The sequence below is a fragment of the Uloborus diversus genome, chromosome 5 (assembly GCF_026930045.1).
Source record: "Uloborus diversus isolate 005 chromosome 5, Udiv.v.3.1, whole genome shotgun sequence".
NCBI lineage: Eukaryota > Metazoa > Arthropoda > Arachnida > Araneae > Uloboridae > Uloborus > Uloborus diversus.
In genome coordinates, this window is record NC_072735.1 from 21,320,185 (window position 1) to 21,608,542 (window position 288,358).

At 33.0% G+C, this 288,358-nt stretch overlaps 1 protein-coding gene across 2 annotated transcripts; it reads right to left on the reverse strand.

Moving 5' to 3' along the window:
• Positions 1 to 70,606: 70,606 nt before the first annotated feature.
• On the reverse strand, positions 70,607 to 181,483 carry LOC129222419 (globin D, coelomic-like). 2 transcript variants are annotated; one of them, XM_054856931.1, is made up of 3 exons: positions 180,925 to 181,483; positions 76,938 to 77,163; positions 70,607 to 71,456 (listed from the first exon to the last, which is right to left on the reverse strand). In XM_054856931.1, the coding sequence occupies exons 1-3, from the start codon at positions 181,131 to 181,133 to the stop codon at positions 71,256 to 71,258; spliced, it is 636 nt and encodes a 211-aa protein (XP_054712906.1). In that variant the 5' UTR covers positions 181,134 to 181,483; the 3' UTR covers positions 70,607 to 71,255. The 2 variants fall into 2 exon arrangements, with proteins under 2 accessions (XP_054712906.1, XP_054712905.1); XM_054856930.1 differs by lacking the exon at positions 180,925 to 181,483 and adding an exon at positions 128,142 to 128,452.
• Between the last annotated feature and the right edge of the window lie 106,875 nt (positions 181,484 to 288,358).

Consider the following 288,358-nt stretch of genomic DNA (forward strand, 5'->3'; position numbering starts at 1 on the left):
GACAGGCCTTGGTAGCAGAGTCCCATCCGTTCGCTTCCGCCACTATCATGAATTGAGTTTTGTAAACCTGCCACGAAGTTTTCCCATCAAATGTGGCAAGTTTAATGGACGGTCGAGCAACCGATGTGGGAGCGCCAAACTGTACAGAGCTGCTTTCCGCGGTCGCCAATCTCTTTTCCACGTCCTTAAAGATCTCTTCCTTAAGTAGATGAAATCTTCTATCTTTTTCTTCAAATTTATTTTCTACAGCATTGAATCGGCTTTCAACGGTATCAAATTTTTCTTCAATAGCATCAACTCGATGCTCTATGTCATTAAATTTATTTTCCATCACAGTCTTTACCGAAATAAAGTCGTTTTTAATTTCCTCTTGGTTAGACGCTAAGTCCTTTTTCAGCACCGTTAAATCGCTTTTTAACTGGTCTTGATTTGCCAACATACTTGCAGTCAGATCACTTTTTAATTGTTCTTGATTAGCCGCCATATCATTTTTTAATTGTTCTTGATTAGCCGCCAAACTTTCAGCCAAGTCGCTTTTCGCAGCATTAATTGCTTCCAGAAGTTGTTTTAATTGGTCATCCATTGCGCGAGTAATCACCATAAAACAAAGTCTATAAATTCAAACAGTCTTTATGAAAAAATGTCCAAAGTCACACTTACTCCAAGAAAGTCCAGAAGAAGCCCCACGTTGGGCGCCAATTGTAACCGATTCGGAGCGACTTCCACTTTCTTGAAATGAAGACACAGTTCTTGATAAAAGCACAGGAAATTTATTTACACTATGTACAGGAAAGATCGTCAACAACTGCTAAATTATTCATCAGCAATTAAGCAATTATCACACAACACCGTAAACTCAACGTTTACACACGTATTTACTTCCAAATACGAAAACAACACAGCGAAATGCCTCGCAATAAACAGAGCAAAAATGCTCTCAGTTCGAAATCTCAATCGAAACTCCCCTGTTTATCACGTGGGACGCCTTTATAAACATCGAAAGAAATCTCTCAAATATTCCACACGCTTCTCGAAATGCGTTGACCGTTATCAAATTTTATCAATGAAAAGAAAAGGAAATAGGGGGTCTTATACTTTAGCGGAATGAAAAGGGGTTGTATATTCATTACGGGAAACTATTTACAGGTTACGTTACTACAATTATTACTTTTTACAGGATTTGTAACAATATGTAGATTGGGATGATGAATTGCCAGAGGATTTGACTTTGAAGTGGAGGAAATGGTATGGGGAGATTAAAGATTTAAATTTATTAACGGTAGAAAGATATTTCTTTCTAAATGTGAGTAACGTTGGGCATTCTGTTGAAATACACATATTTTCGGACGCGTCATTAGTGGCTTATGGTGCGGTTGCATACTTTAGGTATAGTAATAAGACGGGTGAAGTTTCGGCATCATTTATAATGTTAAAAGTCAGGGTGGCGCCGTTATAAAAGTTAACGCTTCCGAGACTGGAATTGTTAGGAGTGTTAGCGGCTGCAAAATTGTGCAAATATTTATCTGGTTTATTTAATAATCTGTCTGATAGACTAATATTGTGGACGGATTCAGAAATCTGTTTGTGTTGGATAAAAGGTTCATCCAGGGAGTGAAAACAATTTGTTGCAAATCGTGTTTGTCTTATTCAAGATTTGACTTCTCCTAGTATGTGGAAATTTTGTCCAGGATTAATGAATCCAGCAGACGAACTCATAAGAGGTGAATCATTGAGTTTGTTGAAAAATGACAGCGTGTGGTGGCGCAGGCCAAAGTGGTTGACCAGTCCTAGTGATGAGTGTTCGTTGCAGAAACAATACTGCTCGAATGACGCGGCGAAACTTGACTCTTAAAAGTTAGTGTGTTGTTTCATCGTATAGTCCTGTATTAAACGTTAACGACTTTAGTAGTTTCAAAAAAAAATACTGAGAATGACTGCATGGGTGTTGAGATTTATTTCGAAGTCAAGAAAAATATCCATTGAAAAGGGTCCACTGAGTACTATGGAATCACAAGTAGCAGAAGAGAGGTGGATAAAAATTGTCCAATGGGAGGTGTTCCGCGAGGAAATTGAAAGACTTCAAAAGAATCAGCAGATTAGTACATCTTCTAAGATTTATTCCTTATTTCTATTTCTGGGTGAGACTGGTGTTCTTCGGGAAAGAGGACGTCTAAGTGAGGCTCTCTTGACTGAAAAGGAAAAACAGTTTTACTTCCGAAATCAAAATTTGTGGAATTAGTGATTTTTCATGAACATCTTCGTGTCTTTCATTCGGATGTATCAACATCTTTAGTTCAAGTGCGTAAGAAATTCTGGATACTGAAAGGAAGACAGACATTGAAGAGGGTTATTTCTACTTTTTTAGTATGCAAAAAATATTCGGTGAAACCAGCTATTAAATTAACTGGTCAACTACCCTTGGAACATATTGCTGAAAGTCCACCGCTTACTAATGTGGGAACTCACTTTAGTAGTGCAATAATTGTTAAATCTAAATTAACCGAGAAAGTGTACATTGTATTATTTCTATGTGCCGTAACTAGAGCGGTTCATATTGAAGTAGTGCACTTGAAATCCTTTAGAGACCACCCGCACCTACCAATTGCTCGGTTTATCGGTTTTAAATGATCAGATAAATCTGAGCAAATGGGTCTCTGAGGAGTTTTATTTAAATATATAAAAAATTACATTATTATCAGTTATAGTTTTTATTTGCTATTGACATAAATTCTGGTAATTTAACATCAATATACGTACTAAGGTTGACGAAAACAATGCATGAAAGCTTTACAATAATACAATAAAACATAATACGATGCCAGAGAGTTGTTACTTTACAAAGGATAACGTGTTGAAGTGTAGAAAGACAAACTAAATTTAAACGATATTAACTATTGAAAACAGATAAAATGTATGTATTAGTCATCGCCTTGAAACATGAAGGTTTCTTTAGCCAAAAGACTGAAAATTGAGTTAAGTCTGATGCGGGTATGATGTTGTGAAAATGCGATTAGTATGTTTTTATTGAGTGAAAGACTATGATTACGTCTGATATGCAAATGCGATGTTAGTCGACAGAAGAAAATGTAATGTTTCGGAGTACCTAATTCCCTGCAAGAGCAATTAGCAGAATCAGAAAGCGAAAATCTGTGAAGATATTGTGAGAATGGTCCATGACCTGAAAGAAAAATTGTCTCAAACCTACTTTTAATGCGTGAAGAAAAACGAACGGTGGGGAAAATTTCAAAAACTCTACGTTCAGTAACCACTTGATTCCACCTAAATTGCCAGTTATCTAGTGTTTGTTTTTTAATGTGTGAAATTAATGAAGATTTTGGAAGAGGAATAGATAAAGAAAGAAATTGCGGGTCGTATGCTGCAGTTCTTGCTAAGCGATGAGACTTATCGCTACCGACGTCTCCAGAATGCAATATCACCCAATGAACTGAGGGAGAAGAATTACCTAATAATGATTGTTGGATATCAGAAACTGTTTTATTCTGTTGAAGAGGATTTTTAATTGCTAAGAGAGAAGACTGACTATCCGAAAAAATTTGAATGGAATCAGCGTTAAGTGAATTCGAGAATTTTAATGCTTGAAGAGTAGCAAATAATTCTGCTTGAAAAATACTATTATTGGGATGAAGACAGATATGCCAAGACGATGAAAGAGTTTCGCCCTCAAAATAAGCATACGCTGATGCTGTACCAGCAGAAGTGCGAGAACCATCTGTGTATAAGCGATGAAATGAAAAATTTGCAGAATTGAAATTTGTTGAGATTGGATATTCTTTAATTTGTAAATGTGAATTGGAAAACCATTTATGCGCAGGAGTTTCAAAAACTGAAGGTAAATAAGTAGTTCCATCTAGAATAATCTCTGCTAATTCTATTCCTATTTTCCAAATCCATACTTTTTCCCTTACTGTTAGTTCTATTGCCGAAATACCAGTCAAGGTTTTCAAAGCAGTGTGCGAGCAAGTTTTGTATACTCCGGTTGTAGTGAGAAGTTTCCTGCGTTGAAGAGTTAGTAATTGTTTTTCTAATTTAACTATTTAACATCTACCCCACAATCCTGCTGCATAAAGTACAATACTTTCAAAAATTTGAGTGTAAATCAGTCTTTTTTATGCCATTCGAATCCCCCAGTTTCTACTTGCTAGGCGTTGCAGACAGCTTTGTTTATAGAAAGTTTTGTGCTTAATCCAATCAAAACATGGGCAAACCACGTTATTGAAGTTGTGCAAGATATGTCCGTAAAAAGCTTTATATTCGCTTTGAGACCTTTCGTAGCAAGAAGAGGAAATATAAAAATCTGATAATGCAAAGACTTTTCGTTCATCTTGTAAAATACTGAAATCTTTTCGTAAAATAATACAGCATCCAGAGCTGCAGAATTTTGTAGCATCTGAAAACATCATTTGGAAATTTATTCTAGAACGTTCTCCATGGTGGGGAAGTTTCTGGGAACGATTGATGAAAAGTATTAAAGACCCGCTGAGAAAAATACTTAGTAGAGCTCTGTTGACATTAGAAGAGCTTGCTACTATCCTTACAGAAATTGAGTTTATTTTGAATAATAGACCAATTACCTATGAATTCAACAATTTAAATGAACCTATTGCATTAACACTTTCATGTTTTTTATTTTCAGGAGAGAACAAGATTAACTTTCCAAAACGTTTCCTTGAAATTTTTAGCAAAAACTCTAACCAAAAGATTTTACAGAAACGTAAAATGTTAAAGACGCGTTTAATCAAGCAAATTTGGTCTCGATGGAAAGAACAGTATTTACTGCAATGGAGAAATGCTCATAATTTTTTGATTCCTTACTCCCAACAGAACGTAACTGGAGATGTAGTGCTTGTTGAAGGTCCCTTGAAAAACAAGTTACTGTGAGACATGGGTGTGATCTATAAAGTTCTCGTAGGACGAGATGGCAATGTACGTGAATGCATAGTCCGCACGTCTAAAGGTTGCTTAAGAAGAGCAATTCAACTACTTTATCCATTCGAAGTATGACTGTTTTGTAATAAAATGTATTGTTTATTGAATGTTTAAATTAGTTTAATTTATGACTGAAGTAGATTATGACTGAAGTAGTACTGTTTAATTTAGTTTAAGTTGATAGATTTTTTGATTTAATGTTCTTAAGTTTTAGTGTTCTCCTTAAAGAGTACAGGTGGGGAGTATGTGAAAAAACTTTTATGTTATATTAATGGCAACAGTGTTGGCCAAGCAGTTTGGTATATATAGCCGGTGAATTCATGTAGTTCGGTTCGGTCGGTTCTGTTATGTTATGTTCTGATTCTAATTTATGTTCGTTCATTTAACTTTTATTTTAGTTCATGTTTTTTCTTCAATAAATGATATGAAATTAATATTGGTTTCATGTATATGTTCTAACCGCATGGTAGACGTTAGTTTGAAAGAAAGTTTCGCGAAAAGATAAGTAAAACTAATTTGATATGGTGTTTTTTGCCACTCAAAATTTCGGAACACAAAACTACAAATGTTGTAAAAACCAATGTGTATAAAATGAAATTTATAATCTGTTTAAGAATGAAACTCTTCGTATGAAAGAAATGTGATATAACGATCAAAAATCAAGATTATTATCATTTAAAGAATTGAACTAAATAAACTAAATACAATATATATATATATATATATATATATATATATATAATACTAATTATAATAAATAAATAAATACATAAGTAAATAAATAAAGAAGTTGTTAAGATGTGAGCTTTTATAAGTGTCAGCTTATCAACTTTAAGTGAAAACTCAACGTGTGATAGTTCTTGAAAAGACATATTTATCTAGTGCAATATCAAGAAGAGCCAAATTGCCAAATTTAAAAGTAACTTGTTTATTATGGCCATGATATATACAATGACATGTTAAACGAAATATTGAGAATCACTCGTTACACTATTAAGTAGCTTATAATACTTTAAATGACTTCTGAAGCAAACGTTCTAGTCAAAGTATGAAACGTTATTTTAAACATGTAGAAGTTAGACATTCATGTCAAGAGCAAAAAACCGAAGCTATCGGCAAAAACGAACAGACTCCACTGAGCCGCCGAAAAACAATCAAGTCTGACTTGGGTTGAAATTGAGAAGGAAGAGGACGAGGTAAAGTGCCGGGACCTTAAATGCTGCTGTCGATTTGCATATTCTGCAGACGTCCTCTAGTTGCAAGAAGGAAAGAACGGCTGAGAAAAAACTCATGCAAATTTAGGTTGCCAATACTTTTGAAAAACATTTTACCTCTTTTCGTAACATAAGTAAATAAATAAAAAGTGAAGAAGACTACGACCTCAGAATCGCAAGTTAAAGATCAAGGTTTTTAGTCGCCAGTTTCGAGAAACGGCAAATTAGTTGCTACTACTTTTCTTTCTAATCGCAATTTTTTAAAGTAAAAAAGTAACTTGACATGAAGTTAGCCATTAAAATGATGATAAAAAATAAATCCATAAATTCAATTAAAAGTTAATGCATAAATGAATAATGACAACTCTAAGACAGGCACTGTTGTGGGAAGTTGGACCAGGTTGACGAATTAAACCAAAAATATTAGGCCTCAATTTTCTTTTTAGTTAATCGCCACTCTGTGAGTGGCTATTGCCAATTTTAAATTTCATTGCAAATACCAATACTTTGATCCGTATAAATCAAGGAACCGGTTAAACTGGTTCAAAATGTCGGATAATGAGCAAATATTACTTTTTAGGAAGAAGGGATTTAGGGAGAAGAGACGAAAAAGAAAAACTTTTCCAGCTCGGAACCAAAAAGAAAAACCGACAAGTGTGCCTCCCAATCATTACTCAAAAAACTCATTTATTTCCTACTAAAAAAAATCATCATTTCTGCTGCTGAAAAAAGGGTGATTAAAAAAAGAAGTAAAATTTTTACGCCATCGCAACTTTTTTCTGTGATTCAGTAATGGATGTAAAAAAAAAGATTAATTTTCACAATTTTCTACATTTCAGATTCAATTCTAAAGGCTGATGAAATTAAGAGGTCGTCATAAATTTATGCTTCGGATATTGAAACCGGTGTCTTTCGAGATGTTCTCTTCCTTTTAGCAACTTTTTTTTTCTTATTATTAAAAAAAAACTATAATTGCATTAATTTTTGAAATGATTTACTATTTTCATTACTTATTGGATATACAGTAGATTTATCGTAAGCTACGATTGGTTTATTCAAAAGTATGGTATATATTCTAATAGAACTTAATTTCAATCTTCCACAATTAAATAGGTTATTTCTAGATTCACAATAAATACATCTATATTTGTAAATAATTTAGCTAGGCGTAGAATTTTCAAGTAAAAGTGAAAGAAAAAAGAAAAAAGCATAAAAAAAAGTATCTTAAAAACATTGCTGAAAACGAAAAAAAAATTAAAAAACAAATTAATTAATTAAATAAATACCGTAAAATTCAAAGTTTGAAAGAAGGGTATTGAGATGGAGAAAATATATCTGTCGGTCTGTCTGTCTCATCCTAATAACTTTTGAAAGAATTGTCCGATTATTAAAAAAAAAAATTTTTTTTTTGTTCGGAAAATATTGGCAAAGACGCCTCAGTCCTATATTTCTCAAGAAGACCGCAAAAACAACTCATTCCTTGAATTGAACAATTTTTTTTTCGATTTCGAACAGTTCAAAGAAGCTTAACATTAGCGCCTACGAGAAAATTCAAGGCAAATATAAATCCTGAACATAGAAGCGACATCACATCATACAAACATTATAGAAAAAATTTTTTGAAGAAGAGCATTTATAGAAAAATATCTTTTTAATTTGATTAATTTTCCGTTCAATTTTAAAAAGTTCAAACTCCTTAACATTAGCACCTATGGGGAAAATAAAATTCAATATTGATCCCAAACTTAACGGTGTATTTATTTCAAACGAATTTTGTTGGAAATGGCTCTTGATGACCAACTCCCGATTCCGAATCCTAGAATTTTAGGGCAGTCGACTCCGAATCCGACTCCTGTACCCGAATATTAGTCGGAATCCAACTCCATGACTCCGACACTGACCGTAGCTTTGGCAAAAACTTAAGACACAGGGGGGGGGGATGACTAACTCCAAGTCTTGGAATTTTAAAGTCTTGGACACCAACTCCGACTCCTTTATCTCAAAATAAGTCCGACTCCGACTACGCAAATTCTTATGACAAAATGAAACTGCTAGTGAATAAATTTTGTCAGCAGAATTTATTCTTGTGAGATTTTTTATGAAATTTATCGCTTAACGGGTTTTTCTCGAAGGGAATCATGTAATAAATTTCAGCTCTCAGTTCCATTTTGTCTTGATTATTTGCTAACTTGCTGGTTTTTGCTGTTTAAAATGTCTACTGTTCATTCACGTTGTTTTACTGGATGTTTTTTCATCCAAAAGCTCGCTATTTGCATCAAAAAAGAGGTTCCCTGATACCTCGAAACACCTGTATGCAGTAATCTGTTAATTTTGTACGTCAAAACGCTGTTGATTACATTTACTTTTCCGAACAAAGGTATTGATTTATTTCTGAATTACCTTCGCTTTAATTCACAAAAATTGGTTAGTAATTCTTTCATTTAATTTTCAAGCACAAAGGCAATACGTGAAAACAAATCATTTTAACAATCATCATTTATAGAGAAAAAAAAAACAGGGTGCTTAGATTCGTAATCGACAGTCGAAGGTTTAAATTTCAATAGTCGGAGTCGGAGTCGGTCATTTTTTCTCAGAGTCCGCACCGCTGGCAGTGCTTGCGCAAGAGTTGGAGTAGAACTGATTTTGCTACAAAGAATTCGCAGTTGGAGTCGGAGGCCTTAATATTCCTAAAGTCAGGGTCAGAGTTGATCATTTTCAACTGGGACAAAGCATCTCTGGTTAAAGCAAAGGCTACGGAGTCAGAGTCGGACAGAATGAAAAAGCTGTTATGCTAATGTATTAAGCCAGGGGTTCTCAAGTGGTGAGGGGTGCCGCGAAATGTCCGTGGTAAGGTGAGTGTCCATTTGTAAGGTTAGTACCCGGTTAATGAGTACCCAAATAATACCCGGTTGAGTGGTAAGGAAATCCTCCATTTTTTACTTCCTTTTACGAAGTAAAGGAAGTATTGTATTCACGAAAAACATTTAATCCAAAAATAGGCCTTAATTTCCATTTTGCTTGCCCCCGAATGAATGTTGAGTTTTTTTTTTTCAACTCGACCACACGTGGATATATATCTAAGAACGTTTAGACACCCGAAATATCCATTTTGACAATTCCCGAATTAATTACAACGAGTTTTCTCGTGACTTCTGTGTGTACGTATGTATGTGCGTATGTGCGTATGTTCGAATGTGTGTATGTGCGTATGTATCTCGCATAACTCAGAAACGGTATGTCATAGAAAGTTGAAATTTGGTACGTTGACTTCTAGTGCGGTCCAGTTGTGCACCTACCCTTTTGGTTGCATTCGAATGCTCCTAAGGGGGTCTTTTCTACCTTTTTGGGGGGAAATCATTGTTAATATCAATGCAAACTCAATTGGTCTTATAATTTGGCAAACACTTGGCGACATATCGCCAAGCTTTCGGTCGCCAAGTTTTTTCGACAACTTAGCGACAAAAAAAAAATCGCGGTTTTACTTTTTTTTATAAGTTTGGTTTCATTTTGGCCACTATTGGCTATATTTAGAGAGTTTACCATTGAATGACATTAAAATGTCTAATAGTGGATAAATTAAGTTGTACAAAACTTTTTTTTTTCTTCAGTTCGCAACAAACTTGGGGCGAAAATATTTAAAGTGTTTCTTTGCTTACTCCCAGGCACTACTATTATCATTAACATGGCGTAAAAGGAAGTCATGTGTTGCACACATCATATTGTTTGATACAGTATAACAAAAATTCACTAGATCCTCTTTTATCGCCCTCAGAAAGCCTAACTGACGATAAAGCGTTATCAACAAGCCATTTTAATTACCAGGCAACAGTGTAACAGTGTAGCAAGAGTTTTTGCAGAAGAGTGATGTCAAAACCAACTGCTTTTATTTTACGGTAAATTTAGTTTCCGCGTGGTACTCTGAAGTTTAACTAGAATTAAAAAAAAAAAAATGCATACTGTTCTTGATACCTAATTATGCAGTTGACGAACTCAAAAAGAAAAATATCTTTGTGTGCCGTCACTTTTTCCCGAGATTCGAAAGCCTAGAAAAGTAGATTGTAGTGCAGTAGGACATTGGTTCACCTTTAACACCGGAGTATTTGGGTGGAGGATATGATTCTGTGCTGCATATTCTGCACATATGTGCACGAATTGTGCTCAGGTGTGGGGGAAAATCCCTGAAAATAATCACTTACTAGTTGTTTACATAATAGAAATGAACTAGGGTGCCGTGAGAAAATTCTAAATTTTCAAAGGATGCCGCAAGTCGAAAAAGTTTGAGAACCTCTGTATCAAGCAACAAATTGTTGTTTTTAAGTGTTTTTTACTTCCTTTTACAAAAAAGGAAGTATTGTATTCGCGAAAAAAATTTCACTCAAAAATCGGCCTTAATTTCCATTTTGCTTACCCCTGAATTAGTGTTGAGTTTATTTTTCAACCTGACCACACGCGGATAAGTGCCTAAGAACGTACAAACACCCGAAATATCCATTTTGACGTTCCCCGAGTTAATTACAACGACTTTTCTCGTGACGTCCGTATATACGTATGCATGTGCGTATGTGCGTATGTATGTCGCATAACTCAAGAACGGTATGTCCTAGACAGTTGAAATTTGGTACGTAGACTCCTAGTGGGGTCTAGTTGTGCACCTTTCCTTTTGGTTGCGTTCGGGTGTTACTAATGGGGTCTTTTGCCCCTTTTTTGGGGGAAATCATTGTTAATTTCGATGTGTACTCAAGTGGTGTTATAATTTGGCGGAACTTGGCGATATATCACCAGTCTTTTGGTCGCGAAGTTTTGTCGCCAAGTTGGCGACAAATTTGGCGATTTTTTTTAAAATCTGGTTTCAATTTGGCCACTGGTGGTGATATTTAGAGAGTAAACTATTGCATATCATTAAAATTTCCAATAATGGGAAAATGACGTTAAAATTGGAGTAAAAGGAAGTCATGTGATGCACATATCAGCTTGTTTAAGTAAGGAACTGTTTAAAGCTTCAATCCAAGCGAGATGATAAACTTAAATCTGATTTACAGCAATCATAAGTATGATTATCTTCTCCGGAATAGCTCTTTCAAGTTTTTAAAGGGACCTTTCCTTCCTTTGAGTTTTTTGGGCAGCTTTAAGCATTTTTTGAAAAAGAAAAAACGCTTGAAATTTCCAAGTTAAAATTTTACACGGTATCAACTTTAACCAAAAGCGAAGCATGAGCTTAATATATGCAGCACCAACGTTAATTCAGAAGTGGCGGGAAAACAACTTCGAATACGGGTAAATTCTTTTAGGTAAAACCATACCTACCACTTAAGGAACACAGTAGTGTCTTACTTAATACGATAACTAGAATCATTAAAACTCCTTTCGGTTGTTGAAAGTAAACCCTAAAATTTACTTTTGAGCACAAAAAATATTTTGTATAATTTTAATTATACAAAAACTTATGAGAGTAAAACTCTCAAACGGAAAAAAGAGTTTATCTCTCGTTACGTAGGTCAAATCAGCAAAAGTCGGTTGTTTCTTCATAGGGCACATACAGTTATAGGCACATACGCACTTGAAATTAATCCTTGTATCCGTTTCTATCAACTATACTTGGTTTGTCCTTTAATTTAAGCGTAATCTTTACTAATAATAAAGCTCAAAGTCTCTCTGTCTGGATCTCTGTAGGATGTCTGGATCTCTGTGACGCGCATAGCGCCTAGACCGTTCGGCCGATTTTCATGAAATTTGGGACAAAGTTAGTTTGTAGCATGGGGGTTTGCACCTCGAAGCGATTTTTCGAAAATTCGATGTGGTTCTTTTTCTATTCCAATTTTAAGAACAAAATTATCATAAGTAAGTGGACGAGTAAATTACGAAATTATCATAACGTGGCACCGTAACATGGGCACAAGCCGATTGGCGAGATACGAAATTATCATAACGTGGAACCGTAACATGGGTACAAACCAATTGGCGAGAAAATTCACCATACATTATTTGTAAATATACAGGCGAACCAAAAGACCTTTTAATTTTTCTATTACGAGCAAAGTCGTGCGAGTATCTCACTAGTTTAAAATAAATAAATAAATAAAAAACCTTTGAAGTCTTCCTTAATAGTATTCCTACCGGAACGGGAAACATTTCATTTTTTTCATTAATTATTCAGTTGTTCTCGTTCTCGGTAAAACATTATAAAGTAAAAAAAAAAAGATAAATTAAAAATTAAATTTTACCTAATGTTAAAAAATACTTGGAAGAAAGTTATTGTGCACTTAACCACCATACTTTGAGCGCTAGTTTAATATCAAGGATATGTTGTTTAGATTTGTTTCAGAACAACAGCAGTATGTTTTTCTTCAATAAAATAACTCATTTTTACGTTGCTGCATTGCTTCGACTTTTTTTGCGATACATTTTTTTCCAGCTGTTATAAAAGTGAATTACCTTTCCCCGTTTTCTCAAAAAAATAAAAGATCTGTAAGAAATAATTACAGAAATCCTCCTTCTCAAATAATGAAAAGAAATGTTAGTTCAAGAAAGAATTGTAAGATGGGAGACAAAAAGCTTTCAACTAAATGACCGAACAATGAGAAGTAAGTTGAATTTTCGAAGAAAGTAGAAAGCCACTTAATGCTTCATATGATATGAAAAATACATACTATGATATTTAACATATTAATAATTATCTACGCAGAGTAAAAATTTTGGTCTAGCATTAGAAAAGGAGAAAGTAAAGAAAAAAATGTCTCTTCATTTCGCTTCTTACTTTTAAAAGCTCCTTCTTTCCTGCGACCGCAACGAAAATTTATCGAAACCTTTTTGTTTACAACATAAAGATTTTTTTATCAACGAGAAACAATAAAGAGAGGTGAAATTGTTCCAAACTATCTGTGTACTCTTAGTTCGAAACGAATATTGTTCTTTTTTTCGATGTATCTAAAAAAAAAGTAGACATTTCTGCTATTCGAAGCTACTGTTGGCCTTTTTATGTATTTAAAATAAAGTTCATGATAGAAACTTTGAAAGTCCTCAAATGTTTAGTAATTATTGTAAAACTGACAGTATCACAGAATGGAAAAAAGTATCACGCTAGAACAAATTTCAAAAGGAACAAAAGTGACGAAATTGTCCCTAAAAATTATGATATAAAAGAGCGATTGTTCAAAATATCTTACAATTAGTAAATCCTGTGAAACACATTTACATTTTGTCCAAAAAATATCCTATAAAAGTTTCGTAGGTGAATGACTTCAACTTTTTACGTGACTTTAGGCTTTTAAGTCAAACAACATATAAATTAAACATTATTTGCTGCTAGGCCTGTTATATTCAAAGCATATACCTAAGGACGAAAAAAATAACTTAATAGATATTTTGAAAAAATAATTAACAGACAAAAAAGTTACTGAAATAAAATTAAGAACCAGTTTGGAAATTTACGGTTTATTATTTTTTTATATGAATTTGTTACGCTATAGCTTGTATAGAGTAAATAAAACGAGCTAAGTTGACTTTGCTATTTTTTAATACATTTTTTTTTATTTTTAAGATGTGCCATCGTACTTCACTGATTTTTTTCCTAAAAAAAAGGATTTTTCCGAAAGCAATATATCTTGATTTATATCGATCATAAATTAAACACCAATATAGATTTAAGATCTGTCTGTTTTAATAAGGTATTAGCGGGGTTTTTGTTAAGCATAAAAAATGGAACTTTAAATCTTCAAAGCGATTTTTAAAAACTAAAAAGAAAAATTATCATAAATTTCTTTAAAACTGTTTGACAATATTTTTATCTAGTACCTAACAGTTTGAAGAGCAGCAAATTATCCTGCTTTGGGAATAATACTGTCATGAAAAACAAATATTTCCCCCTCTTTTTTTTCAATATGCAAAGAAAATATGCTACGCGTGATATAAAAAGTCCCTTCGGAGGTGAATAAATTGTCTGCCTAATAAATATCACACAATACTTATTTTACGAGCTTGTATAGTTTGTTTTCTTTATAAATACATGTAAACTGAAAAAATAAACAATCTTCGTCTAAAAAAAAGCGGAATATATATAACAATGAAAGTTTTTTTTCTTCTATCTAATGATTACTTCTGAACAAGCCTGTACATTTTATAGAATAAACTTTCTATTTGAATTATGCAAAACAGCACACACACACACACCCACACACACACACACACACACGCACACACACACACACTAGGGTGGCCAAAAAATATTTTCGATGCGCAACTTATAATAGCAAAAAAAAAAAAAAAAAATGTGCATTGGCATCCTAAATATGAGAAAAATAATTTTATCTATGTCCTTAGATAGCTCAGTTTAGGCGTAGCGAGTACAAAGTTTTTAACTTAATCCATATCCCTTTCCCTAACTACCATTCTGAAAACTCACTAATCAATTTCATAGTTATTTTAACGACCTGAAGATGAATGAGAACACTTTGCAGAACTGGTGAAAAAGCTTCAACTAGTTTTGGAAAATTAACTGTTACAGTAGTGGTAAAAAAAATTTGCATCACCCGCGCCGCAAAGGAAAGGAATATCATCCCGACTGCATTCAACACACAATCAATAATCCCGTATCCCAGATGATTTGGGGATGTATTTCTGATCAAGGAGTTGTTGGGCTTCACTTTGTGCAAGGAACACAGCTCGGGTGTATATTGATATTTTGGAGGAGAAATTGCTTCCTACTATCCGGGATCACTTTACTTCACTTCCGAACGTCATTTTTCAGGATAATTCTGCTCCGTGCCATAGGGCAAGACTGGTAAGTAAGAATTTAGAAACTTTTATTTGCCATTAGACTTAAGTTGACATGGGATTAAGTAATTTTTTTTTCTCTAAACTCTCACGCAGGTTCAGAAATGGAAAAATGAGCACGTGGTCAGCAGCTTGACTTTGCTCGGAAATATCCCCGATTTACGTAAACAATTATTGAATTCCTGCTATTAAATGTTTATTTCATAAGTTTTGCAGAATTTCACATACATTCATCGTTAATCGGTCGACCAAAACTTCTCACGTAATCCCATTGTTGTGATAATGCGAAGGTGATGCATTTTTTTACCAGCACTGTATATCCTTTGCAAGGATTTGACCGGAAAAATTGAAGAAAACTGACAGAAAAATCCCCTAACTTGTTTTAAAGGATTTTGTCAGTGCAATTCAGAAAGAAAGCATGGACCTATGAACTTATTGAAAGTTATACTGTCTAAAAGTTTTGATGATTTCCTGAACGTCGTGAATTCATTGAATCATAGAAATACAATCGAGCCCGCTTAATTGAATAGCAAATGTGCCACACAAATATTCTAATATGCGAGATATTCCGTTATCCGTGATCAAAATAACAAATTACTACGGATTGGTACATAAAAAAAAATTATTACAATAAGCGGGATATTCTTTTAACCGAGATTCTAATAAGCCGGCTCGACTGTACCTAATGAACAAGTTTTGTTGCACATGTTATTTGACGGCAGTCTACGTATGAAGAAGTTGGAGTACAGATGAGTATTCAAAGCGAAAGAGTAGGAATAACTTTTGTAGCTAATCTATTGCAGTATCTTCCAATATTATGAGTTTGAAGCTACGGACTATGAGAGTTGATTGATTGGTTAACGTGTTTGTTTTCCAACCCCTCAATGATGTGAAAAACAAGAATATTTTGTTATTTGTAGAAACTAAAATAGTCCCCTATACTGTTAAAAATTCATTAAGCATTTACGGTGAATTTTACTGCAAAATGAGTGTTTACAGTGCAGAAAAAAAAATACAATACATTGTGCTGAAATAAATAAGCGATTGCAGCGCCAATTGATACACCACGTGCCTTATAGTTTAAATCAAATAACATTGTATTTTTCCTCACTCGATGTGTCCCAACTCGTATGGTGCGCAGCAAAGCCATCTGCCAATCATGAAGGCTCGAAGTCAAACTTGCTGCTCGCATTTTTAACTCTCGTTTATTCTACCATAAATTTTTACAGTAAAATAGGATTTTACAGTAAAAGTTACTAGCTTCATGGATGCCAGTAACTTTTACCGTAAAATTTCAGGATTTTTTAAAGCAGTAGTTAGCATTCTTAAAACTCCTGTATTTTACTGAGGCTGTAGAAAGGATTGTAAAACTAGTTATCAAATCTGCAGAAATGAATATGAAGAAGAGTAAAGAAAAGCATTTCTAAGAAAAACTTTATACTCGCGATTATCAATGCCAAAACTGAGTCATAAGTTTAACTTCAAACCTAAATGAAAATGTCAAAACTTTTTAAACATTGTATAGAAAATGCAAATTTAAATATGTATTAAACAGATGTAACTGCTAAAAAAACCTATTTTTCTTGGATGGGTGGGTGGAAAAGGTGGGATAGAGCATAAAATGCGACCACCTCGTCACGGTGGGTTCTGGGATGCTAATGTTGCAAACTATTATTGCGTAATTCCATGTCAAGTGATCTAAAATTTGAGAAATTTTTTCACTCACATTTTTGGATTTCTTTGAAATTTGGCTCTTTGATCCTATTTTTCAAGGTATTTAAAAGTTCAAATTTTTAGAATTATATCTCGTTATTTCTTTATTTATGAGACTTTGATTTTTGGAAAAACCCTCTTTTTTCATGGATGCTTGAACATAAAATGTACGATAACTCAGCGCCAAATATAGATAGAAAGATTTGGTAAAAAACAATTTAAAGTACATTAGTTGCTGTTTAATATGATATGACATATACCTAAATTTGTAAAAATTTTCATTTTTAAAAATTTAATATAAAATTTAAATTTTTCAGAAAACATAAAATGATTTTTTTTTTTTTAATTTCCAAAATTTTTTATGTATTTTATCTTTCTTTGTGCAAAATTTTGAGTTAGGATCTCAATGGGATCATATTTTTATGAATTTTTGAATAAAATTTGGCTTTAGAGATAATGATATTTTTCAGATTCCATTTAGTTAAATATGGGATTCTTTTAGTGGTGATGGTCAAATGAGTAGTAAGTATACCTGATTATGCTTGCGGATGCAAGCACACAACTTTTTTTTTTCTATTAGAAGTTGGTATAGAAAATATCCTTTTTTCTGCCCATCCTAACACACACGCACACATATACTTGCTGTCTCTGTTAATGCATTGAACATTCTTTTTATAACCGTCAGAATGTAGCTAAGAGGATATATTTTGGCTTCAGAAATACTGTCTGTATGATTAATATTAGACAGTTGTTTTGAATTCAGGGTCAGTCACCTAAAAAGGTGGTGTTTCATTTATTTATTTATTTTTGTAAGCAATGTACATAAGTCCAAAGCTCAGAAAATAATACTATATCATATCCAGCACCATATTACTTCAAAAAAATAGGCTAAATAGCAAAACTGCTATTTAGACTGAATCAGAAGCTAAAATTGTTTTCAGGGGTTTAAAAAGGGCACCTTGAAAATCCGGCACAATTTTCTTTTAATTTGTGCTTTAATAATTTTTAATTTTACTTTTATTCGTTCAGCGCAAAATCTTAAACCTTAACCTTAAAGTACTCTTTTGTTTGGTTAAGAACTCCATTTATTTTAAGAATTTCTGCACTGGAATTTTTGATGTTCGAAAGATTGCCAGTTTATTATGTAATTTAATGTTTGCTTACCAACCGTGCTCGTTTACAAAAAAATCTCATTACTTTTTTTTTTTTTGAAGAAAAGCGTTTTTCAAAATTAATTTTTAAAACTGATGATTATGCATACAATTTTGGAGTTGATTTTGCATATTAAGATTTCCTGAACACAAACCTTATTTCTGTTTGTAAATAAAATTTCGCTTTAAGAACAGAATGCAGTGAAACATGAGCTCCTGAGAAATGAAGCGTGGTAAAAATAAAAGTCGTGTAATTTATTAAGAGAAAATGAAGCATAGTAATAAATAAAAATGCATCTGGAAAGAAAAAAACAGCTTTCGATGCAAAACAAAAATGCTATTGAAGCGCTTATGAAAAATAGTTTATACGCGGAAAGCTTTAATAAATTTTGAAGCAAACATCCAAAATTAAATTCAATGAGTTATTATGAAAATAAGCTTTGATAGCAATTTTTACTCACTATTCATTTTTTTTAACTTGCAAACTGAGTTTGTTTTCATGTTCTGAAAAGAGCTTAATGATTCTCTTTGTACAAAACTGCACTCATTTAAGCTTCTCTTGTTAACATCAGTTTGAAAAGGGAAATTAATAATACTAAAATTTTAGAAAATCTATGTACTTAAGGCAGAAAAAGATTATTGATCGGTTCTAATATAAATACCCCCATATACGTTAATTACTTTTCTAACTGTAATATACTTCAAATTCGTAACTGTAGTGTATTATATCTGTACGTAATAGTAGAAGGCAAAAAAAATATTTTTTTTTAAATTAATAATACCGGTGTGTTTTAAGTTTATTATTGAGGAACATATGTAAAGCCTGTAGCAGTAAAGATTGATACATTAGTTAAAACATATGCTTAGGTCACAACAGAGCTGTAGCGAAAACACTCATAAAGAACAAGTCAGATTATTTATATGTTTTCTTTTCTTTTTTTTTTTTCGCTTTAGCTTTGTTACAGCTATTCCAGACAGGAGAGCAAAAAAAAAAAAAAAATAATAATAATAATTTGAATTTTGACATCTTGAATTCAAATTATGTTTTTCGCAATCACGAGTGTGTGTGTGTGTTTGTATGTAGGCGTGTGTGTGCTTGTGTGTGGGGGGTGTTTGTGTGTAGGGGTATGTGTATGTGTGTGTAGTCATGTGTGTTTGTGTCTGTGTGCAGGCATGAGTGTGTGGGTAAATGTGTGTATGAGTGTTTGTGTGCGTGGGGGTGGGGTATGTGTATGTGTGTGTAGGTATATGTGTTTGTGTCTGTGTGCATGCATGAATGTGTGGGTAGTTGTGTGTATGTGTGTGTATGTGTTTGTGTGTGTATGTGTAGGTGCCTGTATGTATGCGTGTGTGTATGTGTAGGTGTTCGTATGTATGCGTGTGTGTATGTGGTGGTGTGTGTGTATGTGTAGGTGTTTGTATGTATGCATGTGTGTATGTGTTTGTGCATGTGTGTAGGTGTAGGGGTGTGTGTGTGTGTGTATGTGCGTGTTTGTAGCATACGGATGCAACCTGGAGACTGTTTTCGCTATAGGAGCAGCATCGTGAGGAGCCGGGCGACGGTGGTGCTGGCAGAGGGTGCTGGCGGGAAAATAAAATGATAGCACATCAAAACAGTCAAAAGAAAGAAATAAGCAATCGTGATTGCTCAAAGAAAAAGTATGGGCCTTCGGTTTATGGATGCTGCAATGAATTGTTTAGTCAAGTCCTGAGATTAAGTAAAGTTCTAATGTAACTTGTAAAAATCCAATAAGCACATTAACGAAAAAACATTAAAAAGTTACTTTTCAAACATTTGTTTCTGTAAATTAAGTGTCAAATTCAACGACTTTCCTTTTTATATACAACTTATTCATACAAACACATTTTGAAGTGAAACTTTTTACGCGAGGGTGTTGTAATTCTGAGCCGCTACCTTTTTGTGTGACGGAAGTGTCATAGTTGTTTTTTAAATGTCGCCAAATCAACAAAAAATAATTGACCTTATATAGTTAGTTTCGTTAATAATTTTAACGAATTGATTTCCAGGCTGAACTTAGGCAAGCATATACTTGTGGATTTGGAGGATTTTAAACATTTTTGAAATAATGCCAGTTTTAAGGTTTCTTTGACTCAAATCAAGTCATCAGTTTGAAAGGGTAAGCTATATTGCTGAAGTCAAACCTTGAAATTAGTAAGCTGACTTTTATTTCCAACTAGTAGTACCCGCACGGCTTTGCCCGTAATAGAAAAATTAAAAGGTCTTTTGGTTCGCCTGTATATTTACAAATAATGTATGGTAAATTTTCTCGCTAATTGGCTTGTACCTATGTTACGGTTAAATGTTATGATAATTTCGTATCGCGCCAATTGGCTTGTGCCCACGTTACAGTTCCACGTTATGATAATTTCGTAATTTACTCGTCTATCTTATGATAATTTTGTTCTTAAAATTGGAATAGAAAAAGAACCACATCGAATTTTCAAAAAATCGTTTCGAGGTGCACACCCTCATGCTACAAAATAACTTTGTACCAAATTTCGTGCAAATCAGCCGAACGTTCTAGGCGCTATGCGCGTCACAGAGATCCTGACAGACAGAGAGACTTTCGACTTTATTATTAGTAAAGAAAAATAACTTCATAATTGCTGTATTATTTTTCATTTTTTGTCGTAGAAATAAAATATAGCTTTTGAGTATTGTTTAGTTTTGTATTTGTTAATAATATTTTCATTATTAAAATACTCAATTTTGTTGCCAATATGCCTAAGTCAGGTGCAGAAATTGCAAGCGCTTTGCGTGAGAGAAAACATGCAGGTGAAGTGACAGTTCCGAGTAAAAAAGAATGAAAAGAAAGATAAAAGATTCAGTTTTATAATGTTTTCTTACGACACACATTTTTTTAACTCAAATTAAGTTTAATAATTAATTTAACGAAATCTTTTGCTTTAAGCACTAGGTAAAGTTTTTAATTAGCGATACTTGCAATAAAATGCAGATCTAATTTTGAAAAAAAAAAAAAAAACTTCATTACTTTATTCAGCAAGACACTACACTACTTTATAGAAAACTTCATTACTTTATTCATTACTTTATTCAGCAAGACACAAGACCAATACTCGCAATAAAATGCAGATTTAATTTTGAAAAAAAAAAAACTTCATTATTTTATTCAGCAAGACACTGATACATTCAATTCTGAATGCGTCTCTGTAAATAAAACTGAATCCCAGCAGAATTCTCAAACTCTGTTGAAGAATGTTTGTTTTGGAGAACTATGTTTCCTTTTAATTTGTTTAAAGTGTCAGCTTGACAAGTTTGTGTGATTCGCCTCACACTCGAACTGATTTCTCCGAAATTAACTTCTAGAGAGGGAAAAGTTGAATCATCTCTCAGGAGTCTCTAAATTGGCATTGTAGCTTCTTTAATGAAATTCGCATCACGAATGTGTAATCACATCAATAAATAATTTCTGTAAAATTAAAAGGAAGTTTCTAATTAATTCAGTTTCTAACTTATGTTAATTAGACATACTTAATACTCAAGAGACTTAATTAAATTTACTTCATTGGAAATTTTAATGATATTGAGCAATCGTACCGTTGAGAAATTTATCATTTTTAGCCTACTTTGCCAATGTTTTAAAATAAAAGCAAAAGTACGAAATACGGCCTAATATATTACAAAAATGTCGATAACGTTTTCAAAAAAAATAATAATAATAATAATTATTATTATTAAATAAAATTAATAAATAGTAAAAAAGCAAAATAAATAACTAAAAATAAGTGTGTTCATAGTCAGGGCCACAGAGAGTTAAAGCGGGTCAGTTTGATTACTGGGCCCCTTCCACCAATAAACTTTTTAAAATAAAGCAGGTCCGATTCCATGCCGGATCCTCCCAAGGGCTCACTCTACTTTTTGACAAGGCTGACATGGCCTCTAGTCGGCCCTGTTGATTGGGGACATCCACCTTTAACGAATGTAAACACGTTTTCTTTTTCAAAAATTTGGCAAACAAGTATCATTTTTTTTAATTTCAAAATATTAAAATCAAATCAATACAAAGGGTCATACTTCAAGCATAAAAATCGCTAAAAATTTGGTTTGCAAATAAAAATTGATACATTACCTTTTCCACACCAAAAAACTACTTTACCTCCCCAAAACACTTGGTTTATTCAAGAAAAATGCAACATAGCTTTGCCATCGATGGTAAATAAGTTCAATAATACTGCCATGGGCAGGTAAACGGCAGTATCTGCAGAAATAAGTTTTAGAGATATTTGAAGAAACTTGTTCCGGATTCAACACTAGCAATAGGAACGTTTTGTAGCAAGACGTTCTTTTCGCGCTTTTATTTCAGTGGAAACAAAATAAGCAAGCTTGTACAATACAGACAGACAAAAAAATAAATCTACCGTTCAGTAAATTGAGAAGGGATAAAACGGAGGGAGTGAAGACTTTCATTCGTGAAGCCAAGAACCCAAGTCACGTGATAGATTTTACAGCAAAGCATTGGAAGAAATCAAGTTTCTTTCCCTTGTTTCACGCAAAACGTGCCAGCCATTCGTCGTTGTTGAGTCACTTGATCTGGGGTCTTGGAGTTAGCTTCTGCTAAGCCAATAATTGGACTTGCCATTTAGTAATTCCTGCTCTAAGCTTCAGTAAATGCCAAAAAAAAAAAAAAAAAAGGAAAATGAAAAGCTTGCCCTTTACCTGGCCAATGCAGAATCATCTATTTTGACCAGAACAGAACTCAGACAGGCAATAGAAGTAAAATAATGCAAGATACAGTGCTGGTAAAAAAAATTGCATCACCCTCGCATTTTCACAACAATGGGATTATGTGAGAAGTTTTGGTCGACCGATAAGCGATGAATGTATGAGAAATTCTGCAAAACTTATGAGGGAAACATTTAACAGCAGGAATCCGATAATTGTTTACGTAGATTGGGGCTGTCTCCGGGTCAAAGCAAATTGCTGACCCCATGCAAATTTTTCCATTTCTGAACCTGCGTCTGAGTTTAGAGAAAAAAAAGTACTTAATCCCATGTCAATTTAAGTCTAATGGCAGGATAAAGGCTTTTAAATTGTTACGTACCAGTTTTGCTTTATGGCACGGAGCAGAATCATCCTGGAAAACGACGTTTGGAACTGAAGTAAAGTGATCCCGGATAGTAGGAAACAATTTCTCCTCCAAAATGCCAATATACACCTGAGCGTTTACTGTTCCTTGCACTAAATGAAGCCCACCAACTCCTTGATCAGAAATACATCCCCAAATCATCTGGGATACCGGATGCTTTACTGTTAGGCTGTGGGACGAAGGCATAAAAGATGCTTAAAAACATGGTTTCGTTTGCCAACTTCGGGGACTAGAAAAAGTGATATTTTTCTGAATCCTTAGTGTTTACAGATGAAAAAACCCAATGTTCACAAAAAAATAGTGTCTCATAATTTTTTTACAGACCATTAGAGGTACATGAAAAGGAGTGGAACTGACAAGCAAGGGGCGGACAAATTTTAAATACATAAAAATATTATACATGTACATTTAAAAAGAAATGGATGTACGTTAAAAACATTATGCATGAACATCAAAAAATAGTTTTTTTCAAGAAGCAAACTCTTCATTCTGAAGTATCATCGTCAGAATCACTGAATTCATCCATCCTGTTTTTGCGTATAGAGTTATTTTCCTCTTGAGAGTTCATACAGCTACAGTCACTAGAGGAAAATTATGTGCATGAACAAATTTACGTCTTTCATGTAATACATCTCTTCGAAGAACACCGAGTTTTCGGCACGCATAGGAGACTAGTTTTAACATTATCTGATGCAAAGGGAATAGTGCTCCATTGTATTTCAATACTGCCCGCATTTATAGTCCATTCATTGTTCTGATGAACTGGGAGCATTGATTAAATCAGTGGGGCTCAACCTACAGCCCGCGGATCAAATATGCCCCTTGAAGCTGACCCATGTGCCCCGTAGTTGTATTCAGTATTAAAAAACAAAAAATCTGTTCTTAAAACCTTCCAAAACTACTAGTAATCTTCTTTCGGTGTTATGAATTTTGAAGTCAAGTAGTCATAAATTGATTTCTGAAATACAAGTGCAATAAAATAAGCACGTAGTAATAATGACAGCAATTTTGGTTTGTAATTGTCTTTCGTTTTCCTTGTTTTCCCATGCTATCTAGAAAAACTTAAATCATATAAATAAATGTGATATTTGTTCTGGCCCACGAGATTTCTAATGTGAATTGTGGCCCGCGGGTAAAAAAAAAGGTTATTCACCACTGGATTAAATTATTCAAGCATCAGCAATGAATATTTGCTTGATAGTTAGTGCACAAAGGAGGGGATAGGGTAGGAGTCAGAGTCCGGAATTGGTTCTTTTTCACTCCAGCTCCGAAGCCCTGGTAAAAACATTTGCGCTTTAAATTCATTTCATTTTGATTCAGTCATATTAATCTCTGGCTTTCGTCAATGTTAAGTCTATTAGATACGGTATTTCTGTATTTATTAATAACATTCATTTTTCAGTAAATTACCGCCCATTAGCCAGGGCTAAAGCAGAAATACATGAAATACACCGCCAGCTCAGTCATTTCCAGCCGAGGACTGCAGTTTCGTGCTTATTAACACTCAACATTTCCATCTCCAGCTCAGTCACTTTCCTATGCCGGGCTGATGAGTGCTAATAAGCACGAAACTGCAGTCCTCGGCTGGAAATGACTGAGCTGGCGGTGTATTTCATACATTCATTTTTATTTCTTGTCACCAAAAATTGAGAATGTATTCAAAATCTACTCCATTTCGTCAATTTTTGGTGACATAAAATAATTTTTTGTTTTGTCGTTAATATTAAAAAAAAATTAACTGTCGAAAAAATGCCCTTTAAATGGCTAATTAAAAAAAATTTTTGCAAAATGTTCTCATCAAGAGCTTTTTCCAACAAAGTTTTTCTTAAACAAATCCGCCTTTAAGTTTGCATTTTATATTTGTCTTAATTTTTTCCTATCAAGCGCTAATATAAAGTTCTTTGAACTGTTGAAAGTTGAACGAAAAATTATTCAAATCAATAAATGAAGTACCGGAATGAGGTGTCATCAGGGAAATCTTTCAAAAAAAAAACAAAGTTTGTTTGAATCAAACGCTTTGTTAATTTTTTTTTTGGGGGGGGGGGAGGGGAGAGGGTGGAGCACATAGGCCGACCGACAGACACATATTTTCCCCATTTCAAACCCCTACTTTCGAATTTGATATTTATTTAATTATTTTATCTATTTTTTTTGACTTTTTTTTTTTTTTTAACTAAGCAATATTTTTACGATACATTAACTTTAGCCCACTAAACCACCTTTTATGTCCTTATTTATTTTATATTACTTTGACGAGAAAATAGGCTCAAAATGAACTTAAAATATCGTCTGTAATCAAAAAACAATATTATGAAAAAAGGAAAAGATAAAACATCGTGATATGAAAGTGAAATATACTTTTCAATTTTTAATTTATCGTCTGCTAACGTTTAATTTTATAATATTTTTTAAACATGTATTGGCATCTGTTACAGTTGTTTATGTTCTTAAGATTTTGTTGGTCAATTATTGCTATTCGGTGATTCATTAATATCTTTTTTGTGAAGTAAAGTGCCTTTTAATTTTTTGTACTTAACAATGTCTATGTGCGCTGGCTCTAGTGTAATAAACGAAATCTTGAGATTAAGATCATTCATAGCTGCGGATTGATACAATTTTTGATTTCCTTTTAGTTACAAAATTACTAAGCAAAAGTAAGTAATTTAAAATGTATTAATATATTTTGCAACGAAAATTAGAGTAAAACAGTAAAATTTCGGTTGAAAAACTGTTTATTAAATTTTTAGATTATAAATATTGTGCCTAATAGCGCCATCTAGAGACAAATTTTTTTGTATAAGTACTAACAGTCCACGGAACATAGTTCCTATTTCAATTACTAATTAAAACTTAATGAGACAGTTCCAGCTTGTGAACATTGTATTTTTCTATTGAGTTTATCATTTATAATAGATTTCAAGCAAGTTCACGTAGTCCCTAAGATTGGCAAACGAACTTGAACGATATTTGCGCTCGGCCCACAGACTATGCTTGTTGAATGCAATCGGGATGATATTCCTCTCCTTTGCGGCGCGGGTGATGCAACTTTTCTTACCACTACTGTACAAGAACACCCGTGTTGTATACAGGCATGTGTAAATTGGCTGGTAACATCTGATTGTTTCAGACATGGGTCAGATGCCTTAAGTGGTCAGCATTGGCTTTCAGAACTAAATAGTGGCGATTCATATGAGGACATTGTAGTTTATGCGCATAGAGACGGACATTCAATTTAAAAAAATGATCAAAAGGAGTTCAAAAGTCCGTAAAACTTGTAAATCTTTTGAAGGACAAAAATTTAAAATTCTCGCGACTCCAATCTTTAACGTTCTGAACAAAAGGAAAATAAACTTTGTTTAACGTGTGTAAAAACCTTTTCACACCACTCTAAAATCAAAAAACTTCATTAATTCAAGACTTTTATAAAAATATATAAATCTAATAAAAACAAGTAAACAATATAGAATTCTATTATCTTGAGATATAATTTTTTACCGAAATATTTTGCAGCAAATGTCAATCATTCCTGTTTAAGTCTTCAGATTAACTTAAAGTCATCTTTACAAGCTCAAAATGTTTTCTTTGAACTTATAGCTAAAGCTGGCAGTTTAAATTATGCCGAAAATGTAATTTTTTTTGCAAGATGAAAATCATGTTTGGTGTCTTATTAAGAAAGATATTATGTGCGTTCAATATTTTAAATCTTGATAACCTACTCTTCGTTCTAAGTTGACAAGCAGTTTCCAAAACTCTAACATTTACTCATAAGTTTCCGGTACATAGTTATCATCTATTGTTTTTGTTTTCATTTGGAAATGTTGTTGATTGATGTGCTTACAGCAACATTATGTTAATTTTGCAACATAGTCTCAAATAGTTAGTGTTATAGTATGTTGAAATAAGTTTTTTTCCTTACGTTCTTGGAGAAAAGTGCAGTTGGCTCTCTGTTTAACGACTTTCAAGGGACCACAAAAAGTCGTCCTTAAGTAGAAAGCATCCTTAAATAGAATGCTTTAGACAAGAAATCCGAAACATTCTTCAAATTAACTTTTGAATCTTTAGAGTATTGCACAGTTTTGGATCTACACACTACTAACTTCGTGATAGTATATCCAATACAGAACAAGACATTAAACAGGAACTTTCATATTAATGAGAAGATATAATTTTCATATATATATATATATATATATATATATATATATATATATAGTTTAAAGTCTTAGAGGGCATGTGTAGAAAGCTTGTTTACAACCGCATCAGTTAATGTTGAAACAAGTTTCTTTTTCGTTAAGTGCTATCTAAAAAATATTAATCTTTAAAAAAATCGCAAAAAGCGTTAAAATTGACGCAATAGTTGCATTTCATGCAACTTAATTTACTATTTGTAGAATTTTACCTATGTTAAGGAGGCCTTTTTTAATTATCACACGAAGATAAATATTTTATTTGTAGTAATTATTTGCTGTAATGGAACAAGTAGAAATAGAATGCCAAAGCATTCCATCATTGAGCTCTTGATATTACTATGATATTGTTGTTTCTATTGAATTATAAATATATTTCTTTCTGTTCTGCGGATAACAAACTGAAAAAAAACTACTCAAAACATTTTTATTAAAACTGTTTCGTATAATAAATAAATAATAATGCGAAATATTAAAGTATTAATTCGTAAAATAAATAAATAAGAGAACTTGATCACAACATAAGTATTACCGATTAGTAACTTCTTTTCCTGTGGTTGTTAAATTTTTACGTCGTGAAGAGGCGAAGTAATTTTTAAGTGAGAATAACGCATTAAGACTTCTAATGGCAGAAATTTGCCTTTATGGTGGCTCCGTAGGCAATCTCGGATATATTTAGGTCTATCGCAGAAATTTAACTTCTCCACATATAAAAAATGCCGCAAAATGACAAAGTCAAATTAAACAAATTGCTAATTATAACAAGTAAATTAATGCTTAAGCTTAAAGAAGAAATTCCCAAAAACTACAAAAAGAAAATTGTGCAAAATTATTGTATTAAGAGTTTTCTTAAAGCACGAATTTGGATCATGTTTCCTCAAATTTGAAGGGATTTCCTAAGTACTCTTTTTGTCTATGGGAAAAATCTGTTCTTAAAAATAAATTGCTGATCATGATCCAGTGTCCAAAAGATTATTTTCGATTTTTCTCAAATACTTGTAAGTTAAGGAATCCGAAAGCGGAAAGAAAGCATAAATCAATAACTTTACCTTCTTCTTTATCTCGCAAAAAGAAAGTTGACAAATGTAAAATTTCTAAAACAGCATATTTTTATAGATATTTGTACATCAAAAAAGAAAAATGTGTTTCTTAAAGCCTAGTTATTTATGTCAGTGTTAAAAACATTGTAAATCAATTTTCCACGTACACTGTAAAAAAAAATATATAAGGTTACCAGTATTAATGTGTGTAACGTTACACGAATTCTGAAGTGTGTAATATCATTGATTTAAAAACTCAAATTGGTTGAAGAACTTTGCACTATCGTTCAATAGAATTCAAAGCTTCGGCGTAAAAAACAGAATCAGCGAAGAGCAGGTAAACTCTGATTAGCGAAGCGACAACCGTCCTTTGCGGCCGAGACGTAAAAGTTCCTGCTCTGCAACCAGCCTAAGATCCGTTCCGGGTTCCGACACCATTCAGGTCATTTCCTCTCTTAGTGCAATAAATATGTCTTGTTTGTGCATTAAAAAATATATTTGTTGTTAAAATGCTTGAACTTCATAAATCGTTCAAGAAAGTCAGATGAAAGCTCAACTTTTGTAAGCATACTGAAAATTCTGGTGTAAACTTACGCAGAAATGAGTGAGACGTTACGCTACAGTGCTGGCCAAATTATTAGACTAAGACTGTTTTAAAAGCAAATTCTATATTGATTACATAACTATAGACACATTAACGAACAGTGAACTGATTATCTAATACTTAGTATGCATTCCCTTGTTCTTGATGAGCATTTTAAGTCTTTTTGGCATACTTTTTACAAGGTTTACACCATTTCTTAACTTTTTAAAAAAGGAGGTAAAAAATTGTTTATACTCACTATTATATATACTCACATACACATACTCACTAATTACCTAAAACTAACTTTAAATATAACAGAACACACTAATAAAAAGAACTAGTGAACTGTTTAAGCTGATTGCGGTAATGTTCCTGGTAGGTAGATAAACAAACAACATAAACAAAGCAGACAGTGCTGCCTCCTGCAAACATTAAATTATGCTAAAATAAAGTAATAATCAGTGTACAGTATGTACTGTACTTTAACAGTTAAATAATTAGTATTTTAGTACAAATAGTGTACAAAAAACAAAACAAAAAAAAACTCTTTAGTCTAATAATTTGGCCAGCACTGTATAATTAAGTTACCATGGTGCAATATTTTGCAAGCGATGCGTAACTTTACACCAGTTATATCAGTTAAGTTACTCCAGAGCAGTGGAGACAGCTAAGCTGCCATCGATTTTATGGGGTAAGGCTGCACAAATTTTTTTACTGTGTTGAGGGGGGGGGGATTGGAACCATTTCATTTCTTAGTAAAAAATGAATTCGTAAATTTATTTACTAAAAAGCAAAACACTGTGCGTCAGTTTATCGTCCTTTTTTAAATATTTATTATTAGAGAGCTTATTATTTGTTCATACCTGCTTTCTGTTTCACAATTACCTTCATAAAGGTTTGTTATGTCATAAAGGTTTCAATTGAAATATATTTTAAATTATAGACACCTAATTGTCCACACGAATATCAACACTTCAACGCAAGGCGCACTAGTCAAAGAACAATTGCATATAATCTATCGGTAAAAATTTCGGCTTTAACCTGGAAATGCGTTGAATTGCAAGAATTAATTATTTTTCCAGCTGGAGAAGTATATATACCCAGAGCATTTATTCGTTGAACATTTTCTAGCTGAAACCCTTAGATTCTGCCTCACGATTTCTTGTTGTTACATATTGTCGTACACATGAAAGAAAATGTGTGTTAAGATTCTTAGTGCCACTTTGGGAGACAATATAGGACTGCTTCATGCTCCCTTTTTTTCTGTGATGTCCCAAGTTTCATGGGCCTGCCCGTCTCCGATTTTTTCAACATACTATGACAAGTATTTGAATCTTTTGATTAAAAAAAGAAGTTATGTGAGTTCTGCTTTGGTTTTTCAAGGTTTTCCCCAATTCCAGTCATTTAACAAGGTTTTTATTTTGTTTGTCCCTAGATTTATGACTCTATTGTTTACTTACGTAAGGTATCCGACTGTGTTCAAAGACATTTTTTTCGAAAAATAACTTGGACATTTTTTGAGAGCTATTTTTTAACTACATGTGTTTTAAAACTAGGAAAAAATGTAAAAACACGCTTTAAAAGTATTATTTAGAAAAAAAAATGGACAAATTTAAAAAAAAAAAAATAATAGCGAAAAAAGTGTTTTACGCTAACAACTGTAGACAAAATTTGGTTCTAATTACATAAATCCTAAGGAATATATTTTTATGACACTTATGTGTTTTTTTGCTGCAAAAGATATCTTGTTTCCAAAAAGGTTCTGAAATATTGCTGACACCAATACTGAAATTTTTAAAAATAAAATGCTTTTGCTTAAAATTATGCACATTTCTTCAATATTGCTTTAATTTAAAAATTCAGCCTAGTTTTTAGAGGTAAACAGCAAGTATAACGCATAAAACTATCTCAGAAAATTTCACATCAATACTTAAATAAACGTTTTGAGATATCATTGTTTAGTAGACAGCTTTCTCCAAAAATATCATTCCCCAGAAAACGCATTTAAATGCAACTTTTGGTCAGGAGTTAAGTTTACGACTCTGTAACAATACAACTAAACCTCCGATCGTAACTTAAGTAGAGTAAAAACTAAGACAGTTTTGGAAAGCTTATAAATCAAGCCACAAAAGGGAACAATAAATTTTTTTGAAAATATTTCATCGAAAATGTCGATTTTAACGCAGTCGGACCTCTTTATTTCTGCCAAATTTCAGATGTAAATTGCAATGATTGTGTTAGACAACTATTATTAAATTTTTGCATATGTGACTTTAATACATGATTTAAGTGACAATACCATGCTTAATTTTACACTGTATTGGAGGTTTTATGGTTGTGTGATTTAGTTTCATAATATCGTAATTGCATTATGCAAAGAGTTACCAACATTAAGATAGCGGAAAATGATGTGTTACAGTCTACTGGGACTGGGCATTTACCTAACACTTGCAAACTTTAATCATGCCGTCGAAATGCAGTCTATGATGTTCAGCTAAATTAATGAATTAACATATTTATCTAATTTAGACTATTTTGACGATGACATAGAATCGCGACAGTTACTCTAAGTATGTCGGACTCATTTCTATTATAGTTTGAGAATCCTTTCAGGTCGAGTTCCGGTCGCATGTTGTATTGTAATGTAAAAAAGCATTGAATGATTCGTCGAACTGTTATGCCTGACGGAAAATTACCAGGTTATTTATTTATTTATTTTTCTTTGTGTAAGAAGCCAATCGTTACGATCCGATGAAAGATAAGTACTTTTCTAATGCTGAATTGAAGTTGTATGTGTAACGGAATCACGTAGGGGAGACTGGGACAAGATGACGAATGTCTTATATTTTGCGTTTTCCACTAGGTAACAGCATCAACTGAATACAACTGGCTCTCCTATAGGCCTTTTGTTCAGAAAAGGTATAGAGGGATTGAAATTGCCATATTTGTGTTAATTCTGTAGCTCTGATTTTTTACCGCAGCCGCGTTATAACTTTTATGCATGTGTAAATAAGCTCTGCTACAGATCAAGATAAGATGTATCATGTCCCTTTAGTATATATGAGTAACTTAGCTTAAATACTATCTATTACCATGAATAAATGTCAATTGATCGCTTCCTTTATGGCAATGAGGACGAATCTTTTGAAACAGGTAATACGGGGCACGATGACGGGCCGAATCACGGAGCAAGACCCCGTGTTTCTGAATTTATTAAACAATGTTGCCCATTCTATTAAATCCTGTAAATCGCTTATTGGTCTGTGTGTCCACGTGACCTTGCTCTCGTATCTCCTCTTAGGAAAAGGGGCGCAGGGCCGCATTGGATGAAGGAAATGTATTTTCAAAGCAGGGGACCAGAAGTCATTTATAAATTAGTTGATCAAATGACTAGTTCACTGAATGAAACCAAGCAAAGAATATGCTGCTGTGTTGATTAGTGACAATCACTAATCTCACATAACTTATTATGCTATCTTACATTACAGACAAAAATACGTTATCATGGTTGGGTTGCCGCCCCACACATTGCATCGTCTCTAGATGTGCCATTTCTTGGTGCATTAAAAACCTACTATAGTCAAGCATGTGACAACTTGATGGTCACTAATCTAGGACAAACTATCACAGACAAAAATACTGACGAGCTTTTGAGCACTTCTTACTTCGAAGCAGCTACATTTGGAAATTCCGTTAAAGGGTTTGAAAAATGTGAGACCCAGCCTCACAATTTTTAGCAAACTATGATGTTGTTGGCGAGGAAACTGAGAACAATAGTGCCAATCCGCAGACTTCGGTAATAGAAAACCAATATATAAACCCTCCAGAAGAAGCAGATCTTATGTCAAATGCTGATTCCAAAGCACCAAAGAAGCCTGTTAGTGTTTCTGATTTCAAATCATTGCTTAATGCAATACAATGTGAGAAAAAAGCAAAAAACCGGGCTCAAACATTCTTACAAGCGCACCCATTATTAAAAATGTCAGAACAAAGAGCAAAGCATAAGGAAGAAAATGTTCATAAAAAAAACAGGGAAAATAAGCTCGAGTACATAAAACGCGGGTGTAAAAAACCCCTCAAACTATGCTCCTGTAGGCATAAGTCTATATAATGCAGGCCGAACAATCGAGTTGCATCAACTTCTAAGAATGGTGTTCTAAGATGTTCTGCTTGTAAAGAGGAATATTGTTACCCTCCAACAGAAGAATGGATCCAGAACTGTAACTGCCAAAAATGGTGGCACGACGAATGTTCCAATTATGAAAATGGCTTTTTTATTTATGTCTATTTATTGTTGGATGCATAACTTAACACTTCAGTATTACGCTAAAATGCATTATGCTTAATTTGATACTTTGTAAGATGTACAAACACCGTTATAAATTGTTTAACTATGTAACATATTCAAAAGATTAAAAATGTTCCACCTTTTTCAATGTTGTCATCTGCCCCAAGGCAAAAGTCATCTTGCCCCAGTACTGGGGCACGATAACGATTTGTTAAGGTTATGAAAAAATAAAAAAAATATAGTCCTCTTTTTTTTATTTGATAAATGAAACAGTAATATATTTAACACTATAAAAGACTACTATAACAGCTCTTGTAAAATTAATTTTACTATCCTTAAAAATAAACTAGTAAACAACAAAAATTGTTAACATATTCATCTTGCCCTGGTCTCTCCTACCTATCACCAATTTACTACATTTAAGCAATAATATTCAATCTTTACTATTTAGTAGGAAGAATACTAATAGCAGCTAAAGACTTACGCCAATGTCAACACCAATTGATAATTGTAAAGCAGTTTTGAAGCTCTGGAAGAGAAAACTATGAAAAGAGTGTAAACTGAAAATGTAAATTAAGTCGACCGAACTAAGATTTTCCAGGTCCTTAATTATTATTAAAAAATAAATCACGTATTCCTTTGACTTTAAGTACATTACTTCATTTTTATCATTAAATAGCAACTCCAGCATTTAAAAACTCTCTGCGTCATACAACTTTTTTAGTACACAACATGCAATGAGAAATTGCCTAGCCTTATACTCAGGGCACAGGTGAATTGTTGATTAAACGTAGTTACATAATGTGCTTCTCTATAGAAAAAATAAGTTTCTTTGAAAAATAAAAGGATGTAGCTTGATTTTTGTATTGATTTATATTTTACTACAATCATTCTCACAATCTCTTTCTTATTATCATTATTTAATTTCTTTAGGTTGTGACACGATTAGTAGCATCAAAGCCAGCTTTATATACTTTTTAAAATTCTGAATGAAAGACCAAAAAACAAGTCGAGTTTTGACAAATTGAATTTAAATTATTTTTTCTCAATCACTAGCGTGTGTCTGTGTGTGTGTGTGTACAAACGTGCGCGCGCGCATGCGTGTGTGTGCAAACGTGCGCGCGCGCGTGCGTGTGTGTGTGTGTACAGGCGCGTGTCTGTGCGTATATACAGTGCTGGCCAAAGTATTAGACTAAGACTGTTTTCAAAGCAAATTCTTCATTGATTACATAACTATAGACACATTAACGAACAGTGAAATAATTATCTAATATTTAGTATGCATTCCCTTGTACTTGATGAGCATTTCAAGTCTTTTTGGCATACTTTTCGCAAGGTTTACACCATTTCTTAACTTTTTAAAAAAGGAGGTAAAAAATTGTTTATACTCACTATTATATATACTCACATGCACATACTCACTAATTACCTAAAACTAACTTTAAATATAACAGAACACACTAATAAAAAGAACTAGTGAACTGTTTAAGCTGATTGAGGTTATGTTCCTGGTAGGTAGATAAACAAAAAACATAAACAAAGCAGGCAGTGCTGCCACCTACAAATATTAAATTATGCTAAATAACGTAATAATCAGTGTACAATAAGTACTGTACTTTAACAGTAAAATAGATAATATTTTAGTACAAATAGTGTACGAAAAACAAAAAATAACATCTCTTTAGACTATTAATTTGTCCAGCAGTGTATGTAAGCGTATATTTGTTTGATTATGGTGATGAAATGTCATCGCCGAGACCTTATGAACAGAAAAGAGTTTATTCGTAGCGAACTATTCACTCAAAAGTAACATTGGGGTGGGGCAGACCGACGTACCCACATGTTCCCCGTCTCAAAACCCTACTTTACAATGTTTAATTTTTCAATATTTATTTAATTATTTTACGTTTTACTTTTTTTTCGCGATATTTTTAAGATGCATTGTGCCTTCTTTTATGCTGCTTTCATCTTTCCTTTACTTTTCGGGAAAATAGGCAGTAAAGGGGATCTTTCTGTTCACCAGTTCTTTTCATAGTGGTAGTTTTAATTAATGATTATTTCAATTTTTGTCATTATTTTTGCAACTGGATGGTGTAAATAAACATAAGTTTATAAATAAACCACATCACGTAAAAAAGAAAAAATCTGATGCGCATAAGAGCTATTTGTGAAAATAAAAATACCATGCACGAAGGAAGATAATGAAGTTGTTTGTACCAAGGAGCCTACAGGTTGTGTACTAAATGCATTTTGACGCAAGAAACTGAAAGGAAATCGATGTGCTGTGGAATAATAAGAGATATTTTGTGCTGGATCGTGCGAAACTAATACGTTTTTCTTCCACAAAACTTCCTATATATTTCTTCCGACGAAAGTCACAAGTGTTGCGAAAACTCTCTTGGGAGAAATATATCAGTTGATTCAACATAAAGGAAAACAAAGTTCAGTTTGGACGTAGTATTACTCTGCCTACAATGTTCCGAAAAAAAAAAAGTTTTTTCTTTTTTGAGAATACTGTTTGCTTGATATCTTGTAAGTAATACATTTTATTTTATTTTAACTTAGATGTTCAAACAAGTTAATATTTTATTGTGTTTTTTAATGATATTTTTCAATTTTTACGGTGGCATCATTTAAATGATATTTAATCCTGTTTATTTTTCAAACATTTTTATTAAAACTCACTTTATCCTGCTATTTTGCATGGTTGGGTGGGACAAGCATTTTAATCGTTGCCAGACACAAATCTAAGTAATAATAGTTGTAAAATTAAACAGCGAAAAACGTTATTAATGAAGTTCAAGACTGAATCTAAACAAGCATAGAATTGTGGATTTAGGACTGCAAAACATAATAAATGATTTAAAAGAAACTTTTTTAAATAATCCAAGTTCTCGATGATTTTCTCGATTAGGTTTTTTTTAATTAAATTTCTAATTAAAAGCTTTTTAAATGCAGTGTTTTCCATATACTTGTTGAGGTTTTCCTTTGTTTACATTTTAAACTCTTATACTTTCAATAGTAAAATAATAATTAAATGTAGTTAGATCATATGCTGCAGCAGTTGTGGAGTAATCACAGATATTTTGTTTATTTTTACCATTTTAAATTGAATAACGCAATTTCAAAAGTAAAATAGAACTAAATCATGTATCATTTTTCTTCCACTTATCCGTTTACTTCTATTAAAATATTATAGGATATAGTTAATGCATCATTAACTTAAAATGAAAAATCTGGAACTTTTATAAGTTTAATCTTGAATTATACTTTTTTGTAAAATTTTAAAAGTCTTAAAATTATAAATGACTTGAAATGTGCTTTGAAACTAGAAGTTCGTTTGAATCAAAATTACAAACATACTGTTGACTAAAAAAATGAACAAATAATAATGTTATCATCTCGAAGCGATTTCTATAAGCCACTGATGCATACTGACAGGAGAAAAATCATGACTAACATAAATTATATTACTTTTGGACATACCTCTTTATTTAAACATTTTAAAGCGCTTATCACACTTTCCAGTCCTTTACATTTATTGACGATAATCTTTAAGGAGCTTACATCTTTTGTTTGAAGGAAAGACCAAAGTTGACGTTTAAAATCCTTATAACTTCCAAACTTATTGAAGCATGAAAACCATAGATGGCATTTGAATTGTTACATTTATTTCGTTAAATACACATGTGTTTATGTTTAAAGTTGGCTATAATAGTGTTACTTACATATCTTACTAATATTATATATGCGAAAGTTTGTCTGTATGGATGTATGGATGTATGGATGTATGGATGTTTGTTACTCTTTCACGCAAAAACTACTGAACGGATTTTGATGAAACTTTACAATAATATAGCTTATGCATCAGAATAACACATAGGGTAGTTTTCGTCCCGTCATGGGGGGCAAAACCCCCTTAGGGGGGCAATAAAACACAATTTTTGTATAAATTCTCTAATATTGGGATGAAAAAATACTTGCACATATTTGCATTATATGTCCATCGAAAGCTCTGATTTTTCTGCTGAAGATGGCATCTGTTCGAAATTTCTAAGTAGAATAAAAAACGAGTTATGAGCTTTTTAGATCCATGTTTGAAGGCTTTCCTCAACTCAATACAGTATTTAGTGTATCATCTCAACTCCCTGTCGATAGCGACAATTGTTGTATTGTTGACTTTCTTTGCTTTTCGTGATTGTTCAAGGCTTTTTTCAAGTCAAATCTTGAAGTAAGATTTTTGCACAAGATTGGCAAATAATACATGATTTGGCTGATGATTTTCCATTTAAACGGAACTTTAATGTAATTAATGGTTTTTATTATTATTTATGCTGATTGAACACTTACTCATTATCCAAACAACCAGCAGATCGCCAAAATTTTTGCAGAAAGATTTCCGTAGCTGATGCATTTGGCAGTTTTTTCAACGTTGCTGTTTTTGAAGCCGAAGACAACGTCATAATGTTTCTCAGCTTTCACCATGTAAACAAAATATCGCCAATCAAAGAATTTTCAAAAGACTTTTTTTACTGTGTTAAATAATCCAGCAACTAAATTAGGCAAATCCATAAACAGCACAAAAACTTCCATTAATTTTCCTTTTTGCACAATTTCAAACAATCACCAAATTTTATTACTTATTTTGGTAACATTTCGGATGAAACTGTTTAGCGCAATTTTATGGTGACCAAAAATATCTCAGCATCTGGCGACGATATCTCTGTAACGAAAATTAATATCATATCGTTTTACAAAGTAAGGAAAGAATGGGGGAGCATCATCGATGGTACCCCGAAACGACTTTCGCAAATTCGGTAAAATCGCACCAAGAGCCACAATGATTGAAATTTCCCGAAATAACTAAAGCAAGTATAAGGGGATTACGAGCGCAGCTACTTTTTTTTAATCACTTCGTACTTTATTAGCTATACAGAGAAGGTTTTAGACTCCATGTTAAAAAAAAGTATCAACAGATTAATCTTTTTAAACATGAGAACATTAATTTCATGTTTTTTAAATTTGTATATGCTTAAATATGGTGCTTTCGTTTCTAAATCAATACTACTTTGCTCTTCATACTTATTGCTATTTTAGTTTTATGGGTAAGGAAGAAACTCGATTTTTAATCACGTCAAAAAGATGTGTTTTAAATTCTTTCACTTAAAACAGAAAACAAAAGCAAGTAACGATTTTTTCTAATAATTATTACTGACCCAGGCAACGCCGGGTATTTTCGCTAGTAGATTTATATATCGCTCATGCAGAACTCAAAACACAAATGCTACTGTCTTTGTTCCTTTAGAGCAGACAGGTTTTTTGTGGAAATAAAAAATGGAGCTAAAAGCCAACATGGCACTAGTTTTCCAGCATTAGACATAATTTCTTGAGAGTGCACTTCAATAACTGTGAACGTATCTAGTGTTAGGCTTAAGTTATTAAGTATAGCTAAAACTTAATTAGAATTAGTGCTACAATGGTAAAAATACTCCAAATGTATCAAGATGCTGATGCTGTATTGTAAAAAATCTCAATCAGTACATTAAATAAACAAGTACAAAAACTTAAACTTGCATTTATTTTAGTTAAAAAAGCTTTTCACATCATCATCTGAAATATTCTTTTGCGATAGCAATGAAGTCGTTTCCAAAATTTCAAAAGGGTATTTTTTCTGAAAGATCATGCTGAAAAACACAGGATCTGACCATTTTTTGATAAATTTGTTTACGTGTAATATTTAAAAAAAATACTTAAATCGGAGCGTTTTCATTGTTTACGGCTTCTGCTGATGACATCACAAATAATGAAATCCCTTTCAGTGTTACCATTCACAGTGCAAAATATTTAATTCGCATCTTTACTCACTTGTATTGGCAATGATATGGTTGACAGCAAGCATAGAGCGCAATATTTGATTCGCTGCTTGATTATCATAACGTGGAAACGTAGTAGAAAGATGCGGCAAAGTGCATCAATTGTGACATCATCAAGACCACGCCTTGTTTGAAAAATCGAACATTTAAAAAAATTAATTAAAAAAAAAAACTGTTGGGAAAATAAAAGTATTTTCTGGGTCCATGTTTTTTTTTTTTTTTTTTGCTCATTCTATCCATTTCAATGACTTAAAGTAGTACTTTTGACTTAAGGAAACCGTCCCATTATGAAATTATTGCACTTTAAACCGCTTCTTGGGCACAGAACTGGTTAAATTTGACAAATTTTTGCAAAATGTGTCAATTGTTGTACAACCAAAGACTGTCTTAGAATGATACTCTAGAAAGGTTATGTAACCGTTTACATAGACATACCGTGATGGTTTAATAAAACATTTTTCTTAAAAGCACAAACTGTCTGGTAAAAAATAATTGCTATACCTTCATTTTAACAATAATTCGCTATGCCTGTACTATTTCACGTTCGGCCTTGCTGCACTGAAGGTTAAGCATTAATAACACACCTGCGGAGAAAAATACTAAAAAACATTACACAAAAAGAATTAATTGCATGTGCTTAAATGTTCTAGTTTTAAAAACCGAGAAACAAAAGGTATTTACGTCAGAAACTTTCCTGCTAAGGGTCCTAAATAACTTTCTTCGTTTGTTAAATATTTAAGAGCTTTCTAAAATACTTTCACGGAATCGTAGTATGCATAAATTATGTTTAAAGTTCTAAAATAAAGGACAAAAGAAAAACTTATCATTTCATGTTTTACAGAATTAGTCAGCTTTTTGCGTTTTTCTAAACAGATGCATTAATTATAACAAAGATCGTAATATCTTCAGTTTGTCATCATCTCTCAAAAACTGCCAAAATAGTTCTAAGAAATCTATAAAAATTCTATTCGCTGTTTTGCATTTAAAAACTAAATTTATTTGAATAAGGAAACACTGCAGTAATTTATTATTTTTTGTTAAGAATGATGTGCTAAATAAATATATTTATAGAAATTGCAATATTTGTGCAGAATAGGCTCTTACTTTAGCAAAATTCTCAGTTAATACGCACCTTATTACATTAAAATTTGTTGGAAATTAGTTTAAAACACTATAACGTTGAGATAAAAAAATTTTATTACAATAGATTAAAGATTTTTTGAGAATTTCACTTTATACAATCAATGCTCTAATAGCAATAACAATGATAATAGTAGTAATAAATAGTTTTTAATGAAATTGGGGAAGACAATTTGTTAACGTGTATGGAGTTTTTTAAAATTCTCTTGGTAAGTTTCTACATTCTATACTTCCAATAAAATATTTTCACAAAAGACAGTTTTTAAAGCTGCAAAAGTATTTGTTTTTTTAAACTAACGAATCTGTTTGACTCCATGAACTACAAAAATGTATATAAATGAGTATTCGCCGTTATTTATTTATTTATTTATTGCTAGTGGTACCCGCACGGCTTTGCCCGCAATAGGGAAATAGGTCTTTTGGTTCGCCTGTATTTTTACAAATAAAGTATGGTGAATTTTCTCACCAATTAGCTTGTAACCATGTTACGGTTCCACGTTATGATAATTTCGTGTCTCGCCAATAGGCTTGTGCCCATGTTACGGTTCCACGTTATGAGAATTTCGTAATTTACTCGTCCATCTTATGATAATTTTGTTCTTAAAATTGGAATAGAAAAAGAACCACATCGAATTTTCGAAAAATCGCTTCTAGGTGCACACCCCCATGATACAAACTAACTTTGTTCCAAATTTCATGAAAATCGGCCAAACGGTCGAGGCGCTATGCGCGTCATAGAGATCCTGACAGGCAGACAGAGATCCTGACAGACAGAGAAACTTTCCGCTTTATTATTAGTAAAGATTATTATTATTTATTTATTTTTTCTTTTTCCTTTTGAAGAAAAAAAAAAGAATCTCGAATAAACCTAATACTCATGCGCTATTTGAAAAACGTAGTGTATTTCCCTTTGATTACGAAATTTAAGGTAATATTTAAAATTATCTTCAAAGTAACCAACTTTTTTTTTTTTTTTTTATTGTGCCCAGGTAGCACATTTCGTTTTATAAACGTTATAAAATGGTTGTTATCGTTGTGACAACCATTTTAAGAAGTTTATGAAATGTTTAAACATTATGGCTACTTGGGTGTTCTTCTTGTTAAGCTTCAATCATTTGTTGCTAAGAAATGCATTTTAAAAATTTGAACTGAACAGAAAAATACCAATTCAAGACTGAAATCTTGTTAAGGATTTTTTTAGTTTCAAATAGTATAATGTGCCCTACGATTCTAATTAAAGTTCCACTTTTAAAATGCTTTAAAAAATAAAAGACAGTTGTTAAAATGATTTCAAATTTGAGTTGAATATACTTAAAGAAGGGGAGAACAGATATGGAAACAAGAAAAGAAAAGTTCTATAGTGTATGGCCTTTGATGAAGCATCGCACGCTGTTGGTGAAAGTCTTTTACGGCGACTATGCAGTCGCAGCTTTAAAGTTATTCCGGTCATTAAAAAGTATGAAAAAAGGCTGTAGTCGACTGTTTGTCAAGAGTGTAAAGAAAATGATTAAGAAATTTGAAGAGACAGGTTTTACCTTGAAGCGAGATTTAGAAGAAGAAAATCAATTGCTTTGACGTTACTAGAAGATGTGACTATAGCGTTACAAGAAGGACATTTTTCTTATGCCACATAGTTTCAACTTTCTACATGTATCTCCAGATTGGAAAATATTATGGGCAGTAGATATTTCTACATAGCATTTTTAAAGTTGGGCTTGAATAATTTTTGATATGTATTACTGAATTAGCGTGCCATTATTTAGGTATTAAAATTTATAATTTTCGTAAGAATCAACCTTTTATATGAAGTAAGAACTAGTTCAAATAATCAGAAAATAAAAGAGTTAAGTGAAATGTATGTTTTAAAGCATAAATCGTTCGCTCCAATCTGCCCTGCTCTCGGTTAAATCAATCCTAAATATTTTGGGATTTACATGTAAAAATCGAAGAAAGTCGTGTTTCTGATTGAGAAATGTTGATATTTAGTCTAATGGAAAGTATGAACTAATTTAGATACTCTAAAAAAGGGAAACAAAAGCGTGAGAAATGGAAAAAGTGTCGTTAACAAATACAAGTATGGAACATGTATCAAGTATTTTCAAAACGTTTCAGCACGTATTTATCGCATCCCTACCACCGTGAGGAATGGAAGGAGGGGTTATGAGATTATAACCCCCTCTGAAGACGTGGAAATTGATGCATATGCATTGCAGATAAAATGTTGTTAGCTTTAAGTGCATTTCATTTTCCAACAGTTTTCGTAGGAAAGAAATAATGACTCTGACTGGTCTTTTGTTTATGTGTTTGAGGGACTGGAGTAGTCTTTAGAGACCATTCTACAATTAATGTATTCGATAAATACTGTTACCCCACTTCATAACGATAGGCAGACATTAAGTTTTTAAAAACCTTAGCAAAGTTGGAAGTATTTTCAATATTATCTTCTCTAGCTGCGGCCCATTCACGGTAAAAAAAAATTAATTTGAATTTTTACATCTTGAATTTAAATTATGTTTTTCGCAATCACGAGTGTGTGTATGTAGGCGTGTGTGTTTGTGTGTGGGGTATGTGTGTTGTGTGTAGGAGTATGTGTATGTGTGTGTAGGGGTATGTGTATGTGTGTGTAGGCATGTGTGTTTGTGTCTGTGTGCAGGCATACGTGTGTGAATAGTTGTGTGTATGAATGTGTATGTATGTGGGGGGGGGTATGTGTATGTGTGTAGGCATATGTGTTTGTGTCTGTGTGCAGGCATGAATGTGTGGGTAGTTGTTTGTATGTGTGTGTGTGTGAGGATGTGTAGGTGTCTGTATGAAATTGTGTGTGTATGTAATTGTGTGTGTATATGTGTGTAGGTGTATGTGTGTGTATGTGTTTGTGTGTATATGTGTGTGCGTGCGTGTGTGTGTGTAGTTGTGTATGTATGCGCGTGTGTGTAGGATATGGATACAACCTGGAGACGGCTTTCACTATAGGAGCCGCATCGTGAGGAGCCGGTCGACGGTGATGGTGCAGAGGGTGGCGGCGGGACAATAAAATCAAAGGACATCAAAACAGTCAAGTGAGAACAATGTGATTGCTCAAAATAAACTGTGTAAGGTTGCCAGTATTAATGGATGTAATGTTACACGAATTCTGAAGTGTGTAGCGCCATTGTTTTAAAAACTCAAATTCGTACGGGAACCTTGCACTATGGTTTCAGTAGAATTCAACGCGCATGCGTAAAAATCAGAATCGGCTCAGAACAGGTAAACTCTTTTTCGCTCAACAAAACCCGTCATTGGTGGCCGAGCGGTATAAGCTCTTGCTCTACGACCTGTCTGAGATTCGCGTTAAGGGTTCGGGCCCCACTCAGGACGTTACATCTCTTAGTGCAATAAAAAAAATATCGTTTGTACATCAAAATAAATAAATAATTGGTGTATGTTGGTCGGGGGATTAAAAAGCATGAATTTGATAAATCGTTCGAGAAATCCAGATGAAAGCTTAATTATTGCTAAAGTAACCTTTCAAGCAATTTCTCAGTAAGCATGCAGAAAATTCTGGTGTAACTTTACGCGGAAATGAGTGAGACCTTACACTATAGTTACATTACCATGGTGTAATCTTCCACGAGCTATGTGTAACTTTACACCAGTTGTATCAGTTAGGTTACTCCAGGGCAGTGGAGGCGGCTAAGTTACCACCGATTTGATGGAGTGAGGTTACACAAAGTTTCATACAGCGTTTGTGAAATAGTATTCACAAGAAATAAAACTGCAATTTTCCTTGAACACCATTTTTCGTTCAAGGTAACATAAAATCTTTCATGGATGATTCAAAAATCAAATCTTGCTAAATTTCTGCCATAGAAATTAATAATGATTCTCATAGGCATTTAAAACTTTGTGATATTGGTAATTGTAATATATTTATCAATAACTAAAAAATAATAACTTTATACGAATGAAACGCTTTTTACATTTATCTAATATTATCCAAGAGTTTGGGATTTAAGATAAATAAAGGTAAACTGGAATTCTATTTTCACTTTAATAAACTCCCATTTCAGCTACTTATTTATGAGTTAGGCAATATGCGTGAGAAGTACTAAAGAGAGCCATCTTTTAAAACAATAGAAAAAATTTTAAAAATACTTCAAAGCTTTAACTCAACACCAGGAATTATGCTAAAAATTTATACCTTATATGCTTCGCTCTAGTTGCTGAACTAAGAAAAAAAAAGAATAATCTCGTTTTACCTTTTTCATTCTTTAAGTTCATCAATCAAATATTTGACTCCCTTTTCGGTATTTTGAGCAGACTAAAAAGAGATTTAACGCTCAAAACTTTGCTATAAAGAATGTTGGATGCTTAGAGGTGTGGGCGTGAATTTGATCTAGTGCGGCATTCATTTGAAAACGAGAGATTTAAGAAACACTAAACTTTGTTTGCTTTCTTTTTTCCTGTGTGTATTACTAAATTAAAATATGCAATAACGACCAAAAGCTAGGTTCCCCTCTTTAAATATTCTTAAAACTCATTTCAAAAGCAAATTGATTGTATTAGTACAGTAAATGGCATAAAAATAACATATATGTTTGAGCTTGATAAGGATTTTTTGAAGAATGTTATGCACTGAACCCTCAAGGGTTACTTTTTATGTAATTTTATTTGTTTAAAGTTAATTAACTAATATGCCATGCAAATAATTTTTCATCTATACTGCGTTTGTCGTATGTGGTTGGTTATTAAATTCCAAAATTTCATTTATATTATGCAGTCATCAACTAAGTATGAGGTAACGAACAACTAGGCTTACATACGAGTATTTAAGCAAATCAATAAAGTATACTGGCACTTTTTTATTTGATAATATGCTACAAAAAGTATGATTGTAGCTTGATGTTAACGCGCGTTCATCATAAAGATATTAAAAATTCCTAAGTAACCCAGTATAGTAGAGCCCTCGTTTACCCGACTACTCTTTATCCGGATCAAATTTGCAGGTTAAAAACAAAAACAAAAACAAGTTCTAAAAAGTTAAAGAATAATTTAAAATTATGATATCAAGAACGGAACCATACATTCTCCAGATATACGGTTTTATTTTAATTAAACTTACCACTTCTGCATAGAACGTACAATAAATTGTAGTACTAATGTGACAAAGAACATGGCGTGCCTGGAGTGTCAGTTCGACGCCACTGCAACTGAACTAGAGATTTGATTTTGAGAGTCGAGTAAAATACGGACATTCGACAAATATTAGAGTTTATTGTTACATACATAAAACTCGTAAGCATTTGTAAATTACAAACAGCATCCTTGAATAGAAAAATAGAAACAAAAACAAATACTTATAAACTTGAAAACGTTCATGTCAGCACTAATTGAATATCTTAAGTCCAGTTGCACAAAATTCCAATTCGTTTCATTAGTAATATTTTCTTTAAGGCCCCTGGGGCCCAGGAAATATCCTTCAACTACTTGATTAGTAACTATCCTTCAATGTAGCAACATACACTAAGTGTCCAAACAATAAGTCGCAGTCGATTTTTAAACGTTCCAATTTTGGCAGAAGGTGAGTATTACAGATATCTGCATAAATCTTTGTTCGATGCAAGCTTAAAATGCGGGCGTTGCACTAGAAGACTGTTTAGTTCGAAGTAACCATGACTGGAATCGGTAGTTCTGTTTGAGGAAGTGATGTAACATAGTTCAAAAAGGGGCAAATTGTTGGCCTGTACCAAAGTGGGACAAAATGCAAAGACATAGTTGAAACTAGTGGTATAGGATTGCGAACAGTTCAACGCATTATTAAAAGTTGGAAAGATGGTGGAGAAGCTACCTGTTCGAGACAACTCTGTGGTCATAAATCCATTCTGGATGAACGTGACCGGCGTTCTCTGAAGCGATTAGTGAAGAAAAATCGCAAAAAATTGACCATTCAGCTCACAGCATTCTTCAACGAGGGTAGGAAAACAATTTCCAAGCGCACAATGCGACGAGAATTTTAAAATTCGGGACTAAGAAGCTGTATTGAAATAAGGAAGACACTTGTGAGTGCCATTAATCGAAGAAAGAGACTGCAATTTGCAAAAGATCATGAAAATTGGACTGTTAATGATTGGGGAAAGGTCATGTGGTCCAATGAGTCAAGATTTACGCTCTTTCAAAATGACAACCGCTTCAGAGTTCGAATAGAGCCGCACGAAGCAATGGACCCTTCATGTCTCGTTCCCACTGTGCACTCTTTCGGAGGCAGTGTACTGATCTGGGGTTGCTTCTGTTCATCTGAATTAGGCTCAGCTGCATTGTGCACCAACTAAATAAAGTTTGAACAGTACCTTAACATCTTGGATAATCATGTTGTGCCATCTATGAACTTTTATTTTCCTGACGATAGTGGTGTATTCCAAGACGATAACGCCAGAGTACACCGGGCTACAATTGTTAAATTTAGGTTCCATGAGCACGATGCATCATTTCAACACATGATTTGGCCACCACAAAGTCCAGACCTCAATCCAATCGAGAATCTGTGAGACGTACTTGAAAAGGATTTAAGATCACACACCACACATCCTTCATCTATAGAACGTTGAGGAGACCTCTTGATGGAATTGTGGGCGAAAATAAAAACGGATACTCTACAAAAGCTCACTGAAGCAATGCCACAGCGTATGAAAGCTGTAATATGCGCAAAAGGTGGTCCAACCTAATAATAAGGCATGTGCCTTTTTTTTTTTTTGGACACGTAGTGTAGTTGACTGGAGACACATTTCTCGGTCTACATGGAACACAACCGCGAACAGCCATCTCAAACGGGCAAAACAGTAAAATCCTCCTCCTGATCCTCCTTTATTTCAGTTTATATCAGGTTACGAGTTGCGTCACACTAAATATTTGCATACTAAATATAAAGAAGTATTGCATTAGTGAATTCAAAAAAGGCATGCGGCTAGAAAAAATGTATGTATTGTCCAACCACGGATTGCGTGGAATTTTCTAACGTCCAGATAAGACGTACCTATGTGAATAAGGGGGATAAGTAAAAATTTGATGCGCGTATTCCGCTCATTTGAATGAAACTCTGCTTCTGCAAAAGCTGGCATCAGTAAAAAATAATTGATTCGTCCATTTCCGGCTGTAAAACGGATGTTTGCCTTTCCATACAATCTGTGGTCAGACATTAGTTAAATTCTGTTTTTCGAATTATCCAGCCGCAACTAGACCACCGGGGATAAATTTAAAATTGAAATAAACTGGATTTTTTTTCTCGTGCGTTGGAGGGGCAAGAACCAAATATTCGCTAACAGTTACAAAGCAATGTTTTTTTTGCTGATAAATAAGTCAGATTATTTAAGAGTGTGTTTTGCTTACTACCCTAATTAGCCGAATTTTCCAGATTTTTTTCTTTTCCGGACTGCTTTTGGTCCCATTTAGTCCGAATATACGAGTTATACTCTGAAAGCTGTTTTTGTGCGGGTTTTTTTTTTTTTTACGCGATATTTCTTTTGTGTGTGGATAGGTATATATGAAAATTTCAAGCAGATTGGGACTCAATTGACACGAAATTCTTTTTAAAACGAGTGCGAGGTAGTATCTTCAAGTAAGGACAAGGGAACTTCGATGAGAGATCACTGCGATCTCCAATACTTTCCTTATTCGGGAAATTTTGTCTGATTATTCGGCAAAATTATCATCACTTGGTTTATTTTGATTTTGTTTAAAAAAGCAATTCCTAGTTAATGTGTAAGTTTTTAGGTTATTTTCTACGTGAGACTTTTTTTTTAATGCGGTCCCTTTTCACCGCATTAAAGAAAAAATAAATAAATAACTGTGTTGCAAAAACTATTTTATGCAGATACTTTTGAAGTTTCGGACGAACTTTTAATGCGATTTTTCATGCGGTCCCTATCTACCGCACAAAAAACAAGTTTTGGTGTTTTGTAATTGGTATCATGTGAAGGATACTAGAGCAAGTGACGAAGTACAGTATAAAAAAAATTTCTACAGTTCATAAAAGAAACCGGAAAACTATTTATTCCAAACTATTAATTATTAAGAAGCTTCATATAGAACTAAAAATGCTAACTTCCCTATTTCCTAGCAGTAATTTTATCATTCTAGCTCTATTGACTTAGTATGCGAAGTATTGCAAATGCACCTTTTCAGCATTTTAATGATATTTCCAATAACGTATTATAATCTATTTTGTTTTACAAGAAACACTTAGCGAATATTATTTTAAGAATAATCCGTAATTTTTGCATTTTTTTGCACCCAGATCAGGGGCTTGGCAGATGGGGTATTTATATTATTTCGTGACAATATGGGTTGGCCAACATCGGAATGACTAGATCATCCTTCGTTTTTCGAATTTTCTTCTAACAAAGTTATTTATCTAAGTCTTTTGACAAAGTTCATCTGTTTGAATTCTCGATTGTTGAGAATCTTACTATAGTCCAAGAGCCCATGAGTACCAGACCTACGTCACAGTATAAAGGCTCAAAATGTTTCTGCGTAAGGACATCCCAGCACATAAGAAATGTTTGCTCTTATTTAAACTGAGTAGCGCTGGCTTTCGCAGGGAACAGCTAGCAAAGATGCGTAAAATTGCTGCAACATGTCACATGAACATTTCATGTCACATGACCTGGTGATCCCCATCTAACCATCTCCGATTTGGAGTACGTTCTAGAGAGGTGCAAACATGCTTTTGAAACTAACCTCTGCAAATTTTCAGCTTCCTTGACACAAATCATAAGGATCTAGGATACCTTAAAAAGATAAAAAAAGTGGACCCTAAAATGACCTCCAATGGTAGAACCGTGCTAAACATGGCAATTTGTTTTACAAAGCTGTTTCGCCATTTTGGAGTCCTTTTGTTTTTTATCGATAATAGATCCTCAGGATTTGGGTCTTGGAGGCAGAAAATTTGTATACACGAGTTTCAAAGGCCTGTCTGCACCTACATGAAATTTTGTTCAAATCGAAGATGTTCGGGTGGAGACGAGACGAGATCACTTGACATGGAATGACTCAGTGTTTAACGCAACTTTTTCTACATGTTTCCTGCCAAAGCAGCGCGGCTCAGCTTAAATAACAGCGAACCTTTCATACCTTCTGTGATGTGCTTACCCAGAAAATTTTTGGTTCTTTATACCATTGCGTGGATCTGGCGCTCATGAGCTCTTGCTCTACAACATTGGAAAAAATTCTGCTTTGTTTGCCGATGATTTGTCAGCATAAATAAAACAAACGTGGCGACATATATAAAATGTTTTCCTACCAGCTAGCTCCCTTAACTAGTATGCGTTCGTTTTTTTTTTTTTTTTTTTTTTCTTCTTTTTTAATTCCTACAATTAAATGGACAAAAAAAAAGTATTTTTTGTGTTAATGCAAAGCCATGTTTCAATGGGAACGTTTTCAAAATTTTGAAAGTATTTTTTCCTGAAAGAGCATGTTTAAAAACGTAGGATCTGACCATTTTTTAAAAAAATTATTTACGTTTAATATTTTTAAAAAATTACTTATATCGGTGCGCTTTTATTGTTTACACTTCTGTCGTGTGACATCACAAATGATGAAATGCCATTCAATGTTGCCATTCACAGAACAAAATATTTAATTCGTATCTTTACTCACGTGTATTGGCAACGATATGGTTGATAGCAAGCGAAGAGCGCAATTTTTTAATTCGATGCTTGATTATCATAACGTGGAAACGTAGTAGAAAGATGCACCAAATTACATCATTTGTGACGTCATCAAGACCACGCCGTGTTTGAAAAATCGGACATTAAAAAAAATAATTATATAAAAAAAAACTGTTGGGAAAATTAAAGTATTTTCTGGGTCCATGTTTTTTTTCTTTTTTTTCTTCCCATTCAATCCACTTCAATGACTAAAAGTAGTACTTTTGACTGAAGGAAATCCCCCCACCCATGCTACTAATGCATCACGAACAATAATCACTGTTAAGTTTTGCTGTTTTTACAATAGCTTAAAGACGTAATGGAAATAACTTCTGAACTGAAAACAGTTTCCGAAAGGTAAATCTAGATTTAGCTTGTATGTGAGCAAAGTACAAATCAAAATTTTCAAAGCATGAAAACTTTTGACGTATTTTACTTCTTTCATGATTAATAAATTCTACTCGGTTCTCGGTTGCAGGAAGATGTAAATTACTTAATTGGAAATTGATGTTCTTCTAATCGAAATTAAAAGTAATTAAAGATTTTTCCTGCTAAATAGAAGACTGCGAGGATTTTAAGAAATTCATTTAAAGCAGCATTTTATTTTATTCAGCTCGTAATAGTTACTTCGTATTTTTAAAAGGTATCAAATGGCTTTCCGAAATTTCTCCGAGAAATGTTGTTGCTTTTTACCATGGTTAAAGCTAGCTTATTTATTTTGAGATGATAAATATGCAGTTTTCAGAGTTTAATTTTCTAATTGATTTTTATGGGAATCAAAATGTCAAAGATTACTTTTAAAAGGAAATAAATTCAGTGTTCGCCAAACCATACATCTAATTTAAAAGCATCAATGAATAAGTTGGAATAAACTCACTGTTTTCGTTTCGTGGCAGGGTGGAGTGACTGCTGAACAATGTTATTTAATGCACTCTCGAAAATGACGTAACAAAGGGTCTGAAAGCTTTAACTTTTCCACGGAAACTCGCATGCATCAGTTTATCTTAAGATATTTTAGAATATTTAAGGCTATCTATTAAAAATCATTTGAAAAGTGCTGACATTGGCATTTTTACAGAGAATTCCTGTTGGAAGATATCCTACTAAATTTTCTCTGTATGTGCACTAGGGTAGTTCAAAAAAAAAAAAAAAAAAAATCAGCTAGACTCCAGGACACCCCCTATTTTTTAGACATACTAATAGTATTATGCTGTAAAAGTTTTAGCTTCTTACTCAAATTTTAAGATGGTGCTCATGACCCCTTAATTTAACATTAGCCGTAGCATAAAAAATGCCACAAATTTAGAAACATTTAATTTCCCTCGCTTTTTTTTTTTTTTTTTTTTTTGTGAATAATTATTTGATTGCAATGTATATGCATATTACTAGCGTATCTTATAATTTGCAGCATTGTTTTTTCAGTTCAATGTATTTTTTAACCCCCTCCCCATAGGTATGGAGTTTAGGGGAGGGGGTTGAGCACTAGAGATGAGTTTGGGCTCATTTTTGAGAGCCCGGGCCCGCCCGAGCCCGAAAATTTGAAACCGAGCCCGCCCGAGCTCGACTGATATTGTCTCGGACCAAAATCCGAGCCCGAAGGAAACTCTTACTTGTATAAAAAAACCGAGCCTTTTACAGTCTGACATGATCTCTCTGTTAATGAAAAATGTTACGTCAAATGTTCTTCATTAACAGAAGTTTCTAAATATTCTTGAAATGCTGCCCTTCAAATGCATTAGGGTCATTCCATAGAAATGTCAACCTCAACCTCCGAAATTTTTTTTCCACAAAGCCTTAATTGTGACCTATCATTTCATTCAGCATACTTTCTAGTACATAAATCCAATAACAGTTTGCAAAAATTTTATTCGGGGTTTTTCTTCTGGCTCTAAACGTGCGAGGTTGTAGAAAAGGCTTAGCATGTGCAAAAAACATGCGTCAACGTTTTCTAGTGTAATGTAAAAAATTTTGCAAATTTTTAAAAGAACTATGTTTATTCTAAATGAATAGATGTTGGCCCAATAAAATTGACTGTTCTTTTTGCATACATTATAAGATAAGTCTTTTAATTAGTTTGGTTATTTCAATGAAAATATTTACGTTACGTTAGTCACGAAAATGTACTAATTTCTGCTTAAAAACTAAACCAGATGATTGAACCAAACAGCATTTTTTATTTTCTTACATCTGTGTCATATCTACTTAAAAAGTGCAAAATATTTATTTTAGTATCAGTAGATATAAAATAATTAGTGTGACTAACGTAACATTTGAGCTGTGACTAACGTAACAGTTTGCATGTGACTAACGTAACATTTTAAAAATGACTGCTAATATTTAAAACTTATTTAATTTAATGTAAATTTTCATGACAATTTTGAATATGTAGTCATTCTATATTGATTCAAAATATAAAGGGTGAAAAATACCAGTAATATTACATTGTAGACCTTCTGTTTGCTTAGAAAAATACTTTATTAAAGGTCTTTATAAAGATACTTCCAATTTAAAGAATTATTAAAAAAGAAAAAAAAGTGAGTAAAGCAAAATGAGTACTCTGTTGAATGTGCATTCAACACAAGAATCCAAGCTTAAGAATTAAGATAATAGAAATACAGTCTTAACAAAGGAGAACGTCTCTATTTTTTAGAAAATACATCTCCACTTATTATTAAAATGAAGTAACGGCTGCTGGTCGGAAAACTTTTGAAGATGTTACATGATACAGTGACGATAAGCGCTGCTGCCATATATTGCAGAAAATACAAGAATGATTTGAATTTAGAAATTCAAACATTTGCGGTGATATCTGGAATTAAAATGCATTCTGCAAAAACGTTCAAATATTTTTTTCTCAATATTACATTTTAATTCAAAAGGATGCACAACACTATTCGTTCGATGAACCTTAAAAAATAATATGCCGTTGAAAAGTACTACGGAGTTTCTTATAACGATAACTAGTATATCAGCAGAAAACTAGAATTCAGTGAAACTACCAACTTGCAAAAAGTTAATTTTTTAAAAGATAGATATTTAGGATTTAATTAGTCCAAGAATGATGTTATTCAGTTTGTAAAAGCAGGTTTTTTATTTGTTTATTTTTTTTCGCACATTCAAATTGAGTTAATTGAACTGAATCCTTCCATTCTACTTTTTACACTAATATAGAAAAAAAGTAAAGAAAGAACCATAATACAACACAAAGAAGGTTCCTAAAAAGTGTAAAAGTAATATAAGAGCAAGAAATTAATTATAAAAAGTTTTTTATATGCATTCATTGCTTGTTATTTGATGGTTACGTTAGTCACGTTACGTTAGTCACACACAGTTTTTCGGAAAAGTACCATTTAGGGCCAAAAAAGATTCGTCTGTAACAAATCTGTAGTACGATTTAAAAAATAGATTGTTTACCTCATACAAATATATCGGCCAATTTTAAATGTCTGCGCAAGTTTCAGAAAAATTTGCCTCGTAACATAAGCATTGTTTCTCAGGGTTGCAAAAATGTTACGTTAGTCACGATGCCTTTTTTGGTGAAAAAACACCTGCCAGCGCTTATTTTGCTTCAAATTCTTGGTAGAAATGAAAAATAGTCACCTTGTACATTTTAAATCTGTATATTAAACGAAAACACATTCATTTTTACTCCCGGTGTGAGTAAAAAGAGTTTGAAAATCAGCTGCGAATGTTACGTTAGTCACTATGGAATGACCCATTACTGTATGACATATTGCAATAGTAATGCAAAAAAAAAAACACTATAAATTAGCGTTAATTTATTTAATTTTTTCTTGGGGGGGGGGGGGGTAAATTTGACATTGATTGAACTGATTTAAATGTTCCTTTCATTTTCTCACAGTACGAAAACATTTATTTGCTTTGAATTTGTATCGAGATTGGCGATTGAATATCTGTGCTTGAGCCCGAGCCCGCAACCTACTTTCGGTTCTGCAGCCCGAGCCCGCTTCGGGCCCGGGCTGAGCCCGTCTCATTTCTATTGAGCACCCTCTTGCAGTTGAAATAGGAAGCTAAAATTCTTCCAGTACATTACTATCCACAAGTCTAAAAATTTTGAGGGGTGTCCTGTTATCTAGGAGAAACGTTTTTTTACATGTATTTTTGAACCACCCTAATGTACACTGCATTCTATTCATGAAATATTTTGTCGTCTAATTTATAAGTTTTCATCTGTTCAACAATACATGGTAAAATAATATTGAAAAAGTAATTTCCCCACAATTTCCCACATTATGAGCAGGCCTAGATTTAAAAGTTAGGTTATTACAGTTTTGAATTAGACTATCCTTAACCGAATTGAAAATTGTCGACATACACTGGTTACAAAATTGCTGCTAAGAAATCTGGTATAAGGAGAAAACTACAACAAAACTCACTATAAATCTTCAAATATTTTTTGATCACGGACACTTGTTTCATTTCTTAGAGCACTTATGAGCACACATTTTGCAACCGCTTTTAAAATACTTCTGAGAATATTTTTCAAAACAATTATTGGGTATAGCACGTGTTTTTAAGGTTTTGGAAATTCGGTGTTTTCCCATTTGGTTCAAAAATTTCTCCACGGGAGGCTTCCGCCCCACTGACCAGAAACACGATTGACCAATCCGGTGTCTTCCAACTCTACGTAAGGTCTGAAGGGAGGGGCTTAGGTGCTCGGACATTCAAGGCTGTTTTCAAGAGTAAATTTCTAAGCTTAACAACCTGGCGCCCTAGCTTGGCGCAATTTTTAGCACCATTCGAGGTTCAGGGCAGGGGTTGCCATTGAAAAGTTCAATGTGGTAGAGAAGAGAGCAACTGAGCCACCATTCGGGATTCCGGGAGGGGGGGGGGGGTCCTTCTGAGAATTTCCACGTGGTGAAACTGGTTGCACGTGCCCATGCAAAATAGGGGCAAGTTCATTGAGAGCAACCGTCAAGGTAGTAGACTGGAAATAACATTCGGCTCAGGCATCCAGTTCCAGGGAAAACCGCCGTCTCCAATTAATTGAAAAAAAAAACACCTTAGTAATAAAATTTTTAATTAATTTTAAGGAAAATAATAAGCATTTATAGTTTATTTTCGACTGAAAAATTAATTATAATGACTTGATTAATTATTTGTTTAAACTAAAAAATCAAATGCTAATTTAAATAACAATCTACTTTGTCAAAACCAATAAATAATATTTTATCACAAAAGAGCAAATAAGTGCTTTTCTAAAATAGCTACTTTTAGCGTTCATTGAATGATTGATCAGGAACTTGGAAGCTATTTTTTCTAAATTTTATTGAACAGTTGTAATAATTGATAATTATGCACATACTCAGATGCGCATTCAAACAAAATTCAGCCGGGGGAGGGGGTTGGAGGGGTCGTATTTGACGACTTTGCCTACTAACTTTAAAATATTTTATCATCTCGAAAACCACGTTTCTAGGTCTCATATGATTCTAAGTTATCAATAAAATTCAGTATTGTTAGACAATCGGATCCAAATATTCACTTTTGAATGTAGCAGAGAATACTTGTGCATTTAGAGATGGACACACCTGCAAAAATCCCTCATTTGTGTTTGACTTTTTTGAAAATTTCAGTAAAAAGAAAAAAATTATCTTAAAAAAAATTGTATTGTACTTTTTGTAGAATGTGCAGACAGAAGTTTACAACTCGTATTAATTCATAAACACAAGCGTTTAGTAAGCCGCACTTACATTGTGTGTGCCTCAATAATTTTATTTATATTTTAGCGCAAGGGCAAAAATTGGTGGAATGCATGGGTTCAAGTTAGAGCTTAGAAATTGCAGTCTTATAGCTGTGAAATTTTCATTAATTTTCAACAACGGTTCATACATTTTTCTGACATAAATTGAAATGCACTGGTTTGAGCAGTTATGGTCACTCTAGTTTAGTAATGGCTGAGGCATACACAGAAATTTTGAAACCCGTCTAGAGATGTAAAATTTCCGGAAATTTTGAAGTGGTTTAAAAAACCGGTTTTTTACCGGGTTTTTTCGGGAAAAATTGGAAAAAATGCCCCCCCCCCCCATGCACGCCCCTGAATTATGCGCCAGGACCATACTAAAAACTAAAACTGGTCATGCTAGCTGAGTTCAATTATTTTCATGAAATACGCAAAACAGTATGTTAAAACTTTTATTTTTCTTGCAACATCATCGAATTTCAAGTAACCAATTCCAGCGTATTTAAATTAAAAATTGAATAAATAACCCAATTTTTATTAAGCACTTTTATACTTGGCCTGGTTGTCACAGAAAAATCTGAGGCCTGCTTTCGCTTATATCTCAGCAACTAAGCGACTTGGAGATTTTGGGATTTCACTTAATGATTAATTGCTTAATTTTAAGGTACAACTAAACGCTGAAAAATTAAAATTCTAAAATAAAATTATTTTTTCGGTTAGGATGAAAAACAGCAAATTTCATGTAATACCCATTAAATGTTTGAATATAAAACCCATCCTTACAAATTTTGTTGCCTTGCAACAGTATTGTTAAAAGTAATCATAATGACAATTTTTAATCAAAGCTTCTCTGGAGCAGGAATGAAATTTATTCATTGTCATTGCTTTTTTGGGGTTTTTATCCTCATCTATGCAAATAATCGATAACGGGGCTAAGTAAAATGACATATTAGGATCTTTATCACAAAACTTGTATGTTGTGAACCATTCTTTTGCTTCTCAGCAACTAGACTACTTGGAGACTTCGAAATTTCATCAATGATTTGTTTAATTGTTCGGTACAACTTAAAGCTAAATAAAGACTTTGTTTAAAAACGAAAATCTTCAAAATAACAGAATTTTTTAAAGAATACTAAGCACTTCACACAATGCACTCAAAAGGACAACAAGACTGTTTTGGACCAGAAAGGACAATTATATCAGAAAGGACAAAGTATTCCTGTAGTTTTCAATTATTCCAAGAAAAAGACTTCACTAACGAAAAAAAGTGCGCTCCAGTCATTTCAAACCAAACTTTCCCATTAAGAAAAATATGCATGTTTCAACACTCAAATTTATCATTAAAAGCTAGATAATGATAAAACATTCTCTACGTGACTTGAGCCGTACTTTCCTTCGTTTGTGAAGCCTTTTTCTTGGAATGAAAACTACACGGATACTTAAATTGTCCTTTCTGACCCAGAATAGTTATTTTGTCCTTTTGAGTGCACTATGAAAAGTGCTTAGTATTAAAAAAAAATCTTTTATTAATCGCATTTTGCAAAAGCGATTTTTGACAAATCGCTTTCAAAAGGTTCATTGAACCAGGGCTGCGGAGTTGGACGGAAAATGGCCGACACCGACTCCTAGATTTTTTTTATCCATTTATTTATTTATTTTTTCAATCCCCTCCCCCTAATGGGAAGGGGTTAAACCTCAAAACATAGATTGAAATACTAATTCCTTTTTATGAAAATTTAGCGTTGTACCCAAGATGCATACAGCGTTAGAAATTAAACTTGAATACCAAATTTTCCAATAGTTAGGATTTTAGAAGTAAGATTACTTTGAAATCCCATGTTTTGAAATAATTGAAAAGGATTAATTTGCTCTCACTATCAGCGCATAACATATAGATGTTGATCAAATTGTTTGCTTTAAATTTTTGAAAGCTGTAACTTGAGAGAGAAAAAAGCCTTTTTGCTAAGTCAAAAAACCTTTCTTGAGAGGGTGTGGTCAGCCCCGGGTGACATCCATCTGGTGGGTGAGGCCCTAAGTTCATTTCAGAGTTCATGAAAACAATAAATACTTTTTTTCTAAAAAATTTCCCCCACAAACCTTAAATTATACTTCATCTATAAAATTTTAACAAAAATAGGGCACTATATTGTGGGGAGAGGCAGGGCACATGGTACATGTACGTCTGGAGCAAGTCGTACACAAAATGTGAAGGTAACATATTGTGTCATAAATAATCCTGCATTTATCTTACTAACAAATACAAACCCCAGTTGCGTAAAATATCATTACAAATTAGAATTTATTGATGTGATTTGCTGCTACTCATTGGTAACTTATAAACAATTCTATCAATAAAATTGTGGAATGAAATTTGAAACATTGTCAGATGCTTTCATTTTTTGTTATAAGTGCAAATTAAACTTTGATTACAAAGACTAATTTTTTAGTAGGTTGTTTTTATAATCAATATTTAATATTTCAATAGATGTATAAATTAGAAATTAAAGTGCTACAAAATTTGAAATGCAATTGCTTTTCTTTAAAAAAAAAAAAAAAAAAAAAAAAAAAAAAACCTTTAGTTGGACGTTTTATTCATGGAGGTATGTTACTACATCCGTGATTTTAAGTAAAAAAATTAGCAGTTAATGTAAACTCGCAATAAATTAAGGTTTTACATTTACAAGGTTTAAATTTATGGTCTATGCATTTTTTTAAAATATTTAAATTAATTTAAATGAGAAAAAAATAATAAGTAAGATTTTTAATTAATATTGTGACCTGGTATTATACTGGTACTTTAATTCATTGCATAAAAAATGTTTCTTTGGGAATTTTCGAAGTTTTAAATTTGTTCACTATGCGGTTGTCGAATGTTGAAGTAGGGGAATGTGGGGCAAAAAGTGAATAAGCGGGGCAAAGTGAAATGGTGAAATTATTACTCTGCTTTTAGCATCACCTTTCTAGTAATATTTTAACTATGTAGTAAAAAAAAATGTAGCCTATTCCAGCTAAGGAAAAATTAACTTTGAAAATCATAGAATATGATAACACAAGCAATTTTCAAAAAATGATTCTCATATTGTAATATTTTATTGTAAATCGAAAATAATTTATGGAAAAATTAAGTGATAAATTTCTTGTAATTAAAATTTGAAATATTAATTGAGAACTAATATTCGGTGCAACATTCATTTAGTTAATATTAAGCCTATTAGTATTTTAATTATTTTGTACAGTTAGACAAGTACATGCGGGGAAAGTGAAATGTTAATTTCGTTTAATTATTGAATCATTCATTGAATCTTTTACGTATTTTTTTATTAATTTCGTTATTAACATACCTTAATTTAGTTATTCACTTATTTTTCATTCATACACTTATTTTCTCATTCATTTACTGTTTATTCATCACTCGTTTATTTGTCCACATACATTAATTAATTTAATTAATTATTCGTTTATTTTCTTTAGCACTTTTTCATTTATTCATTCAATCTTTTATTTACTGATTCCTTTGATCAAAAATATTTTTTATAAGAAAACATTTCATTTCAAAAGTATTTCATTTTTCACTTTGCCCCATGAAAAAATAAAGCAAAAATTTTCCATTTTGTTCTTGAAAGCGAAAATTCGTCGCCGAAAATGAAAAATACCATTACAATGCAAGCTTTATTTTAAAATACAATGGTCTTTCATGTACTGTAATTTTCAAAACAAATTTCCAATTCGTTCATTTTGAAAAAGCTCAGTCAGCTTAACCATTTCACTTTGCCCCACATTCCCCTACTCTGCCAAAACAAATAATCGGTTTGTCTGCCGATATCCAGTATATGAATACTAAGTATTCCGTGCATCTCTAAAAAAAAATAATAATAAAGAAAGAAAGAATACGGGATTGCTTTTTTAAAAACTTATGTAAAGTTTGTTACAGTTGAATTTTATTTTTATCCTCATTCCGGCAACTTTATCAAAATAAGTTTTTCATTTATGTTTTTCCTTTATTTATCCTTGTTGATTTCTAGCTGCTTTTTTTCATTGTGCTGTACTCTAATTTTATAATCTGTACACAGGCAGCAAAGTTTTGATAATTTCGATAATTTTGTAACCTTCTCTATGGGAAAATCATTGTGTTTTATTAAAAATGTAATAGTATTAATGACCAGTTGATCATTCATTTGTCACTAAAATAATTTTAATTCACTTAAGACATTAATTATGCAATTAGTTTATAATTATTTGGAAATTTTAAGCTTAAAATATAATTGTGTTGCGAATTTTTTTTATTTCCTAGGATGGCAATAAATACTTTCATTATCAATTTGAGCGAAAAAAGTAAAACACGCGAAATTTTCGCCACAGTAATGCGAGTCTTTTCCACCTTTCTCAGCACCCAACATGGCCGCCACTCACTCACAATGTACTTCTGACGCGACAACAGGAGTAGATAACGCCATGTTCCCACCTGTATTCCTACCTCCATGTAAATCAATCCTTCTACCATGTATTGGCATTTATCGATACTTAGGGATCGCCAAAACAGTTTATTTTAGACAGTGGGCAAAGATGGCGATGGAGTGACTCAGACTTTCAGATCTCTTTGTTAAGAAGGAGGTGTTGGCCACGTGGTTTCGATTGACATGTTTATCTTGATGTGTTTGACAGTTTGGGCCAGTTGGAACCTCACCGTTAAAGCAAGCTGTTGATATTATTTTTATTTTAAAATAACAATGGTTCCACAAATGTTCCCAAATGAGTTACAAATTTGTTTCAAATGTCTTCTCAAATGTATTCTCAGGCTTAAATTTAACAAATACCCTGAGCGGAACACATTATGAATAGATTCAGAACACGTTTCAGTACACTATTGTTTTAACGGAGCACGTTCGAAGCATCTTCATATACAGGGTGAGTTCAATCGAATCTGCCATACGAAAGGGGGTGATAGATGAGCCCAAGTGGAGCATAGAACCACCCATTATCCTGTCCAATCCTTAACCGTAACCGAGTTTTGGTAAATTTAAGGAAAATGAGTAAAAAAACAAAATTCTGAGAAAACGGCCGATTTCTGAAATTCTTGTAGGACATACAAGGAAAATAAGTACATATTTCGAAAGAGCAGACTAAATCCTACAAAATGATACCTTTTGCATTAAGATACTCGCATTTTACCGAGAGCTACAAGCTTTGAAATATTGGACACACTCAGAATTAAAATGGTGCCAACATATTTAATCGACATTTTCAAAAACAACCGTAAGAGCTACAATCGGGCAAATCTACCAAAAACTGGCCCACTCCATTAGCTTTCAGATGATACAACAACAAATCATATTGGGCTTCATGTTCAGCTGAAATTCAGGCTTTTGTTTGAAACAGCGTAAAAATCTGCATTCGTTAAAAAAAGGAAAACCAGCGAAGAGTCGCACTTTTCTGTTTTGAATTTTCTGTTTCACGATAGCATGTTGCTTTCTTTGTTTAAGAAAATGATATTTTTATATAAAAATAATAGTTTTAACAGTTTAATAAAAAGAAAAAACACACGATATAACGATTCGTAGAAATAAAAGAAGCATTACTTTCCCGTGCTTTTCACAAAGGGAAAATCAAGAACAAAAAATGTTACACCAACTTCAATTAGTACATTTAATAAACCTTCAAAATTTGCAATAGCTGCTGAAATTGGTCACCGCCACACCTGATACACGCTCTTGCCCTTTTGCGAACGGAAACAACCGTTGCTCTTAAAGAAATTTCATTCCTTAGTTTCCTACTGCTTAAGCAAGCCGGTCGCTCAATCCTTGCAAACTTGCTACTTCTGTTTTGTAAACTTCTTGTTTTAAGAATCCCCAAACAAAGAAGTCCACTGGCGTCAGGTCTGGGGATCTAGGGGGGCAAGGGATGGGGCCCATACAACCAATCCATTGGGGATACTGTTCAGTTAGAAATTCCCGAACGGCATTTGAAGAATGTGCAAGGGCTCCATCGTGTTGGAAAATGATTTCCGCTCTCTCCTGAACAGGAATAGTATCAAGAAGGTCAGGCAAATGATGTTCAATGAACTCTAAATATGAGCTTCCTGCATTATAAGACCTTAAAACGTATACAGACCCATCAAAAGACTTCCGATTACGATTTATGATTCTGAAAAATATCGTCTGAAAATAAAAAGCATTTGTTTAACAAAACAATTAATGATAAAAACTAAACAGAATTATTCATTTGTCATAATATTTTATGTATCGTTTGCTTCTTTCTGATATTTTGTAAATGTGTTTTGAAAATTGCTAGAATTATGATTCTTTTTACAGTAAGTCAGTAGAGAGTGTGTTTTTAGTTTTTGAAAGTTTTCGTTAAAGTTTCTAAAAATAAGTTGCTATATTCTTTTCTCGATTTTTGGGTATGTCTCGATTTTTTAACGAAGAGTATGCTGATATGCATTTCGTGAACGGATTTTGTGATGGTAATGCTCGCAGAGCCGAGAAAGAATACCGGCTCCGTTACCCAAATCGTTCTGCATCTAATAGATGTGTTTGCCTCAATACATCGAAAGCTCAGAGAGACAGGTTCATTTGGTATGTTGTTCGAGAGGGGCCAGGATCACCGTTCTGCCAATGTTGAGGAGTATGTGCTGGACCGAGTAGTGGAAAACCAAAGTGTGAGTTCACGCTCGATTGCTATAGAAGGTGGACTATTACAACGTAAAGTGATGAAAACATTGCACCAAAACAAGTATCACCCGTATCATTTTACTCTAGTACAAGAACTGCGCAATTCAGATTTAGAAAAGCGGGTAACATTTTGCAGATGGCTACTAGCCCGAGACACTGAAGATCACCATTTTCTAAGAAAGATATTGTGGACAGATGAGTCGTTGTTCACTAGAGGGGGCATCATATATTTGCATAACTGGCATCATTATACTGAACATAATCTTTTCTTAACCCAAAACTCATCATTCCAAACTCGATTCAGCATTAATGTTTGGATTGGCGTAATAGGAGATCATTTAATTGGTCCGTATGTGTTTCGAGGTAACCTAAAAGGAAACACATATTTAGAGTTCATTGAACATCATTTGCCTGACCTTCTTGATGCTATTCCTGTTCAGGATAGGGCAGAAATAATTTTCCAACACGATGGAGCCCCTGCACATTCTTCAAATGCCGTTCGGGAATTTCTAACTGAACAGTATCCCCAATGGATTGGTCGTATGGGCCCCATCCCTTGGCCCCCTAGATCCCCAGACCTGACGCCAGTGGACCTCTTTGTTTAGGGATTCTTAAAACAAGAAGTTTACAAAACAGAAGTAGCAAGTTTGAAAGAATTGAGCGACCGGCTTGTTGAAGCAGTAGGGAAAGGAATGAAATTTCTCTAAGAGCAACGGTTGTTTCCGTTCGCAAAAGGGCAAGAGCGTGTATCAGATGTGGCGGCGACCAATTTCAGCAGCTATTGTAAATTTTGCAGGTTTATTAAATGTACTAATCGCTGTTGGTGTAACATTTTTTTGTTATTGATTTTCCCTTTGTGAAAAGCACGGGAAAGTAATGCTTCTTTTATTTCTACGAATCGTTATCTCATGTGTTTTTTCTCTAAATTAAATGTTAAAACTATTATTTTTATATAAAAATATCATTTTCTTAAACAAAGAAAGCAACATGCTATCGTGAAACAGAAAATTCAAAACAGAAAAGTGCGACTCTTTGCTGGTTTTCCTTTTTTAACGAATGCAGATTTTTACACTGTTTCAAACAAAAGCCTGACTTTCAGCTGAACTTGAAGCCCAATATGATTTGTTGTTGTATCATCTGAAAGCCAATAAAATGGGCCAGTTTTTGGCAGATTTGCCCGATTGTAGCTCTTACGGTTGTTTTTGAAAATGTCGGTTAAAAACGTTGGCACCATTTTAATTCTGAGTGTGTCCAATGTTTCAAAGCTTGTAGCTCTCAGTAAAATGCGACTATCTTAATGCGAAAGGTATCATTTTGTAGGATTTAGTCTGCTCTTTCCAAATATGTACTTATTTTCCTTGTAGGTCGTACAGGAATTTCAGAAATCAGTCATTTTCTCAGAATTTTGTTTTTTTACTCATTTTCCTTAAATTTACCAAAACTCGGTTACGGTTAAGGATTGGACACGATAATGGGTGGTTCTATGCTCCGCTTGGGCTCTTCTATCACCCCCTTTCGTATGGCAGATTCGATCGAACTCACCCTGTATATAATAGCGAACTAACTGCTCGAGTTACGCTCCTGACGTCACGAACAATGAAACTCATTCCACGGCATGACAATTTGAATTTTTTTTTTGATAATGTTTGATATGCAAGGAAATACTTTATTTTACCAAGGCTAAACTGGATACGGTATTTTAACTACGAGGGGGGGACCCAAAAGTAACCGGATTTTTGTTCTAAAATATTTATGTATTAGTTCATTCGCAAAATTTCTTTTGCCTCTTTCAAAGTGCTCACCCTTAGATGAAATACACTTGTTAATTCTTTTTTTCCACTGTTAGAAGCTCCTCTGGAACTCTTTAACTTTGACCATGTTCAGTGCCCGTTGCGAAGCAGTTTTTACGACCTCTACATCATCAAAACTCTTCGATTTCAGAACTTTTTTTTATCCTCGGACCAGAAAAAGATCACAGGGGGCTAGATTTGGAGAATACGGGGGTCGAGGAACGACTAGCCACCCATGAGAGGCCAAGAAGCGGTTAATAGTGAAGGCTAACTGTACGGGAGCGTTATCGTGGTGAAGGAACCATTCTTCTGATCGCCCGCGCGAGCACCAACTCACTCTTTTTTCTTCTAAAGTTTCGTCAATCGTAAAACGACGACTCTCGTTGATTTTTTGGCGGATTTTTTCAACGTTTTCATCATTTCGAGACGTTGAAGGGCGCTCAGAACGAGCATGATCGTCAACACTCATGCTACCACGTTTAAAGTGCCCAAACCACTCGAAAACTTGTGTACGGCGAATAGCATCGTTGTTGAAAGCTTTTTGAAGCATTTGGTAAGCTATTCCGATGCCGACTTTTTGAGCAGGAAGCAAAATTTCAAGCTTACAGTTTTATCTTTTAAATCTGACTTAATGAGTTCGCAGGCGGAAAGTAACAACACCTGAGAAAACCAACACTACGATCAAACGTTACCAACAAAACTGACGCCACTTGCACAAACTGGTTTGTGAAGGTCTCTACTTGAGGCCATCTAGCTGGAGAACACTCTACTACATCTAGGATTGGCATCGCAGCATTAGTCCGGTTTCTTTTGGGTCCCCCCTCGTATTTTACTGGTAAGACACTTTAGGAGAATGAAGAAACGAAAAATTCGTCAACAATTAACGCTATCTACTGCAGTTTTAGGTTAATCCACTGGAGTTAGGGTTAATATTTCAACTATCAAAATATCACCAAACAGACAATTACATCATTCAAATACAGAAGCAATTTTCACTCGTCATACCTTGCTGGGGGAACTTCTAGTATTTAAATAAACATTGAGTCAACTGGAACATTTTTCAAATGTATTGCCAATGTGTACGGGGAATTTTCAGTGCATTATTCTGCCGCGTCAGGTAAACGGCAGTATCTGCAGATATCGGTTTTCGAGATATTTGGAAAAAAAAAAAAAAAAAAAAAACGCGTTTTGGATTCAATACTAATAATAGGGAAATGTTGGAATTATACGTCTTTTCTGTGCTTTTTTTCAGCGGAAAAAGGGGTCTTCTAAAGAGGTCTTTTGCCCCTTTTTGGAGGGAAATCATTGTTAATTTCGATGTATACTCAAGTGGTGTGATAATTTGGCGGACATTTGGCAATATATCGCCAGTCTTTTGGTTGCCAACTTTTGTCGCCAAGTTGGCGACAAATTTGGCGTTTTTTTTTTTTTCAAATCTGGTTTCAATTTGGTACTGGATATTTAGAGAGTAAACTATTAAGTTACATTAAAATTGCCAATAATGGGAAAATGACCTTTAAAATTGGAGTAAAAGGAAGTCATGTGAAGCACACATCAGCTCATTTCTTCATAAAGTTAAGCATTTTTTTATTTGTCCACCACTGCATAGATATATATTTTTATCTGCTAAAGTTTCGTCTATACTTCTTCGGTCAAATAAGACTCAAATAAATAAAATCCAATCCACAGTTCTGGACATTTGTTGGAAAAATAGCATTAGAAGATTAAGAGTGGAAATAAGATAGTGCTATTGAAGCTGTTAATCTTTGAGATTGCACTGAAACGAAGTTTTGTCAAGAAAGACGAGATCGTCTTTCTCAGAAAATCTCTTGGTTTCTGAAGCGGCAATCTATTAAAAGTTTTGAAAATCTCTAGTTGAGCGAAAATACTGCTAAGCATTCACTTAAGGATCAACTTTCACGCCTGAATTGTTGCCGAGAAAGAAATATTTTACTTTCAGTTAAGAATGTTTGTGACTTGTACTCGTATTTTAAAGTGTTTAAGGTATAATTTCGGTGCCGTGGAGCATTGTAAATTCAAAATATTTTCGAAATTGAATAACAACTCTACTTTCTTCTTAAATATTTACTCTTACAGAAATATTACCTCTTTCGAGTTTTCACGAGTTTTCAGTACCATTTTTTGACTATTATAAATATCGTTACAAATTCTGTAAATAGTAGTTATTTTTGTGATTAATTTGTTGTAATCTAGCTAAATTTGGCGTTTATTCCGTTATTTTTCAACTAAAATTATCTTAGTAACGTAACCTGTAAATAGCTTCTTGTAATGTACATACAACCCCCTAACATTCGACTGAAGTATACGGTCCCCCTATTTTTCATTGATAAGATTCGTGAATGAATAAAAAGGAAATACGAGAAGCATTTCGAGTTTTGTGGAAACTTCTCTTTCGAGGTTTTTAAATAGCCATGCAGCGAGTTCAAAGTCAGACTGTCCTGAGCCATTGGACTTAGAGCATGTATTTTGCTCTGAGTGTATTAGCCTTCTTTTTCGCTGTGTTTTTTTTTTTTTTTTTTGCGTTTTTGGAAGTAAATACGTGTGTGGCCGTTGTGCTTACGGTGTTTAATTGATATTTGTTTTATTGCTGATGATTGATTTAGCAGTTGTAACTACAGTTTATGTACATAGCTGTAAATAAATCTTCTGTGTTTTCTCAAGAACTGTGTCGTCATTTAAAGAAAGTTTGAAGTTGTATCAAGAACTCTTAAAAATATGTTTTATGTCGTATACAGGCATAAAATTATTAATTACTAGCTGCATTGCCCAGCATTGCACAGTTCACCTCAAAAATACAAGTTGTGTCAAGTGACGCTCTTTCAGCAAACGAGCAAAAGAAAAGTGTACATTTCCCTTCAGAGTGTAGAAAAGAGCAATTTTTGATTACAAATTTAAGTTTATACCTCTTTGGACTTTTTTAAAATCTCAAAACTCCATTCATCTTTATATATTAACCAGCATCAGGCTTGATCTTTCCACGTTGACATGATCGTTAGAAGGATGATTGTTAGATGAATTATGGTCGGAAATTTTCAGAAAAAATATTTAAACTCTTAGACCAAAAGTAATGGGGTCTTTTTAAAAATTTTAAAAGTATTTTTTTTCTGAAAAAGCATGCTTAAAAACATAGGATCTGACCATTTTTTGATAATTTTGTTTACGTTTAATGTTTTTTAAAAATTACTTAAATCGAAGCGCTTTCATTGTTTACGGCTTCTGCCGATGACATCAGAAATGATGAAATGTTATTCAGTGTTGCCATTCACAGTGCAAAATATTTAATTTGCGTCTTTACTCACGTGTATTGGCAACGATTTGGTTGATAGCAAGCGTAGAGCGCAATTTTAGTACGCCTTGTTTAAAAAATCGGACATTTAAAAAAATTAATTTAAAAAAAAACACTGTTGGGAAAATTAAAGTATTTTCTGGGTCCCTGTTATTTTTTTGCTCATTCTATCCATTTCAATGACTAAAAGAAGTAGTTTTGACTAAAGGAAACCACCCCATTCTAAAAATAAAGTATTAGTGTAAAACTAATAAACTTTAAAATTAGTTCAACTAAAATGAAATGTATTTCGTGATTATAAACGAAGTTAAGATTTCAAAACGCTCTAATTTAAAAACTATGCCAATGCGATGCATACGCGTGGTCACTGAAGCAAAAAAAGGAACTGAAATATGCTTTAATTCTAAAACTAAATTAACCGAAAGGCCACAAACAGAAAACATAGGAAGCAATTTTGAATTTTAAATAATTAAGAGTTTCGATTGCATTCATTTCAATGACTAATGATACTTCAGATATGAAAGAGAAGTAATTAGAATTCCTTAAAAGCTGTTCAATTTGATTATTAGTTTTCTCTAAAAAATTGTCCCATCGTTAGAGCTTTAAAGCTTAATTAATTCGTTCGCGAATTTTGATGTAAAGAGAAGACAAACTTAGAGAGAATTATTAATGAAATAATTAACAGCAATCATGTATGATGCTCGAGGGTTTCATATTAAATGTTAAAGTTGTAACAAATAATTTATTACAATCTTAAGCAACACTGTAAAAAAAATTCGTAAAATTTACGGTTTTTTACCGGCAGCTGGGTTGGTTGTGCAAAACCGTAAAAGTTGCGAATACCCGTCAACATAACGATCTTTTACCATACAAAGACAAATTTACGGTTTTAAACCGTTCATAGCTGAAGTGTAGAGCAGGGAAAAACCGTTTTGTCAACAAAACGGGTTTAAACCGTCAAATCTACGAGAAAAACCTGTTGAAATTACGGGTATTTTTACAGTGAAGAATTTAAACTATTGAGAACAGTATTCTTATTTATTTGCTTTTTAAATTATTTATTGCTGTTATGTCGCTACAACTTAAATGTTGTAGCGTGTTGATCGTTGGTGTGGCATGTTGAGGGGTCAAGGAAGTAGTTACCAGGGGTAAACTTAACATTCGTGTTTAACACACATCGTTACAACTATATTCAAGATTTAGGAATTAAATCTCGGATCTGTGATTAAACAGATATCTGGAGAGTCAAAGAGCATGTCTGACTTCTCCAAAGGTTTGGATCGTTCTCCTCGTTTCAGGGTCAGCCGCAAACTAGCCCAGCAGACTTTATCCCCCTCTTTTCTTGGAAATCAAATGGGCTCTCTTTCCTTGTTCAAGGATGCTGCTGGCCGTCATGGGAAAGGAATGCGAATCTTTACTACAAATAGCAGCATGTGATCCTAAAGTTTTGACTTTGTCTGATCTTTTAACGGTGTATCTAAATATTTCCTCTCCTGTCCTTTTGAAAATTAAGTTTGTACCAAATAAGTGGAACTTATCAGCATTATTAACTTCTTCTTCTGTCAAACCTGTAACAATATTGCGTTGAGTCGACTCAAGATGAAACGGAAATACGGATTGTGGAATATCAATTATTTTTTTAATATCACTACTGTCCCTCTTTTGGCTACTGTCTCTCATTTCTTTATGTTGTTCACTACTTTGCAAAAGATTAAAATTATTATTTTTTTCAACATTTTGTGCTTGACTAACGTTGCGTTTTTCACTTGTAGCAACTGAATTATTTAATAAAGCGATTATAATTTTCACGTAATTCTTAAATTCAAAGTCTCAAACAATGTGTACTTGATTTATGCAAATGAAAAATTGGCATTATAAATGGCAACTCTTGTTAAATGAGATTGCGGCCAAAGATTACATGAGAAATAATATTTATTAAATTTCTGGAGCAATAAAAGAAACTTCTTTAATATTTAAAATGCATTTCAATGTTTTCCTTTTTTTATGCATATTTCTTTCAGGTTTTTTTTTCTTTCAGCAGAGTGGATTGGCATGCAATATGGGCCATATACGACCCATGGGCCTCAGCTTTTCAACCTCCAGTTTATATAGAAGTCGACTACGATGATTACCTCTTAGCATATGGTGTAACCATATTTTTTCATTGTACTAAACGAGAAACAAATGCGTCGAGTTATCGGGTCGCTCAAATTATACAAGTGACGGGTTATCGCGGTTCCACCTAATTTTTTGGCATAAATGTGACATAAAAACTAACCAAGACGCTTTACCTATGTTTATTCTAGTTGGGAAGGCTAAATGTGTTTTTTAAATGTTTTTAAGAAGAATACTAGCTCACCTATTTTGAAGATAATTGCCACTAGACCTCCATTTTCAAGCCTGATTTTGAAGGTGTTCCCATGACCCAATTTTGTCCGATTTTGGATAGGTTATTCTGTTCGATTTACTGATACAAAATCAATTGAAAAACCTTCTGTTGCAATTTTGTCCATGTTAAGGGTATTTTTTTCTTAGTTTGAATGGACTATTAGCCCTGGCTATAGGGCGGTAACTTACTGAACAAATTAGAGCAGTTCTTAAGTTATTAAAAAAATTCCAATTTTTTCCCCCGGTTTTTTATTCGTCCTTTTTTTCCTGAAGGTTTTTTAGGCATCAACGCAGTTCATTTACTATGTTGTACTCGAACTTTTCCAAAGTCACATTCTAATGGACGATGAAGAACGGCAAAGTAGTTTTAAATGTAGATCACATAATGTATAATGCAATGATACAGCGCCTAAACATCCTGCTAGACGCAAACCTTTCTTCTCTACCTAAATGTTTTGACTAAATTTAAAAACCACATACAACAAAATAAAAGGTTTTTACTCTATATCACCAGATATCATGATATTAACTTCTAAAATCAAAATATATTACTCTTAAATGTGATGCTTGCAAAGTAAATGAGACGTTGGAAATTTTCTTTTTATATGTGTCAATAGGTTCCGTTAAAAAAATTCTTTGTACTTTCAACTTTATCTTTTAAGAAGATACTTAGAGCAAATATATACTTAAAGCACAGGAAAAGAACAACAGTTTTTCAGACGGTTCAACTGCAATAAATAAATAAATAAATAAATAAAATAAATAAATAAGAATACAACAAGATCTTAGTTAATGTTTCTGTCACAATATAATTCATTGTTCTGTATTGTTTGACTGTAACAAAAATTCATTACTTTTTTTCCGTTAAATTAAAACCAAAGTTATGTCTTCCTGGGGGGCCTTAACTATTGGAAGTAACTTCATATGTTTTTTTATTTATTTTTTACTATAATATTGCAAACCGTTCTGTGAGTGATACAGACTTAATAATAAAAGAATAATATTAGTGACACTAAAATTTCATCTGTTTTTATTGTGCTTAAATGATGTTATTTACAAAGCAGTAGTTTTGTAATCACTTTTTTTAAACTTATATCAGCATCTCCGCACTGTAAAAATGTTGTTATAATGATTTTATGTTACACTTTTTATTCTTCAAATAGTTTTACACATTTTGTGTGATAATACAATAATAAATATATATATATGCGATGTAGTTTTTTTAAATTTGTAAAAATACATTAAGTAAAGCAAAAACTCATTCTTTGGCCTTCCATTATAGAAAAATTATGATCTGTGAAATGTATATGTCATGAGGAGTTTTTGATTGTGAAGGTGTTTGCCAAGTTTTCAAAACTTTAATCATAGAATTTCGAAATGGCAATCTAAAATTGAAATTATATTTGTGCGGCAAACATAGTCCTTATTGACATATTGCTTCACCATTTAATTTTTCCATTTTTGTTTACTTCCTCATTTTGCCAAAATATGGCGGGAAATATATTTTGTCATGAAGGCTAAATTATATGAAAACAAAGCGTCAAAAACCTTCTTAACCAAAAATCTCCCTATTAAGTTAACTTAATAGGCTTAAGTTTTCAAGTACTTCAGTTAAAATGGAATGTTTCTGAAGTAAACCAAAATTCACAAAATAAAATGCTTAATCTTCTCTCGAGCATCACTAAGATTCATTCAATTTGATATCGCTCTCTTTTGTCACTTCTTCATTTGATGGAGACTTTGGGCAGGTTCGTTCTAGCATTGCCTTCTTCATTTGGTACGCCATATATCTGAATAGCTGTATCCAGGCATCCTCTATTTCCTCAGACCAGTATTTTTCCATTGAAGGTTTTACTGCAAAGACGAACTGCGGCCCAATCAGCTGTAAAGAAAAGAAATACATCAAAAAGAGAGAGACTGCAACCTCAAGTAGAAAACAAAGAAGCAGAAAATGAAATCTCATATATCATTCTCGTTCTCAAGAGACAACTGCAGTAGGCAGGTAAATGGCAGTATCTGCAGAAATGAGTTTTCGAGATCTTTGAAGAAACGCTTTTTGGATTCAATACTTACAATAGGGAAATGCTCTGAATTATCTATTTTTTTCGCGGTTTTTTTATTATTATTATTATTATTTATTTTATTCAGCGGAAACCAAATGAGCAAGCTCGTACAATAAAGCTAACGTACAATCGATCACTAAAATGATTTAAAAAAAAAAGATAAATGAAAAACTGACCTTTACCTGCTCACGACAGGTAAGCAATGGACACTCATATATTCGGTCAAAATTTGTATTATTTTGGATCAAATTGGATGTAGTGGGACTTTTTTGTATTGCGAAGCACCAAGAACGGAATATAGAAATGTAGTGCACTTGAGTCATGTTTTTAAAAGGATATCTGTCTTGAGAAGTAACAGTCCACTATACTGCCCTGGGCAGGTAAACGGGTGTCTTCAGAAATGAGTTTTTGAGAAATTTGAAGAAACGCGTTTTGAACTAGCAATAGGGAAGTGCTGGAATCGATGTTTTTTTCGCGCTTTTCTTTTCGAGGAAACCAAATGAGCAAACTTGTACAATGAAGCTAACGAACAATAGATGACAAAAAAAAAAAAAAAAAAGAAAAAGAAACAATTGCAGTTACTGCCCTTTGCCTACCCACAGCAGTATAGTTCTTAAGAGAGCTAAATAAAATTTCAAGCAGACGTAATTCCCGTCGATTCCACGAGCGAGCTAAAATTAAATGCACATCTGTAAGAATTTTACTTCATTAAACCAGGCTTGCATAATTGAAATAAAAATATAATTTTAAAGCTATTTTGCTTACCAATTAAATCTTGTTTCAATCTGAGCTTTTTTATTCGACCTAATTTTATATTCATAGTGTTATTAAAACTACTTGCTAATTTTCCTTACGTGTTATTGAACAATTAATGTTTTTTATGATGTATAAAACAGGAAAAATGTATTTGACGCTTCAAAGGAGATTTTCTGCAATTAATGTATTAAGTTGGTTAAATAAAAAAAAAAAAATACAAAATGAATTGCGTGATTAAAGGGGAAAAAAATCTGAAGAAAATATACGAATCATTTTAATTCATTATGAATTTTTTCATCATTCATGGGGCATGATGCATTCATATAGCAAGAAACTACATGCCCGATATTGAAAAAAAAAAAAAAAGAAGAAAAAAGGATATTTAAGAAACAGGCTAATATTGTTGAGGAAACTACACGCAAATTAATATTGCAGAAGATTTAGTCACACATTTGTAACTAACTTGAAAATGTGTTGCGTCCGTCGAACTGTACACCATTCTATTCTTTCACATCTATCCAACTCAAACGGTCTCATTTTATAAAACTTGAAGATAGATTAAGCAGTCTTCTTTTGTTGTTGACTTAAAAAAGAGTAATAATTCAAACTAAACTTCAATTTAAGTAAGAAATAACAACGTCAAAAAGCACATATGGGTCGGATGTCTTTTCATCCATTAGCTCATTACTTTTTGCATTGAAAAAGGCGTTCCTTGTATCTCCGAAACATTTGTCTGCTGCAATCTATAATTTGTGCGTTTTGACGTTGTTATTTCTTACTTTACTTTTCAGCACAAAGGTATTTATTTATCTTAAACATCAAGTTATTAGCACAATCGACAAGGGAGCGGCGATGGTAAATCCATCTCGTATGTCGTTCTTAAATAAAAACAAGCTGATGTGTGCCTCACATGACTTCCTTTTACTAAAATTTAATGTCATTTTCCCATTATTGGTAATTTTAATATGACTCAATAGTTTAGTTTCTAAATATCACCAACAGTGGCCAAATTGAAACCAGATTCAAAAAAAAAAAAAAAAATCGGCAAATGTGTCGCCAAGTTGGCTACAAAACTTGGCGACCAAAAGACTGGCGATATATCGCCAAGTGTCCACCAAATTGTAACACCACTTGAGTTTACATCGAAATTAACAATAATTTCCCCCCAAAAAGGGGCAAAAGAACCCCCTTAGAAACACCCAAATGCAATCAAAGGGGAGGTGCCCAACTAGAACCCACTAGGAGTCTGCGTACCAAAGTTCAACTTTCTAGGACATACCGTTCATGAGTTATGCGACATACTTACGCACATATGCACATACATACATACGTACATACAGACGTCACGAGAAAACTCGTTGTAACTAACTCGGCAATTGTCAAAATGGATATTTCGCGTGTCTATACGCTCTTTGGCGTGTACTTGAGTTGAAAAAAAAAAAAAAACTCAACATTCATTAAGGGTGAGCAAAATGAAAATTAAGGTCGATTTTAAGTGAAAATTTTTTCGCGAATACAATACTTCCTTTTAAGTAAAAGGAAGTAAAAAAGCGTGGAACTAAAAAACGTTTCTCTGGATTTCTGGAATAAATATTTTTAGTAAACCATTTAACATGCAGTCGTTTGACGTGATCCCTACGGTAACAGTAATAGCTGCAAACGCTAAGAAAAATCATACACAAAGAACTTTCGATTACCGTGTGGTTTCTTCCTTACATCATCAGTTGTCCCCAATGACTGGTCATTATTTGTTCAAAATCTTTGCCAGCCTCTCTTACAACTTTTCCGGAGATCTAAAATTATTTCCTTTGGAAGTTTCTCTCATGAAATATTCACACCTCTTACTGCTTTTATGATTTGCTTTGTTCCCTGCTTTTAAAATTCCGATAATTTGACCAGAAAGGAATCTAAATCTTAGTTTAGAGCCACGGAAACTTTTGTGCTCTTCTCTAAATTTAAAACCGTGCTGCCTAAATAGATTTAAGTGTTCATTTGCTTACCATGCTTACATATCATTGGACATAATAGCACTTTGATTTGCATATCAAAAGTCGTTTGACCACTTTTCAATGAAAATCGCCATTTCAGCTTCTTTTCTCAAGCATTTTCTACGAAATGAATTGTATTACTTGGGTATTTCGTAAAATTTCATTATTGTACTTGTGTAGAGAGGCCTACAAAAACAGTAAAGTTTTTGAAGCCAGAAAAAAATTGCTGGCGTCAGATACATTATTTCTCATAGCTCAAAAAAATTCAATGTAACATGACTTCTGAAGTGCCATCCAAAACTAAATGAGCCAACTTTCCCGTATATCAACTTCGACGTTTTAGTATCTGATGATCAATATTCTCTTTGTTAGTTACTCTGCAAATTATGCTGACGTTTAAAGTTGATTTCTAAAAACAAAATATGCTTTCCTCATATAATGAAATAGGTGAGTAAAAAAAAAAATCAACGTACAAATAAAATAATAGGACTTTTAAACAACACAGCTTTTACTTTTTTTCTTTAAAAAATATTTAATCGTTTAAAAAAATAAATAAATAAAAAGAATTTGTAAAATTAGAGCTGCCATTTGTAAAATTGTATCTTTTCTTGCGTAAAAATAAAGAGCCACGGAATATAAATGTGTTTCATGTTCTCAAAAAGTAAAAAAGAAAAAAAAATACGAAGAAATAAAATAAATAAATATACTGCAGAAAATAAACTAATAATAATAATAATAATAAAATGTTCTCCGAAATAAATAATTTTCATCAGAAATAATCGTCTTTTTTCTGTTTAAAAATGAAACACTCCGAATTTCCTTTCATTTCCCGTTGCTGAAAATAAAATAAACAAACTAAAACTTTTTAATGACAATAAAAACAAATTGGATCAACAATCATTATTTCACAATAAAAAACAATGTTGTGAAATCACAGTCTAAGTTGTAATGTTAGAGTGGGATTGATTTTGTAGTAAACTAGTCGTAGTCAGGAATCGTAAACTTTAAAATTCCGAGAGTAGGAGTCGGTCATTTCCTCTCTGAGTCTGCATTTTTGCCATGGGTGCGAAATCAAAGTTTAAGTCGTGTAGTCGGACTGAGATTATAGTAGAAGGGTTGGAGTTAGAGTCGAAGGCCCTAAAATTCTAGGAGTCGGAATCCGGAGTTAGTTATTTTCCTTCCGGCTCCACAGTCCCGGTAAAAACATTTGTGCCTTAAATTTCTTTCATTCTTATTCAATCATATTATCTATCCTCGTACACATGCGTCAATATTAAGTCTACAAGGTATAGTATTTCGATTTTTTTTCTGCATTTATTTTCTCGTTTCTTGAAATTAAAAATTAATTAATATTGTTTTCTTAATCAGTGATGTTGGTTTCTTAGAAAAACATTTTTGAAAATCTCCCTTGCCGTTAGTGTTCAACTTTAATGAACTGTTGAAAATGATCTTAGAATAGCTAAACCAAAGAGAAAAAAAAAATTAAAAAAATACATAAATGTTTTTTTATCAAGAGCTTTTTCCAACAAAGTTTGTTTGAAGCAAATCCGTCTTTAAGTTCAAGACTGTTATTTGCCATAATATATCGCCGTAGGCGGTAATGTCAAGTTTTTTGAACTTTGCAAAATTGAGCGAAAAAAAGGGTTTTAAAAAGCTGTTCAAAAGTGAAACATCGAAATGAGATATCCTCGCCAAGATCTTTCACAAAAAATTTTGTTCGAATCGTAATATTGACTCAAAAGTTATTGGGAGGCGGGGGGGGGGGGGTGGCAGACAGACAGATGGACGGACAGACACATATTTTCCCTATCTCAAAACACTGCTTAACATTTTTTTATTTTTTAATATTTATTTATTGAGCAATCACGAATTGCTTATTGTTTTCATTTGACCTTTGAATGACGTTCGTATGATTTGATTCCCCCCCCCCCGCCTTCCTCTGTGGCACCAGCGTCGGTCGGCCCTCCCGATGCTGCTCCTCTAGCGAGAGCCGTCTCCAGGTTGCGTCCATATTCTACACACACACACACATACATAAGCACACGCATGCCTACAGACATGAATGCCCACACACTGTCGCATTACACACACACGCGCGCGCGCGCCCACACACACACGAACGCCTACATACACACGCACACGCCCACACAAAGACACACACGCCTACATACGCCCCATACGCTCGTGATTGCGAAAAACATAATTTGAATTTAAAATGCCAAAAATTCAAATTTCCTTTATCATTTTTTTTTTAATTTTTTGCTTATTTTGATTTTTTTAGCTATATTTTTAAGATGCATAAATCATTCTACCACATTTTTTTGTTCTTACTTTTACTTTTGTGGAAAGTAGGCAACCAAGTCCATACAAATAACCAACAAAATGTTTTGGCAACCAACTAGTCGCCAAGACATTTTGTTGGCTATCCGGGTGACCTGTCAGACCCTGCTTGCGTATATAGAGGTAAACTTGAGCATTAGTATTAAATCAATTGTTTTTTACATTGAAAATGTTTTAAATGAACACTGTGATTAAAAGACAAAACAATAAACTTACATCCACATAATCAACCTTTGCACCATACATGACGTGATTGCGTCCCAGCTCTTTCAGCAACTGTTCTGACTTCTCTGGCTCGTCCAACCGAGCAACTACTTTCTGTACAAAACCCATCACCCGTAGTCCATGCGCTCGTAGCTCTTTACTGTGTCTCAACTCTTCTACAGATAGTCCTTTGAAGGGCATAAAAACATCTTGCACATCAGGATGCGTCTCAAATAAACTGCAAAGAAGAAAATACGTTAATTAGGATGGAATAAGCTCTGATATTAAGTAATATTTGTTCTGATAAAACTTGTGAAAAAGTTGAAGGATTCAGTCATAGATCATGACACCGTTTTGACCAAAATCTTTGTTGCTCCTTTTGAAATATTAACAAATTACCATATACTTAATCACTGCAATGTTTATAGCCGATTTTATGCAGTCTTGAAGGAAAGACATACTCCTTCCAAACATTTAGCCATTTTGCCTACGATATCACAACGAGAAGTTTCTACTGCAGGTGTCTAACGACCAAACGGCACGAACTTGAGGGTCACGGATTTTGACAAAATTCTAGCTATAGGTCCATTCTCACTAGGTATGAGCGCAGGTAAAGCAGTTTGACTGCATAGGCCCTGGTTTGGCTGCAATGAGGGTCCAAAGTTGCTAGTTTGGCCCTAGAAATGCAATGGCGTTTCCATTGGAATTTCAGACTTCAACACTATGTTCGATCTCCCAATCCCTTTGGCATCTTTTGTTAGTAAATTGAGGACAAGGGAGAACACGTATTTATTTATGGGCACTATCTAAGTTATTTGAAAAGTCGAAACGATCTTGTATTTTTTTCTTTTTTGTGTGTGTGCCATGTGCAATAAATCAGAGCTTTTTATCCCTCCCATTTTTGCTTATCAATGTGGGGTATCTTTGATAGCAGACGATAAATATCTAGTTGAAGTAAATTTTTTTATCAGCAAACGATAAATACTTTTTACTAGCACACGATTAATATAAAACGAAAATAATTAGTTTCATTTGCAAACGATAACTATCCTGCAACTATGTTAATTTGGCTTTCAAGTTATTGAAATTTAAAGAAGTAACCAATTTAAATTTGAGAACCGCTTATTGAAAATTAGTATCCAACATAATTAATTCGAAGTAAGCATGCAAATGGCTCACACTGCAGTACAGTAGCAGAAAAATGGATAAAAAAATGGTAAATTTAAAGGAAACTCCGTTGCATCCTGGGTCCTAGTTATCAACTTCTGTCCCCCGTTGCAGCCGAACTAGGGCCTATGCAGTCACACCGCTTTACCTGCGCTCATACCTAGTGGGAATTGACCTATATCTAGAATTTTGTCCAAATACGTGACCCTCAAGTTCGTGCCGTTTGGTAGTAAGTTGTATCCAAAGCTATTTAAAGCGTTACTAAGAGGTCAATTTATTGATAAAAATTACTGCTAGCTAGGGCTGGGCGATATCGGAATTTTAATATCGCGATATATCGCACACCAAATATCGATATATTTAGGACGTTAAATTCATCATTTTATGGGAGGGGGGGTAAAGCATATACAAAATGCAATGCCTATTACATAAGTTAGTATCTGCAACAGAGAAAAGCCATAGGCCATCTTCGAGAATAAATATTTGAGCAATTTATTCTTATAATAATGGCTACAGCAAGGATGCTCATCTGTGTGTGCAGGGTGGTTGGGGATCATGAGGAAGACCATACCACAAAAACACAAAAACTTTTGGGGAAATTAATTTAGAAGAATTTAATTTCTTCTAATTTTGGATAGAAATTTTTTAGGGAAAGGGGTGGCTTAATAAAATGGGGGGGGGGGCGGCATCGCAGTTGGGAGGTATGGGTGCCCCAAGTTACATCATCTGCATATTAAGATCTACAGCAGAGAAACGCCATTGAACAATTTTTGATAAGTAAATATTCCATCGATTTAGTCGAATAATAATAATAGCTAAAGCAGGCATGCCTATTGGGGGAGGGGGGTCTTGATGTTGAGTATACCATTGAAATTAACAGAGAAATTATTTTAAAAGGAGTTAAGTCTCTTCCACAAAAGGTCACGTTTTGGGGGAAGCGCGATAAATTTGATGCTACCATCGCATTTGGGGGTGGGGGGGGGGGAATAATAGCTATTTCATTTATTTATTAACATTTGCAATAGAGAAAAGCCATCGAACATCTTGGAAGGTAAATGTTTCAGAAATTTATGCGAGTAATAATAGCAAAAGCAATATGTAAGAATAATAATAGTCCTTGTAGGGGGGGGGGGAATGAAGCAGAGAATGCCATTGAAATTTTTAGCAATACTTTTTTTCTAAGAATTTCAATCTCTTTCGTAGATGTAGGCAAGTTTTTTTTTTTTTTTGGGAGGGGGGGAGGTGATAAAATTGAGGGTGACACTTGGGGAGGAAAATGGGCACCCCTAACTACATCATTATACATTATAAGATCTGTAATACAGAAAAGTCATCGAACATCTTGATAAGCAAATACTCCAGCAGATTAGTCGAATAATAATAACTAGAGAAGGGTACCCATTCTGGGGCATGGGGGGGAGGGGGTTCTTGAATTTGATTATATCATTGAAGTTATTAGATAACGTATTTTTAAAGGATTTTAGTCTCTTTAGGGAGTCTTGGGGAGAGGGGTTTAAGGGTTCGGCAAAATTAAAAATGGGGGGGGGGGCATCGCACTTATTGGGGAGTGGCAGCTCTAGCATTATTATCTATACATTACTTATTTTACTATTATCTATACATTTTCAGTAAAGAAAAGCCTACGGAAATCTTGAAATGTAAATATTTCAGCAATTTATTCTAATAATTGCTAAAGCTGGGATATTCATTTGAAGGGGGGGGGGGATGACGCTGACTATATACTACTGAAACTATCAGAGGAGTTATTTTTAAAGAATTTTACTCTTTCAATAGCCTATTTTTTTGTGGGGGGAAGGGGAGACGCTCGGAAAATTTAGAGGTGCCGTCGCACTTGGGGAGAAGGACTTCCCTAACTTTTTTTATATCGATATCTGCAATAGAGAAAAGCCATCGGACATTTTGAAAGGTAAATATTAAAGTAGTTTATCTCTCAATGATAAGTGCTTAAGCAGGGATATGCCCATGGGGGGGAGGGGACATGAGGCAGAATCTATCTGAAAGAATCAGAGATGTCATTTTAAAAGGATTTAAAACGAGGATCCTGTTTTTCTGGGGGGGGGGGGAGAAGCTGGTAAAATTGAGTGGGGGACACCGCGCTTGGAAAGTATTGGTACCCCCAGCTATATGATCTGCAGTAAAGAAAAGTGATCAGAAACCTTAATCATTAAATATTTCAGTAATTTATTCTAATAATAATAGCTGAAGTAGGGGTTCCCATGCGTGGGGGAGGGGGGAGGGCATGAGGCAGACTCTATCTGAAAGAATCAGAGATGTCATTTTAAAAGGATTTAAAAAGAGGATCCAGTTTTTCTGGGGGGGAGGGGCTTGTAAAATTGAGGGGGGACAACACGCTTGGGAAGTATTGGTGCCCACAGCTATATGATCTGCAGTAAAGAAAAGTGATCAGAAACCTTAATCATTAAATATTTCAGTAATTTATTCTAATAAAAATAGCTGAAGTAGGGGTTCCCATGCGTGGGGGAGGGGGGAGGGCATGAGGCAGACTCTATCTGAAAGAATCAGAGATGTTATTTTTAAGGGATTTAGACTCTTTAATAAAGGATCCGGTTTTCCTTTGGGGGGGGGGCAACGCGCTTATGGAGAATTGGTACCCCCCAGCTATAATATCTGCAATAAAGAAGAGTGAACTAAAATCTTAATCCCTAAATATTTCAGTTACTTATTCTAATGATAATAGCTGAAGTAGGGGTGCCCATGGGGTGGAGGTGCGGGGTCATGAGAGAGACTTTACCACTGAAATTTTTAATGAGTTTATTTTAAATGGATTTTAGTCCCTCAAAGAAGAGGTCTCGTTTATTTTCGGGCTGAGGGGCTTCGTTAAAATTGAGGAGGTCATCTTTTCTGCGGGATTTGGGGGAGCACTTGGACATATAGCTATGCATATCAAGATTTGCAGTTGATAAACGCCCTTGGTAAGTAATAGTCCAGTAGTTTTTCTAATAATATTTGCTACAACGATCCTCCCCCCCCCCCCGCCTCATGTGGTGAAAGGGGTCGCAAGGATTGACCAAATTGTTGAAATTTTACAAAGGGTGCTTGAAAAATATCAAGTATTTATGAAACAGAACGCATTATCAGGGAATCGCATTTTTAAGGGGGGGGATGCTGTGTAAACTTTTGAGGGGGAGGGGTAACACCCATATTTAAATCATCTGCACATTAAAATTTTCTTTCTTTACATAATTTGCAAAAACCATACAAGTTCAGAAATTTAAGTGATAATAAAATTAAGTTAAGTTTTTATTTACGGTGATCTACGAAAATCGATTTTTCCCAGAAAACTGGAAATACTAATATATGCTGCCCCAATAACACAACCAATGTTTAAAAAGTCATATCGAATAAAATATCGGATCTTGAACGAAAAAGATATTACTCCGCAAGTTCCGATACCATTTTAAAAGAAAACGCAATCGGTATTTCATTGAAAGCAAACGCGCAATTGCCGATATCGAAAGACATGTCCCAAACAGTTTTACTTCTCTAAAGACCGTAAGTAACATACTTTACGGAAGTTCTCGATCTTACTTCATTCGAACAAGCAGCGTCTTTTTGGGCTCTATCGGAATGCAACAAAGTGAATGCTCTCACGGCAACCCTGGCTTTAAATCTTCTCAATGCTTTAAACAAGGCGCGCGGTGCTGCATTCCACAAAACACTCGTTAGCGCTGAAACTGGCGAGATACAATTTTTTGTTCTTCAAAGCACGAAACTCGAAAATTTTGCTCGTAATCAGAACTACGGAAAAAGATATGAAAACCTGAAAAACTTCTGGGAAATCTGGAAGAATTGGCAGGTATGATCCACTCATTAAGCACAAAGTATTATGAATAAATATGTATTTTTAAGTCATTATTTCAATTACTTCTTAGTTAATTCCGGTCCGACGATATATCAGGCAGATTGAAATCTGAATACCGTTACCGCGGCAATGAATATATTTCGATACATTACGGTATATCGGTATATCGCCCAGCCCTATTGCTAGCTTCTAAACACTGATTGGAATCTCCATATTTTACACAAACACGACTTTCTGTGTATGCACGAGTTGAAATTCAGTCTGAATGCATGCTCATCGTAAAAACCAACGATAATAACGAAACATGTTACATGAATCAACAAAATTCATTACAAAGTTTGTTAATCTTTGAGTTCTTCAAGGAAATATCTATCAATTTTGATTGAACAAGATTTTAATAATTCTAGAAAACTTGGATTTGTTACAAACATTATAAAAATAAAAACATGATGCATGGTCATGGATATAATACGAAAAAAGAGGAATTAGTGATGAAAGCAGAATAAATTTTTATAATAATTTATAATTTTAATTTTAATTTATAAATTCTACAGTAAGCTATAAGATTATTTCAATTATAAAACCATAGAAAGCAGTTCTGTCCAAGAAGCGACATATGCAATGAGATGTTTTTTTACCATTTTTTGAGCTATAAAAGGGTATAAATCCATTTTTAATAGATTTTTATAGATATTACAGGATTTTGAAATATCTTATCTGATCTTGTAATATCTGTACATACATCTGTTTCAAACTGCATATAAAGTAAAAAGGTTCTACGGTAAAATTTTGAACTAATTTTTTTTTTTTTTTTTGTTCTTAAAAAAACGATTTTTTTTTTCTTTTTAGACGGAATAAGATTCTACATACAATTCAGTAATAGCCTGAAAATTGCTAGTTTTGTAAGTTTTGTTCTTGCGATAGATTTCACCTTTGAATACGCTGCATAAATGTGACAAAGAACGGCTGATTTAAGTTTATTAATATTGAACGTTTTGTGCTTAGAGGTTGGTTTTGGGTCTTTTTTTTATCGTATGAAGCTGTGTCTCACAAAATATTTGCTGACCTTACATTCCATTTCTTTTTGTCATTTAGAACATCCTTCGGGACATGGAATTACAAAAATGTCACGTTGTCAGATACTTTCATCTTAAGATTGTAAATTTGAAATTCTTTGTAGCCTGAGCCATTTGACAGAGACATTCGTCTTATGTCAGAAAATGTATGCTTGCATTCGGGAAAGTAAGCTCGTTTAGTTCTAAACGAAACAATGCTTTCAGGTTTTCCAAGAAGCTAAATTTATTGTTGAACTTAAATAGCAATGTTTATACACATTAACCATACTGATCATGCTCGTTCTACAAATTTGAACATTGATGAAAAAATCGTCAAAGCAATGATACACGTTAAGCATAAAGTTACTAAAAAACTCGTTTTCATCATTAAATTAACAATTTTTAGTCAATGATTTTTCAATTACTCAATTTTCTCCTTCATTTCGATGTGCTAGCTGCAAGTAAGTTCATGCAGCAAGCTCTAGGGAATGCCAGAAGAGATCGACATTCAAGAAGCAAGAAAGCGAAAAGTCCCCCCCCCCCCCACCTCAAAGAAAATGAAGATCTTCACCAAAAGATGGTAAAAGCTCTTCGGGTCTTTGAAACCCTCTTCTGATGAACTTTGGCTCAAACTTTGTACCTGCTCATTTCTTCCTTTGATGCTCTCTTTAGAGAATGCGAACGCCAAACCTTTCTTCGAATGTTGACCAACTGATGTGGGCTACAAACTTGACGACTCGTGTAAAAGAACGTTTCTAGGTCTGATGGTACTGACAGAAAATCTATGTGAAGAAGGTGATGTTATAGTGTGCTCTCTCAAGCCTGTTTTGATGTTGAACGGTAATTTTGCACTTCGAAATAGTTATAACCTGTATCTTCTTGAAAATTTGCTTTATATCTATTTTTTCTTCAGTTAAATTATATTTTTGTGCAGAAATACTTGATTCTTTTTGGTATTACAGAGAGTGACCTATTTACCAAATTGCTTGAATGACAAAAACCTACTTATAAATAATTCAATTGTGGTTGAGAATTCAAAATCATCAGCAAATAATTATTTTGGAACAATAGAAAACATTACATATTTCTTATACGGTGATAGATAAAATAAAAAAACAGGATTTTATTTTTTTGTTTCCTTTTTAACACGCTTATTAGTTGAAATGTTTTTCATTCACTGTTCTGTAATATGTTGTGTAAGAATGTAAAAAGTTTTTGAGCAGAGATTTTACATATAGATGATGTACGATAAAATATAATATCGTTAAATTTTAGGTAAAATGTTAATTGCAACAAAATTGCTGATTTCTCCATTTTAAGCCAACGATGCCAGCATGCCTTCTTACGACGACAGAACATAAAAAGCTTTATGGAACTCTCAAGGATATAAAGAAGTTAATAACACAATTAAAATAAAACAGTTGAGCCATCGCACGCTCATTTTAAAAAATTATATCATATTTACTGCTTCTGAAACAAAATTTCTTTATGGTTCTTTTAAAAGGGTAATTTCATTACGACTGCTTTTTATAAACTGAAAACGCCCATTGTTCAACATTAGCAAATTACTCTTTATTGCGCATATTTTTAGAAAATAAATGTCCTTATCGTTTCATTACAAAACACAAACTTAATTGATGATGCTTTTGAGAAAATTGATTCAATTTTCGTTTGTTTATGTAACATAAATTCATTATTGCTGTTTTTGAGAATATAAATGTGGTTATTCTTTACTTTAGCTGATAAGTTTCTTTATTGATTTGCTTTACATTTTGAATTTTCTCATGTTTATTTTAAACAGATTAATTTCATTTTTGCTAGAAGCTAAATGTACAATCGTTACCTTGATCGTTACGTGAAGGGAAAACGTTCGGTGACTTTTTCTCATCTATTTGTAAACCGATTTTCTTCATTCTTGTTTTGATACACAAACTGAAACCTATTGTCAAGTTTAGGTGTTATCAGTAATTTTTTTTTTTTTTTAACAGACGCTAATTAATTGAGATATTAACTAAAAACACATTTTCGCCCAATGGATGGTCCAATTTTTTCAAGTTTTATATTGTTGGAAAGTCCACAAAGAAATACTCTAAACGAAATTTTCACAAAGCATCAAAGCACAATTTATGTAAATTAACTAGAAGAAAAAGGGGGTTACGGGTTTTTTAACAAGCAAAACTCATATTTTTCAAATTGGATTCTTTTTATTCTTTACGCGAGCTTTAAATAGAGTGAAACATCGAACTTTAATGATTTTTTACTCGCACTTTCTACAAAAAGAAAAAAAATCCTTCTAAAGCTTCGAGCATAATATAGTTGGAAAACGCGCAAAAAATATCCCCAAAGACATTTTCCCCGTCCTCGTTTGGAAACTCGAAGGACCTAAATTGACTAGAAGAAGAGCTGGAAGCAATTTTAAGAAAGTGAAAAATTCATTTTTATTCTATCTTTTGTACGAGATAGTTAACGTCAGGCAGAACGTCTAAATTTTTTCTTTATCAAAAAACCTAATAAATTTTCAAAAACAATGTCTAGAGGATATATGGTTCCTTATTTATTTTTAGAAAAAAGAATTATTCAAATAGGTTAAATACTTTTGAAATAGAGTGTCCATTTCAAATGGAGTGCTTTGCTGGTTTTTTTTCCCCAAAATGGCGGATTTTGTGCATAATTTAAGTAGGCTGTAACTGAAGAAAAAAATAAAAATCTTGCAAAATCCTTTGGGGATATTTCATATGTCCCTTAGTTGTAGCTACTGTAATTTTTTCAAAACGAATTCGGTGATGGTCATGTGACAGGCACTGCCTTATCTGAAATGGAATGGCTCTATAGGGGAATCCTTGCATGCAGGCCCTGGCGCAGCAGACGTCGACGAACCGTGGATGTAGCAAGGATGACACCTGTAACCATACTACAACGTTGTGCTAGCGTACTGCTGTCTGTCCCGATGCATTCAGTTTTTGCTTGCTCGTTACTTCCTTCTTGCTATCACCCCTGTTTTGATAAAATCAGAAGAGACTTGGCGCATGCGCAAAATCGAATAACGTTTCGCGTTGAAATATCGGACAATAGAGGACGCTATATGATCCATCACAGCTAAGCGGCTGAGATGTCGGTAATACCGTGGCGTCGTTTAGTTGTGTGGGCTGGTGCGAGCCCTTCGGCTATTTTCATCGTCCTATGTCCATCTTTCACAAATACGAATCACAATTGAGGCAATACGCCCCATGCGGGCACTGATTTCTCTATACGTAAGCTCACCCTCACGCATGCCGATCGTATGACCCCATTTGAATTCCGTAGCTCGTTTGGAGAGGCGACGCATCCGCCATTTTGGAGCAAGCGTACAGAGAGCGGAGGTGAACATTGGCGATTTTTTGGAAACAGTTGGCGTCGTTTCCAGGCTACCAGTCACTTCGCGGGCTATTAATTATCCATTTGTGTTTTCTTTCTGCATGTGCAGGAAATCTGAAGAGCTGAAATCCTTTCTTGGTGCTGTTTGCACAATTAGCAGCCGAACAACCACCCATTTGACTCAATTTAACACAAGCTAAAGAAGTGTAAACATCAGCAGCAATGCTATCGCTACGAAGCAGTTTATCAAGTTTGCTCCAAAATGGCGGATGCGTCGGCTCCTCCACTATAGGGGCCTTAGCTCGTTCGTATGACGCTCAGCATTTTGGACGTGGTGTACTGAGTACTACAGGAACATCAACCATCGGTAAAAGATAAAACACTAATTTCGAAAAACCTTTGCATTGCATCCCTGCGGAGTAGACTGCAGAGTCTACTCCGCAGTTCAGTGAGCGTTTCTAGGTCCACGCATGCGCGACGTCTCTGTAGTTCTAATCATTTGCATATCTTATGCTGCACATTTGGTTTGAATTTCAGTGCATTTGCATAGTTTCTTCTTAGTGTGGCAATTTTCACAAACATGAGTGTATGTAGATTTATAAACAGTATAAGATATTTTTTTTAAACAAAAATGATAAAGACATCAATTAAAGTCAGTAAAATTAAAATCTTTGCAAAGTTTTACAAATAAATAAATAAATAAATAAATAGATAAATGTAAATAAATATATCTCACTACTTTGCTTGCATGAATTAAATGTGGATCAAAAGTAAAATTCCGTCTTAATTAAAACGTTGTAAATTACAAACGTATCTCAGCAAAAGACAATCTTACAAAAGAATATGTATGTATACCAACACACACAAGAATTATATTTCGCCGTCCGTCAATTCATATAAGGCAAACTATCTTAATATCAACAAATTGACAGCTTGCTAGGAAAGCATATAACGATTTCCTAGGAGAAAAAACAAATGGATTAATAATAGTCTGAGTATCCTCAGAAAATAAATCAAAACGCACAAGAATTCTCACAAGATATCGATCTTGGACAAAATATAATAGAACTGTCCCAAGAATGGTCTTTTTTCATTTCCTCAAGTTACTCTCAACTGATAACTCTCCTGAGGCAATCCAATGACGATTTCAGACCAGAAGAACTAAATTGAGACAGTTCGTTCTCCGAGACTTTTGTGCGAAATCAATTTTTTTTTCTTGTACTTGGAACAATAAGACTTTCTCCATAAAGGGCTGGCAGTTAAATTCCAAGTCATTAAGAAGTCTGCAGAGACATTAGAAAGAACATTACTACAGTATTTGAATCGATTTCTTTTGGCGAACATTATGTTGACATTTAAAACTGCATCCTATTTTCTGCGGGGGCATTTATCACTAGTTTCTTGAATAAAGAACGAAACAAATTGTTTGTTTTAAGTCTGAAGGGATAATGTTTTTGGATTTTCATGCTTCCAGAACTTCAAAAAAGTGAAAGTGTATTATAATTTTTACCTGCATAGTTATTCTTAAAAACGCATAGAATTTAAGAAAATGTTATACAATGAGAGAGCTTTTGCTAAGCAAACGTGTTTCCCTTCGTTTCGTGAAAAATATATTTAGTGCTGATACGTTAACAAAGTAAAAATCGCATTGTGAACATCGTTGAAACAATACAAAAATTGAAAATATACAGAATTTTTTCTGATATTCTGTAACAAAATTCCGAAACGCCTCATATTATTTCTGCGCAACGTTCAGGCATTTTACGGTTTCCACCAGTTTTTTGTGAACAACAAGTACCCCCTGTAGAAAATGTTCATAAAATGCTACTAGTATCTTAAATTCTAGTTTCAGAATGTTGTAAAACCTATTTTTAGCTACCAGTGCAAAGATATGCTCATCTTATTTTATTAGGTTTTTCACCGTCCGCTCGTATAAAATTCCAAAACACCTTAGATTATTTCTAGGTAACGTTCCTTAACTTCATCGGTTTCTACCAGTTTTCTTTGAAAAACATATATCTCCTTTGAAACGTTTCCTGAAATGCTACAAGTTTCAAGAATCCTAGCTTTCTTACTCTTGTGAGACCTATTTTTAGCAACCAGTATAAAGATATGCTCATCTTCTTTATTAGAGGCTTCACCTTCCGCTCGTATAAAATTCCAAAACACTTTAGATTATTTTTAGGTAACCTTCCGGGGCTTTACGGGCTTTCACCAGCTTTCTGCGAAGCTCAAGTTCCTGTCGAAACGTTTCCTGAAATACTTGTATCAATGCATTCTTCACACTGTAGTGAAACTTGTTTTTTAGCTACCAGTGAAAATTTATACTCAGTTTCTTTATTAGGTTCTTCTCTTTCCGCTTGGTCATACCCTTTCAGAATGACCGAGCTCAAAACGGACGTGAAATGAACTTTTAGGATACTGTAGCTTTGCAATAATTGCAGATAAATGAGATGCTCGTCATTTGCTTACAGTTCTGTAATCCGTCGGCCATTTTTTTCTGAAATACTCTAGGAACCTTGCTGATAAATCAGAAAGGTGCCAATCAAGAAAGGTGACAACGACATAGGTTACTGCAAACAAATGTAAGTTTCCTGGGAAAGTTTTTGATTTATTCCAGGAACGTGACTGCCCTTTATTCGAAACGTTTCTGAATTTCTCAGGAAGATTACTAATTTTCAATGGGAAACTGGTTTTATTCAGATATGTTGTAGGCGTTTCCACCAACGTTTCTTTTTTTTTCCAATGTACGTAATCTACTTAAACATGAAATACACCGCCAGCTCAGTCATTCCAGTCGAGGACTGCAGTTGCGTGCTTATTAGCATTCATCAGCCTTGTATAGGAAGTGACTGCGCTGGAGGTGGAAAACCTCGCAAGGAAGTCAAAAGTGCCAAACAAAGTGGTAGCTAATATAGAATTAGCACTGTCCAGACGAGTGACCGAAGCAATGGTTCGGTTCAACTGGCGTCCGAGGTTTTCCCCCCTCTAGCACAGTCACTTCCTAGGCCGAACTGATAAGTGCTTATAAGCACGAAACAGTTCTCGACTGGAATGACTGAGCTGGCGGTGTATTTCAGGTATTTCTGCCTAAGCCCTGGCTATAGGGCGGTAACTTACTGAAAATCAACTTAAAGTTTTAAAATGTAGAAAAAAACTATTTTTTCTGAAGTCTTTTAAACGTTGACTCCCTCCCTCAGAAACTTCTGGATCAGATTTAGATGACCCCTGAGGTTCGCGTTCACATAGTTTACTACATTTTTCCACGTTCAAAAGAAACGCACGTCTTGTCAAGATATATGCAGTCTGAGTCTGATAAACTGATCTCCAATAGCTAAAACTAAAACGATTCTTAACAACCTCTTAAGGCCGAAGTGGCCTGATGGGTAAGGCATCGGACTCGTGACCGGATGGTGTCGGGTTCGATCCTCGCTGGTCGAAGATCCACCGTCGTCGTTAATGGTTACTGGGCGACGTTAAATATGCTTGTGGTGACATTGTCCTCCAAGTGAAACGATACCTCTGGGAGTGCTAGACCAGAAAGTTATTCTGGTCTGGATCTAAATTATCGAACTGTTTGTAGATGGTGCTGCCATCTATTGTGTTGTCTGAGCTAAATCGGACTTCCATCTAGATCTAGGCGCTCGATTAAAACGGAAGCCGTAACCCCTCTGCCTTAAAATCGAGTAGCATCGCCACTCGGGTTCCCGAGTGGCATAAGTAACAACAACCTCTTAAAGCTCGTTTTTTCTTTACTAATAATAAAGCTGAAAGTCTCTCTGTCCGGAGGATGTCTGGATGTCTGGATGTCTGTAGTATGTCTGTGACGAGCATAGCGCCTAAACCGTTTGGCCGATTTTCATGAAATTTGGCACAAAGTTAGTATGTAGCATGGGGGAGTGCACCTCGAAGCGATTTTTCGAAAATTCGATGTGGTTCTTTTTCTATTCCAATTTTAAAAAAAAAATCATAAGATGGACGAGTAAATTACGAAATTATCATAACGTGGAACCGTAACATGGGCACAAGCCAATTGGCGAGATACGAAATTATCATAACGTGGAACCGTAAGATGGGTACAAGCCAACTGGCGAGAAAATTCACCATACATTATTTGTAAATATACAGGCGAACCAAAAGACCTTTTGATTTTTCTATTACGGGCAAAGCCGTGCGGGTATCACTAGTTTTAAAATAAAACTGGAAAGAAAAAAAAAAGATCGATTTTTCTTTTAACAGAAAATTAACAAATATGGTACAAAGAAAGGCCTACACAAGAGGAGGTTGAAGGAATACACTTTTCAAAAACGTTGCCTGTCAACGAGTTGACTGTCGTTTTTCGTAGTCTTCACACGAGGCAACTTAATTAAATCAACTTTTCCTCTTACTAGCCGAATTTATTCCAGCAGTTACTCAAAAACCGCTGTTAAAACTGAACAGCGTTAAAAGTCAACTAGTTCACTCGTGTGTAGAGCAAACGTTTGGCAATGTCCCAGTCTGTGCAAGCAACTAAAAAGTTGATTATACTCTCATCGGGATGAGAATTAGTTGGATATGTGCCTGGTGTACCGGCACACCAGGCACAGTTGACGGAGAAGGATGACAAGCGATTCCCCTTCTATCCATTTAAAGTTCACAATAACTGCCGCTTCGAAAGTTGATTCAACTAAGCTGCCTCGCGTGAATGGGGTGATTTTCTTCAGTCAAAAGCACTACTTTTAGTCATTGAAATGGATAGAATGAGCAAAAAAAAAAAAAAAATAATAATAATAACATGGACCCAGAAAATACTTTCATTTTTCCAACAGTTTTTTTTAAATTATTTTTTTAAAATGTACGATTTTTCAAACAAGGCGTGGTCTTGGTGGCGTCACAAATGATGCACTTTGTGTGTGTCGCATCTTTCTACCACGTTTTCACGTTATGATAATCAAAAAGCGAATTAAATATTGCGCTCTACGTTTGCTATCAACCATATCGTTGCTCATACACGTGAGTAAAGATGCGAATTAAACATTTTGCACTGTGAATGGCAACACTTAATGGCATTTTATCATTTGTGATGTCATCGGCAGAAGCCGTAAACAATGAAAGCACTCCGATTTAAGTACTTTTTTAAAAAAAATATTAAACAAATTATTTAAAAAATGGTCAGATCCTATGTTTTTTTAAGCATGCTCTTTCAGAAAAAAATACTTTTAAAATTTTGGAAACGACCCCATTAGGTTTAAGTTATTATTATTTTTTTTTACATTTTCAATTTTTTTTTCATAGTGGGAAGTGGGATTTCAATAAGTGGCGTGCAGATCAATATTTTTTAGGGGACTAGTTGGTTACGGTAAATTACGATACACAAACGTAAAAAGATTATATTATCTTCCCTATTATTATCAACTTCAGTGTTATGCTTCAGAGTTGATGAGCAACATTGCTCACTAAAATGAAAATCTATTCGAGTTTTACCAAAAGTTTTCAACTGAGTAATGGCTAGGTAGTGTCCTTGGGTTTCCTCGTGACGAATCGTTGCCTTGTGGAAATTGCTCATATCTGAAAATCCATTGGCATTCCAGATGCCTTTTTCCTTTTCAAAAAGGACGCAGGGCCAGCAAAATAATTCTTTTCTTGACTTACAAGCAGTCAGCCATTTAACAGTCTCAAAGTAATCTTTCTTACAATGCCTATTGTAATTTTTTAGCTTCGCAGATATTGCTAGGTCAGGAGTAGGCCTGCTCTGTGAAATTATTTGAGCTTTCTCTGGTCAAGTCAAAGCTCCGAACGAATGGTTTGCGAGAACGTCCAGCAGGTAGCAATTCTCTTCCGAGCTCCGGGGTAGTCTGTGCTGTTGCGCATGCTCCTCAACGACGTCCAGTTGGGGACTTGTTTTTTCGACCGAATCCCCTTCCATTACAAAAGAAAAACACAATGGACGCTGGAAAATAACTTTGACTAGTAAATTAGTTGTTTCCTGAAGCTCACATAGAAACCTGTGCACTAGGTACGGAAACAAAAATTTATCCGTTGGTTTAAAAAAAGCATGAAATAATCAAATAAGCTTTCGAGCGAACGCCAAGGATCTAACAAAGCTATATGAGATCTGGGGAACAGGTTCTTAAGAGCTAGTCCCTCGGACAAGTCCATTTAAGACGTCGCACACAGGGCAGAAAGGGAGGGAGGAGCAGTAAAAGAAGTAGCGCTTTCTAATAAACTTGTTTTTCTGCTCACGTTTTTTCTTAATAAATTATTCTGCAAGGTAATTTTTTTGAAGGGGCAAATATTTAAGGGACCAGCCTAGTCCCTCTGGTACATGGGCGGCACGCCACTGATTTCAATGTATGTTTACTTTGAATTTTCAAATATTTAAATCAAAATGTAGTACTTACGAACATAAGAATTCCTAAAAATTTATATATTGAATATTTTTGCGCTGTTAAAGACTTACTTTTGCACAAGAAAACGCGGTTTGCACGAGAAAAATTCCGCGTAGTTTTGCCATCTATGGGAATTCCTAAAAATGTATATATTGAATATTTTTGCGCTATTAAAGACTTACTTTTGTACAAGAAAACGCGGTTTGCTCGAGAAAAATTCTGCGTAGTTTTGCCATCTATGGGAATTCCTAAAAATTTATATATTGAATATTTTTGCGCTATTAAAGACTTACTTTTTTACAAGAAAACGCGGTTTGCTCGAGAAAAATTCTGCGTAGTTTTGCCATCTATGGGAATTCCTGAAAATTTATATATTGAATATTTTTGCGCTATTAAAGACTTACTTTTGTACAAGAAAACGCGGTTTGCTCGAGAAAAATTCTGCGTAGTTTTGCCATCTATGGGAATTCCTAAAAATTTATGTATTGAATATTTTTGCGCTAGTAAAGACTTACTTTTGTACAAGAAAACGCGGTTTGCACGAGAAAAATTCTGCGTAGCTATCTATGGGAAATTAGTCCAATAATAATCCAGCCTAAGTCTATACATTTTTGCTGGACACAAGCATGTGGAAATTTGCCGGTAACCTTCGCCCGTGTCAAACACTAGAAATTCCGTTCAGTGGTTAATTAAGGAGTGAACAAAGCCAGTTTTAACGTTGGGATAACGCTTATTGGCTCTTTTGTGCTCATCTAAGATATTCTTTTCCCTTAACCCAAACATTAATAAGCTCACGAGGATCAAGCATCTAGTTATACCATAGATATATTTGGTCATTATTTGTTTAAAGATTACTTCTCTTTTTTGTCACCTAAATTTTGTCTATATATTCACGAAAGGAAACTTTGTATTTAAAAATGTATATGCAATTACTATCACCATTCAAATATTCTGGGTTTAATAGGTTTACGGTTTTAACTAAAATGATACTGCAGTTCGGCTACAATATGATAGTCTCTTTTCATTAACTTCTTAATATATATAAAATGAAAAGAATCTTAATCCAGTCAAAAACAACCAATATGTGTGCACATATTTTAAAAGAAAAAAAAAACGATTGAAAAGAGTTAGCTTTGAATTCAACAACATCGCACTTTTTCTTTTTTAAATAGGGCAAATTATACGATAAGCTTTCGCAAAATGAACAGATTCGATCGAAGAACATGCGAGAAAGGATTAAGTACCTTTTGTTAGCGCTTTATCTTTTAAATCTTATTTTTAAGCATAAGCTTTTCCTTGCCTTCTTTTCTAAAGTACGCGTTAAAAATTTCGATTTAAGCAATTCATTTCCTTTCATTGATTTGATTTATTTAAAACTTATGTTTTACTTTGATCTTGTATGACAATGCATTGTAAATTTGCTTTAAACTCTTTAATATAAAAATATTTGTCTTTATATATTCTTCGGCAGGAAAAGAATGCTTTTGTATGCATTTTTAGGACAGATAAAATTCCTTGTCACGTTTTCGTCCTTTGTTTTTGTCTAGCTTCTGTCTGTACTTGCTAAAAGTATTGATATTTAGCGCGGATTTTTCTGAAAAGACACGTTTTTTTGTTACACACAAATCTTCCTGCACCCCCCCCCCTCCTCCCCTTCTCCGTTCTGCTGCAGATTGAGGCTTGATATCTGGGCTGACTGTTTGTTGAATGTATGAGAAACATAAAAATAGCATGAGACACTATAGGATGATTTGCCTATGGAATCTAAAGTAGGAAAATCACTGACAGAATTTAACAGGTTGTGCGAGACAATCAAATAATCAATATGTTCTGTGCTATCGTGATAAAAAGGGACGAACCCTCATTCTCTGTTTGATATACTGTTTAATTTTGCTTATTCAAGTACTACTGCAGCGTAATGTTTTTATTTATGAGAAAAAATAACCACTGATATTTTATTCATTCATTCATTTATTTAATTATTTTTATTTGTGCTCCTGATTTTTTTGGAGGGGAGGGGGGGAGGTAACAAAGTTGTATATCATTCAAAAATATTGATATTATTTTTACGAGGAAAAAGTGAGTGTAAAATGCAACATATAAATGAATTGTTATGTTTAAATAGAGAATAAGTTTCAAAAATAACCGAATTGCTTTCTGGATTTAAAAGTTTTATGTAGTCTATCAACATTAAAATGTTTTGCACAAAAAAAGCCTTTTAAATTAAAAATTTACATGACCTGAAATTCAGCAATGATGAGTAAAAGCGTTTTAACTTTTTTTTTTTTTTTTAAATCGGGTAAAACAAAGAGTAAATTAAATCCGTAAATTTTCGATTGAGAGATTTGTTAAGGATTGTTACAAAAAGAATTATTTGTTAAATTCAAAAACCTGTTTTTAAAATGAGTATTTTTTATAAAAATGAAGAAACCAAAATTGTGTAATTCAAATTTCAAATGTCAAATGCCATAGTAGAACACAAAAATTAAACATAACAATAACCATCTTATCATGTTGACCAAATATAGGATCATTTGAATAAAGAACTTAAAGGCGTAACACAATTTTCATTGCATTTGAAATTTCATTCGAAAATTACCGCTTAAACCAAATGAATAATGATTATTATCTAGAATTCTAAATTATTTTATGCTCATGTCTTCGTACATAGATTTTTATGCGTGATATATAATAGTTAAATGCATGTAAATTATTCAAATATGTACAAATTTGCTACGGCAGAAAACTATTAAACAAACAGTGTAATCCTAAAATATTTTAAAACCTTTCGTTATATCTATTATCCTACTCGGAAAATGTAAAATCAGAGTGCTAGGGCATAAATAAATATGTATCTGTGTTTATATGTGCTGTTATTCCAGCATCGACGTGGCATTTACGATCACAATATTTTACCAACTATCACCAAATTTCAATTTATATTGCATTTGAAGATTCCTCAAAAGTCATTTTTGAATTTATGTAGTGGTAATTAAATTTTTAATGCAGAAGACATATGTGAAATACACTACTGGCCATTAAAATTGCTACACCGAGAAGGAGTTGTCAGAATGGAACAAAATTTTGCACACGTGATGGCAACGTAGACATTAGATAACGATTACAAAATGAAAGCAAAATGATAATTTATTACTGGAAAAAATTCACATGAGTGGAGGTTTACCCTGTTGCGCCACCTCTAGCGTGAATGCAAGAGTCGATACAGTCGAGCATTGAGGCACAGCAGTTTCGTACGATGTCCTACGTCCTCTCGTATCACAGTTGCTGTAACCGCGCCACTAATTCGATCGAACTTCCAGGCTGTCCAATTTACCATCTCAAGTGATCTTAGATATGCTCAATTTGGGTCAAATCAGTGCATCGTGCAGACCAGAGAAAGTGATAATGTGGGAGAGGAAGTCTTTTGACACCCTTGTTGTGTATGACCAAGAATTGTCACGTTAAAAAATGGTTCTTGGGAGCCCCGTTCTGAGTGCCAACACATGCGTATGAGTTTGATCGAATGAGTGGCCCGTTTACAGAAACTGTGGTACGAGTTGACATAGGATATCGTAGGAGACTGCCATGCCTCAATGTTCGATTGTATCGCTTCGTACATCGTACATTCACGCTAGAGGTGGCTTAACAGGGTACTTAAACTCCATTCATTTGAGATTTTTCCAACAATATATGAACAATTTGCTTTCATTTTGTAATCACTTTCTAACATCAATTTTGCTATCACTTTGCAAAATTTAGCTTCATTCCGGCAATATCTTCTCGGTGTAGCAATTTCTAATGACCAGAAGTGTAGTTAGATTAACAAAAGCAGGACTTCCTTAAAAAATTGTAAAAACAGTTTAATTTTCAAAGTACGTAGTGTTAACTCTTTTTCACAAAAATATGTCAACTCAAAGTATATCGTGCAGGGTTAGCTTAGATTTAGGGGTTAATTCAACTTGAACGTGTTCAATTACATCGAGTTCTGTCTACCAGTGGTGCAGCAAGAAATTTTGGGTGGGACAAATCGGATTTATAACTGCGCAATTGACAGATACTGTTGATCGTATTCAAATCGATCGAATTCTGCTAAAGGTTATATTCACCCTTACAAAGAAAATTGTCAATTTTTATGCCTACAATCACAACAGTGGCCACCAGGAGATTTAGGTATCAACTGGAAACAGAAACAGAGGACGTAGTAGATAAGATGAGTGAACTGGTGAAAACAGTACAGGGCTACAAGAAATTTTTACATTTTCTATTTGACTTAGGGGCACATTCAACTCGACTGTGTTCGATTCTATCGAATTCTATTCCCCAGCAGTGAAGCGAAAAATTTGGGTGGAGCAAAGTAAATTTCTGGCTGCGCTATTGTTGATGCATTTGATCGTATTTAAATTGATAGAATTTCGTTAGAGTTGAATGAGCTCTTTACAGACTATGACAATTTTTGTGCCCTACAAGTACAAATGTTGCCATTATTAGAGTCAAGACCAATTTGAAGCAGAAACAGAGGAGTTATTAGGTATGACCAGTGAAAAGGGGCAAATAGTACAGGGCCCGTCGTCGTTTCATGATTTTCTTTTTACGAGACCTCGTTGGCAGTGATTTTCCAACTTAGGGTTTATTAAAACTCCATTGCGTTTAATTCGATCGATTTCTATCTATCAATAGTGTAGCAAGAAATTATCATTCTGGGTAGAGCAAAGTTATACTCTAGCTACGCTATTTGTAAATATAATTCGATCGAATCGAAAATAATAGAGTTGAATATGAACCTTAATCCTGCCGTGGTTTGGTCCAATTAAGCATCCAAATTTGAACGAAGTCTTAGGGTCACATTGACACGCATTGAAGATCGGGGCCATTAAACTACTTATGTCTGAACAAAGTATCTCTTAAAGAGAGAACGTTGCGTTTCAGAGAACAAAACATTGGTCAAAATTTACGAACTTTTTTTTTTGTAAAAGAAGCACAGCCTGGTGCTCTTTTTACGTCAATTCAGAAAGCAAACGTTCTTAAGAATGAACATCTGTCGACAATTCCGTTTCACTTCAAACTATCCTACACGTAAGAAGGGAATCTCTTTCTAATGAAATTCTGTCAATTCAAGAAAATCATAGCAATCACCTTCTAGAATAAAAGTGTTTTTGTATTGATTTGAATTATGTGCAGGGCGGCGGAGTACATTGGAAGAGCTTTATGAATCAAAATGTACAAAATGGTAGATTATTTACAGTGTCCTGACTGTTTTTGTAATAAGACATTCTCATTTCGTTTTGGCAGCCATCATAAAAACTATTAACGTGTGAAATACCTGTCATGAAAGTTGATAGGCTTAAGTTGTTATTTACGTAAAATATATTCCATATGTTTTTCAGGATTATACTTACTGCGCGTATGGTTATTTTACTGTATGGTGTTTTGAAAATAGATTTTAGATATATTTTCGCAATGAGAAAGATAGTGTAAAGTTAAAATGTTTTAGAGATACCAACCTCAGAACTTTTACGAATTACGCTGAATACCTACTGTTAAATATTGCATTTATTCATAGCTAGGAAACTGCCCGTCAAGTTATGAGGGGTGAAAATTGCTTCTACTAGTAAAGTAGATGAAATTTTAACCCTAACTACAGTGGATTCACCCAAACCTTCAGTAGATAGTAGGACTCGACCGATGCATCGGCCTGGCCGATGCATCGGCGCCGATGGTTCAACAATTTAGCCATCGGCAGCCGATGCTAACTTGCGGGAAACATCAGCCCATCGGCCTAAAAAAAACATCGAAAAGCCGATGGAATTGGCCGATGTTTTTGAAAAAAAGATCTTTGCTGTTTTACTTTCTAATACAAAGTAAAGGGAGTTATTGTTTTCATACAAAATTGTTTACTTAAACTTCAGTATGAATTTCTATTTTAGTCACCCCTGAAAAAGATTTTAATACTGCATTCAGGTACCAAACAAGTTAATTATTGCGTTTCTTGCGTCTGGATGTACGTATGTATCTCTCATAAGTCATAACTCAAAAATGGTAAGCTGTAGAAGGATAAATTTTCGCATGTGGGGTGTGCCTACGTTCCAGTTGCGCACTTCCCTTTTTGTATTCTATCAGGTGTTCTGAAAAGGCTGTTTACTCTTTTTTTTTTGTGGCTATTAATTACTTATTTCAAGGCAAAACTAATATAGCGTCTCAGACTGTCAATCATTGGGTGATATATTGCCGAATTGCAGACCATGGAAACAAATATGAGATGGCAAAACCGGTTTTTGTGTCATTTTATTAGATTCCCGTTGAATCGACGGTAATTTTTAATTTTTCGATATTTTTCATATGAATCACAGTAATGCAGTCTTTTCTGTATCGCTTCGACGGAGTTACAAGTTTGGGGCCGGTCGAAATACATTTTGGGGTCCTATTTCTCTATCACAGAAGTTGTAAAACATTTATCATAAGCATTTTTGTAATTCCTACGGTGCCCCTATGGCTATGGGGCCTCTCGCGCAATTGCAACATTTGCTACATTTTAAATCCGCCACTGCACGTCGAAACAAACTCGGGTGCAAGTTTTGAAAGGGTTTTTCTGCTCAATGTTTATGATTATTTTGAACTCTATTTTTTGAATTTCCGAGAACACATGCGTGCCCCTCCCTCCACTCCCTCAATTTCTGAAATTAAACTCTAGTTATACTTCTAAGCAGTGGTTGGAAGTAGCGCGCTACAAGTAGCGACACTACTGTAGTAGCTACATTTTTTAGTAGTTTGTAGTGTAGCGCACTACTTTTTAAAAAAAGTAGTGTAGTGAGTAGTTAACTACGAAAAAATAGTAGTTTGTAGCGATTTATAGAAACTACTTTTAAATAAACTGAAAAAAAAATCAAGATTCAAACAAATTTCATTGGCGCAAATTTTACACAAGTACATCAGTGGATGCAATGAGAAATAAGAATCATAAAAATACGAGATGACCTCATGCATTTCATTTTGACGCTATAGGTTCTATCTGTTTGACGCCATTAGCTTGTTTGCCATCGTAAATTTCGTATTTCACCAATATTTATATTGAAAAAAGCACTTATTTTCGAGAAAATAAAGATATCGGTGAATTCGCGAGTTGAAAATTTTGTTAATTTTATATGAACAGACCGAAGATTCAAAAACAAAAATATTTTAGCGAGTTTTAAATTTTCGACAGTATTCACCAAATAAAAAGAAGCTACTGAAAATGTTATAGAAAAGGAAAATATTGAACTGTTCTTGAGGACTTACAATAAATACGAGCATTACAGTGTATGAGAGTATGATAACGGACATTTTTCTTAGTGTCTTCTGATGAGCTAATTTATCAATCTTTTTTTTTTTTTTTGTTAAATCCTCTTACGGTGTGTGTGTGTATTAGGATGTCCCCCCCCCAAAAAAAAATCGAAAGTTGATTTTTCAAGTCGCACACTTTTATTTTTTATCCTTTTACGTCAAAAAAAAAAAAAAAAAAAATCGTATAATTTGAACAACGGCAACAAGGGCCGATTATGTCTGAAAGTGTGAACCAGCACTTGTAATGCTAGGCCAAATTAAAATAAAATGTTTTTTTTTAGAAACTCAAAATTTATGTTGATAAAACGTTGCTCTTATACCCCACATATGCACCACAAAAACATTTATTCAAATTAAAAGCCATTTAGATATCCACACGTGGCCTAACACTTATAATTTTTATCAAAAAATTAAGATTTGATACATATTTTCAGAAATGTAAGATTTTACGAAATTATCAAGATGAAAAAATAAACAGTAAAGTAGAAAAGTAGGTAATTAGCGTTAAATAGAAATTTTTGTTTTCCTGTAATTTTTAAGTCTCCCAAATAGTACTCAACATATGGATTTTTTCCAGGTTGAGTTAAATTTTTCATTTAAAATATATTACTTTTTTTTTATTATTCGTTTGTAATTGTTGTTGTAATGTGTTCGCCAGTAGTTTTTGAACTTGATATTCTATTTAAATTTATGTGTAATTTTTTAAAAGATAACTGAAAAAAAAAATCAAGTTTTTAAATAAAATTATAAATTTTTGGTTAAGTGTGGCATATCTAAATGTTTTTAAATTTGAATAAATGTTCTTTTAGTACATGTGGAGTGTTGAGTATAGGGGAAACGTTTTATCAGCAGAAATTTCGAGTTTCTTAAAAAAAAATTTTTTTTTTCGATTTGGCCTAGTATACAAGTACTGTTTTACACTTTCCGGTGCAAGTCGGCACGGGTTGCCGTTGTGCAAATTATATTAAACTTTTTTTCACGATTGTTTTGACACAAGAGGGAAAATACAAGAGGGTATGCGACTTGAAAAATTGACTTTCATTTTTTGAGGGACAACTTACTCTGTATGCTTTTTATTCACTTATTTTTTGAAAAGTAGCGAAGTAGCGACTACATTTCAAAAGTAGTTTGTAGTTGCTACATTTTGAAAGAAGTAGTAGTTATAGTTAACTAAATTTGTAACGAAGTAGTTGTAGTTGTAGTTCGCTACAAAAAAAAATGTAGTTTTTCCAACCACTGCTTCTGAGTTGTTTAAAACTAACACCATTCATAAAATTAGAGTTTTTTTTTCAAGCTTTATCTATTGTTTAGAAAGAATTTAGAGCAATAATGTAAGAAATTGATTAAAGACGTTTTGAGTGGTGACATAATTTGGAAATCAAAGGGACTTTTGAATTTTTCTTCGAAAGTGCTGAGGTAGATTCAGAAACTCTTCCGATGCGTTGATGGTAGCGGTTCTGTACTAAAAAAAAAAATGAGGCCGAGGTTGGGGCCGAAGTATGACTTACTCCAAAATCAGAGTGTGACCCCCTAACCCTACCCCGTCGTTTCAAGCATTTCTTAAATATTTAGCGATTACTTATTTTGAACAAGAAATGTCATTTTGCGTATTTCTCATACTTGTTTCACCTATATTTCGTAATGCGCCATCTTTTTCGCATCATTAATAGCGATTGATTTTTTTTTTCTGTTGTAAGTAACTAATTTTAGATATTTATATAAAATCAATGAATGAGTTATTTTCGTTTTTTATAGAAAAGTTTCAAGGATTTTCAAAAATGCAATTTTTTAAATTGCATTTGTGCAATAAATTTCAGTAATTTTATTTAATTGCAATAAGTTTCAATAATTTTAAATTTTATTGCAATTTTGCAATAAATTTTTGCAATAAATTTCAGAAAATTATTGTTAAATTGAAAATTTAATTTGAACTTGTTTGTAAAGCTTCATAAAAGATTAAACAATTAAATTGTTCAATATTACGTGTGCAAACTTTAGACCAAGTAGTATATGTATTCAGTTATTAACTTGGTGTAAATATTGAGTTTGTTTATTGTAGCTGCGTTTTAAGAACCTCGCTCTTTTCATGGCTTTTTTCAGCAAAATTTATGTCACTGTTATAGCTTTTATGAAAAATGCAAACTTTTCTGTTCATAAATTTTAAATAAGTATAAAAATATTCCTATTTTGATTTAATATTGTAATTTATCTGTTACCTTTTTTGTTTAATGTGATGACTAAAAAATGTCTACGGGCAATCGTTCCACTTTAATTGCGTAATTTGTTGACGGTTTCATAGTTTTATTCTTAATATTTTTTGAACGATTAAACAACATAATTTAATGTTTTTAAACTATGTTTAATGTACTTAAATCCATACATTATTACAATATTACTGAAATCTTAGTTATATGTTCAATTTGAAAAAAACAAAAAAGAAAAAAAAATCAATTAGTTATTAAACAGTCTCTTTGTTTTTCTTCCTTTTTTTTCTTTCCTTTCTTTCTTCCTTTTTTTTTTTTTTTTTTTGGCTGTTGTTCTTTTTCTTTCATCATACAGCAGTCAAAAAAGGAGAAGCATAACTATACCCTATACAGATTGTACGTAGTACGATCCAAAAGTTCGGGGACAAGCTGTATAAAACCTTACCCAGAATAATTCACATTACCAAAGCACATCCACCTTCAGAAGGTTACCTTGAGGGACTATGTACTTCTGCCAGTGTTCATATAACTTTTGGAAACACTCCTGGAAGCCATTTTTTGCTACCTTCTATGAGCCAGCTTTATCTTCTCCTGACGGAAGAAAGCGGCGTCCATGCAAATGTTTTTTGCTGGGAACAGGTAAAAGTCACACGGAACTAAGTCTGACGAAACTTTATGTTATTTGTTTGTGATATCAGAGTATTGATCAATCGGGCCGTGCATCCTTAACATGAAAGTCGTTTTCTTCCCCACGATGAAGTTAAAGCAGCAGAGCAAGAGGCCTTACAGGAGGTTGCGGTAAATGTGTTCCAGGAGTGCTTCTAAAAGCTATACGAACGTTGAAAGAAGTGCATAGTCGTTCAAGGTGACTATTTTGTAGATAGATGTGCTTCGGTAATGTGAACTATTCAGGGAAAGGTTTTATACAACTTGTCCTCGAACTTTTAGATCATACTACGTACGTATGAGTTTTCAACTTACTATTTCATAACGTTTTTGAGTAACGCAAGTTTACGCGCATGAAGACATTACAAGAGAATTTGCGATAATTAACTGAGGAGGCGTTCAAAATGGATATTTTGGTCATCTATATGTTCTTAGGTACATATGCATGTACAGATGTGCCAAAAAAACTTATGAAGTATAAATTAGGTGATCGTAAAATAGAAATTGAGGTCGAAATCTGATTTTTTTTCTTTGTGATTACAATTCCTTATTCGTAGAAAGGAAGTAAAGTGAAAAATGAATCAATGATCCTTTAAATCCCCGACAATCTGACAATCTTATCAATTTATTTGTGTTTGATTTTTTTTCTTTTTTGCCATCGGCCAACGGCATCGGCCATCGGCCATCTTTGAACAATCGGCCAACAATCGGCATCGGCCCATCGGCCAAAAAATGCCATCGGTCGAGCCCTAGTAGATAGCGTTCATGTTGACCACTTTTTTGTTTATTCATACTCCTAGAATGTATCTTACCAGTTGAAAAGTTAAGTACACCGGTTCCAGTTCAGCCTTGTCAAAATAAAGCATTTGCCTGCATGTCAAATATTACCAAACATTTTATCAAATTATCATGATATATATCAAGCTTCATTGTTGAAGAAGTCACAGCGTTACTAGATCAGAGAATTCAGGAGCGTCACAGCGGGGGTGGGGGAGGAAGGGTCGGACCCGAGTGTCACCCGTCTGGGGAGGGGGGGTGACACCCAAAGTGGAATTGCAAGTTTTTGAAAAATATGAAACTAAACTGCAGTTTTAAGGCTACAAGTTAAAAAAAAAATTCCAAAGGCTAAACCCCCGCCCCATTTTTATTTGTATTATTTCGTAATAACACAAATGTAGTTTTTTCTGAAAACTGCATGAATTTCATGTTTTCATATATATTTTTTTCTTTCTGCATGTGTACGGGGAGGGGGGGTGTAAAACCACAAATTACCACCCCGAGTGTCACCCACTTGTTCACTATTATGTATGAGAGGCTAATAATAATTTCTAATTTATTTATCATATTATTTACTAACAGAGCCCACACGGCGTTGCCCGTGTAAAGAATTTAAATGAAGTCTGTGGAATGAAAGAAATCCACGCCCCTCCCCCCACCCCCCTCTGATGTGAAATGATTATTTTTCTTCAACTAAAATGCGTACAAACCTTTTCAAAAACCTATTAAAGTATTCTTGGAATTTGAAACTATTCGCGAAAACACATAAAAAATTAACAGTAGCTTTAAAGCTCAAAATAATCCTTTAACTGTATAGTTCATGACTTAACGCGGCAAGCAACCGCGCTACCGTAACCCCGCCCTTTAGCGAATGAAGCGGTTTTTTCTGCAATTTAAAATGCTTCTCCAAATAAACATTACTATGATAAAAATGTTATAAAGAACAATCACAACTGAATAATACGACAAATCAAATTATTTACTTAGACTTGGATAAGTAACTATCTTCAACTAAAAGAACAAAAACAAACGTTGAAAAAACAAGTTGAACAAAATCCGGTAGAAAAATCCTACAAAATCAAATTTGTACCTGAATATTGAAAAAAAAATCGCATTCAAAAATCAGTTCACCAACCACCACAGTCACACAGTAGTGCCACGCGTCTGAAACTGAGCGAGGTTTGAGCATTACCCTGCTATCTGTTAGGAATTCATAAAACTAAACTTACCCCACCATCTATTAGGAGTTCATAAAACTGAACTTACCTCGCCATCTATTGGAAATTCATAGAACTAAACAATTAATTAAACATTTAATTTGCAATTATTTCGGTCAATCTATTAAAAAAAATAGCCTAAGGTCTTCCTCAATAAACGGACTATTCAACACAAAAAGAATTTTTCAATTCGAACCTGTAGTTCCTGAGATCTGCACGTTCAAACAAACAAACTCTACAGCTTTATATTATTGGTATAGATTATTGCTTGAAACATTTTACTCTTAACTGCAACAAGAAGCTCTTATAAAAACCAAGCAGCCCAAGAGTAAGAAAAAAGAGTGGTTTTGCAAAAAAGACTTACTAATTAGAACTATAGTATGTTGTGACCATTACGAAGCTTTCTTATATAGGGGAAGGTGGCCCAAAGAGGGTAGGCATCCGTATGCCGTCGCATAGTGTGCAAGCTGCGATCTTTGCGCTTGTCGTGTTTTCGTGTTTACCCAAACACCCCCGAGTTTCAACCTGTCTCAGTGAAGCAGCAGTGAAGCGACATGGCATAACAAAGCTTAAAATTACAAAAATGATGCAAAAATAAAAAAAACTGAAGGTATGCAACTCGTGATTAGTCGAAGACCAGTTTTTTTTTTTTTTTTTTTTTTTTTTTTTTTTTTTTTTTTTTTTTTAATGCCGAGAACATTACGTTATTTTGACACCATCCACCTACAAAGTACGAAGGCCTTTGTTTTTTACTTCCTTTTACAGAAAAGGAAGTATTGTATTCGCGAAAAAAATTTTACTCAAAAATCGACCTTAATTTCCATTTTGCTCACCCCCGAATGAATGTTGAGTTTTCTTTTTTCAATCCGACCGCACTTGCACATATACCTAAGAATGTATAGACGCCCGAAATATCCATTTTGACGATTCCCGAGTTAATTACAACAAGTTTTCTCGTGACGTCTCTATGTACGTATGTATGTGCATATGTACGTATGTGAGGATGTACGATGTGCGTGTGTATGTCGTATAACTCATGAACGGTATGTCCTAGAAAGTTGAAATTTGGTACGTAGATTTCTAGTGGGGTCTAGTTGTGCACCTCCTCTTCTGGTTGCATTTGGGTGTTTTGAAAAGGGTCTTTTGCACCTTTTTTGGGGGAAATCATTGTTAATTTCGATGCAAACTCAAGTGGTGTTATAATTTGGCGGACACTTAGCAATATATATCGCCAGTCTTTTGGTCGCCTAGTTTTGTCGCCAGCTTAGTGACAAATTTGGCGATTTTATTTTAAATCTGGTTTCAATTTGGCGATTAATGATGATATTTAGAGAGTGAACTATTGAATCACATTAAAAGTGCCAATAATTTGGAAATAACATTATTTTGGTGTAAAAGGAAATCATGTGATGCACACTTTAGCTCGTTTTCATTTAAGGATATCATTATTGAAATAAAAAAAGTGCCTTCGGGCAAAGCGGGTTATAAGATTTAATCATACATTTATTTTCTAATTTCTTGACACATGCGCTGACTTAGCTATTCTATTTCAATAGGATAAGTACTATAACTTAAAAAGTTGTTTTTTTATGATGGCAATTAACTAGTCTATTAATTATCTCAGTTATTTCTATATTTTCATAAACAAATGTGCTGACTTAGGTTTTAAATTTAAATTGGATAAGTATAAATTTTTAAGTATTTTTTTTTATAATGGCAGTTAGCTAGGGAACTAATTTAATCATTTATAGCTTCATATTTGATTGGCAAATGTACCAAATCACAATTAGTTAAGCAAACCCGCTTTGGGACCCATGTAAAGCAAATCGGGGTTTGCAAGTGTTTGTAATCTTCTTTACTAATAATAAAGCTGAAAGTCTCTCTGTCCGGAGGATGTCTGGATGTTTAGATGTCTGTAGGATGTCTGTGACGCGCATAGCGCCTAAACCGTTCGGCCGACTTTCATGAAATTTGGCACAAAGTTAGTATGTAGCATGGGGGTGTGCACCTCGAAGCGATTTTTCGAAAACTCGATGTGGTTCTTTTTCTATTCCAATTTTAAGAAAAAAAATATCATAAGATGGACGAGTAAATTACGAAATTATCATAACGTGGAACCGTAACATGGGCAGAAGCCAATTGGCGAGATACGAAATTATCATAACGTAGAACCGTAAGATGGGTACAAGCCAACTGGCAAGAAAATTCACCATATATTATTTGTAAATATACAGGCGAACCAAAAGACCTTTTAATTTTTCTATTACGGGCAAAGCCGTGCGGGTATCACTAGTTACTAATAATAAAGCTGAAAGTCTGTCCGGAGGATGTCTGGATATCTGTGACGCGCATAGCGCCTAGACCGTTCGGCCGATTTTCCTGAAATTTGGCACAAAGTTAGTTTGTAGCATGGGGGTGTGCACCTCGAAGCGATTTTTCGAAAATTCAATGTGGTTCTTTCTCTATTCCAATTTTAAGAAGAAAACTATCATAAGATGGACGAGTAAATTACGAAATTATCATAACGTGGAACTGCAACATGGGCACAAGCCAAATGGCAATATACGAAATTATCATAACGTGGAACCGTAACATGGGCACAAGCCAATTGGCGAGAAAATTCACCATACATTATTTGTAAATATACCAGGCGAAATAAAAGACCTTTTATTTTTTCTATCACGGGCAAAGCCGTGCGGGTACCACTAGTGTTTGATAATTAATAAATATTGAGTTTGAAATAATGCAAAAATCACGTTTTATTTGAAGTTCAAGATCCCTGCTAAGAATTAATAAAGAAATTGTTGCGATAAAAATCCACAAGCTACAACTTTCGAGCGTTCTTCGTTAACCTACCTACTTTCGGCCACCCTCTCTTATCTTATGAATTCGTGGATCAAATGAATAATCGCTACTACGAAATTCTACTGTTCGCAAAAGTGGTAAGATTTTGTTAATAGGCAAGTCGGCGATTTTAATTCATTGCCGTTCAACGTTTGGCTAGTGCCTTTGTGAGAAATGACTCTCTTTCAAATTTGTAAGCAAAGAACAGAGTTATTTAGTTGTAGAAGCTCTCATTATTTTTTGCATTGAAAAAGGTGTTCCCTGTAACGCCGAAACACGTGTCTGCTGTAATTTGCAAATTTGTGCTTCTTCTAACGTTGTTTTGTCTTACTTTATTGTTCAGTACAAAGGTATTTATTTATCTTAAATGTCTGAAGTATCTAAAGCATTACTACTATTAAAATTTTTCAAATAATGAAGTAATATTTCCTATCATATCTTACTTATGTTGTACGTATATTGCTATGGTGTACTTTCAGTTCTACCACACTTTACTTTTAAGCAAATGAAAATGAGCTGATGTTTGCATCACATGACTTCCTTTTACTCCAATTTTAATGTCATTTTTCCATTATTGGCAATTTCAATGTGATTCAATAGTTTACTCTCTAAGTATCACCATCAGCCGCCAACTTGGCGACAAAACTTGGCGACCGAAAGACTGGCGATATATCACCAAGTGCCCGTCAAATTATAACACCACTTGAGTATACATCGAAATTAACAATGATTTCCCCCCAAAAAGGGGCAAAAGACCCCTTTAAAAACACTCGAATGCAATCAAAAGGGGAGGTGCATAACTAGACCTCACTAGGAGTCTACGTACCAAATTTCAAATTTCTAGGACATACCGTTCTTGAGTTATGCGACATACATACGCACATACATACATACGTGCATACGGACGTTACGAGAAAAGTCGTTGTAATTAACTCGGGGAATGTCAAAATGGATAATGTCGGGTCTTTATACGTTCTTAGGCGCGTGTGGTCGGGTTCAAAAAAAAACTCAACATTCATTCGGGGATGAGCAAAATGGAAATTAAGGCCGAATTTTGAATGAAATTTTTTTTTCTCGAATACAATACTTCCTTTTTCGTAAAAGGAAGTAAAAAATGACTGAACCGGCAAAAACTGATTCGACCAAAAAAGCAGCGTAATAGACGGTTGCTTAACTGTAACGCCTCGAAAGGTGTGCAACAATAAAGTGACTTTCTGTCTCCAATAATCGTCTCAATTTTTAACGTTTTGAGAAATAGTCCGTCTTTGTTTACTGTTTTGCCTTTTAGAAAACAGCCTTGCATAAATTCTATGATCCTTTGGAAAAAAGAATTAACTCTCAAAAATTTATTCTATTATTATTGTTTCTCCACCTTTTTACTTGTTATGATTCTCTAAAAAGCGAAAAAATCTGATAAATATTTAACAATGGTGGTTAGTTCTCACTATACAGCGGCCTCATTGTAGGAATGTGCATCCATTAATTTATGGGTGAGCGAAAAGCAGCGCGAATTTGTAAATTGCTCATATTGTTTGCATATTTGATCTTGCATTTTCTGACTTGTCATGAAAGAAGCCGAATTACACAGTTTTATAAAGGTATCTGGATCTATAGCATATCATTATATTACTCTTCCTATGGACATAATTTACTATTTAGTTGATGCTGAGGTGTTGAAAAGGCTGAGAGAACATTGGTTTGAAAATAACAGTTTTTTTTATCAATATGTAAACTTTTCCCCCGATCTTCGGAGACAAAAATATTGAACGATCATTTTAATACCGCACTCTCTTGTATGGAGTACAAACTCTTAATCTTCTGGAAAGTTATCAAATGACCCGTTTTTACCACATGTTTCAAGTAATAAAAATACCATAGTTGAAAAAATTATATGAAATAAGTTAGAATTAGAGTTTGCATTATTTAGTGGTTTATAAATAAATTAAAATTATTTGCGAGTGACAAGACATTAAAATATAAAACAGCAGTTTTTATACATTATAATAAGAACAAAAGCACTTATTACTTAGAAAGTAAATTGAATTATATGGTAATTTGTTTGTTTAGTCATCCTACGTTAATATTTTTTCGTTCTAGATAAAGAGCAATAACAAATTTCATGAAGATAATTTTTATCAAAATATGCTGCGACATTTAGGTTAAGAAGAAACAGCATTACTTCAATAATCAAATTATAAGTTTGACCTTTATTGCTTTTAAAAACTACATTTTATAGCATGACATACTAATCAGTTCATGACAAAATTAATATTTGCTTTTAAGATACGCTTAAAGAAGTTTCAACTGAAGTTAATTTCCAATTACGAACAGAAGAAGTTAACAATTAGACAACAAGGACAATTTTTAATATTATAACAGGAAAAAACTTTTAATTTTTTTTTCAACCACCACGTTTTGTACTGGATCTAATACCCGTATATAGTACTCGCAAAAGCGATGTATTGGGTTTAAAACTAATGCTTTTCTATTTTTTTTCTTTATTACAGACTTTGCACTTTGCAGACCTAATACGATCCTCCGATATTGCATCCATTCCATCATGTGGCAATTCTATCGGTGGATGCCATTACAAAGAGAATTTTGACACCGGGGTTCCCCACCAGATGGAGACACTTGGGCTCTCTTCGATGCGAAACTGGGCAGGATTTTTGTTTCAAAAGATTTTGAAGCCAAACAAGTTTTTGGAGGATCTTTTACGCGCCGCTTTTACATACATGGACGCTATTGATTTTTTGCAACTTGAAAATCCACCGACAGGAGTCAAGTTCAAACCACCAAAACTAATAATTTTTATATAATTGTATTTAAATATTTTTTTATTTAAGTAATATTAATGAAATATATAATCTCGCTCCCTTCAGATGTCCTGTACAGTTTCTACCACAGCAGCCGAGATGTATTTCTGCAGTGCTATCACCATAGAGGGTGCCAAAATTTATGGTTTAAATAACCAACTGAAAAAAAAATCACATGCATGCACCATTTCTATGAAGATCTAATCAACTAAAAATCTACAGAAACGTGTTACTGAACGTGTCTGAGGGGGGCTGAGTACCACTGGGATGTTTGGGTGTCCATTGCATACCAATTTTAGGGGACCCTCAAAGCTGAACAGAACTATGTAAAATATTTGTCCTGCGCATTTTTGGAACTCCTTCGGGGCCCCTGTATTTTAGGACCCCTCACGATTACGACATTTTCGACATGGTAAATGCGCCACTGGTTTTGGGTGAACAAGGACGAAACCATTGAACATTAGTAGCATATGAAACTTGATGAAGGTATGTTTCCATATCTTATCTTTTGCACTATCATCATTTGCGTGTCGAATACCTTTCATTTAAGTCTTTTCAAGGTCAATCTATTAGTTAAGCAAACCCTGTACAAACAACTGAAAATTCAATACATTAACTAAACTGTACATTAGTTAAATTTGAAATACATTTTTTTCCTTCTTTTGATCTATACACAATGTACAAAGTTTTGTTAAAGGCTAAGGACATCAAGAGGAGTTAGACAAAACAAAACAAAGCAAAAAATAATAATGCTTTGTCGTTACCAATCAATTACTGTTGTACCATGGTTTACGTTTCGAGCGGGGACGCTAGTATGTATTACATTCAAATAAATAAATAAATAAATAAAATTATCAACAAAGGCAAATGGTGTGAGTAATTATGTACGTGCTTACGATTTAATGATTCATAAGTTCGTTTCTTTTTTAAAATTAATTTTTGATGAATGTTTCGCTGAAATGATCAACGAAGAATGCAATGTGGTGCTGTAGACTCGAAATACAAACTGAACTATACTTATCATATGTTATAATATGGAAATAGTTTACTTACAAAGAATTACTGTACGAATACAAAAATAATTACTTGAAATGTAACAGGTTTCTCAATTATAGTTTATAAATACAACTACACTCATGTCCAAAATTAAGGTCACAAACATAATATTTGCAAAAGCTGAAAAACTATTCACTGTGTTGCCGCGAAATTTGGCTCAGAGGTATATTACAATGGAAGAAAGAACATAGAAACATAACAACATGAAAAATACTTTAATTGGGAATTCAGAAAGAGGATATACACCCAAACCTGTTTTTGTGCGTCCTTTTATTGTGCGATCTTTTTTTTTTTTTTTTTTTTTTTTTTGGTGCGGTACATGAAAATTTCAATCAGATTGGGACTTAAGTGACGAAATCTATAAATATAAAAATGAATGTTTGTCTGTATGTCATCCATGAACTCAAAAACTACCCGGCAGATTTGGCTGAAACTTTCACCGTTTGTTATTTTTGGTACTGGGAATGTTTATAGACCAGTTCGAAAAAAATCCGATCGATAGTTCCTTTTTTTTTTCAATTTAAGTCACAATCCATTGGATAAATACGAATAAAATTATCGGCTGCAGAAATTAATTCGCGTGAAAGATCTCATTGATAAGAAGTTAGCTGTTGCCATTTTTCTTGAGTTTGAACAAATAAATTCTTTCTTTATTGTTTTATGGCTTTTCATGCAACGGGGGGATTTAAAACTTTTTCTATTTGATATTTTTAGCGATTGATTGATCTTGCAAACTGCGTGAGTACAAAATTTGAGTATAGTCACGGCTTCACTTGATACCTGGACCGATTATTATGAAAATTGCTATATATATGTATTTTTCCACGGAGAAGGTGCATAATATGCTCATTGAAGCCACTCGCCACCAGGTGGCACTGCAGAGTAGCAACTTCTGCCCCGTTCAACCGATTGTCATGAAAATCAGTATAATGATGTATTTTTTTGTTGGCGTAGCAACGCGCGTCGGGTACAGCTAGTTATTTATAAAATGGACAAAGATATCTTTAAAAAGGACGAAGTTATCTTTAAAACGAACAATTTTTTTTATGCGGTCCATATCCACCGCCGAAAAACAGGTTTGAGTGTATGTGGGCAGGGCAAATAGTATTAAACTTGAATCAAAGTTCATTTATGCCAGAAAAAGTCTGTCTAATGTGGAGTGGGACCAACGTGCACTGCTATGCAAGCTTCACAACGAACTTGCATACTGCTCATGAATGTCAATGAATGCTTGGGGAAACAAAGTCCATTCTTCCAAAAGCGCGGCTTTTAACTCTTGGAGGTTATTAGGAGAGCAGCCCGGAGGCATAACGACACATTTTAGGCGGATTGTGCACTTTGAGGTAAAAGCGATTTTGCTTTAGATTCTTGTTTTGGGACCTTTTAAGAACGTTTTTAGACACGGAGGCATTCGCTGTGAGATTTGAGTATTATTGTACAAGCGCGCGAAATTCGAATCCATCGTAACGATTTTTCTGCCTAATAAAATATGTTTTTCGATGTGTTCTAGTTAGTTATTGTTAAGACTGAATGCAATAATCAAATATAGAGACTGAAAAATAAAGTTTTACGAGCTCAAAAATGCAAAAAACGCTGATTTTTCAGAGCTGCTAACAGTGGAAAAATTAAAAAATATTCTGAAAATACTTTTTTTTAAAAAAGGCTATACAGATACCCTTACAATTAAACTGAAATAATCATTGCAAACTTTATTTATAAAACTGAAAAAATCCACTTGCTTTGTCAAAAACGCCGCGTGCTTGACGCTTAGCCACAAAACAACCCAAGATCTCTTTTGCCGCCATAGTCCGGCGCCATAACGAGAAGACTGCATTTTGAAGTAAAAGCAATTTTTTTTCTTAATTATGTTTTAGGGTCATCAAGGAGCATTTTTAGCCATAATGGCATTTGCTGCGTCATTTGGATTGTTTTTTATAGGCATCCAAAAGTGTCTTACTCAGTCGTACAGCCAAGTCATTCTTAATCACTTTTCACGTCAAAAAAAAAAAAAAAAACTCGCTGGGCTCATCAAATAACGGCATGGTGCGTTACTTGCATTGTGCAAAAAAGCCTTTGAAGAGAGTATGAAAATCAATGAGAGAACATTCCGAAAGCTGCAGATGAAAACGATTGTTATCTATTCAGAAAAGAGAAAAGTTCACAGTTCTATTCTTGTCAGCTCATCCTGGAGACAGAACTTCATGTCATGACTTTCACACGAGCATTACATGGTGTAGATTTCAAACTCTACTTGCAAGCTCTTTCGAATTTAAAGTGCATGTTCTTCTTCCTTGATCGGCCAAACTACGCTCAACATGTGTCAATCCATATGTGGGACATGCTGTCTTTGAGGGATTGTCTACCTCATATCTATTCCGAATTTTGCAGAGGAAATTTTATGGTAAGGAAGACAAGAACGGTATTTTCGGGAATGTCAATCGACGAAGCTCACGAGCAAAACAATGCGCTTATTAAAGCAGCCGGTGGAGCTGCTGACCGTCTACTATGCTCAGATGGATAGTTGCAGGACCCGAAGTCGCATGAATCGTCCATAAATTCAGTAATATTCTCGAATAAGACCAGCAGAGACGAAGCCACTCACCATGAAAGTTCTAACGAAAAACAACTTTCATTCATCAACAGCGTTGAGGGTATGATTAATACATCTGAATGAAATAAGCACCCCGTTCTTAGAATGAAGTGGTGACCTCATGGCTTTGGACTGACGATTATTTGTAGATCCTGAAACGGCATCTAATTTGCCCAAACGGCAGTAAGAAAATAATTGGCGAATCTCAAGCAAATGAGTTCTTTCAAAAAATACTCATTGATTGCTCCGTTTCTATTGACACACCAATACAGAAAAACAAGTTGGCAGTATTTAACAGCGTTTCACTGAAATCCTTATCTGAGAAAGAGGAACAGCTTGCTGCCGTAAAAAAAGACCGCAGCCTTTTTTCCAGGCTCTATTACATTGCTTGTCAAGTACGTCAGGGGAATTAGGATGCGTCCCCCCAGTCACGAGTATCATATTTATCTTTATGAAAACGGCGAACTTTGATTTGGAAAGAAAGCTCATCTTTCCGCTTGTTTACAGCCTGACGAAGACAACACAGAGCAGCAATCTCAGAATTTCTATATGGTAGTGATGGATGGAGTAGCGACTGTCAATAACTTTCGTCCAGAGCCGAGAAGCACGTTTTCTGACTATGAAATGAAATTCGTTGCTCATTCGAACAGTCCACATTTCGATAAGACACAGAGAATGGATGTAGTATTTGATAAGTATGTACCTGATTTTCTAAAGTCTGTGTTGTTAGTAAAAAGATTAAAAGGTTCTCGTCACCGAAAATGGAGGCTACAAAGCAAGTTCTTAAAAACTGGTCTGAGTTTTTGAGAAACGACTCAATTAAGCAGGAACTATTTGAATGCTTGGAGGACCTTTCAGCACAATAAATTTTCAACAAAAAGTCGTTATTGTCACTCGTCACAGGAGTGTCCTTTGCAATGGCGGTTTTGATTTGACAGGCTTGATGCCTTGCTTTTATGATGAAGCCAACGGTAGAATGTTGTTCCATGCGCACACGGTGCATCTCATGATTACAACCAAGTTTTCATTAGGAAAGTAGGCAACGACGTTGTCGTTTTGGCCACTGCGCTTCTTCAAAACCTCAAGGGGTGTGATCAGCTGCTGTGGATTGGGTTAGACACTGGAAAATCGTACCGAATCTTCGATATATGCGTCACAAAGCTACGACTTGGTCCAGGAAAGTGTGTCGGACTTTTGGCTTTTCCCGCCTTTGCAGGCAATGACACATTCTCGTTTTTCAGAAACAAAGGAAAACGATCAGCTTGGGCTGCATGGCAAGCCTTATCTACAGTCAACGACGTTTTTAAATCTCTTTCGCTACCCTTCACCCCAGAACAGGTACTGTACAGGGTGTTTCGAAATGAATAGCAGGGTTTTAACATGTTATAATATTTATTACACTAAACTTATAGCCACAAGTGATAGATCAAATGAAAGTGAAACTCAAACAGTTTTGTTTGTTGGCATCAGTGCGCATGCGCGTGGAATGTTTCTGCTGCAATCCGATAGAAAGCGCTTGTAGCAAAGATGGCGACTAAAGAACAGAAAGCTGACGCAAGATGAACCAGAAAACTTCATCTTTCAGCAGGATGGTGCTCCGCCTTACTAACATAATGAGGTACGCGATTCGCTTAACCTGACTGTAACCGACCGCTGGATTGGCCGTAAGGGGCCTAATGGGGCTTGTTTCCCATGGCCTCAACGGTCACCCGACATAACGCCATGTGATTTCTATCTTTGGGGGTTTATTAAGGACTGTGTATGTGCCTCCACTGCCAGCCGATCTTCCCAAAGTAAGGAACAGGATTGAAACAGCTGTTGCAGCAATTGCTAATGAGACACTCATCAAAGTTTGGGAAGAACTCGCATATCGTCTTGACGTGTGCCGAGTGACGAATGGTGCTCACATTGAACACTTGTAGGCTATTATGTAAAACTGTTTGAGTTTCTCTTTTATTTGATATATCACTTGTGTCTGTAAGTTTGGTGTAATAAATATTATAGCACGTTAAAACCCCGCTATTCATTTTGAAACACCCTGTATATTGTATTTGGGCTGGAAAAGTATGTCATAAAACTATATGATAGTGGCAGTGAAGAGGATAACGTCAACTTCTCACGGAAAACATTGTACTCTTCTCAAAGGAAAATTGAAAACCTTCCCCAAACTCAGGACGCACTAATAATAATGCTCTTTGAACGTCGCTTCCAGCAACGCATATATCGAAGAAGCGTCTACAAGTAACTCCAGTCTTTCTTACCCTCAAAAGTATGGTTGAATAAAATCGAGCGAATGGCCGGCGACTTGAAAGATATACCTTTATTTCTTTTTTCCTTTCGTTTAACTTTATATTAACTTTAACGTTTTACTGTAATAATGCAACCAAAATCAAATTTTCAGATCGAATGGACTTCTATTCTGCTTCTGAAGCCTGTCAGGAAATAATCGGAAGACCAAGTGTCGTAACTCTAGATGCCGATGTGGAAAAGCTGGTCTCTCTTGCACCTTGTACTTGGTGCAAATGTTCTTGTGAAAATAATGAGACCCACTGAGACATGTCCCAGTAATGTTTAAACTTTGCTTTTGTGACAAAAAGATCTAATTATTCAAAATTTAAAATGTTTGTGATTAAAATTCGGTTTTTTTCGAAAAATTTAAGTAGAAGATCATTAGTGCTATATTGTGAAACACATTTTCAGGAGCCAAATTTTTTAATGCCTTTTTATCGCTACCTTGAACCAAACCCAGTAGCTCGACAGCCCATGGGTGGCCTACTTTGCTAATCTTAGTCTTCCGGACAAAGGAAGGGCTCTAGACAGATGTTCCGATTAGGTGGTCAGCCGGACGCGGAACCCCCAGGGTTTAGTTCCCAAGCATGCTTGGTACTCGCTGCGTTTAACAATATTTATTATTAGGAGACATGGAAAGGTGGAATTACACGCACTATTGCCCGAAATACATCTATTTGTAACACATTACCTAAGGTAAGTCCTATCCACGCGTAAGATAAAATTGGACGCTATAAAAAATAATCTAAATGACGTAGCAAATGCCTCCGTGGCTAAAAATGATCCTTAATGACACTAAAACGTAATAGAAAGCGAGCTGATGTGTGCATCACATGACTTCCTTTTACTCCAATTTAATGTCATTTCCCCACTACCGGCAATTTTAATGTGATTCAATAGTTTACTCTTTAAATATCACCAACAGTGGCCAAATTGAAACAGATTTTAAAACAAATTTTATAAAATCGCCAAATTTGTCGCCAAGTTTGCGACAAAACTTGGCGACCAAAAGACTGGCGATATATCGCAAAGTATCCACCAAGTTATAACACCACCTGAGTTTACATCGAAATTAACAATGATTTCCCCTAAAAAAGGGACAAAGACCCTTTTAGAAGCTCCCGAATGCAACCAAAAGAGGAGGTGCACAATTAGACCCCTCTAGGAGTCTACGTACCAAATTTCAACTTTCTAGGACTTACCGTTCTTGAGTTATACGACATACATACGCAAATACGGACATACATACATACGTATATACAGACGCACGAGAAAATTCGTTGTAGTTAACTCGGGAATCATCATTATGGATATTTCGCGTGTCTATACGTTCTTAGGCACTTATCCACGTGTGGTCGAGTCGGAAAAAAAACTCAATATTCATTCGGGGATGAGTAAAATGGAAATTAAGGTCGATTTTTGAGTGAAATTTTTTTCGAGAATACAATACTGCCTTTTTTGTAAAAGGAAGTAAAAAGAAATTGCTTTTACCTCAAAATGCACTATCTTTTCGTTATGCCTCCGGACTAGAGAGGATAATGCCGTACACTGGCTTTTCCTTTACCATCTCAAACATGTTCAATAGGATAAATAAATACCTTTGTGCTGAACAGTAAAGTAAGACAAAACAACGTTAGAAGAAGCACAAATTTGTAAATTACAGCAGACACGTGTTTCGGCGTTACAGGGAACGCCTTTTTCAATGCAAAAAATAATGAGCTTATGGATGAAAAGACATCCGACAAAAGCCAAGAACAGATAAGCATGCAGCTTAAAAGATAAAAACAGCGGATTAGCCAAACACCAATGACAAAGTTATAAACCGATCAGGAACCAATAGGAATGCAAGCAAAGGCCAAGAGCTTTCTCTTAGGTACGAACCCAGAAAGAAAGAATTCAATTGGACAAAGATTAAGCCGAAGCTTAAACAAAAAGAAAAGAAATTGTCAGTAACCGTGAACCGCAAGAAAGGAAAAGCTGAATGGAAAACCATGAAATAAAATAAACAGAAACAAAAATATTCGAAAAAAGGAAAAATAAAAATAAATAGAAGAAAATTGGGGGGGGGGAGTGTCAATCAAGACAAAAAGGTAAAAATAAACAAAGGAAGATCGATAAAAATGAATAGGAAAAAAAAGGGGGGGGGAATGGGGAAAGGACAGTATTAAAGATATGGGAGCCAAATGTTAGAAAAATATGGAACTGCACTAAGATCGTTAACAAAGTTAGAACTGTTCCTCAAAATATGAAAGGATTCCCAAAAGTCAAGATCTGATGAATTGGGGCATTTTTGGATAATCTGATAAGAGTTAAAATCAAAAGAGTGATTCGAATCCCAACAGTGTTGAGCAATACTAGACTTATTTAATTGTTGTTTTTTCACATAATTTTGATGCTCTTTCAAGCGAATTTTTAAAGCACGCCGAGTCTGTCCAATATAGGCAAGTTTACAACTACAATTAATTCTATAAATTCCACAACAATCAAGAGGGTGAATAGGATCTTTAAGAGAAGAGAATGAACGTTTATTAATTGGAAAGAACACCACCTGGAATTGGAAACGTTTTAGAATCTTAGCAACCTGATAGCTTACAGATGGAAAGAATGGCAAAACAACCAAATTCTTTCTGATGAAGGTTCGGTTAAGAACATTAGTTTGGGATTTATTTGAAAGTTTTTTATAAATGGAGTCAATCAAAGTTGGCGGACAGTCTCTATCAATTGTCACAGCTTTAAGATAATTAAGTTCCACTTTGAGAAGTTCCGACGAAGAACAAATATTAATTGCGCGATAAACAAAAGAATTGAAAGCAGAATATTTTTGATTTGGAGGATGAGACGATAGTCTATGAGGAGGTAAAGAAACAGCAAAAGGTTTGCGATAAACAGTAGTTTCAAAACCAATTTCAGTACGAGAAACAAGTACATCAAGAAATGAAATGCAATTATTCCGTTCTTTCTCACAAGAAAACTGAATATGAGGATCAATGGAGTTTTAAAATAGATAAGTGCAGTTCCATATTTTTCTAACATTTGGCTCCCATATCTTTAATACTGTCCTTTCCCCATTCCCCCCCCCTTTTTTTCCTATTCATTTTTATCGATCTTCCTTTGTTTATTTTTACCTTTTTGTCTTGATTGACACCCCCCCCCCCCCAATTTTCTTCTATTTATTTTTATTTTTCCTTTTTTCGAATATTTTTGTTTCTGTTTATTTTATTTCATGGTATTCCATTCAGCTTTTCCTTTCTTGCGGTTCACGGTTACTGACAATTTCTTTTCTTTTTGTTTAAGCTTCGGCTTAATCTTTGTCCAATTGAATTCTTTCTTTCTGGGTTCGTACCTAAGAGAAAGCTCTTGGCCTTTGCTTGCATTCCTATTGGTTCCTGATCGGTTTATAACTTTGTCATTGGTGTTTGGCTAATCCGCTGTTTTTATCTTTTAAGCTGCATGCTTATTTGTTCTTGGCTTTTGTCGGATGTCTGTTCATCCATAAGCTCATTATTTTTTGCATTGAAAAAGGCGTTCCCTGTAACGCCGAAACACGTGTCTGCTGTAATTTACAAATTTGTGCTTCCTCTAACGCTGTTTTGTCTTACTTTAATGTTCAATAGGATTGAGATCAGGAGACCTTGAGAACCAGTCCATTTTGCAAATATTCTTTTCCTCAACACGTTTGGGACCTTAATTTTGGACATGAGTGTAATTCGTTGTATTTGAACGCAATGAAGTTAGTTATCCAAAAGCTTAGGTAAAAGACACTTTTGTTTAGAGTAAATTACCTCTGGCGTTGCGCACAAATCAGCAAAAACATTTTCATCGATTGTCAATAGACATTTTGAGAATAACATGGTCTTTGTTAGAATAGCATTTTCTATGGAAATCTTGAGAAAGATCAGCAAACTGACATTGGTTTCAGCAACAAATTTGTATAACGCATCATTGTACCCAAATTCTGACAAATTAATGACGCCACATTTTTTGCTTTCCACCTTATGTTGGAATTTAATCTTAATCGTACAAAAACAGTTTTTTTATTAAGAAAAAACACGAAACGCATCATTTCACAGTGATCACTTTAGATTTTGTGGTTAAAATTAGGGTTTTTTTTTTCAAGCAGTTGTTTCCTCTGATTTAACCAGCAATGCTACGAAACTATGAAAATCGTAACGTTAAATAGAAAAGAAAAATATGCTTCAAAAACTGACCTTCAATTTTTGTGTGGACGAGAGGGAGATTTTAAGATAAAAATTTAAAAAAAAAAATCAGAGTCCATAAGTGATGCACTTGAAAAATTTAAAAAACCCACAGAACATTATGACAAGCTGGATATATTTTGACAAAGTACCAAGGATTATTTTTATATTTTATTTAGTTTATGTGGGCAAATATCAGTAAAACTATGTTCTTATTCACTTCAGAAAGCCCCAGGGTATTCCTCTTTTTATCCTTTTGCTTCAACAGCCGATTGTAGACGGTAAAAACAGTTGCCGTGTGCTACGATGCTCTGGATGGCGAAAGCGAAGCGCAATATATTCTTCACATTATGCTTAGATTGCGAAATTCTGTTTTCTGTATCTTCTCTCATAACACTAAATTTTATGTTATTTTAAGCTATATTAAGTTAATGGCAATGTCCAATGCAAATATTTCAGCAGTTAAAGTGTAAACAAAAAGGTTTTTTTTCAAAACAATTCATCTGATAACTGTAGATGCAAAGCAAATTAATAAACGAGTATTTATATTAGAGTTATAATTTACAGAACTAGTTTTGTTTAATTATTTTCTCAAGGTATCGGTCAATTTTTGGTACAATCCCTAGTCTCGTATTTGTAGCAAAATATTTGGGTAACTTTGCCCGTCTATCAAACCATCAGCGTCAAACTGCTTCATTGATGAAACTTACTGTAAACATAAATAATGCAAACATCTAAAGTATGAAATAAATGAGAATAATATTACAGAGTTATAACTTCCTTCTCGTGTACTTGAATACACATGCTTTTTTCTCTTCTCCTTCTTCTTTTTTTTTCTTTTTTCGCTTTATGCTGATCATAAATCATAAACTAGAATAACAATTTTTAGTACAGTAGGCAAACAGATGGTAAAATAAAGGAAAGCACTTTGATTTTTGTGCAAGTTTTATAATATTTTCATTTTCACGAGGGATTTTTCTGAAATTTTCTCGATGGTGATGTATGATAAAAGCATATGGTGTTGACATCTTGACACATTTTCCGATTATTATTTTTTATTTTGACGGTTAGTTAACCAGAAAGGAATGAATAGTTATCAAATGAAAAGATGTTGGCTTTTATATCCTTTTTAATGTATTAAACTCAGTTTGATTATAACATATGTATTCAAACTAGGGCAGCAAAATGTTGTCCACTTTTATCAAACCTTTTGATTGAGAGTTGAGAAGAAATAATGTTACATTAAACCTTTTATACTAGTAATACACGGTGGCACAACTATAATACATAAAATTTTACTTTAAAATAGGTTAAATCTCGTCAAAAAACAAACTTGCCTACTATACAATACGCAATTTTTCAAAAAACTTCTTAATAATAGAAATACCAAGTCAAATCTAAAAGTATTATTTTTCTTCAAATATGTAAACTTACAAATGTAAGAGAAGCAAATTTCATAAATAACCAGCAATAAAATGTTCCCATTATGTAATATCAAAACTGAATAGGTTTAAAAAATATATAAAGAAGTCTTTTGCATTGCTTTTCAGAGCACCTGATTTTTGAGCCTATAATCAATAGAGCATGATATTGAATCTACTATCGTTCTTCCAGAAGAAAGATTTTAATCTCAACTATCCTTTTTTTCCCATAATCCTGTTCCCTTCTCCCTTTAACAATTATATCCTTCTTTTCTTTCACTGTCCCTAATACTCTGTTCCTTTTTTTCAATCTTCCCTCTGTCGTGGTTTTACTTGCACACACACTCCTGTAGGAGAAAGGGTGGCACACATGTCATTTTTTTTTCTCCCCATTTCTTAATTTCGCAAAAAAGAAATTCAATTTTCTCAGAGAAAAAGTGTCCACATGATAGAATAATATATATATATATATATATATATATATATATATATATATATATATATATATATATATATATATATATATATATATATATTATATATATATATATATATATATATATATATATATATATATATATATATATATATATATATATATATATATATATATATATATATATATATATATATATATATATATATATATATATATATATATATATATATATATATTGTGCTCAGGATTCTTTTTAGATTTAAATAAAATATTTCTTTACAGTATAGAATTTTAAAAAAATGTCTTCATTTGTTCACATGTGCCCCTATAGGGAACACATGAGTGAAAACCTGAGGCACATATGAACATGATTGAAAAATGCGGGACAAGCATCATATTTCAACGAAAAACTCGTTAGTATGAAACATATACATTTATGTCAAATACATTGAACAATTTGTAACACACAGGTACTGTGTCAGTTTAAATATTGATCAGTAACTGGCAATAAAAAAAATATTTGTTACGAACTATATAACTTTGCTCACTGTCAAATTTTAAAGTTTCGTTACATGTTATAATCACTGAATTGACAAGAAAAAAACCTATAAGATTAAACAACTTTTGTTATGCAAAGTTTATTCTTGTTATATAGTGCGTTTAAGCTTCATACAAAATATGATGATGAATTTTAAAATTGTTGAATTTCAGTTTTTATTTACAGGAAAATATTTTGCCTTTTTCTTGTTGTAAGTATTATATAACACTAATCTTAATTAGCAGCGAATTATTTAATAAGAAAAGAATTTAAAAAAGAAATAATAAAAAATAATTAATAACACTAATAGAATGCTAATCAACAATAAATTTGCAAACGGCTATATGAGCGGCTATATGTTGTGCTTATAACTGCCCCGTCATCTACATTAGAACTAATTTTTAAAAATAAAGAATTCTTAATTTATTTAAAAAAATAAACACTGCCATAATTTTACTTTAATGTTTATATAATTGTTTACAATAATTAAGTTTGGCTTATTAGTTAGTTTAAAATGTGTTTTCACGTGAAGAAGACAGCGATAAATTTACATACATCTCTTAATAAAACAAAGAAGTAATCACCAGATAAACTGGTTCATTGCTCTAAAAGAAAAGTGGGCCAAGAAATAGGATTGGTACTCCCATTACTTGAGAATTTTTCAAGATTTTTTTGCTTGACGTTATCCTAGTAAAACATACCATTTTCACGTGTACCCCGTGCTCCCATCTACCCCATTTTCCCTATATATACAGGGGTGTGAAAAGTTATGGTAAAATATTTAAGAGCTATAATAAATAGCTAATATTGTGCGCAAAAGTTTAAAACATGTTCTCAAGTTATTTTACCGAAGTCTGTCTAAATATTTAAAACTCACTAATTTCTGAAACTGCTAAAAGCACTACATAAAACTTGAATACTTTCGAAATGTTGAATTTTTGGAACTACGCACAAAGTTACAAAAAGTGTTAAAATTTACTTTCCACTAGTAGTGAGCATGGTTCACCCTTGCGATGTAGCGAGCGCCGCACATTGGAATTAACAACCAGTTTTTCCTGGATAATGCCGGAAGCAACAGGGCTCCTTAAGACAAGCTCATTTTCGCAATTTATAGGTCAATTGTAAACTATTAGTTAGTTTACAATTAACTATTACGTAAACTATTATTTTAAGAATTCTTTAAAAACTTTCTTTTTTATATGAATTAATCGTTCGTTAAGCAAAAAACACATAACAGTTAATTTAACCTCCTTGTATTATGTGCTACTGGTATTTTTTTTCTTTTTTTCAGGTGATAGAATAATTTCCATTTATTGACAACAAAGTATGAGTAACCTGTTCGGTAAAATGTGTATTTGTCGAATTCAAATTTTGGCGTATTTGGTATTCATGTTTTTTTAGAAGAATTAGCGCTCTTTATTTGGGTTTTTTAATGAGATTTATATGATAGATTTTTTCGGTTGGTGTATTAATCCAACGAAATCTTAATGTTTTAACACTATGTTGTATGATGAGATAAACCTGTACAGTTGATCTCTCTTAATACGATCACGTTAAATATGAAATTACGGCTAAAACGAACGTTGCTCGTTAATTTTGGTTTAATATCTGATTGCATTCAAAATTTCACGTATCATTCGTAAAGTAACTGAAATTTAGGCTAAGAGGAACAAAGATTTCCGACCTCTTGACTTGAAATGTTCGTGTTTAAATGCTGTAATTTTCTCTTTTAGAATTTGTTCATCATTTTCTTGGGTAGTAAGAGTCCCATTGCGTAAAGAGAAAAAAATATTAAATATTTTTCATAGAAAATAAAGCCGGTGCATTTGTTTACCGATGGACATTTTAATTTAGGGGAGATAAAACTATTCATATTCCATTTGGGGTTTCCACCTATTCCGCGATTGTCGATTATAATTTTTCATTTTCAATATTTTCCAAGAACATTCATTTATAAGAAATAAGTGATTTTTTCTGAATGTACTAATAGTTAGATTACAATGTGTGTATTAGTAGCAATGTTTTTTAAATATAGGTAACCACTTCTTTGTTTTTCCACAATATCACTCATTGACGGTTCTTACGAATAACGGCTAATACGAACAAATTCATGGATTTTTGACATTTCGTTTAAAAAGAGATCAACAGTATATCTATGTTGATTTTTTGTTTCAAATAGGCTCTAACCCCATCAGTCAGAATATTTACCAAGAGCATCCCTGTGAGCAAGCACCTATACATTGTTCCGGTATTGCTTTCCTGGTAAATAAAATAAACTTTCATATGGGTAACTCGGAATTCAATTATGCTGTTTCGGTACTAGAAAATTTACGAATTCACCCCATTTGTGTATTTTTCTTTAGCAGTGAAAACTCCATCTTATGTTTAAAATGCCAGAATATTGAAACTACAGACAAAAGGAAGTACGCTAACTGCTTTTTTGAGCAATCACGATTGCTTATTGCTTTCATTTGACTGTTTTGATGTCCTATGATTTTATTTTCTCACCAGCACCCTCTGCAGCATCACCGTCGTCCAGCCGCCCCACGATGCTGCTCCTCTAGCGAAAACCGTCTCCAGGTTGTGTCAATATCCTACACTTACACGCATACATACACGCACTTACACATATACATACACGCACTTACACACGCACAAACACATACACACATATACATTCACCTACACACACATACACAAACACCTACACACACTCAAACACATACACACACAAGCATACATACAGACACCTACACACACCTACACACAACTACCCACACACACTCATGCCTGCACACAGACACAAACACATATGCCTACGCACACATACATATTCCCCCCCCACACACACAAACACTCATACACACAACTATCCACACTCATACCTGCACGCAGACACAAACACACAAACCTACACACATACACATCTCCCTACACACAAACTCACATACCCCCCCACACACACACATAAACACACACGCCTATACACACACACACACACACACACACGCACTCGTGATTGCGAAAAACATAATTCGAATTCAAGATGTCAAAATTCAAATAATTATTTTTTTAATTTTAGTTTTTTCATTTTGATTTTTTCTTTTGCACTCGTTGCTTGGCTGTTTAGTTTACTTATTAGCTTAGCAGCTTGTGCGCATCTACAGACTTTTGGTTTAGTCTCTTATTCGCAACTCCAACGAACTATAGGGGGCGCTGCAGCCACTCTCTAATGGCGGACGAAAAAACTAAAACAAACGCACGCTGTAACGAAGAAAATGCTAATAAGCCTAGTAAATTTTGTTCGTATGCATGATTTTTTCGCTCTATTCTTTTTAAATTAATTTTCAAAGTCTTGTTGATATTCTGGCCTACAAAGAAAGAAACGAGAATTCAAGAAGCATCACTAAACGTCAAATATTAAAGCAAACTACGTAGTTCGTAGTTCTAAGCAGCCATTTCCACGATGTTGAATTCGATATTTATCAATTCTTGATAAAACTAAATAATAATTATAGCCTGACAAGAATAACAACTAATGCTAGAAAATTTAATGTGACATTACGAATTATTATCAAAAGAAGATAATACTTCTTTGCCTTTCTTGGCTAGCGCTTATTGTTTTGCATTTGTAGCTGAGTTATTTCTCTCAAATTCCCGAATCGGTAAATTTAAAATTTTTCTGTTTCGATGTTTATAATTTCTGAGTTATGATTTAATTATGTCATGCTATGCAAATTATCAACAAAATTCTCATGGATATATGATGGCAGTTTTCTTTTCAGTTGATCTACCATTATTTCTTTTTACTTATCGAATTCTGTAATCTTTCTACCATTTTATTCCACTCATGATAAAAATTAAAAATGGTGGAATGGTAAACATGCGGAATCTCGCCAAGGCTACTTTGCTCGCACAATACTAAAACTATAACCCTAAACAAATTTGGTGAAACCTTTCAGCTGAGAATAAAAGCAATAAAGTAAATTCTTTCTCGGTTAAACATTTTTCATTTTGTTCTACGATAATATAATCAAGAAAATATTTTGCATACTGTCCATTCCAACTAAATCTGCTGTAAAATATGGTTACTTAAATTAATTTAAGATTTAAAAAAACCCATATTCTTACAAATTCACACAAAACAATAAAAAATTTTACCTGGTATAACGTTATCCAAGTTTGTTAATCCAGAGTTTTCTTGTGTTAAGGAAAACTAACATTATTTTGAGAAGCTCGAGAATACTTAAGGGACGAAACAACATTTCTGTAGCTGAAAGCAATCTAAGACACATCGATTGCGTTAATAAATACTCAGAACAAACTGCCTGTGTTTACGTCAACAGACAGACGTGGAACGCAATATGGCAATGTTTTAGTTTTATCGGCAGTTTTGTAAATCACCGCAAGGTAGCGTATTCGAGCGCTGGAGTTGCGAATTAGCTTTCAATTTGTTTATGTATTTATTATACATAAAAAATAAAGAATAAAATTTTAATTTTAAAAAATAAAGAAGAGTTTTTATTCTTTTGCTTTTAATAGGCACTTAATTTTAACTTGATAATAATGAAGTTATAAGCTTTCCTCCGTAAAAAAGACTTTAGATTCGTTTGTACTCTTTATTGCCTTCTGTTAATATCTTGTGTACAAACCTATTGCATCAATATTGTAACGGATCCGGTAAGACTTCCAACTTTCTTGAAAGGACGACACAGTTCTTGATTAAAAACACAGGAAATTTGTTACATTATGTACAGGAAAGATCGTCAACAACTGCTAAATTAATCATCAGCAATTAAACAAATCTCACACAACACCGTAAACTCAACGGTTACACACGTATTTACTTCCAAATACGAAAAACAACACAGCGAAATGCCTCGCAATAAACAGAGCTAATACACTCTCAGTACAAATTCTCAATCTAAACTAACTTTTTACCCTGCATAACGGCTTACACACCGAAAGAGACCTGTCAACTATTCCAGAAAATGCTACACCGTTCTACACTAATTACTATTTACAGAATTTGTAACAATATAAAGAACTTTTACTTACTTCATGAAAGTAATAACTCCCACATTTGAAATATTCTCCACTAACTGCTTCCATGTCTCCGTCAGTAATTCCTTCTGCTTTGGAGTAAGTTCGACGATTTCATCTTCTAAACTACACTGCATATCACTTTTCTTAAGTTGCTGCTCACTATCAGTTGGATTTTTAAGTTGTTTATTTCCCGAAATAATTTTAGAATTCTCACAACCCATTTTCTTTAAAAAATGTCTGACAACAAAAGTTCAGGATTTTTATAGGTAACTGTATAAGTTACAATCCACAATAATTGTTCTATTAAGAATCCAAAAGTGGTTCGCTGATTTGTTTAAACAGATAAATATCATAGCGCTCAGTTTATATCTTAAAAGTTTTGAACAGGTGGATAGCTTTTTTTAAATATTAATGTTCCGTTCTTGAAAAGCGAAGCTCTTAATACGTTCCAAATGCTAGAACAACATGAAACGCAACCATCTCGAAAGAAAAGCAAATCTACGAATGCAACAGTTTCATACTTCCGAGTCTTTTGAAGTGCAGAGGGCGCTGTATCTCGTTTTAGAAAGAGTTGCAAGAGTTCTAAACTGCGTGGCGATATCAGAAATTGAGAGAGAAAAAAAGTTTCTCTTCACATCAAAGTTTTATTTTATGTATCCGGACATTTAGATTAGGTATGTTATGGTTTTAATCTGGCTCCATAATGTCAAGAATATTTTCAAAATTTTTGTAGGGTTGTTGACGTTAATCCATTTTTATTTAGATAGGATAATTGAAATTCTGGAAAATAAATAAATAAATCTAATTTTTGACACAATCAAACATACACTTCTAATTAATCTTTGAATTATGGTCTTATTAATACTTAATTTCTTAGAACGGTATTTTGAAAAGTAAAGGGTGCTTTGTTCTGGTTAGCACCCCAACTTTTGGAGACCTTTTTAATTTAATACCTTTTTTTGCGATTTTGAGAGGAAGGAATTTTTCTATTTTTTCCCAGAATTTTTTGGATACTTCTACGATTTTTTTTCCTTTTTTTCGTTTCTTATCATTGCTGCGATATATTTTTGGTGTATTTTTATCACTATGTCCGTTTTTACTCAATACTTCAGGTTTTCGCTCGTATTTGGTTAATTTCTTTATTTTATTTCATTTTTTTTTAATATTAGGCTTTATGGAATTTAGCACAACATTCATTAGGATCAATCATTTCGGTCAGTGCCTCACGGCATTAAAAAAAAATGTTTTCCCTATTTTACTTTACATTAAAGAAAATTTATTGTTCTTCCAGTTTCACCATCATTTCATCCATACCCCCCCCCCCTCCTGTTTTCCAGTTTTAATCATACCTTTTGATATATTAAAGGAAGTGAGGGAGGATTTGAAATATAGGCAAAAATGGGGATCAATCGAACAATTTTCGCATAAATTTACTGTTTTCGGTTTGAAAAGTTTCTTAAAACAGTTTAAATACAATTTTGAAAGTAAAAGGTGACATTTTTAACAATAGTAAAGGGCAAATCATTTTGTTATGGGAGGGACATTAACCACAGTTTGTGCAATTCAAGTACCAGTGATATTAGTAAAGATAAAATTGTAATGTCTTTGTCTGTTTGCGTTGTATACTTGTTTTCTGTACGGAAAAATATGCGGACGAAAAAGTTATAAAAGCAACTGTTCCAGTTGAAACATTGAATTAAATAATTCAAAATCTTTCTAAGCAAAAAAATTTACTACAACAAGTTATAAGTAAAATAGTGTTGTAGCTTTTTAAAAGTAAACTACGTTCTTTCCAAACGCTTAAAAAATACAATTGCTCAAACGCAACTTTTTTACGTGACACATTTTTTAGAGGAATAAGTTTATTTTATTTCCTACCACACAAGAAAAAGTAATATATATTGGTCGTTGAATTTTATTTGCATTCCATTTGCAATTGATGGAATAAGTATGAGAAATATATTTAAAATGACTGTCAGGAGGCAAGATTTATCATTTGAAAGAACGATTTGTTTGCGGGATTGACAGATTCAAGCAATATATTCGACTTTAGGATTATTATTCTCGATCAGAGTTTGGTGGACGCAAACCTATTTCATGTCCTGTCAATTCAAAAGTTTTTTTTTTCTTTTTAATGTAGTATGGAAACGAAAATATGGTTTAATTTTTAAGTAATAAATGATACTCCCGAAAACCATTAGATAACGTTTTTATATATTTATAACACAAGCTGCATTACAGAATTGATCGCGATTAAAATATTTATTTTAGTTTACCTATATCATGATGTGCATTTTAAATAATTGGATTTTGAGTGATTTTTTTTACAAATTTTCTGTTGTAGGTACTATAACTAAAAAGGTCTACATTCTCCCTTAAAGTCGTTCACGTAACATATGCGCACAAAAAAAAATGGAAACACAAAGCTATTAATGGAAATATTTCTGTACATTTGAATCTTAACAAAGCAAAACAAAAAAACACCAATATTGATCATTGTTGGGAGATGAAAAGAATATGTTTAGATGATCAGAATCGTTGTAATTTCAAAATAAAACCCGTGTTTCATTTTACAGAGCTTAAACAATTTAATTTGATAATTTAATGCTTTAACCGTTTCTTTTGCTTAAAAGAAACAAGAAGATCATTCATAACTAAATCGACCCTCTTTCTACATGCTAACTACAATTTCCCAGGATTAACTTTAGTTCTCTTTTAGCTATAGGCTCTACAGTACGTGAAAAAACCGTTTAAGAAATAAAGCAGTTTCATGAGAATAAGATAGTTACATCTATGTAAAAGCATAGCTATGAATTTTAATTAAAAAAAGCAATTAGTTCACACGAATGTTTGTCATTTCAACCTGCTAGGAGTTTAATTTGAATGAATTTAAAATTTTGATACAACAAACAATCTGTCTACGACGCAGATTAAGATGGTTAATGCAGTGGTTGGAAGTAGCGCGCTACAAGTAGCGACGCTACTGTAGTAGCTACATTTTTTAGTAGTTTGTAGTGTAGCGCACTACTTTAAAAAAAATAGGGTAGCGAGTAGTTCGACACAAAAAAAAAAGTAGTTTGTAGCGATCTATGGAAACTACTTTTAAATAAACGTTTAAAAAAAAATCAAGATTCAAGAGAATTTTACACAAGTACAAAATGGATGCAAAGAGAAATAAGAATCATAAGAACACGAGCTCACCTCAAGCATATCATTTTGACGCCATACGTTCTATTTGTTGGCACCATTAGTTTGTTTGCCATCGTAATTTTCATGTTTCGCCAATATTTTTTTCGAATAGAGTTTGACTGAAAAAGAAGAGTAATGAATTTACGAAAACTCCCAAATTAGTAACTCCTTTGTTTTTTCTGGCTGCCGAGAATGTCCCGTGGATGAACGTTTTAGATTTCAAAGAGATTGTTGTTCCAATACTGTAAAAGCATTTATTTTAACGACTAGGGGGCTTTTCCCTCTGCTCGTTGACGCTTACCAACCCCCCAAGATTGCAACCTTATTTGATTCGCAAAAATTTAAATCGTTAATTAAATAGAAACAAATTAAGAACGCACTATGAGTTCCCTTTAGAACAAAAAGCACCTCTTCCCCGGGTTTCAAAATAACTTATACAAACTTGCAGAGCTGTAAATACTAAGGGGCTACTGAGCATTGCAAAACTGCAGTTTTGTACGTTTGAGAAGTCGCTTTCATATTCGTGGTCTCCAGGAATATATTTTGCTTTTTAGCTCGGAGCTTGAATTGAGTTGAGCCTAAGATTTTCCTTTAAAAATCGAAACCCTTAAAATTTGTGAATAAGAAAACAGAGACAAACGAATCTAAAAGACGTAACTATGCCAATGCCAAATAAACAATAATTTTAATCGAGTTGAGAATTTTCGAACTTGATTAAAACGGCTTGTAATTTTTTTTCCTTTGGAGATAGAAGCTTAGTTTTCCGACCATAGGTCGAGTTAGCTCTGTAGTAAAAAAAGCCGCGCTTTCCAGTGGCGTGAAAAAGAAAACTCTGGGACAATTCCTTCAATTTTTGCTGATAAATTTAATGAAGAAATAGTGCCTAAATTTAAGCTAAGGCTAAAAAAATCTAGCTAAAAATGCAAATAACTCCCGCCGTAATTAAGTTAGAGCATTGAAACAAATTGCGTACAAAGCAAAAAACTCCACCCTTTCCAACGATATCATTAATGTTGTATTAATAATGTTATAATGCATTATTTCCAACAATATATATTAATGCGTGCAAGTAATTCCCCCACCCTTTAATAGACAATTTACGACGCGAAATTTGAGCTAAAAAAGTGAATGACAAAAAAACTAATTCGAAATTCAAAAAACAAAACCTCAGCTGCAAACTGCTGGGCCGTGAAGTAATTTTGTACAAAATTTCAAGGCTGTAGGTGTTGTGGGGTCTCCTGAACGCAGACCCACCACAGACTTCCTTTCACAATTTCTTTGACCTTACTTTTTTTAATATAAAAAGAAAATGAAGATATCGATGATTTCGCGAACTAAAAATTTTGTTAATTTTGTATGAACCCCCCCCCCCCCCAGACCAAAAATTGAAAAACAAAAATATCTCTTGAGGCTTAAATTTTCGTAATTACAACGGGTACGCGAAAATCAGTATCTCGTAAATAAGTGCTTTTACAGTATTTACCAAACATAGAAGCTACTTCAAATGTTGTAGAAGAGGACGATATTGTACTGCTCTGGTTGGCTTAAAATAAATACGAGCATTAACAGTGTTACATAAATACAGACATTTTTGAAAAGAAATAATAGATAATTCTTAGCAATATTCCATGTTCAGATAAGCTAACTTTTCAGTCTAAACCTATTTCCGTTCAATCGCTCTTACGTTGTATGTGTGTATTAGGGTGTCCAAAAATAATCGAAAGTTGATTTGTCAAGTCCCTGTTGCATTTTTCCTTTAACGTCAAAACAATTGTAAAAAAAAGTTTCATATAATTTGAACAACGGCAACCATCTGGAAGTGCGAACCAGCACTTGCATTGCTAGGCCAAAAAAAAAAAAACCTTTTTTTAGAATCTCGAAATTTCTGTTGATAAAATATCGCCCCCTATACCCCACATGCATTACAGAAAATATAAACAATAGAGTCGATAACAAGCGTTAAATAGGAATTTTTGCTGTTTTGCAATATTTAAGTCTCCCACACGGAACTCGAAATGTAGATTTTTAAAATCAAAAGTTATTGTTTTTTCATTTTAAATATATCATTTTTTTATTCTTTACTTGCAAATGCACTTTGCTTCATATGTTATTTAAATTGATATGTAATTTTAAAAAAATCAGTTTTTTGAACAAAATTATAAAATTTAGGCGAAGTGTGTATACTTGACCACAAATATCTAAATGTTTTTTAATCTGAATAAATGTTTTTGCGGTACATGTGGGGTATACGGGGGCAACGTTTTACCAACAGAAATTTCGAGTTTCTAAAAAAAAGTTTTTTTTTTATTTGGCTTAGCATACAAGTGCTGGTTTACACTTTCAGATCAATTCGGTACTGGATGCCGTTGTTCAAATTATGAAATGTTTTTGCACAATTGTTTTGACATAAAAGGGAAAAATATAAGAGGGTATGCGACTTGAAAAATTGACTTACGTTTTTTGTGGGGCTCCCTAATGTGTATGTATGCTCTTTTTTTACTTATTTTTTGAAAAGTAGCGAAGTAGCGACTATATTTCAAAAGTAGTTTGTAGTTGCTACATTTTGAAAAAAGTAGTTGTAGTTGTAGTTAACTACATTTGTAACAAAGTAGTTGTAGTTGTAGTTCGCTACGAAAAAAATGTAGTTTTTCCAACCACTGGGTTAATGACGTATTTAAAGCTGAGAATGTTGCAAATTGAAGAATTCTGAAAAGTAAGAAAAAAGGATGAATGGTCTGAGTAACGGGCCTTAGCTAACATAAGTTAGCGTGTTTATTAGGGTGGTTCAAAAAAACTTTTTTCAACTGATGTCCAGGACACCCCCTATTTTTTTTAGACTTACTAATAGTATTATGCTGTAAAAGTTTTAGCTTCTCACGCAAATTTTAAGAGGGTGCTCAATGACCCCTCAATTTAACATTAGCCGTCCCATAGAAAATGTCATAAATTTAGAAAAATTTAATTTCCCCAACTGTTTTTTTTTTTGTAAATAATTATTTTATTGCAATGTATATGCATGTTACTAGTGTATATTATAATATGTAGCACTGTTTTTCCAGTTCAAAGTAGATTTTTGACCCCCCTTCCCATACCAATGCAGTTTGGGCGAGGGGGTTGAGCATCCTCTTTCAGTTGAAGTAGGAAGTTAAAATTCTTCCAGTACATTCCTATCCACAAGTCTAAAAATATTGAGAGGTGTCCTGCTATCTAGGAGACGCTTTTTTTATATGCATTTTTGCACCACTCTAGTGTTTATGTTAATTTACAATTGAATAAGCAGTGTATTAATAAATAATGTTATTATTTTAATTAGTTTAATGTTTAAAATGTATGATTCTTCGATGACTCCTTTTTTCTTTTTTGCCATTTTTTTTTCGTTCATAAAAGTTTCTTTTACCTGAACTCCCCCAGGGCGGCATTGTACGTCACCTGGGGGGGGGGGGGCTATTCTATCAAAGTTGTTTTTTTTTGTAGAGAGGTTTTACAATTTAATCCGAAGTTAAAGTTTGGATTGCTAGGTAATCAGAAAAAGCACATATCCCTGATTCTACGGCCCGATGGAAAGGAGTATTGATGCGTTTTCTGCCACATTTGCCCATGAGATCTGCTTTCAGTGACTTGTTCAATTATAACTTTTTGATATGTGCAACTATTATTAAATTAGAAAAACCTGTTACTTTGTAATAGCTCTCTAGAAATGTAAATAAGAGATAAGTAATGATTTCATTTCTGTACAGGTTCTAGGGGATGTCTTTGAAGCCTTGCCCATTCTTAAAGAAAAAAATAATAAATAAAAAAAAATGACACTATCAAGCAATAATGTAAATCAAATTTTGAAATGTAACCGCAAACTGTAACAACATTGCTTGATTAATAAGTGTTACTTAGGTATTATCTATAACAGGCATCAAAACTTTCGGAGAAAAATTTCTAGAATACTTAATACAACCTTACGACAACTGTTGTTTTTTTTTTTTTTCAATTAAAGACTAAAACAAAAGAAACATCACATATTTGTAAAACGACGTAGTCTCATAGTGTTTACAGTCCTGAAAAACAGTAATAATAATACCAGAAGCAATGCAGAATTTAAACAAAAAGTTGTGGTTCGTGGTTTATTTCTTCAAAACGTGAGCCTAAACTAGAAGTAGTGTCTCTAATAATTTGGCCACCCTATGTAAGTTGCTTTATGATTGTATTCCACGTTTAATTAAACGAAATATGTATTAAACCCAGAGCAAATATTAATTTAACGGTATACGCAATGGCTAAACCTGCAGAAAAATATAATTGCGGCGAATACAAATACAGCGAAACATTTACTGGGTTTCATTGTGTGTGATTGATATTACATCGTTTGAATTTCATTACAACAAAATTTTCATTATAACGAACAAAATTTGGGGCCACTTAAGGTCCGATGAAACGGGATTCAACCGCACTTCCAAATTTAATTATGAGTCTCAACAAACACAAATAATAACTAAACGATGCCAAATGCTAAATTAGAGTTGTTAAAAATAGCTACAATCATAGCAGACCTTGAATGTTTGAAATATCTGATGCAAAGATTCAATAGTATATATATACTCATACATTTCACAGATAAGTTTTTTCAATTATTTGAAAGCAAAAAAGTCTTTTTCTGCTAAAAGAAACTTGTAAGCTCTTTAAACAATACAAAATGGCTAGAAATAAGCACTTTTATCTAAGAACGTTATATTGATAAAAGTATTTTTTTTAAATCACATTTATGCTAATCTGGGTCTCCGTAAAAGCTTTCAGAGATATGGAAAGTCTAGAGGCCGAAAGAGTTGGCTTCGTGTATCTTGGTAAATAAAAGTGTCAGATTTTTTAATTTTTATGCATACACTGTCATTCATTTTTCAGTTATATGCTGTGCTTCAAAGCCGTAAGCGATTATGGCTTTATGTTTTAAATAAAAGTTGTGTGTACTACAAAGATCAAAAAAATAACTCAAAGAATGCATAGTAGTAAAATTATTTTATTTTATTTTTATTTTTATTTATTTATTTATTTATTTATTTATTTTTTGTGAAATAGTTTACTCACGCCAAAAGTATGTCATCAATACTATAGGAAAAGCAAAGTGTTTTTATTATTTTTAATCAGTTATTAATTTTTTGTAATTTAATTTTTTACATTTTTATTGTTACTTCATTTGTTCATAGTATTTATTGTCATTTCATTTGTTTATTTTTTATTGTTATTATATTTATTTATTTGTAATGTTATTATTCTTTTCTTTCTTTATTTTTTTATTACTCCGTCTATTTATTTTTTTACAGAATAAAAATATCAATCACTTACTTCAAAAACTAGAATTATTTTCTCGCATTTTTATTTCAATTGCCAAGAACGCGCAAAAGCTGTTATATGTTTTTTTTCTCAAAAAAAAAAGGCTCTAATACTCAATTGACTCTATTGTAATCGGACATGAAAACAGACTCACTTCTTCTGACAGCATACGTTATCATTTTATTTTAATAGGATAAGGTAGGGTATATTGATAAAATAGATCAATATTGCTGCAATATCATCAGAAACAGAAAATATAATGGAATATCCTTAAATATAAAACATTTATAAGGAATTATAATTGATTTTCCGCTTCCCATGAAACAGATAATTATGAATTGCACGGTCAGCTTGAAATAATATCGGAAAAGTTTCCGTTAGGTCATACATTGCTATTAGATATTGTCTTTGCGTGTTGCTATACTATTAGTCTATAAGCCCATCAGAAATTGATGAGCTAACTGAATTCTTTACACCCAAACCTGTTTTTTTTTTTTTTTTTTTTTTTTTTTTTTTTTTTTTTTTTTTGCGGTATATGAAAATTATTTATAAAACGAGCGGAAATTATTTAGTATCTTCAAGCGACGACAGGGGCATCCCGATGGGAAGTCGCAGTGACCTACCGTAAATTTCTTTACTCGAGAAATTTTTCGGGAGTCGGCAAAACTATCCATTTTGGCAATAAACTTGGTTTATTTAGATTTCGTTTAAAGATAACTTTTGCGTTATTTTCGACGTGCGACTTTTTTTTATGTGGTCCCTATCCAATACATAAAATTTTTTTTTAAAACTATGTTGCGAAAACATTTATAGTTACGCGTGAAGTTTTGAAAAAAAAAAAAAACGATTATTTTTTGCGGTCCCTATCCACCTCATAAGAACTTGCGGTCCCTATCCACCACATAAGAACAGGTTTGGGTGTACTTTATTTATGTTTCAAAATTATAAATGTGATGTGTGGGGTCTAATAGGTACACTTTAACTAACGAGAGTTAAACCTGATACTAATACTTTCACTTGCTTGAATTCTAAACATCTTTCTGCGTTATATTAAGTATGATGTAATTAATAGATATTGTTTTGCCTTCTCTTAAATTTCTCACAAACTTATGAGATAGATAAAGCATTAATGTTAAGGAAATGCTGCCGGTCATTATTCAAAACAACTGCTTTTTTATTTGCAATTAAACTCTTCAAAGTCGAGAAAATTACACATTGAACATTCTCAACAATTATTCAATAGAAATGAACAAAGTATTATCGGTTCTCATTGATGATAACAGAATTTGTCAGATTATAGAATATTCTATCTCTGAAAAAACAAACAAATAAATTTAAAAAAAAGAAAAAACCTTAGAAACCAAAACACCGCAAATAAACTTGTTAAAGTATTGTCAAATACTATATGCAGCATATCAACATGGTTTTCGTGATTTATGTAATATACTTTGGAGTATGCAATGGATCTGAATTATCCTATATAATTAATATTTAAATAACAAAATAGCTATATCTCTTTTTATGACAGTACTAATCACCTGCGGCAACGAACTAATTCTGAATTTAATGCGATTCACATGTTTCTCAAGCTGTATATGTGTCAAGCAGTTGACCACATATACATCTTAAATTGCTTTGTAGAACACAGAAATATTTTACTTCTGTTGTAACATTTTGGAATCAGTTAATGCGGTTCTAAGCAGAAGTTTTTTTTTTTTTTTTCATCAGCTAAAATACGTTAGGTTTTCTTTCAGCAATAATGTTGACCTTGGCAGAAAAAAAAAAAAACAAAAATACATATTTTTAATTAGTATTTTTTTGATTCCTTAGATTTTTTTCTGCTTGGTTATTTATTCATTTATTTATTACTTTTAATCTCCACCATTTTTTAGAGAAAAAACGAGCCGACAAGGAATGCGTTAATGCAATGCAGATTATCTGTGAAATTAATAAACCACAAAACTTTAAATAACAATCCGCAAAGAATCTTTTTCTGGAGAAAATATCAATTACTCAATTGTTTAGTTGCTCCATTGATACTAAAAAGTTTGCTGAACAACATTATTTTAAGTAGAGCCAGTAGTACTTTACAACCAGTTAAAGAAAAACTCATTCATTAATTGATTTTTCTCTTTTTGGTATAATTACAATTTTTAAATAAAATATGAAACGCGCAAAATGTAGTGTTTTTTTTTTTTTTTTTTTGGTTTGTGCGAGCTAGATTTGCACTAAAACTTTAAAAAATGATATAGCTATGCATATTATTGAAAGGCTGTTTTATGTGCGTTTAATTTATCCAAAGAAAACGCAACTAAAAATACATTACGCTTCTACTATGAATACTTTTAGGTAAAATACATTTTATCACAATTTTAGCGGTCCCATAACGTTGAGAATGTAAATGACGAAAATGAAGCTTCTTTTATCTTTATTCAAATGAGGGATAAAGAAAAAAAATACATTGTCCGATATGGTAATGTAATGATTTTTACTTTCATGTTAATGCATATACAATCTTTTTACGCACTATTTGAATGGTCGAACATTTTAGATCAGAATAAAAAACAACAACAACAAACAATGATGCTCATTTGGTACAGGAATAAATTTATTCTATTCCATCGAGGCCATCATGAATATTTCATTAACTTTGGAATATAAAATGGAAATAATGCTACTTGTTTAACTTCCACCATAACTTTAAGCATTAAAAAAAAATTGCCCGAACTTTACAATGAAGGTGCTGGACAAAGGTAGAATAGGGAAGTTGCAACCTATTAAATGTTCATATTTTGGCTACTGGATATTGTTAACTGACCCTCAAAAATAAAAAATTCACCATCGCCGAATTTTAAAACACCGTGATTGATTTTTAATGAATTTTTAAAATTCCACGCGCAAAAGTGCGCTCTTCTGAAACGTCACGAGCTTACGTCACAGGGCACTAATGGGCAGCCTTCCGTCGAAGATCCCTTGTTTTCGCTAGGGACATTTTGAGCGAGCTGATATTTTATTTTTTAGAAATTCAATAATCCTTTTGAACACACTATGGAAGCCAGATTCGTTAAAGCACAATCTAAATAATCTTCCTCAAGTAACATCAATGATGATATTCGAATATTTAGGACAGGATGAGAGGTTTAATGTTCCAGAAACGCGAGGAGTTAAATGCGAGGAGATAAGCCTTTTACGTTTCGTCTTCGAAGTCAAATGCACGCCCTTCGGCTTCTCCCGTATCGGAAGAGCGCATGACGTCACTTCCTACGCCATTTGACGTCACAAGCGCTTGAACTTTAAAAATTAATTTTAAAAAAAACTGCTTATCGTATCGCAAAAATTTTTTCACCTATGATGTTCATACACGTTACTCTGTCATATAAAAATAAAATTGAAAAATCGAAAGCTTCCCTATTGGCAAATTTCCTAAACAATTGACATTTCTCGCTTGCCTTCAGTAAGCTTATTATAAAAGGAGAAAAAGATGGGGGAAAGCTTAAAAAACACAGCTTTATATATCGTCGCCTCAGAACAACAGTTAGATATTTTAGTGCTATCCCTGGGTTTGGATATCCTACTGTTACTCTGAGGTAAGATTTGAGGGCCCGACTAACTCAAAGGGAGGCCCCAGGCCCACAATAATTTGGAGCCCCCCCCCCTGAAGACTCTGTAGCGGAATACAGTGGTTGATTTACAGGTTTATGGTCGGTCGGAATGCATTTTTAGGGTCATTTGTGTCTATCACAGAACTATGTAAATCATTTAAAATGTGCATTATGAATCCTCTTTGATGCCCCTGATAATTGTGACATGGTAAATTTGCTACTGGCAAAATTGATACAAATTCTCCTTTAAGGAAGCTTATTTCCAATTGACAAGTCATTATTTTATTATTATTTTAAAAGTACACGTACTTTTCGTACACTGTAAAAACGATTCAGAAACGTTCCTGGAAAATAATAGGCAGCTGATGTGCCCAATTTCAACAAGTAACATTTCTTACAAAAACCAGAAACGTTTTCCGATACAAGTGAGTAACCTTCCTGAAATGCTGGGAAATATCCCCTGTTAAAGCCAGTCGTCAACCTTCTACAAAAATTAAATAGGTTTAATGTATTTGATTAGAACCTTCCTGGTTTACCAAGAAGCATTACCGCGACCATGGTCAAAGCTGCGCGAATAATTGCAAGCTAGAACCAACCATATTTCTTGTCTGCAATTCCTGCCTCGCAAGGCTGCAGCTATCCAGTGACTTATTTGCTCCCATTGGGAGTTCAGTCAATCTGGACGGGCCGTGATCAAATTGAAGCCAATACACCTTATAAACATGCTCAGTCATTCTTTAAACTGGTAGCAAAAAATATCTTTCACACCAGTGCATCAGTCTGCATTCGTGCATCTTTTAGCAATTCAGGAAACTTTTTTGCGAAGATACTTGATTTTGCGGGGAAATAGGTGAAGACCTGTGAAATCCCGAAACGTTCCACGGAGATAACCAGTAACGTTTCGGAATTTTTTTACAGTGTATAGTTGTAACGCTATGCATAATTTTTCAAGTAATTTGGGGCCCCTGAGGAAGATGGGGCGCCAGACCCAGGCCTATTTGGCCTGTACAATAATCAGGCGCTGTTGAGCACGTATATTGGATCCGATTTCAAAAACTTACGATTTCAAAAATTACTGCACATGTTACTGAAAGTGATGCGTGAAATAAATGAGAAACGTACCATGTTTTTTTCAGTCAGAAATGTTCGACGTGTGAACTTTTTTTTTAATGCGACAAGTGTCTAATCTGTAGTCAAGTTCGTCCCACGTTGTTTGGTTCTCTTGATGAGTTTACTTTAAAGACACTGTTTATCAACTATGCCGAAAACCCTACAAGAACCTGATGGATTAATTTGAGCAGCATTGAAAATTACTTGCCATAGAAAGAGCGATGCAAAAAATGTTTGAAATGGACTGTATTACAGATTAGTTTGTCTATACAATTCTCTGTTACGTCTGTCGCACTACTCAAGGCTCACACATTGAACATTTGTGATTACGAAAAAACTTGAGATGAATATATATATTTCGTTACTTGAATCTGGAAAATATGTGTAGAACTGGCAAATATTCAAAATAATATAATAAAAATATCAAATATAGTAATATTCCTTACTATATTTTATTCCTTAGAGCGTTTCAGGATCAACTTCAAATTTGTTGGTTCATAAAAAATAGCTGCGGAATATTTTTGGCTTAACCAGCGAGCTTTTAAGTAGATGAAACTACTGTCTGACCACCGATGAGATGGAAAGGTTAACCTCCGGTTACATGCGGAAATGGAAGACTCTATTAGTTTTCAGGGAAGCTAGCTTTAGCAGATGTGTGTGAGATCAGAGTAGCATTAAAATGAACGAACCACGCGAATCATTTTTTTCACTCTAATTTAGATAGACTCGTCAAAATTGGACGTTTGTAACCTTGGGAAGACTAACTCTTACCTTCCACGTAAAGCAAAAAGGTAAGCAATATCTATTACAGTTGGGACTGTCAATTAAAACTTTTAATCTTAATTTTGAAGCTCGAGTTCAATCAGGGCCGATCCTAGGGTGTCGGCCGCCCGTGTGCAAAGACCTCATGTGCCGCCCCTGAAGAGCAATTTGAATGTTTTGACTAATACTTAACGCCCATATAAATCTTTCTTCAAATTTCTGTATCAAGTTCAAATTAAAAAAAAAAAAACAGAAGAAGGATGAATGGGGTTTCCCCCTAAGTTCGTCCCCAGAAAATATTCAAAATTGGCGTATAAAAAATTGATGTAATTAATCTTTGGTTGTGTTTGGTTGCAAGGACAAAAGGGTCGGGAACATTCAAGGACCATGCAGAAATTTTCAATATTGACGTCAAAAATTGTAATTTTAGGAAATTTTTCAAGACTTGAGGGGAAAGTAATGTTGGAGTTCTTTCCTAAAATTCTTTCAAAATTGATGTCAAACTGCAGCTATTTTTTGTGACCTTATTTTAGGAAGGATCGGTGCTCTTCCCGAATATTTTCTGAAACGGTAGTTTTAAACACGCAAACAAAGATAACACAAATTTTGGGTTATCTTTGTTGTCGTTGCTGGAGGGAGGGAGATTCAGTCGTCTCCTATCGAAAGTTTTTCAAAATATTAGTTTAAAACTCAGTTAGGCTGTCTTTGGTGACGGTAGAGATCTGGCATCTTTCCTCCGGGGGGGGGGGGAATTTATCGGTACTATTATTTCAAAAACGCATTTTTGGCTAGATTTGGACACGATAGAGGAAACGGGAAAATATTCCGAACTGAAATATTTTTCGGAATTTAAATCAATTTTAAGCTATTTTTGTGAAGGAAGGGTTTTGGGGCTCTAAAAAGCGTAATTCTGTACTATCTTTGGTGACGTTAAGGAAACCAGAAAGCTTCAGCAGATCTTTCTGAATATTTTTCGATATTAATATCTGAAAAATACAAGTAAAGACTTTTCTCCGATTGATGGGGGATGCCGGGTGCCCTAACGCTATGAAAATTTACATAAGTCATCCGGAATTTTTTAGACTTGGAAGTCCCAAAATCGTATTTTAGGCATTGTTTGATAACGATGGGACAAAGAGCGGTTGGGGGTTCAGTGTGCCCTCAAGAACTGTTTTTTGAAACAGAAGTCAATTTCTGGCTAGTTTAGGCAGAAAGGGTTTGGTGGCTTCACGGAATCGTCTAAAAACAAAATTTTGAGCTATAGTGATTACGTTGGAGAAAAGGGAGATCCGCGGTATTTCCCCCTAAGTTCTTCGAAACTGATGATTGAAAAACGCAATTTTAGTTTGTTTTTTAATACGTTAAGTGAGAGGGGGTGGGATTGGGGGCCTCTCTACAGACTAATTCAGACTATCTTTGGTAGTAATCTTAGGGAATGGATTTCAAGGCCTTCTACCGCAAAAATTTCGAAAAAGAAATACGAAAAATACCATTGAGCAATTTTTGATGACGTTAGGAAGGGCTCTTCCCCAGAAAAGACATTTTGGATTTTGGAACCATCATTTTTAGGCTATGTTTGATTACATTAAGGTAGAAAGGGTGAATAAGAGACTTAATTGGATCCTTAAAATCGGTGATTCAACCAGCGAAATTTTTTCGAAATTGAAGTCCTAAAAACGCAGCTTGAAGTCTTCTTTTGTCTCGTCAAGGCATCCTTTTGGATCTTCGTTTTGGAGCCGCACTTAAATTTGTAACCCAGGGCAAGAGCCCTGTCCTCCTACCTGATCTGAAACCGGGCAATTCATTCGTGATTTTAATTAAAAAAAATTGCTGTAAAGGGGGAAATTAAAAATTTTAGTTCGTTAATTATATATGTTTGACTCTGAAGGGAGTCACAATTTTCCATTCTCTCCAGTCTCCACGACTTCTGAACACAGAATTTGCTGTTTGAAATACTTGCGAGTGTATCCTATCAGCCAGTGCTGTCACAAATTTTGCAACCAAATGAAGCATGTATGTAAAGAGTTGATATTAATGGATAATGGAGCAACACAATGTGCTCTATCATTCTATTTTTCTTTATATGCTATGCTGTTGGAAAATTGGCACTTACTTTGATAATTGAACACTTAAAATTCAGCATATTTATTTTAACTTATTATGTTATCTTGTGAGAAATTCTTGAGGAATTTTGCTTGATTAAAAGAATTATATGATGCGGCCTGCGGCCGCCCCTTGCTTTGGCCGCCCGTGTGCGGTGCACACTCTGCACACCTGCTAGGATCGGCCCTGAGTTCAATGTATCGACAATATGGTACTTTAAAAATTAGAAATGAATCATTTTAAAGGCAATGTAAATCGATGTAACGTTCTGTTTTGTTCAGAAGTATGAGTAATGCAAAAATAAAAAGCACTACGATTTAAATATATATATATTCATGAATAAACAATCTAAATAAAATTGAAGACGCAAAAAGCAAGAACACCATAAATAATACATACCGTTAGTATTTATTTCTTCATTTTTTTCAATGTCTTTGAATTTATGTTTAGAACATGTTCTTAAAATGTATCTCATGTTGTATATATATATATATATATATATATATATATATATATATATATATATATATATATATATATATATATATATATATATATATATATATATATATATATATATATATATATATATATATATATATATATATATATATATATATATATATATATATATATATATATATATATATATATATATATATATATATATATATATATATATATATATATATATATATATATTCATTAGTTTCCTTTTGGGACCATTCATTTGAAAACAAAAGATTCCTTTATTTGTGGAGAAAACTTTGACACACCGATTGTGTGTGTTTAAGCATTTGGCTATAGTATAAATCGGTGAGATAAAAAATTAAAATGCAAATTGACTCATATTCAAAGAGCACTTTTGGCACTATACACCTTTTTTATTTCCCATTTTTTCTTGTTTATGCGTCCTTTTCGCATTCAAAGCTCTCAAAAATCCAAAAGGTATAAACATCTTTTACGCATTTACATCTCCACCACAAATTGAAAACGATAGAAAAATCGTTTTAGCCACACATTTCTGACGCCATTTTCACATTAAAATATAACTTCACGTGTACTTTAGTGAGTGTAGCAGAATTTTATAATTTATTTCACACTCAGGAAACATTCGATCGATGACCGTAACGATGTTCTTTTCCGAAAACATATAATTACCTCATTTTACCTATAATCAACAACGCTTGGTTCAATTTTCAATAATCGGTTTTATAGGCTGGTGCGCACATTGCAACTGCAGATTCAATCTTATGTGGACTCCATTATTCACTTGAGGTTAATTATTTTGTCACAAAGATATTGCTTTGCGGGTTCACTAATGGCCTAAAAGAGATGTTTCTGAAACTTTGCAATGTACTTTTAGAAAAAGAAACACTTTAGAATAATTAAAAAAGCGGATCGTTTGTGCTAGAGATAGTTTCACTCATAGTAGCTTTTATACGTTTGAAAATACTAAGTTTGAGGAGATAATTGAATAAAGAGTTTTATTTCAAAATAGTGCAATAGGTTCATTCCATGTCAAGTGATACAAAGTTCTTTCATCGCATTTTTGTATTTTTTTAAAAATTTGGCTCATCGATTGTGCCCTTCAAGGTCATCAAAAGTCCAAGTTTTTTAGATTTTTATCTCTTTTTTTTTTTGTAATAATGAGACTTTGATTTTTAGATAAACCCTCTTTATTTTATGGATGCTTGAACATAAAATAGACAATAACTCAGCACCAAATATAGATAAAAATATTTGGTAAAAAGCATTTCAAAGTACATTAGTTTATGTTTAATATAATATGCAACAAGACTAGTTTTATAAAAAAATTCATTTTTAAAATTTAAAAATCTCAGAAAACATAAAATGAATTTTTTTCAAATATTTTTAAAACTTTTGTGTTTTTTATCTTCATTAGTGCAAAATTTCAAGTTGGGATCTCAATGGGATTTTTTTTTTTTTTTTTTTTTTTGAATTTTTAAATAAAATTTGACTTAAGAAGAAATGATATTTTTCAGATTCTATTAAGTTAAATATGGGGTTCTCTTACTAGTAATCATCTTGTAAGTAGTAAGTAAGCATGAACTATGCTTGAAATGAACTGACATGAATTTGTAGATTGGTAATCCCCTCCCCCCCCCCCCCGCACCACCACTTTTTATTCTTATTATTATTATTTTTTTTTTTTTCCAAAACTGTTTTCAAATTAAAAAAAAAACTAATACGTAAGAGGAAGAAGCATAACAAACGCTGCCAAACATCAGTAGTGCTGAGGTTTATAAATGGGGGGGGGAAATCACAATCACTAAAAGTCGGGAAACTTTAACAGACAAATAGAACCAGGGGTATACTCCATATACGCCGTATTCTCTCAAACATTTTTTAGACATATTATGTATATGATGCATACAAATATTGTGCATAATGGATTACTGGCAGCATACCCTCAGAAAAATTGATGAGAACATCACTTAACAGAACCACACTCATTTGCAGATTTTTTTTTTGGAAAGTGGGATGGTAGGGGCTGGGGATGGGGGAGGGGGACAATCTGGAATGAAGCTTAACAACATGGAAGGTTATGCTAAAAAGAGCAAATATAGTTTGATCTTTTATAACTGCTTTTAATATATGTATCGTTGCATTACTCTCCTTTACAACATATTTTAAAAAGAAAACAAACAATAAAGAAAAGAAAAAAAAATAGCTGAACTCCAGATGTTGTAGAAAGACATTTTTGTGTAGATAGACATATGATCTGATACTTTGATTTATTTGTAGTTTTGTGTGAAAAGAATGGAAAACCATTAAACCAACATAGAGAAAACACTACTTTGCTATGATCCTGCGCTAACTATTTTCCTCCTTCCGAAATTGAAGGTTTGTGCTGTGTTAGGGGATAAAATAAATCATAACTTTCCTTATCAGATATTGAATTAATGAAGTACACTTTGTGAAGTTATGATTTAAAAAGGAAGACTTGGTCTGAGAAAAGAAGAAAACTTATGAGGTAAAAATAATTCTCAACTCAATCCCTAGGTGAGGTGTGAGTATAGTATTAATCGTATGTTTGGGTGCGTGGGAGGGGGGGATTTACTTCGTATTGTTTTAAAAAAGAACATTTACCACCTTTTAATAAGTTTACTGTTAAATTGTTATTTGTTTTGTTTTGTTTTTTTATATTTTGAAAGCATTAAAAAAAGGTTAAAATTGGTGGTGCCGGGAGGAGGGGGGGGGGCTTACCAATCAACAAGTTCATGCCACTTCATTTCAAGCATAGTCAGGCTTACTTACTACTCATTTGGCCATTACTAGTAAGAGAATCCCATATTTAAGTAAATAGAATCTGAAAAATATCATTATTTCTTAAGTCACATTTATTCAAAAATTCATAAAAATATGATCATATTGAGATCCCAACTTGAAATTTTGCACAAATAAAGATGAAATACACAAAGAGTTTTGGGATTTTTTTAAAAAACAAATATATTTTTTGAGAAATTTAAAATTTACATTTAAATTTTTTAAAAAAAAGTTTTTATAAAATTAGTCATGTTGCATATCATATTAAACAAGAGCTAACGTATTTTAAAATGCTTTTTACCAAATCCTTCTATCTACATTTGATGTTGAGTTATCGTCCATTGTATGTTCAAGCATCCATGAAAAAAAGATGGTTTTTCCAAAAATCGAAATCTCATAAATATAAAAATAAAAGAGATAAAAATCTAATAATTTGGGATTTTGATGACCTTGAAGGGAACAATCGATGAGCTAAATTTCAAAGAAATAAAAAAATGTGAGTCAAAAAATTTCTCCAATTTTGAATCACTTGACATGGATTGACCCAATAGGCACATCCCAAAAAAGACAAGCAAAGATCTTTTATGAACACTTGAAAATAGTTTAAAATTGAACAAAGTATATTTGCATTTATCTGTTAAGATATTTACGGTATTAGGTTGGTGACCATGATTCAAAATTTTCTGTCTATAGTTTATTTTAGTACTTTTTCTAACTTTATTTTAGTTATCTTTTTGGACGAAGATTTTCATCAGAGGAAAAAAAGGTCATGTATGCTGAGAATTTCCACTCTTGTTTCATGACTGTTTTATCCAGAGCTGCCAAATTTCGCTAGCATTAACCTTTTTTTTTTTTTTTGAGCACACTTGACTAGCACAAAATCTAAAGCATTTTCCAAACCAATATATTTCACTTACTACTTACTGTTTGACCGCTGATTGTATGTAATTCGGCAATCTGCCAAGTAAAGACGATTCCATCCGAATGAATCTAGCAGGGGAAAAGGGAAAATAAGGATGGGATTTCGATGCACGCGTTTTATAATGTCACTAGTGTTTTATTCATTTATTGCATTCTCTGAAATAAAATAATTGAAAACAAAATAGTTACCATAGAAACAACAAAAAGAAAAGAAAATATTTTCATTTCGTTCAAGAACATAAAAGCAAAATGGTAAGCTCAAAAACTTTGTAGTGAATTAATAAATCAATTAATTTTTTCCGTGAGAATATAGATCTAATATACTTTAGATTTAAAAAATGTTGCTGAGAGAGAGCAAATTTCCATTTTTATAAAACTAAGGTTACATAATAGAGAGGCAAAAGTGCACATCTGTAACAAACCAACTAACACCCCTATAAACTAATAGATGCGTCCATTTCCGCCTATAAAACGGATATTAGCCTTTCCATGTAATCGATGGTCAGACAGTATCAATTAATAATACTAAGATGAAGAGTTTGTTCGTTTGAGCGCACTAATCTCAGGAACTACTGGTTGGAATTGAAATATTATTTTGTGTTGAATAGTCCATTTATTGGGGAAGGCTATAGGTTATATAACTTCACGCTATGACTAATAGGAGTGGAGCAGCAATAAATTGAAATTAAATCAATAATTATTATGATGCATTTTTTGTTGCATCAATAGCACGATCGTTTGTTGCCGAATAGCTCAGTCGGTAAAGCGCTTGGCCAGCTAACCTGTGGTCTCGGGTTCGAACCCGGCTGCTGGAGGGAAGATTTTCAGCATTTATAGGCTTATATCAGCTGGTTTATTTGAAAATTAATTACTTTTCGATCAAAGGTTTTTAATTATTTTTTACTGAAGATTTTTTTTCGATTTTCTCTTTTTAGGGAAAACTTCGATGTGGATAAGGGTGTGTAATTTTTTTGCATATCATATAAGATCATAGGGTAATGTACTTAAAATTTTTTTAACACATTGTTGTCTTATTAACGCGTGTGAAACTGTGGGGTACAGCCAAAAATAAAAAAGGAAAGCATAAAGTATTTCTCAATATTATTAGTGACTTAGAAAACGCTGCCTATGTTTGCTAGTGATTGATACAAAAAATATAGAATATATTGATAAAAAAATATTTCGAAAGAATATCAAAGCAATAACTTAATCAACATATTTTGAATAATACTAAAGCATATTTCTGGAAGCATGAATTGTTTTGCTGACGATGTAAAAGTTATGGGGATTGTCGAAAATGAAGAACAAGTAAAACAGCTGCAAGAGGATTTAGATCATATTACTAAGTGGGCAGATAAATGGGGTATGGCAGTTAATGTAGGGAAATGTCAAGTGCTACACTTAGGTCATGGAAATAAGCGTATGAGATATCGTTTACAGGGTTCAGTCATAAATCAGGCAGAAAATGTTATGGATCTGGGTGTCTTTATAAATCAGGACTTCAAGTTTAGTCAACAGTGCAGTATTGCTAGTAACAAAGCCAACAAAATGCTTGGGTTCATCAATAGATCTATTTCAAACAAATCTAAGAAAGTTCTTCTGCCTTTATATAGGAGTTTAGTAAGACCTCATTTGGAGTATGCTGTTCAGTTTTGGTCGCCTTATCTGAAGAAAGATATTTTTGTATTGGAAAGGGTTCAAAGAAGGGTAACTAAATTAGTAAGGGGACTCTCAGATTTAGATTATGATACCAGACTTAATAGGCTTAACATGTATAGCCTGGAGCAAAGGAGAGTCAGAGGGGACATGATTGAGTTATTTAAATTTATCAAAATGAAAGATGTAAATGGATTAAATTTTTGCGGGGAAAGCAGGACAAGGGGTCATTGTTTTAAGCTATTTAAATCTCAGGCTAACTTGGAAATCAGGAAAAACTACTACTTTAGCAGGGTCGTGGGCACTTGGAATAGCTTACCGGAAGAGGCGGTAATGAGCAAGGGAGTGGATAGCTTTAAGAGGGCCATTGATCTTCATTGGGGACTAATTAATTGACTAGGACCAGCCTAGCTGGGAACAGATCCTGTTGCTGGTCGTCACATTTGTATTTGTATTTGTATTTGTATTTAATAATAGATTTAATATATCTTCTTCATAAAAATACAAGACATCTCTATTGAGTATTTTACTGTGGTTGAAATAAAATATTTCCAATATACAGGGTGTTATGAAATATACTGGCTGTTTTGAAAAAAATTGTAACAGAAAAACAGTTAATGATAAAAAAAAATCAAATTCATGTGATGGGCTGTAAATATTATCCCCCATGAGTTGCAAGTATTAGTTAAAAAAAATTTCAACAGGTGTCTCTTCAGATAATAAGCCCGTAACTCCAAAAGGAAGAATCGAAATTCACCATTTTTTTCTCTGATTGCGACATGTGACTGTAGCTGACCGTAGAAGTTTTGAAAATATTTTTATGTAATTTTGTTCATTAAGTTTTGCTTCAAAAAGTATGATGTGACTTTCTATCTTTCGTTAAATGAAACGCTTACTATCTGCAGCGCCATCTGTTGGAAACTTTTTGAGCTAAAATTTGCAGCTCTGGGCAGAAGAAATTTACAGCTCACCATATGAATTTTCTGCAGGAATTAATTTTTTATTGTTCACCGTTTTCCTGTTATAAATTTTTGAAAACGGTCAGTCTATTTCAAAACACCCTGTATTTAGAAGAGTGGTTTTCCTGAAGGCCGGCTGTTTTTCGCTTTCCAATTTCCATATGAATTTTCTGCATTAATTATTTTTTTTATCATTCACCGTTTTCCTGTTATCAGTTTCTGAAAACAGTCAGTCTATTTCAAGACACCCTGTATTTAGAAGAGTGGTTTTCCTGAAGGCCGGATGTTTTTTGCTTTCCAATTTCTATATGAATTTTCTACAGAAATTAGTTTTTTATCATTCACCGTTTTCCTGTTATCAATTTTTGAAGACGGTCAGTCTATTTCGGGACACCCTGTATTTAGAAAAGTGGTTTTCCTGAAGGTCGGCTGTTTTTTGCTTACCAATTTCCATATGAATTTTCTGCAGGAATTGATATTTTTATCATTCACCGTTTTCATGTTATCAATTTTTAAAAACGGTCAGTCTATATCAAGACACCCTGTATTTAGAAGAGTGGTTTTCTTGAAGGCCAGCTGTTTTTTGCTTTCCAATTTCCATATGAATTTTCTGCCGGAATAAATTTTTTTATCATTCACCGTTTTCCTGCTATCAATTTTTGAAAACGATCAGTCTATTTCAGGACACCCTGTATTTAGAAGAGTGGTTTTCGTGAAGGCCGGCAGTTTTTGACTTTCCAAATTAATGATACGATTTGGCTATTTTACAAAATTTCCACGCTGCAATACTGATTCTCACGGCTTTTAGACATTGTTTCGAGGGCTTTTCAAAGGACGCAGATACGTTAATTGTTTATTTTTTGAGGGAATGGATATATGTTTTTCAATTCACCATTCGCGATATTCTATCAACTTTTATCAACTTGGACTTCAGTTCAAAAAACATCTTCATTTAATTCTTACTCCCAAAATGATTTAACAACAGTTTTCGCGGTAAGGTTTGAAAAAAATAATACAATCATAATCTCGTACCTTGAAGGAATGGAAACAAAATGTAATTCATTTTTAGAAAAGTTCCACCCAGTAAAAAACTTACAGAAAAAGAGAAAAAAAAAATGCTGCAAGAGATGTAACTTTCCGAATATGCAAAACATATTTGTTCAATAGCAGGACTTTCAATTTGAATGTAAGATCAAAAACATTTTTGACGCAATAAGCAATATTGTAGCATTCCCATTCCAAATACAAGCACCAATTCCAAAGATAGCGCGCATTTGTGAAAAAATCATTCCTCCATGTTTACGATAACATCAACATTTCCATCATTGAGGTATTTCAGTAAAAATGAAAAAACAGACTACGCGTAGTTTTCGGAAAGCTCTTTCAAATACGTAAACCTATTAAGTAGCGAGGATTCAATCTAAAATTGCCACGTACGAGTAGTGCATTGGTTACAGAACTTCACTTGTAAGTAGTTCAAAGGGGAAAAAGGAAACCAAACAAATATTGATTGGGAGTCTTGGGAAACATTTTTTAGGAAGAAATGTCCTACGAGAGACACAGAGAGAATGAGAAATTGGTATTAATAATTTGAACCATGTAAAGAAAAATCTTCAGAAATAATGCTTTTTATTATTCATTTGAATTCTTGTTGTTGTAAAAAGTATCAATCGTCGTTTCGCATCCAAAACGTGCTATGTAAATATGAAATTTCACTTGTTCATTAATTCGGGGGAAGTTTTACGTTTTAGGTTTTTTTCCCAAAGTCTGCTGCGTGTGTATTGATTCCATGACCTAAACATTCAAAATCCGCTATGCGTATACGAAGAAGACAAGGCGTATCCAAATGTCTTGTATGAGCAAAACTGTGTGAAAATTAATGTTAAATCCTATTCATTATATTCAACAATGTGGAATTAAACATTGGAAGCGAAATTGCATGTTAAGAAATCTGAAAATGGAGAGGTTTGATCTTCCTCCTGAAGATTTCGCGCAAATGCCTGTAGTTGGTTTTGGAAGCAAAGCTTTGATAGACGCATTTACGCTTACAACAAAGTCGAATGGATCTAATATCAATTTTGTTACAATCCCATATTCATTGAAAAACATTTAAAAATTCACAACAAAACTTTAAAAAAAGGTGAAACTTTTCAAAAACAATTAATCTCAGTCATTCGTGATTGAAAAAATGTCTGTGTAGCACAAGATCTAATTATTTTTTTCAATTGAAAATATTTTCATTTAAAGTTTTCACACCGTACATTATTAGGGGATGTTAAATACTTTAAAAAATTCTATTTAGGGAAGATATTGCTGCAGATATTGAATCATACTGTTATATTCTCCTTAAATACTACAAAAAAGCTCTCTTTTTAGAGTCCACAAGAATAAAAAAGACCTTTTCAGAATTAAGAAAAGCAGACTTTGTTGAAATGGCGAAACAAATCAGATTCCAAATTTTAGTCAGGAATTTAAAAGGGTCTAAAAGTTGTTTCTTAGTGCTTTCCTCGTTCGTTTTTTTCCCCCTGAGAAATAAGATGCATCAAGGTATTGCGTTTCTTTTCCCTTATCGCAGAAAGCAAGTGGAGATTTTTGAAACGTAATCTCAAGATAATCCTAGTCCAGCTTGAACATAGAGAGTTTAAGAGAACATAAATCTTCGTTCAAGGTAAGAGGAATAAACTTGATATTGCATGCGACTTTTACTTTTCATTGAGTTGAAGGCAATGGTTCCCCTTTTCGAGATACTTTTCTTAAGGGGATCCGGGACACAAAAATCCCAATTTTGCAATTTTTTTTCATGTGAAAAATTACTCCGTGTTTTTCTGCTTAAGAGGACGTTTGAATCTTGTTACTATCTTAAATAGAACGAAAGATATAATTATTTTTGTTTCATGCACCTAACGAATGTGTACTTAACTTTAAAACTTTAAACGCGTTTTTCTCCATTATGAAATTTTTCCGAAATTCTTGCATTCAAACTCTTATAAGTCAGGAACCGATAAAGTAATGAAACTTGGAGCATATCTTTTTCAAACAGTTTACTTTAAATTTTATTCAGCAAATTTGAAAAGAACGTTAAATGCAAAAATTGTGATTTTTTTTTTTTTTAAAGTATCTTCGAATTTTTGGAAATGTTTCTTTAAATATTTTTTTATTTTTTATTGAATCAATATTTTTAAAATCGCCGAATAAAAATTAAAGCTTAGATATTTCTGCGTAATTCATTTAAAAAAAAATCGAAAATTGATCAAGAATATTTTGAGTTATATCAATTTAAAGCAACCCCATTTTTAAAAAAAAAACTAATTAAATTTAAATTAAAAAAAATTCATATTTATGTTATGATTTTGCTTATTAAATAATGGTGAATCAGTGCAAAAAATTTCAAAACTCTAAAGTATATATAAAAAAAATTCAAAATGTGTCCCGGACCCCCTTAATATAGATCTTATTTCGGGGGGGGGGGGGGGGGGGTTCCTTCGTCTTTTATTAACAGACTGAGCTCGAAGATCCCCCTGTTTCTTGTCATGTGACCAACAGATTAAATCGGTAATCAACCTTAAACACCTACCCGCAATCCAGTAGGAACAATTCTGTAAATGTAGTTTTTGGGCAACAACATATCTATAGCAGAGAAACCAAGCTGTTTCATCTGGAGAAAATTGGAAGCTAAGAACTTGGTTAGCCTCCTTAGTCATGGTTTCGATTGTAGGATAAACTCAAAAATACTTACAAAAAAAAAGCAAATAAAGTGTGTTAATGCTGCAAACTATTATTTAATTTTCTTGTTTTAGATAACAGTTCTAAAAACGGGTATTTCATGGACAGACTTTAATCCATAGCTTGTTCAGAGTAAAATAAAAATAACGTTTTCTGAGGCAAAAAAAAGGCAATGGAAAGTTTCAGGTTTGCGCACCTGGCAGTGTCACTGATTTTAATTATTTTTACAATAGAAAATTTTTAAACATACTTCCAAATCTCTTAAATATCGTGTTTTTTCATTATGGGATTATCAGTTTCCACTGAAATATTCCTTCTTCTGATTTCAAACACTATTATTTTAGCGTCTTTTCTCCAGGACACAAATTTTCCGAAAATAAGAACTAAAATTACTTTTTAAGCATGTTTTCTGTACTTTTCGGTGATTTAAAAACGAACAAACTCACAAAAATATTTAGATTTACAAAAATGTTTAGATTTATCTCTCAAAGTTGGTTTGAAGTCTGAGAAGGTTAAGAAATTAACAGATAAAAAAATACTATTTATCAGACAAGAAATTACGCACTTGAAAGTTCATAAAAATCCAGTTTTACATTTTTAACTTTGAATATAAATGATGTAGAGATAAAATTCAATTTTATTGTCCTCTTGAGCTTTTTACGACAGTTGTTAAAAAGTCTCATATTTTTATGACTTAAGAAATATGAATTTGCTTTTTAAGAAACAATTGAGTTATTCTGAATGCAGATAGACTTCTGGGAAAACTGGGGATTTTATGAAAGTAGTTATCTTTAGTTTTATTTCTGTGGTATTTTCAAAAAAAAAAAAAAAAAACCATCAAAATTTAAGAAATGCGCTTGATTGTTTAGAGATACAGCTCATCTTTCAAGAACAGAAAATTTTCAAGAAATGCATGAACTGCATAAATGCATTATATTACTAAGCTTCTGCAGGCACCTGTTGAAATTAAAATAGGAAAAATTTTTCTAACTTTTTTACATTAAACTATTCGGGACACAAGCAAACTAAAGTGCTAGTCTGGAAGACCATTAAAAAGTTTTTCTACAGAAGACTACTAAGACAAATCAAACATTCCACGACTTCGACATTTTAGATCAAGCATTGTGAATGCCAAAACTTCCAGGCGTAATTTTTTTCAAGAACAAAAGTTAAGGTATCCGAAAGAGTTCAGACGCCCCCCCCCCCCCCCCCTCCTCCACTTTTTTTTTTTTTTTGGAAAAACGTTGCTTTAGGGGGTCACAGTACCCCAAAAATGATGAAACGATCAAAAAAAAAAAATTATTGTTTATTTAAAAACTAAAAACTATTCTGAATAGAGGGGAAAAGTTTCATTGCTTTAGTTCAAATATTTAAAAAGTTATGAGCGGTTTTAGACCATGCTCGTTATATGTTCTTATGTAAAAGAAAAACTTAAAATTGCTTTTTCTCGATGATCGTTTTATTTGTGTTTTCATGTCGTTAGAATCCCTAAGGATTTTTTTTTCTATTAAAGATGCAGCTTTAAAGTGATACTTTTTGCAATTGGGAGAACATATTTGACAAAACTGTGCATTGGATAAGCATTTTATAAGTTACTCAAATGTTTAGAGCATGTTAAACCTTTAAAAACCAATTTAAAAAAAAAAAAAAAAAACTTTGATTTTTTACGTAATTAATCACAAAAATTTTTCTAATAAACTCAAAAACAAATGAATGCACAGATTTTTAGAGATGATTATAGTGATCGTTTAGCAAAAAACTTTTTTTAAATTAGTAAAAAAATAAAAAGCCTTAGGAATTTTAAAAAATTTAAATTTTTCTCAATTTTTTAAATTTTTAAAAAAAGTAGGCACTATTTTTAAATTTTGAAAATAAATTATTGATTACGAAATAAGTATGCATGTTATGATTTCAAATAAATATAAAATTTACTTAAATTTAAAAAAATGTTTGAAAGGTACTGTGACCCCTTAAAGCTTTAAAAGTACACTTCCTGATGTAGTTTTATTCAAAATAGTTATTTAACTAACGTTCAAAAATGTGACATAATTTTTATCAAAAAGGTAAATGTTGGTCAAAATTGAAAAATATTCGTCAAAGATTTTAAAAATGCTGTAAAGTAGTTTTTTAACTCATCACAACAAAATTACCACAAAAATAGTGCATTGTGTCTCATACACCAAAATCTTTGAGGATTTATTGAAACTAAAGAGCTTCTGAGCTCATCGAAGTCTGTCTGACAAGATTGATCTGCAAATTTACTACATTGATTTCTTGAAACGGAACAAAAGTAATAAAATATTGCCAATAGAAAAAACATGTTCTGGTGTTCTAAATAACAATATAGAAACAAAGTTCGCAAGGTTTTAAGAAAAACTGAATAACAATTTTGAGTTCGAAATTTTGAAGTTTACAAATTTGGCATAAAAGTCGTTTCGAGAGAAAAAAAAATATTTGGTTTAAATTTCCAATCTATTGTTATAGATTTTTCGCATGCATAGGGCAATAGTTTTGCTTTTAACGGAATATAAAGACAAATATCGGCGAGTTTTGTAAAACTGAGGAAATTATTAATCCAATTAGTTTTCCTGAACGAAGTTGGAAAATTTGTCAATAAGAGCTAGTTTAACGTGTTCCAATACCTGAAAGTCAAAGCGTATCCTCTAAAATCAATTGAGACACATAATCGAAACAAAATTTATCAGTGAAGGTTCGGTAGAAAAATATCTTTTTTTACATATTTTTGCTGAGTACCGACATGAATTGACTTTAATAAACACTGGAGGAGGGTTTTCGGCTAAACGACTAAACGTGCCATTACTATATAATTCCTCGAGTAGTTTTTTTTTTCTTCTTTCACAAGATATTTACCATTATCAATCAATTTATTTTTGTTCAGGTTGTTTAAATTGGAATACAATTCAAAATTTGCTCTCAATATACAAATACCGCACTATTTAATAAAAAATGCTTATTTTAACAAAGTAACTATGTAATTTTGTTGTAAGTTTCCTAATATGTATTTCTTCTTCGTCATTGACATTAATATACAGTTGACTCGCGCTACAACGCGATTCGACTTACGCGAAACGGCTATAACGCGAGTTTTTTTGCGAAGAAGAAGGAATTTTAGAGCTAACGCGAATTTCTCACCCGGAACGCGAACGTTTACGTCAAGTAATCACTGGGCGTACGTATCATCTCCGATAGTGGCTATTAAATATCGGTTTCTCGAAACGACTTTATCCCTTTTGCATGACTAAAGTGCGGAAGTTTTAAAACACCGTACTAGACAAATCATTGCATTGTTAGTGTATACAAATAACTACTCCGTGTTTTCCATTCTAAACGCAAAAGTTAATTTCACATGGTGTACATTTCTAAGCATGCTGCTTCAGCCTAAGCCAGGGTAGAGAAAGTTTCTTAAAAGTAAGGAAAAAGTGAAGATCGATAGCAGGCGAATATAGACATCAATCGGATGAACTTCACATCAGCACCAACTCGTATAATCTCAAGTTTTTTAGTTATAGTAATTATTATTACCATTATACTGTAGAGTAGTGTAATGATGTTGCATTTGGTTGTTATTAATATTATTGCGTACTGTACATACTGTGTTGCACTTTGTCTCACTGTTCCACTGATCATTGATTTTGTACAGCATATCAGTATTTTATATTTATTAATTAGGTATTTTTTTAAAAAATATGCAGTATAAATTCAGTTCTTTATGTGGAAAATACTGACACATACTTAAGGAATGGTTTAAAGCAGTCGAAAGGGTATTTACAAGTGTCTAAAATTATTGTTTATGTTTATCAAAAATTCGTTTTCATACCCTTTTTCCTAACGCGAAATTTCGACTTACGCGAGGGGTCTTGGAACGTATCCTCGCGTGAGTCGGAACTCGACTGTATATTTTTAATTAACATTGTGCAAAGGTACGATAACTATCATACGAGATTTGTTTTAAATTTTACTTATTCGTTTTCTTTCTTCGATTCATTTGCAATATGAAAGGGGATGGAAACTTTTTTTCCCGACATTTTTAAGCAAGAATGAATAATATTATCACTAATTCCCTCCGTATTATCTTCTAAACAAAATTTAATGTCAGGTACATATAATTTGCTACAATATTTGTACATGATTTAACATTAATTTTTTGCTTTGCATTTCATCATTGTATTATTTCTGTAACATCGTATTAATGTTTGAAACCCGCACTCATATTGTTTACGTGCCTAAAAAATTTAAAAAACTAAAAGTTATATTAAAGGCAAATCTGCTCTTTCATCTCTTTTCTTTAGATTGGAAGAGCATCTACTTTCAATCTACTTCCCCATCATTCATTTTAAACTTCTTCTAATATTCGCGTCACGATGACAATCCTCGATTTTTCAGAGAATTTATTTATTTTTTCTCTTTAATTTCGAGAAATATTTGCGTGATTTCATCCAAATATGAAGCGAAGTTGTTCTGTTTTTGAAATCAGACGGTATTGTGTGCATTTTCTTCTTTTAAACAGAATAGACTTTAGCAGCATATTTTCCTCGTTTCACCATAAAATTTTGATAATTATTGTCTTTCCTCCATATGAGCAAAATATTTAGAAAAAAAATCTTCTGATTGAAAATAATAATCTGGTATAGACGCATGATATCTGACTTCGTGTATGCTATTAAAATCCGACTATAAATAATATATCATATAATGAAGCATAGTATATGATACATAATGTATCATATAATGAAGTAAGCTTTGGCTCTTAATTGAAATATATTCGAATATATGTAATTATTATGCATCACATAATGAAGCATAGTATATGATACATAATGTATCATATAATGAATCAAGCTTTGGCTTTTAATTGAGATATATTCGAATATATGAAATTATTATGCATCACATAATGAAGCATAGTATATGATACATAATGTATCATATAATGAATCAAGCTTTTGCTTTTAATTGGGATATTTTTGAATACATGAAACTATTATGTATCATATAATAAAGCATAGTGTGTATGATACATAATGTATCATATAATAAAGCAAGCTTCGGCTTTTATTTCGGATATTTTCGAATTTTTGAAACTATTATGTTTACACTAGGAGCTCTGCCCCCTGCTCGCTAATGCTCACCAACCACCGAAGATTGCTTCGCAATCGTATTTGATTCGCAAGGATTTAAATCGTCAATTTAAAAGAAACAGGTTGAAAACCCACTATGAGCTCCCTTTGGATCAAAAAGCATCCCTTCCCCGGGTTTAAAAATAACTTGTACCAACTTGCAGAGCCGTAAGGGCTAATGGGCTCCTGAACATTGCAAAACTGCAGTTTTGTACGTTTGAAAAGTCGCTTTCATATTCGTGGTCTCTAGTAATATATTTTGCTCTTTCGCTTGAATTGATTTGAGTTGAGCGTTACATTTTCCGTTAAAATCGAAACTCTTAAAGTTTGTGAATAAGAAAGAAGAAACACGCGAATCGAAAGACGTAACTATGGCAACGCCAAATAAAACATCAATAATTTAAATGGAGTTAAAATTATTCGAAATTTATTTTTAACGACTTGTAATTTTTTTCCTTTGGAGATACAAGCTTAGTTTTTGAACAGAGGTCGAGTTAGATCTGGAGTAAAAAAGCCGCTCTTTCCAGTGGTGTTAAAAAGAAAACTGTAGGACAATTCCTTCGCTTTTTACTGACAGATTTAATGAAGAAAGTAGCGCTCAAATTTGACCTAAGTTTAAAAAGGTTTGAGCTAAAAACGCAAATAACTCCCGCCGCATTTAAGTTAGAGCATTGAAACAAATTGCGTAGAACGCGGAAAATTTTGCCCTTTCCAACGGTACATAATATTAATATGTGCAAGTAATTTTTCACCTCTTTAATAGGCAATAATAGGCAATTTACGCGAAATTTGTGCTAAAAAAATCAATTACAATAAAACTAGTTCGAATTTTAAAAGAATAAAACCCCAGGTGTACACACCCCCGGACCTCGAAGCAATTTTGTACAAAATTTCAAGACTGCAGTTGCTATGGGGCCTCTTGGACGCAGGTCCACCACAGACTTCCTTCCAGAATTTTTTAAAAACCTTACTTTTATTTACTACTAGTGGTACCCGCCCGTAATAGAAAATTAAAAGGTCTTTTGGTTCGCCTGTATATTTACAAGTAATGTATGGTGAATTTTCTCGCCAATTGGCTTGTGCCCATGTTACGATTCCACGTTATGATAATTTCGTAATTTACTCGTCCATCTTGTGATAATTTTGCTCTGGAAAATGTTCTTAAAATTGGAATAGAAATAGAACCACATCGAATTTTCGAAAAATCGCTTCGAGGTGCACACCCCCATGCTACAAAATAACTTTGTGTCAAATTTCATGAAAACTGGCCGAACGGTCTATGCGCGTCACAGAGATCCTGACAGGCAGAGATCCGGACAGAGAGACTTTCAGCTTTATTATTAGTAAAGATAAAGAGAAAGAGATAATGAAGCAAATTATATGATGCATAATGTATCCTACAATGAAGCAGCAACTTTTTAATATTTTTTTTTGGGGACTTGGAAAGATAATGATTTGCACGTGCTGCAGGCGTGACCAAACGGTCACACCCGCAACACGTACAAATCAGTATTTCTGCACGCATTCCACTGAATGTGTGCATACAACTAATATTAAACTTAAAGCTACCCTATAATGCATAACAATAATCACAAAGAAAACACTGTAGTTATATATTTCCATCAACTACTTTAATTACACGTGTAACAAAAGTTAAAAAGAAGACATAAACCTGATGAGCTTTCTCTAACTTAGATAAATATATGTATCCTTACTTTTCAACTATTCCACTAAAACTACTGTGTTGGAAAGCTTCCGGCCTTTGTCATTATTTTAAAAGCTTCAAGTCTCCTTTGAGGACATTAAAGTCCGAATAGGACGACATTTTTATTTTGCTGCTTTGAATAAGAAGTTTTATTATAATTAAAATGAAACAAGATTTTCCCCGTGGTTCCGCTGTTAGATTAATCTAGCAAAAATGTAATTTTCGGTTCTTTAGATACATGTATCGACATAGGAATCCTTCCCATGTAGGGTATTAGTAAGAATTCTTCCCCAGATTTGTTTTCCCTAGTTTTTAATTGAAAGTGTTAATCCTATGATTCCTTCGGAGGTCAGACATTATTTTGAATGAATATTTACTCTTGGATGCCAGTTTAGTTCATTTATACGTATAGTATATATCAAATGCAAAAGTAGTTTACGTTTGATTTTTATAAATAAACATATGCATTAATGATTAAAGCGAAAAAACCAATGAAAATAAATACGCTGTTTGCTGATTGGTTGTTTCATGTCTTGTGTCCTGAATTCTTATTGGTTGTGCCCTCTTTGGTATAAATACCGGTGTCCACTTGGTTGTTGTCAATTCTCTCGCAGCTTCTGGTTGTATTGGTGAGCTTTTTGCACTGATGAAGAGGCTCCATCGTAGCCTTGAAATAGCTACATGCAGTATTTTCTTCAAAATTTGTGCTTTATTTACGCTGGATTTTTTTCACTTTAATCATATTGTAGCACAAAACTTATATGATAATTTTTCATTAAACTTATACATTGCACTTTTTTTTTGATCAGCCAAGACAGCTTAATGATTTCAGTGTGTCTTTTCTCATTAAATTATCTTTGAAATTGGTAGATAGTGAGTCACATTATCCATTGTTTTATGCAGTGAGTAGACTTTAGGTTTAGGCAACGTCACTTTGCCGTGTCTTTGAGTAACTTTCAAATGCATTATGATGGTTAGCTAGCGAGTTATGTGATGCATCGCCTTACGCTAATTTAGTTTTAATTTATTTACTTTCTAAACAATAGGTTTTTGCTTATTTTATTGCTTGATTTTTCAGACGAAAAATCTCTTTTCATTAATTGATGCCTACTTTTTGCCTTCTTTTCCGTAAAAGTAAAAGAAGGAAAATTACATGCTTTTCAAAAATACCGCTAATGAAGTCAAAAAATAATACATAAATGAATATTGAAAAACTAACAAATAGAAGGTAGTGTTTTTAGATGGGGAAATTGCGTATCTGTCGGTCTGTCTGCCCCAAAACAACGTTTGTTAAATATTCATTTTGGAAATTTTTTTTTTCAAAGGATCTTGGCGAAGGAATCTTATTCACCTACTTCAGTTTTCTATTCGAACAACTTTTCGTTCGATTTTGTATAACCTCAAAAACCTTAAAATTATCGCCTGTGGAAAATTTAAGGCAAATATTGATTCCGAACTTAAAGGCAGATTTGCTTCAGTCAGTCTTTCTTGGAAAAAGTTCTTGATGAAGAACACGTATAAAACATTTTTTTTTATTTGGGCAGTTTATGTATATTTTTTGAAAAAATATTTAACATTAAAAACGAACAAGAGAATTTTGAAACTCTTTTTCTAAGAGTCCAACAGCACTAAAAATTACTTTTCGGTACGAAAAAATTAAAAAAAAAAAAAAAAAAAAAACTGGTGCAGATTCTGATTATGTTCTTTATTTTAGGTGTTAAGAAATTGGAAAAAGTTTATAATAAAAATCGTTATACTTTTCCTCGTAGACATAGAGCTCGCGAAAGCTTATTTATTAATTACCTAAACAAAACTTTTATCGAAAATAAAGTCGTATGCAGGTCTTGCTTTTGAGTAAACAATAAAGCTTGCTAAATTTTCTTTTATTTTCCGTTGAAAAAAAGATAAAGTCATTTTTTAACGTGATATATAATGCTAATATTTAAGTAAGAATAAGCTTGTATTTCAGTTCTTGTTTTTTGCGCAGACTCTTTCCTAAATCTAAAAAAAAAAAAAAAATAGCTAAATACAACAAGTTCCTCCAAAACATTCTCGCACATTACTTTTATCTCCACTAAGTGCAGAGATGCGATGTGGCATTAACTAAATTTGTTGAAAGGTTTCTGCAATAACAATGATCATTTATACTGTCGTAACAACTATTCGTAATTGCGTGGTCTAGAATGTGCAGAATGTAATGCACGAACTTCTGCTAAGCATGTTTTTAAACTTCATATGGATAAGGAAAATACGACACCTCCTTTGGTATTCTGTACCAAAAACAGTGATAAAAGTTTAACTATAGTAAGCTGAAACGAATACTATATGTCATGAGCGACAGATTGCCAAATGTAGTTCCACGAGATACATGCTCAACATTTATTGAAAAACGTAGAAATTCAATGAATTTATATTTAAACTAGCTGCGTTGCCCGGTTTTGCCCGGCCTACCTTGAAAAAAGAAAACCGTTGTGTCAAGTGAAGTATTTTCAATAACCGGGATTAAATAAATAAAAAAAAAAAAAAAACATCATGCAAAATTTCCCCGCCAAACAATGACGACAGGTACTAAAATACATTTAAGAAATTAAAATAAAATGAGAAATGAATTAAAAAGGTGTAACTTGGAAACACAAAACAAAATAAGTTTAAGAATTGAAAATGAAAAAGATGGAAATAAACAATGGATTCAAAAAGCATTACCGTGAAAACGCAAAATAAAATGGTTAAAAACTGGTATAGAGAACATATTTTTGAACTTCATTTAATTCGCTTGTAACTTTTTTTCTAATGGAGATAGAGGGTTAAACTGTCGACCTTAGGTCGAGTTAGATCTGGAGTAAAAAAAGCAGCTCTTTCCAATACAGTCAAAACGAAAACTGTGGGACAATTCCTTTACTTTTTATTGATGGATTTACTGAAGAAAGTAGTGTAAAACTTCAACTAAGAGTAAAAAAATTCGGACTAAAAACGCAAATAACTCCCGCCGTAATAAAGTTAGAGCATTGGAACAAATTGCGTAGAACGCGGAAAACTCTTCCCTTTCCAACGATATATAATATTACTATATGCAAGTAATTTTTCACCTCTATATTCGGGAATGTAGTTGAAAATTGGGCATAAGTTGGAATAAAAAAAGAACTATTCATCGAATTTTTTTTCGAACTGGTCTGCAAACCTTTTCAGGACTTAAATGAACAAACTGTGAAAATTTCAGCGAAATCGGCCGGGTAGTTCTCGAGTTTAGCGAGTTCAAACACACAGACGCTTTTTGGAGACTTCATTTTATACTATGTAGAGATTTTTGCATACTTATACATTTTACAGTATTTATACATCAATACTTTTCCTCGAATTCATCACAGATAATTTAATAACAGTAATTTGGCGCTTGTTATTGATCAGTAATGGTAAGAGAATTTTAACTTCGCGTCATGCGTTAGCTTGGCCACAGTTTACTTACAGGGTGTCATGAAAAAGACTGAGACTGTTTTCAAATTTATAACAGGAAAACGGTAAATGATAAAAAAAAATTATTGCAGAAAATTCATGTGGTGGGCCGTAAATGTTTTCCCCCTGAGTTCTAAATTTCAATTTAAAATTTTTCCAATAGAAGGCACTGCAGATAGTAAGCCTGTAAATCAGAAAATATATAGCAAATTACATCATAATTTTTCCAAAATAATGAACAAAAGAACAAAACAATATTTTCAAACAATCGTCGGCTGTAATCCCATATCGCAACCGGAGGAAAAATCGTGTAATTTCAATTCTTCTTTTTTGACTTACCGGCTCACTCTGAGCAGCGCCATCTACTGAAATATTTTTGAACAAAAACTTGAAACTCTAATGGAAAAATTTTAGCGCCCACCACATGAATTTTCTGCAAGAATTTGTTTTTTATCATTAACCGTTCTCCTGTTATAAATTTTTGAAAACAATTAGTCTTTTTCAGGACACCCTGTACTAGAGGGATTAAGTTTGTAAATGGATATAAACTGTCATATTAAAATTGGCAATGTGCGTGAAAATAGATGCTGTCAGTTACACTAGTTCGTGGCTAAAAGGTTTCTTTCTCTCGTTGAAGCCATTTTATGTTTTCGGTGATAGCGCTCCCGACATGCCTTTATTTAATACTAGTGGTACCCGAAAGACTTTGCCCGTAATAGAAAAATTAAAAGGTCTTTTGGTTCTCCTGTATATTTGCAAATAATGTATGGTGAATTTTCTCGCCAGTTGGCTTGTACCCATGTTACGGTTACACGTTATGATAATTTCGTATCTCGCCCAATGGGCTTGTGCCCATGTTAGGATTCCACGTTATGATAATTTCGTAAATAGTGATTTTTCTCGCCAATTTGCTTGTACCCATGTTGCGGTTCCACGTTATGATAATTTCGTATCTCGCCAATTGGCTTGTGCCCACGTTACGGTTCCACGTTATGATAATTTCGGAATTTACTCGTCCATCTTATGATATTTTTGTTCTTAAAATTGGAATAGGAAAAGAACCACATCGAATTTTCAAAAAACCGCTTCGAAGTGCACACCCTCATGCTTCAAACTAATTGCGTGTCAAATTTCATGAAAATCGGCTGAACGGTCTAGGCGCTATGCGTGTCACAGAGATCCAAACATCCATACAGAGAGACTTTCAGGTTTGTTATTAGTAAAGATAAAGAAGAAGATGTATTGTGAATTTTCTCGCTAAAAGCCTTGTACCCATGTTACGGTTCCACGCTATGATAATTTCGTATCTCGCCAATTGGCTTGTGCCCATGTTACGGTTCCACGTCATGATAATTTCGGAATTTACTCGTCCATCTTATGATATTTTTGTTCTTAAAATTGGAATAGGAAAAGAACCACATCGAATTTTCAAAAAATTGCTTCGAGGTGCACACTCCCATGCTACAAACTAACTTTGTGCCAAATTTCATGAAAATCGGCAGAACGGTCTAGGCGCTATGCGCGTCACAGAGATCCAGACATTCAAACATTCTACAGACATCCTCCGGACAGAGAGGCTTTCAGCTTTATTATTAACAAAGATTTTACGCGTTGCAACTCGGCAAGGAAAGTGACACAACTCAAAATTTGGGATAAACGTACTAGTTATTGATTTTAGATCTAGATTTAATGTTTTTTCTTTCCACAAAACTCGCATGAAGTTAGCTTACATAACTAGTGTTTGGCAGAGTAAAAACGATATCAATAGTGGCCCATTATTAAAATTTACTAATTTAGAAGAAAGACTTTTGCATTATCTTTACTAATAATAAAGCTGACCTAGACCGTTCGGCCGATTTTCATGAAATTTGGCACAAAGTTAGTTCGTAGCATGGGGTAGTGCACTTCGAAGTGATTTTTCGAAAATTCGATTTTTTTTTTTTTTTTTGTATTCCAGTTTTAAGAAAAATTTACCGAGCAAATTAATACAACGTGGAATTGCAAATTACGGAATTATCATAACGTGGAATCGTAACATGGGCGAGCCATTTAACATAGAAAATTGGCGAGAAATTCATCATCCATTATTTGTAAATATACAGGCAAACCAAATGACCTTTTAATTTTCTACTACGGGCAAAGTCGTGCGGGTATCACTAGTTAATTTATACAATAGGGAACAAGCATTACGCGTTATTAATATTAACAATAAAAACTAACTAGTCAACATGTCTTGCGCGTATTGTAATATTTGAAACGAAATTGTTTAAAACTAATATTGCGTAAAACCTTGATTTTCTCCGATGCTGTTTTTTTTTTTTTTTTATTCCACGGTTGTGTCACTTTTTTTGCCCGGATGTCATATGTGGAAGAGAAAAAAACTTATATGAGAAAATAAGGAGGAAAAACAGATGCATATATCTTAAATTCAGTTTTAAAAAAATATTTTCTTCATCAGTTCAATACTTTTTAAACATTTATTATTATTATCTCGACACAAACGATAAGGAATAGATTACAAATTTAAAAAATCTGAAGTGAACATCTTACTATTTCCTTGTACACCATTTAGTTAACAAATCTTATATTATTAAAAACTGATCGTATGTACACATCTATGTCAAAGTTACTTTTCCCGAACGCCAGTGAACTGAATATCGAACCAGGTATCGATAGATTCGTAATTTTTCCGTCCTCATGTTTGGCTGTTTTACATAATTCTCCGAACATAATTTGCAGAGATATCATTAATAACTAATAAATATAAAGTTAAGATTTCGACATAATTATTATTCAGTGCTTCATCTCAACTTTCCATAACAATGCTTGCATTAAAATTTGTAGCGGGAAGAAACACATTGAGAAGAAAGATTTGTGGCCATTTTTTTCTCGAATATGAACAAACAAAATTCTGGCTTTCGTTTTGAGGCTTTTCCTGTAATCGTGGGAAGTAAAATTTTTCCTTTTTGGTTATTTTTTTCCGAAATCTTCCGGGAAATTTTACTGATTTTTTTTTTATTTTTTTGTTCAAGCCTGATGGTTAAATACGCGTCACTTTATGTAACATTTATCTTCGAGGTAGACTGCAAAGCAGGGCGACGCCGCTAGTATCGATTGAAAATTCAAAAGAATGGTTGCGTGTATTCAAGTAATTTACGATTTAGAAATGCAATAATTCTGAAATGCATCTTCCCCCAACAACTATTAAATTTCACTAAATACAGAGAAAGGGACAAGGCATTATTTTGTTTTCTTTTTTTTAGTTGCCTGAGATCAGAAAATGCAGCGGAAGAAAATAAACGGCATGAGAAAAAGGAAGAAAAATACTATATTATAGTGCCTTAAAGTGAGCAGAGAGGCATTTCAAATATTTACGCCCCTAGCGTCTTACACACCAATGATGAAAAGGCTTTCACAGAGATCAAGTCAAGTCGGCAGTCTTAACAAAGTATTGATTTCATGTTATGTTTGTTGGCACTGTTTGGAGAAAACTTTCCTGCCACCTTAAGAATGGATTATGAAAATGTCAGGGTGTCCAGAGACCTGGAAGAAATGACATTCCTGGAATTTTTAGGAAAAGTACTGTATGTGGGACACAACCGACATTTACTTAAAATACACACGCAGTAACTGTGTTTAGTCTTTTCTTGTGGAATCATGTTACACGTGTCAGATATAACCTTCCAGCTCTTTCTTTGTCCGACATTAAATTTCTTCTTTTTAACCGACTTCAAAAAGGAGGCGGTTATCAGTTCATACCGTATGTGTTTTTTTTTTTTTTTTTTTTTTTTTTTTTTTTTTTTTTTTTGTCCACTCACAGCGTCTCACCTAGTGAACCGATTTTGATGATTCTTTTTTTAATGGATAGGGGATGGCTCAACTTAGGTCCCATTACTTTGTTTGACCATATTTGTCCTTTAGAAAAAAAGTTATGGGCAAAAAACAATAAATTTCATGCAATTTCCCTATTAAATGATTAAATTTAAAACCCATTGTTAGTGCCATACGACAGTAACATTAATAGTAATTGTAATGATAATTTTGAATGAAGGCTTCTCTGAAGCAAGCATCAAGTTTCTTCAGGGGGGATATTTCGATAATAATCGGGAATCTGGCGCTGTCGTCTCATTTTTGGCGTAAATAATTTTATTTTGGTAACCTTGCTGATTTATAGAACCCTATGTGACTTATCGAAATCTTAACTTCTTCAGTGCTATTGCTCCATAGTGGGGGTAAACCTGTCCTGGAAGCGAGGTGATGCAGTGATTAGGATCTGCTTAGCCTTCACAATGCTACCATTAGATTTGCCTCAACTACAGTAGAATTTTTTTCGTTATCATCTATGCCAATAACAAATGATGGGAGCTAAGTAAGAAAATACAGAATTGCATCATGAGCAACTTAAATGCTGTGAAATGTAAATTAGTTAGGAAAAACGTAATACTTAAATGGTTATAATTAAATTAACTACACATTAATTCTAAAGAGGAACAAAGATAAGTTTTTAGTGCCAATCGCTTAAAGTTTAAAGCGTGTTTATAGTTTTTTTTTTCTGTTATTTTTAGTATAGAGCATTTTTTATGAAAAAAATAAGGTGAAGTTTCGTGTACTATTTCGGAAATACCTACATTTACACTAAAAAGAATGAAATAGAAAAAATTTGAAATAAAAATAGAACCGACTTAAAAATTGCTCTAAAAAGTGAAAAATAATTTTATTCTTTAAACACCATCGATAATGCTTTTAAACATAATTTTTGAAGTTGGCGCAAAAGCGATAGATAAAATCATTCACTGCCATAACTCAACTACAACTATAAATTTAACCAGGCCCAGTTTCTTCACTATCACATAAATTATGCATTGATGACAACATATTTGAATAACGATATAAATGTTTCGTTCGTAACTTTGGATACTTTTCTGAAAAAAATATGACAGAAGCATGGTTACACTGGATTTTACGTTTTGTTTTGCGCCAACTTCAAAAATTATGTTTAAAAGCATTCTCGATGGTGTTTAAAGAATAAAATTATTTTTCAGTTTTTAGAGCAATTTTGAAGTCGGTTCTATTTTTATTTCAAAATTTTTTTATTTAGAAAGTGTTTATGTGTATTAAAATGCAGAAATACAGAAATCAGTGCTTGTTCCATATATGTATATTCGGTAATGACCATTGGTTTTCTCCTTTCTTTTCTGGCATTTAAACGCAGTTATCTTACATTTAAACCACCTAATAGTTCCTCAAATTTTAAGAGATTATATATATATATATATATATATATATATATATATATATATATATATATATATATATATATATATATATATATATATATATATATATATATATATATATATATATATATATATATATATATATATATATATATATATATATATATATATATATATATATATTGGCCAAGAGGGGGTCCTTTTTTTTTTGCAAGACCTAAAAGCTAAAAGCAACCACAAAGTTTGGTTTACAAACCGTGATTTTGTCCCTTCAGCACCAAGAGCAGAGTCAGTAGCTTTGTTTCGACTTTTAACTGGCCATGACTGTTTACCAAAACACCTTCACCGCTTGAGGATTGTCAAGAGTCCCAATTGTCCCCTTTGCAATTCAAACGAAGAAATGGACATGCACACTTGCACCCAGCTTTCCAGACGTAGCCTGTGTGACCGTTATTGGGAAGCAAGAGAGCGTATCGGCAGCTAAATATTTCACTCTATTGTTCCTGTATTGTTCCTTGTTCTGTGTATTTGTGTTTGTTTTTGCTATTTTGTTCCTTGTAATCTTTTCTTGCTGCCAGCCATTGGAAATAATAATATTTATATATATATATATATATATATATATATATATATATATATATATATATATATATATATAGATAGATAGATAGATAGATAGATAGATAGATAGATAGATAGATAGATAGATAGATAGATAGATAGATAGATAGATAGATAGATAGATAGACAGATAGATAGATATATGGAAAATGTTTAAAAAACCTCATATATATTAGCGTATTCACTTATCGAGTAACGCTCTGACAACATCGACAATGATACTCGCACCATAGCATGATAATTTGATAGTAGTTTTTGGTAATGTTTGACGTGCAGGGAAATGCTTTAATTCTACAAGGCTGAACTGGATCCGGTCACTTAATTGTTTTACTGGTAAGAATGAAGAAACAAAAAAATGGTCAACAATGAACGCTATCTACTGGAATTTAGGGTTCATCCAGTGGAGTCAAGTTTAAAATTTCAACTATCACAATATCACCAATCAGGCAATAGCTTCGTTTAAATATAGAAGCAATTTTCTCCCGTCATACTTTGACGGGTGATTTTCTAGTTTCTATTAAAGCAGTTAATCATTTGCTCACCTTTCACACTCCCAATCTGATTAAATACAGAATCATATGGGCTAGTTTCTTAGAAAAAAAACTTTCACGGATAACTGCTGCCGCAGTCTTTTTTCATTTTTAGAAAACCCTTCGCGAAAAGAAAATTCTAGAACTTCTCCAATCTTTCTTCCTTAAAATACATTACTTCGACCTGAAGTAACTTTTTATTTATTAATTTTTTGAAGAAAAAATATTTTTCGATCTTGTTCAACATCTTGGATACATTTACTTTGGCTTATATGTTGTACACAAGATTCTACTGCCGAAAACTTAATACTTAAATTTTTCTCTGTAATCTCTTTTCGACTGCTACGTAAAATAGTTTGGTTTTTCTCGTTCAAAGAATTTTTCAAGGGTATAGAAGTAATTCTCGGACATGAGAATATATAATGAGAAATAACGCTATCTACATTACGCATTTTCGTCTTGGACAGTTTAATAGGTTTTATTTCAACTACAGATTTGAGTAGGTTTTAAGTAGCTGTTTGAGCTTTATTTGTTAAGTTAACAAACATCAGAATAAAATTTCTATTTATTGAAAGCGATTCGTATTACTAGTAGTTTTGATTTCATTAAACGTTGGAACCTCATTCAAATATAGGCTTGCCGGATTTCTGAAATGTTCAACCGGGACACTGGATTGCCCTCCTCTCCCCACGTTCACATAGGGCTGCGTTCGCAAATAGCTACCTGTCGAGCGCGGTTACATGACAGCTAATGAAGTCACCAAACGATGCTTCATCAAACGATTTCGGTAAAAAACGCTGTTACTTGCGCAGACAAATAACGCGCAGATGAAAGATATTTATTATCGTTTAAAAAAATCACGTAGTTCAATCAATCAATCAACCAGCTTAAATTTCGGTCGACCAATGGATCTACGGGTGAAGCTATTGGAACGACTTCGGCAACAACCAGTTAACTGGTAGTTCTATTGGTATGCAACTGGTTAGTCACCGGTAATCGCGGTCGACGTTTAACGCTATGCGAACGTAACCTTGGTAACAGCATGAATACTCGGTTTGCGTGTTGTCTGACTGTCAGAAGCTCCCACAATCCATATCAGCCCCCTCTTTCCTAACATCACTCAATCTGAAGTAGGTAACTGATTAGACTATTGGCCATAACACATGCTGCTGAATGTCAGTTTTATTTATGTTTTGAACACATTATTGTCATTCAATAAACTATAGCGGCATCAATTTCCACACCATTTTATTTCTGTATTGTATTTCTCGAGATATTTAGGAAAACTTTTCCATCTCCTAATCTCATCCAACATTGTAATTAGCCGACTAATGTAGCACAGCATAAAATACACGAGAAAAAGGCATTTTATAAAAAAAAATGGCGTAAAAAAAAAATGCATTGACTAAGCTCAATGGCCATGTTTATGTGTTATAGTTAAACAGTTGAGGCAAAATTAAAAATTTCATAACTCAAATAATTAATAGAAAATTTACAAAATGTAAGTTAAAGCAACATACATTAAACTGTGTCATAAAATTGCATTATTATAGACAAATAAATTTCTTAAAAGTTTACTAGTTCTTTGTAAAATTTCTCATTTTTATTTCAAAAATTAATTATAATTTTAAAAAAATGCATTAAATGGGCATATTTAGCCATTGATTTTAAAAAATGCAACAATTTAGATACCTAACACAAAATTATCCAATACGAATCAGTACCTTGGAATTACCAAGGACCTTGGAATTAGATTGGATCCAAAATTACTCCATCTTAGCTCAGGTTTTGCTCATCAAATAAACATAATTACTTAAATTACAAGTGCATTCATGTTGAAATATATTTTAAAAGATAAAAAACCACTTTGCGTTTTAAACACGCCAAAATTGTTTTCTCTAAACCATCCCAATGAAGCAAAGGCAGCGAAAATACATGCCAAAGAAGGACATAAAATGAGTAAACAAGAAAGAAGTCAATGATTAGCAATAGCCTACATAAAACTACGCATTTACTAAAGGTTCACTTCAAGCCCCACTTGGCTAGGAAATAATATTCGAATGGTGAAAAGAGAGCGAGAAAAATTGTTCTGTCAAAATAAAACCACAGCTTCGTTAGTTGTGGGCACCTCATGACAACCGGGATGATACAAATAAAAAGGCTTATGACTAAATAGGAACAGTTAAGAAACTGGATAAGGGAAATATTCTCCCAAAATTAGCTATTTTTCTAACGTTATTCCTTATCTTCAAACTCAAGCTCAACTTACAAGTTTAATTAAATCTTAATCGATCACTTCTGAGGGATCAATTTTTTTCGAAAGACAAATGAGGGAAAAAGACAAATTCGGGTCAAAAAAAAAAAAAAACTGATCATTATCCTAAAAAAGATATAGTAGTAAACAATTTGTTAAAAAAATACAAAACATTCAAGCGGATACAAATACATAACTTTTAGATGCGAAGCAAAAGAAAAATATAAAAATTCATTTAATTACTAAAAATATTAAAAGTTTCTGTCTTATCTCATTAAAATGATCATCAGTTTCTTCCATCTGCTCAACTATCACTGCTTCAACAGAAACAAGCCACCTATTAATTCCGCAATTGATTCTTAATCGCCAAGCTTGAGGGCGGTCAAATTTTCGTAAAACTTTCAACAAGACGTGCAGACACCTATTAGTTCTAAAAATGATCTTCCCAAACATGAAAATTTCCGCAGGATGAAATGGGAAATACCAACATTGTGGTAACTGTTCCAACTGTGGTGCCCACAACGCTCCATTTCTTCAAGTGCCTTACAGTCGCTGCAGGCTTTCTTCTCCTTGGACTACCCAACAGAGGAAGATTTGTTCGCTGATCTTGCTAGAGACATTGCCAAGACCATTTAAATGCACTACAAATTGTGGTTTCTTTTAAGGACACAACAACAAAAACAACGATCAAGGTGGTCAGACACATTAGTTGACTACTATTTGGGACTAAATTGTTCAAATATGAAGATGCACGCGAGAGAACGCAAAGAGGTTCTACTGTAATAGCTAATTAACTTGAGAATTTGTGCTTTATCCTTACTAATAATAAAGCTGAAAGTCTCTCGTATTAGTTTGTAGCATAGAAGTGTGCACCTCGTAGCGATTTTTCGAAAATTTGACTTTTTTTTTTAATTCTTATTTTAAGAATATTTTACCGAGCAAATTATCGTAACATGGAGGAGTAAATTAACATAACATGGACGATCAAATTACTATAACGTGGACGAGCAAATTACCATAACATTGACGAGCAAATTAACATAGCAAATTGACTAGAAATTCATCATTCATTATTTACAAATATATAAAGGCGAACTAAATGAACTTTTAATTTTCTACTACGGGCAAAGCCGTGTGGGTATTACTTGTGACATTATATTTCAACATATATATATTTGATAATGTGAAACATTCTTTTTATTATGGATAAATATTCTGTACCACGCAAGTCAGGATTAATCGAAATATTTCAGCATTTGTCGTTTCACGCAAAATACCGAATAAGAGGATTTTATTCTGAAAGTGATGTAATGCATTTTTCGTTAATGTGGAATAGTTAAAGTAATGCCTTGACATTTCAATGCTCATTTTTATCTATGGAGAGCTAAAAATTTTATCATAACAATATTAACTATCATTGTTTTCTTGGCAGATAACAATAATATTACACATAACAAAAAATCATACCATCTTATCTATACTTACCATAGTTTTCATTGCAATCAAAAAATGATTTGCCCCACTTTCAAAATGAACTTCAGATACTATTGGTGCTAATATAAATTATTTATAATATTTACGATGAAAACTTCGCCAATTTGCTTCAACTATAAATAAGATACGTGCGAATAAATTCCCATCTTGTAAGTGAAAAATAGATAAATAGTTTCTGGGGTTAATGCACGTATCATGTTTTTTAACGATATTTCCCATTTACGAGAGGTTATATATGCTCAAATGAAAAAGAAAGTTAAGAGAAAATAGCTTTTTTGGAATCATTCGGGGCTAAAAATTTCTAAGACTCATGAAATGCTTCCACTGATTAAGACTCATATCTAATATAATTACAGTTTTTTGTCATATCTAGGTACGTTTTTTCTAGACCAACAATGGAGCTTTAAAAATATCGATTTACCGAAAAAACCACATCCTCAAATGAAAATATTGGTACTAAAAATATGTCTTTGCGCCGACCGTCGCTTTTAAGCAAAAAATGTTGAATAATATACGAGACAGAATTAAATTTCTACCTTAGAGATTTTTCTTAACATCTTTAAAGCATCATTCAAGCTTTCGGAAAAAAAACCTTTTTTTCCCGAAAAAAAAACATTCTTCAAAAAATAATCCTACAAAAAGCAAGGGATCATTTGCATCATTGATTTCAAAAGAACTTTTTTAAAGTTCTGTTACTTTTCGAAACGAGAATTTTTCATTCTTCTCGAAGTTCTGAATCTGCAAAATTCGGTTGAATTCAAGTCTGATCAAGTTTTTCTTAGAGTTTAAACTGCAGGAACTTGAACTATAATTTAACGGAAGAGATAAGTCAACTTTTAAAGCTGAAGAGTTTTTACGCTTTTTTAAGACACTTCCAATGTGTGTTTATGTTTAAATCATGGAAAAGGTTTTTGAAATAAAAAGTTTCCCATTGTGTTGGTTCATTTTTTCTCAATTGATATCGAATTTTTTCATCAAATATTACAAAATAAAAAATAACCTTAAAAGCCCATGGCAAAAAAGAAATTGCGTCATGTTAAAAGATATGTAATTTCTGTTTTTAAAAAATCTTTTTGTAGAAGATCGCCTTGTTTTAAAGGTCATAGACCTAAAGTAGCAACCTAAAATATTACAAATGGCTTTATAAACTTAGTTGGTTACGTAATCTGTTTGTTTGATTTTCATTCATTTTCAATATCGCATACAATTTCGAGATTTTTTAAAAAAGTTTTATTTTGTCTATGCATTTGGATATTTCGCTCATTATAGCACTCACTATTACACCAAAATTCCAGTACAAATGAAAAAAGAAAGAAAAAAAAGAAAGCTTAATGTATCGTAAAATATACACACATGTTATTAATAGTTGTATTTTTCTTCTAATAAGGTAAACAGGAGTCTGAAGAACTTCGATTTTAATAACCGGTTGGATCTAGAAATTTTCGCCACATTCAAGCTGGACGAGAAAAAAAAAAAAAAAAACTGGGCGAAAAACCTGTTGCGAACACATTCTTGGTATCCGGTATTTTCACACATTCGGCCACTTTTTGGTAAACATCAAGTCGAGTTTTCGAGATTCTACTGTACCAGTAATTCAAAACTTGATTATGGGTTTTTCGTAACTCGTCAGTCAACATATTTAAGGCAAACATTTTGCTCTGTTTTGGCACGCAGCATAGTAACATCCTACCAGCAAAACATCTGAAATTCATATACGAGATACTTTCTGAATTGACTTATTTCGACTGACACAATTCATTTGGTTTCTTCTTCACTTCAGCCGTAAATTGCTGCTGTCATGTGGCGTTGTGGCTGTTCTATAAACTTTACTTGACGGCCGTCTTTATAAATGTGCTATGTAGAAAAAACAATTCCGGTTTGAAATTTGGTGATAGAACACGGGGGCGGATGCAGACCACCATAATAAAAAGGCGGGTATGCTGAAAAATGACTCCCTCCCCTCCCGTGAACAAAACTACGGTTTTGAGCAGTTTCTGAAACTGCTTGGGTGCCAATAAAAATAACAAATCAGCCACGAATAAAGCTCCTAATAAAGCATTAACTTTACAAATTAATTTCGTAAGCAATGAAAAGAAGTATGTAGTATTTCAAAAGTTTACTTTCAAAACTAGTGTATTGAAAAGACTACTGAAATTGTTTGCATTTCATTCATAAAGTGTTTGAACACAATGTGGGCGGATAGTATTGTTGACGGTTTCAAGGGGTCATGACCCCCATGACCATCCTGAACCTCTGATAGAACCAGGGATACCGAAGTTATGTTGTTGCGTTGCAAATCTACTGAATTATCATTAGAGAATTTCGATAAACTACTAATCTTCATTATTGTTTTTTGAAATTTAAGTAGTGCTTATAGAAAGTAAAAATAAAGAGTCAGGACTTAAAAATGAATCCAACAGGGGATAAGGAATTTAGTGAAATAAACGATAATTGCATATTGGAAAGTGATTCGCATGAACATTTTCGAACGAGTAAAATTGAAAGTCCAGGATAAAGCAAATATTGTGAGAAGTTATATTTCATATTAATCGAAAAGGAGCTAAAGAAGAATATTAAAGAAGTATGTAACAAACAAAGGGTCATTTTTTTTAGAAGTATAGAACTTTAGGTTCAAATAAAACACAGTTAAATGTTGTTAACTGCCATGAATGCTGCTTTATTCGAAATCTATGATTCTTTGCCATTTTTACTTAAATATGATTTCTGGCATATGGACACCTCGGCTGGCTCGGAGAAAGTCCAATCGAAAAGTCCAATTTTCTCACTTTTTGCAGCAATGGAGGCCGTATGTCAGTGATAAGGTGGCCAATGTTCTCTTCCAAGGCGTCAATCGTCTGTGGCTTATCGGTGTAGACCAGAGACTTCACATATCCCCACAAAAGGTAGTCCAGCGGTGTTAAATCGCATGATATTGCAGGCCAATTCACGGGTCCATTACGCGAAATTATTCGTTCGCCGAACGTTTCTTTCAATAAATCAATTGTTACACGCGCTCTGTGGCATGTTGCAGTGTCTTGTTGTTTATTCATGATGAAATGGCAAACCGAACTGAACACGAAACAAGTGACAGCTTTTAAAATGGCACGCATATCAAACAGTGTTGCCAACTTAAAGTTCTATACATCTAAAAAAACACCATTTACTAATGGATTATCGACTATAGTATGTTGCTCCTCTAGCCAATATTTCACTAAGAGCTCTAACTATTACAAATAAATTCTTACAGAGTATTAGAGTAAAACATAGCCTTGGTAAAATACCATATATTAAGCTCTCCTCTCAAAAATATTTCATTAACCCACCACTAAGATTGTAGTTTCAACCACGCGGTTAAAGCTAATAAGGTAATTTGAAAGATGACTGAATGTTTCATAAAGGGCACCGACATGTACAGATAAATCCCGTTTCTGTATCATTAAAGTTGATGCATGGAAAAGTAAGAACGCAGCATAATTAATGTAATTTACGGTATGCATGCAATTGTGATAGTTTACTTTCGTGCTAATTTTGGTAGTTCATACACAATGGGGTCGTTTCCAAAATTTTAAAAGTATTTTTTTCTGAAAGAGCATGCTTAAAAACATAGGATCTGACAATTTTTTAAATAATTTATTTAAGTATATTATTTTAAAAAAATACTTAAACCGGTGCGCTTTCATTGTTTACGCTTCTGTCGTGTGATATCACTAATGCTGAAATGCCATTCAGTGTTGTTATTCACAGAGCAAAATATTTAATTCCCATCTTTACTCACGTGTACTGGCAACGATATGGTTGATAGCAAGCGCAGAGCATAATTTTAATTCGCTTCTTGATTATCATAACGTGGAAACGCGGTACAAAGATGCGCCAAATTGCATCATTTGTGACGTCATAAAGCCCACGCCTTGTTTTCGAAATCGGACATTTAAAAAAATTAATTTAAAAATAACTGTTGTGAAAATGAAAGTATTTTCTGGGTCCATGTTATTTTTTTTCTCATTCTATCAATTTCAGTGACTAAAAGTAGTACTTCTGACTGAAGGAAACAACCCCATTTAATGTATATTTTTAAGGCTTTAAAGCAGAGCATGCAAATATAGATTTTATTGAAGGAAACTTCCAGATGTTAAAAAGCTATTTAATGAATATGGAAATGAACTTTTTTTTACTAGTTTGGATAGCAATTAATCTTAAGATAGGGTAACACCCTTTCTTTCTTCAATAATCATCGTACCTTTCTAAAACAAAAAGCAATTTTTTGATATGCCCTAAATAACATATTTTGACTGTTCATTTGCTGGAAAAAAATTTCATAGTTTTCTGAGGTAAAAAGCCTTTTTTTTGTTTCAAAAAACTCCTGTTTCCTTAATATTTCCAATATATTCACTTTTGTATTAATTTTTTAAACCTTTTGAGTCTTAACTCTTCATTAGATACAAGAAAATGATATGACTTAAAATATGATAGTAAATTTAAACTGAAAGCAGTGCATTTGAGTTCATTAAATTTCTTTTAGCTTTCGCAATGATTCATCGATTATTATTATTACTATTGTTATTATTGCAGTATCAGAAAGATAAATGTTCGTGCTATCTAAATTTTTCAAAGTCTCAAAATCAACTTTTAAAAAGAAACTACTTAAATCATTGCGGATTCACTTAACTGTTTAGTAAAAAATCAAATATATATTTTTTTAATTTTCAAAACAAGAATGAAACTTATCAGATTGAAGGATTCCTTTTTACTCTTAAAACGCTCATAAAGATTTTTGATTTGTTTTCCTGAAAAAACAAACTACTCTGTCACTGATATATCAATTTATAAACAGGTTATTAAGCTTTAACCTAAAGGCTTGAATTTGCTTCCATTCTTACTCGCTCATATTAAATAATCGGTTGCACATTACAAATTTTCAATATTCAGGAATTTTTAATTCTCTTAAAATGCCCCCCCCCCTTCTCCTGTGAATGTATTAAATTAGAGTCAAATTTTGATGCAGCAACGCTTGCCAAAATTAAAATAGAGGGAGACCGAGAAGGAAAAGTTCTTCCAGAACTCAGTCAGCGTACCATTTCATTAATAGGACTTATTAAAATGTAATTCTTATTTAAAATAACAATCATGTAAAATATTAGCTATAAAACTATACCATGTACAAACTATTTCATGAAAAATAAAATATCTGAGAAATGACTGTAATTGATGTGCTTTTTGGTATGTTTCTTTTAAATATACCACACGTGAAGATAAACTCTTTTTGAGAAACTTATAAAAAAGTTTAAGCGGTTGAATTTAAAGTATTTTTAAAGCATGAATAGCTTACAAAATATAACAAATTAAGAGATTACTATCAACCTTTACGAAAATTCATTTGTTTTGGTGTTTAGCAAAAAAAAAAAAGATTCTAGCTGCGCTTTTAACGCAAAACATTCAAAATTGAGCTGTTAATATTTTTCTTCCCAAAGAAGAAAATAAGAGTAACATTTTTTTAACCTTGACATTTGTAATAAGGCAGTTCAAAAGCAATAAATGAGCATCATTAAATTATATAACAAAACCCAAGAATTATGAGGCGGGATTTTAAATCAGAGCATAAATACTTAATTTTACAAGTCCCTTCCTCTTTTGAGTTTTAAATCCTTAGAGCTGTTACCCAATTTTAAACAGCCATTAAGACGCCGAACAGCCCATAAAAAGTTTAATGGTGAATAAAAAGTTTTCGACTTACTTCATAAATGTTATAACCCCGACGTTGGATATATTCGCTACCAACTGCTTCCAAGTGTCCATGACCAGTTCTTTTTGCTTTTGTGTCAGTTCTTTAGAGTCATTTTCATCTAAAATGATGGCTTTCACGTTTTCTGTCGCAACCGCCTCGCCGTTATGAGGTTCACCTTCCTTTTTGCTAGAAGCAGTTTTAGTACTTTGACAACCCATCTTTTTTTACGAGAAATATATAAAGAGCTCGGTTTCTTATTTTATATCCACGTAAAATTTCGTTCTATTTTTGGCTTTGAGAATTCGTAAATTAAGATGCAGTATAAAAGTGTCAGCATTGCGGGAAAAGTTTTCACTCGGAATATTTTCTGGAATTTATTACTTCTTTTGGTCTATAACAAACAAATTTAAATTAGTTTAATAAAAACAAATTATCGGATGCTTAATTTGTGCAATTTCTGTTCACATCATAATTAATTTATCGTCTGTGAAAGTAGTCACATGAATAAATAAGCATGAGCGACAAACTCTTCACTTCAGAGCAGATTCGAATAACCGTTCCACGGGCTGTCCGCGAATCGAATGCAACAGCTTTTGTCGGCTAAGATGAGTTTGAGAACCTAGGGGGCGCTTCTCTTTTATTAAAGGCCTTACAGAACGGGAAAACGATGTTTTAAACTTATGCTTTTGCCAAAACCGAGAAAGATAGGAATATATTAATACTTCAGTATTGGGGAAACGTAGCTATTGTCTTTTACAGCTATAACGCTACTATTGTAGCCGAAAAATAATGATTCTTCTTAGGAAATAAATCAATGTTTATCTGGCATGGAGAAAGTTTTAGCTGAAAGTTTCAAACTTATAAGTATTTTTGAGTTAAGTATTTTTTAGTAATTACTAGAACATCGCTTATCAGTTACTTAATACTTGTTTAGGTAAATATTTATTCATCACATTTTTCTTTCTTAAGCTTTCAAATAACCCGTCTAGATAAACTATACGGAATGAATAAATACATTTTATACTATATTTATACATACTATATTCAATAATAATAATGTTAGTATTATTAATATTATTATTAATAATAATATTGATAACGCTACTATTGTGGCCGAAAAATAATGATTCTTTTTAGAAAATAAATCAATGTTTATCTGGCATGGAGAAAGTTTTAGCTGAAAGTTTCAAACTTATAAGTATTTTAAGTTAAGTATTCTTTAGTAATTACTAGAACATCGCTTATCAGTTACTTAATACTCGTTTAAGTAAATATTCGTTCATCACATTTTTCTTTCTTAAGCTTTCAAATAAGACTAGATAAACTATGTGGAATGAATAAATACCTTTGTGAAACACAGTAACAGTAGTAAACATCGCAATTAATTTCCAAGTTGTTCTTTATCTACGTTCTTGCAACTGTTGTTTTAATTGTTTTAAGCACAAGTGTGAGGAAAGATTAAGATTGCTAATTGAAATATAGAACTAATGTAATTCAATAAATTGAATGTACAAACTAAGTGAAACTCCGTTTATATAAACATTAGAGCTCTTATACATAAATAAAACCATCTGAAGCATCTAAATATCAAACCTTATTACTTTTACTTTAAAAGAAAAACCCTACGAAACTAAATATATTACTTATTCAATAGAATAAACAGTTTGTACATCAATTTCTAAATAATGCAAAGTATTTTATCTTATTCAAAAGTTCTTTTATTTTTTTATTTTTCGTATAAATGAAAATGTAGGTTTCTATTTATTATTTTATTTTTCAGGATTCGAAGCAGATTTCTTTTTTTTTTTTTTTTTTTTGGGCTTTTTGGACACTTAAAATAACTGCTCAGTGCTTTGATTAAAACACATTTTTGCAATTTATTTTATCCGTAAAGAAAAAAAAACAGTAAAAACGCCCTTAGAATCATATTCGAAATTAATGTAATAAATGACTGATAAGTGTTTTGCAAGTTTTTGAGTTACCTTTATCTGTAAGTTACTTTTTTCTTGCAAAATAAAGGAATGCAATAAAGTAGTATGTTTCCCCTGGCCAGTATATAATCATTAGTTAAAAAGGCGAGGATTTTAAAGCAAACAAAAATGTCTTGCAGACTTCTCAAATTCACGGTATTCAAAACAATGTAAAATAAATCAAAATTAACAATTTTTTTGACAAAATTACAGTTCTTAACAAATTCAAATTGACTCCGACAGCTACTTTTTTAACTAGAAAAAAAAGCTGTAAAATAATAAGGAAAGTATATGGAAGGAAAATAAAGAAAAGAATGGGAAATAACATAGTGTCAAATTAGAGCGTTTTAGAGTCTTTTCTGAAAAATAGTGCTTAGTAATATACTTTTTTGAGTTAATTTTCACCTTAGTTTATCTTCACTACTTAAGTCCTTTTCTCTCCCTTTAAAAATATTTACGCCTCCCTCTCCCTCCCCTCCCCGAAGCAAAGAAAAAGAGACGGAAGAATAAAAATAATCCGGACGAAAAAAATCCAATTTTTAAACACTAATTGACTTTAAAACTTAAGTTGTTTATTACAACTGATTAAATATCGAAATGCAATTTTAAATTAAAGAACGCCTTATTATGCTAACTTACATTGTAACGTTATTTCCATTTTTAATCACTTGTAACTTATAAAGTCATATGAAATATTCATATCTTTATTTCAAAAATATCGCATAATTATTCCTTTCAAAAAATAATTTTGCAATTATTGCAATTATATTCTTTAAATCTCGCTAAAACTTTTTTTTTCCACTGCATTGAATATTTCAAACTCATTAATTACAAAGAGATTTAATTGTACTTTTCACCTGATTAACAAAAATAGAGGTTTCCTTCAGGCAAGAACAGTGCTGTAGCGGAAGGTCTCTTATTTTTGACATAAACGGGTATATTTTTAAAAAACATATTTATGAATGAATATATTTTATTAACGTAAACTTTTTAAGACCTTAAGCATTATATCTTGACTCATGCCTTTCTAATGTTTAGTTCATTTTAATTGGTTTCACATTTTTCATTAGATAATTTCTAGTGTGTCAAAGCTTTAGTGAAAAGTAACGTTTTATGAAGAAAAAAAAATGTTTTTTTCCCCGAATTTTAATTTAAGATTACCATGTTACATTTCTTACATTAAATGACAGTATTAATTTAATATCATATTTAAGTTAAGATATAAAAAAAAATAACTCATAAACACTTTCTTTTCAAAAAATGCCAAATACAAACAGGAAAAAGAATACGAGAGAGAGATAGAGAGAGAAAAAAGAGCCGAGAAGAGAAAAAGCTGGGGTTTAAATATAAGAATTCACTATAAAAAGGCTCGTTTAGTTCTCAGAAAGTTTGTTGCTACTTTCTATTTTTCTTCTGTGTATTACTTCCAAGTAAATGTTTTGTGATTGTTTAAAATAATTTAAAAAAAAAAAACCTAAAACACCATCGGAATGTGAGCGAGTGTAACTTCGCAGCAATGCAATGAACACGGTGATAAAATAAAGAATTAGATCTTAGAGAAAAGAATGAAAAACTGAAACATTAATTATATTTCAAAATTTTTTATAATAGGGTGGTTCAAAAATACATGTAAAAAAAGTTTCTACTAGATAACACTGAGGGAAACCCCTCAATATTTTTAGACTTGTGAGTAGTAATATACTAGAAGAATTTTATCTTCCTATTTCAACTGAAAGACGGTGCTCAACCCCCTCTCCCAAACTTCATATGTATGGGGAGGGAGGTTCAAAAAAAACATTGAACTGAAAAAAGAATGCTACACATTATAATATACACTAGTAATATGAATATACATTGCAATAAAATAATTCTTGACAAAAAAAAAAAAACAGCTAGGAAAATTAAATGTTTTTAAATTTTTGGCATTTTCTATACTATGGTTAATGTTAAATTAAGGGGTCATTAAGCACCCTCTCAAAATTTCAGTGAAAAGCGAAATCTTACCACATAATTCTTTTAGTAAATCTAAAGAAATAAGGGGCGTCCTGGACTCTAGTTGATTTTTTTTTTTTTTTTTTTTGAATCACCCTTGTGTATAAGCATAAATGTCTCGCATAGTGCAAATTAATAGCACTCTAATTTTACCATTTGCCCTCAAATGGAGTGGAATGTGAAGCACAGAAAACCTATTCCTATGTGTAACGGTTTTTTAAAACAAAACTTCTGATTAGTTTTTTTTTCTTTTATTGGGGGGGGGGGGGGGCTATTTCTTTTCGTTCCAAGAAACAAACAATTTCCAGCTCTCTGCTCTAGTTTTGAAATTTAAAGCGAACATTTTTTTTCTTTAATTCAACATTCACAAGCGTTGTACGCAATCCCGAATGCTCGAGCAAGGAAAACATACGTTTTTCATTTTGCTTTATGTATGCAGATGGAAAATATTTTTGAGAACATGGCGCATCCTATGGGGTTAGTTTCCAATAAGCTTTCACCAAGTACATCACCTGTAGTTTGGAAATTTCTTTCTCTCGTTCCCGAGATGTTTTAAATGTTTCGATTTCCAAGCATGAAATTGAAATATTACAAATGCAAATGCTTTGTATGTTCACACTGAAGCTCGGATATGAAAAATATGTTCAAAAATCCTTTTTAAATTGAAAAACAAGAGTCCTCTAACACAAAATAACAAACGAATACATAAAATTATCTCAGTAAACCGACTTTTCACAATACAGCAAGCAAGGACAATGTAGCAGGTAAGAGCAATGTCTGCGATCAGTTTACCTTGAAGGACTCGGCACAGGCAATGTTTCGGAATTGAATTAATAAAGACTTAAGTATAGACCATTTTTGATGACGTAAGGAAATGAATGGCATTCGACCTTCCACCCGGAAACTTTTTGAAATTAAAGTTTCAAACGATTTTAAACGATTTGTAGTGATGTTAGGAGAGAGAGAGAGAGGTTTAGAGGTCTTCACCCGGACATTAATCAAAATATAAGTCGTTAAGACGCAATTGTAGACTATCTCAGGTATACATGAAATACACCGCCAGCTCAGTCAATTCCAGCCGAGGACTCCAGTTTCGTGCTTATTAGCACTAATCAACCCGGCATAGGAGTTACTGAGCTGGAGGAAGAAAACCTCTTAAGGAAGCCAAGAGTGCCAAACAAACTGGTAGCTAATACAGAATAAGCACTGACCAGACGAGTGACCGAAGCAATGGTTCGGTTCAACTCGAATATTGAAGACAAGGCAGGTATATTCAGTAAGTTACCGCCCTATAGCCAGGGCTAAGGCAGAAATACATGAAACGCACCGCCAGCTCAGTCAATTCCAGCCGAGGACTGCAGTTTCGTGCTTCTGATGAGTGCTAATAAGCACGAAACTGCAGCCCTCGACTGGAATTGACTGAACTAGCGGTGTATTTCAAGTATTTCTGCCTTAGCCCTGGCTATAGTGCAGTAACTTACAGAACATCTCAGGTAGTTTTGAGGGAGATGGTGTGGTTCAGGAACTTTCTTACAATAATCTTTTAAAAATGTAGTTCAACAAGAGGTGGTTCTAGAAGACCTTATATGATGCCAGAGGAAAGGTTTTCGAAACAGTTTCTCGGGAATAATTGGGAAATGGATATTCTAAAAATACAATTCCAGAAAACCTATCATAACGGAGAAGAAAGGAATAGGTCCACATCCACCACAGGATAGTGGCACATCCTGCACCATGCTCCTTGGTAAGATCTCTGTATTTTATTTTTTTGAAATAAAATTGTTGTAGCCACTATAGCATATGCAAACTAGATAGTAAAATGTAAGTTAAAAAACAAGCACCTTCTTTTTTACTTCCTTTTACAAAAAAGAAAGTATTGTATTCGCGAAAAAATTTTCACTCAAAAATCGGCCTTAATTTCCATTTTGCTCTCCCCGAATGAATGTTGAGTGTATTTTTCAACCCGACCACATGTGGATATATGCCTAGGAATGTACAGACACCCGAAATATCAATTTTGGCGATTACCGAGTTAATTACAACAAGTTTTCTCGTGACGTCTATATGTACGTATGTGTCTATGTGTGTGTGTATGTATGTCGCATAACTCAAGAACGGAATGTCCTAGAAAGTTGAAATTTGGTACTTAGACTCCTAGTGGGGTCTAGTTGTGTACCTCCTTTTTTGGTTGCATTCGGATGCTCCAAAGGGGGTCTTTTGCCCCTTTTTTTTTGGGGGGGGGAGATCATTGTTAATTTCGATGTAAACTCAAGTGGTGTTATAATTTGGCGGACACTTGGCAATATATCGCCCGTCTTTTGGTCGCCAAGTTTTGTCGCCAACTCGGTGACAAATTTGGCGACTTTTTTTTAATTTAATTTATTTTTTTTATTTTTTTTTTTTTAATCTGGTTTCAATTTGACCACTGTTGGTGATATTTAGAGAGTAAACTATTGAATCACATTAAAACTGCCAATAATGAGGAAACGACATTAAATTAGAGTTAAAGGAAGTCATGCGATGCACACATTAGCTTGTTTTTTTTTTTTTGAATCTGCAGTAAGCTAAACTGGAGCGAAACTGAATGCAAAGGGTACACGGTTAAAGCATGAGCACCCATTATCAGATGACACATCAAAGAGCAGGTTTATCAGAAATTACCTCTGTACACAACGTGACATTTGAAGCGTTTGGATCTTTCGCTCATTAAGTCTCAACGCTCCCTATCTCGTGAAGTTGAAGGTTTGATAAGTTTATATTACATTCCTATTGATTTATCCATTGGTTTAAGCCGTGCATGCTACCTATGTATGGTTTTATTACTGCTAAATAAATTCTTAGAGCAATTTAGAAATACAAGGAGTAAATGGAGTTTTTACCCTTAACCCCCCTCCCCGACAAGGAAATTTATTTTAATTAAATACTTCAGTATTAAACGCAATTATTTTTATTTTTACCTAAAAAAGTGAACATGAAGGTGAAGTTGAAGGTTTGATAAGTTCATATTACATTCCTATTAATTTATCCGTTGGTTCAGTATTAAACGCAATTATTTTTATTTTTACCTAAAAAAGTGAAAATGAAGGTGAAGTTGAAGGTTTGATAAGTTCATATTTCATTCCTATTAATTTATCCGTTGGTTCAGCATTAAACGCAATTATTTTTATTTTTACCTAAAAAAGTGAAAATGACGGTGAAGTTGAAGGTTTGATAAGTTCATATTACATTCCTATTAATTTATCCGTTGGTTTAAGCCGTGCATGCTACCTATGTATGGTTTTATTAATGTTAATTAAATTCTTAGAGCAATTCAGAAATACAAGGTTTAAATAGAATCTCTCCCCCCCCCACCCCGACAAAGAAATTTATTTTAATTAAATACTTCAGTATTAAACGCAATTATTTTTTTTTTTTTTGCAATTATTATTGTTTTGTTCACCAAGCAACCACTTCACTTTGAAAAGCTTCCCGCCAAACAAGAAAAACAATTTAAAAGATCTATCCATATTTCTGAGGAGTTGAAGGTGGGAGGAGGTTCTAACGGAAGTAGCTGTGATGAAAAAGGAGAAGAGGGAGGATGATACTTTGACAGATACTTGGTTGGCAAACTAGATATGATAACTTTTTATGGCTGAGGGTTTTTGGGTTTAGGATGCAGGTTTTCTTATTTGTGCGGAAAAGTTAAAGGTTTTCCTGGCGGGGAAATTTTTGCAACAGGGTTGTTTCTGATGAGATATCACATCTTTTTGCATTGATATTATTACTTTGTCTGTAGTTTTAGAATTGAGAACTTCAAGTCAGAAAATTTTCAATTGAAGCAACGCTGTTTTGCGTTTTTAAGGAACAATAATGGCTAGCCTAATTTTACGTCAATTTATTTTCTGACTATTAAGATTCTATGTTCATCTTGCGAGAATTGGGCGGTTTAAATTTCATTGCAATCCTTGTATCCTCTCTGTTACAAAGAAAACTTCTTGGATAATAAAATAATATATTTTTAATTACATTGTCTTCGAGTATTTAACAACTTCGCAATAAATTCTATTACAGTTTCTTTATTTGACAGATTATTCAACATTTTCATGAAAGTTTCTTTAAATGTTTTACAGCTTGAGGGCTATTTTAATCTAGCTTTTCACTTTTTGTTTAATTACATTTTTTCTTAAATCTTGGATTATTTTACGTTTTATGGGATAATTTTAATTGTTTGGTGATTTATCTTTTTCTTGATAGAAGTCTTTGTCTTGTTTAATACATAGTTTTGTTTAAAAGTTCATTTAAAAAACGAAATAACGCATGTTATCACCAAGCAAAAAAAAAAAAAAAAAAAAAACTAAGCCATAAAATATTTGAAATTTGAATGTGTCAGAAGATCTATACAACTTTACTCGATGTCAAATCGCGGATATCCCAAATTTGCCATAGCGAATGCGCATGTTGCGCGCGGACTAAGCTCATTAAAAGTCTTGCTTAAATTAATTGCCAAAGTTTTTTCAGCTAACAAATTACTGTAAAGCACGTATATCCACACACGTATTTCATATATTTTCAATTCATTATGTGTTGTTTGTGAAAAATCCATTAATTTAGAAAATAAGCAAACCAATAAAAAAGTGCTATTTTTCGCTTTCAATTAAAAAGTTATGTGTGCCGTATTCATATACGTACAGTTTCATATAATTTGTCACGTAAAATATTATAATGGTTTAACCCCAGTTTCGCGCCGACATTTAAAATTTCTTCCCTCCATAAATATATCAAAACTGAAAAACAGGGGGAAGGAAATTTCGTATCGGCAAAACTTTGGGGGGGGGGGGGGGGGGAGGACAGCAATCTAATCTCATTCATTAATTTGTTTATCTGCTTAAGTATAAACAAACAACATAGAATCTGAAAACAGAAAGCCCAATCGCGCATGTGCAGTCGCTGTGGCAAATTTGTGATATCCGCGATTTAACGTCTAGTTGCAACTGTTGGATATGTTTTAGTATTGATTGAATTTCATTTCCTAAGACAACTTTGGAATAACTGTTAGATCTGTTCTAACCTTGCAATTGTAGTCAGAGATAAACAAACCCTATGAGCTGAGAGTACATAAGAATTTAGGGAAAATTAGTGATTTTCAAACTCAATTACTCCGGCCCCTGGGGGTTGAATTTTTGTATGTGTACTCAATGCCCCCCCCCCCAAGAATATGTATACAAAAAATCATTACCGTAGTCCCCCGGGGGGCTGTGATAGAACCCCGGGAAGGTACAAATTGGGGGTAAAAACGAGGAGGGAAGGGGAGGGGGTCAAATGGCACAAAAGGCACATCAGTAGGGCACAAGGAATGTGTGTGCGAAATTTCAGCTTGATTCCCTTTTTCTTCTGGGCTGTAGCCCTGTCAAAGAAAGCGAAAACTTTTTTGAACAGCGATTTTATAACTTTAATACCTCTTCCCCCTGATGGTCCAGGGGATTGTATTTTGGTTTACGGCGTCAGGAGCCACTAGAGATTGAGTGTACCAAAAATCAACTCTGGGGGGTTTTCATGGAGCTGAGATACAGAGGGGTGAAAAACCCAAAAAACTCCAACTTGTTCTGTCGTGTAATCTTGTTCTTCGTCGCTTTTATTTTCTTTCGTCTGGCGGTGGATTTGCTTCTGTTGGCTGCTGACGTTTGGTTTCCTTGGCGGGGCAAGACGCGCCAGCGTCCCGTGATTTTAATTTTCTGCACAAGGGTATTTATTTGTTATATTGTTATGTAAGTATTCTTAACAAGGCAAAAAACCAAGGATTTTGGGATTTGGAGGGTGGGAGACCCTTTGTGTTTTTGATAATAGCGCCACAATAATAGCTCCACACACTTTTTGCTAACATTTAATGAAGAGCGGGGGGAGGGGGGGAACTTGATGAGGTAAGTACAGAAATAAAAAAGAGAACTCATAAGTAGGATTTTTAAATACATTTTCATTATCAGTGGGATACTTTATAAATACCCTGCATAATCAAAAAGTAAATAAGTTTAATAATTTTTTCAAAAGAACATAGAATTTTTGAAAATGTATATTAAAAGACAGAGTGCTTGTCAGCGTTCTGGCCTGATGAAAACGTCAAGATATACGGAATTTCGCTTGCAGTTTGTTTGGTTTATGATACACCACAAAAAAATTTCCACAAAACTCTTTTTTTTTTTTTTGAGCAATCGCAATTCCTTATTGCTTTCATTTGACTGTTTTGATGTGCTATCATTTTATTTTCCCGCCAGCACCCTCGTCGACCGGCTCCTCACGATGCTGCTCCTATAGCGAAAACCGTCTCCAGGTTGCGTCAATATCCTACACTTACACGCATATACTCACACACATACACTCATGCCACACTCATGCCTGCGCACAGGCAGAAACACACACTCCTACACACAAACACACATACACATGCACACACTCATGCCTGCACACAGACACAAGCACATATGCCTACAAACACACACACACGAACGCCTACACTAGGGTGGTCACAAAAAATCTATTTTCGAATTTCTTCCGCGGCACCCCCCTAAAATTTGTCAATCGACTAGAAAACATGATTTGCAAAGTTTCAGCTTAATCCGATAATATTAACACGTGCCGCAAAGAGGCTATATTTACGAAAAACAGAGATTTTTAGCAAAAAATCGTAGTTTTTCCTCTTTAAAACCAAAACTATTCATTCTAGAAACTTCGTTCCGGTTTCATTTTATAGGGAATTTTATTTTCTTTAAGTCTAATTTCATTTAAATTCTTGTAAAAATTGATTGGACATTATTCAGGATTTTCCGAGTCAGGTCGTAGCTAATATCCTCAAAATCGCGTAAAAAGAATTAATCATTTAAAAATAAATTGCATTACTTCTTTTAGTTAATGGTTGTAACCCCCTTACAATGCTAAGTAATCAGAGCAAAAACAGAAATTTTATCAGAAATGTATACAGTGAAACCCCGTTACAACGAATACCGATACAACGAAATATCGATTAAACGAAAGAAATTTTCAGCCCTGATTTGATTTCCATTACGTTGCTTGAATTTCACTACTTTTCATCCTAGAAACTTCGTTCTGGTCTCATTTTATAGGAAATTTTATTCTCGTGATGAAATGTTTTATGCATTTTTTTAAATAAAAGTTACAGAATGGTTCTTGGCATTTTTCAGGTCAGGTCATGGAAGATATCATCAATAAGGAATTTTCATGCAAAGACCTAAAAGCATTACAATATTCAATTACATTTATTTGCTCTTTGTTAATTTTAATTTATCCATTGAAAAGGCTTCATTTGGAGGTATTTTAAAAATTAAATGCAACAAATTGCTGATTTAAAATAAAGGAACTAAGCTGTTTAGAAGAGAAAGCAAAGAGTTTAAACTACAAAAAAGAAAAAAAAAAACTAATGCATTTTATTACTTACACTGTTAAATGACATATACTGAAAAGACATACATCATTATGTTATTACTTTTCATTGACAAATTAAAGTTGTGATAGCTTCGATATAGTAGATTTTGATGAATGTGGAAAAATGTGCCTGCATTCTGACATAACTTGTAATAGAAACAAGTTAGTTAGAAATTAGTTTTACACCTCTTTCAGCTGTGACCCTTAAACTGTTAACTATCTTTTCAGTTTTAATATAATATTGGTTTCTACACTATTCATCAATATCAGTATTTAAAAACTTTGTATCGATTTCGAATCTCTTTAAAAAAAGAATTGAATATCTTAAATAGTTGGAGAAGAAATGAAAAAATCTACTTCTTTGTCCAATAAACTAAGGTTCTTTCAGATTGAGCTGTGCTTTTGTATCCCTATCATCACAATTACCTTCATTATCTCCTACTCAGATTTTAATTTTGCAGCCTCCCTTGTTTTGATCTTTCTTTTTTTTTTTTTTCTTTTTTTTAAGTATCATCAAAAAAGGGAAATGCGACTTTCTCTGAGTTCAGGAACAGAGATGGCTAATTATTTTTTGTAGTTATGTGCCTACATCATCTTCATAAATACTCTAGTATTGAACCAAGGATTTTACTAACTAAAAATCTCGGTTGGGGGCCAAAGCTGGATCGCAGAAATAAACCATACTTTTCCGTAAATATCAATGATAAACAACCAAATATCTTCAATACCTTTTGTCCCTAAATCGATTAAGGAAATGTGACCCATGAAAAGATATATTTTTAAAGAGTATATGAGGCAGTGAGGAGCAAAGGGATGTGATTGACATAATTAAAATTTAGGAGGTAATCAGAACAAATAATAGTGGAAACTCACTCTGCTTAGTGGCAAGAGATGGTACTAGTAGCTCTGGTAGGGGCTGTTATGTAGCATGATTTGGAAAAATAGTTTAACCTAAACTCTAAACGCGTTTTATAAAGAACTTTAAAAAGTCCACTTACATCCCTTTGATTCTCACTACCTCATATGGCCTTTGTCATCCATCTGGTCCGATGAATAGCGTCAGGTACTCGAAAAGTAACGCTGTTTGGAAAAGGGCTCCCTAAACAAGTTAGACAAAGTTGAATGAGTGTAGTCATCCCTAGGCTGCTGCTGATTTTATTTCTCAAAAAGAAAGCTTGAAATTTTTTCCCAAGATTGCTTATTTTGTTTTTAATCTTCTATACTTGCTTTGGATTGCATCTTATCTATACCATTCATCCTGAAATTTTTGAAAAATATCTGGTTGAGGACTAGTGGACGCGTACCTATTTCGCAAATCAAATCTTCTTTTAAACCAACTTCTAAAATATGGTAGAGATTTGCTAAATACAAAAACTTTCTCTGTAACAACTGCACTCACAAAACGCAGTTTTGCACTGCAGAAGCCCTAACAAGTCCCCGTCTAAGAACACAGATCACTTTCCTGGGAATCGTAAATTTTCATTTCTCTAGGTAGTCGAAAGACCTTACAAGACTGGGATTTTTAAGCTATTGCTTATCTCTGACCACTGAGGAATAAAGCAACGTTCCGTATTTATGGCCTCTACAGCTGATTTCAAAAGTTTTACACGCAGTTGTTTGTTTTAGCTTTGAGCTTTAGAGATTATAACTATATGGTACAGTGAAATCCTGTTACAACGAACTTCGAATTACCAGAACTTTTAGGTGTAACGAGGTTTTAGTAGTAATGAAATTCAAGCAACGTAATGGAAATCAAATCAGGGCTGAAAATTTCTTTCGTTTAATCGATATTTCGTTGTATCGGTATTCGTTGTAACGGGGTTTCACTGTATACATTTCTGATAAAATTGCTGCTTTGGCTCTGATTACTTAGCATTATAAGGGGGTTACAACCATTAACTAAAAGAACTAATACAATTTATTTTTTAATGATTAATTCTTTTTACGCGATTTTGAGGATATTAGCTACGACCTGACTCGGAAAATCCTGAATAATGTCCAATCAATTTTTACAAGAATTTAAATGAAATTAGACTTAAAGAAAATAAAATTTCCTATAAAATGAAACCAAAACGAAGTTTCTAGAATGAGTAGTTTTGGTTTTATAGATGGAAAACTACGATTTTTTGCTAAAAATTGCTATTTTTTGTAACTTTAGCCTCTTTGCGGCACGTGTTAATATCATCAAAATGACTTGAAACTTTGAAAATCACATTTTTCAGTCTATTGGCACATTTTAGGGGGGGTGCCGCAAAAGATTAGTTGAAAAAAGTTTTTCCCCATGTACCTTGTGACCACCCTAGCCTACACACACTCGCGCGTACACACACAGCAGCGAATACACAACACGCACACACATGCATACATACACGCACACACATGCATACATACACACACACACACACGCACCCACACACATGCGCTTACACAAAAAAACACATATGCGCCTGCACAAACACACACGCGCATTCATACATACACACGCTTGTGATTGCGAAAATCATAATTTGAATTCAAGATGCCAAAAATTAAAATTAATATAATTTTTTTAATAATTTGTTTGTTCTTTTTTTCTTTTTTTTTTCACACCAAGATTAAAGGAAAACTATTTCAATAAAAGCTCTTTTTGGCTGGCTGCTGCAATAAAGCTTTAAAGGAATTTTGAACAAAATTACCTAGGGTACACTTTTTCAATTTTTAGTTTCGAATCGAGAAGATGTTGTAAGACATTCCTTCACTAACACAACAATAGGACACGCGAATATTTTCATCAGTTTATTTTTAAAAATTAAAGTTTTTATAAATCACCATTTGTTTTCATTAACTCACTAAAACTTCCCAGGAATCTCAGTTGTTTATCCGCAACTATTTGCTAAACTAATTTTTTCACGAAATACAATAAAAGCAAGCAATAATTTAAGACGAATTGATTTATTTCCCAGATTTTTCTTTACATTAAAATAAATTGCGGAATATCGAGAACATTTAATTTGAACTTATTCATGTTTTACCGAAATCTTTGTCTAAAACAAGAAACTGAGCATTATGGATGGTTTGAAAAATTTTGCTCCGAAACACACCATATCACTAAAAAGTAAACTGGCGCAGTATAGCCTGTTTAGGCCCTTGCGCCATTAAAATCAATAGAACCAACCAACCAAAAGATAATTGACTTTTTTTTTAAAAAAATATTTTAAGGAGTTACTTTTTCTTTAATTACTCCAAATAAAAATGTATACATTTTGGCAACTCGCAACTATCAAATTTTTATCTTCCCTTACCACGCTCATAAATAAATGGAAATCTTTAATGAGCAAGAAATGTCTCATGTATAAGCAATTTAATACCATATACATAATTCATAATAAATATAAAACTTTACTCCTTAATCTGTTCGTTTTTTATTAACATTTCTAGAGGTATCATATTCCATTTATTTCTAAAGAATTTCCAATTTAAAATATATAAGAATTGAATCTCATGGCAAAACAAAAAACTGCGTTCATGAAAATTAAAATTTTCAGCTTTCTACTGCGTACTTTTATCGTAATAAGCATTCAGTTACTCAGTGTTTTAATTACGCATTAAATATAATAAGTCTTTTCTTTTTGTCTGCAATCAACCTGAAATCTAAAGTGCAATTCATAAATAAGTAATCAAACTTGAAAAAAAAAATCATTTTCCATCGTTCAGTTGAAAGGCCATTATAATTAACGTATTTTGTTTTCGTTTTAAAAATATTTTTTCATGCTTACGTTTATTTAACGTGAAGTTAAATTTGTGCAATTCGGTGAAACAAAAAATAAAAAAACATTAAATAGAGCTTTAAATTTTCAAATGTCAGGTACATAAGTGATGTGAGAGTAAATTATTAAACTGATTATTGAGATTGAATTCGTATTTTTTTTTTCTTTTTTTTTTGTTCCTAAATAAATGGGGTCATTTCCAAAATTTAAAAGTACTTTTTTTTCTGAAAGAGCATGCTGAAAAACATAGGATTTGACCAATTTTTAAATAATTTGACTAAGTTTAATATTTTTAAAATATTACTTTATTTGGTGCGCTTTTATTGTTTAACGCTACTGACGATGACATCACAAACGATGAAATGGCATTGCTGTTGCCATTCAGAAGAGCACAATATTTAATTCGCATCTTTACTCACGTGTATTAGCAACGAAATGGTTGATAGCAAGCGTAGAGCGCAATGTTAATTCGCTTCTTGGTTTTCATAACGTGGAAATGTGGTAGAAAGATGCGCCAAAGAGCATCATTTGTGACGTCATCAAGACCACGCTTTGTTTGAAAAATCGGACATTTAAAAAAATTAATTAAAAAATAACTGATGGGAAAATAAAAGTATTTTCTGGGTCCATGTTATATATTTTTTAAATTTATTTATTTATTTTATTTTATTTATTGATTTATTTATTTATTTTTTGCTTATTCTATCAATTTCTGTGACTAAAAGTAGTACTTTTGACTGAAGGAAACAACCCCATTTACGTAAATGCCTATGCTGTCGTGTTACAGGTAGAGGAAAGGGCGGCAGATATGAACACAGATGTCAACATGGTAAATTCTACAAAGATAATTTCAATCGACAAACCTTGATAGATTCTTAAGTAATAGCAATGCCAGTCCTACCTCTTAGCCAAACGTTTATAGCAATTAGCCATTTTATATTTATATGGTGACAACTTCTATGCTTTAGCTGGTGTTGTATATACAGTGAAGCACCGTTTATACGTTTCTCTTTTATACGATTTTATCAATTATACGTTTTTAAAATCAGTCCATGCAATGTTCAGTCCATGCACACATTAACCTATACCTATTATACGTTTTTTCGTTTGTACGCTTCTTTCATACAGTCCCTTCAAAAACGTATAAAAATTGTATCAGTCTTCTTCAGGTGAAAACGTATTTAAATCTAACTAATATGCTAAATGGTCCCACTAAATTTCGCTCACGCTTATAGGCCGTGACAATCGCTGAAACTCATGGGCAACAAAGAGGGCGCTACAGATAATCCCTGTTTTCCATTTCGTTACCATTGATTGGTAGATGCCAGGCTTCCCTTTAGCGCCTCTTACGGTCAAAATGGGCGACGTCCAATCAAAAATAAACCGACTTTGAAACTTGTGATTGATGGATGGATGCACAGAATTCCGTTCAATTTCAAGAGCAGATCATAGCTGCATCGGTTTAACACAGAAAAGTTATAAATTGCCAGGACCCGAAATGGCCAGCGCCATCTAGTGGAGCCATGTATGAACATTCAAGTTATAATTTGTTGCGTGAAAAAAATCATTAAGAAGAAAGATCTGTTGACATTTTTTCTCGAATGTAAACAAATAAACACTCTGGCTTTTGTTTGGAGGCTTTTCCTGTATTAAGCGGGATATTTAAAATTTTTCCTTCTTGGTTATTGTTCCGCAATCTGTCGGGAAATTTTAGACTTTTTTTTGAGCAATCACGATTGCTTATTGTTCTCATTTGACCGTCTTTGGTGTCCGTGCCTTTTTCCTCCTACCGTCACCTGCAGGCGCGACTCGGTCCTCCGGTAGCTGCTCCTGGTTTGTAGCGTCCATGTCCCACACACACATGCACTCTCATACACATACGCACTCACACACATACACACATGCGCCTTTGCACACATACACACGCCAACGTTCATGCACACAGGTCTACACACACACAAAAGCCTACACATACACAACTAGTACACACGTCTCCGTTCAAGAGGAGAGGTAGACTTGGAGGGACAAGAGCCGTGTTCTAGAAACAAGTGAGTAGAGTAGTAACCAATGAGTAGGGTCCTGTCGCAACTTGTGATTGCGAAAAACATAATTTGAATTCAAAATTTCAGAATTCAAATTAATTTTTCTTTTTTTTTGTTTAAGCCTGATTGGTGAACACGCATCACTTGACATAACTTTTATTTTCGAGGTAGACCGTGCAAAATCGGGCGATGCAGCTAGTATAAATACAAAAAGCACACAAGAATTTTTTTTTTAATTTTTGATGTTTTTTTATGCTTTTACTGTTGAGTAAGCACAATTAATTTATCAAAATTTATATCTTTTATTTTTCACAGAAATGTGCAATTATTTTTACATTATTATTATTTATACTTTTCTTCTTTATATTGGTAGTATGGCAAATAAAAATATATTTCAATGCTTACGTTCCATGAAAATATAAATGACTTTTTTCTTTGTTGTTGTTTTTTATATCTTGTATCTTGTGTTCTGTTTTATTTTTGCACTTTGCAAGTATTAATACTATTAATTACTGCAACGACGAGAAAATATGCACACATATCACTACGAAAAAACCTCAGATCTAAGAAAAATTCGGATATCTGAGTTTAAATCGTGTTATGCAAGACATTTCTTGAGCAATAAAAAAATAAAATTTTTGCTTTCATAAAATTTTTAACGATCTTGAAGAACATTGCGTATATAATTAAAATATGTTGGTTCTTCTCTTTTTCGGGGTCGTCCACAAAGTATTTCACGCATTGAGGACGGGGTGGGGGCGGGGTAATTCATGAAATTGTGACAGTTTGTGACAAGGAAGGGGTTAGCAAAAAAGTGACACCACAAATTTTTTATAACAATATGCTTATGAAAAATAGCAAGGCATGTAACAAAGACAGGGGAACAATAGAGAGGGAGAGGATAATAAGAAATTTGATAACACACATTTTTTATACCAATATGCTTAAGAAAAATAGAATGGCATATAACAAAGAGAGAGAGGACAAGGAAAAGGGAGAGGGTAAACAGGAAATTTGACGCCACAATTTTTCAACAATATGATTATAACGAGCTGATTTGTGCCTCACATGACTTCCTTTTACTCCAATTTAATGTAATTTCCCCATTACTGGCAATTTTAATGTGATTCAATAGTTTACTCTCTAAATATCACCAACAGTTTCAAAATTGAAGCAATTTTTTTTTAATCGCCAAATTTGGCGACCAAAACACTGGCGATATATCGCTAAGTGTCTGCCAAATTATAACACCACTTGAGTTCACATCGAAATTAACAATGATTTCCCCCCAAAAAATGAAAAAGACCCCTTTAGAAAAACCCGAATGCAACCAAAAGGGGAGGTGCACAACTAGACCCCACTAGGAGTCTACGTACCAAATTTCAACTTTCTAGGACTTACCGTTCTTGAGTTATGCGACATACATACGCACATACGCTCATCCGCACGTACGCATATACGCACATACATACATACGTACATACAGACGTCACGAGAAAATTCGTTGTAATTAACTCGGGAATCATCATTATGGATATTTCGCGTGTCTATACGTCCTTAGGCACTTATCCACGAGTGGTCGAATCGAAAAAAAACTCAATATTCATTCGGGGGTGAATAAAATGGAAATTAAGGTCGATTTTTAAGTGAATTTTTTTTTCCGAATACAATACTTCCTTTTTTGTAAAAGGAAGTAAAAAACAGTATGACAAGTGATAAAGGGAAAAGAAGGAGACAGGTGACACGTACTCGACAAAAGAGAGGGGGTTAAATCAGTAGAAAAAAGTGTGACATTTTTTTTTTTTTTGGACAGCCCCTCTTAAATTCAAAATGGTTTCTCGTTTTGAAATTGCGCAAATATCCTTAATAAGAGTTTGAAGCAGCAGATGTTCGCGTTTCCCAGCTGTTACTTCAGAGACATACTTCCTGCAATCAGAGACCGTGATCGGGTGAGAAAAGATGTTGTTAGTTTAATTTAAAATAAGAACCACTTTTACAAAATATTTAAAATTTGTTGTTTGAAATTATAACTTCCTTCCTATATGAAAGAGAAGAAATCTTTTGCAAATTGCAGCTAATATTTCACTTTAATTTCTGCTGCTTCGTATTTATTGCTTGCGATCTTTTAATGACTGTTGAATGACTGAAAACGATTTGGAAACGACTGCTTTAATCTATAGGAGCTGATTTACTTTTACATTACGAGTAAACAGTGAGGCAACTAAGATAAGGTTGCAGAACGTGTTTTTAGAAGTAAAAAACTCGAATTATAAGAATGATGAAATGCATCATTCGGGCACACACATTGAGTCACTTTGGTTCCTTTTTTCTCTAATATTTTGATTTCTATCAATTATTTTCATTTTTTTCTGATATTTCTTTTAACCTTTCATAAGATTGTTAAATCGGTTTCAACCTTCTATATCCTATTTTTATTTTGTTCCAAGGTGATCAACCTGGTGCCCGGTTTCTCTTCTTGTTGGAGAGAAGTATATAGTAAAAACCGAAACTCGACTATAAAAGACCATCGAACTGGTTAATCAGGGAATGGCCATGTGTTGAGTTTTCGAAGTATTTGTGAAAATGTAAAATAAGTTACTGTTGTAATGAGTAACGAATACTTATTTGGGTTCAGAGTTAAAAAATACATATTATTGACAGCAGGTTATGTAGATTAAATCTCCTCAAAAAAGACCATGTTGGAAATATTTAAGAAAACCGTTAGCTCTTCCTCGCAAAACTGAAAACCTTTATCTTATATACAGTATTTAGTAGAAACTGAAATTATGAAGAAATTTCCGTGCCGAAATTTAATCGGTTGTTTGTCATATTTAGCTTTTAGATCAAGGCCAGAAATAAGTTTTTCTGTAAAAGTTAATGTCACAATTTTGTAATGGATATACATACCAACATTGGTTACTAGTATAGTAGACCCTCGTTCTACGCGGGGGGGGGGGGGGGTATGCGGTTTCTATTATACGCGGTTTAAGATTTGACACTTTTATTTTATTTTACGCTAATGAGTTTCGGTTTTACACGGGTGCAGAAATGCAAACTTATAAAATTTTCCCCTCTTTCAAAATCTAAAATCCTAAAGATTGCAGATTACGCGTAATCATCAACAATTTGGCGTCTTAATAATCGAGCTTGGGCCACTGGAGACATTTTATTCGATTGGTTCCAGAACTCTTTCCAGAACTAAAGTTATTAAACACACACAGTTCAGAACTCACTGGAAAATGAACTTTTAGGAGTGAAAAAGGAGGCCAAAACCAACGAGGATACCGACGTCGGTGACGCACAACCAAAAACGTTCCCTTTGAAAATTTTGAGCCAGAGCCATTCCTAGACAATAGAAATGATCTTTCTGATTTGTTAGTGAAGGAAGATTCCATCATAGAAATGACGCAAGTAATCATGGATGCGCTTAATGCTCTGCAAAGAATTACAGAGAAATTCTTAATGACTGTCAAAAGAGAATCATAGCCAGCTCCTCTTTTTAAACAGAACACGAAATTAATTTGTTTTCTTTATGCATGTTGTGCATAAAAGTCGATATAAGTTCACATTAAACTAATTATTCAATTAGTCATCACTAGAATTAAGTATTTTGTTATCTACGCAACCAAACCCCTATTTTAAAACTAGTATTAGGTCTCAATTTACGCGGTTTAGACTTACGCGGCATTTCCGTGGAACGTAACCCCCGCATAAAACGAGGGTAGATATTTTAAATTATGTGTTTGTCACCAAAAGTTAAAAGATAAATTTTTCGAATGTAGAATCATTAAATTTATGTGCATATTCAGTGTCATCTAACTAAAGGACATTCAAGTAGTGGCTTCATAATTTATTTTTGCAACTTTCCGTTTGCATGGAAATCATCAAAGCAAAAATGCGTAGCACTCTGTTCAATGGAGTCAGAATTTATTTCCCTCACTAAAAGTGTAAAAGAGTTAACTTGATGTTCCAGAGTTTTTAAAGAACTTAATTTATGTGGCGTAAATAAACCTATTCAATATTATGATAATGAATCTGCAATTTATTTTTTCGAAAAATAGCCAGGAAAATTTTAAAACTAAACATACTGATATAAGGTATCAATTTATTAGATAAATGAGAAATGAAAATGTTTTTAATTCGAAATTTGCGAACTCTAAAAGTAATAGAGCAGTCTTTTTAACAAAACCTCTTTTGTTTGCAACTGATCACCATGCTATTAGTAAGATCTTTGAATGGTTGTTTTTCTATTGAAGGAAAAAAAAAAGTCTACATTTACTACAGATGGGGACGTTTGTTGGAATTTAATTGTTTTAGTTAATTCTTCAGTATAAGAAAAATATATTTTAACTAGATATGATAGTTATTTCTAGGCCTCTAACTAACTATACCAGGAAATGACACTGCGTGCATAAACTCTGCTATTTATCCGAATAACCTTGCACATAGGAACGGCGAAACTACTTTAAATTTATTTTGTCGAGATCAATGTGCGATTGCAAACAAAATATTTTAAGGATAACGCTAAGAATGATCTAAAACCTAAATTGAACTGTCTTTATTGTTTTTTCATTGTGTCAATTCCCCTTCGCAAGAATATGAATCCTCTTCAAAAATAGGGGGTTAAATACAATCGTTAACATTTAGAAGAATTGAGCTTTTTGTTTTCTTTAATTTCCTACTATTTGCCAGCAATCTCTGTCTTGTTCAAATCTCGCAACTTAATTTCTTCCCACTTCCTGTGACCGGATTATTTTCAAACTTGAATTACGACCTCATAACTGATGACAATGCAATATTCTTTGATTAAATGGATTCATTTAATATTAATTATTTGTTTCTTCTAATTTTCAACGAAATTTTTGTGCATAAAAAAATCTAGAAAATGCTCGCAAAAATAAAAACAAAAAAATCTTTGAAAACCCCTGATTTTCCGAATCTGATAAAATTTGTTTCAATGTCATTATAATGTGAATTATAATTGTATCTAATTTCTTGCTGAAATGCAGGTAAGCTTTCAATTCAGAATTCATTGTTGATCACCAGCCATTGTTGAACAATGCTTTTATTTGCGTCCTCTACTTTTCGCCGAAACGCAATTTCCTTCCCACCTCTTTTTTGTTTCTTTTGATCTTACTTTTTGAGCAATTTTGAGATTTTATGTCGGCGAAACGATGAGAAGTGGGGAAAAATGGAGAAATGAAATCTGACGTCGGCAGAACGGCCAGAAATATTTTATCTTATTTAAAATCATGTGTGAATATCATTTTTTTTTTCATCAGCTACGAGTAAAAATATATTTTCAAGCGGAAAAATAAATATTATAAAAGATTTAACTACGAGCATCTTTAGTTGCCTTTAGTATTACGGGGGCGTTGATAAAAAACTGGTGTCAGGATTTCCAGATTTTAAAACAGAAAATACTATACCTCCAGTGAAAAAATGCTACAAAATACTACATTAGCAAAATACAGCAAAACACTGCGACGTCTACTGCAACCAAATACAATTAAATATATCAGTACTCTGGCAAGTTTTTAACGATTTTTTTTTTCGTCTTTATGTTATTACCATTGTAAAATCATCAAATATGTATTTAAGTCTTTTTATAAAAATAATTAACTTTTAACATTAAGAGCCATTGTCTGTAAGAATCAGGCAGTTTAAAGCATTTGTGATTGTTGACATTTTTAATTTTTTTTATTTTCACATATGTTGTTCCTTATCTTAAATGTAATGTAAATCCGAAATTTGAGCTTTGTCTGACTCACCGTTTTTGAGAAAACAATTTTTTTTGTTTAGGGGACGTGGCACATTTTTGCCGGTTTTTCAAATTTGCAGATTTTAATGTGCTTGTTGCTTGAAGCGCCCTTATAATGACATGGATTTTTTAATTCCATATTACAATATGGTCTTGTTAGATACTGTTACAGCTATCAAATCGGTGACACTACGAGTGCGACGCCCACAAACTCCGTTTAAAAATGACCGAAAATGAATTTTTTTCTATATTCAAGGTCAATTTTCTCAAAGCGCCTTCATGATGACACCAACATTTTTAGATCATTTTCTAGCCACACTTACATACATCAAAAATATGTATCAAAATCGGTGTCACTATAAGGGCGCCATAAGATATTGGAACTTTTATTCGATAAATTTCACAAAAACACAAATATTTGGAATCTAATTACAACCGTCGCCCTCATAGCAGATATCTGATACTACATTAGGTTGATAACCAACATGTTTGTCTAACATTTGCACACAAAAAATCGGTGTCACTCCTATTATTTTTGGAAATATAATCATTCCAAGTTAGTACGTTATGGCGTTTTTTTATATTTATTTATTTAATATTTTCACACCCAGTTTTTTTTTTTCTTTGAACATATTTATTTTCAATTTAATACAAAGAAATGTACCTTATAACATAAACAGCTTTGGGCAGCAAGAGAGTTTTTTTCTTGAATAAAAAATGCCCGTTTTCATATAGGTACCAGGTGGATCTATTGTGCATAACATGTCTTGACTATTATACCAATACTCGTCTTGTTTTTCCGGCCAAACAAATTTATTTATTCCAATTGTTCTTGACATACATTTGACCTAAACTTGCAAATGGTCAACTTCTACTATTTTTCTGGGATGCCATGTTTTCCCATGTTTTAGTGCTACAAAATTAGCAGTTTTCAATGAGATGACCGTCTTTCTGAAATTGGTTTCATTTGATTCTTAAGGTTTTCTTCGTTTTGGTCTACGTTATCCTCAAATTCAGTTTCAGATTCTGAATGTTCGCTTTCTTCAATATTCTCATTTGATGTATTGAGAATGCGTTCGTTTTTTTGTTTCTTCCACCGAAAAAAAAAAGGGATAGGATTTGTTTCATAGTACAATACTCTGAAGCAACGAACAGTTTTTTCCCCGTTACGAACTGCATTTCTCATCTAGTGTGCAACTTGACAGGGATGTTGTTTTTTCCCAGTATTTTCACCAATCGTAAATTGTTCTTATAAAGACTCCTTCTGCTTTGAAGTGAACTTTAACTGAGCTCGTAAAGATAGGGCCCACCCAATTTCATTAAATTCAACTTTTGGCAATGCAGTGGTATTTATTAGTTGAAAATTCGAAGCATTTATATAAGATGTTTGTAAGAGCTTATGTCTATACATCTTTCGTATAAAATCCATTTGCAAGTTGAGGTCAAATCTATGTCAAGAACAATTGGAATAAATAGATTTGTTTGGCCGAAAAAACAAGATGAGTATTGGTATGATAATCTAGACATATTATGCACAATACATCCGCCTGCACCTATATCAAAACGGGCATTTTCTATTCAAGAAAAAGACGGTCTTACTGCCCAAAGCTATTTATGTTAAAAGATACACATTTTTGTATTAAATTAAAAATAAATATGTTCGAAAAAAACTATCTGGGGGTGAAAAGATTAAATAAATAAATATAAAAAAACGCCATAACGTACTAACTTGGAATGATTATATTTCCAAAAATAATAGGAGTGACACCGATTTTTTGTGTGCAAATGTTAGACAAACATGTTGGTTATCAACCTAATGTAGTATCAGATATCTGCTATGAGGGCGACGGTTGTAATTAGATTCCAAATATTTGTGTTTTTGTGAAATTTATCGAATAAAAGTTCCAATATCTTCTGGCGCCCTTATAGTGACACCGATTTTGATACATATTTTTGATGTATGTAAGTGTGGCTAGAAAATGATCTAAAAATGTTGGTGTCATCATGAAGGCGCTTTGAGAAAATTGGCCTTGAATATAGAAAAAAATTCATTTTCGGTCATTTTTAAACGGAGTTTGTGGGCGTCGCCCTCGTAGTGTCACCCATTTGACAGCTGTAACAGTATCTAACAAGACCATATAGTAATTTGGAATTAAAAAATGCATGACATTATAAGGGCGCTTCAAGCAACAAGCACATTAAAATCTGCAAATTTGAAAAACCAGCAAAAATGTGCCACGCCCCCTAAACAAAAGAAACTGTTTTCTCAAAAACGGTGAGTCAGACAAAACTCAAATTTCGGATTTACATTACATTCATGATAAGAAACAACCTATGTGAAAATAAAGAAAATTAAAAATCCCAACAATCACAACCTGCCTGATCCTTACAGACAATGGCTCTTAATTTCATTTTTCATTTTCAACAAAAAAGGGGCGGTGAACCGGGAGTGTAACCCGATACAGTATTCCCACTTTTACGGAATTTCTCAGTGAGAGCAAGAAGGACATTTTAGAGTCGGAAAAACGGAAAGTTAATCTCTTTACAAAAATGTATCCAATTTTTAAAGCAACATAAATATGGCTTTCATACACGGGAAAAACTTGACCAAAGTAAGAATTGACATTTTTTTAAACATTTATATCTTGTTTTAGAAATTAATATTTTTTAACGCCACTCAAGGGAGTCTTTTTGTGCAGAAAACCTTTTTCATTGCATGCTGAAATGTATATTTTTTCAAAGCATTGTTCGACCTTTTGTATAAATGCCAAAATACTACGCTAAATAGAAATTACGAGTTTCACCCAGTAAACCTTTAACTATTTAATCGAATACGATGTAAAACATTGAAATTATGATCAACTTCATTAGTAAGAAATCATTTTCTACTCTTCCGCATTCAGGGGGGGATGCATTTTGTCTACGTTCGAAAAATTACACTTAAAAATTGGACTCAGTTCAACTGGTTTTGGTTCTGAATTTTTAATGTTCAAATAAAAGAAAAACATGTGCTGGCATTCAAGCCGTAACGGTTAAAGCAGCCTGCTAACCGAAATTGTATCAATTTTCAATAATAAAAACACTTATTTTCAATCTAATTTATTATTTTTCTAGAATGTTTGTTTCAACTGCTGCACTAGATCTTCCTCATTCCTCAATCAAATTCCATGTTTCATAAATAATTATAAAACGTATCATGCGGGCTAATGAGAAAACATAGTCGCATGGTCTTTTTTTTTATTATTAAAAAGCTTTTTTGCTGTTTTTTATTACACATTGCTTCAATGTATAGCATTCGAAAACGAAGGCACAACTGCTCAAAAGGTTGGAGTTCGTGCTGTTAATCAGAATGGCCCCAGTTCAAATTCGTGCCAATAAATATATCTTTAATGTTTCTTTTTTTTCCGTCAGATGCTCACATAGGCAGGACTGTATTTGCCGTAACCCGTTTTTTTACATGCACAATTAATGCTTTTTCACAAGTCACTCAGTCACATTTTTAATGATATTTATGTTCGCATTGAAAATACGTACAAATAAAAGGTGCGCGATGATCACATTATCACAACGTTGGGTTTAACGAGGTTTTGTTGCTGATGCCTTAAAATTACATGCCTTCTTTTTTTGCGTTTACTTTTTTCCGTTTACTTTAATTCGTTAAATTTTTTTCGATTCTTCTTCATAATATTCTTTCTTTGAAATTTTTAAAGAGCGAAATGCCACATGAAACAATTCGAAGCACTGTGCGGAGTTCTGCACGGGTCAGCTAAGCTAGATATCTTTCTTTTTTTAAGTGTGCTCTTATCTTGCAATAGTTCCTGATTTTATAAACTAAACAATATATACAGGGTTTGTTCGAAAAGTAACCGAATTGAGCTTAGAAAACATATTTATAGGCAAAACTTCTACTTTTTCTCGAAAAATTCTTCGAAGCAGTCCCCATGGAAGTCGATAACCCTTTGGTACCGGATTTTCCAGTCCCTGAATGCCCCCTGGAATTCAGCAACCCGTAAAGCTTCTAGAGCCCTCGTCGTAGCGAGGTGAACAGCTTCCAGAGTCGCGAACCGCGTCCCCTTTAGTACGCTCTTCACCTTGGGGAATAGGAAGAAGTCCGGTGGTGCCTTATCCGGGCTGTAGGGAGGCTGTGGCAATATCGACTTCGAGGGTTTGGCCAATTCCTCGGTAACAAGCAGACAGGTGTGCGCCGACAGGTCGATCCCGACCTCTTCTGCGATTGCTCGGATGCTCAGACGACGGACAGTGTTCAACACATCACGCACTTTTTGGACATTTGGGTCCGTGTGACTGGTTGATGGCCGTCCGGCGCGCTGTTCGTCTTGGACGTCATCGCGGCCCTCTCAGAAATTCTTATGCCACTGGAAGACTGGAGTTCTGGATATAGCTTCCTCACCGTAAACCTCATTGATCATTTCAAGAGTTTCCACAGGCGTTTTCTTGAGTTTGACACAAAATTTGATTTTAACACGTTGCTCGATGGTACGCTCCATTTTGACTCCGACGAAATCACTAAAAACGCACTGCTCTCTCGCACGATGCTAACCCTCCAAGCGTTTGGAGGCAACTGACTCGGGTCCGCTCCCCTTCCTTCGATCCCCCACCACCACTAGAGCACCAACAACCGGTCTACAAAAGTTTTACCTGGGCGTCACAAACTCAGTCCGGTTACTTTTTATACAAACCCTGTATATTTTTTTTAATTTTTAACGGTAAAATTAATGCAGATTTTTTGCTTTGGTAAAAAGAACCAGCATTCTAATGAGGAACGCATAAATAAACGGGACCATCATAAGAGGTGTCTTTAAACAGGGTGTCCAGCAAAGGACTCCATGTTTTAAAAATTAAATATCTCGAAAAGAAAGGACGATAGTGGAATAAAATAAACGGTATGTTTATTGGTGAAACCCATAAAATCATATACAGGAACTTTTGAATTCGTTTCAAAAATTGCCAACAGGTGGCGCTTTACACCGTAATTGCAATAGTGCTCCATAAATAGTGCTGCGAAAAGATTAGTTGTTTCAGCAGCAGTTTAACCTCTCAGATATGCTTACATATACACTAGAAATTATCGTCCAACCTCTTCGCAGCACTATTTATGGAGACTTATGTTGCAATCACAGCGTGCAGCTCCACCTGTTGGCAATTTTTTAAACTAATTTCCAAGTTCCTGTGTATGATTTTTATGGGTTTTACAAGAAACATACCGTTTATTTTATTCCAATATCGTCCTTTGTTTTCGAGATATTTGATTTTTAAACCTGGGAGTAATTTGCTGGACACCCTGTAATTGACTTACTGCATGCCGAATTCTAGTCCAATTCGCCGTTTAATAACGTTCCCCAGAGTGCACCACTAGGAGTAAGGTTCGCGTTGTACCCAATACGACATACGTAGTCATGTAACATACGGTTTTAATAAAAAAATAATAAAATGAAATTCATGAAAATTTATTAATTACCTGTTTATAATATGCGTTAAAACAGTACATTAAATAAAAGGAATATGCAGTTTAGTACTATTATTCATCAAAAAAGTGCTGCTCTTGAAATATTCTGAAAGTAAGAAATAAAATAAAATAAACTTGATCTTGCTTTTCCTAAACGATCCAATACACAAACTACCGTTCAACTTTAAATATGGGCTTGTGTTGACCTATTTCCGAAATAGTAGCCAGCATAAAACGTTTCTGCTTCAGAAGTCAAATGGATGTTTTTAAAGCGTATTTAGCAATCATTCGTATATTAGCCCACATTTCGACAGCTATTGTATGCTATATAGCTTCGGGCTTAAAGAAAAATATTACTAAAACTGTTGATAAATAAAAGTGGCATTGTGACAGTTTTTGATGATATGAACTACTTTTTTTCCCCCTTGCAAAAACTATGAAATATACTTTAAATAGAGAAATTTGAATTAACAAAATTAATTGCAATATTTTTTGTATTATTAAATGCATTACCTAAATTTAAAATTCGTTGTGCAGTCAAGTATTTTAATAAACTGGAGAGGTGAAATGTTTTTCAAACAATTAGTTTTTTCATTAATCAAGCAATTAAAAACTAACAAAATAAGCTATGATTTCGTTATAACACTGTTTTATAAAGGAAAATGCTATTTGAATTAGTTACAGATGAATTTATGTTATAATTTCTAACTTGCGTTCAATGAAGTTCTATAGTGAGTTGAATATTCAAAATATCATTATAAAAGAAACAACTCCTAAGTTTTCAAATCAGGCTAAATTAAATTGTAGTATTTCGTATTTTTAATTACCCACAAAGCAAAAACATAATTTAATTAATGAAGAAGTGGGAAAGAAGCTCAGAATACTTAGGTAAAAGCAACTCTATTTGATTGAATTTCTGAAATAATGCAGCTAATAAAATATTTAGGGAAAATTTATTCTTAAAGTAGAAATTAGAAATTGTGCATTAAAACTATTGATATTTTTAGAGTAATTAGCTAAATTTGATTACCAGAATCTTCATTTTTTTCTTTACACAGAAAAGTTAGATATTTATTTAGTCATATCTTTGATGCATTAACCAAGTTCATTAGGTGTATGCAGCTGTATTTCTCCAATTCAAATTTTTTAGATTTCTAATAAATTCACCTTCAATATTCATTAAATTAAAATAGAGAAAAGAACGCCCAAGTTTTACTAGTACCGGTAAACATTCTTAATTGTTTGCTTCCTTTGTGCTTAATTTAATTAGTTTGTTTTGCCACTAATGCAATTATGCTTATTTAAAAAGCTATTTTTGTCCTCAACACTAACAGATTATTAAAAGGTAAAATGTTAAAAATTCTGAGTTGTTACTCAACAGCGCACCGCAACTTCCCGAACACACCTGAAAAATAAACGAAATTGATTCCCTTTCTGTAGTGTAGCATTCAATAACTGTGGAGGTTAGACAAAATCTCTGCTGTGGAGAAGGTAATTTTTTACCTTTAAATAAATGCCATTTTCGGTTGCGAATATTTTACGGTCAAATATGAAATAATTATTTTAGTAAATTTGTAAATTACTTTGAGCGTGATACTAAAGCAATATACAGAGAACAAATTAGAAGTAAACAATAATTAGACATTAACCAACTGATCAAATTAGCTATCATTTATTCGATCAAAAATAAATAAATAAATAAATAAAAAACCCAATCAGGAAAGAACGACTGGAGAATTGAACAGCTCGATTTTTTCTTCTTCTTCTTTTTCTTTTCTGAGTAATTAAGAATTACTAATTGTCTTTCAAGGTGACTTTTGAGGTAAATTTTCTCCTGCACGCGGGTACTCCTCTTGGGCGGTGGCGTCTAAATTTCCCGGAAACGACTTTATTTTTACCCGATCTTCACACCGAATTAACGCAATCATCTTCAGACGAAAACAGCATCCAACACACAACATCATGCATCCAGCACACAATTTCGTAGATAAATAAGAACCAGATAGATTTCGGTCTGCCTAACTTAGCAATAAAATACTCGTCTACCCATTAATCTACTACTGTTGATATAGATGAGTTCTTCCACTAATAAATACGATATCTCCAGCCATTCAGACTGTTCCAATGCTCGCAACGCCTTAAAATGAAATGGGACAGAAAAGAATAAGTCACTCTAAAGTGATGGGACAAAAAATGTGCTTGCTCTTGGACTCCGATAAACCAGACGTTATCAGTATGTTTCGAACAATACTCAAGCATGAAGGAATCTTCCACAAAGAGAGAATTTAGTCTGCAAATTTTTCAGTTGAAAAATAGCTTCCTTTTCTTTATCACTTGCTCAGTACCTTTTCCTTCAACCAATTATTATTACTTTTTGTTACGTTTTGGGGCCATTCATTATGTACGTAAGGATGATTTTGGCAAATTTTGACCCCTCCCCTCCTTTCATGTAAAGGTAAGTAAGATTTTTCAAATCCTTCTCCCCCCCTCCTACCTTACGTAAGATTTCCTTTCGTTTTACAAAATAATAAAACAACGAATCTTACCTAACTGGAATCGTTATTAAATTCCTTTTTTCAAATTAAAAAAAAAAAACTTTTTATGCAAAGAAATATTTACTAAATGGAATCTACACTGCAAAAAATAAACTGTTGTTTTTACAGTATAATACTGGCAGCTCAAATTCCAAAGAAAAACTGTAAAATTTACAGTTCTAAACTGTAAAATTTGCAGTAATATACTGTCTTATAACAGACTTTTACTGTAAAATTAGCAGAAATATACTGTCTTTTAATGGAAATGCCCTGTGAAATTAACAATGATTTACTGTAAAATTAGCAGTAATAGACTGTTTTTTAATGAAACTGCCCTGTAAAACTTACAGTAACAAACTGTAAAAGTAGCAGTAATATACTGTTTTATGAATGAATTGGCCTGTAAATTTAACAGAGATAATATGTAAAATTAACAGTAATATACTGTTTTTTTTAATGAAATTGCCCTGCAAAATTAACAGTAATAAACTGTAAAGTTAGCAGTAATATGCTGCGAAATCAGCTGCACTACGCCATAAAAGCAGTAGTATACGGTTTTATAAATGATTTGTACAGTAAAATTAACAGCAGTAAACCATAAATTAAAGGGTTATAAATTTTTATGCAAAAGGGTTTTCCCCCCTATCTTTGTCTCTTTTCATAGCCGAAATCACTGCTTTTACAGCTGAAGAACAATATAGAAAAGTAAAGCAACTGATTCTGTATATACGTAGTAGAAATTAGCCTACAAACGAAATCTGTGTTCCTTTTCTAAAGTTTTTCAACAACAAAAATAATATTTTAAGCCATGAAAAGTGACAAGTAAAGAAATATAAAAGCCTTTTACATACAAATAATTAACTGCTGCTAAATTTATGTTTTATTGATATTAATTTCATTGTACACAAAATAAATCAATGCCCCTCCCCCCCCCCCCCCATCTCTATATTTTATAAACTCCTGTTAAAGGAGAAAAAGTGGCGCTTTTTCATTTCTTCAAAAATACATAGCTCTATTGCAAACATAAAAATTTACAAATACAAGGAAATTGCAAAATATGATCTGAAGCTTTATTTTAAGAACAATTGTAGCCTTTTCATAAAACAAAACCTTTTTAATCCATGAAGGTAGTAAAAATGAGAAGGTTTTTTATATATAACTGAAAATAATACATCGTATCTTCACTAAAAGTACTTTTTTCACTTTCAGCATTATTGTGTTGCTAAAATGAGCAGCATAACGTGGGAAATGTTTTGTAGCATGCAATCCATTATACCTCTAAGTTTATTTTAACTTTATGCATGCTCTTCTGTGCATTTATTTTCCTTTTCTGGTAAAACAGATTATTTTTATGATTTTCTTCTTTTTAAATGTTATAAGTTGGACTTGGACCTATATTTTACTTGAGAAGTACTACTGATAAACTAACTTTATTTCACACAATATGTGCAGTATTCAGCATTTAGACTGCGCAGAATTGTCATTATTAAAAACTGATTATTATAGATTAGATAATACTTTATCTTATTAACCTTTTAAAGTTTGCATACATGAAAACAATAAATATGTGACGGTTCAAAATTCCAGAGCTACTAAAGAGAAACAATTTTTCACTCGGTATAGTAAAATCTGTTACGTTTATGAGTACTTCTATTAAAAGTTAAAAAAAATTGTTTTACTACTCCAAAAATTATATAACTTTATATTCTGTTATACTGTTTTCATGAGAAAAAACGAAACCTTCACACCATTAAAAATTGCAAAATTATTTTATTTCGTATACATTACCTATAAATATAGATTAGTAGTTTTTACAGTGATATTGAAGAAATTCATTTAAAATCGAATGCTAATTTTTTCAATGTCAACATTTTTACATCACGAACTTGATTCTTCTTTGTGACATCTTTGCCGAATTAGGTGCCATCATTAGAACTTATATTATGAAAGCATCTGTCAAAATAAAAATTGTTAGAATCTCATAAAACTTGTAGACACCAAAAAACATACACGGAAAAATCAAATTACGTAAGTATAAAAATACGCCCTAAAATGATTAAAATTATGACTCTGAATGATCTGAAATTGCCTCCGGAATTGCTTTTATTTTGAAACCACTCAACATATACCTAAATTGTAACTGAGCCGTTTATTTCAGGAACCAGTTAAGCGTTAAATATGTTGTTTTAAGGAGAAAAAACTTTTTGGCAGCAATTTGCAAGCTACGTATTTGGAACGGTAGTTATTAATGTCTAATTAAAGTAGACCTAATCTGGATACTTTACATAAGAACTCAAAAAAGAAAGAAAATAATATCTTACATTTTATCTTCCATGTAAAGAAATGCACTTATAACTGGTTTCTGCAATACAATGAAAAAAAAAAAAAAATCTTTGTAAATTTTGGTATTTTTGAAGGATTTTGTAATTACCTATGAGACTGTTGATTAAGAATTATGTCTATTCTTTTCGATCGGCTAACTGAAGTGATCGGGAGAGTAACTCCTTCTATTAGTCAAGAATTCCAAAAAAAAAAAAAAAAAGCAGCGGAAAAATGTCTGAAATGGGAAAGCTAACATCTTGGCCTAAAGAAAAAAATAAAAATGTTTTAAGGATGATAAAACTTGAAACTAGTTTCTTCTTACAATAGGCTCCAGATTTTCGGATTACAATATGTTTACTTCAAAACAATAATTAGGATGCGGTAGAGAATTATTTTTTTTTAGAAAATGGAGCAAGGTCGAAGTTTAGGACAACCAATTGGGAAATATTGGGGTATTCATTTAAAACAATGAATACTGTATCTAGCCTCTTTTAGTCCCCCCCCCCCCCCGAGTTGCTATAGTAGCACTGAAAACCGTAGATGTTTTTTCTTTCTTTCTTTTTTTGTAACCTATATTCCTTTCCAACACTTGTTAAAAGCTCGAGCTATGTTCAACTGATACCAGCTTCACCTTTTTTTTTTTTTTTGATAGCAGCCCGTTATTAGAAATCAGAATATGAAACAAAGTGTGACGTAAAATAATTATTTATAACTCTGTCTGTACTTAATATGAAATATTTTACTTAATTTTTTAAAATATTTTTTTCATGCATTTTATTCCATAATTGTGTTATTATATTGTTAAAGTTTATTTTTCTGGAGCTTTTTTTAAGTACTAAGGAATCACGTAAAAGAGTCATTTGAGTTGAAATGAAATAATACCGTAAGAACATTCTCTCATATATGTCTCAATATTTAAGCATAATTTAAGATGTTTCATTTATATTCTATGTCTTTCAAAATGGGGACGCCCCCCGCCCCGACCCCCGTTTTGAACAGCTATCGATGTCCCCATTTAAGCCTCCAGCGACTTTTTTTTAAGTGGCACTTCTTTTGAGAGGATTTAGACAATTTATCTTTAAGTTTTTCAGAATTTACCTGAAATCTTGAAGAAACAATTCTATACTCCCAAAATCAAGATGGCTTAGTTAAAGTCAATTCAGTAAAAAATGAAAATCGGTCAGAAAAGTTGAAAGTTTTTAACAAAATAATAAATCGTCAAACATGTCAACAAAGAGTAAATCTGGTAGGACCAGTTCTAATTATTAAGAAATTGTTAAGTCCACATTTGGGCCGCCATCCTTGTTGTAAACAATGCTACCCTTCTTGAAAATGCTTTGCCAGAAGACCGCACCACTTTTAACTCTAGATTTAAACATGCTCACATTTGCAAAATAACTGCTTTTTATTTACATTACAATAAAAATAATCTAAACCTTTTTTCGTTAAGTGTCACACAAGTCTGAATATGCGAAGAAAGTTTTATACGCTGTAACACATCGTACTTTTAGCATTCTGTTTTGGTTCCTTCGATTTTAATAACATGTAAAAACAAAGAATCAGTGTTCCAAAATTTACTGGAAATTTTTAAAAAAAATAATGAAAGAAATTTACGTCTAGTTTAGCTCTAGCAACAGAAATTTTTATATTTCGGTGATTCTTGAAGTGATAATATTCAACTACCCGTAAAATCTAATATTGAATTACAAAATTAAAAAATTCAGACTTAAATGAATTGTATGAACGATCACATTTCAATCAAAACAAAATAAAATTTAGTTTATCTTATTTCAATACATAGTTCTTGATTGTAACATAGAACCTGACAACGGGCCACAAAAATCAGCTTCAGGGGCCCAATATGGCACGCAGACCGTAGGATCTGCTTCAGTGGCTAAGAACGCTCTAAAACTCAAAAGCATTGGTGATTACAAATTATATCCGAAAACACAAAAATATAAATGAAAAGAGATACTTATAAACTTCCGTTGCCGGCATTCATGTCACAAAGTGAATCATCGCAACATCGTTCAGACTAGAGACTTCTTTGAAATTCCAAGCGGAACACAACCGCGAACTGCAATCTTGATAAAATGAGACAACCCATTATTCCATTCAGTTCTGGTCACAAGTTACGTAGTTCTTTACATTTGCATACCACTAAACTCAAAGAAATGATATTGCATTAGTGAATAAATTTGAATGAAGTAAATTCAGGCGGCTAGAATGAAATTTATAGTTTAAATTTTTCCAAAATACCTAACCGCAACCATATCACCGGGAAACAAATTCAAAATGAAATCAACTACAATTGTTTTTCTTCCGTGCGCTGGAGGGACAGGAACAAAATATTCGCTAGCAAATTCCCCTCTTCTTGGCACGCCAGCACACGGAAAAAATAAATACTTTAAGACATGAATAAAAAATAAAAAATATATTATAGGCCATCCGTTTGTGTGCACAAATTATAGCTTAAACATAATGGAATAATTGAAACATTTAAAAAAAAAAAAACTCTAGAAAAAATTATCATTGCAATTCAAGCTTTACGTAAATTTTCCCTACAGAAAGGTTTTGTGAAACAATCACCTAATTTTTTTTAGTTTCTCAACAAATTTTATTCCAAATTCATTTTCATCAATCAAATTCCTTCGGAAATGGTACCACACATAAATCTGCTTAGTTTTGCAATTTTCTATTGCGGAACTAGAAAAATCGATCGCAACTAGATTGATTAATAGTACTCTGTACTGTGACAATCTAAAATTCTGAACTCTTTTCGTGGCTAATTCATTTAAAATTCTTTTGATCCACATAACTTCCTTAGATTGTTCACTAATTGAACTATACTCCGCTTCCATCGTTGACAGTGCTACGCATTTTTGTTTGAACGTACACCATATTATTCGTACCCTATCCAAAAACACTACAAGCGCCTCCCCCCGCGTCATTGGAACCCTGCCGTCGTGATTCGAGGCGTAATCTGTATCAGAATAACAATGAATTATTCAATTTACAGAAAAAATTTAGATTTCAGGGATGGACAAACCCTTCAGGTTGTCTCACAAATCTCCTCTTTTAAATCCGCATATAGATACGCATTGCAAACATCTGCTTGGAAATGGACCCATTGCAGCTTATACACAAAAAATGAAAAGAAAGCCTTAACCAAAAGAAAGGAAAGTACTGGAGAGAACACTTGCGAAAAGTATCCCCCCCCCATAGCTGGTGTTTACCTAAACTTACCAGTCTGTCCTTGAAGCGCATTATTTCGTTCTGCTCATCTGTTCTGTTGCGTTTTGCCAATCTTCACTTTCTGGCGTTCTCAAACTTTGTTTCAAATTCGAAGGAATTACATCTTCGGAAATGATAGCTTCTAGCTTACTTGAATTACCCCCACCCCCTACCCCTGTCTTCATCCGAATCTGATACTTTTCATGAATTATAATCACAAGTGAAATCAAAATATTTTGTGTCATATTCAATGTTATTTTCAGAACAATAAACCTTGGCTTCGCGATTCGGACTTGAGAACCATCGTGTCAATATATACTTTGCCTTGGTATTTCTTTAACCCATTTAATTCTCACAGCATGCTATTTTATGATTTTCTAGATATTCTTCTTCTACTTCAGATTTACTCAGTAGTGAAATAAAACTGTGTCCCTCTGTTTCCCGTACCTGGTTTTTTTTTTTTTTTTTTTTTTTTTTTTTCCCCCCGCCCAGAATTAATTTTTATCGAATTTAACATTCAGCGTTTCTGTCATTTTGCAATTTTCAGGATCCCAAATTCTATAACCTTTCGTATGAAACGCATATCCTATCATGACTTCCTGTTTAGCTTTCATATCTAATTTCTTTATTTTCTGTTTTGGAAGTCCAATAAACGAAATACAGCCAAAACACACGGCAGTGTTTAATAGATGGCTTTCTTCCCTCAAATAGCTCTTAAAAGGTTTTGGTTTTTCCTTTTAAAACAGCTGTAGTCCGCAAGTAGTAAAAGCACATAGCTGCTTCGGCTCAAAACTGCTGAGGCAAACTCGATTTTTTTAAGTGTCCTAATTCCATTCATTAATGTTGAGTTATAGTGTTCTATGACGCTACTTTGTTAACTAGAGGATTTGTTGGTTTTTTTCGATTCTTATTCTTTGGTCGCTAAGGTAAATTTCAAACCGGGAGTTTAGAAATTCCTTTCCGTAATCGGATCTTTCCCGCAAATCTCTGTTATCTTTTAAAACATGACAAAGTATTCGAAAGCCTCACTTTTTTGAAAAATCGTCTATTATTGTGAAAATAATCCCCCCCCCCCCCCTCTAAAGAACTCAACTGCTAAGGAACCCATCGCATTTAAATGCAAAAGATCTTACCCGGCTTTGGCTTGAATCTCCGTTACAGGGTTAAACGAAATTCTTCGAATTTTCCATTTCACACGGATAACAATCTGACATATTTTTACTTTTTATATGCAGTGAAAGACAATGAAGTACAAAATCACCATTTTCAGTATTTATAATATAGTTTTTGTCTTCATCATAAACACGTTGATTCCAAACTTTAAGACTCAAAGGGTTCTTAAAGTTAAAATATAAGGGAACTGACGAGTTCAAGGTTACAAGAGTTTCAAATTCTACTGTAGTTCTCAAGCATCTACTTTTCTAAATGAGCATGTCCTTCAAGGCGAATAAAATATGAAAAACAATGCATAATAATGTAAATATTCTACTTTAAATTAAAAAGCTGTGATGTTGACGAGAACGCAACACTGCTAGATCGGAAATGAAAAGCTGAAAATTTTAAAATATAGCCAGGCACGACCTGAACGTAAATATGTCGGGAAGGCGTATAATCTCAATTTGTCGAACGGAACTCTTATATTTGCCGATTAATAAAATACTGGTGCATGCACACATTAAGTACGCACAATTAGGTACAATATCTAATGAAATTTGGACATTCGAGAATTCAAAAATTGCAACATTACAATTATGTCCCTAAATTTGCCGAATCGGCAAACAAAGTTTTCCCAATATGGCAATTTTGGGGAGGTCATAGAGACTTCCCGTGACCTCCCAACGAGTGCCTTTGAATATAGTTTCTGAAATCATTTTTATGTTCACAAGTTTCAATGGTACTAGTGCATTTTTCCTGAAGTAAAACTTTAATTTCCTGCTGACACAAATATAAAACTTTTAAAACACAAGGGTTTCGTGTTTGTATCTTATGTTTTTTTCTTTCTTTTTTTTTTTTTTTTGTAGTGCTTCATTGATGATTTTTTTAATTATTATTATTTTAGTTTTGTTCGATAAGTATGAAAGCTGGCTCCAGAGCTCCAGATTTTAGAGAATGTTTAGTCGTTCAGATAGATAATTTTTAGTCGTTCAGACATCAGAGTATTTCCAGAGTGGCAAATTCTTCAACAAAAAATATCAGTAAACTTGATACGGTTTGCATGTCTCTCGGTTACGTTGTTATTTTATTTATTTACATTTTATTCATCGAATTATGTACAGGATATAAAAGTTACTTACTCTATAACGTAAAGTTTATCAATAAAATAGTTAAATGCAAACTTAAAGAATTTAAAACTGAACATCAGAAAGAAAAAAAAACAGAAGACAGAAGTCAATCGCGATACGCTAAAAATTTACTAGAAAACATAAGAATTTAAATTTTAAGTACTCATATCCTATATAACACAAAATATAATCGTAAACAAAGTCTAATGTTCTAATAACTTTAAATACGATCAAGAAAAGAAATTTTTTATTTTTAAATCAAATTTGTGTTTCAGAAAATGTTTAAAAACTATCATACGTGCAGTAAAATATTCAAAATCACAACAACTACTCGGATTTTTGTTATAAAGCAATCGTTACAACTTAGCAACTAAAAGAAATTGTAAAGTCAACATCAACGAATATTGGGATACAAATTATGATTTTAAAATAAACACTGTTATTTTACACACATTATTGATGATAAAGAAAACTACATTTTAAGGAAAAGGGAATGAGTAATATAACTAGCACTTACCTTTAACTTGGATTACAGCTGAGCAGTCCTGCCTCAGCACACCCGAAAAATAACTAACATGGCTGTCGATACCTTGAATTCATTAGTTTCTCTTTCCGTATGAAAAGAAACACCTTTTGCGCATCGTTTTGCGTAATCTAAAACAGTTTTACAGTTCTTCTCTGTTATTTAGCAGAGCAGTATTAAACTGTAAGAAAAAACAGTATATTACTATAAAAACAACAATTATTTTTAGCAGTGTAGACTGATTTTTTTTTTTTTTTTTTGACAAATATTTTTTGTATATGATGTGTTACTTATTAAAAATAAGACATGCCATACGCAGAGCGATTCTTTTATTATATTTTACACGCTTCATTCTTTGAGAAACAAGTAAAAAACAGCTCATCCTAATACGTTTTTTACTTTCCAGAAACAAATGAGGCATGATTTCTGGCAAACCACTTGACCACGCGATTTCTATTGGAAAATATCATCTAGGAATGGGTCTGACTCCTCCCCCCCCATAAGTAAGGGTATGTAGAGGTTTTCCAACCCCTCCCCCTCGGGAGCCTTACGTAATTAATGAATGGCCCCTTAGCAAGAACAAAGTGTCTTGTATGTCCAACCAAGAAAACTGAAATCATACAAAACAATTCCATACGTTTTTCTTGTCTTGAGGTTGAATCGATCTTGTTGTACTTTCAGCCCTTGGATTTTAGGTATAGTTACAGATGCATATGTCTTTCTTCAATGGACAAATGGTTTTTCTATATTTTGAAACCAAGAAATTGAACGTAAAAATATTGCTGTAGAAGAATTTTGTTTTATCAAAACAAGATGAATTTAAGACAGAGAGGTTGTAAAAAATATTCACTTTTCAATTACAAGTACACTTGCTCTAAAATAAAATAAGCAATATAACAATTCAAAAACGAAAATTTATTAAAAACACGAGTTAAATAATTTATGCATTAAAATAATTTGTATCAGCCTAAAACCTGCATCGAGTATGATATTAAAGAAAATCCATTGCTTGATACAAGTTACACATCAAGCGCAAAAAAAAAAAAAAAAAAAAAAAAAAAAAAAAAAAAAGAATGTAATTTATGCCCTGAAAAATAAAAATCCTCGCACTTTTAAAATGAAACCGATGAAATACCGACATAAAGAGCAGATTCCCTTTTTCTTCTTTCCTTTTTTTTCAAATCTCTTAAAGCAACAGAAAAGCAGAATAAAATCAAATATTTACTTAAGAGATATTAAATCTTTGAGTTGTAAGGCTGAATGAAAAGTGTATCGATTCATATCTTTGTCTTCCCAGTTTGACCGCAAGAGTTTTCAAGTAAATTGAATTGTTTGGATAGATAAAATTATCCTTGCTTACTTTGTGTGAGATTTCTAAAAAATGATTTTTAGGAACTGCTACATTTCTGATTCTTGAAAAATTGATCGGTTTGAAATTCTATGAAGTTAATTAAATAATGTATGTTTTCTCTGAAAGATTGTTTATACCATAAAGTTTCTGAGCTTTGGTGTTATTTCAATGTTTTATAAAGTTGTTACGCTTTTTTTTTTTTTTTAATTTTCATGCTTCTCTTTTTTTTCTTTGTTAGCAAAACATATCCTTTGTCAAATTCAAAACAAAACAAAACAAAACAAAAAAAAAACGAAATGTTTGTTTGATAAAGATCACTCACTAAAATAGCTTTAGCTTAACTTCCGATTTTATTAAAATTTAGTATTGACGTTCCTGCCTGCAAAGAATATTTTTCATATGTTCTTTAGTCTACCTTTAGCCTAAGTCTACAGACATATTTTTTACAATTTACAATATAGTTTTATCTTTACATTATTTTTCAAATAAAAATAAATATATTATGTTATGATAAACTGTTTTATTTTCAGCTTACATAGGATTTATAGCTGAAGCATCATATCATCAACACGTGTTTTTAGTCACACGTCTGGAGCGATGAACTTTATATTACTCAAGCTTTTTGAGCTGACTCTTTTCCCTTCTCTGCTATAATCCAAATACAACAGAACTCATTTTCCTTGAAATTTCATTTTTCTCTCCAGTACAGCACTTTGTTCCTTCTTTTACTCAAAAGGAAAAGTGTTGGGCTAAAACATTATGAGAAAAAGGAAAAGTCAGTGTATCATAAACTGGGAAAGAAAAAATGATAGCTAGTTTTGTTGTATTACGTTTTATTTGTAATTTAGTTGCGTCGGAAATATATAAACGTGGATATAAAAGTAGAATGAAGAACAAGTTTTTAAAGCATCAGGCATGTGTGTGCTTAGTTAACTACATTCTTTATTTTGCTGAAATTTTGAGGATATGTTTTATATGTAACGATATTAGACACGTGTTCTTTTATTTCGCTTTTTTTTTTAAAAGTTTGGAAGGTCAAAATTGAATTTTGCTTATTTATCTGCGAAAGCAATCATTGGTCAATATTGTTTACGCCTGGTGTAAACTATGGCACTGCAAAATATTTTGTGATCTACTACATACACACTGTCAGGGTACAACTATTTGATTGGAGTAAAGGTCAGAGGTCGTACACATGTGCTCAAAAAAAGCATCTTTTCTAAATTTTGACCTTCGAAATCTCCCTGTGGCAAAAATTGAATTACAAAAGTATTTACTTCATCCATAGATACTAAAGTGTAATACTGGAAAAGAGTAAAATAAGTGTGGTTGACTTCAGTGCACTAAAATATGACTCTGAAGTTGCGGAAATTACAAAAGTTCATGACTTCCTAGGTCAATTACTGCTTGCGCCAAAAGTGACCAGGCAAGAAACTAGCTAAAGAAGACTCTTATATGTTGTACCAGGAACGCAATTAGTTAACCAACCTATAGGAGCTCTTTAAAACTTTATAGTAACGCGGGTTTTACTTTTCTCAGAGAGTGTTTTTGGACCTTGTGAAAAATCCAGTAACTTTCATTTTTAAAGTTATTACCAATATTCATAATAATATTGCATTAAACTCTATTTAAATAACTATATTAACATCTGAAAATAGCATATTTGAATAGATCTGAAAATTAAGTAAGAGATAAACTTCAATAAATGTAATTTGATTATTATTTGAGGTGAAAAACCTTTTGCAAAAAATGGTAGCATTTGTGCATCATTTGATAAACGGCATTTATTGGAGAGCTCTTGGGCGACGTTAATAGGTGAAATCCCGTTACAACGAATACCAATTCAACAATACAGTGGTGGACAAAAGTATAGACTCAATTTTTTTTTCTTTTGTTTCGATTACTACATGACTCAGTTTAAATTATTATTTTCATTGAAGTAAAGATGAATAGTTGAAGAAATAGTTCTAAAATTAGTACATCTTATCAATTAAATTAAAAAATTCATAAAATTAGATAATTTGCAAATTTAATATTTTATCATTACGTGAAACCTGGACAAAAGTATAAACTCAGAGGTAAAAAATCCAGGAATATAAGAAAGTTTCGTTCGAAAATAATAATTTAACGCCATAGAATGAATAAATGTTGCCATCAGTGATTGCTAAAAAATTTGTTTTTGGAAATTAATGAGAAACATATAAATGCACCGCTGGACAAAATTATAAACTCATTTTTTTCTTTTCATTTTTTTCAATCATAATTTAACTCAGTTAAAAAACTTTTTGTTCCAGTAAAGATAAATAACTGACTAAATAGTCCTAAATTCAGTATAACTCATAAACTTTATAAAATAAATAATTTAATTAAAAAAATCTTAACTTTAATATCTTTATAATGCATGAAACCTGGACAAAATTATCAACTCAAAAGTAAGAAACTCTGAAGTTTGGTAGAATTTTATTCAAATATTTAATCATTTAATAACCAAAAATGAACCAATACTGAATTACAAAATTAAAAACTTACAATACTGCATAAACACAATTATAAGCTGACAAAATTTTAATTTTTTTTTCGAGTTTAATTAAGTTACATTTGCAATTACTTCAGTAAAACAAAAGCATCGATTTAGGAAAATGTAATTTTGCTATTAAAATGGATAAATTGAAAAAAAAAATCAATATTTGAAACGTTTTAAAAATTAACACTGCATTAAATCTAGCCATTAGTGTAAACTACAAACTTTTAAAAACGAGTTGGGCCCCCCGTTTTCTGAATTACCTCGAATATGCGGCTGGGCATGTAGATTTCACAAGAGTTTCCAACAGCTGCAGTGACATATGGTTGCATGCTGAAAGTATTGCCCTTTTTAATTCCCCTGTGGTTTGGTACTGGTGCCGATCATGATAAACTTTGCGAACCGTGGTCCCCCAAAGATTTTCAATCGGATTAAGATCCGGACTACGAGCTGGCCATTTGATTACTTTGATACCCCAGCGCTTGAACCATTCTTTTGTACTTTTCGCTGTGGGTACACTCGCGTTATCTTGCTGAAATGACCAGTTACCTCCAGGAATCAGATGAGCAAAAGGTAAGAGATGATCTTCCAGTATTAATTGGTAATCTTCAGCGTTCTATCTTCCATTAAGAAATGCCAATCCTGCTTTACCATGCTAAAAGAGTTATTTATCTTTACTGGAACAAAATTTTTTTTGACTGAGTTAAATTATGATTGAAAAAATGAAAAAAAAATGAGTTTATAATTTTGTCCAGCAGTGCAGTTATATGTTTCTCATAAATTTCCAAAAACCAAACTTTTAGCAATCACTGATGGCAACATTTATTCATTCCATGGCGTTAAATTATTATTTTCGAACGAAACTTTCTCGTAATCCTGGATTTTTTACCTTTGAGTTTATATTTTTGTCCAGGTTTCACGTAATGATAAAATATTAAATTTGCAAATTTTCTAATTTTATGAATTTTTTAATTTAACTGATAAGATGTACTAATTTTAGAACTATTTCTTCAACTATTCATCTTTACTTCAATGAAAATAATTTAAACTGAGTCATGTTGTAATTGAAACAAAATAAAAAAAAATTTGGGTCAATAATTTTGTCCACCACTGTATCAGTTTTTACGAAATGAATGTTCAGTCTCGATTTAATTTTCAATAGATTGGTCAAGGTCGCGACCAATCTATTTATTGCCTATATCCATCACGACGAAATCGGCTATCCCTTGCGGCTGAAATCCTGTTGGCAACTGAATTTTAAAGAAACTAAATCTGCTTTTATTGGAGTCGATCCGAATTTGATGAATTCAAATCCCTGTGAATCCGACAATTTTATCCCAAAATCAGTCCGTCTCCGATTTGATAGTCTTGTTGTTAACTACTGGATCGCCGAAATAGTGGAAAAAATGATTTACATACCTTTTCCTAGCATTTTTTTTATTCTAAGGGATCGTACCTTTTGAACATTTTCTTTAAATTTATGAATATTGTGTTTTTCTTTGAGACCATAACATACACACTCATTTCCCAACCAATAATTTATTTTCAAAATCTTAAAATATTGCCCACGTTTTTTAAAAATTCAAAAAATTTGGAGAAATTTCAATTTTTTAAAATCCTTAAGGCTTTTTTGTTTTTGCACTGATTTAAAAAAAGGTTTTTGCTAAGCAATCACAATATTCATCTCTAAAAATCTGTGCATACATTTGTTTATATATTTATTGGAACATTTTCTGTGATCAATTATGTAAAAAATCGTAATTTTTTTAAAAAACATTTTGCTTTTAAAGGTATAACATGCTCTAAACATTTGAGTAATTTATAAAATGCTTATCCAATGCACAGTTTTGTTAAATATATTATCCTGACTGCAAAAAGTATTACTTTAAAGCTGTATCTTTGATAGATAAAATCCTTAGGGATTCTAATGACATGAAAACACGAAGAAACGATCAAGCAATCGAAAAAGCAATTTAAAATTTTTCTTTTGCATAAAAAACACATAGCGAGCATGACTGAAAACTACTCACAACTTTTTAAATATTTGTACTAAAGAGATGAAACTTTTTCCCTGTGTTTGGAATAATTTATAGTTTAGAAATAAGCAATAAAATATTTCTTGATCGTTTGATCATTTTTGAGGTACTGTGACCCCTTGACTGGAGAGAAAAAATATAAATAACGACCCAGAGAAATCCAACTGAATAAGTTACAAAATAGTAAACGAGATGTGTTTCTAATTTTCCTCAAGCCAAACTAACGCAATTTAATCTAAATAAAACTCGTTATTTTGCTACGGGGGCTTAGAATTTTTATTTCCACCGCAGAGAACTCGTAAAAGCAAGTACACTGAAAATGCAACTTTTGTAAGTTTCAATGCGTCATTCTGACAAATTAAGCAATTTAAATGGAAATGTTTCTCACTAAAGAACATGTTTGTCTTGAAACATTGAGAAACCTACAGGGAATGTTGCGCTGCTTAATATAGATGAGCTAGGTCTGTTATATTAATGTGAGTTCTGCTTTAAAAGGAGCGAGTAAAGTAGATTATGCGTGTAAAATCATGCAAAAGATATGCATGCTAACTAATATTTACGGGAGCAGAGTAATCTTATTATAAACTAGTGGTACCCGCACGGCTTTGCCCGTAGTAGAAAATTACAAAGTCTTTTGGTTCGCCTGTATATTTACAAATAATGTATATAGAATTTCTCGCCAATTGGCTTGCCCATGTTACGAGTCAACGTTATGATAACTTGGTAATTTTTCTCGTCTGTCTTATGATAATTTTGCTCGGGAAAACGTTCTTAAAATTGGAATAAAAAAGAACAAAATAATGTATGATGAATTTTCTCGCCAATTGGCTTGTACCCATGTTACGGTTCCACGTTATGATAATTTCGTAATTTACTCGTCCATCTTATGAAAATTTTGTTCTTAAAATTCAAATAGAAAAAGAACCACATCGAATTTCGAAAAATCGCTTCGAGGTGCACATCCCGCTGCTACAAACTAATTTTGTGCCAAATTTCATCAAAATCGGCCGAACGGTCTAGGCGCTATGCGTGTCACAGAGATCCAGACATCCAGACAGACATACTTTCGGCTTTATTATTAGTAAAGAATATCAATTTTTAGAAGCAAACTGCAAATATTATGCAAACAGTCAATATAAAAATATACATAAAATAAACCTGGCCTTTATTAAAAATCTTAATAGTAATCGCCTTCGGCTGCTAAATGGTTTGCCTATTTGCACAATTCGTTTTTTGCTGAAAGCAAAGACAAAGTATTAAACATTTTTAAAATGCTTGCTGCATAAAGAAGCTAGTTCCTTTATTATTTTCATTAACTTATAACCCCCTTCCTTTGTGTGTTTTGGGGGTTAGAAATGATGTTTTTTGTCTCAAATAGGCGTGAAGGAGATGCACGAGGCGTATTCAAAAAGTTCCGTTTCATTCATCCGCAACGCTGCAATCGGCGCACTGTGGGGCGAAAACACCAAAAAGCGCTTAAAAGTGATGTTTTTAAACCTCTCTCGCTAGTTTGTTTACTCAGGCATGTTATAATGGATTTTTCTCAATTTGTTTGGGTCCAAAGTTCGCAGGTTTACGCAGCTAATTCCTTTTCAGGGTATTTCTACAGACCATTGATGACTAATTAATATTAATTTCTAAGAGGACATAACAGAATATTTTTTGTAGAGCGTTTTGAAAAAAATTACTTTTAATTCCCCAGTTTTCGGTGCTGATCAAAACCAATTATCTGTTTGATTTTTTTTATCATTCTTTTTTTTTCTTTTACTATCGTCGGACACGAGAGAAATTAAATATACCCGCCATTAATAAGCAAAAAAAAAAAAAATTATAGATTGCCTTAAAGCAATTTGTTTAAATCCCATTCATTCATGGTTCTTCACCTTCTAAAGGCTATCTGTAGCTTTGTAGTGGACGAAGGGCTCTAAAATTTCAGTTCTGATTGCCTAAGATATAGGCCTGTGCAAATAAATTAATCAGCAATTGGCTGAATATAGAAAAAAAATTACCCTTTTAAGCGGTTTTTGTCGTTTTCGCCCCACTGTGCGGCGCTCCAAAAAGGCGCCCTAGTCTTCCTTTTAAATCCTCCCCTCAACTGAAGCCATTTTGGTTGATCTCCGTTGGGTTTTTAGTTTGCTGTACACATTAAAAAATTTTAAGACTAATCCCTCCTAACGTGAGATTCGGTCTGCAATGCAGTTTTGGAACGCAAGGAATGTGAAACCGGTTTTAATTTATCGTCAAGTTAAGAATGTTTACGGTGAAGTCACGATGAGTGATGGAGTAGTTAGAAAGTGGGCAGGAATGTTTAATGAAGGTTGAGAAAATATATTTATACCCCAAGACAGAGAAAAGGTTCACTTACCATTTGTAATGGTTATCTCCAAATTTTTAACTGTGGCACTTCTCGCTGCCTCATATTGTCTTTTAGAACGAGCACAACTGAGGCAATTGATTACAACTGTTGATTTATAAAAAAAAAAATATATATAATGCATTTTATCAACCCCATTATTCCTTATAACAATTTCAGTAAAAACAATTCCCCATAAACTATAATTGAATTAATGTAGTCATGTAAAAGTGCTTGATTTAGTTATTCTTTACAGAGACATAGCTACTCGAGAACTAATTAAATACGATCTGCTTGATTGCCTTCAAACATCTGGTACAAATCCATTAAAAAGGCTTTACTTAAAAGGAAAAAAGAAACTTGAAACCAAACGCTCCAGAATCTTTGAGGATTACTTTACGCTTAACTAGATATGCACTTGCTTTCGCGGAGTGGCACGAATAGCTTTATATATATATATATATATATATATATATATATATATATATATATATATATATATATATATATATATATATATATATATATATATATATATATATATATATATATATATATATATATATATATATATATATATATTATATATTAGGGCTCGACCGATGGCACTTTTTGACCGATGGGCCGATGCCGATTGTTGGCCGATCGTTCAAAGATGGCCGATGGCCGATTGCCGATTGTTTTCCTCCAAATGGCCGAATGCCGATGGCCGATGCCGTTGGCCGATGGCAAAAAAAAAAAAAAAAATCTGACGGAAATAAATTGATAAGATTGTCAGGGATTTAAAGGATCAATTATTCATTTCATTTTACTTCCTTTCTACGAATAAGGACTTGTAATCAACATAAAAAAATCAATTTCCTACCTAATTTCTATTTTACGATCACTCAATTTAAACTTCACAAGTTTTTTCGGCACATCTGTACACGCATATGTACCTAAGAACATATAGATGACCAAAATATCCATTATGAACATCTCCTTAGTTAATTATCGCAAGTTCTCTTGTGATGTCTTCATACACGCAAACGTGTGTCACTCAGAAACGTTATGAAATAGTTAGTTGAAAACTCATACGTACGTAGTACGTAGTATGATCAAAAAGTTCGAGGACAAGCAGTATAAAGCCTTACCCTGAATAGTTCACATTACCGAAGAACATCTATCTACAAAATAATCACCTTGAAAGACTATGCACTTTTGCCAACGTTCGTATAGCTTTTAGAAGCACTCCTGGCAGCCATTTTTCGCAACCTCCTGTAAGGCCTCTTGCGCTGCCGCTTTCTTCGTCGTGGGGAAGAAGGCGACTTTCATGTTGAGGATGCACGGTTTGATTGATCAATGCTCTGATATGACAAACAAATAACATAACGACATTTGCATGCACGCCGCTTTCTTCCGTCAGGAGAACATAAAGCTGCATCATAGTCGGTTGCGAAAAAGGCTTCCAGAAGTGTTTCTGACAGAAGTACATAGTCCCTCAAGGTGACCCTTTGAAGGTGGATGTGCTTCGGTAATGTGAACTATTCTAGATTAAGTTTTATACAGCTTGTCCCCGAAATTTTGGATCGTACTACATACAATCTATATAGGATGTAGTTATGCTTCTTTTTTTTTTTTTTTTTTTTTTTTTTTTTTTGACTGTTGTATAATGGTAGAGAAAGAACAAGAGCAAAAAAAAAAAAAAAAAAAAAGAAGAAGAAAGGGGGAAAAAAGGAAGAAAAACAAAGACTGTTTAATAAACAACTGATTTGTTTTGTTTTTTTTAATTGAACATATAACTAAAATTTCAGCAATATTGTAATAATGTATGAATTATGTACACTATACATAGTTAAAAAACTTTAAATTATGTTGTCTAATCATTCAAAAAAAAAAATAAGAATAAAAATATGAAACAGTCAACAAATTACGCAATTAAAGTGGAAAGATTGCACGTAGACATTTTTTAGTCATGAAATTAAACGATAAAGGTAAGAGATAAATTACAATATTAAATCATAATAAGAATATTTTTGTACTTATTTAAAATTTATGAATAGAAAAATTTGCATTTTTCATAAAAGCTATAACAGGGATATAATTCTTTCTGAAAAAAGAAATAGCCATGAAAAGAGTGAGGTTCTTAAAACGCAGCTACAATAAACAAACTCGATATTTACTCCAAGTTAATAATAACTAAATACATATACGACTTGATCTTATGTTCGCACACATAATATTGAACAATTTGATTGTTTAAAATCTTTTATGAAGTACTACAAACAAGTTCAAATTAATTTTTTCAATTTAACAATAATTTGCTGAAATTTAAAAAATTGCTTAATAGGAAATCCTTGAAACTTTTCTATAACATATTATTAAAAATATGATGAAAACGAAAATAACTCGTTCATTGATTTTATAAAAATACGTGAAAATAGTTACTTACTATAGAAAATAATTGATCGCTATAAATGATGCAAAAAAGATGGCGCATTACGAAATAAAGATGAAACAAGAATGAGAAATACGCAAAATGACATTTCTTGAGCAAAATAAATAATCGCTAAATATTTAAGAAATGCTTGAAACGAGGAGGGAGGGGCGGAGGGGGGTCACCCGCTGATTTTGGAGTAACTCATTAAACTTCGTTCCCAACTTCGGCCTCATTTGTTCAGTACAGAACCGCTACCATCAACGCCTCGGAAGAGTTTCTGAGTCGACTTCAGCACTTTCGAAGAAAAAATTCAAAAGTCCCTTTGATTTCCGAATTATGTCACCATTCAAAACGTCTTTAATCAATTTCTTACATTAATGCTCCAAATTCCTCCTAAACAATAGAGTAAGTTTGAATAACAAAATCTCTAATTTTATGAATGGTGTTAGTTTTAAACAACTCGGAAGTGCATTTAGAGTTTAATTTCAGAAATACACGGAGGGGGAGGGGAGAGGCACGTAAGTGTTCTAAAAATTACCGTCGGTTCAACGGGAATCTAACAAAATGACACAAAAACCGGTTTCGCCTTTTCATATTTATTTCCACGGTCTCCAATTCGGCAGTATACACTCTATAACCAAAAAATCGACGCATCAAGAAGCAATCATCCGATTGCTTTGAAATTTTGTATGCATGATTGTTTTGACCAGATGTGCACATGATTAAAATTTGGTGTCCAATGAATGAACAGTTTGATCTCCAGCGCATCGAAACTGCGCATCCAGCAGATGTATATAAAGAGCAGTTCTTCAACTGTTGTTAAAACTTTCGGTTTGATTGCGATTCAGATTACCTTTCAACAACTTAAAAATGCCTCGCCGCATGGTTCGTGCTCATTACGAGCAAACTGTCAAAGTTTAAACGAGGTCATATCATTGGATTGAAAAAGAGGCCTGTTGGTGAAATCGGAGAATCGCTCGTCATTTGAGTCGAAGCGATGCGGCGATTCGAAGATGCTGGCAAGGATGGGTGGAAAATGGCAGTTCAGCTTCAGGATTTTAGCGGTCGACCTGGAGTCACAACAAAATCGTGATGACAGAGTGATTGTCCGATTAGCTGTCACAGCGCTTTCTTCATCTCTATGAACCATCAGACATTCAACTCAAACACCAGTGTCCATCATGACCATTTACAGACGTTTGCCGACTGGGGATGTATAGTCTTTATCGACGAATCCCGCTTCCAACTGTCTCATGACGATCATCGAAGACGTGTTTGGAGACACCCAGGGCAGAGGAGGGATCCTGGTTTCACTTTTACACGCCACACTGGCCCTCAACAAGGCATTATGGTCTGGGGTGCCATTTCCTTTGATAACTGGACCCCATTGGTTGGGTGTACACTTATTAGAGGTACACTTACTGCACAGTTTTACGTCGACAACATCCTAAGTTTTGTTGCCGTTCCTTTTGCAATACCCTCGGCTGGTTTTCAGCAGGACTATGCCAGATAACATACTGCATGTGTTGCTATGAACTGTCTGCAAGCTTGTCAAATTATTCCGTGGTCTGCCAGATCGTCAGATCTCTCTCCCATCGAGCATCTCTGGGATATGTTGGGATGGCGATTGCATCTGGCAAGGAATGTTGAAAACCTCGTTCGTCAATTGGAGCGAATTTGGCCGGAAATACCGCAGGACAACCTCCGGGAGCTTTATCGGTGTTTCCCACGTCGTGCTTAAGCTTGTATGTATAGGCTAGAGGCGGGTTAATACCTTATTGAACTTGTTACTGTAACTCTGACATAAATTATTCTAAGAATTTAATCATTTACTATTCTATGCATTGTCTTCCTATGCACAAATTTTCATCTCCATCGGATCACTCCTTCTTGGTGCTTCGATTTTTTTGTTATAGAGTGTATCACCAAATGATCGTCAGTCTAAGACGCTATATTAGTTTTGTATTGAAATAAGTAGTTAATAGCCATAAAAAATGAGTAAATAAGGTTTTTAGAACACCCGATCGAAAACAAAAAGGAAAGTGCATAACTGGAACGTACGCACACCCCACATGCGAAATTTTAACCTTCTTCAGTTTACCAATTTTTAAGTTATGACTTATGAGAGATACATGCGTTTATCCAGCCGCAATAAACAACGCAATAATTAACTTGTTTGGTACCTGAATGCAGTATTAAAAACTCTTTCAGGGGTGGCTAAAATAGAAATTCATACCGAAGTTTAAGTAAACAATTTTATATGAAAACAATAACTCCCTTTACTTTGCATTAAAAAGTAAAACAGCAAAGGTCCCTTTTTTTTTCAAAAACATCGGCCAATTCCATCGGCTTTTCGATGTTTTTAAGGCCGATGGGCCGATGTTTCCTGCAAGTTAGCATCGGCAGCCGATGCCGATGCCCATGGCTAAATTGTTGAACCATCGGCGCCGATGCATCGGTCGAGTCCTAATATAAATATATATATATATATATATATATATATATAGATATATATATATATATATATATATATATATATATATATATATATATATATATATATATATATAGGCTGTGGGACGAATGCATACAAAATGCTTTAAAACATGGTTTCAAAAAGTGATATTTTTCTGAATCCTTACTATCTATTAACCCAAATATACATTAAAAAAAACAATGTTTACAAAAAAATAGTGTCTCATAATTTTTTTACAGACCATTAGAGATAAATGAAAAGGAGTGAAACTGACAAGCAAAGGGCAGTCAAATTTTAAATACATAAAAAATATTATACATGTACATTTAAAATATTATACATGTACATTTAAAATATTATACATGTACATTTAAAATATTATACATGTACATTTAAAATATTATGCATGTACATCCAAAAAATAGTTTTTTTCAAGAAACAAACTTTTCATTCTGAAGTATCATCGTCAGAATCACTGAATTCATCTATCCTGTTTTTGCGTATAGAGTAATTTTCCTCCTGAGAGTTCATACAGCTACAGTCAATAGAGGAAATCATGTGCATGAACAATTTTACGTCTTGCATGTACCACATCTCTTCGAAGACACCGAGTTTTCGGGCATGCACAGAGGAGACTAGTTTTTGAACATTATCTGATGCAATGGGAATAGTGCTCCATTGTATTTCAGTACTGCTCGCATTTATGGTCCACGCCTATGTTCTGATGAACTGGGAGCACTGATTATTTCGGTGGTGCTCAACCTACAGCCCGCGGATCAAATCTGGCCCTTGAAGGTGCCCAGTCATGTATTCAATGTTAAAAAACGAAAAATACATTCTAAAACCTTCCAAAACTGCTAATAATCTTCTTTCGGTGTTATAAATTTTGAAGTCAAGTAGTCGTAAATTGATTTCTGAAATACAGATACAATAAAATAAGCCGGTAGTAATAATAACAGTAATTTTGGTTTGTAATTGTCTTTCGTTTCCCTTGTTTTCTCATGCTATCTAGAAAAGCTTAAATCATATAAATAAATTTGATATTTGTTCCGGTCCCACGAGATTCCTCTTAATGTGAGTTGTGACCCGGAGGTAAAAAAAAAAGGTTATTCACCCCTGGATTAAATTATTTAAGCAACAGTAATGAATATTTGCTTGATAGTTAGTGCACAAACGAGGGGATATGGTAGGAGTCCGTCAGGGATGGGTCCTTTTTCCCTAGAGCTTCACAGCCCTGGTAAAACATTTGCTCTTTAAATTCATTTCATTTCGATTCAGTCATATTTATCTCTGACTTTCGTCAATTTTAAATCTATGAGAGATATGGTATTTCTATATTTATTAATAACATTATTTTCTATTTCTTGTAACCGAAAACTGAGAATGTATTCAGAATTTACTCCATTTTTTCAATTTTTGGTGACATAAAATAATTTTTTGCGTTGTCGTTAATGTTAAAAAAAGTTAGCTGCCGAAAAAATGCCCTTAAAATGACTAATTCAAAAAAGAAACTTTTGCAAAAATGTTCTTCATCAAGAGCTTTTCCAACAAAGCTTTTCTTAAACAAATCCGCCATTAAGTTCACATTTTATATTTGCCTTAAATTTTTCCCGCAAGCGCTAAAGTGTTTTGAACTGTTCAAAGTTGAACAAAAAATTATTCAAATCATAAAAATGAAATACCGGAATGAGGTGTCATCGGGGAGACCTTTCAAAAAAAAAATGAATCGAACGATTTGTTCAATTTTTTTTTTTTTGGGGGGGGGGGGGGAGCACATAGATAGACCGACAGACACACATTTTCCCCATTTAAAACCCATAATTTCGAATTTGATATTTATTTAATTATTTTATCTATTTTTTGACTTTTTTTTGTACTAAGCAATATTTTTACGATACATTAACCTTAGCCCATTAAATCACCTTTCATGTCCTTGTTTATTTAATTTTACTTTGTCGAGAAAGTAGGCTAAAAATGAACTCAAAATATCGTCTGTAATCTAAAAGCAATATTATTAAAAAAGGAAAGTATAAAACATCGTGATTTGAAAGTGAAATATACTTTTTAATTTTTAATTTATCGTCTGCTAATGTTTAATTTTATAATACTTTTTAAACATGTACTGGCATCTGTTTATGTTCTTCAGATTTTGGAGGTCAATTATTCTTAACTCCTATAAACTATAGGGAGCGCTGCAGCCACTGTCTAATGGCGGATGAAAAAGGTAAAACAAACAAATGCCGTAACTTATAAATTGTGCTTTGACGCTTACACTGTAAAAAAAATTCGGAAACGTTTCTGAGTATATCGTGCAGCTGCGGTTCATGAAATTTTCAAAAACGTTTCTGAGTATTTCGGAATTCTCTTTCTATAATGTCCGGAAACGTGTCTGAGTATTTCGGAATCCTCTTTCTGTAATGTCCAGAAACGTGTCTGAGTATTTCGGAATCCTCTTTCTATAATTTCCAGAAATGTTTCTGAGTATTTCGGAATCCTCTTTCCGTAATTTCCAGAAATGTTTCTGAGTATTCTGTGCAGCTGTGGTTCATGAAAGTTTCGAAAACGTTTCCGAGTATTTCGGAATTCTCCAAACAATTTTCAAAAACGTTTCTGAGAATTTCGGAATCCTTTTTCAGTAATTTTTTCTAAAAAATAATTCTTTACTATAGTATTGCATGCCATATCAGTTTCAATTCTTTCATATCTAAGAGCAATGAAACAAGCAATTTTAGAATCATTCGTGGATTTTTTTTTTCTGAATTTCTAATGACAAATAGCATGGTTAACAGCATAACATATGCACAGTTATAAATTTTTGAAAATTTATGAAATAATATAGTAGTTTCATTCATAATCACAAAATCGTCGGGGGAGGGAAGGGGAGTACTTTCTCAAAAGTGGGATTGTTTGTTAAACAATATTAAACTTCAGTTTTTCTCTCCATATTTTCAAGACAAAATTATCAACATATTGTATTTTTAATGCAGAACTTAAAAACATATCTTGTATCGAACTTGATAGCTTTTATTTCCGGATAAAATTTGACAGAACTTACCTACACTTTGCGTTCCGAAATTCGTTCACGTCAAGTCAATTTCTTTGACGAACAAAGTGTACCGAAAAGTACCAACAGAGAAATTGATGAATTTAAATATGACACCAAAGTCCCCCTGCTGGAACCATTCGGGTTTATTCTTCTGTTCTTGCCCTTTTCCAGTTTATCACAAATATAGATACTTAATCAAAATAGGTTACTGATTTTATTTTTAGAGTGTGCGCAAAATGCATTATATATTTTATTTATTAAAACATTGAACTCTATTACATGATTATTCCATTTCATATATACGAGAATCCCCCCCCCCACAATAAGAGTGATGGTGCACCCATAAAATGCTATAAAGCGCCCCCCCCCCCTTAAAAAAGCAACCCCCTGAAATTGTCAATGGCGCAGTCTCTCACCATATGTGCATTGCATATTAATAACATAGTATTTAAAAACTGATCACTTTTAAAACGATGACATGAAATAATATTACTTTTATTTCAGCATGTAAATGCAGCTGTTCCATTTTTGCCACTGACTCATTCCTCCTGACTGTCCTACATTAAACTAGTATATCCACGAAGGAAATGTTATTTTCGGAACTAATGTCAAGGAATTTTTTTATTGTTAACCACATTTAACAAAATGAATAAGCAGATGAATTAATTTCATAACTATGTTCTTACTAATAGATAACATGGTCATTTTCTAATGGTATAAATATTTTTAAATGAATGAATAAATTATAAAAAAAAAGATAAATTATACTGGCACATTTTTTGTGAAGCATATTACAATACTAGAAAATATTTGCATTACCATATTTCTAATGAATTAAACAATTGATTTTTTTTTCTTTTTGAACTAAAATGTATGTACATCCAAGTATTTCGAAATAACTTTTCTGTGATTGCTTCTCAAATATAAATCTTACTTCTTTTGCGTAATTAATCAGTTTCAGTTGGTTACAACAAATAGTACACCTCGCACATAGGTATGTAGGATAACTTTAAATTAATTCGATAAACCCAAAAACAGTTACAATTGGAGCCTCATCAAATGCAAATCAACAAAAATATAAATGTATATAACAACACGTTTTAAAATATTCATTAATACTTACAAGTGAACATGAGCGGAAGAAAATCTAAGTACCTCCATTACAACTGAAAAAGTAAACCAAAGGGTTTCGTTTCATTAAGTATAAACACGGGTGTTGAAACTATTCACGCTTGAACACACAATATATATCTAATTATGGTCGCATTGGAAATTGTAAAGAAGCAAATGGTTATTAACTAACTTAATAGCTGCGTACATCGTCTAAAAAATCAAGGGCAGTCCAAAATGCAAAGGCGTAAAATTAGCTTCGACACATTTTACTACTCTCTAGACATGAAATAACAAGCAATCCAATGCTAAACAGTTGCTGACTGCAGCAACCATAGATAAGAAAAAAATAAGTTCTCGTTATTTCCGACTCATTGGCGCCTGTGTTGGAAGAATGAAATAGGTTTCGAAGCGTTGCGTCATCACTTCCGCTTCTAGATATCTTGAAATAACAAAAAGCTTTCTGAATATTGAGGAGTTCGCTATTGGATGAAGGATTCCTACTATTTCGGAAACGTTTCCGATATATCCAGAAACGTTTCCGAAATTTGTTACAGTGTAGGGGATGACAGTAATTTTTTATCGTGTTTGTGGGAAGCTTTCTTTTCTATTCTTCTGAAATTACATTACATCATAAACTGCCTGAAGCCTGTAATTTACCCGAAAGAAAACACGTGGAATGGAATGTTTTACCTTTTTCTTTAGTATTGTTAATCACCGCATGGTAGCGTATTCGAGCTCTAGAATTGCGAATTGCTAATCGGCTATATCGTCTTTTTTGTGAAGCAAAGTGCCTTCTAGTTTTTTGTACTTAACAATGTCTATGTGTGCTGGCTCTAGTGTAATAAACGATATCTTGAGATTAAGATCATTCAGAGCTGCGGATTGATACAATTTTTGATTTCCTTTTAGTTACAAAATTACTAAACAAAAGTAAATAATTTAAAACGTATTAATATATTTTGCAACTAAAAATTGAGTAAAACAGTAAAACTTCGGTTGAAAAATTGTTTATTAAATTTTTAGACTAAATATTGTGTTTAATAGGGCCATCTAGAGACAATTTTTTTTTTTTGTAAGTGTTAACAGTCCACGGAACATAGTTCCTATTTCAATTACTAATTAAAACTTAATGAGACAGTTCCAGCGTGTGAACATAGTATTTTTCTATTGAGTTCATCATTTATAATAGATTTCATATAAGTTCACGTAGTCCCTAAGATTGGTAAACAAACTTGAACGATATTTGCGCTTGGCCCAAAGACTAATATATATATATATATATATATATATATATATATATATATATATATATATATATATATATATATATATATATATATATATATATATATATATATATATATATATATATATATATATATATATATATATATATATATATATATTGTTATTAATGTTAGTTTAATCTCTGCACCAAGAAAATATTCAGTCAATATCAACTCTAATAAGATAAGTGCACCAATTAAGACTAAAGTTCTTGACCTAATATATCGCTCATTTATAATTCAGTTGGCTCCGAATTTTGTACAGCTATCAAATAATTCATACATGTCAGAAAAAACCATTCTATGTGAAAAAATTTGAGCTTAAACTATGTATATTAGACGTTTTACAAAAAATGGCGAATTCGCCGTGTAAGGGTTATGAGTCTCCAATTAGAATAACTCTAAGAAACACCGAAAAATACTATCAAAAGAGGAAAAAGGGACAAACCGTTTTGGTCAAAATAAAACATTTTCAACTACACTTGATAAACTTTTGAGTTCATCAAATGTGGTACATTATCAAAAAGCTCCATATTTTCATTAATGGTAAGGAAAAAGATCAATCGTCACATTCGGGACTCTGAAGTCGTTATTTTTTGTTTTTGGGTCACCTCGTACAGTTCGTGCACACATGTGCAGCATATGCAGAAGGGGATCGTATCTTCTATCCGATCCTTTGGTGTCTTAATAAGGACACCAGAGTACTAGTAAACCAATCATGCCCTTAATGGGCAACTGTCTACTTTTCTAAGGTTATCAAATCACAGGAATGATGACGTCACACAGCGACCCCCCCCCCCCTTTTTTTCATTTGTCATCCACACAAAGTAGGTTCTTTGGAACAATTAACGACTTTTTTACACTAGTAAACTACAGTGAATCATGAATAAACATATTTGCTGTAAAATGTTGCTGCTTATTGGCATTTATTGGTTTCAAAATTGAAAGTTAAGATCCGGTAATTTTGACAAGACTCTTTCATAATAACTGTTGCTACACTTTTGCCTGCTGATGACATACTGCTTGTTGACAGAATATTATTATTATCACATAATCTTTCTGATGACGATAAAATCCCGACCACGCGACTTCTTGCTATGCTACATAGAAAAATGGGCTGTTTGTCTTATTGGTTTATATACCCTTATTTGGCGCACTCACCTTGTAATATAACCTTAATGTGTTGCTTTAACTTATTTTTTTTAAGCATATACAAACTTTCTTAAATTAATTTTTTAATGGTATGCGACTCCTAAAATGTCATAAGATTTTATTTTTAGTCATAGTTAAACAATACTAAAGATTTCTCAGTTTTGAAATACACCTAAAAACTCTTCCAGATTAATATTTCATCAAAATGTTATATAGTTTCGAGTCATTTTTTTTCTGAAAAATGTATTCATGATTAATAAAAAGTAATTAAGTACTAGTTCGTCGAAAACGGACGTTTTAATTAAGTTAGAGTTGAAACATAGCATGATATTAAATGAAAAAATTAGTCATCACGATGGGTATGAAGAAATAACAGGTAGAAAGTTATTCTGCCGCCGAATTCAGAAAGTTCTCCTAAATTTCCTTACAGTTAGGAAAGAAATCGGAACTTTTAGAATTTTTATTTACATCTTCAGCACAGTACAACTTGAATGATAGAATTTTCATTCCCCCACCCCCCTTCCTTTTTCAGTGATATAAAAACAGAGGAGTAGTTTTCAATATTCATGTATCAATATATCGTCTTTCGAGTCGCTTTAGTGGTAAGCAACAATATTTGCTAAAATAAAAACTGAAGAAATTTTTATTTAAATCTATCAAACCGTTAAAATATTGTGTTTTCTTTCGAAAAAGGAGAAGTCTGAAAAAAGAAGAGGGAAGAACAAAGACAGTCTGGAGCTACTTTACGGTTGAACATCTTCTAAACAACATTAACTAATTTCGATTTATTTAGGCTTAGAAGCATAAGTCAATTTACAACTTTTCCAGTTCTTTGTTTTGTTTGGCATTTACTTTGATTCCCATTTGCGCAGTTAAATTGTGCGTAAAGTAACCTTTTAAACTAGTTCTCGATTCAGAAGCACTAAAGAAAATTGCTAACTTTTTTTGCTCTCTTTTAGCTAGCTTCAAAAGTTTAGTCACGATTAACTACTTCGGTTTTTTTTTTTAATTATTTTATTTTTATTTATTTATTTATTTATTTATTTATTTATTTTTTTTGACTTATTTTTATATACATTTACAAAGAATAAATATATTTTTTTTAATCTCCCTGGGAGGTAGAACACGTAGAAAAATGTAAGATATTTTTCTAATTTGTAATACTTATAATTTTAAAATATATAAAGGACTAAATAATATTTTTGTTAAAGATAATATTTGAACTACAATATTGAAGTTCATACGGTTACATTAACTGTGAAAATGCACAGTTAAAATTAAAAATTAAATTTTTTATTACCATAATATTGCAAAAACAATCTCAAGAGTTTCATCTTTTCTAAAATATAGAATTTTGCTCAATCCTGCACGACATCATTTTTCTGATTGTATACAAAAAAATGTTCCCAAAACAACGTCATTGTTGTAATTTTCATCAATGCACAATCGAGTGTAACGTCATTATTAACGAAAAACCAGCAGATACAAATTTGGAGTGACAACTTAATGTTACATTTGTCCAACAGAAAAACAACTACGCAATTTATTTATACAAAAGTTCAACGATTTTGTTAAATGTTGTTTCAAAATACATTTAAATTATTTATACATTAATATATTTGTGCGTTTTTTTTATTTTTTATTATTATTTTTTTTTTATGTTTGCATAAGATGAAATCGATACCGGCTATATCATAAATTTGTTAGATCGTTACTGTCTAAAATATGACATTAATTTAGCGTTATGTCACGATAGGCTGTTCGCAGCAAATGATTTTAAACTACATGTTTAATCGGAAATGCAGAATAATTTACAATATAATTTGACTTTATTACGCTCGGTTTGTTAAATTCGGAAAACTATTATGGAAACGGCGAACGGTTAGCTGTTGCATGCAGTATTTTATTTATTTCTTGCAATTGTCAAACCTATCCCCTTAAATGACCATTTTTGCAGAAAATAACGGTTTTTGTGTTATTTTATTTTTTAAAAGAACATACTTTTAGGACTCCAAAGCTGTTTCATTTTTGTTTCTAGAATAATTAGAAGCGAAGTTATAAACAATCAAGTACGAGGGCTGTTCAAAAAGTATCGAGACTAAATTTATTATACAAAAATATACATACCCCCATAAAAAGGTTTTAAGTCAATCTCCTTCGAAATATGCTCCATTGACAGTGACACACTTGACCCAACTATGTTTCCAGACCTCTAAACATTTCTGGAACTCAGATTTTGGGATGACCTGAAGCTGCTGCGTCGAATTGTGTTTAATGGTTTCAATGCCCTGAAACCGGTGTCCTTTTAAGGGGTTCTTGATCTTGTGAAAGAGGAAGAGTTCTGGAGGTGACATGTCCGGTCAGTATGGAGGATGTGCTACTCGGGTTGTTCCGTGTTTTGTCAAGAACTGCTGCACAAGATTGCTGGTGTGCGGTGGGACTCCATCATGATAAAGCTTCCAGCGAGAGGAAGTCCACACTCGAAAACCTGAGCACGACTCATCGCCATCAAATGCTGTTTTCATCATCTCGTAGGTTTTGGTGCCCGTATTACCGAGCTTAAAGCAAAAATTGATACAGATTCGCTGCTTCATGTTTCCCCCCATTGCGTGCGTTCTGGACGAACGCACGCAAACGGCGCGCTGTACACACCTGACGATTTTTGTGAGACGAGGAGAAATATGCGCGTGCTTGATGCTCAAAGTCGCACCGCTAGGGATTTTTTGGAATAAATAGAAAACATTCAGTCTCGATACTTTCTAAACCGCCCTCGTAGACCTGAAGTGATGTCATGAGAACCGATAGTTGAATTTAAAGACCCCAAAGAGCTTAAAAGACCAGGAAAAAGATCTTGTAGAAACAGTAAGTTTTTTCAAAGAACATATAAGCGACTAACACGAATAGATACCATAAATACAGACAACCCAACATCTTAAGAGTAATTAAAGCCAACCGAATCAGATGGCTGGGGCACGTATTTAGGCGTGCAGATATGGACCCGGTTAAAAAGCTAACTTTTTCGAAGATTGAGGGTATAAGGAGAAGGGAAAGACCAGCAACAAGGTGGCTGGATAGTGTTGAGAAGGACCTAGAAATTTTGGGAGTGAATAGGTGGAGAATCCTGGCAATGTGTCGTACCGCCTGGAGGAAGCAGACGGAGAAAGCCTTGTCCTGCACCAGGGTGTTGTGCCTTGCTACAAAGAAAGTGTTTGACATCATTCTCAAGATTGAGATGTCTTCAGTTCTAAACATATTTAACCATTTATTTTTCCCGTGTGTGACACAGACGAAAGTTACCGGCAAATTTGAACGTTCTCGTGTCTCACTCGGGTGATCTTGCATCTGATGTTATTTTATTTCTATACTGCTCATTTGCGTTTCCTTCAAGTAGAAATAGATGGGCTAGATTGTAGTTAAACTTATTTATTTTAGATCATGCCACTATGCAGCATTTCGTTGTATGAACCACGAGATGCTTTTTTATTATAAACTATAAGTACGTTTAAATTTCTTTGCTTTAAAGCAGTTGTTTGGTGTAGAAATTGTAAAAATCGATCATTTTTTGAACGTTTTCCCTTCAAAAATTCGTGTTTAGAGAGATTGAGAGTAAATTTTTTTAACACTGCAATTATTGATGATATTTAACTCATCATCTCATATTTACATTGATTTCTTATCATTATAATGAACAGAAACCAAAATGAGTTCTAAATAACACACTATTAGGTAACAAGCACACCAAAGCTAGTATTACAAACCAACAAGGCAGTGCTACCATTAAATATTACCAAAGATAAAAATGAGAAACTGAAATTCAATTTTTTACCTAACTCTAAAGGAACATATTTTCAGGAACAAACACATCAGAGCAATAATTACAAAGCAAAAAGGCGGTGATATCATGGAACATTACCAGCGATGAAAATGATAAGCTTTTTTTTTTGGACCCAACTCTTAAGAAACACATTTTCAAAAACAAACACATCAGAACTATTAATACAAAACAGCAAGGCAGCGATACCAAGAAATATTAACAATGATGAAAATGAGAAACTAAAATTTAGTTTTCGGGCCCAACTTTTAACAACATATTTTCAGTAAGAAACACTTTAGAGCTATTAATAAAAAACAACAAGGTAGTAATATCACGAAATATTTCCTACAATACATAAAACGAGGAACTTAATTTTTTGGATAGAAACGCTCTTAAGAAACACATTTTCAGTAACAAACACATCAGAGCTATTTGTACAAAACAACAAGGCTGTAATGTCTTAAAATATTACCACCGGTAAAAAAGATAAATTAAACTTCAATTTTTGATCCCATCTCTTAAGAAACACATTATAAGTAACAGGTAGTACATCAGAGTTATTAATACAAAACGACAATGCTGTACACAAAACAACAAGTCGGTGAGAACATGAAATATCGCCGAAGATAAAAATGAGAAACTTATTTGAAACAAACTTTTAAGAAACATTCTCAGTAACAGACACACCAGAGCAATTAATACAAAACAACAAGGCGGTGATATCATGAAATATTACCTCCGATAAAAATGAGAAACTAAACTTCAATTTCCGGTCCCAACTCTTAAGGAGCACATTTTATACACCGTGCCTGGAATTTTCTTGCAAAGCAGCGGATAATATTCTCCCCTTTTTATCGACTTTTATCGCAAGTCTTTTCAAATCCTTCCGAATCAATGATATATCGGCCACAGCTGAGAAAAATGAGTTTCCGAATCTTGGTAACAGGTTTCGGTGATAAAAAGTGTCATTACGAAGCATTCACGTACTCTACAAAGTTTCGTTAGAGCTTCTCACCGCGACGGTGTTATTAAGAGGATGTATTTCTCTTTTATCTCAAACTGTGGGATGAATATTACATTCATGGAAAAAAATAGAACGTATAAAGCTTTATTATTCTTTTCCACAAAACTTTCCACGTGAAAAGAGATTGGAATACATAATAGCAGTTTTTATGAATGAACATTATGGAGGTTTTTAACAATATCAAAAGAAATGCGTTAGAGAAAGGATTTTCGTGATGGCGATAACACACAAGTTTTGCCCGGACGGCATAAATGAAATTCTTAAAAAACAGCTCTCCAATACCTCAAAACCTAGAAAATTACGAAATAATATTAAACAAATTTCCGTGATTGCCTTTAAGTAACGGTTGTAGTTTATTAATGCTTGAACTCGTCCAAAATTTAACTTGAGACTCAGTTTAGTCCTCACAGTTGCAATTCATTAATGTTTGAAATCTTCCAAAGTCAAGCTTAAGACTCAGTTTAGCCCTCATAAGTTCGATAAAAAAAGACTTAAAAGTGATTATTTTTGCCTTGTGTGACAAAATAGATAATAATGGCAATAATTCATTCTGTTTAGTGTTTTCTAAAAAAAAAAGTACAAAATTTTGGAAAGAGTAAAAATATGTTGTTGTTTTTTTAAATTTTTGATTTTTTTTAAATTTAGATAAACTAAAAAGCAATTTTGTTTTTGAAATAGAACTTTTCACGTACAACGATTCATATGTGTTAGGGAGTGATTAAATTTTGTGTAGAAGTTTAATTCAATCCTTCGAATGGTATGTATTGATAGAGCAAGTATAGTCACCTTACAACTGTAATAATGGTATCTTGAGTTTAAATTTCAGGTAAAAATCTTACCATTTTCAGATTCTTTCTGGGCGTTTGCATCTTTTGACTTCATGAAGAGTTATTAAAATTGACTAAAAAATTCACAGTACTATCAAACGAAAAAAAAATTCAATATATTAACAAGTATTTACAAATTCAAGGAACAAGCTTTAAAAATCGGACTGTATTGAAAATCATCTTCGGTGTTCTAACGATTCTATTTATTTTTTTATCTCAATCAGTTCACTTCAAATCAGAAAAGCGGTGGGCGGAAGGAAAAGTTCAAAAAATAAAAGTTCAAGGCTAACCTTGATCGCGACATCCTCCCACCTTGAGCTCTTCACCTATGAAGAACTCAATCCGCTGTGGAGCCTAGTCTCTTGGGTTCTTTTACTTATTCGTCCACTTCGCGTTACCACTGGTTCCTGGTTCTTTCGAGTAGTGGCTTTATCTCTCAAAAGAGTACCTTCATCGTTTTCTGTTATTTCTAAAATGTATACACGTTGCACAGGACGTGTGACAATTCCGGACTTAGTTTTAATGCAGACAACTCTGGCAATGCCATCCTTGCCTGGTAGGACTTCAAGAATTCGTCCAAGTGGCCATTGCAACCGTTTTAGGTTGTCTGATCCTATGAGAACAATTTCGCCTACAGAAGGAGGCTTAGCTTCCTTTGGACATTTTCTTGCATGTTTCAGTTGTCCAAGGTATTCTTGCCAAAATCTCTTTCGTAGGTCTTCACGTACTCGTTGTAGATATGAATATCTTTTTCGCAAGTAGGTGACATCTACTATATCGATATCAGGTACGCCGCATTCTCTGGTTTCTTGGAGGAACATGGAAGGAGACAGTGCAACCAAATCATTTACATCTTCTGACAAGTACGTTAAAAGTCTCGAGTTTATCAGGCTTTCGAAATCACACATTACTGTGTTCAGCTCTTCGTAAGTCAGTGAAGCTTGACATAAAACTCGACGCAGAATTTGCTTTATCGTACCTATCAACCGCTCCCACCATCCGCCCCACCAAGGGGCTGAAGGTGGTACGAACCTCCAGGTTATTTTCTTCAGCGACGACTGTGATTCTATCTTTCCCCAATCTAGTTTGCTTAATTCATTGTGAGCTTTAACGAAGTTGCCTCCATTATCGGAGTATAAAATTTCTGGCCTTCCTCGTCTAGCAATAAATCTTCTTAACGCTTGGAAAAAGGCTTCGGCTGTTGAAGAGGTTATTAGTTCTATATGCACTGCACGATACACAGCACAAGTGTAGAGAACTATCCAGGCTTTCGTTCCGTCTCTCAAGTATAACGTTCCAGCAAGATCTGTTCCTGTGATTTCGAATATTGTTGCATCTCTAACTCTATCTTCAGGTAAAGGAGGGCATTTCGGTTCTGAATGGGTCACAGTGAATCGTTTGCATCGTACACATGTCGAGATAGCTTTTCTAACCGTTTTCCGGTTCTGGAGAATCCAATAGTTCTCTCTGAGATGATTCATCAGCGCCTGAACTCCAGCATGTCTAAGTTCCTGATGTTTACTTTCTATGAGCATGTTTACGATTCGGTGTTGCGATGTCAAAATTATTGGCAATCGAAAATTCTTTTTATCTTTTCTTCTAAAAATTCTCGTTTCTACTCTCAGGAGACCATTTTTATCAAGCATGGGATTAAGTTGTCTAATTCGTTGTTCATTGGTTCCTTCTGGAAATGATTCTCGTTGTATCATCTTTAGTAAACTTTTTTCCGCATTTTTCATCTCCTGTACACTTAGATTTCCTTTTTGTTTAGAATTTTTAGACTTCGAATTCAAGTAGAACCTATAAATCCATCCAATGATTCTAATGAGTCTCGGATGACTTGAGTATCTGTGAAACATGTCTTCGCGTTCCACGTTGACTTGGGTATTTATCAAAGCACTCCTTCGCTTTTCACGAGAAATTTCTTCATCATTGGAAACCAAATCAAATTGTGGCCATTCGTCTTCATTCTTCTTAAAGCAAATTGGGTTCTCCCACCATTTCATTTTCAGCAACTGTTTAGCTGGGTAACTCCTGGAAAGAAGGTCGTCTGGATTCTCAACCCTTTTTGCTTCGTGAGAGTCTTCTAGGTCAGAAGAAAGTGACTGGTTAGCTCGGCCTTCTTGCTCAGGATCAGACATGTGTGAATTTTCATCTAAATGCTCAACACTGGCATCGTTTTCTTGCTCAACAGATGTTAACTATTTTCTCTTTAGAAGGCGTATCATTTTCTTTATCTTTTTCCTCATCTATATTTTCTTCCTTATCATCTATTTCTGCTTTAGTATCCATCAATTCTTCGACAGGAGTAACAGGTTTTGCACTTTCTTTTGAAGCATCCATTTCATTTGACTGCACTTCATCAACTTCCACCGGATCTTCATTAGTGGTCTTTTTTACTTCATTTTCATCTTTTTCAGATTCAGAGTCATCTTTTATTTCCTTTTCTTCCATGTCTTTTTTAGCAATCGGACCAGTAATACCTATTGCATCTAAGTTCTACATTTCTGGATTGGTAAAATCTTTCATAAATAAATTCGTTACCACCATTGTAGAATTATCATCATGATCGTCAAATGGCATCTTTCCCATCAAGGTCCATCCAAGATGTGTTCCGACAGCTACGAGTCCACATGGCAGAACTATGACTTTTCCAGTGAGAAGCTTACCTGCTACATCAGCTCCAATTAATAAATCTATGTCTTCAGATTCGGTTTCTTTTGGAATCAATTGATCTGTCAAAATTATATTTCTTTTATTCAATTCTTGCGCACCTGGATCTAGCTTCAAAGTTGGTATTTTAGAACATATTTTTTCTTGGTCAAGTACCTCAAAATTGCAGTGATATTCTTTGTTAATACTGCTGACTAATACTCTGTGTCGGTAATGTTTTTCTATGTGTTCTTTACCACCAAACAAATTATGTATAACTTTCTCTACTTTAAGACGATCATATTGCATTTCTTCAGCTACTCGTTTACTCAAATATGACCATTGGGAGCCAGAATCAATAAGACATCTAACGATTTTCCCTCCCTGATTACCTCGCAATCTGGCGTATAAAGTCTGCAACAGAATGTTCGGACTACAAGTGCGGTTACTTAGCACTGTGTCATTGATAGCATTTTGACCGTCATTCTCTTTGAGCACGTCTGTTTTCAATTTATCGCGCTCTTGGTATTTATTTTCGTTGCACATTATAGTTGCATGTTTTCCATTACAACGTTCACAATTAATTCTAACTTTACACGTTCGAGTTCTATGACCCACTTTAAGGCAGCAAAAACAACGGCCCTTTTTCATTAATATCTTCTTTTTATCATCTAAATTCTTTTTCAGCACATATCGGCAAGCAGATCATTCATGATTTTTCTTCTCACAAAATACACACGTGTTTGAATTTGTGGAACCAAAAAGTCCGACTGCAGTTGGAATCTTCTGCTCTTCCCCCTCTACTCGGGCGAGGTGGTGAGGAATGTTTCTTAATTCGCTTCGAATCGAAGCTGAAACTTTCTTTCGCTAAGGAAATTCTTTCTTCCCCTTCAACCTCTGTTTTCAAAAAATTCATTAGAGAGGTCAATTTAATTAATTCTTTAGTATTTTCATTTTTTAAAGTCATGCTTCTTTCCCATATTCTAATAATATCTTCTGGTAAACAACTTTCAACTAATGGATACAAAATCGAAGCGTATTTATCGGAAGTAACACCCAGGGAATTTAATGCTCGGATATGTGATTCTATTTTATCATATAACTTGGCCAGGTGCATCTTCTTTTGACCCATTGAATTCGTCAGCACTAGACTCAATAATTCTCTTATATAAACTTCAATGAGCAAGTCTTCCCTACCAAATCTGGCAATTAAGCATTCAATTGCTTGTTCGTAATTTTCCGCTGATGGGGGAAACGAATCAACGAGTTCCCTGGCACGGGAGCCTTCTACAGTAGCTTGAGTCAAATAAATAAATTTATCTTCAGGTGCTATATTTATGTCTTCATGAATTTTTCTGAACTGACCCCAAAAACCGAGCCACTCCTTAATATCCCCATTCAATTTTTTCAACTCCACTTGAGGTAACTTAAATCGGCGTTTATTTAACTCCGTTTCAGTCACAACAGTTGAACTGTCATTATCAGTACTGCGCAGTATTTTATCAACTTTCGTTCTAAGTCGTATGAATTTTTCTTTGTACGACTCATACACATTGTATTCAACATCAAAATCCTCTTGAGCACAATCAGAATCATTAGCTAATATTTCATGAATTTCTTTTTCTTTCATATCAAGAGCACACCATTTCTCACTCAACTGGTTAATTAAAGCTTCTATTTCATCATGACTACAATCTGTAGCTTGTAAGTATTCTTCCAGTTGGTTAGCGATTCTCGAAAAACCACTTCGTAATGGAGTGCGTAATTTCTTCAAACTCTCCATCATTTATATTAAGAAAAAACTATCTTGATCAAATACTATTAGTTTTTTAACTTAATTCAAAATAATTGAAAACGCCCACCCGGGGGCGCCAAAAAATGTAATAATCGGTATCTTGAGTTTAAATTTCAGGTAAAAATCTTACCATTTTGCGATTCTTTCTGGGCGTTTGCATCTTTTGACTTCATGAAGAGTTATTAAAATTGACTAAAAAATTCACAGTACTATCAAACGAAAAAAAAAATCAATATATTAACAAGTATTTACAAATTCAAGGAACAAGCTTTAAAAATCGGACTGTATTGAAAATCATCTTCGGTGTTCTAACGATTCTATTTATTTTTTATCTCAATCAGTTCACTTCAAATCAGAAAAGCGGTGGGCGGAAGGAAAAGTTCAAAAAGTAAAAGTTCAATGCTAACCTTGATGGCGACAACAACAAACCGAACCCATTCGTCATTATTATCATTATTAACGTTTATCAATCCATTGTAACAGAAAGGTCTCTTCAGTATGATTCGAATCTGCCTTGTTTCTTCAATTTTTCCCGCTTTTGCTACAAAAAACTTGATAATCTCAACTCTTCAATGGAACTGTGCTCCCTTCCTCTGTCGTTTCTCGTCTGTCTAAATCAAAAATAGGAATTATCGGTCTATCTATGATCGCTTCTTCCAAAATGATATTCAGTAGACCTCCACTAAATTTCTTTGCATTGCAAATTACATTGATTAATTTGGTCTTGATCCATTATAAGATGGATGCTCAAAAAACGCGTCATTTGAATCAATAAAGCTTCTAGTGTAAATGTAAGGCTACTTAAATTTTTCTATGTAGGATAGCAATGACTCAAAATCGTTATCAGAAAACCTTACTTATGATAAAACGTTATCCACAAGCCATTTGTTATCAACAGGCAAAACTGTAACAGCTGTTATAAAAAAACGTCTTGTCGAAATCGCCTGATTTTATATTGCAGTAAATTTTGTTCCTTAACGGTTCACTGTATAGTTTACTAGCAGAAAAAAAGTTTGTTAAATATTCTAGTAAGTCTTTTTTGTGTAGTTGATGAATTCAAAAAGAAAAAATGTCGCTGTGCACCATCATTCTTTCCTGTGATTTGATAACTCTAGAAGAAAAGTAGACTGTAGCCTAATAAGGCCATGATTGGCCTTATTAGGACTCCAATGCCCTTATTAAGAAACGGAAAGGACGGGTGGAAGATATAGGATAAGTTTGCCGTCAAAGAACGGGGTCCATGAGTGGACCGCGAAGATATTTCCTGCACCAGAGTTTGTGCAGACGCGGAATCAGTTTTAATACCTTCCTTTGTCTCAAAACAGTCTACTGCAGAGTCTTCGAGTACCTAAAATTACTTCATCATATTGTTAATCGGTCAGATAAGGTTTCTACTTTTCTCTTACTAGTTATTGAGATTTTCATTTAGTTATAACATGATTCGAATATCACTGATCAATTAAACGTGAACATTGACTTAAAATAATGCATTTTCAAGTATATTTCTCTATACGTCATGTTTCCTTATGAATCTACAATTCTGTAACACCTACACTGTAAAAACGATTCAAAAACGTTCCTGGAAAATAATGGGCAGCTGATGTGCCCAATTTCTTCCAGTAACATATCTTGGAAAAACCAGGAACGCTTTCCGCTAAAAGTCAGTAACCTTTCTGAAATTAACCTTGAAACTTTATGAAGACGTGCGAAATCTGCCCTGTTAAAGCCAGTCAGTCTGTAGAACCTTCTAGAAAAATTAAGTAGGTTTAATGTAATTGATTCGAACCTTCCAAATTTACCAAGAAGGCTCCATAAAAATCAGAGCGACTACGGCCAAAGCTATGCAAGAAGGAACCAAGCATATCTCTTGCCTGCAATTCCTGCCTTGCAAAGCTGTAGTTATCCATTGACATTTTCGCTCTCATTGGGAGCTTAGTCAATCTGGACAGACCGCAAGCAACCTTAGGCCGATACACTTAATAAACTCGCTCATTCAATCTTTAAACTGGTTGCTATAAATATTTTCTACAACAGTGAAAAATCTGCACGCGTGCAACTTGTAGCGATTCAGGAAACTTTTTTGTGATGAAACTTGTTTTTACGGGGAAATAGGTGAAAACGTGTGAAATCCCGAGACCTTCCACGGAAATAACCAGTAACGTTTCGGAATTTTTTTACAGTGTACAAAAATATTCAAAATGACGCAGTTGCTATTGTTGGACCGCTAGGTGTTTCCATGGATGGGCCACCTGACAAAGTGGTTCTTTGGTGGGAATTCCCAAATATTGTTGTAATTTCAGCTGAATTACCTATGAAAATTGCTAAGATGTTTTTTAATCAGCACGATAAGAATGAAAAAAAAAGCTTCTTAGTAATTCCTGCAACCTTCCTTACTTAATTATAATTTTAACTTAAAAACATTTGCGAAATTCATTCACAATTTAAAAAATAATACTTTTTCAAATACTTTTGCTATTCCAAAAAAATTCCAAAATTAGTAAAATATTTCCAGTGGACAAATGAGAGCATGATGGAACGTGCTATTGCAGCTTACAAAAATGGTGACATGGGCCTCAACGAAATCTGCCGATAATTTAGAGCCCGGAAGCAACTTCAACTAGACGCATGGTTTGCTGACACCTTATTCACTAATTAAAAGTTTTTTGGGAGCCCTCCGAAATAGGAATATAATTATTGAACCATATTTTTAAACTGGAAGAGACGTTTTTGGAATTATTTCTAAAAAACTGGGGAGATTGGCCTTTCAAGAAGCTGAGAAAAATAACATGTCCTATAGATTTACTTAAAACAAAACATCTACTAGGACAGATATTATCTGGTAGTCTGAGACTTAAGCCTCTGGTTTCAGTAAGGAAATAGTCAGAAAGTTCTTTGCAATTTAAGAGACCATGATCGTCATTAAGAACAATCTTGTGTCGAACAAAATTTTTTAATATGGATGAAACAGAACATCAAACAGTTCAAAAGAGGACAAAAAGATATCAGCTTAAGAATGTTACATAAGTTGTGAAAATAGCAAGCTGTTAACGAGGTGTTATGACCCTGTGAGTGCAAGGGGATTTTAGGGTTCCTCCTATCCGAAAAAATAATTTTACAAAAAAGGTATCTTTTTTTCTGCAACTTATTACTATTTGTAGTACTTATTGATCTCATCTAATAAATATTTGTAATTTACGCATTCAGTTTCTAATTTGAGAATGCAATCCATCGATGGTACATCCATAGCAACCGGTTGCCATGAATGAACCACAAGCTTAAATATTAATTTTTAATTTTTATTCCTTACTGTGTACTATGTTCATCATAAAAGTTAATATTCTTACTAAACGAGAAATATTGTGAGTAATTAATCCTATAATTAACGTAAAATTTGAGTTGGATTACCAGTCTAAAAAAATCGAAAACTGCTATGTGGTCCATTGATGGCAACCTTCCCTTAAACCTGTGCTGCATGTGCTGCAAATATTTGCACAAAATGTGTGCAGAGATAAATCAAAGACGAAAAATAACGGCTTAACAGTGGGACGTGAAAGGGGAGATTGGTAGTCATATTTGGATACAGGGGTCATTTTATGAAAGAATCATTGTTTATGTTATATTGTTTTCCTCTGTCATTCTTCTGTTATATTTTTCATTGTTTCCCCCGATAAAACTTTTTTGAGCAATCACGATTGCTTATTGCTTTCATTTGACTGTTTTGATATGCTATCATTTTATTTTCCCACCAGCACCCTCTGCAGCATTACCGTCGACCGGCTCCTCACGATGCTGCTCCTATAGCGAAAACCGTCTCCAGGTTGCGTTCATATCCTACACACACGCGCATACATACACACATACACAAACACATACACACATGCATACATACAGACACCTACACATACACACACAAACACATACACACACACACATGCACACAACTACCCACAAAGTCATGCCTGCACACAGACACAAACACATATACCTACACACACATACACATACCCCGCCCCCACGCACACAAACACTCATACACACAACTACCCACACACTCATACCTGCACACACATACACATATCCCTACACCATACATACCATATACACACAAACACATATACCCCCACACACAATCACACATACCCCCCACACACACAAACACACATGCCTACATACACACACACACACACTCGTGATTGCGAAAAATATAATTTGAATTCCAGATGACAAAATTCAAATTAATTTTTTTATTTATTTTTTTATTTTATTTATTTATTTATTTTTATTTTATTTTTTTATTTATTTATTTATTTTATTTTATTTTTTTTTTTGATGTACTAAGAATTTTTAATTATGTATCAAACGTCAAGAAATGCGTGGCTAGTTAAATTGAGATGAAAAAACAGCATTTCATAAAGTGCTGCATTTCATTTGTAACGTACGTGATACCCGAGAAACGAGGCTAGTTTTAACCTCGAAAGACGATAACTGATTCTTACGACTTCAATGAGCATCATTAGTTCAAGATAAACATCTCTTGCTAATAGGTGAAGGATAAAACTGATAACACAAACTGAATTGTCTATTGATTCGTTGACTTTGGTAGCTAAGCTTTATTGCCGGATTAGTTACTACTGACATGATAATAGTGTGTAATCACGGCACTTTAGCTAAGCATTTGTGCTTTACGCATGTGACGAGCGCTTTATTTAACACTTGTAATTCCTGATACAAAACCTAGAGATTATCTAATAGTTTTGGGGGTAATTTTCATGTTCAGTGAGATAAAAAACTTTTAGCTGAATTTTCGAGCCGTGTGCATTTTTGATTTTGATTAGTGTTATAGAAAAAGCACTACCAATAAGCAGGATTAAGATTTAGCACTCTCATGCAAAAGTTTCGTTAAAGCATAATTTGCAATAAAATTGAAACTACAGTTTTGTCAAAAAGAAAGCTGAACTTAGGTTAAAAGTTCGTACTCTAACCGCATAATTCAACATGATATTGGAAAGAATAACAATATTTTCTACTCTTGTTTCACTTCGCTCAGTTGTTATTGTAAATATACATTTATCTATAGGCTTCAAAATCATTTCCTTTTTTTTTTTGTTATCTGAAAGCTGAAGTAATGTTATTTTCTCGGCTCTGAAGTAAGAAAAATATTTCCATTTCAATTCGAAACGAAATTAACAAAATTCAGTGAAAACAAGCAAGAGAAAAAGAGCCATCCTATATATTTAATTTATGGACACAGATGTAATCCTCCAACAGTAAGAACTTGCAGGACCGTCTAATACATCTCAATTTTATCTATATTGTTTTCTCTGAAACCTTTTTATTCTGTAGCAAATTGAAAATAGTTTCTTTCGCGTATTCTTTGACGTTAGTATTGAATGAAAAATGGTAACTCGTTACTGCAAAACCAAGATAAACACCGTCTTCTTATATCGAGAACGGGAAGAAAATGTATGTTGACTCGTATTTTCGAAATTTCTTTTGAGTTTGATTTTTAGATCAAAGAGTTCCAACTCAAACCTAAATCAACATTATTATATAAAAACGTAAAGAATAAAAAGGCGTTTCATACTCAATTTCGTTCTGTATGTTTCAAATGTATGTTTTTCTGTATGTCATCAATGTTTCTTGTAAATGCCATGTGCCAGATTTATTTTACAAGTGTACATTATATACAAAAATGAAAAATGCACTAAATGCACTACGAAGTATTGTAAGGAAATGCAGCGTATGTGAAAATGCGGGACAAAGTGAAACGCTCTGTTTTTAGTGCCACCTATCTGGTAATATTTTAACTATGTGCGGTATAACGTGCTGTAACGGCGTAAGGTATGTGTGCTATAACTTGTGTTATATTATTGTCGAGAGGGAAATATCTCTGAAGATCAAAGCATATGATAATGCAAGAAATTTTCCAAAATTGATACTCACATGGAAATTATTTGTTGTAAGTCGAAACTCCTTTTTGTTGTTTTAAAATGATAAAGTTCTGATCATCATTTACATTTTAATTTTTTATTTGTTTATTAAAACTTATGAGTGTTCCGGGTAGTATTCGCAACTCCAACGAACTATAGGGAGCACTGCAGTCACTGTCTAATGGCGGACGAAAAAACTAAAACAAACGCACGTGGTAACGAAGAAAATGCTAAAAGTGTTGTGATTTTTGTTCGTATGTATGATTTTTTCGCTTTATTCTTTTTAAATTAATTTTCAAAGTCTTGTTGATATTCTGACCCACGTAGAAAGAAATGAGAATTCAAGAAGCATTACTAAACATCAAACATTAATGCAAACTACAAAGTTCATAGTTCTAAGCAGCCATTTTCACGATGTTGAATTCGAAATTTATCAATTCTTGACAAAACTAAATAATAATTGTGGCCTGACAAGAATAAAAATTAATGCTAGAAAATTTAATATGACATTACAAATTATTACCAAAAGAAGATGATACTTCTTTGCTTTGCTTGGCTAGCGCTTATTAGTTATTTCTCTCGAATTCCCGAATCGGTTAATTTAAAATTTTTCTGTTTCGATGTTTCTAATTTCTGAGTTACGATTTAATTATGTCATGTTATGCAAATCATCTACAAAATTCTTACGGATATATGGTGGTAGTTTTCTTTTCAGTTTGATTGACCATTATTTCTTTTTACTTATCGAATTCTGTAATCTTACTACCATTTTATTCCACTCATGATAAAAATAAAAAATGGTTTAACTAAAAACGCGAAATCTCGCCAAGGCTACTTTGCTCGCACAATACTAAAACTATAACCCTAAACAAATTTGGCGAAACCTTTCAGCTGAGAATAAAAGGAATCAAGTAAATTCTTTCTCGGTTAAACATTTTTCATTTTGTTCTACGATAATATATTCAAGAAAATATTTTGCATACTGTCCATTCCAACTAAATGCTGCTGTAAAATATGGTTAGTTAAATTAATTTAAGATTAAAAAAAACTCATATTCTTACAAATTCATACAAAACAATAAAATTTTTTACTTTGTATAACGTTATCCAAGTTTGTCAATCCAGAGTTTTCGCTTTCACCATTTCTAAATCAACAAGACACATCGATTGCGTTAATAAATACTCAGAACAAACTGCCTGTGTTTACGTCAACAGACACACGTGGAACGCAACGTGGCAATGTTTTAGTTTCTTCGGCAGTGTTGTAAATCACCGCAAGGTAGCGTATTCGAGCGCTGGAGTTGCGAAATCATTCATTTAATATTGATCTTATTTTTATTTTAAATGTTTTGTGCAATTAGTCTAGTGTATATGGACAAAGTGGATGGGGCAAACTGAAACAGTTCATTTCGTTTACATATTCAACTATTTATTAAGCCATTTACGTATTCATTAAGTAATTAACTCATATACGTTCCTTAATTTAATAGTTCACTTATTTCTTCTTTCATTTACTCATTCCTTTCTCATTCACTATTTTATTCATTCATTTATTTTTTCTCATGTCTTAATTTATTTATTTATTTATTCGTTCGTTGTTTTATTGTCTATTCTTTTATTCATTCTTGTTTTTATTTACTCAGTCATTTAACCAAATTTTTTTTTAACTAATGAAATAAAAAATTGTGTCACTAGAAAAAATATTTTACCTTTCACTTTGCCCCATATAAAATAAAAAAAGAAAAGTTTCCACTTTTTTTTTGGAAAGAACAAATTTACTGCCAAAAAAATAAAAATAATATTTTAATGCAAGTTTAATCGTAAATATATTGTTATTTCTTTATATACTGTCCTTTTCAAAACAACTTTCCGAATTGTTTATTTTGAAAAAAAGTTAGTAATCTTAACTTTTCCCTTTGCCCCACATTCCTCTACTACAATATTTGATGTAATTGTTTGACTTCTTTCACTAAATATTGCAACTACATATTTGTTTAAGGGTATCAAAATAATTTTATTTTCTGTCATCTGAAAGTTAATGTAATGTTATAGTCTAGGGTGTAAATGAGAAAAATATTTCTTTTGAATATTTCTATTGAATATCTTTAGCAAAAATCTGCATTTTAGCTAAAAATCTGCAATAATTTCCTACTGTGCCTGTAAAATTACTTTATTACCGTTTTAAGTATCTTTATAGCATTACTAAACAAAAAAAAAAGTTTCTTCAACTTAGAGGGTTGATTAAAAATAGTTATATGCTTTATTCTATTATGTTTAAACTTTTTCTTTTACACCGTATTGAAAATATCGCAGATCTCTCAAAATACCGAAAATAGTCCTATTAAATCTGAAAATGTCAACACTGTATTTAGCTATTTTATGAAAAATTCTGGCATTTACTATTGGATTTACTGAATGCGTTTAATATGTAATCAAACTTAAATCTTGCAGAAAATAGTAGGAACCTTGAAATTAGTAGTAAAAGAAATGTTAGATTATAGTAAAAGAAATGTGCGACACAATAAATTGCATTTATTGATAGTTTACTTTTATATTATTACTAAATACGCTTGTATTATTAAATAAAGTAATTATTAAAATCTTCGCGCAATTCCATATAAGTGTTACAGGTAAAATTTAGATATTTTAGCTAAATTTTCATGTAATGAGGTAAAAGAATTTTTTCAACAGGAAACGTTATGTGCACAAAAAAAACAGGACATAATATCAAAGACTAGGAAATTATTATTTTATTTTTTCTCTGAATCGCGCGCTGTGAAAAGGTTTGTAAATAAAATATGATCTATAAAGACAATAATAAACGAACTTCTTTGGTCGGAAAACAAAATCAAAATATTTATAATATTTACTGTGTTGATTTACTATTACTTGCAATTTATAGAAATGCATAATGATAAGATTCCTTCTCTGTAAAATTTTATTAATTATCTTTGAAAAAAAATGTAAAAGTAATGTAACAGTTTTTGATAAACTTGAAAGTAGCCTGTCATAATAAAGCTACAAAAAACATTTTAAAAAGTTTCTACACATTTTGTTTCTCATTTTTTATGCTTTTTCAAGCTTTTAAATTATGACATTCAACTGCTAAAATACTTCTAATTGAGCGTTTATTACATACACTTTTTTATGTTTTTCCTAGTATCAATTGATTTGCCTTTTTTTTTTTTTCTCTTTGCAGGGTTTTTTTTTTTTTTTTTTTTTTTTTTTTGAGCAATCACGATTGCTAATTGTTTGTATTGGACCGTCCTTGATGTTTGGTTCCTTTTTCAACCCCACCGTCCTCTGCAGACGCGACTCCTCCCGGTAGCCGCAGCTCCTGGTCGGTGGCGTCCATGACCTACACACTACGCATGCTCATACACACTCATACACATCCACACACGCGCCTTTACACACATACACACACGCCAACGTGCATACACACAGGTCTACGCACACACGCAAGCCTACACATACACAACTATGCACACGTAACCGCCCAAGAGGAGGGACAGGAACCGTTTTTAGAAACAAGCGATTGGGATAGTAACCAATGTGTAGGGTCCTGTCGCAACTCGTGATTGCGAAAACCATTATTTGATTTCAAAATTCAAATTAATTTTGAAAATTCAATTTTTTTTCATGCTAATTTAAACGAAAAGAGCTACTACGAGAAAACATTTTTTTTAAGTTGATAAGTCCTCATTCTCCAAAAAAAAGTACTTTTATAATAAAGATCTTTGGGAAAAATAAATGTATGAAAATATAGTTTTCTTTAATTTTAAAGGAATAAATTATGCAAATATTCCGCAAAGATAATTGTCTTTGTCAATGAAAAATTCGTAGAAACTGTAGCAACCTTTCTCTTTTTCTTTTTCCTTTCCTTTTCTTTTTTTTTTGGTACGCTCACAAAATGTGATATAAAAATGCACTTGATGGGATTATTTAAGCTGTTTTACACCATTCGATTCTACTCTTCCACCAATTTTCTGGACATACTTTGTCCCTTTAGGAAACAAAAAGAAAAAAGGAAAAGCAAGAAAAAGCAAATTGAGACTGCTTGTATTATAAAAAGATAATGTATTTTGTCCACCACAATGCGCCTAGTAAACATTTGAGTAAAAGAAAAATCCCGCCTAAAACTTTCATTGAATTAAGATGCATAGTGATGTAAAAAGGTTTTATTCTATTACGCCATACAAAAGCATAACAATTCCAGAACTAATTAAATATGATGCGCTTGCTTGCCTGCAAGCATCTTGTATAAATTAGTTTAGAATGTTTTTCTCCTGGGGAAAAAATAAAGCACAATCAATTGCTATAGAATTTTTCAGGAGTACTTAACGCTTAACCTATAATGTATTTTACTTACTGGGAATTAGAAGAGTAGTAATTTTTATTCAGTTATTTATATTTTCCCTCTATGCTTAAAACACACCAGTATGTAAATTCCAGTTATATTTTTTATACACTAATATAAAGTAATTTAAAAAGTATTTATGTTATTTGTCATTTTCGGTTTCATAAAAAAAAATCTTTTTTTTTTTCTCTCAATTGCAAACGGATAGTCCCTAAACCATTAGCAAAATTTTTACTCTTACCAAAAGGCTATTAAATACTTTTAAATATAAGTACTACACTGCCGTGTGCAGGTAAAGGGCAGTAACAGAAAATTTTTCATTTTTCACTTTTTTGCGATTTTGTCATCTATTGTACATTATCTTTATTGTGCAAGATCACTTGTTTGGTTTCTGCTGGAAAAAAGGCGCGAAAAAGACGTCTAATTACAACATTTCCCTACTGTTAGTATTGAATCCAACACATGATTCTTCAAATATCTCGAAAACTCATTGCTGCAGATACTGCCGTTTACCTACACACGGCAGTATATACGTGAAATCTCTTCCCAATTCCATGAAATAGAATACGATTTCAAATCAGATTTTTTAAGTGTAGCTTTCCTAGTTAGTATGACAAGTCATTTGTTTTAAAGCACTTCAAGCATACTTCAATTGTTGGATTGATTCGCTATATTACTGCACTAGTTCAATACTATAAGACGTTAAATAAATACCTTTGTGTATAAAAAGTAAATAAAAAATAAATAATCAAATAGCACAAATCTCAGTAATCTGCAATTTGTGCTATTTGGCGTTGTCATTTCTTATTTTTATATGTTGGCAACATTTCCGAGAAAAGCGCAGAGGTCGTATCTGCACTTTTTAACAATATTGAGTTATTGTCAGCAGTTGGTTCATTAAATTTATTTTACTTTTTTAAAATGTTCAAGAGGCATTTAAAAATGAGAATATTTTTTTTTAAACTTTTCTGTAGAGCTGGGGCCTGAATTAAATATATGGAGGCGGGATCTGATATACTTACAGATGTCGTTTCTCAGTTTCAGTTCGACTGCAGATACCACTTAGCCGTGCAGATCAATGCTTGGCATGTTCTATTCTTTTTTCTTTTCTTTTTTTCGTAACTTTGGTGACCGTTAAATTGGAGGGGTTTTCAGATATTTGTAAGGAAAAGACCAAAACATAATTTCAGATTTTTTTCTTCACACTGTAAAAAAAATATTGTGCTATTAAGAAACATTCCAAAGAATGACATTTCATTGAGTATATAAAAGGGAAAAATCGTAAGAGATCATGAGTGATCGAAAGGAAACCGAAACATAAAATAAACTCGCTAATATTTTACATTTACCGTTCTCAAGGATAATGAATAAGAGAAATGACTTGTTAAGACCCAAATAAAATCAAATTTTAACTGTTGATTTAAAATGAAAATGAAGTGTGAGCTCTCTTTTTAAAGCAATTTTCGTAAAGAATTGATGAAGCAATCGGTCCCTAACCTTATTCTTCCGATCCTTCATTCGTTCAAAGATGGTGCATATTGTAGCTTAAAAATAAATAAAATGTAAGAAAAATACATTTGAACACTTTTTTGACACAACATTTGAGATTTTAGTTTTTAAAAATTCCTTGCGTGATGGGAAAATATGAAAGTCTTTCCAGATTTAAAGTTAAATAATGCGTAAAAATGACATATTAAAATTCAAAAAGCATGACGCAACACAAGCTATGCAGATCAGTGAAATCGTTCAACATAGAAACGTGCTTCGTTTCATCAATGCCAATTTGGTTGTTTCCTTCAATCAAAAGTACTACTTTTAGTCACTGAAATTGATAGAATGAGGAAAAAAATAACATGGACCCAGAAAATACTTTCATTTTCTTAACAGTTATTTTTTAATTACTTTTTTAAATGTCCGATTTTGAAAACAAGGCGTGGTCTTTATGACGTCACAAATGATGCAATTTGGCGCATCTTTCTCCACGTTTCCACGTTATGATAATCAAGCAGCGAATTAAATATTGCGCTCTACGCTTGCTATCAACCATATTGTTGCCAATACACGTGAGTAAAGATGCTAATTAAATATTTTTCTCCACGAATGGCAACACTGAATGGCATTTCAGCATTAGTGATGTCACACGACAGAAACGTAAACAATAAAAGCGAACCGATTTAAGTAATTTTTTAAAAATATTAAACTTGAACAAATTATTTAAAAAATGGTCAGATCCTATATTTTTAAGCATGCTCTTTCAGAAAAAAAAATACTTTTAAAATTTTGGAAACAATCCCATTGTTTTCGACAAAAATGATGTCGCATTTTCAACAGATAGAAATTGTACAAGATGATATTAGTACCTTAGAGCCAGACTGATGTAAGTCCAAAAATTGCTATTTCCCGTTTATTAATGCATTGTATGTAGAAATCTATTCCGCATCGAACCATTGTTCTTTTTAAAAAAATCCTATTCTATTTTTCCCATGGTTAAAAGAGAGCGCGTCCCAGCCTTTGCATGCGCAAGGAAAAAGTTTTTCTTCTCTCCTGTAAAATTACCATAATGCGACTTCCCTCTGGTTCTGAGGTACAGTTATGATGGTGCTATAAATCAGAACTAAAACACAAATTTCAAACCAACGATACTAACAAAATCTTTTGTTGTCCAGTAACATAGCAACGCAAAGTCATCTGTATATAAGCTTTTTTTTTTTTTTTTTTGTCCCTGCTGAAATTTAAATGACAATGAAATATTAGCATAATTTATTTAGTAACATGAAATTCTACCTTTATGTTCCTGTCATAATCGTATGGGTATTCGCTCGAGTATTAAATTTATTACATCGCTAGTGTCCAAAGTATGACATTAATTAAGCGTCACTCAACACTAGTCACGTGTCATGATCGACTGCTCTCAGCCAATGATCTTAAATTAAATGTCTAATTGGATATTCCGAATAGCTTGCAATATCATTTTGACAGTTATAGCGTGAACGATATGTTAGACTCCGAAAATTATAGCGTTTCTTAACCATGTAGAACTTTTAGTTGCTTACATTTTTTTTTAATTCTTAGGAAACACTGAGCAGTGCAGTAAGTTTCAGTTGGATTTTTTTTCTTTCTTTAGAAAGAAATGTTTTAAGGAACAAAAATTAACGAGCTGATGTGTGCCTCACATGACTTCCTTTTACTCCAATTTAATGTCATTTTCCCATTATTGGTAATTTTAATGCGATTCAATAGTTTACTCTCTAAATATCACCAACAGTGGCCAAATTGAAACCAGATTTTTTAAAAAAAATTCCAAATTTGTAGCCAAGCTGGCGACAAACTTTGGCGATCAAAAGACTGGCGATATATCGCCAAGTGTCCGCCTAATTGTAACACCACTTGAGTTTACATCGAAATTAACAATGATTTCCCCCCAAAAAGGGGCAAAAGACCCTCTTAGAAACACCCGAATGCAACCAAAAGGAGAGGTGCACAACTGGACCCCACTAGGAGTCTACGTACCAAATTTCAACTTTCTATGACATACCGTTCTTGAGTTACGAGAAATACATACGCACTTCCGCACATACATACGTACGTACATACAGACGTCACGAGAAAACTCGTTGTAACTAACTCGGGAATCGTCAAAATGAATATGTTGTGTGTCTATACGTTCTTAGGCACTTGTCCACGTGTGGTCGAGTCGAAAAAAAAACTCAACATGCATTCGGGGTAGAGCAAAAGGGAAATTATGGCCGATTTTTGAGAGAAATTTTTTTCGAGAATACAGTACTTCCTTTTTTGTAAAAGGAAGTACAAATGTGTTAACACTCTTATCAGATTAGCAAACGTACTTTCTTTATAAAAAAAAAGTCCATATGTTATTATTATTATTATTATTATTATTATTATTGACGTCAATACTTTTTTTTCTTTTTTTAGATGTTTATTTCAATTATGGCAGCGTCAAGGAACATCATGGTGACGGCAAATATTTGATGATGCAAATTTTCATGATTTCCGGGAAAAAACGACTTTACAGTTTACAATTTCACTGTTCTTGCAACTGGCTTTCAAATGCTTTTACAAGCAAAAAAATGCTATTCATGGACTCAATACGTAAATGAACACATCACAGGATATGAGGAAATTTTGCTCAAACCGGCCATTTCACCGGCATGTGCGGAACAATCAGACTCTATAATTTCACCAACATTTTTTAATAGATCTTAAAATTTTAATTAATTCTGAGTAAGCACATTTTTTAACCTTTACATTTGATACAGAGATGCTCTTTGAACAGTTATTTTTTATGTATAAAATTATTTTGTTTTTTAAAATTTAATTTATTTACATGCGTCACAAGCGGGGCATCTAAAGTTAACCTTTAGTAACTTGCTGTAAGAATTAGTTAATATTTTTCTCTATTTATACAGCAATGAAGAAATATGTTGTATATTTTTAAAGATAAGATTCCAATGTAAAATAAACAAATCTCGTTTCTTGAGAAATAAAAATTTAAACCGCTCGAAATAAATATGTAGGGCCACTCCATGAAAAAGGAGCCCATTTGAATGCCGCCATTATGGAGGAATGAATTAAACAAAATTAACCTATAAATTGAGCCAAGGTTAATCCGCTTATGCCTTTTATTTTAAAACTAGTGGTACCCGCACGGCTTTGCCCGTGTTAGAAATTAAAAGGTCATTTGGTTAGCCTGCATATTTACAAATAATGGATGATGAATTTCTCGCTAGTTTGCTATGTTCATTAGCTCGACCACGTTACAGTTCCACGTTAGGATAATTTGGTAATTTACTCATCCATGTTATGATAATTTGTTCTGTAAAATGTTCTTGAAATTGGAATAGAAAGAGAACAGAATCGATATTTTGAAAAATCGCTTCGAGGTGCACACCCCCATCCTACAAACTACTTTTGTGCCAAATATCAAGAAAATCGGCCGAACGGTCTAGGCGCTATGAACGTCACATAGATCCAGACAGATAGACTTTCACCTTTATTATTAGTAGAGAATAATGGATGATGAATTTCTCGCCAGTTTGCTATGTTCATTTGCTCAACCACGTTACAGTTCCACGTTATGATAATTTGGTAATTTACTCGTCTATTTATGATAATTTGATCGGTAAAATGTTCTTAAAATTGAAATAGAAAGAGAACAAAATCGAATTTTTGAAAAATCGCTTCGAGGTGCACACCCCCATGCTACAAACTAATTATGTGCCAAATTTCAAGAAAATCGGCCGAACGGTCTATTCGGTATGAGCGTCACAGAGGTCCGGACAGAGATTTAGACAGATTTTCAGCTTTATTATTAGTAGAGAAGAGATAAAGAAAAGAGTATATGCACATCTAAATGACTTTCTGGATGTAGTGAAGTCTGGTTTAAAACGGTGCGGATTAATTGGAATTTACTGTAATATGACGAGCATTCCGAACTTTATGGTAAGAAACCTATTTTTTAATCTAAAACATTTACAAACTAGAAAATCGCCCGTCGAAGTATGACGAATGAAATTTGCTTCTACGTTTGAGCGAAGCAATTGCCTGTTTGGTGATATTTTGACAGTTGAAATTTGAACCCAGTCCGTTAGCTCCAGTGCATTAACCTTAAATTCCGATAGATAGCGTTCTGGCCACTTTTTGGTTTCTTCACTCTCGTAACAAAAGTTTCAAAATCGAGTCAAATTTACTCATTTATGAAAACTTCACCGTTTCATAATGGCTCCGACTACATGGGTTTTAAATATGAAACTCGAATGTGCTCAGGTTTGAAACTATTTTAAGTACTCAGAAACGAGTCAAAACTACTCAATTTTGAGTCAAAATTACTCTTATTTGAGTATGTTGAGTTTCAAAAAAATGAGCTGTATTTAATCTGTATTTGTTGACATACTCATTTTTGAGTATGAGACTTCTCATTTTCGAGTATGTATGTTCAGTTACGAGTATATGTTACTGATATTTTTTGAGTATGTCTGTGTTTCATTTTCTAGTATGTGTGGTTTTACTTTTGAGAATGTTTTTGTGTTGTTTATGAGTATGTATACGTTTCATTTTTAAGTATTTATAGTTTTATTTTTGAGAATGTGTTTGTCGTGTTTGAGTATGTTTATGTTTTCACTTTTTAGTATGTATAGTTTTGTTTCTGAGTATGTGTTTGTCTTGTTTATGAGTATGGGTATGGTTCATTTTTTAGTACTTACAGTTTTATATTTGAAAATGTGTTTGTGGTGTTTGAATATGTTCATGTTTTCACTTTTTAGTATGTGTAATTTTTATTTCTGAGAATGTGTTTGTCTTGTTTATGGGTATGTGTAGGTTTCAATTTTTAGTATGTGTGGTTTATTTTTGAGTATGTGTTTGTTCTGATTTTGAGAATGTGAAGTTTTATTTATGAGTATATGTATGTTTCGTTTTTCAGCACACGTTGTTTTGTTTTCGAGTATGTTTCTATTTCGTTTGTGAGCTTGTGCATGTTTCCATTTTTTAGTATTTGTGGTTTTATTCTTTAGTATGTATTTTCATTTATGAGTATTTCTTCGTTTCATTTTTCAGTATGTCAGTTTCATTTTTTAATATGTTAATTTTATTTTTCGCTACATGTGTCTTTATTTTTATTGTAATAGCAAAAATAACTCTTGTTTAATACAATAAAATACTGCATTTCAATGCATCAGTTTTTTCATCATATTTCTGCATTTATTTTATTCTGGAATGTCTAAAAAGCACTGTTAACTGAAGGTTTAGATACTAATATATAAATAATTAAAATAAAGCATACATAACAAATTTATTTAAAGTAGCACAGGCAAAAATGAGTTCTTTTCCTTACATGAAACTTTTAAAATGCAATAAAAGACTGAAACTTGCTATGCGAAATTATCGAAGCATATGCACCATATTGCTTTTTATGTTCTGCCAAAACTTGCTTCCCTTGAATGTATAATACAGTAAACGCTCGATATAACGACCATCTCCGTCCCTCAGAAAAAAGGTCTTTATAACGAGTGGTGGTTATAACAGAAGCAAATTAACATAGAATATATATAAGTTGGGACTTTCCTCACAGTTCGTTTTAATGGTATGGCTTTTTTTTTATGGTTGTTATAATGAGCGCAGACTGTAGTATATTCACTATAAAATAACCCGTCAAAGTATGACGTATAAAAAATGCATTTCCATTTCAGAGAAGCAAGTAACTGCCTCTTTGGGTATATTTCAATAGTTGAATTTATGGCTCACCAAATACTTGACAATTATCTTTTTTCTTGCAAAATCAGCAGAGTCGAAGTACACAGACTTTGACAATTATAATAAATAAAACTCTATGGTAAATACAAACTACATGTTCGGAATTAATCATCGAGCAATTATAGAATTAACCTCAACCCAGTAGATATTAACTGGAGATCTTTTTTTCATTAGTAAAACAATTAAGTTACTAAATCCAGTTTTGCCCTTGTCATAGCAGCGAATTCTCTGCTTTTCAAATGCTGTCATAAAATATTATCAAATTATTAACAAAATTACCGAATTTTACTTGATGCAACAATGAAATAATGCCATCTCGCATGCTATTGTGTGGGACTCGTTGCGCGTTAGAAAATCATTTACCTATTAAATAAATGAATATGAAATAACATGACACAAACACAAAGCTCATGCAATAACATTTTTTTATTGTAATTCGTAGCATTGATACAAAATGCTGAAATATTTTTTAGACAATATCAAATATCATTTTTTTTAAATGAAAAATTACTTTGTAAACAAAATATAGAGAGAAGAAAAAAAAATGCCAAATACCTATCAGGGGTATATGTTACATTAAAAAAGCAGGCGTAACTAAAACTTCATTTTCTAAACTGAATATTAAACGCATCACAAAAAGCTATTTTCGACAAAAAGTATTCCAAAACAATAAAATTAAAAATAATTTCCACATTAATTTATTTTGTACCACTGGTATGGCACATTACATGCATCACAAACTGCTATTTTCGACAAAAAATATTCCAAAGCAATAAAATTAGAAATAATTTCCTCATTAATTTACTTTATACCACTGGTATGGCATAGAAATAACACTGTGCGGTAAAAAACCCCTTTGAAATGCTTCTGATATTTTGTCGATCGATGTAAAATGATCCCCTGATTTCGAACATGCTCACCGTTTCCCCCTATATGTACAATATTTCTTTAATGTGAAAGAAATAAATACCATTGTGCAAATAGGTACGCATATGGGGGAAACGGTGGGCATATTTGGACTCGGGTGTCATTTTACATTAGGATAAGCCAACAAAATGACATTTTAAAGTTTTTTTTTTTGCTGCAGTGTAAACATACAAATCATTTTAAAAAGCTCGTTTCTCGGAATTTCCTATACAACACATTTAAATGTCCCTTCGATGTCTATACAATTTGCCTTAAACGATATAATTGAAAAGTTTTATCAATACAACAGAAATGTGACACAATTGTGATGAAATATACTGAATTCCATGGCCGAGAGAAAAACCATTAGTAGTATAATATTGCAGTATACACTTGATAGTTGATTCATGGGCTATTAATATTAAGTCTTTATAAACCAAACACTGAAATTAGTTACATATGAAATTAAGTAGTATAGAGTGGACCGACCAGTGAATATACACAGTGTAATTCTTTTTAAAAAAAAAACAACACATTCACATTTACAGGAAGAAAATACTGCTTTTGTCCACTGGTAGGGGTGTTCATTCACTGGGTTTTTTTCGTTTTAACCTCCCCCATAAAACCCTAGCAAAAACAATAAAAGATCTCCAATACATTTTTTTTAATAATTCAACGACACTATGAATTTTTTAATTTGAAAATTTGCCTAAGAGTTCATTCACTGGTCGGTCAACCCTATATTGACTTTATTGGCTGCAATGCCCTTCTGTTATTTTGCAGATACTAAATTTAATTCACGGTGATATATCACATGTCTGATACAAGCAGACAAAAAGGGTAACTATACATTATGTAAAATTAGACACAGTAAGAAAAAATATTTTTCATTGTAGAGGTCACGTTTACAATTTAAACAAGATATTTACTAATCCCTCCATGACGGGGACTAGACCGCTTCCAGAATATAAAACGAGGGACTAACAGAAATAAAAATAACAACGGCCGTAAGGACCACCATGCTTACCAACAACACATGACCGCGACATAATCCGAATGCAACACTAGTGACTATCTGGCGAATAACATTTTCACCACCCGAGACGGTTCTGTGGCTGCTCTAGTCACTAATGCGACACCAAGACAATGCTCAGTCATGCAGTCTTCCGGCTGGCAAATTAAATTGTCAAGGAGGGAGAAGTATAACCTTGATTGAAAATTTAAATGTTAACTCATCTACACTAAAATGATCTGAAAAAAAAAGGACAAGAAAAGAAAAATTGTACATGAGTACATTGACACGCCAAAATAATATGCCCCAAAATTCCCAAAAAATAAAAAAATCAATTAAAAGTTGAAATTGCAAATGACAACTACACCATTGTGGCAATTAATTGAGAACAGTGTTGACAAAAAAGAAGACATGTAATTGAATACATGCTTTAAAAACTTTTTAAAAAAATTTTGCGAATGGAACACAATTTCATGCAAATAGAAAAACATGTTTAATGACTAAGGAATGTTTACTTACATGCCCTTCCCCATCTAACCCTTTCAAGACAGGAAAGCATTCGACGATCTTTTTTGCCAGCAGTAGTTTCGTTTGTGTTGTAGGTTGACTATCGAAATTTGAGATATAGGCATCCACCACAGCTCGATTTATTTTGTACTTGGCAGTTATGTTTATGCTACCAGGTACTCCGGCTACCAGCTTCAAATAAATTTCCGGTAATTTTCTTTCGAGCAGTTCTTTTATTCTAATTTCCTTTAAAATAAGTTCCTCTGTTGAAGTAGTTTTCCCTAAGTTTTTAACTTCTTCTGCTTCAGAACTTTTGACTAAGTTTCCGTCTTCTTGCGCTCCCTTACTTTTCTCTTCTGTTTTCGAGTCACATTTTTCACTGCCAATTTCATCTGGCTTATTTTCTGCAGTATAAGTTGTTCTGAAAAGTTTTAGAAATTTTAATCGAGGCCCTGCTTTTGGAATCAACAATCGGATCGTTTCTTCATCAAGCAGCGGGAAACTGTATTCATCGATACCTTCATCTGAAATGTTAGAAATTAAACTTATTCATTTTCAAGCATAATTATTTGATGGAGAAATACATCTTTTGAATAACATAAAATGAAGGGCCCGCAGAGAGTTTTTGGAGAGAAAAAAATTAAAAAATAGGAAAGTTATGGCCTAATATATAGGGAAAAAATAATAATAATAAAAATAGTGCTAAAAAATGAAAAGAAATTTAAACTGAAGCTTCTGATTACAAACGTTGTTCTACGTTAATTAAATATTAAATTCTAAACATGGAAAACATTTCTGCACTTAATTTTTTTAACACTAGACATTCTGAAAAAGCATGAAGTTTTGTTTAAAACTATTAAGTGAAAGTCTCACAACATATTTTCTTTTTGTCCCTTACAAAAAAGAAAATTGCACTTGTTACTGAATGTATTGAGAAAATTATAACTATATGCAAGCAATACGTAAATTGCCAGCTCAATACAATGTGAACTGATTCGAATATTTCATATTCATTCATACATAAGGGACTGGATATATTATATATGCATTTTTAAACTTAAGTTAGCTGAAAAAAAATATTTAGTCAGAGATTAGGCATTTTACTTTTTGACACTTTTAAAGAGCATGATATTTCGTTAAAAACTTTGGAATTCAACGTTTTTAACGAAATAAAAATTTTAGTTAATCGTCTCTTAACAAGGCATAGATAACATTAGAAATGTGAAAAATTCGATTCCTATAGCGGATGCAAAGAGATACCGATTATCAAAACAACGTTATCAAGTTTATAGATGGCATGTAAAAGACTTTAATAAAGTAAAAGTGTTTCAGGATTACACGATTAAACTCAACTCTACCGCAAACATATTATTAATAACTATCGACATATTTGAAGCAAAAATGAAGCTAGTAAAATGTGGCATTCTTTACACTTAAAGTGTTGACACATAAAATTTAAATCAGCTTGTAAATATATTAGTTGATATAAAAGTTATTGATAATAGTTCATTGTTATAAAACACCATGAGAATCAACAAAAAGTTAATTAAATATGAAGTTTTATTATTTTTTTTATTAAGCAAAATAAAGAGGAAAGCACATATTTCTTGCACATTCACTTTTAATGAAAGATAGTATGTTTTGATTTCATTTGTTACTTTTAAAAAATTAATAATAACAACTATATTTTTTTGAAATAAACAAATCTAAAATTAAACGTCTTTTATACTTCATTCTAAATAAAAATATTGAATGATAAATAAGGAAAAATGAATGTGCATGATTCAGGGCAATTCCACCATAAAGTAAACCAAAACATGTAAAAGTGAAATTTGAAAAAAATATCAACTTTATACATTTTTTGAAAGCTAAAAGTCTGCAGATAAGTATAACATGAGGGATTTTGATTTATATTAACATTTTAGCCAAAAAAATGCTTGATATGAAAATGGCGCAGTTCTGAACAGTTCTGTGCAATAATTTGCTATTATTATATCCTTGCTCTGCAGAAAGTTCAGAAGCTAGGAAAATAATGGTTGACTTTTACAATAACATTGGGGTATAATACATCTAAAAAAACATCCTTAAAGTTCTATATTATTTATTAAAGCATTATAAAGTTACATTAAAATATCATTAATTAAAGATACGTCCGTTACTTAAATTTCACAATTTTCAGGTCCTATGATTTATTACACATTAAATATAAATATTTCACTCATTTTTTCTAATTATATTGTTTATATTATTTATATAAAAAATCTGAAATAATTATTTTTATATTTACATATATTTTTGTGAGTAACAGACGTATCATTTTCAATCGGTAATAATTCTGTCAAACTAAGTATAATGGATGTTATCATTTGTTGAAGTATTTATTTATGTTAGTTTTTAATTTTAATAACAATGAAGGCTAAAATTGAGATTATTATGCTAACATAATAATCTCAATTCAATATCTCAATGCAAAAAAATGAAATTTTGAACAACATCCCAAAGGAAAACGTGGACAGCATATTTATCATGCTGCATGTAGTCAGAACACACAGCATACGATTTTGTTATTGTTTTATGCCAGATAACTACTGTGAAGATTGTTACTTTCTCATTAGACCAGTGTGTGCTTTGAACCTCATCTTGGTACCCAATTGTATAATTTTCAGCAAAATCCACTTGAACCAAAGCTTTTGTTGGATCATTTTTAATGTCAGTTTTTAATTTTGCATAGTCTTACTATTCAGAAAATTGATATTTTTACTGATGGAGCAGGGCAACATTTTAAGCAAAGGTTTAATTTATGCAATGTAAGTTTTATGAAAGAAGATATGGAAGTTAAAGGTACATGGCATTTCTTTGCCACCTCTCATGGAAAGGGACCAGTGGATGGAATTGGTGGTCAGCTAAAACATAAAGTTTGGATGGAAACTAAAACACGAAGACATGTGATTAATATTGTAGAAAGTTTCGTCAAATGTGCAGTAGCTGCCGGCAAGAAAACATCAGTTATATTTGTTCCACAATCAAAAGTTCTTACAGCAATGGATGAACTAGAAGATAGGTGGACTGGAATTCAAGCAATACCCTCAACTCAATCAATACACTGTGTTAAAGCTGGTGGCAGGTACTGTATCAGGCACTCTCTTGTATCAGGAAGCCAATCACTAACAAAATTTAATTTTCAAACAGAAAAATCTGAAACTGTAGAAACCACCATGCCACAAAGTAAAAGTACAGAATCTGGTGCATTTGGAGATTGGGTTTTTGTCGAATTGGTGTCGGAAAAGAAGACACTACATCACTTTGTTGGTCAAGTCACTGTTTCTGACAACCAACGTCCCAAACTAACAGTGAAATTTCTTAATAGAGTTGGCGAAAAGTTTTTTTGGTCAACAAATGATGTTTCAGAAGTTGATCGCAAAGAAATAACATCACTACACCCAGAACCTTCATTTGACACCAGAGGACGACTTACCTTTTGAGTTCAATTTTTCACCTTATAAAATTTAAATACCTCAACTAATTGCAATTGCTTTAATTAGTACTTAAATTGTAATAAATGTGTTTATGAACATAAAATGAGATTTGATTGAATTTTATTCTTTAAAATAAAAAAGACCTTTTAATTACAAGAGTAAGTTTTCAGAAATGATGCGTTCGTTACATCTGTGATACGTCCGTTACTGTTATATTTTTAAAAAATAACAAGTAATTTTCAAGTTAATAGATATTTTGCAAGTATACTTAAAATTAACATACTTTTGTTGTTTAAAATAGTTTATTAAAAAATTTCTTACATAATAGTTTCAGAAAATTTTGGATTACTAAAACAGTGTGTTTTTAAATTCCATTTGTAAGATACGTCCGTTACTGGCAATAAAAAAATGAAATTAATTAAAATTTAATATTGACTAAGAAAAACCAGAAGATTAATAAGAAGTTAGCAATATGTCTTTAAATAATATCAAGCAATAAAGCAAATAGTTAACATATTTTGTGTTTATGAGGCCTGTTTTATGTTGTGAATGATACGTCCGTTATCGTGGAATTGCCCTTCAACCAAATTCAACTTAACTTCAAAAATTTTAAATTAAGAATATTTTCGTGTCTATTTACAAAATATAATGTGTTACAAAGATTATATCAAGATGTAATGTGAATAGCATCAAATTTCTTGATAAATTATTTTGTAACTTAATTTGATCATATCAGTTGATTTTATTATAAACATCAACTTAACTGTTGAACATTCCTTCCATATTCCAAGTAATGCTTCATAATTACATGTTTACAACAAAAAAAAAAACTAGAAATGTCTTCTATTCTGATACTACCAGTACAAAACCAAAATTACTTTAATTAGTAAAATTAATTTAGAAATGAGATGACAGTGAGCTAAAAATGTTGTATAATATTAGGGATTTTTAAACATGTGGGGAAAAGTATCATATTGTGTGCATTTATTATACATTAATGCTAAAAAATTAATACGTGCAGCAGCCAGAGCTTCGGGCATTAGCTAACGGAAGCTTTGGTATTCGCGTTTCGACCGATCTCTAATTTTAACACATTTACATTATGAGTATTATTAGTAATTACCGACAAGTATTTAAAACTTCATTAACTTAAGAAGTTGTCAATAAAAATTTGATTCAAAACTAAATAAGTCGACAATATGTGAAAATGATTAAAATAAAGCTTGCAGAAATAAATAGCATAAAAACCAAACCAAAAGTTTATTACTTTTCAGCTATTGAAATAAAAATAAACAATAAAATGTGGGGCAGCACAATCAAAAATTTTCAATTGCCGAAAGTTCAAAACGCTTACAAAATTCAGAATTGAAATCTCCTACATGGCAAACAAATTTTCGCGGTGCACGTTCAAGTTGGCACGTTTCCCATGAAATACATTTATTATTTACTAGCCGCCTTCGGCGACCAGCTGGTTCGCCTTTTTGCGCCATTCGACTTTTATGCAATCGACTTACTTGCCATTCACCTCTTTACGCCACAGTTGCAACGGCGGCTGCTTAAATAAATTTTGTGGCGGTATCAATCAAACTATATCTATCTATATCAATATTAATTTGAGCAAAACATTTTCTGGTTCCATCTCTAGTTTCGTCCTTTGGAATATTTTTAAGTGAGGGGGGGGGGACTCAAAGGGAGTACTCTTCATGCAAATTTCGTCGGAAAATAACAAAAAGTACTTCTACTTTTGTGTGAAAGTATTGTTTTTTCAAAGTCGGTAGGGGTGGGGGGTGGGTGGGGTTAGTGACGGGTATATCTATTTCTTACTGTCCATCTACTATTATTATGGACCTCTATATTTGTCTATCTATCTATACGATCAATGAATATCTACCTCTGATAGTAATTAACAATCTTTTTATGTGTATAAATATTAATTAAAAAAACAACATTTTGGTCCACTCAACATATCTATCTCTCTATCCACCTAACCTAACCGACAATCCCAAAAAAAACCCCAAAGATCATGCAAAAATCCGCGGGCTTTATTAACTTTATTAAATAGCACGCGAAAAAAAAACTTCCATTTTACCCGTAGTCTACAAAAAAGAGCACTTACGAAAGCTAAAAAAAACTCGCTGCATGCACACAAATGTGTGAAATCATTCACTTTTTACGTCAAGTTTGCCGCCTTCGGCGGCTGTTTAAATAAATTTGGCAGCGGTATTAATCAATCTATCTCTATCTTTTTCAATATAAATTTGAATATTTTCTATGTCTATCTTCAGTTGCGTTTTGGGCCATTCACCTTTTTACGCAAAGATTGCCGCCTTAAAAAACAACAACAAAAAAAAACCCTCGCTGTTTAATTCAGTTAAATGCAAACAACTATCTAGTCTTGGTGGGACGGGGAGGGGGGGGCTATTGACCTCCCGTTGAAGCTCTTTAAATGACGGGCCTGTCTATTCTACACCAATCCCTAACAAAAACAAATATCATGCAAAAAACAGCGGGCTTTATAAATAGCACGCAAAAAAAAAAAAAAAAAATCTCTATGATTATCCATCTCTTTTTTTTTTTTTTTCAACCTCCCCGCCAATTCCCTAATTCAAACAAATATCACTCAAAAAATCGCTTTGGTTATTTAATTAAATAGCCCAAAAAAGAGTTCTCTCCCTTGTTCCCTGTAGTGTGGTGCAAAAAGTAGCGTATGCCAAAGAAAAGGAAAAAACAAAAACAAAAAAAAAACCCCTCACTGTTTTAATTTATTTGAATGGTAGCTGTTTCATATTGAATCGAAATCCTTGATGTGACGTCAGTAGTGGAAAAATAAAGAAATGAAATCCTTTACGCGAAAAAAAAGTAAAGAGAAAGCAAACGATTGATAAATGAAACAAAAATGTATTCAGTGATTATTAATATCAGCAATCAAAGATATTTATGATCTTAGCTTTTGCACCAACGAAGTCATAGCATGAGATTAACCATGAGATTAACATCAGAATATCGCTAATAAACAACAGAAGAATCTAAACACACAGCTTGGCATAGTACAAAAAATAATTGTTCCGTTTATTTATCTAAAAAAATTGCAAATGTAAAAAAAAAACTTCAAATGTTAGGAGAAAAGACAGTAAAAAAAAGTAAACTGAAAAAATTGTTTGGAATATGGAGAAACCAATATTTATTAAAGTTAAAAAATATAGATAGAAAAAAATACAAATAAATTTTGCTGCGATTAAAATCTGACTGTCTAATATCGAATCGAAATCCACGCTGTGACGTCGATGGTAGAAAAAGAGCGAGGAATGTTTTTCGACCGACGTAAAGGATATGATGATGTCGTTCTGCATTAAAAAAATTGTAGAAAAAAAACTATTGCGTATTTTTGAAAAAAAACTTCTTCTGAAGAGGGACAAATGTTTTGACTATTGCATAGATAAATTATAGAAAAGAGGCTTTTATACTTTTTGAGGGATGGGTTAAGCAAAAAATAAAACAGAGGAAAATGGGGAAAAAAGACATTTTTTCAAAAATTCATAAAAAATACAAAAATTGGTCTATCGTCAAAATTTTTTCGTTCATCATGTTTAAAATTAAATTTCCTACACTATAGTACAAAAAATATTTTTCTGGCGCGATTGGTTGGGGGTCTGTGACGAATTGAACACGAAAAAGGGCTCTAAAACACATAAAACATTAAATAACTTTTTTTCTAATTAAAATATCAAAAATCGAAGCCCGAGGTGCACTTTTTCAGCAAAATCTGCATCTGTATACACAATTTCATCTTTCCACGCCTTACCGTTTTCCCGGGATGCACGCCACAAACACACACACACACACAGACACACAAACTCCTTATTTTATTATATGTAGAGATTAAAATTAAACATAAAGAATGCTTATCTAAGGTAGCGCAGGTAAAAACATCTGATTGCCCAAAATAATTAAAATATTTTAAAGATGAACAGAAACAATATTGTTTTCAGAAACATAAAGGAAATAAAATGATTTCATGAACTTAAAATGAAATGAATTTGAAGTAAGAAATATATGCAGGAATTGCTTTCGTTTTCTTAAGTGTTTTACTTATATTTTGGAGATGAACTTGCAGAACAAGTGCATCTCCAAACGTAAAGTATTGCAGAAACAAAAAGTATGCTTATCTAAGGTAGCGCATGTAAAATCATTTGTCTGCCCAAAATAATTAAAATATTTTGAACATGAAAAGAAGCAATATTGTTTTAAGAAATATAAAGGAAATAAAATGATTTCATTAACTTAAAAAATGGAACGAATTTTAAGAAAACGAAAGCATGCATATATTTCTTACTGAATCTTTTTACTTATTTTTTGGACATTAACTTACAGAAGAAGTGTGATAACAAAGAGACATAAAAATGTAAAGTAAACACAAATGAACTTACTTTCAAAATTTGAGGCAAATTCGCTTAGATTCCAATCTTCCAACAAACTTTTTACGAAGACGTCCATCTTCCCGCCTTACTGCTGGTCGAGAGTCTCAAATGATGCGCGCACAACAGAAATGTAAACCGTGTCACGGCGCTCAATGGCTATGCATACGCTACAACAAAAGAGTTCACCAATTTTTTTATCTATTAGAAAGTTACTGAAATTAGCAATGCGTTCCAAATACAACAGATAAAATAGCGTGAATAATTTTAACAACGCAGCTCAAATTAACTACGTTTAACTGGTCATAAGTAATATTGCCATTATGAGATTCAATAATAAGAAAAACGAGTTGAAACGTCGAAGTTTCATATCAATATGAAAGCATGAATGTAATCATTCTCGATTTTTCTAATCGCTATTGAAACAAGAGAGTAGGTACAATAAGAACGGAAAACATAATTTCAAAATGTCAAAATTCATTGAACTTACTTTCAAAATTGTCAATATTTAACAGAATAACAAAAGCAAAACAATCACATTTTTAGAAGGCGGCCATCTTGTATAAATTCTTCCGCCGTCATACGAATCACTGCAAACCTGACAAGAAATAGTTCGCTGTATTTTATCAAATACTTCATTACCAAAAGTTAGTATTTGTCTCAAAATAGCGACAGATGAAATATTATATGAATAAGTTCAACTACCACGCTAAAATTGGGTTCATTAAACGCATAAATATTAATTTTCGTCAAATTTGAAAACATCCAATTTCATAATGAAAAATGTTGTGCCTCATATTTGAAAAAAAAAATTCATATTTGAAACATTTTGACTCACGAAATTTTGAATTTGAAAATGTACTCAAATTTGAGTATTTCAGTTTTTTGAGTGTTCATTCTCCTAAAATGACAGTCTTACCAGATGCAGTTCAGCCTTGTCCAAATAAAATATTTCCCTGCACTTCAAATATTACCAAAAAATATTATCAAATTATCATGCCGTTTCGCGAGTTTCATTGTTGGTGACTTCAGCGCTACTCAATCAGTGAATTCGCTATTACATATAGGAGGATGTGTCTGAACAAAAGTTCGTGCTTATTTTTTTTTTCTTTTAAATTCACTCAGTTGTTAACGTTAGAATTAGAAAATCTTAACTACATAGTTGCTTCGAGACTAGAGTTCCTTGAATTGTAAGGTCGAAGCATTAGCTTATTCCATTCAATCCTAAGAAACGGTACAGATTACATTTTTATTTTGCATTTAGTTTCCTAATACTTTGGGGGGGGGGGATATTCCATTAAAAATTAGCAAATCAGGGACCGCTATAAAAAGAATCCAACGTATCACTAATTTTGTTTAATTCTTCATTCAAAGCAGGTTTTCAAAACTGTCTTATTATAATATTATGTGTGTGAAAGGTCAAGTTTAGCTACTTTTCTTTTCTAGTTTAAGTTTCATAGAAGTGAAATGTAGTGAAGTGGGGGAAGTACACGAGTTCATCGCTTATTGGTATGCAATATGAACAGATTTTCTATTACATATATTAAAAATGCAAAGCTACCGGTATTTCAAGATTTCGGCAATCCAAGTTCTCAGTTCCAATAAAAAACGAGTTGATATGTGCCTCACATGACTTTTTTTTACTCCAATTTAATGTCATGTTCCTATTATTGGTAATTTTAATGTGATTCAATAGTTTACTCTCTACATACTAACAGTGGCCAAATTGAAACCAGATTTAAAGAAAAAAAAATCGCCAAATTTGTCGTCAACTTGGCGATCAAAAGACTGGCAATATATCGCCAAGTGTTCGCCAAAGTATAACACCACTTGAGTATACATCGAAATTAACAATGATTCTCCCCCCAAAAGGGGCAAAAGACTCCTTTAGAAACACCCGAATGCAACTAAAAGGGGAGGTGCACAACTAGACCCCACTGGGAGTCTACGTACCCAATTTCAACTTTCTAGGACATACCGTTCTTTAGTTATGCGACATACATACGCACATCCGCACATGCATACATACGTACATACAGACGTCACGAGAAAATTTGTTGTAATTAACTCGGGAATAGTCATTATGGATATTTCGCGTGTCTAAACGTTTGTAGGCACTTATCCACGTGTGGTCGAATCGAGAAAAAAAAAAACTCAATATTCATTCGGAGGTGAGTAAAATAGTAATTAATGTCGATTTTTGATTGCGTTCGATGAGCACGACCGAGAGCGACCGGTTAGTTAATCACGTGACAACTAATGATCACGTGCTCTAATCAACCAATCAACTGCTAAGAATGGTAACCAGTGAGGTAACAGGTTGATCATAGAACGCTGCGGTAAGTAACCGGTTACTTACTGGTTAACCGGTGAGGTTCGTCGAACGCACCCTTTGAGTGAAATTTTTTTCGCGAATACAATGCTTCCTTTTTTGTAAAAGAAAGTAAAAAGGTTACATTAGCTAGAAGCTACGCATTACTAATAACATAGTGCTTATTATTGGCATTTGCTATGTACGTCTTGTCTTTGTACCACATATACTACTTCAGAAGAAATTCAAAATATTAAAAAATATTCTCTAACAACAATCAAGTTAAATTTGATCAATACACATGCGCTCACACACACACACATACAAAATCACTGATATTATAATATTACAAACTATTTCAATCTCAAAATTGTGACATCAAGCTTCAGTTTTTATATGCAACTCTTAACAACACATTTTATGCACCCTACTTGGTATTCCCTTACAAACAACGGATAGTGTTCTCCTCTTGTTATCGTCTTTTTATCGCAAGTCTTTTCAAATCCTTCCAAAATCAATAAAATATCTGCCACAGTAGAAGAAAATGAGTTACCGGGTCTTCTTAACAGGTTTTGTTTCAAAAAATGCGATTATCAAGCATTCACTTTTCAAGAGTGTTACTTCAGAGCATCTTAAGGTGATTTTACAGTGCATTGTTGATGGAATGTTACATACGAGATAAAAGCCATGAGAATGAGTTTGTATTTCTTTGTTTTTCTACAAACTCATTACTACTCAAGAATATTGCTAGGAATGTTGTCGTTTCCAAAATTTTAAAAGTATTTTTTTCTGAAAGAGCATGCTTAAAAACATAGGATCTGACCATTTTTTAAATAATTTGTTTAAGTTTAATATTTTAAAAAATTACTAAAATCGGCGCGCTTTCAATGTTAAAGTTTCTGTCCGATGGCATCACAAATGATGAAATGCCATTCTGTGTTGCAATTCACGGTTCAAAATATTTAATTCGCTTCTTTACTCACGTTTATTGGCAACGATATGGTTGGTAGCAAGCGTAGAGCGCAATTTTAATTCGCTGCTTGATTATCATAACGTGGAAACGTAGTAGAGAGATGCGGTAAAAAGCATCATTTGTGACGTCATAAAGACCACGCCTTGTTTGAATAATCGTACATTTAAAAAAAATAATTAAAAAAAAAACTGTTGGGAAAATAAAAGTATATTCTGGTTTTCCCCCATGTTTTTATTATTATTATTTTTTGCTTATTCTATTCATTTCAATGACTAAAAGTAGTACTTTTGGCTGAAGGAAACCACCCCATTGAATTAAATTTTATGAATCAAAAGCATTGATCTAAACAACTTAATTTAGTCAAACAACAATTTGAAGAATCGAAATACTATAGAACTTTTTCTCGATGGAAATTTTTTTTTCATTTCAGTGAAAAATGTTTTTACTTGAAATTATAAGTCTAGCTCTGGTTTACTTAAGACTAGAGATGGGGAACCTATTCTCCGGTTAACAAGATGTTCCGTCCAGAACTGAACGAGCCTAGTTTCCGGCATGTCTAGACGGCATGCATCCCGTCCGATTTTAATAGTGTAGATTTAAGATTTTACAGTGTTTAAAAAGTGGTCAACTACTGGCAGACACTGGTCAACTACAGAAAATGAGTGGTCAACTACTGGTGAAATCTTCCTTTTTTCTTCTATTCGAAATAACTTGAAAAATAGTAAGTAAAACAGAAAAATGATTAGTAACCGTTGATCCTGATAGTTTTATAGACACATAGAAAAATTTTCATTTTTTTTCCAGTTTTTTTCCTGTGAAATTAAATAGAACTTGTATAAATTTCCACCAAATGGTCAACTACTGGCGAATCATCCTACAAATATTTCGGTCAATCTGATTTAAAAAAAAATAGCCTATAGCTTTCCTCAATAAATGTACTATTCAACAAAAAGAATTTTTCAATTCGAATCAGTAGTTCTTGAGGTCAGCACGTTCAAAGAAACAAATTCTTTTGCTTTGAATTATTAGTATAGATATAGTGATTATTTATTCAAAAAAATAGGGATTAAAAGCAAAAGTTTTAAAATCGTGAATTAAAATGCAAATATATGCGTACAGATGTTATACCTACAAAAATGGATAGAAAAAGCTTTCTTTATTAACCAACCACAAAGTTGAAAAGCATGTTACACCATTCAGAATTACGACGAAAATTCAGAGAAAAATAATCGATTAATACTACTTTAAATGTCTGTCATTTCCTTAAACGGCATTGAGGAAATTTAGTATTGAATATAATTATCTTTTAGAGCCTAATAAAAGTTAAAGTTTCCGATAGGAAATGAAATGGCATTTGATAATTGAGTTTTCCTGACGTTATGAACATTTCCTATCATTATCCAGTAATTCTAGCTTGTCGATGAGATCTCAAAGCAATTTTTTTCAATCCATTTTATTGTATGTTGATTAAAACAATGCATTATTTCGCAATCTTGTTTTAAAAATAAAATGGTTAACTCATTAATTTCTAATACAAAAAATTTAATGTTAATTGTAAGGAAACTTTCTTAAGAAGGTCAAGGTTTTAAAAATAAAAATGATCACTTTTACTTTTAACATAAGAAATATGGTTGGCGAATAGTGGCGGTGTTTTACTGGTCTGGGGACCCGTCGCAATAATAATAAAAATGATAACGATAACCATTTTTATTCTTACTTCATTTAACTCTCTTATCCTGTTCACTCGAAGTATTTTTCACAGAATTTACTTTCTAAAGACACTTAATTTTATGTTGATTGAAGAAAAATGTTTTCAAGGAGCCAAACTTTCCAAGCATAAAACGAATCGCCTGTAATATTTTAAGAAATTAAATACGGTAGCAGAAGTTAGCATTACAAAATGATGCTTCTTGTATTAAAGAAAAAATTCTTAAATTACTTACCATTGAATTTAGTTTGCAAATTTTGTTCGGAAAAATATATTAGATAGTATTTTTTTAAAGGGGACTATATTTTTTAGACAGAAACACCATGTATATACATATGCGATTTGATTACGAACAGTGACATCACAACCGGTTTTTTTAACATGTCATTTTTTAACGAAAATATTGCTCTTTTTTGGACAGATTTCGATGATTTTGAATCTGGCGATTTTTCTTCATTGGCGCCAGTTTTTGGCTCCAGTGCCTGCGTGAGAGGTATTTTTCTTCGCAAATCCAAACAAAGAGACCGGAAACATCCATTCAAGTAGGGTTACTATAAATCAGCAGGGTTGCCAAAATAAAATTATTTATGTCAGAAATGAGACGACCGCGATTCCCAATTATCGAAATGTCCCCCTCTTTTTAGGACCATGTTAAGCTATTAATACTTCTGCCAATAATACGTGTTTGTAAAACTTTAAGAAGTGATTAAATCTGGTACTAAGTACACTCCTTTTATTGCTTGATAACTCTACGTTAAACAATTTAAGTGCAGAAGAAACATTTGAATATTCTTCTTATCCTGGTTTTTCTTAGATTTTGGAGAAAGTATCATTCAAAATGTGCAATCTGTTCTTTGCTGACATGCTAGTTCTGCTTTTCGCTGAAAAAAATGCATTTGCGCGTTTGTAACTGAATAGATTATAATTAAATTAAATGTTTTACTTATAAAAATAGCCGAGTTAACGACTTATAAACGTAGCCGCTGGTCTCTGGTTAAGCGTTGGGCCTTCGGTCACGGGTTCTGAAACTGCGCTTCAGGTGCACAATCGGCGGATTTTCAAGGTGTAAGAAATTGTTGGAGCCTATGTCGCCTAATTATGCCGCATGTTGAAAGTCCCTTGAGTGCCTATTAACCTCAGGTATATCCGACTAAACTGAACTTCGAATACAAGCTTTGATACCTCCATCTGGTGGGAAACCTGACTTGACAAATTATCTGAACAATTGCCATCTGTGACTTAAAGTGATTCGTAAAAAATTGGATGCCGAATCGAGTAATCGAACTAAGCTTTCAAAAAAGGCTACCATAAAAGCAAACCGACAATCTGACAGCATTGTGAAAGCTACACAGATGCTAATTACAGCATTACGGCGCTGCAAGGTTATTTTTGCCTCGATTATATACAAGTATACCAACGAAATAGCATAGTATAACCACGGAGTAGAAAGAAGGAGAGAACTGTCCTACGGGTTCTCTCTATAAAAGTGGCAATATTTGTTCACTTTTCCAGAGGGCGCTGCCGTCGAACGGCTTCCAACAATCGCAGCAGATCAATGTTAATTAGGCGACGGCGACGTTTCTCACATTTTTAGAGGCAACTATTAATGCAAAAAAAGAAAAAAAAATTAATTTGAATTTTGACATCTTGAATTCAAATTATGTTTTTCGCAATCACGAGTGTGTGTATGTAGGCATGTGTGTTTGTGTGTAGGGGTTATGTGTATGTGTGTGTAGGCATGTGTGTTTGTGTCTGTGCGCTGCCATAAGTGTGTGGGTAGTTGTGTGTATGGATGTGTGTGTGTGGGGGGGGGGGTATGTGTATGGGTGTAGGCATATGTGTTTGTGTCTGTGTGCAGGCATGAATGTGTGGGTAGTTGTGTGTATGTGTGGGTGTCTGTATGTATGCGTGTGTGTATGTGTTTGTATGTGTGTATGTGTAGGTGTATATGTGTATGTGTGTATAGGTGTATGTTTTTGTGTGTATATGTGTATAGGTGTATGTGTGTATGTGTTTGTGTGTGTGTGCGTGTGTGTGTGTGTAGTTGTGTATGTATGCGCGTGTGTGTAGGACATGGATGCAACCTGGAGACTGCTTTCGCTATAGGAGCAGCATCGTGAGGAGCCCGTCGACGGTGATGGTGCGGAGGGTGGCGGTGGGAAAAATCAAAAGACGCCAAAAACAGTCAAATGAGAACAATAAGCAATCGTGATTGCTCAAAAACTACTGGAAATTGGTTGTAATAAGGGACTACCATGGTGGACGATGTACAACTCTCATCTACAGGAAGTCTACTGCAGTATTTTGATGGAAAAATTCATTTTACTTTTCATTACCAAGTTGGCGAATTCGTCTGCTATTAATATTGCGCTGTGCGATGTTTTATTATCACGAGTTGCAATTTTTCTTTTCCTGCAAATAATTGACGAATTGAAAATGTGGTAGAATTAACTACGTAAATACTTTTTTTTTAATTAGCTGTAAATTTTGTGACATATTTCAAGAACTAATTAAAGCGATTTTTTTTTTGCTTTCACGACTTTTAACAGATAAAAATAAATGCTAATTTTTAATTTACTTAACTTCAAAATGATATTGATTATAATAATTTTATTCATGTATTTACTCCCTGATTAGACATAATTATTATTATTATTTCTATTATTATTGCATTTTCTTCGACAACCAAATCGAAAAAAAATCGAGGAACCTTATTCATATTTAAAAAAAAAAATACATCTTAATATATAAAAATCAATGTCCTGAGATAACATATATATATATATATATATATATCAACGCACAGCCAATACCGCTGAAGCCTCTGACTTGAAATTTGGCAGGCATATCCACATGATTACGAAAGTATCCACTAAGAAAGGATTTTTTGAAATACCAATTAGTTCGGGAGAAATTAATTAAAACCCGTTAATTTCTGTGAAATTAAAACCTGTCATTGAAATTTAAATCCCTTATTTTCAGAGGCTTCCCTCTATTCAAATCATTATTCAGTACTTCATCTCAACTTTTGGTCGATAGCGAATTTTAAATTTGATATTGTTTTTGTTTCTCACGTGATTCTTCGAGGCTTTTCTCAAGTCAAATAATAATGTTTCTTTTTCTTTCATTTTTTCAAAACTAGAAACGAAGTTTTTAAAAACATCATCATAGGCGGACTATCCTTTTGAATTTAGAAGAGTGCAGTTTCCTGTAAAAATTTGCTTTGCAATAACCGTTAATAAGTCACAAGGACAGACATTAAAAGTAGCAGGGATCAATTTAAAAGAAGACTTTTTTTTACACTGCCAATTTTATGTAACTTGCTCCAAAGTCTATTCATTAAGCAGCTTAACAATTTTAGCACCAGAAAAAAAAATTAACCTAAAAATGTGTTATGCAAAGAAGTTCTTGATTAAACATAGGTATAACAATAAAATGTTGATGGTCTGTGTTTGCAAAGATAATGAATACTTGAAAAGGATCGTCAATAACAGTTAAAGATCGGTTAAGTACAAGGGTATATACATAAGGAGTCCAGGGGCCCCGGATCCTCCCAAAATTAGAAAAAAATATAGGTAATAAGTAATTATTAAAGGGGATTTTCGAAACTAGGTGCCCCAAACACTGTTAACCCTTGCTAATTCCATTACCCGAGCAATGCCGGGTACGGGAATGCTAGTGTACTATAAGAATAAATTGTGACTATCGAAAACTTGATTAATTTCAACCAAAAGCTCCGCAACTATCTCAAAAAAGCGTACAAAGATAGCATTTTTTGAATAAATAAGGTTTCTCGATTTTTTTTTTTTTCGATTTGAAAGTCAAAAAAAAAAATGCAAATAATAATAATAATAATAATAATAATAATAACAATTATTTCTAAGCAGTGAGTAAATACATGAATAAAATTATTATAATTAATATCAGCTTGAAGTTAAGTAAATAAAACATTGACATTTATTTTTATCTTTTAAAAGCCGTAAAAGCAAAAAATTATTTCGCTTCAATTAGTTCTCGAAATATGTCACGAAATTTATAATTAATTAATAAAAAGTACTTATGCAGTTAATTATACTACATTCTCAATCTGTCAATTATTTACAAGAGTAGAAAAATTCCAACTCGTCTTTACTAATAATAAAGCTGAAAGACTCTCTGTCCGAATCTCTGTCTATCAAGCTCTCTCTATGTCCGAATCTCTGTTTGTCAGGATCTCTGTGACGCGCATAGCGCCTAGACCGTTCGGCCGATTTTCATGAAATTTGGCACAAAGTTAGTTTGTAGCATGGGGGTGTGCACCTCGAAGCGATTTTTCGAAAATTCGATGTGGTCCTTTTTCTATTCCATTTTTAAGAACAAAATTATCATAAGATGGACGAGTAAATTACGAAATTATCATAACGTGGAACCGTAACATGGGTACAAGCCAATTGCGAGAAAATTCACCATACAGTATTTGTAAATATACAGGCGAACCAAAAGACCTTTTAATTTATCTATTACGGGCAAAGCCGTGCGGGTACCACTAGTAATAAATAAAACATCATACAGCGCAATATTAATAGCAGACGAATTTGGCAAGTTGGTAGTGAAACATAAAATGAGTTTGTCCATCAATATACTGCGCTAACTTCCTGTAGATGAAAGCCGTACATCGTCCACTATAGTAGCCCCTTATAGCAGCAACCAATTCCATTACTTTAAAAGATGTCTCTCAAAAAATGAGAAACTTAGCATCATTTACATTGATCTGTTGCGATTGCTGGAAGCCGTTCGAGGACAGCGCCCTCTAGAAAAAGTGAACAAATGGTGCCACTTCTAAATAGGAAAGGTTTATCTCCTTCCTTCTACCTCCCTGAGTATAGCCTGTTTTCGTGTGCATAAGTTACTTAACCTCGTATACCCGTAATCTATATATATAAAAATGAATGTTTGTCTGTATGTCATCCATGAACTCAAAAACTACCCGGCAGATTTGGCTGAAACTTTCACCGTTTGTTATTTTTGGAACTGGGAATGTTTATAGACCAGTTCGAAAAAAATCCGATCGATAGTTCCTTTTTTATTCCAATTTAAGTCACAATCCATTGGATAAATACGAATTAAATTATCGGCTGCAGAAATTAATTCGCGTGAAAGATCTCATTGATAAGAAGTTAGCTGTTGCCATTTTTAGCGATTGATTGATCTTGCAAACTGCGTGAGTACAAAATTTGAGTATAGTCACGGCTTCACTTGATACCTGGACCGATTATTATGAAAATTGCTATATATATGTATTTTTCCACGGAGAAGGTGCATAATATGCTCATTGAAGCCACTCGCCACCAGGTGGCACTGCAGAGTAGCAACTTCTGCCCCGTTCAACCGATTGTCATGAAAATCAGTATAATGATGTATTTTTTTGTTGGCGTAGCAACGCGCGT

What these genes read in the sequence shown, in the direction of transcription:
- LOC129222419 (XM_054856931.1), bottom strand. Translation starts at nt 181,133, where the DNA reads ATGGGTTGTCAAAGTACTAAAACTGCTTCTAGCAAAAAGGAAGGTGAA. An exon ending in GGGGTTATAACATTTATGAA is followed by an intron (nt 77,164 to 180,924) that starts GTAAGTCGAAAA and finishes TCTTCTTTGCAG; the next exon opens with TTTATTTGAGACGCATCCTG. An exon ending in CAAAGGTTGATTATGTGGAT is followed by an intron (nt 71,457 to 76,937) that starts GTAAGTTTATTG and finishes TTTTCTTTACAG; the next exon opens with CTGATTGGGCCGCAGTTCGT.